The sequence below is a fragment of the Aquarana catesbeiana genome, linkage group LG01, assembly GCF_042186555.1.
Source record: "Aquarana catesbeiana isolate 2022-GZ linkage group LG01, ASM4218655v1, whole genome shotgun sequence".
In the NCBI taxonomy this organism is placed as follows: Eukaryota; Metazoa; Chordata; class Amphibia; order Anura; family Ranidae; genus Aquarana; species Aquarana catesbeiana.
Window position 1 is genome coordinate 356163742 of NC_133324.1, and position 288358 is coordinate 356452099.

At 43.8% G+C, this 288358-nt stretch overlaps 1 protein-coding gene across 6 annotated transcripts; it reads right to left on the minus strand.

Moving 5' to 3' along the window:
* Window positions 1-6535: 6535 nt before the first annotated feature.
* On the minus strand, window positions 6536-237751 carry SYK (spleen associated tyrosine kinase). 6 transcript variants are annotated; one of them, XM_073632909.1, is made up of 16 exons: window positions 237535-237751; window positions 228767-228861; window positions 221164-221231; window positions 171551-172001; window positions 147956-148116; window positions 114226-114364; window positions 113287-113365; window positions 107773-107822; window positions 104592-104660; window positions 99872-99953; window positions 87224-87407; window positions 68069-68278; window positions 67422-67611; window positions 57211-57351; window positions 10491-10603; window positions 6536-6954 (listed from the first exon to the last, which is right to left on the minus strand). In XM_073632909.1, exons 4-16 carry the CDS (start codon window positions 171950-171952, stop codon window positions 6882-6884), a joined length of 1893 nt encoding a protein of 630 aa, XP_073489010.1. In that variant the 5' UTR covers window positions 171953-172001; window positions 221164-221231; window positions 228767-228861; window positions 237535-237751; the 3' UTR covers window positions 6536-6881. The 6 variants fall into 6 exon arrangements, with proteins under 6 accessions (XP_073489010.1, XP_073489006.1, XP_073489020.1 ...); XM_073632905.1 differs by having other exon boundaries at window positions 237347-237751; XM_073632919.1 differs by lacking the exon at window positions 228767-228861.
* Window positions 237752-288358: the final 50607 nt, after the last annotated feature.

A 288358-nucleotide genomic window follows, 5' to 3' on the forward strand; every position in this document is an offset into this window, starting at 1 on the left:
ATCTCAGCATAACTGGCAGTGGCGGAAAGGCGTATGCCCGCTTGAACCTCCACTGATCCGTCAAGGCATCTGTCCCGATGGCTTGACTGCAGAGCCCCCGGGTGTAGAACTTCTTCAGCTTGCGATTGCAGGGGGAAGCAAACAGATCTACTTCGGGATCGGTCTTTAGTGACAAGATCCACCTGAACGTCTCTATGTGGAGAGACCACTCGTTGTTGTCCAACTCGGTCCGTGACAGGAAGTCTGCTTGAGTGTTTTGGACGCCTGGGACAAAGACTGCCGAGATGTTGGCAAGGTATTTCTGCGCCCACGATAGGATGGGCTCGACTTCCCGAAGGAGTGTGGGACTCCGAGTACCCCCTTGCCTCTTCACATATGATACTGCTGTGGTGTTGTCCATTCTCAACAGCACTGACTCCCCCATCAGGAGATGAGAGAAGAACTGTAGGGCACACCAGGCCGCACGAAGTTCCAAGACATTCGACCCTGGGTTGGGGAGACATGTTTCCCACTTGCCTTGGGCCAGGTTCGACCCACAAAGGGCTCCCCAACCGGTACCGCTGGCATCGGTCGTGACAGTCACCCAGGAGATGGGAGCGATGGAGTGGCAAGTCAGGAGGTTCTTGCGCTGAAGCCACCAGAAGAGGCTGTTTCTCATTGTAGATGTTATGCAGATGACCTGATTCTTGTCCCATGACTTCCATTGCCGTAGGAGGCCTGACTGGAAGGGACGCAATCTCCATAAGGCCCATTTGACCATGGGAGTCGTAGAAACCATCGTGCCAACGACTTTCAGGCACTGAGAGGCTTTCATTTGCCGTGCATGTAGAGCCCGGGAGACTCTGTCTCGAACTGTAGGAATTTTCTGTAGTGGAAGGGAGATAGTGTTTGCCACTGTATCGAACTGGGCTCCCAGATATATTAGACGCTGAGTTGGGCTCAGTTGACTCTTTTCTATGTTTAGGAGCCACCCGAAGTTGGACAGAGTGGAGATTACTTGATCCCGGTGGACCAGCAACTGCTCCCTGCTCTGGGACAGCACCAGCAGGTCGTCCAGGTAGTGGTAAAGACGTACCCCTTTGGATCTTATTAGTGCCACCGTAGCTAGGAGGACCTTTGAAAAGACCCGGGGGGACGTTGTCAGCCCGAAGGGGAGGCAAATAAATTGAAGATGATCTGACCCAATGTGAAAGCGGAAGTAATTGTGAAATTCTTTTTCCACTGGAACGTGGAAATAAGCGTCCTTCAGGTCGATTGATATCATCCAGTCGCCTGGTTGTATGGCTCTCTGAATGGTCACCAAGGTTTCCATCTTGAACCTTCCATTCTCTATGAATCCGTTGAGATATGTGAGGTCTATGACTGGGCGCCAAGAGCCCCCCTTTTTTTGAACTAGGAAGAGAGGGGAGTATATCCCCTGAAACCATTCGTCCTGTGGTACATGTACTACTGCTCCTTGAATTTTCAGGAGGTCCACATAGGACAGCAAAATTTGTTTCTGATCCTCTGCCCGAGGGAGAAGAGTGGAGACGAACCTTGGGTGCGGAGTCCTGGAAAAGGCCCATCTGTGGCCTGACGAGACCGTCCTTATGACCCAGAAGTCTGAGATTGAGGCCACCCAGACGTGCCGGAAGAGGAGCAGACGAGCCCCCACCCGGCCCGCCTGGGCGGGCGTAACCTCAAAAAGATTTAGCCTGATCACGAGCACTGGACGTTTGATTTTTAACGGGTTTGCGGAAGGATGACTGCCCTCTGCTCCAATTCTTCCTAAAGTCCCGGCCAGGCTTGTAGGAGCGTGCTTCCCTGGAGCGCTCCGGACTTCGTCTTCTGAACTGGGGCTTCTTTCGACCCAGCATGCGCCTGTCCTGGGGAAGAAAAACCCGATTTGCCACCTGTGGCTCGCGTAATGGCATCGTCAAGCTTATTGCCAAACAGTGAGGACCCCTCAAACGGGATTTTACACCACGCTTGCTTAGAACCAGGGTCCGCAAGCCAGGGACGCAACCAGAGGGCTCTCTTGGCCGTAACTGAGGACAGCATAATACGAGCCAGAAGGCGGATCAGGTCAATGGACGCCTCCCCCAGGAAGACCGCTGCAAGCTTCAGCTCTGCGGCTACTAAACTTCCAGCCAGTTCTTCTGACACACCTTTAAGGAAGGCTTCCACGTTCTCCGTCCAGGCCTCCATGGCCTTAGACATGGCCGCTAATGCCAGGGCTGGTTTACAGGCCATACCCACGAGCCCATAGATTCTTTTTAGATCTAGGTCTATCTTCCTCTCGAGCCCATCTTTAAAAGATACTGCGTCTTCTAGAGGAAGAGTCACATGTTTGGCCAGACGCATAAGAGCTGCGTCCACAAGGGGAGTATTCTCCAAATTCTTTACTTCTTCTGACTTGAAGGGGTACAATCTGGAGGTTTTATTAGACATGGAGGATTTTTTCTCTGTTTTACTCCATTCTTCCTCAATGATTTCCTTTAGCTCTGGAAGGAGCGGAAAGTTTGCGCGTTCTCTCCCCAGGTGCTTGAAGAATTTTTTCTGCTTGGCTGGGGGAGTGGAAGGGTCTTCCCACTTCAAGGCTTCCTTGATTGCTTTGATTAAAGGGGAACCCATCGCGAAGTCGAACCCTCCAATGACCTCCTCATTAATAGACTCATCCTCTGAGGAGTCAGGAGAGGTAATATAGGGCTGCGAAGTACCCGGATCATCGCGGGCCTCTTCCGCCGGCGGGCCAGACGCGGTGGTAGACTGGCTCAATGTGCGAGGTGCTTCCCTCTCCATTAGGGATTGCTGTACCACTCGTTTCACAAGAGACTCTAAACGCTGGTTTTCCGTCTCTTTTTCCCCAACCGCACGGGCAAAACAATGGTCACATAAGGACTCGCCCTCCGGAACTCGTGTCCTACATCCCCAGCAGGCTCTGTGGTCTGAGCGGCTGTCATGGCGGTGGGAGCGGTGTCTTGAGGAGGAACGAGAGCGTCTCCTCTGGTGGGATCCGGACTGTGAGTCTCGTCTGGATGAAGATGAATTGTATTGTGGCTTGGCAAGGTCATTGGCATTCTGGACCGCATTTAGCGGGTCCGACCTAGAAGGGCTGGGAAGAGAAAAAATAGGGGAAGGGGAGAGAAGAAAGGCAGAACATGGTATCAGCACGACAATAATGTGCATAAATCTCATCCCCTCCCCTCACGAGCACATACCTTGTGCGTGAGGGCTGGCCACTTAAAGGCGGTGAATTGTCCATAACCAGGGACACGAAATGTCACTTTAATAGTCTGCAGGGATAATGGTCTAAGAAAACCCAGGCATCAAATATGAAAAGGTTTTAGAGAAAAGAAAAAACTCTGCTTGCCTCTTTTTTTTTTTTTTTTTAATATGCACAAAGCATGTACCAATGTATATTCAAGGCAAAGGAAAAACAACTTCCAGCCGCATAAGTATATATATTTAGATAAACATATATAATGATAAAAGAACATTTTCCATTATTTTGCTCTTTTTTTCTTTGCAGAGGTTTCCACCACTCACCTGGAGACCAGCAGGGATCCGCTCCTCCTTTCCCTACCAAGGGAGATCCCAACTCAACAGGACAGGAGGGCGGAATTTAAATTCCCCGCCCGTGACATCATTATCCCCTACTGCGCACGCGCAAAGGGGAACCGCCGTACGGCGCCTGCGCGGACGACGAACGAGCCGCCGTACTGCGCATGCGCGAGCCAAACCTCCCTCTCAGGGTGGCTACAGCGCAGGTGCCAGCGGCGGAGACTGCCGCAACCCGGAAGTGCCGTGGCGGGCTGGAACGCACGCGAACCAGCCGCCATGAGGGGGATAGGACACACTGGACCACCAGGGAAAATACAGACAACACATAGAAATACTGCCATGGAGTATGAGAAAACAGCCACAGACCTTGCCAGCCGTTGATGAGAACTGTCCGCCGGGCATACAGAGGCGACCACCCATCCACCAAGGGGGAACATTCAAGCCTCTTTAAGCTACTCGCCCGCTCATAGCTGGGCTTTTTGAGCTGCACCGCACAGGTATGCCAATCTTGGATTCAATCAATCTTGATGCGAACAGCATGTGTAGGTCCATAGAGGAGGACAAAAAAGGAACGCAGTAGCTAGTGGTGAGCACTCATTTATGGGAATGGGGTCCTATAGCATTGGAGAGGAGGCGGGGTTAACCCACACGTAGGCTGCCATGGAGTCTGTCAGGAAAAAAATTTTTATGGCCTTTGTTGACAATGGGCTTTCAGTTTGTGACATCACTTTTACACTCTTCTGAGAACATCCAGATTGTATTGCAGGTGAATTTGACCTGCAGTTGGCCTCCTTCTGTCCGGCATTTTTTATCATTACACTCGTTTGTCTTCTTATTTGCATATGCCAAGTTTTATTTGACCTGCTTAAAGTTGCTTTGTATTCCCATAGATTTATGTGCAAAGGAGCAATTACGGGGTGAAATGCATCAAGGAGGACATTCTCTATGCTGTCTGTGGCAGAATAAAGGTGTTACAAAGAGATTATGTCATTAGAGTCTGCTTGGTATTGTATAGATTGCTAATTTGATTTCAGTTTTTTGCTTATTTTTGATAACGCAAGTCCAGTTTTAAAGTGTATGCAAGATATGCAAATATTAGATATTTGGCAGGCTTGGTGAGTAGTGGAAATTGCAAAAGACCAGATTCTGAAGCTAAGGGGTTAATTTTCAAATCTTATTCCATTAATATAGTATGAAGGAAAAGGTATTCCTTGGGATCTGTACATGTTGCTATTAAAAAGTCATTTATTACAAAATAGAGGTAGCAAGGAGAAAAGAAGACCTGGACTGTTGGCAGAAGATTGACCCCTTACTGACCCTATTTAAAAAGTTGAATCTCTTGAATAGATTATTAATGAGTTAGTTCACCTTTACAAAAAACCTGCCTATGCAGGTAAAGGGCACCTGTAGATAAAAACTAACTGTTCAGGAGTGCAGAGGCATGCACTTAGTCTTGCACCCTGTGACCCAGATTCAGCCAAAGCCCGCTGTCAGCTGATGTCACAGAGACAATCCAGGCTCTGCAGGGATCCCGATAATAATGTTGGACCACTGAGCGCACCACTGAGACCCTGAACCAGCCGCTCCTGCCCCCTCCAAGGTCCAGCGCTCCAGTGAGCGCTGGATGGGCAGAGCACACAGCGGTGACTGCCAATCAGTGCTCTGTGCTGAGAGTGGACCAGAGAACAGTGCTATCAGAGGTCTTTGAACCCTCAGTTCTCAGTGTAGAGCCAGTGGGGAACAGCTGCAGCATGGGATTGATGCTGCAGCCATCTAGGTGGGTATAAATGTTTTTGTTTTTTTTCTTGTATCTTGCACTTCTCTTTTAATTATGTGACAAAGTCGCTTTAAATAAAAATGATCAGAGTTTCAATTTCAGTTCTACAACATTTTATTACCCTTAATTGTTTCATTTAAACAATATTGACAAGGGTTAATAAACACTGTAATATGACTTTTCAGTGCAACTTTTGTATAATCAAGGCTGAACATTTTATGTATTGATAGATTACCGGTAGTCTAGAGACTCCATAAACATCGCACAATAAAAATACCTTAGGCTAAATTACACCTCCTGGTATACATTGTGGTATTGGGTGAAATATAGTAAGATATGAAGTTGCAATTGTTATTTCTTTACCTACTTTATATTTGTTATATGTTACTATTCACATAGCATAACTTAAAAAATGAATAGTTACAAATCGTTGCTTATCTTTTTACATGTTGTTTTCCATCAAAATTCCAAGATTAAAAATCCAATTTAGTTCTTCCTTTCTAAAACAAATAAAATTGACCCAAAGACCATTATAGCCTACTTTAGAGAGAGAATTGGGGAAATACAAGTCATGTCAGGATTATTTTAAATTCTTTCTATTGCAGATCTGGCGTGTATTTGCATTATTGAAAAACATCCCTATTTTGTGTTGCATCAAAAATAAAGGTTACAGTGCTTTATAAACAATAGAGTTGCCATATCATGTCTAACTCTTTGGCCTAACTTTCTCTGACAGGCCACAGGTACCCTAGCCCTACATTGGTACTGATACCTCTCCAAGACAAAAGCCCAAAAATGTTGAAGGCACTTTAGAAACAAACTATAGGCTGAGAAAACAGATGCAGGTATAGCGGTCACAGTGAGGAGTTCACTCACAAATTAAAAGAGGAGTCCAACAACAAGTACTCTAGCTCAAATGGCCCCCATCTATGATACATAATACTTAACAAGAGAAGGAGCCAGTAGCTCCAAAATCCATATCGATATCTTTATTACTACATACGAGTAAGTTAAAAAAAGCGAATGCGTTTCGACAGTATAGCCTTGATTACAGGATAATCATATGCTGTTTTCAAGGCTATAGTGCCAAAACGCATTCGTTTTTTAACTTACTCGCATGTAGCAATAAAGATTTCGATATGGATTTTGGAGTTGCCGGCTTCTTCTCTTGTTAAGCAGACTGAGAAAATGTATATGACAAGTGATTTATGTGGCAAACTTGAATAATAGGTTTAATAGACATAATTCATCGAATTTTGAGTACAAGCAAAGCACATTCAGTTTTCCAATATCTTTATTTTAAGTGACCTAATAAAAAACAAAAAGAAATCTTTACAAAATACCCTGTGTTATTTGCAAAAAGGCTTTTTAAACAAATTTCGAATAGCAAAGACGTACCAAACAGCAAGGGATATATACAACATACAGAAAATACGCATTCGGTAAATGAAATTGACATTCTAAAATAAACCAAAAAGAAATGATCTGGTGTTGAAACTGCATCTATTTACTAAAAAAAAAAAAAAAAATAAAAAAAAAAAAAACGATTTGCAGAAGACATTTACTGGGCAATATCGTAGTAATAGTTGCGGAGTTTAAGTTCAACAGTGGAAAATTTAGGGCGTTCTTCAAATCTGAAAAAAATAAATAAAACTTTGTCAAGTAAAAGTATTACAGAGAGACTAATCAATTGTAATATGATTAGTTATACATTCATTGGTAAAGTAGAACTACTGTATAGGAAAACTTTTTTTTTTCATTTTGGATAGAGTAAGGGAGGGTTATAACCCCTGTCAGATTATTTTTCACCATTTGTGTCCTATTCAAACAGGAAGTGAGAGGAAATCCCTGCAAATTACAGGAATTCCTAAGGGAACCCCCAGGTCACCAGTACTAGTGTCCCCATTGGAAGATTTCCCCTCTTACTTTTCTGGGGACGACCCACATTTTGGGATTTTCTTTTCATTTCCACTTTTAATGATAATGGTAAACAGGACGAATAGAGGGGTGAATCTCCCTAATGGGGACTCAGACAGCAGTAAAACCAGATAGGTGTTTTAATCTATCTCCACTCTTTTCAAAACTAAAAAAAAATGTATTTATACTTTAAATAAATACAAAATACCTTTATAAATGTGAAATACTGAATGAAAATAGTATTACAAATAACACACATATATAAATACCCTTCTTCCACCAATAAAAAACACAACGTTGTCTTTTTTATTGGTGAAAGAAGGATATTTATATATATGTGTGATTTTTGATAGTATTTTTATTCAATATTTGACATTTATAAAAATATTTTGTATTTACTTAATTTAACTTGTTGTTTTTGATACACCACATGTGTCCTGTGAAAGTAGCTTCCCTGTGACTGGTATTCTAGTCACCATTATGTCTTTTGTATTAATACATACTGTATGCTGCAGGTACCGCACTAATTTAGTGAGTTGGCATATTTCTACAGTTTAAACTATTTTACCTCTTTATTAGCAATAAAAACTGTCAGGGGTTCTATTTCTTCTCCATTGTATTCATCCCACTGGATATTTCAGGAGATAAAATACCGCATGGTTTTATAAAATAAATACCACATATTTTGGAAAAAATACTGTATACGGTATTTTAGAAGCGTTTTTTGAATTTAAAAAAAAAAAAAATGCTATGAGGTATTTTACCTTGTTTCTTAAAGAAGTAGATACCGCTTTGTTAATGGAGCCCATTGTCTTTTTTTTTTTTTTTAAATTTGTAATATATGTTTTAATGGGTTATTGCTGTTCAGGAGGTAGGTTTGTTGACCCCTATACATAATTGTATGCTATTCTTTGACACTATGGGTTTGATTTACTAAACACGGAGAGTGTAAAATCTGGTGCAGCTGTGCATAGTAGCCAATCAGCTTCTAACTTCAACCTGTTCAATTAAGCTTTGACAAAAAAAAGCTGGAAGCTGATTGGTTTCTATGCACAGCTGCACCAGATTGTGCACTCTCTTGCCTATATGTTACAAATATGTTGTGATTTACATTGCAGATTACTGTCCCCCAATTATTCCTGAAGAAGCAGGCGTTGACTTGAGAAACGTGTCTGGATATTTTGGATATCACAATACATAATTGAATCAAATAATGGAAAGAAGTACTGTGAACAGAGGCGGCTCTCTAATTAGGCAATGTAGGCGATTGCCTAAGGCCTCGCCCCCCCAGGGGCCTTGCCACCGCCTATTTTGCCTAAAGAACCGCCTCTGGCTATCCTCATACTACATCAGTCCCAGGTACAGTCAGCGGAGCTTCGTGCCACCTCATTCAGAGTACAGTCAGTCCGCCTCCTCTCTGCTTTGTAACACCCCGTCCCACCAGGGCACTGCCCAGTCTCCACCCCTTTCAAGAAAACTCCACTGGAACAGCAGGTGTCCTTTTCATCAGAACACCAGCAGACACACACCCAGAGACCGTCAACTGCCCCGCCCCGCCTGCCAGCAAATCCTGTCCGTCCTGCCCACCAGCAAATCCTGTCCGTCCTTTCAGCCGATATCTTGTGCAAGGGCACAGCTAGCACCTCAGCACAGGATCGCGGAGTCCACCCTCCTTCCAGGGCGGGGCTTCCGTGGTGGAAGCGGAGCCAATTCCAGTACGCTGTAGCCTGTCTGTGTGCAGCCGACTGACTAAGCTGTGAGGGGACAGAGCCTTTGCTATGTGTGAGGTACATGGGCTTGGGGGTGGGGGTGTACATGTGACGGGGGGGTGTACATGTGACTGGGGGGGTTGTACATGTGACTGGGGGGCTGTACAGGTGACTGGGGGGGTTGTACATGTGACTGGGGGGGTTGTACAGGTGACTGGGGGGGTTGTACAGGTGACTGGGGGGGTTGTACATGTGACTGGGGGGGTTGTACATGTGACTGGGGGGGTTGTACAGGTGACTGGGGGGGTTGTACATGTGACTGGGGGGTTGTACATGTGACTGGGGGGGTTGTACAGGTGACGGGGGGGTTGTACATGTGACTGGGGGGTTGTACATGTGACTCGGGGGGTTGTACATGTGACTGGGGGGTTGTACATGTGACTGGGGGGGGTTGTGCAGGTGACTGGGGGGGTTGTGCAGGTGACTGGGGGGGGAGTTGTGCAGGTGACTGGGGGGGAGTTGTGCAGGTGACTGGGGGGGGTTGTGCAGGTGACTGGGGGGGTTGTGCAGGTGACTGGGGGGTGGTTGTGCAGGTGACTGGGGGGGGATTGTGCAGGTGACTGGGGGGTGGTTGTGCAGGTGACTGGGGGGGGTTGTGCAGGTGACTGGGGGGGTGTGCAGGTGACTGGGGAGTTGAGAGCACTGACACCAGCGCACAGTACTAAGTATTAATTAAAATGAATTGCATATATTAAGAGCCCTGGTGTCAGTGTGCTCTATCTCAGCCCTGGTGTCAGTGTGCTCTATCTCAGCCCTGGTGTGATGGAGCACACTGACACCAGCGCTGAGATAGAGAGTACTGACACCAGTACTCTTAATATATGCAATTAATTTTTATTGCTTGAATTATTTTTTTTTCCAATTATAGACGTTAATGGGGCCTCAGGTCTAGGTTATGCCTAAGGCCTCACAAAGCCTAGAGCCGCCTCTGACTGTGAATTATTTAATGTAGTTAAATATGAGTACTAAGATATCTGGGGTGTATTGATATATACTAAGTTTATATATGTATGTATATATAACAAGTGTTTTATATTTATTATTTTAATGATAAATAAAACCATGTGATATTACCTAATACAGCGATGTCTTGGTACCTTTAAAGTCTTGTAATTTTTATTTGTTAGGGCTTCTTTACATACAGTATATTCAATTTAAGATACCCTTAATATTATTATTATTTATTGTCCCCCTTTTTTCTTGCTTTGGATTGCTTAATATAAGGCTTATATTTGTCATTGACAGTCAGATTTGACAGCTAGCAGTCTCGGTTCCTATCTGTCAATGCCTGAATGTAGATTACCATTCCCTCAGCACAGGACATCTTGCAGAAGAACATTAAAGATTGTGGGCAGGAAGCTTATAAAATAATTCTATACAGCACAGACCTTTGCTTGTCAACCCACCTGTCTTTGGAAATAATGTACCTGAAATTCCAGTGTCATCTTATTCTTTAGAATGCAAGATAAAAGCTCAATACTCACTTGTAAGTCCAGCATAATTTCATTATTTCATATAATTCAGGTGGACACCTGGGCGGACAATCCAAACGTTTTCCAGTTTCAATCATCTGAGTCACTTCTCCACCTTTCATTCCCTAACAAAGTATATTTTATAAGTTATACACATATTTATGACCTTTCAACTGAACCTGCATATAATGGAAATAGATACTCAGCAAACATATTCTAAAATGGCACCTAGGTCCAATTATTTTATTATTATTATACAGGATTTATATAGCGCCAATAGTTTACGTATCGCTTTACAATATAAAAGGTAGACAATACAGTTATAATACAATAAAATACAAGAGGATTAAGAGGGCCCTGCTCAGAAGAGCTTATAATCTAATAGGATGGGGCAGGTGGTACAATTGGTTGCTTTAAAAAAACATTTCCATACTGAGGGAGATTTACTAAAACTGGATCACTCAGATTCTGGTGCAGCTGTGTATGGTAGCCAATCAGCTTCTAAATTCAGCTTGTTGAATCAAACTTTGACAATTAAACCTGGAAGCTGATTAGTTTCTATGCAGAGTTGCACCAGATTTTGTACTTTCCGGTTCCCCCACTGCCCTCACCTGATGTAGGGCAGTGATCAGTCCTTTATTAAAAGTGAGTATAAGACACTCCACATAAATTTCACTGTATCCTTTCTTATTACCACTAGCTAATAACTGCACCTCCTCAGAGTATATATACTATATAGCAATGTTGGAAGACAATGTCTGCTTTTAAATAAATGATCATTTGATTAACAGTCTGTATGGCAGGGTTCACATATGTGCGAACTGTATGTAGGTTTCCCTGTATCCAATTCGCATGACATTCGAGTGTGCTCAGCTCTCAATGGAGCTGGTTCACACAGGTCCGTGGGCAGTCTCGGTTGTGGTCTGCATTCCAAATGGGTCCTGTGTGTCTTTCGGTTCAGGTACGAATTCAGGCAAAAATTCAGACCTGATTCGCACCTGAACCGGTGAACAGGGACGCACCTGACCCCATGCTGGGAACCGCGGCCGCACATATGTGAAACCGGCCTTAATGACTATTTATCCTATGTCTACAGACACCTTAAAATGTGAAACATACAGGCCAGTTATACAATGCCTTTAAAAAGTATTCATACCCCTTGAAATTGTCCACATTTTGTCACGTTACAACCAAAAACATAAATGTATTTTATTGGGATTTTATGTGACAGACCAACACAAAGTGTCACATAATTGTGAAGTGGAAGGAAATTGATAAATAGTTTTCCAAATTCTTTACAAATAAATATTTGAAAAGTGTGGCATCCATTTGTATTCAGCCCCTTTACTCTGATACCCCTAACTAAAATCTAGTGGAAACAATTGCCTTCAGAAGTCACCTAATTAGTAAATAGAGTCCACCTGTGTGTAAATTAATCTCAGTATAAATACAGCTGTTCTGTGAAATCCTCAGGGGTTTGTTAACCTGTTGCCGCCTGCCCACCGTCATATGACGGCGGAGCGGTGTGGCTCTTGTTCTGGGCCGCGGTCATATGACGACGGCTGATTCACACAGGGCATGCATGCGATCATGGGAACGCAGCCCTGCTCTGTTGGTGCCGCCGTGTCCCCGGGACACAGTGCGTCACTGACAGGGGTGAACAGCCATTAGGCATGGCTGTTCACCATGTGATCGGGCGCGATTACGTCACGGCCGATCACAAAGGGGTATTCCCCGCTTTAGACCGCGCATGTGCGCGATCGGGATCGTGCGGCGCGGTCACGTTGGTGGCGGCGTGTTCCCAGGAACACTGCTCGCCACCGAATAGGGTAAACAGCCAATGGCTGGCGGCTGTTTACCAGGTGATCAGCTGTGATCCATTCACAGCCGATCACTAAATGTAAACAAAGACCAGTTCCTAGCTGTTACCGGCTCTTCTCTCCTCAAACACCGTTACCAGTGTGAGGAGAGAAGAGCCAGGAGCAGTGAGTGACCGATCTATGTGTAGTGTACTGCACCAACACCACAAATAAAAGAGAACCTGTCACATCCCCCCCCCCCCAATTACACCTGTCACCCATCAGTGCCCACAAAGTGCACCTGTCACCCATCAGTGCCCACAAAGTGCACCTGTCACCTATCAGTGCCCACAAACTGCACCTGTCACCCACCAGTGCCCACAAAGTGCACCTGTCACCGTCAGAGACTGCCGTCAGCGGTGCACCTGTCACCCATCAGTGACCGTCATCAGTGACCGCCATCAGTGACCGTCATCAGTGACCCATCCGTGACCCTCATCTGTCACCTATCAGTCCCATAAAGTGCACCATTCACCATCAGAGACTGCCATCAGTGACTGTCACCCGTTACCTGTCACCTGTCACCCACCAGTGACCGTCGCACGTCACCTGCTACCCACCAGTGACCGTCACACGTCACCTGTCACCCATCAGTGACCATCACCTGTCACCGATCACCTGTCGCCCATCAGTGACCACCACCTGTCACCCATCACCTGTCGCCCATCAGTAACCATAATTTGTCACCTGTCGCACAGCCCATCAGAAAAAATGTCCAAAAGATTCTATACAAGTGAGGAGGCGTTTCAGATCCTCTCCATGACTTATGAGAACAGCGGGGAGTTCTCATCAGATTCAAATGCCAAATCCGATTGTGAATCAAATTTAGCATTTGAACCGATCGATAGTAGTGGATCGGCAAACGAATCAGAGGAAGAATGGATCCCCCCTAAAAGAGCACGGCGCTCTGGAAAGCAGGCAGCCACCAGCAATATACCCCAGGATCAAATTCCCAGGCCCAGTATCAGCGCTACTGCCAGCGATAGACCCCAAAACCAAAGGCCCAGTACCACAGCTGCCGCCAGCGAAAGGCCACAAGAAATGCCCAGTACCAGCACTTCTGCATCATGCCCAAATGCCAGCACAGGAACTCCAAGTACCAGCACTGGGGTGCCACATCCCCCAAGAGCCAGGGCCGCTACATATCTCCCAGAGGGTCTTGCCAATCCAACATGGCTGCCTTCTGACTCAGGATCAGCAAGAATTCCCCCTTTCACCGCACAGCCAGGTGTGCAGGCCAATACCCCAAATTTTTCTGAAATTGATTGTTTTAATTTATTTTTGTCCAACACTTTGCTGCAACTCATCGTGGACCAGACCAATTTATATGCCCAGCAGCATATTGCCAACAACCCCCAATCTTCATACGCCCGTCCATTCGAGTGGAAGGATTTGGAGGAGTTCAAAATGTTTATGGGCCTCACCATAAACATGGGGCTTACAAAAAAAATGAAGGACACGCCTATTGGTCCACCAACCCCATTCACCACATGCCCATTTATTCTTCTGTAATGTCCAGGTCCCGATACGAGATGATAATGTGCTTTCTTCATTTCAGTGACAACACCCAGTGCCCTCCCCGCAATCATCCAAATTATGATAAATTATATAAAATTCGCCCACTCATTAATTTCTTTTCCCAACGATTTGCAGAGCTCTATGTCCCCGATAAGCATATATGTGTAGATGAGTCCCTGGTACCCTTTTCAGGCTGGCTAGGAATAAAACAATACATTCCTAGCAAAAGGGCCAAATACGGAGTGAAATTTTATAAGCTTTGCGAGAGAGTCACGGGATATCTGTATGGGTTCCGCATATACGAAAGAAGAGATTTCCAGCTCCAGCCCCCTGAGTGCCCAGCCTACATAAAATTGTATGGGACCTGGCCTGCCCACTGCTGAAGAAAGGTTACCACATATACCTGGATAACTTCTATACAAGCCTGCCCCTTTTCAAACGCCTATACCTCGCACAAACCCTGGCCTGTGGAACCTCCAGAAAGAATAGGAAGGGCTTCCCACAAGCCATAGTAAATAGGGGAGAAAGAGCAACTTTGAGATGCAACGAAGTGCTGGCCTTGAGGTGGAAGGATACCAGGAATGTGTACATGATATCCACCATCCATGACGACACTACAGTTGAAGTTCAGAGAAGACGAGGTCCCATTGTAAAGCCAAAATGTGTACAAGATTACAATCTGTACATGGGGGGGTTGGATTTCAATGACCAAATGCTTCAATTTAGCAATAAGGAGGTCCCGTTTCTGGTACAAGAAAGTAGCACTCTATTTAATTCATTTGGCCATTTATAATGCCTACATAATTTACAACAAATCCACCGAAAGCCCTGCCCACTTCCTAAAATTAATTGAAGAAGATGTCACGTCCCTCATCTACCATCAAAGACCCTCCCCCCCCCCCAGAAAACCTTCGCTCTGATGCTGTTAGCCGACTTCATGAACACCACTTCCCGGACCACATTCCACCATCTGAAGCAGGCCGAAGACGCCAAAAAAGATGTCGAGTATGCAGCAGTAAAGGATTTCGAAGAGATACCAGCTACCATTGTCTCCAGTGTCCCCTTGAACCCATCTTTTGCATTGGTGAATGCTTCAGACTATATCACACATCCCTAAAATATTAGCCCATATTCTTAACCATTTCCCCATTTTCATCATCTGTGCTGACCATTTCCCATGCTTCCTCAAATAACCATGCCACTGCCTTCTACGTGGACTGACCCTGGCCTGTTTTTTGACTATGCCTCTGCCAACCGTTTGGACTGCTTACATGTGAACTGACCCAGGCCTGTTTTACCAACTACGCTTCTGCCTACTGTTTGGACTGCTTACATGTGAACTGACCATGGCCTGTTTTACCAACTATGCTTCTGCCCACCACTTGGACTGCTTGCACGTTATCTGACCCTGGCCTGTTTTATGGACTATGCTTTTGCCTACCACTTGGACTGATCTGTTGCCCTGCTACTGTAGGACACAGGGGTCTCACATGTGAGGGGCTCCAGAAATGTTTTTCCGGATGGAGAAAACAATTTTTTTTTGTTGTCTCCGGGTTTTGTAATTTCCAGATTAGGGTCTGGAGTCCGAAGGCTTCATAGAGATTTGGGTGGGTCGAAGCCTCTACCCCTGTGCCCCTGTGCACAGGTCTTACCTGATTGTGGCCCTCAGCCTGCTGCTGACTTACTGCCGCCATCCCCCTGCCTGCAGCATAAACTGACCACACCTCTGCCTGCTAAGGGCTGGAGAGCGGTACAATAATGAGTGCAGGGAGGTAACGGTGTACCAGGACCAATATTATGCCTGTGCTGGCTGTCTCTGCCTGGACAATTTCTATGGACAAATGCTTTGGCTGTGCTGACGATATCCTTCTGCTGACTATAGACAATATTCCTGCCTGCTGCCTGGATAATTACTATTGTTGCTAAGCACATCCCTACCTGCTGCCTGCTGCCTGCTGCCTGCACCAATTCTCTCCTCTGGGGACACTACTAAAACCACAGGTAATACTTTTTTTTTTACCCTTTCCTCAATAGAATTTATTTTGGAATGTAATTTTTGGTATGTAAATGCTATGTGTTAGAAATATAAGGGCCTTCAAAAAAAATAGGTTGTCAGGAAATTAGATGTGTAATTTATGCTTGTAGAACGCCTGAAGGTGCAACTTCAGTCGTGGGCCTCTGTATGTGGTCAGGCCATGTAAAAGTCTGACACATGTGGTATTGCCATACTCAGGAGGAGTAGCAGAATGTATTTTGGGTAGTCATTTTTGCTATGTACATGCTATGTGTTGAAAATATCTTAAAAATTGACAACTTTGTGAGAAAAAAATGCATTTTCTTTTTTTTCCACATTTTCCAAAAACTTCTGGAAAAAAATGAACCGTTCAAAAGACTCATTATGCCTCATAGATTATACATTTGGGTGTCTGCTTTCCAAAATGGGGTTATTTTGAGGACGTTTCCATTGTCCTGGTGCTCCAGGGCCTTCAAAATTGTAATAGGTGGTTGAGAAATGAGATGTGTAATGTATGCTTGTAGAACGTCTGAAGGTGCTACTTCACTGGTGGGCCTCTGTATGTGGTCAGGCTGTGTAAAAGTCTGACACATGTGGTATCGCCATACTCAGGAGGAGTAGCAGAATGTATTTTGGGTAGTCATTTTTGCTGAGTACATGCTATGTGTTGAAAATATCTTAAAAATTGACAACTTTGTGGAAAAAAATGCGTTTTCATTTTTTTTCCACATTTTCCAAAAACGTCTGGAAAAAAATGAACTGTTCAAAAGACTCATTATGCCTCATAGATTATACGTTGGGGTGTCTGCTTTCCAAAATGGGGTAATTTTGTGGGCGTTTCCATTGTCCTGGGGCTCCAGGGCCTTCAAAACTGTAATAGGTGGTTGAGAAATGAGATGTGTAATTTATGCTTGTAGAACGCCTGAAGGTGCTACTTCCCTGGCGGGCCTCTGTATGTGGCCAGGCTGTGTAAAAGTCTCACACATGTGGTATCATCATACTCAGGAGGAGTAGCAGAATGTATTTTGGGGTGTCATTTTTGCTATGTACATGCTATGTGTTGGAAATATCTTAAAAATGGACAACTTTGTGGGAAAAAAATGCGTTTTCATTTTTTTCCCACATTTTCCAAAAACTTCTGGAAAAAAATGAACAGTTCAAAAGACTCATTATGCCTCATAGATTATACGTTGGGGTGTCTGATTTCCAAAATGGGGTCATTTTGTGGGTATTTATACTTTCCTTGCTTGTTATTGTCTCAAGAAATGAGATTGGTCTTCAGTACATCAGGTGTGATCAGGTGTGATCATGTGTGATCAGGTGTGATCAATTTTCAATGATTTGCACCATAGCTTTTAGACTTTATAACTTTCACAAAAACCAAATAATATACAATAATTAGGGTTATTTTTACCAAAGATATGTAGTCGCATAAATTTTGGCCAAAATTTATTAAGAAATATTACTAATTTGCAAAATTTTATGACAGAAACAAAGAAAAAGGCATTTTCTCACCAAATTTTTAGTCTTTTTTATTTATAGCACAAAAAATAAAAAAACCCACTAGTGATTAAATACCACCAAAAGAAAGCTCTATTTGTGTGAAAAAAAGGACGCAAAATTCATTTGGGTACAGTGTTGCATGACTGAGTAATTGTCATTCAAATTGTGAGAGCACTGAAAGCTGAAAATTGGTCTTGGCAGGAAGGGCCAAAGAACACACGGGACAGGTCAAGGATAAAGTTGTAGAGATGTTTAAGGGTTAGGTTATAAAAAAATATCCCAAGCTTTGAACATCTCATTCTGTTCAATCCATCATCCGAAAATGGAAAGAGTATGGCACAACTGCAAACCTACCAAGACATGGCTGTCCACCTAAACTGACAGGCTGGGCAAGGAGAGCATAAATCAGAGAAGCAGCCAAGAAGCCCATAGTAACTCTGGAGGAGCTGCAGAGATCCAAACCTCAGGTGGGAGAATCTGTTCACAGGACAACTATTAGTTGTGCACGCCACAAATCTGGCCTTTAAAGAAGAGTAGGAAGAAGAAAGCCATTGTTGAAAAAAGCCAGAGGAAGTCCCGTTTGCGTTGAAGCCATGTGGGGGAGCAAACATGTGGAAGAAGGTGCTCTGGTCAGAAGAGACAAAAATTTAACTTTTTGGCCTAAAAGCAAAATGCTATGTGTGGTGTAAAACTAATACTGCACATCACCCTGAACACGTCATTCCCACCGTGGAACATGGTGGTGGTAGCATCATGTTGTGGGGATGCTATTCTTCAGGAGGGACAGGGAAGCTGGTCAGGTTTGATGGGAAGATGGATGGAGCCAAATACAGGGCAATCTTAGAAGAAAAATAGGGATGAGCCGAACACCCCCCCCCCCCCCGTTCGGTTCGCACCAGAACTTGCGAACAGGCAAAAAATTTGTGCGAACACCGTTAAAGTCTATGGGACACGAACATGAAAAATCAAAAGTGCTAATTTTTAAGGGGAACCCCGCATCAAATTTTTAAAAAAAATGACGCTGGGGTCCGCTAGGCCCCCAGGCACTATTTACTGTGAACATCAGTATATATACTATACGACCTGCCCTATATACTCTGCAGAAAAATTGGGCCTTAGGTGTTGGTGGTGCCAGAACACTGTAACCCCTCACAGTTGCTCTTGTTGGGTGCAGGAACAGGCCCTGCTGTGAAATATTATATCAAAAATTGTAATTACATGCCCCTGTTAAACAGGGGCAAAAAAATTGGGCCTTGGGTGGTGGTGCCACAACACTGCAACCCCTCACAGATACTCTTGTTGGGCACAGGAACGGGCCCTGTTTAACTATTATTTCAAAAATTTTAATTATATGCCCCTGTTAAACAGGGGCAGAAAAATTTGGCTTTCGGTGGTGGTGCCGCAACACTGTAATCCCTCGCAGATACTCTTGTTGGGCGCAGGAAAGAGCCCTGCTTATCTATTATTTCAAAAATTGTAATTACATGCCCCTGTTAAACAGGGGCTGAAAAACTGAGCCTTGGGTGGTGGTGGTGGTGGTGGTGGTGCCACAACACTGTAACCCCTCACAGTTACTCTTGTTAGGAGCGGGCCCTGCTGTGAAATATTATATCAAAAGTTGGAATTACATTAAACAGGGGCAAAAAAATTGGGCCTTGGGTTGTGGTGGTGGTGCCCTAAACCAAAAATAGTTTTAGAAGCTAGCATCATCAAGATTGAGGAGGAATAGGATAGTTAGCATAGGCAGTCTTCAAGGGATCCCAGATCCATAGCAAATTCAATCAGTTACATCAGCATCAGGTGCTTGATAGTTGCTGATCCAAGACTAATTAACTTTTATGAATGTGAGCCTATCAACGGAGTCTGTGGACAGGCGCACTCTTTGATCTGTTACAAACCCTCCAGCAGCACTGAATGTGCGTTCAGAAAGCATGCTGGATGCAGGACAGGCCAGTAGCTCGATTGCATATTGAGCAAGTTCTGGCCAGTGGTCCATCCTCAAGACCCAGTAACCCAGTGGATGCTCTGTCGGAAAGACCTCCAAGTCTACTCTTGCCCCTAGATATTCCTGCAGCATATAATGCAGATGCAGGCGATGGTTGATTGAACCGATCAGACCTTGGCGCTGAGGACTGAAAAATTGTTTAAATGTCAGTCGGCCACCTTCTCCACCGCTCTTTCTCTGACTGAACGAAGCCTTGGCAACACGTTGTCCAGCACCTGGAAATGGTAACCTCCCACGGTCTGGAAATGCGTTACACAAACCTTTCTTCAAGGACTCCTAAAGATGTTTCATCCTCTGCGAAGGCAGGATGAGTTCTGCAAATTTACCCTTGTAACTTGGATCAATAAGGGTTGCCAGCCAGTAATGATCCCTCTCCTTGATACCATGAATCCTAGGGTCCTTTCGCAGGATTTGCAGAATCAGGGAGGCCATGCAGCGTAAGTTTGCAGAGGCATTAGATTCTGAGTTCTCTGGGTCACTCAGGATCACATTATCCGTAGCTACCTCCTCCCAGCCATGTACAACTCCTTGGGTTTCTGGGGACTGAAAACCATCCCTTGAAGACTTCTGCTGAGTGTTATCCTCTACATCCATGCTGACATAATCCTCCTCCTCGTCTTCCTGTGTGTTTGGTCAGCCCGCAGGAATGCTATCTGGATAAAGGGGCCTTGAGAGGAAAGGAAGGACGCACCAACTAGAAATAAAGCGTTTCTGGATCTACTGATTACCAACAATACAGACCTGATCACGCATGTGGAAATATGGGGCAATTTAGGAAACAGCGATCACAGGTCAATTGGCTTCAGTATAAATCACACAAATAGGAAACATAAGGGGAATACAAAGACACTAAATTTCAAAAGAGCCAACTTCCCTAAACTACGAACCTTGTTAGAAGGCATGAATTGGGATAAAATCTTAGGAACAAAGAACACGGAGGAGAGATCGGTTTGCTTTAACCTCTTAAGCCCCGGATCATTTTGCTGGCCAAAGACCAGAGCACTTTTTGTGATTCGGCACTGCGTCGCTTTAACTGACAAATGCGCAGTCATGCGACGTGGCTCCCAAACAAAATTGACATCCTTTTTTTCCCACAAATAGAGCTTTCTTTTGGTGGTATTTGATTTCCCCCGCGGTTTTTATTTTTTGCGCTATAAACAAAAAAAGAGTGACAATTTTGAAAAAAAACTCTTTTTTTTTTACATTTTGCTATAATAAATATCCCCCAAAAATATATAAAAAAACATTTTTTTCCCTCAGTTTACGTATTCTTCTACATATTTTTGGTAAAAAAAAAATCGCAATAAGCGTTTATTGATTAATTTGCGCAAAAGTTATAGGGTTTACAAAATAGGGGATAGTTTTATGGAATTTTTATTAATAATTTTTTTTTACTAGTACTGGCAGTGATCAGCGATTTTTATCATGACTGTGACATTATGGCAGACACATTGGACATTTTTGATACATTTTTGGGACCATTGTCATTTATACAGCAATCAGTGCTATACAAATGCACTGATTCCTGTGTAAATGACACTGGCAGTAAAGGGGTTAACCACTAGGGGCAGCGTAAGGGTTAAGTATGTCCTGGGGAGTGATTCTAACTGGCTACGTGTGATACGTCACTGATCTCTGCTCCTGATCACAGGGAACAGAGATCAGTGACACTGTCACTAGGCAGAACGGCGAGATGCTTGTATTCCGCGGCAATCGAGTCTGCAGTACCCGCGACCGGACTCACGGAGGTCCCGGCTGGCGCGTGCGCGTGATGGCATGGTGGCAAATTTAAAGGGCATACAGGTACGCCCATTTGCCCAGCCGTGCCATTCTGCCGACGTACATCGGCGTGCGCCGGTCGGGAATCGGTTAAGAGCATATTAAGTAAGGGCATTAGCCAATGCATGCCATTGGGTAATAAATTTAAAGGAGCGAATAAAAGTTCTGGATGGCTTAACTCGAAAGTAAAAATGCATATAAAAGCAAAGGAGAAGGCCTTCAAAAAATACAAGGTTGAGGGATCATCATCAGCATTCAGACTTTATGAAGAATGCAACAAGAAATGTAAGGGTGCAATTAGGGCGGCTAAGATAGAACACGAAAAAAACATAGCAGGGGAGAGCGAAAAAAATCCCAAGAAATTCTTAAAGTATGTAAACAGTAAAAAATGGAGGACAGACCATATTGGCCCCATAAAGAATGAGGAAGGACATCTGGTTACAAAGGATGGGGAGATGGTGAAGTTATTAAATTTATTCTTCTCCTCAGTCTTCACAAGGGAATCGGGGGGCTTCAGTAACCAAAACTGCAGTGTTTATCCTTATGACACATCACAGGAAGCACCTCCATGGTTAACAGAGGACAGAATTAAAATTAGATTTGGGAAACTTAACATTAATAAATCACCGGGACCTGATGGCTTGAAATCCGAGGGTACTTAGGGAACTCAGTCAAGTAATTGCCAGACCATTGTTCCTAATTTTTACTGACAGTCTACTGACTGAAATGGTACCAGGTGAAAAGACAATGTAGCACCAATATTTAAAAAGGGCCCAAAATACATCCCTAGGAATTACAGACCAGTTAACCTAACATCAATAATATGCAAGCTCTTGGAGGGGATGATAAGGGACTATATACAAGATTTTATTAACAAGAACAGTAATCAGTAATCAGCATGGATTCATGAAGAATCATTCTTGCCAAACCAATCTATTAACCTTCTATGAGGAGGTGAGTTGCCATCTAGATAAAGGAAGGCCCGTAGACGTGGTGTATCTGGATTTTGCAAAAGCATTTGACACAGTTCCCCATAAACGTTTACTGTACAAAATAAGGTCAGTTGGCATGGACCATAGAGTGAGTACATGGATTGAAAACTGGCTATAAGGACGGGTTCAGAGGGTGGTGATAAATGGGGAGTACTCAGAATAGTCAGAGGTGGGTAGTGGAGTCCCCCAGGGTTCTGTGCTGGGACCAATCCTATTTATTTTGTTCATAAACGACCTGGAGGATGGGGTAAATAGTTCAATCTCTGTATTTGCGGACGATACTAAGCTAAGCAGGGCAATAACTTCTCCACAGGATGTGGAAACCTTACAAAAAGATCTGAACAAATTAAAGGAGTGGGCAACTACATGGCAAATGAGGTTTAATGTAGAAAAGTGTAAAATAATGCATTTGGGTGGCAAAAATATGAATGCAATCTATACACTGGGGGGAGAACCTCTAGGATGGAAAAGGACCTGGGTGTCCTAGTAGATGGTAGGCTCAGCAATGGCATGCAATGCCAAGCTGCTGCTAACAAAGCAAACAGAAATTTGGCATGCATTAAAAAGGGATCAACTCCAGAGATAAAATGATAATTCTCCCACTCTACAAGACTCTGGTCCGGCCGCAACTGGAGTATGCTGTACAGTTCTGGGCACCGGTCCTCAGGAAGGATGTATCGGAAATGGGGCAAGTACAAAGAAGGGCAATTAAGCTAATAAAGGGTCTGGAGGATATTAGTTATGATGAAAGGTTGCGAGCACTGAACTTATTCTCTCTGGAGAAGAGACGCTTGAGAGGGGATATGATTTCAATTTATAAATACTGTACTGGTGACCCCACAATAGGGATAAAACTTTTTCGTAGAAGGGAGTTTAACAAGACACGTGGCCACTCATTAAAATTAGAAGAAAAGAGGTTTAACCTTAAACTACGTAGAGGGTTCTTTACTGTAAGAGCGGCAAAGATGTGGAATTCCCTTCCACAGGCGGTGGTCTCATCAGGGAGCATCGATGGTTTAACAAAACTATTAGATAAGCACCTGAACATACAGGGATATACAATTTAATATTGACATTTAATCACACGCATAGGTTGGACTTGATGGACTTGTGTCTTTTTTCAACCTCACCTACTATGTAACTATGGAAGTCCTCCTCTTCATCCTGCTGTTCTGTCTCAAGTGCCCTGTCCGTGTTTCCACAAAGCATGTGCTCCAGCAGGAAGACTAGAGGGAGAGTGTCAGTGATGCATGCATTGTCGCTGCTCACCATCCTTGTGGCCTCCTCAAATGGTGACAGGACAGTACATGCATCCTTGATCAGTAGCCACTGGTGTGGCAAAAAGAAGCCAAGCTCCCCTGACCCTGTTCTGGTGCCATACTCACACAGGTACTCATTGATGGCCTTCTGCTGTGTGTGCAGCCGCTGCAGCATTACCAATGTTGAGTTCGACCTGGTGGACGTGTTACAAATGAGGCGGTTGGTGGGCAGGTTGCATTCCCTTTCAATGTCAGCCAGCCGAGCACTGGCATTGTATGACCGGCGGAAATGACCACAGACCTTTATGGCCTGCCTCAGGAGATCTTGTAAGCCAGGGTACCTGGTCAAGAACCGCTGCACCACCAAATTCAGGATGTGTTCCAAACATGGAACATGGGTCAAGTGTCCCTGTCGGAGGGCGGAGAGAAGGTTGGTGCCATTGTCGCCTACAACCATTCCTGGCTGAAGCTGGCATGGCGTCAACCACCCCTGAGCCTGCTCCTACAGAGCTGACAGAATCTCTGCCCCAGTGTTGCTCCTCCTGTCCCCTAGGCAGAACAACCCAAGCACTGCATGGCATCTTTTAGCCTGACTGCTTGTGTAGCCCCTTGAACGCTTGTGGAGCACTGCTGGTTCAGAGGACAAACCTGCAAAAGAGTCCATAGAGGAAGAAGAAGAGGAGGGGGTGGAGGAGAGAGCTGTGGCAGAATCACCACTAACATTTTGGAGGCGTGGTGGTGGAACAAGCTCCAACAACACTGAACCCTGTCCTGCATCCTTCCCAGCTGCCAGCAGAGTTACCCAGAGCACTGTGAAGGAAAGGTAACGTTCCTGCCCATGCCTGCTGGACCATGAGTCAGTGGTAATATGAACCTTACTGCTGACTGTCCAACAAGGCCAAAACATTACCTTCCACACAGGGCCGGATTTCCCACAAGGCCATCGAGGCCAGGCCTCGGGGCGGCAGTGGTACAGGGGCGGCGCCGCGGCCGCCCACAGACTATTTTTTTTTTTACTCGGAGGATGGGGCACGGCCGCAGCGGGGTGTGTCATCAGAAAGCCACTACACTGTGGCATTCTGGGAGCTGTAGTCCAGGCGAGCGCCCTGTGATTGGCCGAACAGGGTCATGTGCGGGCGGCCGTCATGGGCACATTTGATTGGCCCAGGGGAGCTGGTCACTGTGGAGGCGGGGCTGGTCTGTGGGTGATCGCGACCACTTGCTGCGGCAATCCCGCCTCTCTGCCTGGTGTGCTGTATGTCTTCTGAGGTCTCTATCATCTACCCCCGCACAGTCAGTGTACCCTCTCTCTATGCCCCGCCCCTCTCAGTCAGCCTGTCCCTCTCTCTATGCCCCGCCCCTCTCGGTCAGCCCGCCCCTCTCTGTCAGTGCCCTCCCCTCTGTCAACCCCCCTCTATCAGCCCACCCTTCTGTCAGCCCCTCCTCTCTGTCAGTGCCCCCCTCTCAGTGCCCTCCCCTCTCTGTCAGTGCCCCCCCTCTCTCTGTCAGTGCCCCCCTCTCAGTGCCCTCCCCTCTCTGTCAGTGCCCCCCTCTCTCTGTCAGTGCCCCCCTCTCTCTGTCAGTGCCCCCCTCTCTGTCAGTGCCCCCCTCTCTGTCAGTGCCCCCCTCTCTCTGTCAGTGCTCCCCCCTCTCTGTCAGTGCCCCCCCTCTCTCTGTCAGTGCCCTCCCCTCTCTGTCAGTGCCCTCCCCTCTGTCAGTGCCCCCTCTCTCTGTCAGTGCCCCCCTCTCTCTGTCAGTGCCCCCCCTCTCTCTGTCAGTGCCCTCCCCTCTCTGTCAGTGCCCCCCTCTCTCTGTCAGTGCCCCCCCTCTCTCTGTCAGTTCCCCCTCTCTCTCTGTCAGTGCCCTCCCCTCTCTGTCAGTGCCCCCCCTCTCTGTCAGTGCCCCCCTCTCTCTGTCAGTGCCCCCCTCTCTGTCAGTGCCCCCCCTCTCTGTCAGTGCCCCCCTCTCTCTGTCAGTGCCCCCCTCTCTCTGTCAGTGCCCCCCCTCTCTGTCAGTGCCCCCCCTCTCTGTCAGTGCCCCCCCTCTGTCAGTGCCCCCCCTCTCTGTCAGTGCCCCCCTCTCTCTGTCAGTGCCCCCCTCTCTCTGTCAGTGCCCCCCTCTCTCTGTCAGTGCCCCCTCTCTCTGTCAGTGCCCTCCCCTCTCTGTCAGTGCCCTCCCCTCTCTGTCAGTGCCCTCCCCTCTCTCTGTCAGTGCCCTCCCCTCTCTCTGTCAGAGCCCTCCCCTCTCTCTGTCAGAGCCCTCCCCTCTCTCTGTCAGTGCCCTCCCCTCTCTCTGTCAGTGCCCTCCCCTCTCTGTCAGTGCCCTCTCCTCTCCTCTCTGTCAGTGCCCTCTCCTCTCTGTCAGTGCCCACCCCCTCTCTATCAGTGCCCTCCCCTCTCTGTCAGTGCCCTCTCCTCTCTGTCAGTGCCCACCCCCTCTCTGTCAGTGCCCCCCATCTCTGTCAGTGCCCCCCCCCTCTGTCAGCCCCCCCTCTCTGTCAGCCGCAGCAGAGTGCACCATGCCAGCCAGCCACCCACTGACCTACAGCAGGGAGCCAGGCCAGCCTCCCGCAGCAGTGTGCACCGTGCCAGCCACCCACCCACCCACTGACCCACAGCAGAAAACCAGCCAGCCACAACAGGAGCCACCCACGGTGACCCACCCACACCAGGGAGCCAGAGGACAGAGGACGTGGGAGTCACTGGAACCAGCCACAGAGGACGTGGGAGTCAGCCACCAACAGGAGCCAGCCAGCCACAAACAGCAGCCAGCCATAAAGGACGCGGGAGCCAGCCAGCCACAAAGGACACAGGAGCCAGCCAGCCACAAAGGACACAGGAGCCAGCCAGCCACCAACAGGAGCCAGCCACAGAGGACGCGGGAGCCAGCCAGCCACAGAGGACGCGGGAGCCAGCCAGCCGCAGAGGACGCGGGAGCCAGCCAGCCACAGAGGACGCGGGAGCCAACCAGCCACAGAGGACGCGGGAGCCAGCCAGCCACAGAGGACGCGGGAGCCAACCAGCCACAGAGGACGCGGGAGCCAGCCAGCCACAGAGGACGCGGGAGCCAACCAGCCACAGAGGACGCGGGAGTCAGCAACATCTGCAGTACCCATAGTTAAGGTAAGAGGAGCGCTACACAGTGCCAATTTTATTTTTACTTTGTGAGAGGTTGGTGCAGGGGTGAGAGTCATGGCACAAGGAGTGTGTCCCATGAGGAGCAGAGTGAATGAAGGTGTTCACTGTACACTCTGTTAGATAGAGGCCCCCTCCAGGTCCCATTATTCTCCTTTTCAGTCTCTAATGGGACCTGGTGGGGACTCTTTCTAACAGATTCTATAATGGACACTGAATGGGCCTCTGTTAGAGAGACCCCCCTCCAGGTCCCATTAGACTCCTTTTGAAGTCTCCAATGGGTCCTGGAGGGGGTCTCTCTCTAACAGAGACTTTCTAATGGACACTGTTAGAGAGAGACCCCCCTCCAGGTCCCATTAGACTCTGTTGTAGTCTCTAATGGGGCCTGGAAGGGACACTTTCTAACAGCAGGGAGCCAGGCCAGCTACCTGCAGCAGGGTGCACTGTGCCTGCCAGCCACCCACCCACTGACCCACAGCAGGGAGCCTACTGGCCGCTAGCCATGGCATGTGTGTTCCGCTGGCCTGTGGGTCTTGCTGGCCATGGCCAGCTCCCAGCAGGATCAAGAGGCCATGACCAGCTCACAGCAGGACCCACAGTGTTGAGGGCTATTTTTAGACTACTAGGTGGGCACTGGCCTGGGGCAGGGTAAATAGGGTGTATGGGGGGGTAGATGGTATGTGGGGTTCAGCTGCGGGTGTCAGGGTCTCTCACCTCAGCGATGGCAGCTGCCTGTGCCAGCTCAGCAGGTCCCTGCGCTGATAGGCACTGGTGAGGCTGCCCCGATGGGCACTGGTGGTGAGCTGATTTGGTGGTTCAGTGGGCCACTTGACTGGACTTGCCCCCCAGGCATAAGGCTGCCAGCCCTGCCCTGTCGGCCGCCCCCCCTCCGCACTAACATAGCAGCATGGCAGGTCCATGCCTTCTCTAATATCACTGCACTGCCCCCTCCCCACACTGCCTTTCTTATTCACACAAAACATGAAGCGCGGCCGCTCTGGACAACGGGCAGGACTTTTTAAGTTAAGAAGTGGGTGATTGGTTGCTAGCCAGCAATAAATCACTCACTTTTAACGTGAAAAGTCCCGCCCGTTGTCCAGAGCGGCCAGGCTCCATGTCTTGTGTGAATAAGGTAGGGTTCTTTGGGGAGGGGGGAGTGCTGTGCTGTAAAGAAGTTTGATATTAAGGGAGGACTGTGATGGGGGTCAGTCTGTGATTTGGGGGGTCAGTCTGTGATTTGGGGGGTCAGTCTTTGATAGGGAGTCTGTGATGGGTCAGGACCAGTTTGTGATGGGGGTCAGTCTGTGATGGGGGGGCAGTCTATGATGGGGGCTCTGCTATGGGTCAGGTCAGTCTGTGATGGGGGGGTCAGTCTGTAATGAGGGGTCTGTGATTTGGGGGGTCAGTCTGTGATGGGAGAGGTCAGTCTGTGATGGGTCAGTCTGTAATGGGGGTCTGTGATGGTGGTCAGTCTGTAATGAGGGGTCTGTGATTTGGGGGGTCAGTCTGTGATGGGGGGGTCAGCCTGTGATGGGTCAGTCTGTAATGAGGGTCTGTGATGGGGGTTTGTGATGAGGCAGGGGGGATGTGACGTAAGGGGGGGGGCTAAGGACACTGATGTAAAAGGGGGTCGTGATGTAAAAGGGGGTATGTGATGTAAAGGGGGGACTGAGGACACTGATGCAAAAGGGGGTCTGTGATGTGATGTGAAGGGGGGACTGAAGACACTGATGTAAAAGGGTGTCTGTGATTTCTGCACTGGCAAAACACAGGTCTCTGCAAGGGCAATGGAAAACAATTGTTTTCTATGTGTCCTGTTCACACTGCAACAGCGCCACTGCGTGCTGAGCAGTGTGGTGCAAAATGCATACTGTTTCTATGCACTGCAACTGAGCTGTGGTGCATAAAAATGAATGAAATGTATTTGCATAAAGAACTATTTACGATCATCTTTGGGTCAAGAAAGACTGAACAGTTTAGCTTTACTTGCCATTGAGTCAGAACTTTTAAATACTTTGTCCTACGAAGATATTATCGATGAGTTTGCCAAAAGAAAAGTTAGAACTAAAAAATTGTAGGGAGTTTCTTACTGCTCTAATCTTTAAAAGGTATTTTCTGCATTACAGAGTATTTTCAGTCTGTACAATTAAAGCCAGTTATTTTCAGTGTTCTCATGTGTGGAGATATGTTTTTAATTGATCTATTGTAGCAGTCATCGATAAAGGACGAGAATGGTGGTGTGTGTGTGTGTGGGGGGGGGGGGCGGCATTGAAGGACCCGGCCTTGGGGTGGCAAAGGGAGTAAATCCGGGCCTGCTTCCACATGTCGGTAGAGAGCTGGAATAACCTTCCGTGAAAAGAAATGGAGTTTTGGAACCTGTTACTGGTTACTGTTACTGTTACTGCACATTCCACAAATTCACAAAAGGGAGCAAAGTCTACCAGCTGAAGAGGCAGCAGTTGCAGTGCTAGCAATTTGGCCAAGCTAGCATTTGGACGCTAAGCATGTGGATGACTGGGACCGAATTTCTTTTTACGGTTCAGCAACTGGGGTAGGGAAATTTGCCTGCTAAAATCAATTGGTTGTGTACTGCTAGCAGATGTGTTTGCAAGTACTTGGGATACCTATTGCTATACCTTCATTCCTCTCAGTGCAGGTATTTGAGAGGACTGGAGGTATAGTAGGGTTGGAGATCCCAGGTGAGGAGCAAGGAGAAGTCCGCCTTTTTCTATGATGTGGGTCTTTCAAGTGCTGTTGCCACTTGGACTGCATGGCAGGTTGCCATATATCTGGTCAAGCATGTGGTGCCCAAGCGGCTGCTGTTCTGGCCACTGGCTTGATCCACTTCAGATTAGGTTGCAAACAGCAATGGTGCGATCTTTTGCACACATGTCGAAAAAAGGCCCACACCAAGGAACTTTTATAAGTCAGCGGGGAGTCAGCATCGCCCTGCACCTGTGGAGCTCTGCAGTATGATGCAATAGGGTGGCTGCCCTTAAGCTGTACCCTAGATGACATCCTGCCTCGTTGGAGTTGTGCCTCCTCCTCCTCACTTTCCTCCTCTCATCTCTCAGGCACTCAAGTACAGTACTGTACCTCATCATTCCCTCCCTCCCTGTCACTGGAGCAAACTAGGCAGTATGCTGCAGCTATGGGAACATGACTGCCAGTTTCTTGTCCTTCTGTGGCATCCCCTCTCTCTAGGCTCACATTATTCCCTTCCTCAACCTGTGAACCAACATCGGAGCCTTCAAATTCCTGCGCCTCCTCCAGCAGCATATAACCGACACTGTGGTCGAATAATTCTGGGGACTCCTCCATGCATGATGGCGGGGCTACGGAAGGAGTGACTGTGGTCAAGGAGCCGCTGGAATAGGCCGCTTTGGCAGCTGTGTCGGAAGGCAAACTTCTCAGAGCCTGGGTGACAGAGGATGAGGAGGATGAGGAGGATGAGGAGGATGAGGACGGCTTTGTTATCCACTCCACCATCTCTTCTGCATGTTGTTGCTCAATAACACAGCCAGAACGGCCCCCTGCAGAGAATGCACCATGTCCACGACCACCACTGTTGACTGTAGACACAGAGGCTGCTTGCCATCCTTTAGTGGCCTTTGAGCGTCTGCTTCTCCTTGGTGGTCTTCCGGACATGATGTATTTTTTGTTTTGCAACACCACACTACACTGTATTAGATACTGTGTACACCGCCTGAAGTGTATTAGAAAGTATACACCACCAAATGCACTGTATATATAGGCTACACTGAATGCAGAGTATATATATATATATATATATATATATATATACTAGACTGTATATATATATATATATATATATATGTGTATATATATATTAATACACCACCAGAAGTGTAATAGAAACTGTACACACTGTATTAGATACTGTGTACACCGCCTGCACTGTATTAGTAACTGTACAACGACTGCACTGTATTGTATACTGTGTACACCACCAGAAGTGTATTAGAAATTGTACACACTGTATTAGATACTGTGTACACTGCCTGCACTGTATTAGAAACTGTACAATGGCTGCACTGTATTGGACACTGTGTACACTACCAGAAGTGTATTAGAAACTGTACACACTGTATTAGATACTGTGTACACCGCCTGCATTGTATTAGAAACTGTACAACGGCTGAAATTTATTGTATACTGTGTATACCACCCAGGGGTGTACCTAGAGCATCCTTGAGAAAGTCACGTGGTCAGTGACGTAACGTGTGGAAGGAGCCAGTGTACAATCACTGCTGTCTCGATAAATCAGCTTGACAGCAGCGGCTCTCTGTATGAGCCATGTTCACAGCGGCTGACTGCTAACCTATATGCCTCGGTTTATCGGATGTCTGTGAGTGTATCTCTGTCATGCTAAACTTGCTCGGTTCTTATTGCTCTAAATTCATTGCGCAATGATATCTTTTTCTGTTTCTTTGCATAAATCCATCATATGTTGAGAATACTTATTGAATCAAAGCCTAACACATCACTCTGTTTTCGTTGGAGGAAAAGAACTTATGATTTTTGCTGAAGTGAAGTTATCGACAGGAATACTAATCATTATAAGCAGTTAAACCCTTTAATCTGATAATGAATGGACTGCTGGGCTGATTATACAAATAGCCTTTTAATTAATGTTTTTCTTCAAAGTGCACTGTGTATTTGAAGTATACAGCACTATTTGCACACAGCAATATTGTTTAATATTTATATTTTTGTTATTAACACCACACAATATTGGTTCTTATTTTTGTCTAGTTCATTCATCAGCACCTTCTTAGGAAGTTTATTTGTATGCACCTTATGCACTTTAATTGACCATATTGTTTATTTGCACATATTTGCAATCTTTATAGAGAGAGTTGTACACGTATTAATTAGAGCGCATCAATAATTTATTTTTAATAACTGTATTGGATACTGTGTACACCACCAGAAGTGTATTAGAAACTTACACACTGTATTAGATACTGTATACACCGCCTGCACTGTATTAAAAACTGTACAGTGGCTGCACTTAATTGTATATTGTGAACACCACCAGAAGTGTATTAGAAATTGTACAAACTGTATTAGATACTGTGTACATCGCCTGCATTATATTAGAAACTGTACAACGGCTGCACTCTATTGTATACTGTGTATACCACCCAGGGGTGTACCTAGAGCATTTGGCACCTGGGGCGGATCCAATATCTGGCACCCCCCATGTTAAAATGTGCCCCCTGCATACCTCTGCAGAGCACCCTGCATCTCTTTACATTACTCATCACCCTGAACCTCTGGATCCCTTTACATTACACAGCCCCCAGCATCACTGGACCCCTTTACATTACACAGCACCCTGCACCTCTGGACTCCTTTACATTACACAGCCCCCTGCATCACTGGACCCCTTTACATTACACAGCACCCTGCACCTCTGGACCCCTTTACATTACACAGTCCCCTGCACCTCTGGACCCCTTTACATTACACAGCACTCTGGACCCTTTTACATTACACAGCCCCCTGCACCCCTTTACATTACACAACACTCTGGACCCCTTTATATTACACAGCCCCCTGCACCTCTAGACCCCTTTACATTACACATCCCCCTGCACCTCTGGACCCCTTTACATTACACAGCACTCTGGACCCCTTTACATTACACAGCACTCTGGACCCCTTTACATTACACAGCCCCCTGCACCCCTTTATATTACACAGCACTCTGGACCCCTTTACATTACACAGCCCTCTGGTCCCCTTTACATTACACAGCCCCCTGCACCTCTGGACCCCTTTACATTACACAGCCCCTGCACCTCTGGCCCCCCATTCAGTACCTCAGATCATCGCCGCACAGGCACAGCAGGTCCCCTCCCCCTGTGTACAAATAAACACTGGAGGGGGAGGCGGCTTCACTCTGCTCAGCTGTACCTTTGTGGCATCCAGCCCGGGACCACTCAGACAGCCTGCCGGCCACGAGAGAAGGGGATGGTTGGTCATGTGCAGTGGTGTCACCCCGTACCCCCCCTTGCAACACCACTGTCTGCAGCTCGCCTCTCTCTCCCTGCTCTAACCTGCCTTTCACCGCGGCGCTGCATAAACCCGCCCTGCGGCGCTGTCACCGCTTCAGTTGAGGACGGGGGGGCACCGGCCTGACACCCCCCCAGTGAGTGGTACCCGGGGCTGGCCCACCCCCCATCCCCCCCCTTGGTACGCCACTGATACCACCAGAAGTGTAGTAGAAACTGTACACACTATATTTGATACTGTGTACACCGCCTGCACTGTATTAGAAACTGTACAATGACTGTATATATAGGCTACACTGAATGCAGAGTATATATATATATATATATATATATATATATATATATATATATATATATATATATATATATATATATATATATATATATATATATATATATATGTTAGACTGTACATATATATTAATACACCACCTGACATGTATTAGAAACTGTACACACTGTATTAGATACTGTGTACATCGCCTGCACTGTATTAAAAACTGTACAATGGCTGCACTGTATTGTATACTGTGTACACCACCTGCACTGTATTAGAAACTGTACAGAGGCTGCACTGTACTGTATACTGTGTACACCACCAGAAGTGTATTAGAAACTGTACATACTGTATTAGATACTGTGTACACCGCCTGCATTGTATTAGAAACTGTACAAAGGCTGCACTGTATTGTATACTGTGTATACCACCAGAAGTGTAGTAGAAACTGTACACACTGTATTTGATACTGTGTACACTGCCTGAAGTGTATTAGAAACTGTACACACTGTATTAGATACTGTGTACACCGCCTGCACTGTATTAGAAAATATACAACGGCTGCACTGTATTGTATACTGTGTACACCACCAGAAGTGTAGTAGAAACTGTGCACACAGTATTAGATACTGTGTACATCGCCTGAAATGTATTAGAAACAGCACACCACCGAATGCACTGTAGATATAGGCTACACTAAATGCAGAGTGTATATATATATATATATATATATATATATATATATATATATATATATATATACTGTATATATACTAGACTGTATATATATGTTAATAAACCGCTGGAAGTGTATTATACTGTATATAAATACTAGACTGTGTATATATATATATATATATATATATATATATATATATATATTAATAGACTGCCTGCACTGACTGAATATAGAGTAAACACTGAATATATAGTCATATATATATACTAGACTGACTGTCAAGCTATCTCTCTGTCCGAGCCAACACTACACTACACATGGTCGCTTTATAAGCAGCCTTATATAGTGTGAGGCGTGGACTTAGTCCCCCTGAGCCATGATTTCCCAAAGGCACCCTGCCTTTGGCCAATTATGTCCCTCTCGGCAGAGCGTGCTGTGATTGGCCAAAGCATGCAGGTCAGGTCCATGGTTTGGCCAGTCATCATACAGCAATGCACTGCGATCTCGCAGTGCATTATGTGGTGTTCCATGGCGCTCTAATTTCCTGCGGATGCCCCATAATGTTCGTTGTTCGGCGAACGGGTGAATTTCCCATGTTCAAGTCAAACTTGTGTTCGACCCATATGTGTTAGAATAGCCCAGTAAAAGTCCAGACCTTAATCCAATTGAGGATCTGTGGCAAGACTTGAAAATTGCTTTCACAGACGCTCTCCATTCAATCTGACAGAGTTTGAGCTATTTTGCAAAGAATTGGCAAAAATGTCACTCTCTAGATGTTCAAACCTGGTAGAGACATACCCAAAAAGACTTGCAGCTGTAATAGCAGCGAAAGGTGGTTCTACAAGTATTACCATTGAGACTGTACCAGACATTGAAACTCCACCAAAATACCAGGGGAACCATGGGAACATCTCCTCCAGTAAAGATGGGGGCAAGATTACATGGAAGGATAGGCAGATACTGGTGGTAGGTGATTCAATTATTAGAGGGACAGAGAGGGCAATCTGTCACAAAGACAGTGAACTCCGAACAGTGTGTTGTTTACCGAACGCTCAGGTTTGGGACATTGCAGATCGGATGGACAGATTGTTGGGTGGGGTTGGGGAGAACCCAGCTGTCATGGTACATATTGGTACCCATGAAGAAGTTAGAGGAAGATGGAGCATCCTACAAAATGATTTCAGGAACTTAGGGGCTATGTTAAAGAAAAGGACCTCCAAGGCAGTATTTTCAAAAATACTGCCTGTACTTTGTGGCTAAGGAACTGGTTAAGGAACTGGTGCAGGGAGGAGGAGGAGTTTGGCTTTATGGAGATCTGGGTTCCACTCAGAACAGGCCTCGCAGTGGTCGACCAAAGAAGTTGAGTGCACGTGCTCAGCGTCATATCCAGAGGTTGTCTTTGGAAAATAGACATATGAATGCTGCAAGTATTGCTGCAGAGGTTGAAGGAGTGGGGGGTCAGCCTGTCAGAGCTCAGGCCATACGCCGCACACTACATCAAATTGGTCTGCAGTGCATGACTGTTGTCCCAGAAGGAAGCCTCTTCTAAAGATGATGCACAAGAAAGCCCACAGTTTGCTGAAGACAAGCGGACTAAGGACATGGATTACTGGAACCATGTCCTGTGCTTTGACGAGACCAAGATAAACTTATTTGGTTCAGATAGTGTCAAGCGTGTGTAGCCGCAACCAGGTGAGGAGTACAAAGACAAGTGTGTCTTGCCTACAGTCAAGCATGGTGGTGGAAGTTTCATGGTCTGAGGCTGCATGAGTGCTGCCAGGACTGGGGAGCTACAGTTCATTGAGGGAACCATGAATGCCAACATGTACTGTGACATACTGAAGCAGAGCATAATCCCGTCCCTTTGGAGACTGGGCCGCAGGGCAGTATTACATGATAACGACCCCAAACACACCTCCAAGGCGACCACTGCCTTGTTAAAAAGCTGAGGGTAAAGGTGATGGACTGGCCAAGCATGTCTCCAGACCTAAACCCTATTGAGCATCTGTGGGGCATCCTCAAACGGAAGGTGGAGAAGCGCAAGGTCTCTAACATCCACCATCTCCGTGATGTTGTCTAAGAGGAGTGGAAGAGGACTCTAGTGGCAACCTGTGAAGCTCTGGTGAACTCCACGCCCAGGAGGATTAAGGCAGTACTGGAAAGTAATGGTGGCCACACAAAATATTGACACTTTGGGCCCAATTTGGACATTTTCACTTAGGGGTATACTCACTTTTGTTGCCAGCTGTTTAGACATTAATGGCTGTGTGTTGAGTTATTTTGAGGGGACAACAAATTTACACTGTTATACAAGATGTACACTCACTACTTTACATTGTAGCAAAGTGTCATTTGTTCAGTGTTGTCACATAAAAAGATATAATAAAATATTTACAAAAATGTGAGGGGTGTACCCACTTTTGTGAGATACTGTGCATTGGCCCAGCTATGAGGGGAGGTTGGAGGCCAGTAGTCTATTTTGCAGGCGTACATTGTACTGACTGTGAAGGGAGGTTGGAGGCCGGTAGTCTCTTTTGCGGGCATAAGTTGGACTGGCTGTGAGGGAAGGTTGGAGACCAGTACTTTTTTTTTGACAGGCGTGTTTTGGAGCTGCTGTGAGGGGAGATTTTTCTTTTGGCAGACATGCATAGAAACGGCTGTGAGGGGAGATTATAGGCCGGTAGTTTTTTCTGCAAGTGAGTGTTGGACCGGCTGTGAGGAGAGGTTGGAGGACGGTAATATTTTTTTGCAGGTGTGCATTGGACTATCTATGAAGAGTGGTTAGAGGCCTGTAGTCTTTTCTGCAGGTGTGCTTTGGACCGTCTGTGAGTGGTGATTAGAGGCTAGTAGACTCTTTTGCAGGCGTGCATTGGACCAGATGCGAGGGAAGGTTGGAGCCAATAGTCTTTTTTGCAGGCATGCATTGGACTGGTTATGGGGGGAGGTTAGAGGTCGGTAGTCTTTTTTTGCAGGGGTGCGTTGGACCAGCTGCGAGAGGAGGTTGGAGGTTGGTAGCCTATTTTGCAGGCATGTTTTGAACCAGGTGTGAGGAGAAGTTGGAGGTCAGTAGTCTATTTTGCAGGCTTGTGTTGGACTGGCTTTGAGGAGAGGTTGGAGGCTGGTAGTCTCTTTTGCAGGTATGTGTTGGATTGGCTGTGAGGGGAGGCTGGAGGCCAAAACTTTATTTTGTCTGGCGAGTGTTGGACTGGTTGTGAGGGGAGGTTGGAGGTTGGTAGTTCATTCTGCAGGCGTGCGTTGGACCAGCTGTGAGGGGAGTTTGTAGGCCGGTAGCCTTTTCTGGAAGTTTGTGTTGGACTGGCTGTGAAGGGAGGTTAGAGGCTGTAAGCATTTGCTGCGGGTTTGCACTGAACCAGCTATGAGGGGAGGTTGAAGGATGTTAGTCTATTCTTCAGGCGTACATTAGACCAGTTATGAACGAAGGTTGAAGACCAGTAGTCTCTTTTGCAGGCGCGCATTGGACTGGCTGCCAGGGGAGGTTGGAGGCCAGTACTTTTTTTTGACAGGAGTGCCTTGAACCGGCTCTGAGGGGAGGTTGGAGGTTGGTAGTATTTATTTGCAGGTGTGCGATGGACCATCTATAAGGGGAGGTTAGAGGCCTGTAGTCTTTTCTTCAGGTGTGCCTTGGACCGGCTGGGAGGGGGGGTTAGAGGTGGGTAGACTCTTTTGTAGGCATGCATTGGAACAGCTGTGAGGGGAGGTTGGAGGCTGGTAGTCTATTTTGCAGACGTGTGATGGATGGGCAGTGAGGGACGGTTGGATGTTGGTACTTTCATTTGGCAAGTGTGCATTGGACTGGCTGTGAGGGGAGGTTGGAGGCTGGTACTTTCATTTAGCAGGTATGCATTGGATCAGCTGTGAGAGGAGGTTAGAGGCAGGTACTTTCTTTTGGCAGGTGTGCATTGAACCGGCTAAAAGGAAGGTGATTTTACATATGATTGCAAATATATAACTAAAACCTCTGTTCTTTAATGAATTTTTTAAACTAGTTGAGACTCTCAATGTATCTCTTGCCATGTATGTCACAATTTGGAAACAATGATAAAATAGAGTTAGGGACCACACTGTACAGAGGGGCCTTGACGTGGCAGTGTGGCTTCACATATATTTGCAAATGTATTCGACGTAAACCAAACGCAAGCTGTTCAAACAATTTAGGCTTTTTTCATTTTGCTGGCTAGCTGGCTAGCTGGTAAGTTAGCTGGTAAGTTTTCTGTAGCATACTGTGCAAATGTATCGCTCTATGAACTACCATGCTTAAGCAGGTCAAAGCAAATATTTGTGTGGCTTCACATATATTTGCAAATGTATTCAACGTAAACCAAACGCAAGCTGTTCAAACAATTTAGGCTTTTTTCGTTTTGCTGGCTAGCTGGTAAGTTTTCTGTAGCATACTGTGCAAATTTATCGCTCTATGAACTACCATGCTTAAGCACCGAATCACACTTTTGGGCGTTATTGCAATGTATGTTAACATGTTACATTGATTAGTGTGTTGCAGTGCCATTTATTGTCAATGGTACCCCATCACATTGACCTAACGCACTTCCAACATACACGTGTTGCAGCGCACCAAAGTGCACATTAATGAACTGCCGTGCAATTAGAAGAATTGGTACACGGCCGAGTTTCTTTTTCGCTGTTCTGAATGCAACGCAGTGAAATTGACAGCTGTAGCATCATACATTATTCTTGTCCGGATTCTGTTTAGCAATCGATCTCTACTACACAATTGATTAAGTGTGTTTGCTCCTAACAGATTTAATTGCCCTCTATAGGCACACTACAGGTTCACTTTAACCCCTCACTTTAAAACCAAACTGAACAAATCAGCTCAATACAAACCAGATGCATAAAAACAAAAGATGTGTAAAGCCAGACAGGCTGTTAGTTATAAAAATCAGTCGTAGCCTGAAAAGGATAAGCCTGTGTCCTACTAGCATGCTGCAGGAAAGGTCCATTGCTCCCTATGGAGAAGCAATAGTCTCTCTGCAGAGGTCCAACTTGCTCCCTGAATGGTCAGAGTTAAAGCTTCCCAGTCAACAGGGAGCATGAGCTTTATTGATTGCAGTGCTCTAGGTCACACTCTGCAAGGGGGCATGTCAGATATCTGCAGAGAGATCATTGCTTCTACACAGAGAGCAAGGGCAGGGCCGTCTTAATGAGAGGGCACCCCTGGGCACTGTTCAGGGGCCCCAGCTGCATGGGGGCCCCTGCAATTTACCTGTCCCCTTGTAAACATTTACTGCTCCTTCTTGCTCAGGGGGTGAAAAAATATATTTTTATGGGCCCCATCAGTTTAATAGAGGGGCACAGAAGGTGGGAGCTGAGGAACTATTTTTTCATTTTCGGGGCGGAGGTACACCATCCTGCACCCAGCCGCATGCTCTAGAGTTCCTGGCTGCAGGGCTATTGGAGCTGCAGCTCCAGGCCCCTCCCTCTGTCTCTGCCGATGCCTCCTATCACTGGATCTTTTCCACTCACACAGATCCTCAGTGTCGGAGAGCTGCAGGCAGCTGTCTGGGGGCGGGGCGCTGATGTCATCCAGGAGCCTGGGAGGAAGGACATCTCCCATGCTGTTGAGATGAGGTTAGTAATCTTTTTAGGGAGGGAGGATTGTGTAGAAACTGTCCTGGGTGTGTAATGATTGTGCTAGGGGACAGACTGCTGCTCCCCCCCCATGTAATGTGCTCTCTTGTGCCCACTATGTCATGTACTGTGCCATGAAGTGCCCACTATGTCATATGCAGTGCTCACTATGTCATGTGCAGTTCCTACCATGTAATGTGCAGTGCCCACAATGCCATGTGCATTGCCCACCATGTAATGTGCTATTTCATGCAGTGCCCACCATGTAATGTGTTGTGCCCACCATGAAATGTGCTGTGCCATGCATTTCCCGCCGTGTCATGTGCTGTGCCCACCATGTCATGCGCTGTACCATGCATGGCCCACCATGTAATGTGCTGTACCCACCATGTAATGTGCTGTGCCATGCAGTGCCCACCATGTTGTGTGGTGCCCACTATGTAAATTACTGTGCAGTGCCCACCATATTATTTGCTGTGTTGCGCCCACCATGTCATGTGCTGCGCCATGCAGTGCCTACCATGCTGTACACACCATGTCATGTGCCATGCAGTACCCACAATGGAACATTCTGTGCAGTGCCCACCATATAGTTTCCTGAGGCCACCATGTAATGTGCTGTGCTGTGTCGTGCAGTGCCCACCATGTCAAGTGCAGTGCCCACCATGTCTTGTGCTGTGCCATGCAGTGCCCACCATGTCATGTGGTGTCGTGCTGTGCCCACCATGTCATGTGCTGTGCAGTGCCCACCCACCGGGTAATGTGCTCAGCTGTGCCTGCCATCTCAAGTGATGTGCCCACCATATAAAGTGCTGTGCTCACCATGTGCATGTACTGTGTTGTGCCCACCATGTAATGTGCTGTGTTGTGCAGTACCAACCATGTCATGTGCTGTGCCCACCACATAATGTGCTGTATTGTACAATGCCAACCGTGTAATGTCCTGTGCCTACCATGTAATGTGCTGTGCCATGCTCACCATTAAATGTGCTGTGCAGTGCCCACTGTCATGTGTTGTGCCCACCATGTAATGTGCCCCCCTCCATGTAACATACTCTGCTGTACCACCCATGTAATGTACTGTGCACCCCCCCCCCCAGTAATGTACTATGCTGTGCCCCCCACAGTCTCTCTCTCTCTCTCTCCCCCCTCTCTCTTTCTCTCTCATGCCCTTCACCCCCTCTATCCTACCACCCTCTCTCTCCCCTCTCTCTCTTTTACCCTCTCTCTATTCCCCTTTTTCTCACCCCCTCTCTCTTTCGTCCCCTCTCTCTCACTCCCCCCCCTCTCCTCCCCTCTCTATCAGCCCCCCTCTTTCTCTATCACCCCTCTCTCTCTACCACCCCTGTCTCTCTTTAATTTCATTTGTTTTAACAAAAAATGTTTTGTGTTTTCATTTTATTTATTTTCATAAAAAGACCCACCAAAATCCTCAGCATCGGGCCCATAATGCTCTTACTACAGCCCTGCCCGGCTGCTATCTTTCTTCCCTGGTGTCAGTGTTTGGTGGAGTGATCTGTAAAGTGCTGCAACTGCTCTGCTCTTACAGGTGGCGGGACTGATGTGAGAGAGCTGGCAAAGAGGGAGCAGTAAAACGAATACGAGTGGAACTTTGGTGGCGGCGGCGTATGGTATCCTAAAAGAATCATCCAAAGTCCTCACAGTGCCTTTTAACATCGTATAGTTTTAGGATAATCATCCACACAGGACAGCAGGTGCTCTGTGGCTTTGTCAAAGTATGTCATATGGCTGTTGGGTGCTGACTTTGCTGTGGATGTAGTGTTGGGTGCAATCTGTAACACACAGGACAGCTATAAATGAACAAAATCAGCACACAACAGTCATGTGACACACTTTTACAAAGTCATAGAGCACTTGCTGTCCTGTGTGGATGATTATCCTAAAGCTATAAGACCGAATGCATACAAAAATGCTCCTCCTCTTGGCAGTAGCCTCATGGCAGAAAAAAAGCCTGACACTTGTAAAAGTGTCCAATGCTTTCACAGGCGTCATGCATGTGGGTGGTAATTCATTTCATTGGCCAGAATAATAATTTATTCTGGTCACTGAAATGAATTAATGCTCAAGCGCTAAACGCCTGTAAATGTGCCTAAACACTTGTAAAAGCATTAGACACATTTTTCAAGCACCACATTTACACGTGTCAAGCATTTTTCCTGCCAAAACGCTGCTGCTCCTTGATGCACTGGCCCTGGGGGGTTTTTCCTGCCTGTAAACACCCCTGCCACTAAAAGATTCTAAAAGGTAGCGGCAGTAAAAACACTCGGCTGAACTGCAGCCACTATACCACCCTATACTACTCACATCTGCCACTATACCACCCTATACTACTCACATCTGCCACTATACCACCCTATGCTACTCACATCTGCCACTATACCACCCTATGCTACTTACATCTGCCACTATACCACCCTATGCTACTCACATCTGCCACTATACCACCCTATACTACTCACATCTGACACTATACCACCCTATACTACTCACATCTGCCACTATATCACCCTATACTACTCACATCTGCCACTATACCACCATATACTACCCAAACCTGCCAATATACCACCCTATACTACCCATACCTGCTAATATATTGCCCTATACTTCCCAAACCTTTTACTATACCACCCTATACTACCCAAAGCTGCCACTATACCACCTATACTACCCAAACCTTCTACTATACCATCCTATACTACCCAAACCTCTCACTATACCACCTATACTACCCAAACCTTCCACTATACCACCCTATACTACCCAAACCTCCCACTATACCACCTATACTACCCAAAGCTTCTACTATACTACCCAAACCTGCCACTATCCCACCATATACTACCTAAACCTGCCACTATTCCACCTATACTACCCAAACTTTCCACTATACCATCTATACTACCCAAACCTGCCACTCTACCACCCTATACTACCCAAACCTGACACTATACATTACTACACCCTATACTGTACCTTCCTGACCTTCCCTTTACTGTGTCCCCCAACCCCCCTGTACTGTGCCCTCCTGCCCCCCCGTACTGTGTACAGTCACACATAAATACAGGCCGCTGATAGGCTGGGAGAGGCATTTATGAGAGAGGGGTAGTATGTACAGGGATGGGGATAGTTTCAAAAAGGAGTGGGATCAGTGTGTACAGGCAAAAAGAGTCAGTGTATACAGAGGGTCAGTGTATATGTGGTGGTGGGGGGCAGTGTGTAGAAAAGGCGGGGCAGTGTGTATAGGGGGTGAATTTAATTTGGGATAATTCCCTGGTTGTGTGTATTTTTTGTTTCTAATCAAAATTATTTAGCCACACCCTCTCCTTGCCACCACGCACATAGCGTGCCACAGGTCACCATCTCCCTGGTCGGGGCCCAAGAGCATTACTTTGCCCAGGGGCCCATGGTGTTATTAAGATGGCCCTGAGTAAGGGCCCAACTCTGCAGCTGCTGGCAAGTGGTGGCTGTTTTTCAAACTGCAGTACATTGAACATCTTTTTGCCATAATGCACCGGGAACAAACAGTATTTAACTGACGTAAATTAAAGGTTTGAAGGGCTTTAAAGGAGTGGCAGGAGAGTGAAAAGAAGGTGAGTATGTGCACCTGAAGACGACGACAGTAAAAATGTAATATATTACAGTTTACCAGTAATTAGATGGCTGCATTTTGTTTTCTTTCTTTCTTTTGATGGTTGCATTTGTTTTCTTTCTTTCCTTTGTTTTCATCTGATGACTCCACAAGTAAGATAATCCCCGTCCTAGGGTGACAAAGCTCGTTCACCATACTGTGAGGGGTTAAAGTGATAATAAAGTCTCAATTTTTTTTGGTTTAAAAATAACAAACACGTTATACTTACCTGCTCTGTGTAATAGTTTTGCACAGAGCAGCCCAGATCCTCCTCTTCTCGGGTCCCTCGCCAGGACTTCTTGCCCCTCTCTCCTGCTGAGTGCCCCCAGAGCAAACAGCTTGCTATGGGGGCACCCGAGCTGAGCTGCTGCTCTGTGTGTCCATTCAGACATAGAACTGCGGCCCGGCCCTGCCCCCTCACTATCCTCATTGGCTCACTCACTTTAATTGACAGCAGTGGAAGTCAATGGAACCCTGCTGCTGTCTCAGTCAATGAGGAGAGGGAGTCCCGGAGAGCCGAGCCTCTTGTGCAACATCGCTGGATTGAGATGGGGTTCATATAAGCATTAGGGGGCTGACGGGGGCTTCTGCACACAGAAGGTTTTATTATCCAAATGCATAGAATGCATTAATATAAAAACACCTTCTGCCTTTCCACCCCTTTAAAGCTCTATGTCTTAGCATTGTGGAGGTGACAAGTACCCTTTATGGAGACATTAGGGGTCTAATAGACCCAAATGTCTCCCCTTCCCTTCACACCATCTAACCAAGCACAGATTGGCTTGGTTAGCTGTGTCCCCTGGGTGTACTGGCCAGGAAATGGTGCATCTGAAACCTGAAGTGACATCACTTCTGGTTTAATTGTTTGCATGTTGCATGGATTTGCCTTGGTTTCACAGTGATCTCTCTCCCCTAGCAGGCGGCTGTGTTCCCAGGCAGCAGTAAGAGCAGGAGAGCCCGGGAGGAGGGAGGCCACTGGCAGGAGGGGGGAGGCACCGCTCTGCTGTCTCTGTGATCAGCTTGTGATTAAAGATTTGTAGTATGTCCAAAGAGCTGAACCGGTTAACCCGCTGATGTATTTCATACGTCGGCAGCAGTGGGGGGGGGGGTGTCCTTTGTGCCCCTGTACAGTTAAAGGGTAGGTCCACCTAAAAGTGATTTTTCAGTTATAAGTAGAGTCTGTTGGGCTTAGTCTCCTGCTGGCTTTTTATGTCTTCCGTAGTGTCATCACCTTATAATTGTTTCTTGCTCTTTTCCTGCCCACAGTGAGGTGTGCTCCCACTTCACCGTTTTTATGCACCATTCAATGAACTGAATCACACATTCAGGAGAGTCAACCTCCCTGGTAATGGCTGGAGCAAATATGAAGATCTGGGGTCTTACTTCCAGACATTTCATCACAATATACAGTATGAAGAACAGTTAGGTAGTATACCGTTCCTCCATCTTTTACTGAATGTTTTGGGTGGAGTGGCCCTCCAAAAATGACCATACATAATATCCTTCTATACCAGACATCACTAAATTGCGGATGCGATACGGATCCAGACAAAATCACTGCTCCAACCTGACTGCTCATGGTCCCGCCATTTAGGAGCCCGCTCAGCCACCCTCACTGCTGTCATCCTCAATGCCAAAATCGAAGGCAGGACAACTCCACATGGATGGCGGGAGGCACATCAGTCTAGAGCTGACATCGGAGGCAGGACAGTTCCGAATGGAGGGCGGGAGCTGCCAAGTTAACATTTCAAGCTCACTAGCAGGTGATTGGTTGCTAACTGTGAGGACAGGAACGTAGAAATGTAGGAGGAGGGGGGAGAACAGGTATGTAAAGGGAGGGGGTGGTGAGAACAGGAATGTGAAGGGGGAGGTGGGTTATTTAAAGGGGGGCTGAGGACAGGAATGTGAAGGATGAATGGGGTGACAACAGGAATTTGAAAGAGGAGGGGGGTGATATAAATAGGGCTGAGGCTTAAAAGCAGTAGTATGGCTTTGGGAGCCATCTCCATTTGGTATGCAGGGAGCCAGGCAACCTACTTTCACATCTGGTGATCCTGTCCAAGAGCCTTGCATATTAAAATAATTACAGTGACATCATCCATATGCAGAAAGAGAAGGGATAATGTAAATTAAACAGTGTGTGTTTAGTATTACTTTGATATCTGTAGTGACCAACCCCCTCAAACTAAGCGTACACAGTCTGATCTATGAAATCAAAAACAAGTCCCATTATCAACTGTGCTCATGCATATTTCACCACTTCCAGTGAATCCTATACTCTGTTCACAATTGCACACACCCTCATGCCCATCATATGCGCTCTCACCTCATTGGAAGGACCACAATGTGTTTAACCCTTTCATGACTAAGCCCATTTCTGACATTTGGTGTTTACAAGTTAAAATCCGTATTCTTTGCTAGAAAACTACTTAGAGCCCCCAAACATTATATATATATTTTTTAGCAGAGAATCTAGAGAATAAAATGGTGATTGTTGCAATATTTTATGTCACACGGTATTTGTGCAGCGGTGTTTTAAACGCAACTTTTTGGGAAAAGGGACACTTTCATGAATTTAAAAAAAACGAAACAGTAAAGTTAGCCCAATTTTTTTGTATAATGTTAAAGATGATGTTACGCCGAGTAAATAGATACCAAACATGTCACGCTTTATAATTGCAAGCACTCGTGGAATGGCGACAAACTACGGTACCTAAATCTCCATGGGCGACGCTTTAAATTTTTTTTACGGTTACCAGGTTAGAGTTACAGAGGAGGTCTAGTGCTAGAATTGTTGCTCTCGCTCTGACGATCGTGGTGATAACTCACATGTGTGATTTGAACACCGTTTACATATGCGGGCGTGACTTCCATATGCGTTTCCTTTGCTGCGCAAGCTCGCGGGGACGGGGGCGCTTTAAAAAATTTTTTTTTTCCTTATTTATTTTATTTATTTTTATATTATTAAATTGTGTTAAAAAAAAAGATCACTTTTATTGCTGTCACAAGGAATGTAAACATCCCTTGTGACAGTAATAGGTGGTAACAGGTACTCTTTATGGAGGGATCGGGGGTCTAAAACCCCCGATCCCTCCTTTGCACTTCAAAGTATTCAGATCGCCATTTTCGGCGATTCTGAATACTGTATATTTTTTTAAAACCGGTGCCATTGGCAGCCGAGTAAACAGGAAGTGACGTTGCTTCCGTGTTTACAATCAGGAGACTGGAACGAAGCCGCTTACGGCTTTGTTCAAGTCTGTGGTTAGCCGCATTTGGGGCCAAAAAGTCCTCAGATCTCATATTTGGACTTAAATGCAATAAAAGAAAAAAAAATTGTCATTTGAAAAAAATTACAACAGAAAAATGTGCCTTTAAGATGTATGGGCGGAAGTGATATTTTGACGTCGCTTCCGCCCTGCTATGGTACGGAGATGGGTGGGGGCCATCTTAGCCTCACTCGTCTTCATACCCTGCCAGGTACAGGTCCCGATCGCCTCTGCCGCTGCCGACGGCTCCACTAAGTGGCGGAGGGCGCGGGAGAGCAGCAGAGGAGGGGGGCTCCTCTCCCGCCACCGATAACAGTGATCTTGTGGCGAATCTGCTGCAGAGACCACCATTATCATTAACCGAACCGCCGCCTGAAGAGATGGATACCTCGGTTGTGGAAGCAGCTGGTGCCATTACCGAGATATCCCTCTTCAAAGTCAGGACGTATATAGTCGTGCGGCAGTCGGTAAGTGGATTTACAGAGGTCTAATATAGCTCTCTTTAAGTAGGCAGCTTCAATATAGAATTTCTTAGTCCTAGTTCTCTATTATTTCCCAGTGCATTCTGGGATACAGGAGCCTCTCCCATCTCTCTTCCAAAGCCCAACTAACACTTCATTATTGCTTCAATAATGCCGTGTTCACACAGGCAGACTTTTCGACGAATCCGTCGGACAATCCGACCGTGTGTGGGCTTCATCAGACTTCCAACAGACCTTTTTCGGTCGAAAATCAGACGGACTTTAGATTTGAAACATGTTTCAAATCTTTCCGACTGATTTGAGTCCAGTCGAAAAATCCGTTCGTCTGTATGCTAGTCTGACGGACGAAAACTGACGCTAGGGCAGCTATTGGCTACTGGCTATCAACTTCCGTATTTTAGTCCGGTCGTATGTCATCACGTACGAATCTGTCCGACTTTGGTGTGATCGTGTGTAGCCAAGTCTGTTCGTTCGAAAGTCTGTTGTAAGTCCGTCAAAAGTCTGTCGAAAGTCCGTCGGACCTTTGATATCGAAAGGTCCGCCCGTGTGTACACGGCATAACACACCATAAATGCTCTTGATGCTGTTAAGGTGCAGTTACAGAGCATTACCATTGAAATATTTGGATGCGGTTGACAAGCGTCGATGCCTCATGAAAGCATAGCTCCCAACCGTCCCTAAATTCGAAGGACTGTCCCTGATTTGGAACAATGTCCCTCTGTCCAACTTTCCTCCTCATTTGTCCCTCATTTTTGTCTGATCTCTATAGTTGTATATAAAATGCACTATTTATCATTCAAAACGTGTTTCCCAGTGCTAAACCTTTTATCCAATTTACAAATTGCTGCGTTTGTAAATTTCAAAAGCCAATATAAAAGAATAGCAGTGGTAAAAAAAAAAAAAGTTGTGGATTTAACTAATAATTCGTTTTTTGCATACTTCTCCTTTAAGGGGGCATGGCAGGGGGTGTGTTCTATGCCTACATACTTTGCTAATAGGTGTTTCTCGTTCCCATCTCAAAAAGTTGGGCGGTATGTGAAAGCAACAGGCCTATTTTACACGGGTGTCAGCACTCAGCTTGTATAAGAGCAGTGTGAACAGCAAGCTTTGGCAAGCATTTGCATAGCTTTCAGCAAATTCGTTTTTAACGCTTTTAACTGCTTGTGGACCACCCACCGTACATATACTGTGGCAGAGTGGCCCCTCTGCGCCAGATCACGTACCTAGTACGTGATCCAGCACTTCTGGGTAGGGGGAGCATGCATGCACCGCTAGCGCTGGGGCTGTGCTTCGTTTTACATATCAGCGAGTGCTGGCCAATCAATAGAATATGTAAAGAAGGCAGAGTTCTGTTCTGACAGGGGGGAAAGTGATGGATTTTGTGAAAAATCCATCACTTCCCTTAGTAAAAGCAGCACATATACAGGTAGTAAACACAAACACTGCTTAGGCACACAGTTAACCCCTTGATAGCCCAAAATGTTTAACCCCTTCTTAGCCAGTGTCATTAGTACAGTGACAGTGCTCATCTTTAGCACTGATCACTGTATTAGTGTCACTGGTTCCCATAAAGTGTCAGACTGTCAATATGACAGTCCCGCTATAAATCGCTGATCGCCGTCATGACTAGTACATAAAAAAAACATTAAAAAAATGTCAATACGCATATATTTATTGGTTTGCGCAAAAGTTATAGCGTCTACAGCCTAGGGTACATTTTCTGGAATTTACGCAACTTTTAGTTTATGACATTTCTTGAGGTGCTAAAATGGCAGGGCAGTAAAAAAAAAACCCAAATGACCTCATTTTGGAAAGTAGACACCCCAAGGAAATTGTTGAGAGGCATATTGAGCCCATTGAACATTTTATTTTTTTGTCACAAGTGATTGAAAATTGACACAAAAAATTAAAATATACACAAAGTTGTCACTAAATGATATATTGCTCACACGTGCCATGGTTATATGTGGAATTACACCCCAAAATACATTCAGCTGCTTCTCCTGAGTATGGGGATACCACATGTGTGGGACTTTTTGGGAGCCTAGCTACGTACAGGACCCTGAAAACCAAGCACCACCTTCAGGATTTCTAAGGGCGTAAATTTTTGATTTCACTCCTCACTACCGATCACAGTTTCGAAGGCCATAAAATGCCAAGATAGCACAAACCCCCCTCAAATGACCCCATTTTGGAAAGTAGACACCCCAAGCTAATTGCTGAGAGGCATGTTGAGTCCATGGAATATTTTATATTTTGCCACGAGTTGCGGGAAAATTACATTTTTTGCACAGTTGATACATTGCTCAAACATACCATGTCACAAGTGATTGAAAATTGATAAAAAAAAATACACAAAGTTGTCACTAAATGATATATTGCTCACACGTGCCATGATTATATGTGGAATTACACCCCAAAATACATTCTGCTGCTTCTCCTGAGTATAGGGATATTGTCTTGTTGTGTACCTGTGTATTGTCTTGAGTATTAGTGCCAGGAAGCTAGCTGTTAGGTAATTTGGACAGGGTAAAATCCCCAAATCCTCACTAAATTTAATAGGTATGATGCCCGGCGGGTGTGGAGAGGCGACTCTTTGTACATCTTGCCGCATGTATGTGTTCCTTGATCATCCGATTGAGGGCGAATACTGCTGTGCAAAATGTAAGCACATTGTTTCCCTGGAAGCCCAGGTTCTGAATCTGGGGAAGCAACTGTCAGCACTGAGAAGTCCCTCCATACTAAAGGTGAGCCAGGAACGTACACGGCAGGTGCCAGCAGGGGCCAGCACAGAGGCGGGTGGAGACAAAGAGGTGCAGGCACTAGCAAAGAGTAGATGGGTGACAGTCAGGAGGGGTAGAGGGGGAAGTGCCAGAGAGGCCGATCCAGGACTGGAGCATCCCAATAAGTACGCTCCATTGAGTGACATTGGTGAAACCAGTCAGGGACCAGCACTGCTGGAGATGAGGGACTCTCCTAGCTGCCAGGGGAAGAACTCCTCCAGTGAGAGTGGGGGGGCAGCAAAGGGAAAGGAAAGACAGATTCTGGTGGTAGGGGACTCAATTCTTAGAAGGACAGAGAGGGCAATCTGTAACCAAGACCTGAAGCGCCGAACAGTATGTTGTCTACCGGGCGCTCGGGTTCGGCACATCACGGATCTTGTGGAAAGATTACTGGGAGGGGCTGGGGAAGACCCGGCTGTCATGGTGCCCGTTGGCACCAATGACAAAGTCAGAGGCAGATGGAGTGTCCTAAAGAACGATTTTAGGGACTTAGGAGCTAAACTGAGGAAAAGGACCTCCAAGGTAGTGTTCTCAGGAATACTACCGGTACATCGAGCCACACCAGAAAGGCAGAGGGAGATTAGGGAAGTAAACAAGTGGCTGAAGAGCTGGTGTAGTAAGGAGGGGTTTGGGTTCCTGGAGGACTGGGTCGACTTCTCAGTCGGTAACCGGTACTATAGAAGGGACGGACTGCACCTAAATGAGGAGGGTGCAGATCTGCTGGGAATGAAGATGGCCAAAAAGTTAGAGGGGTTTTTAAACTAGGTGATGGGGGGGAGGGTCCAGAAACAGTGATAGCCAGCGCGGAAGATATTCCAGAGGGTAGTATTGGGGGCATTAGTGGTAGGTTAACCAAAGCACAAAAACACAAGGTGAGTATAGTAGCAAGTCCTAGTTGCAATCTTGAAACACCCAATACGAGGACAATATGCGACCGGTCTAAACTATGTGGCATGTTCACTAATGCCAGGAGCATGGCGGACAAGATGGGTGAACTAGAGATACTGTTGTACAAGGAGGATTTGGATTTTGTGGGAATTTCAGAGACCTGGTTCAACAGCTCTAATGATTGGCTGGCAAACATTCAAGGGTATACCCTATACCGCAAGGATAGAGAGGGTAAAAAAGGGGGAGGGGTATGCCTATATATCAAGAATAATGTACAAGTGAATGTGAGAGATGACATCACTGAGGGGGCTAGGGAGGAGGTGGAATCTTTATGGGTAGAGCTCCAAAGGGATGAAGCTAAGGGGAAAATAATACTGGGAGTATGCTATAGGCCCCCTAACCTGAGGGAGGAAGTGGAGACGGATCTCCTATCACAAATTGGATTAGCAGCAAGGATGGGAAGTGTTATCATAATGGGGGATTTTAATTATCCAGACATAGACTGGGCGGAGGGAACCGCGCATTCATTTAAGGCTCGCCAGTTCCTTAATGTCTTGCAGGACAATTTTATGGGTCAGATGGTAGACGCACCAACTAGAAATAAAACATTACTGGATCTACTGATTACCAACAATACAGACCTGATCACAGATGTGGAAATACGGGGCAATTTAGGTAACAGCGATCACAGGTCAATTAGTTTCAGTATAAATCACACAAATAGGAAACATGAAGGGAACACAAAGACACTGAATTTCAAAAGAGCCAACTTCCCTAAACTACAAACCTTGCTAAAAGGCATAAATTGGGATAAAATATTAGGAACAAAGAATACGGAGGAGAGATGGGTTTGCTTTAAGAGCATATTAAATAAGGGCATTAGCCAATGTATCCCATTGGGTAATAAATTTAAAAGAGCGAACAAACATCCTGGATGGCTTAACTCCAATGTAAAAATGCATATAAAAGCAAAGGAGAAGGCCTTCAAAAAATACAAGGTTGAGGGATCATCCTCAGCATTCAGAATTTATAAAGAATGCAATAAGAAATGTAAGGGTGCAATTAGGACGGCTAAGATAGAACATGAAAGACACATAGCGGAGGAGAGCAAAAAAAATCCCAAGAAATTCTTTAAGTATATAAACAGTAAAAAAGGGAGGACAGACCATATTGGCCCCATAAAGAATTAGGAAGGACATCTGGTTACAAAGGATGGGGAGATGGCAAAGGTATTGAATTTATTCTCCTCAGTCTTCACGAGTGAATCGGGGGGCTTCAGTAACCAAAACTGCAGTGTTTATCCTCATGACACAACACAGGAAGCACCTTCATGGTTAACAGAGGACGGAATTAAAATTAGACTTGAGAAACTTAACATTAATAAATCACCGGGACCAGATGGCTTGCATCCGAGGGTACTTAGGGAACTCAGTCAGGTGATTGCCAGACCGTTGTTCCTAATTTTTACAGACAGTCTATTGACTGGAATGGTACCAGCTGATTGGAGAAAAGCCAATGTAGCACCAATATTTAAAAAGGGCCCAAAAAACATCCCTGGGAATTACAGACCAGTTAGCCTAACATCAATAGTATGTAAACTCTTGGAGGGGATGATAAGGGACTATATACAAGATTTTAGTAATAAGAATGATATCATTAGCAGTAATCAGCATGGATTCATGAAGAATCGTTCTTGCCAAACCAATCTATTAACCTTCTATGAGGAGGTGAGTTGCCATCTAGATAAAGGAAGGCCCGTAGACGTGGTGTATCTGGATTTTGCAAAAGCATTTGACACAGTTCCCCATAAACGTTTACTGTACAAAATAAGGTGCGTTGGCATGGACCATAGGGTGAGTACATGGATTGAAAACTTGCTACAAGGGCGTGTTCAGAGGGTGGTGATAAATGGGGAGTACTCGGAATGGTCAGGGGTGGGTAGTGGGGTTCCCCAGGGTTCTGTGCTGGGACCAATCCTATTTAATTTGTTCATAAACGACCTGGAGGATGGGATAAACAGTTCAATCTCTGTATTTGCAGACGATACTAAGCTAAGCAGGGCAATAACTTCTTCGCAGGATGTGGAAATCTTGCAGAAAGACCTGAACAAATTAATGCGGTGGGCGACTACATGGCAAATGAGGTTCAATGTAGAAAAATGTAAAATAATGCATTTGGGTGGCAAAAATATGAATGCAATCTATACACTGGGGGGAGAACCTCTGGGGGAATCTAGGATGGAAAAGGACCTGGGGGTCCTAGTAGATGATAGGCTCAGCAATGGCATGCAATGCCAAGCTGCTGCTAATAAAGCAAACAGAATATTGGCCTGCATTAAAAGGGGGATCAACTCCAGAAATAAAACGATAATTCTCCCGCTCTACAAGACTCTGGTCTGGCCGCACCTGGAGTATGCTGTCCAGTTCTGGGCACCAGTCCTCAGGAGGGATGTACTGGAAATGGAGCGAGTACAAAGAAGGGCAACAAAGCTAATAAAGGGTCTGGAGGATCTTAGTTATGAGGAAAGGTTGCGAGCACTGAACTTATTCTCTCTGGAGAAGAGACGCTTGAGAGGGGATATGATTTCAATTTACAAATACTGTACTGGTGACCCCACAATAGGGATAAAACTTTTTCGCAGAAGAGAGTTTAATAAGACTCGTGGCCACTCATTACAATTAGAAGTAAAGAGGTTTAACCTTAAACTACGTAGAGGGTTCTATACTGTAAGAGCGGCAAGGATGTGGAATTCCCTTCCACAGGCGGTAGTCTCAGCGGGGAGCATTGATAGCTTCAAGAAACTATTAGATAATCACCTGAATGACCGCAACATACAGGGATATGTAATGTAATACTGACACATAATCACACACATAGGTTGGACTTGATGGACTTGTGTCTTTTTTCAACCTCACCTACTGTGTAACTATGTAACATGTGTGAGACTTTTTGTGAGCCTAGCTGTGTACAGGACCCCGAAAACCAATTGCTGCCTTCAGGCTTTCCTAGGGTGTAAAATGGTGATTTCACTTCCTCACTACCTATCACAGTTTCGGAGGCCATGAAATCTCAAGATAGCACAACCCCCTCCCCCCCCGCCCCAAATGACCCAGTTTTGCAAAGAAGACACTTCAAGCTATTTGCTGAGAGGCATGTTGAGTCCATGGAATATTTTATATTTTGCCACAAGTGTCAAGAAAATTACAATTTCTTTTTTTTACACAAAGTTGTCACTAAATTATATTTTGTTCAAACATGGCATGGTTATATGTGGAATTACACCCCAAAATACATTCTGCTGCTTCTCCTGAGTATGGGAATGCCACATGTGTGGGACTTTTTGGCAGTCTAACCGCGTACAGGACCCCGAAAACCAATCACTGCCTTCAGGCTTTCTAAAGGCGTAAAATTGTGATTTTACTCCTCACTACCTATCACAGTTACGGAGGCCCTGAAATGTCCAGATAGCACAAATCCCCCCCAAATGACCCCATTTTGGAAAGCAGACACCCCAAGGTATTTGCTAAGAGGCATGGTGAGTATTTTGCCCCAAAAAAGGGGACTTTTTTTTTGCACTTTTATATAAACTGTAAACGTTCCATATTAGGGTCTCTCAAAATGTGATGGCCATCTCATCTTTCGAGACCCTGTGTAAGTGTGCCTAGGACTGTGCAATGCTGTACCCTACGCTAATACTCCACTAGTGTGTGGTAGCGTTCGAAACAGTCACCAATGCAAAGACCAGATTGGTCAGGACAGGAGGGACAATAAAAGCGGGCGTCACGCCTATATCCACGCTTTCTACAGACATGACATCTTCTTTGGGGATTTCTTTGGGTAGGGGTGCCAGGGAGGACATGCAGAAAATGCCTGTCATGCAGCCGGCTCACTGCATTTGGATTGGGAAGTTGGGCCACAGCACCGTCTGGAAACAGAAAGGCCGTGATGATCTCTTCCTGGAATTTAAGGAAGGACCCAGTTCGTCCTGAAGCTTTGTATAGCACATATGCATTCAGCAGAGCCATTTGGAATAAGTATACAGACACTTTTTTATACCAGCGTCTGGCCTTACGGGCAATTAGGTACGGCGCCAACAACTGGTCATTGACGTCAATCCCTCCCATATTAAGGTTATATTTGTGGACACAGAGGGGTTTCTCCACAACACCAGTCACCGTAGGAATTTGGACTGTCGTGTCTGCATGAAGGGAGGACAGAATGAAAACATTCTTATTATCCCTCCACTTCACAGCGAGCAAATTATTACATCTCAAGCAGGCTCTCTCCCCCAACCTAAGATGTAAATCTACAAGCCGCTGGGGTAAGCCCCGGTGATTAGATCAAAGTGACTAAAAAGTGGCACGCTTGTGTAATAATGGTCCACATACAAGTGGTACCCCTTTCCGAATAAAGGTGACACCAAGTCCCACACAATCTTACCAGTGCTCCCTATGTAGTCTGGGCAGTTCTCCGGCTCTATGTAACTATCTCTTCCCTCATAAACCATAAAACTATATGTATAGCCTGTTGCCCTGTCACAGTGCTTATACATCTTGACGCAATATTGGGCACGCTTGCTAGGAAGATACTATTTGAATGACAAGAAAACTTAATCAGGGACTCATTAACACAGACAACTTGATCAGGAGTAAACAAGGCTGCAAACTGCTGGTTGAAGTGGTTTACGAAGGGGCCGAATTTATGTGTTTAGTGTTTTGTAAGTGACAGTGATCGATTGATACTGCACTTGGGTAGGCTGGGCTGGGCGGAGGGGCTAAACGCAGGTGCTAGCAGGTATCTGGGGCCGAATTTTGTAGAGCCGATTGTATTCAGGGTCACCCGAGGACGACAGAGTTCATTGTCATTGAAATGCATGAACCGCAAGATCTGCTCGTATTGTGTCCTGGTCATGGAGGCAGAGAACACGAATTGGGTCAGTGGACCAATATGACCGCAACTTACTTTTTTAGTTATGCCCATGAGGAGGGATAGGCCCAGGAAGTCCTTAAATTCGGAGACCGTAATAGGTTTCCAATCTCTGGCAAGGGTCAACTGGGGATTAGCGGCGATGAATTGACCAGCATACAAATTGCTTTGGTGCACAATAGATCTATAGAGATCTTCCGTGAAAAACAGCGAATAAAAATCAAGTGACGTAAAATCAACTGTTTCCACCTGAATTCCGGGTTGGCCAGTGAATGGGGGAAGTACGGGTGCTGCAGAAATGGTGGGCTCCCAATTCGGATTGGCAAATGCAGCAGGAAGGGCACTATGGGCTTGATTTTGTCTTCTTGGTGGCTGCGGGACACTAGTTGTGCTAGCCACCTCAACTGCACTTATGGGGCTCGCCACGTCACCACGTGATACTGCAGTGCTGGATGTCCGACCAGGATGTACTAGGCCGCTGGTGCTTGCCAGTTCACCAGAAGGATGAGCGGCACTAATACTGGCTCTCTGCTCCACACGAGAGCCCTGCAGTTCTTACACCTCAACAACATCAGAAGAACAGAGCCAAGTACGCCTGACTTTGGCAGAGACCACTACTCCGTCATCAGAGCTATCTGTCAGGGTGCCGCTGCTGTCTACGGGTTTGTATTCTGAGCCTGAATCTGACAGATGGGTGAGTTCCTCCTCACTCATCTGTCATGTTCAGAAATGTGTAGGCCTCTTCACTAGTGTACCTTCGATTGGACATTTTGGCCTCTAAATTTACTGGTACACTAGTGAGAATCACAGGAAAAAAGAGCACCTGACTGTCAGTGACTGCTTCCAACGCTACCAAAAAACCGTTAGCATTTGCAGGGATCAGACCTGACTCTGCGAATGCTGAAGTTATGTGTTTAGTGTTTTGTAAGTGACAGTGATCGATTGATACTGCACTTGGGTAGGCTGGGCTGGGCGGAGGGGCTAAACGCAGGTGCTAGCAGGTATCTGGGCTGATCCCGCTAACACTGCATTTTTGGCAAACCTAAACTACCGGGGACGCTAGTATAGATCTGATCAGATATTGATCCATTCAGACACTATACTACTAAGGGAGGTGTATGGTGCGTGCGTGGATATTAGTGCTACTGGCACTAATCTGATGCTGCCTGGGGCAGGCAGACTCTAAATGACGCTAAAACTGCCGGATGATCAGGGGGTTAAACCTTTTATTAGGTAATATACGGCGGGTGCCCTAACGCTATAATAAAATAACTAACTGACCAGCGTCAAGGGGTGATCAAGGGGGTTAAACGTTTATTAAGGGGGGGTTGTGGGGGTCCCTAGACCTATCTGGGGATACTACTAAGTACCCTAATGCTGATTAGTATCACAAATGACACCAGTACAGTGATCAAAGAAAAATATGAACACTGCACTGGGTGACACAGTGACAATGAGTGAAAGGGTTAACTGGGGGGGTGATTGGGGGTTGAAATATGTGCCTATGTGTACTGTACCAGTGTAGTGTTGGTGCAACTCACGTTTGGATGTCCTCTCTCCTCTCTCTGGAACGGAAAAGAGTTCCACAAGGGGAAAATCACTTCCCCGTCTGTGTTTACACTTACACAGGCAGGGGAGGGTTTCATTCGCCAGGACCGATCAGCAGGTCCAGCCCAGAAATCATTGGCCTGGGCCTGGAGACTAATCGGTTCTGAAACTAATCTGATTGTCGCGGCTGCCTAGGGGAAATCATTGGCCTGGGCCTGAAGACTGATCCCCCTCCTAGGCGGATCCCCCCCCTAGGATTTGTTTCAGAACCGATCAGTCCCCCCTAGATGGCCGCATGCCCGACGTAACATAACGTCGCTTCGCCCACCCCTGCCATTCTGCCGCAGTAAAACTGCGGCAGCGGGTCAGCAAGTGGTTAAGGAAACTATTTTGTTTTTGCTTGTTTTCAGATGGACTTGCTGTGCTGAAATGTACAGATTTATGTGATCTGGAACATGTTAACTTATATGTCAAAGTTTTTTTTATACCAAGTTACAATAAAATAACCTTTGTGACTTACTTTATATGGCTTTTGACCATAGGAATATGCCTCCCACATAAGTACTCCAAAACTCCACACATCACTTTTGCTTGAAAATTTTAGGAAGTATATACATTCTGGTGCATACCACTTGATGGGCCATTTTCCACAACTTTTTGCCTGGAAAGACAAGACAGTTGACCTTTAATATGGGTACAATGGTTAAACCAATAGGTAACACGATGGTTCGTTATTTAATCACATTATGCATTGTGAGCTCTCAAAACCAATATGTTAAGTTAGTATAGATGCAGCTATTACCTAATATTGCAGGACATGATATACTTAATTTGAGTCTCATCTAACATCTTATTAAAAAAAAAAAAAAAATGTGTATAAATTGTCAGGCGCTGAATGCACATGTACCTTTTTTGTGGCTGATTCATCAATTAAAGGCATTATAAACCTTCGTACCTGCACCTTGTATTTTTCATCTGCATAAGAAGTGCATTGATAATGTAGTTTCATGGTGCCATTTGCTCTTCTGTATGCACAGCCTACAGTATATCTTCACATTCCTGTGTCAGAAGTTTCTGTTTGTGATAAAACATGAGGCATGTGGTATGGCACTGCAGAGGTTGATAGATGGCCACTGTCTGTACTAAACTGACACTTTCTGTGAAGAAACTTCATAACCCAAAATCCCTGAGTCTTGAAGTCTATTGTTTTACAGGTGAGAACTAAACAGTATTCAGATCTGACACAGCCACAAGCGGTAATTAATTATGTTTTTTAGTTTTCTAGTGAATTCCAAATTTTTGGAAGGATTCAAATTTGGATTACTCAAAAAATGATCAATTCAAACTCTGTGTGAAGAATAGCTGGTTGTTAGGGACTGGGCCGGGAAGCTGGTCGCCGCGACTTTAACAACCGATGACTCATTAGCTATCAGCGGGCTTCCCCACTGAGAGCTTTTGTTTACAGATCTAATACAAAAGTCAGGAAAAAAGACAGCGTGGTGTTATGGAAATTTTTATTAATGTATGTTGTCAGATGTCCCCCAGCATCAGTTTTGCTGTAATACGCTCATGTGAGGGTATTCGCACATACAGACGTTGGTGGAAGACCATTGACTGCGGAAACCTTCCTGTGGACACGGCAGATCTGTTTGCTCTTTTAAAGATGTTTGTTTATGCCTCACCAAGGGACTGGCCACTCCATGGCAACGGCATCTAAATTCCTAAGTAAGCAGATCTGCGTACATGGGAACCGTAGCATAACCATACAAAATCATGGCCCAATGAGCCATGATAGATTATGGCTCGCGTCATTGATATCAGTGGGAATATGCACATGGGCGTGTTCAGAGCCATGTAAGTAATGTTCAAATTGTGAGTCCTTTGTGTGTCACAAAGGACTTGCCGCATGACCCTGAACATGAGCGTCTGCACACGTCGATACTGTATTTTTATTTGAATATATACATGTGTGTGTGATTGGTTCTTTTGAAAGAATACAAGTGTCTGATTGGCTGATTCTGAAGCCACCACCTTCCTTTGTTATTCATGTTTATAGTATAAATAAAAGGAGCTGGCTATTCTCTCGAGGATTATGCTATGCTCAAGGTGATACCAGCATCTGTCTGTGTTACTTGGAGAAATACAAAACGCGCTTTCCCGGCATTATATGAAAGAGCTGTTTTTGTGCTTTTAAGTGCAAAGAAATTATATGCTTATAGGGAAAAGCTTAAAAATTTCCTTACAGTGCCCCCCCCCAATCCATACCAGGTCCTTTGGGTTTTTTATTTTCTAATAAAGGACTTATCCCAAGCTGTCTCTTGTCTTTTTTACCATTTTAGACACTTTTTTTGTGAAATGGTAGGGGTACAGTGTACCTCATTAACAATTCACATAGGGGGGCCGGGATCTGGGGGTCCCCTTGTTAAAGGGGACTTCCAAATTCCGATAAGCTCCCCGCCCGCATACCCCCACAACCACCGAACAAGGGTTGTGGGGATGAGGCACTCGTCCCTATCAACATGGGGACAAGGTGCTATTCTTCACACAGAATTTGAATTGGTCGATCATTTTTCGACCGATCCGAATTCGAATCGTTATGAAAATTTGGAATAAGTTCGAAAATTAATAAACAAAACAATATTAAGTGAAACAAAACTAAACTAAATGAATCAATGAAACAAAATTAGTAACATAACAAATCTATCTGAAACAAAACAAACTTTTCCGTTCTGCACATATCTAGAATCGATCAGCCATGACATTACAAACTGCAGCCACAACATGTGAACCCATCATTACAAGGTAAGGCAAACAAACAGCACAAGGAATATAACTAAACTAATACCTAGGTAAAACAAAACATTTTAACTAGATATTATGTCTTTAAAGTGTACAGTTGAGACAGCTCAGTTTAATTACTTAAAGTGCTTGTAAATGATCTCCTTGTAAAACAAGTAAAACAACCCATTCAGTTTAAAATAGAAATAAAAGGCAAAACATTTGTGTAGATTAGATTTAAAAAAACATTATAAACCTTTTTTCCCCTTTTTTTTTATAAGGGATCACATTCCCTCTGTTCTCAGCTGCATAAGAGCCGGGGGGGGGGGGGGGAGCAGCAGCAGCACACTGAGCTTCCCAATGAAAGGCTGTGCAGGGAAGACGCGCCAGGACAAGTCTGATCATTGGAGGAGAGCAGGCTGAGTTCCCAGCATAGCTAGAGAACTGACTGTGGTGTGTTCTCCTGCCTAGTGTGGTCAGTTTTTAACAGAAAAGGCAGGATCATCAGGGACAGGGATTTCACGCACAGGAAGCAATACAAAGAGAGCAGGATACTTTCTCATACAAGTACATGTTACAGCAGGCACATGTCAGGAATATGAAATGTTGGGCTAACAAACACTTTAACCACTTGCCGACCGCCTAACACAGATATACTGCGGCAGAATGGCACGGGCAGGCAAAATCACGTATCTGGTACGTTATCTGCTTCCTGCGGACGGGGGCGAATCGCGATCCCCCCCCCCAGGTGCCCGAAGGGGAGCGATCCAGGTTGAGGGGGAGACCACTCATTCGTGGCCACCCCCTCGCTCCCAACGAATGAAAATCTTCCTCTGCTGCTGTAATGTAAACAGCGGCAGAGGAAGTGATGTCATCTCTCCTCGAGTCGGTATTTTCCGTTCCGGCGCCGAGGAGAGAAGACATTTGAGTAAGTGCACAACACTACACTTACAGTAAAACACACTAGGCACACATTTCACCCCCCATCACCTCCCGATCACCCCCTTGTCACAGTGACACCAATAGCAGTTTCTTTTTTTTCTGATTACTGCATTGGTGTCAGTTTGTGAGAGTTATAAGTGGTGGTAGGGCAGGTAGTGTTAGCCCCCTTTAGGTCTAGGATACCCCCCTAACCCCCCTAATAAAGTTTTAGCATCAGGGACCCCCATATACTACATAGTAAAGGTTTTAACCCCTTGATTGCCCCCTAGTTAACCCTTTCACCAGTGATCACCGTATAACTGTTACAGGTGACGCTGGTTGGTTAGTTTATTTTTTATAGTGTCAGGGCACCCGCTGTTTATTACCTAATAAAGGTTTAGCCCCCTGATCGCCCGGCGGTGATATAAGTTAGGTTTTAGGGTCAGATAGGGTCTGCGTTGCCCCAGGCAGTGTCAGGTTAGTGCCAGTAGCGTTAACACCCAGGCATGCACCATACACCTCCCTTAGTGGTATAGTATCTGAACGGATCGATATCTGATCCGATCAGATCTATACTAGCGTCCCCAGCAGTTTAGGGTTCCCAAAAACGCAGTGTTAGCGGGATCAGCCCAGATACCTGCTAGCACCTGCGTTTTGCCCCTCTGCCCAGCCCAGCCCACCCAAGTGCAGTATCGATCGATCACTGTCACTTACAAAACACTAAACACATAACTGCAGCATTCGCAGAGTCAGGCCTGATCCCTGCGATCGCTAACAGTTTTTTTGGTAGCGTTTTGGTGAACTGGCAAGCACCAGTGGCCTAGTACACCCTGGTCGTAGTCAAATCAGCATTGCAGTTACACTTGGTGATGTGGCGAGTCCCATAAGTGCAGTTCAAGCTGGTGAGGTGGCAAGCACAAGTAGTGTCCCGCTGCCACCAAGAAGAAGACAAACACAGGCCCGTCACGCCCATAATGCCCCTCCTGCTGCATTTGCCAATCCTAATTGGGAACCCACCACTTCTGCAGCACCCGTACTTCCCCCATTCACATCCCCAACCAAATGCAGTCGGCTGCATGAGAGGCATTTTCTTTATGTCCTCCCGAGTACCCCTACCCAACGAACTCCCCCAAAAAAGATGCCGTGTCTGCAGCGAGCGCGGATATAGGCGTGACACCTGCTATTGTTGTCCCTCCTGTCCTGACAATCCTGGTCTTTGCATTGGTGAATGTTTTGAACGCTACTATACACTAGTTGAGTATTAGCGTAGGGTACAGCATTGCACAGACTAGGCACACTTTCACAGGGTCTCCCAAGATACCATTGCATTTTGAGAGACCCGAACCTGGAACCGGTTACAGTTATAAAAGTTACAGTTACAAAAAAAAGTGTAAAAAAAAAAAAACACAAAAAAATATAAATATAATAAATGGTGCATGTATGCCCATCATTAGAAGTGGGTGGATGAAGGGAGGTATTCTTATGGTGGGCATACCCACCAATCAATCTCTTTTTTTCGTTCAGCCCACAGGCTGCATGAAAAAAAAAATAACAATATATGCCCAACAATATTGTCTTCAAGTGGTTAGAAGAGTGGGTGATGTGTGACATAAGCTTCTAAATGTTGTGCATAAAATGCCAGGACAGTTCAAAACCCCCCCAAATGACCCCATTTTGGAAAGTAGATACGCCAAGCTATTTGCTGAGAGGCATGTCGAGTCCACAGAATATTTTATATTGTGACACAAGTTGCAGGAAAAAGACAAAATTTTTTTTTTTTTTTTTTTGCACAAAGTTGTCACTAAATGATATATTGCTCAAACATGCCATGGGAATATGTGAATTTACACCCCAAAATACATTCTGTTTCTTCTCCTGAGTACGGGGATAACACATGTGTGAGACTTTTTGGGAGCCTAGCCGCATACGGGACCCCAAAAACCAAGCACCGCCTTCAGGGTTTCTAAGGGTGTAAATTTTTTATTTCACTCCTCACTGCCTATCACAGTTTCGGAGGTCATGGAATGCCCAGATGGCACAACCCCCCCCCAAATGACCCCATTTTGGAAAGTAGACACCCCAAGCTATTTGCTGAGAGATATGGTGAATATTTTGCAGACCTCGCTTTTTGTCACAAAGTTTTGAAAATTGAAAACTGAAAAAAAAAACATTTTTCTTTTCTTTCTTCATTTTCAAAAACAAATGAGAGCTGCAAAATACTCACCATGCCTCTCAGCAAATAGCTTGGGGTGTCTACTTTCCAAAATGGGGTCATTTGGGGGAGGTTTCGTGCCATCTTGGCATTTTACGGCCTTCGAAACTGTGATAGGTAGTGAGGAGTGAAATCAAAAATTTACGCCCTTAGAAATCCTGAAGGCGGTGATTGGTTTTCGGGGCCCCGTACACAGCTAGGCTCCCAAAAAGCCCCACACATGTGGTATCCCCATACTCAGGAGAAGCAGCAGAATGTATTTTGGGGTGTAATTCCACATATGCCCATGGCATGTTTGAGCAATATATAATTTAGTGACAACTTTGTGCAAAAAAAAGAAAAATTTCATTTTCCCGCAACTTGTGGCAAAATATAAAATATTCCATGGGCTCAACATGCCTCTCAGCAAATAGCTTGGGGTGTCTGCTTTCCAAAATGGGGTCATTTGGGGGGGGGGGAGTTGAACTGTCCTGGCATTTTATGGCCTTCAAAACTGTGATAGGCAATGAGGAGTGAAATCAAAAATTTACGCCCTTAGAAATCCTGAAGGCGGTGCTTAGTTTTCGGGGCCCCGTACGCGGCTAGGCTACCAAAAAGTCCCACACATGTGGTATCCCCATACTCAAGAGAAGCAGCTAAATATATCATTTAGTGACAACTTTTTTTAATTTTTTTGTTGTTGTCATTATTCAATCACTTGGGACAAAAAAAATAATATTCAATACTCAACATGCCTCTCAGCAATTTCCTTGGGGTGTCTACTTTCTAAAATGGGGTCATTTGGAGGGATTTTGTACTGCCCTGTCATTTTAGCACCTCAAGAAATGAGATAGGCAGTCATAAACTAAAAGCTGTGTAAATTCCAGAAAATGTACCCTAGTTTGTAGACGCTATAACTTTTTCGTAAACCAATAAATATACGATTATTGACATTTTTTTTTACCAAAGACATGTGGCTGAATACAGTTTGGACTAAATGCATGACTAAAATTGAGTTTATTGGATTTTTTTTATAACAAAAAGTAGAAAATATTGTTTTTTTTTCAAAATTTTTGGTCTTTTTCCGTTTATAGCGCAAAAAAATAAAAAGGTGATCAAATACCATCAAAAGAAAGCTCTATTTGTGGGAACAAAAGGACGCAAATTTCGCTTGGATACAGCATTGCATGACCGCGCAATTAGCAGTTAAAGCGACGCAGTGCCAAATTGTAAAAAGTGCTCTGGTCAGGAAGGGGATAGCGGATTGACGTCCGGGAAGTGGTTCTGTTATTCTGACTGGACGTCATATGACGTCCAGCAGGATAACATGCCGCAGCGCGCCCCCGGGGGCGCGCATCGCGGCGATCGGTGGAGCGGTGTGTCAGTCTGACACACCGCTACACTGATCTTGGTAAAAAGCCCCCGGCGGAGGCTCTTTACCACGTGATCAGCCGTGTCCAATCACGGCTGATCACGCTGTCAATAGGAAGAGCCGTTGATCGGCTCTTCCTCACTCGCGTCTGACAGACGCAAGTAGAGGAGAGCCGATCGGCGGCTCTCCTGGCAGGGGGGGTCTGCGCTGATTATTTATCAGCGCAGCCCCCCCTCAGATCACCCCACTGGACTACCAGGGATGCCACTAGGACCACCAGGGAAGGGGCAACGTGGATGGCCAGGTATGTACCCCATGGCCATCCACATGTGCTCAATCTGTGCCAATCAGTGCCCACAAATGGGCACTGATTGGCACTATTATGTCAATGATCTGCCCAGCAATGCCCAGATCTGCCCAGCAATGCTTTATCAGTGCCACCTGTCATTGCCCATCTGTGCCACCTGTCATTGCCCATCGGTGCCCATCTGTGCCCATCAGTGCCCACCTATCAGTGCCCATCAGTGCCACACATCAGTGCCACACATAAGTACCCATCAGTGCCACCCATATATACCAATCAATGCCACCTACGAGTGCCCATCAGTGCTGCCTATGTGTGCCCATCGGTGCCACCTATGAGTGCCCATCAGTGCCGCATACCAGTGCCACCTATCAGTGCCCATCAGTGCCACCTATCAGTGCCCATCAGTGCCGCCTATCAGTGCCCATCATCAGTGCCCGTTAGTGCCACCTCATCAGTGCCACCTCATTGGTGCCACCTCATCAGTGCCCATCAGTGCCCATCAGTGCAGCCATATCAGTGCCCATTATTGAAGGAGAAAGCGTACTTATTTACAAAAAATTTAACAGAAACAAAGAAAAACTTGTTTTTTTTCGAAATTTTCGGTCTTTTTTATTTGTTGCGCAAAAAAAATAAAAACCGCAGAGGTGATCGAATACCGCCAAAAGAAAGCTCTATTTGTGGGAACAAAATGATAAAAAATTTGTTTGGGTACAGTGTAACATGATCGCGCAATTGTCATTCAAATTGCAACAGCACTGAAAGGTGAAAATTGGGCTGGGCGGGAAGGTGTCTAAGTGCCTGGTATTGAAGTGGTTAAAGAATGTGATATTCCTGTTCTGACAAATAGTGGAAGTGTTTATGCTGGATCATTGGTAATTTTACAAGTTGTCATTAAAAACTCTCCTAAATATATGTGCAACTTAATTAAATAATATTTTGTTGTATTTGATGTATTTAAAGCTACATAAAGTGAGGTTTGCAGCATGGACATATGTCAAATGTCTGTTTGGTGATCAAAATATACTGAAACTAAAAACTTTTACCATGTTTAAAACCTCTTTAAAATGTTATGGACAATTATTGTCAGGATACCACATGCTGGTATCTTGCAGTGCTAGTAAGACCAGATATGTAAAAACCACACAGCGGAAACCAGATCAAAGCCTAAGTGAAGAAGTGTGGTTTATTATAAACATAAGAAAATACCTGACATAAAACCTAAATACAACAACCTATACACAACCCAGTGAGCATGCATGAAAAGTGAAAAACCAACTAACTACTTAACTAACTATACAAATAGAGGCAATCAGGAGAATATGGTAGAACAGGGTCTGGTAGGAATACAGGGAATAAGGCAGGTCAGGATGTCGGGCAAGAAAAAGTAGTAAGCTCAAAAAGTAACAGATCCAAAATATACAAGGACTGTGGGGTTGATTTACTATGTATACTACATTATACAGCTTGTGTGTCTGAATGAACTACAAGCCCTGACATCCTTAGAGGCTGTCGGCTTGTGGTTCTCAATTTATTATTGCATTTATTTTTTAAAAAGTGAACTTATCCTTTATGCAGCTTCCCAACATAAGCTAGCATCAAGTAGTAACTAATCACTGGGACCAGCTGGCTGCTGGGAACCACACGCTGGTGAACACTGGACGTACACTATTTAAAGAGGAACTGCAGTATGCTCACATAATTTGTAACAAAAAAAAAACCTTTGCCATTCTGAGGCTTCCCTCCAACCACTTTGCATATTATTTTATATATACTGCGATTCTGTACTTGCCAAATATGCTGCAGAAATATCCCTCCACTGAGTCTGGCTGCATCCATTTTAACTGTGGGCAGCTGAAGCTGCTGCCTGTTCACTTCCTGGATTTACACAGACATACAGAGGCACACCTCCAGCTCTGAAGCTCTCATTGGCCCTCTTATGACTCATCCCCCCTCCCTTCCTGGCAAAATCTCAGGAGAATGAGAGAGAGAAAGCTGTGCACGATATCAACCTAGGCTTTTTTCCAGACAAGAAACAGGAAGTGGGCTGTATAAGGTATTTACTGGCAGAAAAAAAAATGTTTTACTATCCAAAGTTAAAAAACAAGGGCATAAGATTTAACAGATGGAAAGATTAAAAAATGACTGAAGGTCCGCTTTAAGTCTGAGGGCTCAGTGCCACCAGCAAATATTCTGGTTACTGACATCTGTTTTCTGACTATTATTCTTTTATGCACAAACAATATCGGAAGAACAATTTGCACATTCAAATTGGATTTTGGATTTTGCAGTTCAATGAATCAGGACTATAAATGGTTTGGCTTTGCTAACAGTAGATTTGGCCCTAACATTTAATAATCCAGTTTACTCATCAAAAAAATAAACACATTAGAATGAACAGTAAAAAAATAATGTATGACCCAAAAGCCATACATACTGTCAACAGAGCAGTACAGTGTCACCATATGATTGATGTGGTGGTGATCAGGGACACTGAGTGATGACATTATGTATATAATATACAATATATATATATTTTTCTTTTTTTACACATTTCTTTTACTATTTTTTTAAATACTGTCACCAGAACAGTACCATAGTGACACCACACTACTCTTTTTACACTATGATCACTGTATAAGCACAGTATAAGCAATCATTCTTACACTGTGAAATTGTGAATAGCATCCATCCATGTGCCATTGTGCACAATTGTGATAGCTGTGACTGGTTACAGTTATCACCTGGTACAGGTCCACTGGAATTGGCCCTGTACCATGTGATTACTGTGACCAATTACAGAGATCATCACAATAGTACACAATAGCTATGAATGAAAGCCATTGTTTACAACTGACAAATGATCACTGTGTTTGGTCACAGTAATCACATGGTACCAGGGCCATGCACAGTGGCCCAGTACAGCAATCTGTGTTCTGCTGTCTCTGATGGACATAGAGTGTCACAGATTGCACCGCTGCACGGCCCTTCAAGATTCGTGAGTGGAAGGACGTCATATGATGTCCACCTGGGATAGTAATAATATAGCCGGGCGGAAGGTGGTTAACATATACTTTCCCCAAAAGAAAAATATGTAATCTAATATCAATTTGTGTTCATTTGTTAATATGGAAATGATGATGTCCAAACATGGAGAACACTTACTTTATAATAGTTTTCATCAGACTGAATTGCTTTGGAAAGCCCAAAATCACTAATTTTGGCATAATGCTGAGTCACCAAAAGCACATTTCTGGCCGCCAAATCTCTGTGGACAAAATTTTTTTCTTCCAGATACTTCATTCCCATGGAAACTTGATGAACAAGTTCTGTTACGTTCTTCTCTGAGACATCCCTGACAAATAGGATTAAAACCTCAATTATACATCAGTATATATCGGTCAGTCATGTTTTCTAGTGAAGACATTTTGTACTACATCTGGCTATCTATTTATCATCTATAAATCTTTGATCAGGGCTTTTTTGTCATAAGAATAGGAGCAGGAACTCCACCCAAGCACCCACCCACCCCCATCCCCTGTTCTTGTGTTCTTGGTTTACGATATACTTTTTTAGTACCTTATTCTAAATTGAATCAATTTTCCTACAGGCAAAGATGCTGATTGATAGCCTCCCTAGCGGTTAATTGAAATATATGATACTGACAACATACATGAATGTAAATGCCATACAGATTTTCAGATTGACAGTACAAATAATTAATTAGAAATATAAAACACATTCTTAGAAAATATATTTGTATACTATCTTTATGTTAAAAGGGTGCTATTACAGAAAAAAACCTTCAGTACCTGTTCTTAACTAGAAACTTATTTAATGGTCCTAGTTCTGCAAGTTCCATAACCAGCATCCAAGACTCCGCCTCACACACTCCGATCATTCTGACAATGTATGGGTTATCCAACTGTTGCATCACCCTTGCTTCAGTCAGCAGCTCCTCCTGGCTGGAAGGGTCGTCGTTTTCATTTTTAAGAATCTTCACAGCAACTTTCTTTTCAGATCTGTTAGAGTTAATTCAAATACTGTTAAGTTGGGATGCTAGGTTTCCACATTTATGTAGTTGTTATTCCAGCTGCTGCCCACCAAAAATTATGTTTAAACTCTTTTTATTCAATAAAAGAGGACATGACAACAAGACAATCAAAAACCCAGATAATATTTCTGAATCAACAAAAAAGAAAAAAAACAACCATAAGAAACCAGGAAGGTTTCACATGCGCCACAATATATACCGTATATATAATTGCAAACCTATAATAAATATAAAATACAAGGTGTATCTCCTTGAAACATATCCTTCCATCCATATATATCACGTTTCTTCACAAAAAAGGAGGCAAGGGACAAGCGAGAAATGGGGGAACCCTCTTCAAAGCATAGGTACCTTTTCTGATCTTTCTCCCAACTATAGTCTAGGGCAGGGGTACGCAACCTGGGGCCCTCCAGCTGTTGCAGAACTACAAGTTCCATCATGCCTCTGGGAGTAATTGTAACTGCCAGCCTTGCAATGCCTCATGGGAAATGTAGATCCACAACAGCTGGCGGGTCCCAGGTTGCCTGCAGGCAGGTGATATGGCTGCATAGAAGCCGAGCTTCTAGCGTGATCCATGCAGCATCTCTAAGCGATGGGGGGAACTGCTCTTTACCATCCCCACAGCTAGCCTGACACCTGGAGAGAGGCTGAAAGCTAAAGGTAAAGAGGAAAAACAGACATGGGCCCCGCAAACTGATCATTTTCTTTGGTCTGGTGGTGGTCCAGAGATTCCAAGATGGCACCGGCGCGACAGGCAGGGCACACAGAGGCAGAGCAGAGGCTGCTGCAGGGACATGAGTAGCACAGAGCACAGTTGCATACTCGCCTGGGGCAGAAGGAAAGCTGTGTGCATCCACCTCAAATAACCCAGTGAAACAGAAGAGAAGAACAGATGCCGGCAAGGAAAATGACAGTGCCATACAGTCTGACACAGACTCTATATCTGACCCTTCAGGCTTTGACGAACAACTTGACACATTTCTCACAGCAGGGCAACCTATTTTAGACACAATCCTCAAAGACATGCTGATCACTTTGAGGGGAGCTCTGCAACAGGATATGGCCTCATTTATGAAAGAAACCAGGGTGGAAATAAAAGCCCTGGGGGACAGGGTGGATCATATTGAAAATAGAATAGGGGACTATGTTTGGGCGCACAGTGAAGTGCTTAAAGCTCATGAAGATTCTGTGGAAGACATCAGAAATATCGAAATTAAAATGGCGGAGTTAGAAGACCGCTCCCACCGAGTCAGTCCCTGCCACAAACCTTCGCCCGTCTATACAAAAAATTATAGCTGAACTACTCCCCTCTGTCAGCCCCCAAGAACTGGTTATTGACAGAGCTCAAAGGCTCCCTAAACAGTCATTTGTACCAGAATGAGTCTCCAGGGATGTGATAGCGAGGATTCATTACTACCATGTACAAGATCATACAAAACAAAAAGCTGCGCTGCTAGTACATGAACGTGATCATAATGATTACAACCCACACTGAAAAAAACATGCAAAAAACGATCAACAAAATGAATTGGCACAAAAATAGCTGAGAAACTGGAATCTCACAAACAACAAATAAATTAGCACTCAAGAATGATTGAGAAACTGGAATCTCACAAATAAAACTGATATAATAAGAGATGATAATTAAGTATTCAATATCCAGAAAAATTATAATAAGTCCATATAATCAAAAAAAGAGAGTCCTTATGGGTATACAAATAGTGTGAGGCATGCAAAGATGGTCTCCCTAGGGAGAGTGATGTTACAGGGAGATCCTCCACCTCAGATCAATCAGCCCCTTACCGAATCTATAGATCTCCTGTCACAGAGATCATGCACGCAGGTGGCTGTATCCCCCAGCCACTGGGTCTCTGCTGGGATGTAATTCACAGGTCACCACTCCAGGGGATCAACTTAATAAGATACCGCTCCAAATCCACAGATAAACATGAAAGGAAAATACTCCATAGCGTAATACAGTTAAAATGCATTTATTAAAAAAAAATTTTAAAATTGCACTTACAATGTGTACAGAAAAAAGATCGTGATAAAATCAATATGCGCCGGCCGGCTCTCAGCTGCTACCCGTCCACTTCCAGGATAAGCGTGGTGTGGTGATGACGTCAGCACGCCGCTCCTCCCTACGCCATTTCGACAAATCTGTCGTCTTCCAGCTTTTTGTTTTGTATAGTTATTGAGGTGGGGGATGTCTCACATTTCTGGCTGCAGCAGCACTTTAGGTTTTTAGTTTTTCACTTAAAACATTCTTGGTTTTTTTTTTAAATCAAGGGATAGCGCAGTATTTTTCTTTTTGATTTTACATGTACAAGATCAACTCATGCAATTTGCCCGAAGAAAAAACTCCCTCCCTGAGCCATTTGCAGGGATCACACTGTATACCGACCTCTCTCAAGCGACAATCCAAGCTCTTAAAAATGTAATTGCTGTCACTAAAATACTCTGAAACAATATTTCATACAAATGGAACTTCCCCACCAAATTATCCATCAAAAGGAACAAGTCACACCTCGTTGCTAATCTGGATGAGGGCCTTGATCTTCTGAGGAGTTGGGACCTTCGACCGGAGGACAAGGAGGACATATGTGACAGTCCTTCCCAACAACATTTTTTTTTTTTAAAAGAATTTTTATTGCGCACACATCAGAATAAGCATACATGACAGTAGTTGGGATTACAATATCCAACAAAAAAATAGAAATTGCATATCCAGCACATTATTATCACATATATATCCATCTTTTCTACATGTATCACGTAGATTTCTATTTCCACTTTACTTTTGCAATATATATGTGCATTTTTTTTTTTTATTAAAGAAAACAAAAAAGAAACCCCCCCCCAAAAAAAAACCGAAACAGAGAAGGAAAACCTCCCATAACATTAAAACAAGACCCATTTCCCCCCTGAGATGTCCGCATTCGGTGTCCCAAGCACTAATCAAGCAAACTCCCCCTATCCTCCCTTCATTATCAAATTGAGAACAAAAGCCACAGCCCTTACTGTCCAACATTCAGTGGCTCTTCCTCGTCCAGCGTGTTTTTCAAATCCACCCATCTAAACCAAACCTTCCTAAATTTCTTGGGAGCTCCCCTAGCTTCATAGGTCATCCTGTACATCAGCACATCTGCATTAACTATTTTTATCCACATGCTTAGTGTCAACTGTTCTTCATGAATCCAGCGTCTGGTAATGAGTTTTCGCACCTCAAAGTATAGGATCCTAAGAAACAGTTTGGTACATGTATTCATCTCCTCCTGGTCAAAGACCCCTAGGAGACAGCATAAGGGTGAGCAAATGTTAGGTAAGGCGAATTTATCAGAAATAAACTCAGTTACCTGTGACCACAGTGGCCTCACCTTCTTGCACTCCCACACCATTGTGTATGAAAGTGCCATCCTCCTCCCTACATTTATGACAGAGAGTTGTTTCTTTTCTTTGCATTTTGTAAAGTCTAACAGGAGTGTAATACTGTTGATGGAGATACCTAAACTGAATCATTTTGTCCATAGATGAAATAACAGTCACCACATACGTATCCAGTACCTCCTGCCACTGCTCCTCCGACAACTCCGGGACAGCCTCTACCCACCGCTGCTTAGCTCTAGCCGTTATTATCTTTATCCCTGGTCCCACTGCCCCGTAATATCTAGAGATTCGCCTAGATGGTTCGGGATCTATCAGAGCCTTCTCCAAATCTGTATTCTGGACCAGGATTGTATCCCCTCCAAACTGCACCTGCACTGCGTGCTTCAACTGCATATACCGAAACAGCCATATCTTGGGTACGTTAAACTGAGTCCTCAATTGATCAAAGGTGGCCAGTCGATCGTTCTGACAAATCTGGTGCAGGTACTTAATACCATATTTCGCCCAGATCTTTTGCCCATCCGGCAATTTCAAAAATTCCCCCAGTGACTCATTGTACCATAGCGGACTGTTCGGGGACAGTGCCAGTGACGTATCCTTTCGCCATTGGGAGCACAGATGAAATACTTTTCCAGGAAGTGCCAGAACTGATCCCATCTTCCTCCCCAGAATCCCCTTCCTATACAGTATATTTTGGAGGGTTTCTTGAGAGGTAGCTAGTGCCGCCTCAAACAAGGTAGTGGCATTGGGTTCCTGTGGGAAAAGTTGCCAGTGCAAAAAAACTAATTGGGAAGCCATATAATACGAGCGGAGATCTGGAAGTGCCAACCCTCCCATTGTAACTGGTAGTTTCAATATCGCCAGGGACACTCTAGGAGCTTTGGCTCCCCAGAGTAACCCTACAATGACGGAATCAATGTACTTAAATATTCGCAACGGCCCAAAAACAGGGGAGTTCGAGAGAATGTAAAGAAATTTAGGGAGGAAAATCATTTTAAATAAATTTATCCTGCCCAACAAACTGAGCGGCAGGTTCCTCCACCTCTGTACCTTCTCCCGAAAATTTCCCACAATGGGCGACAGGTTGTTCTCCAGGTATTTAGAGATGGGAAGCTGAACCTCAACCCCCAAGTACCTGAAAGAGGTGGATAAGGGGATAGGACAATCTGATGGAACAACCACCTCTTTATCGATAGGGAAAAGAGAGGTTTTCTTCCAGTTTATACGGAATCCAGAGTAATCCCCGAAGTCCTGAATCAATTGAAAGGCTGTAGAGAGTGAGGGTCCCGGGTCTTGTAAGTACAACAGCATGTCATCTGCATAGAGTGACACTCTTTCCTCAAATTCCCCAATCCTCAGGCCAGTTAAAGCCGAGGTAGATCTTAATTTAACTGCTAAAGGCTCAATTGCCAGGGCAAAGAGGAGGGGCAAAAGAGGACACCCCTGCCTGGTGCCCCGGAATATTGGGAAAGGATCTGAGATAATACCATTGACCCTCAGTCTAATCAAGGGATCCGTATACAGGAGCCGTACCCATGAAATGAAAATAGGGCCAAAGCCGAATGACTCCAAGAGGTGAAACAAATAAGACCACTCCATGGAGTCAAAGGCCTTCTCAGTGTCTAAAGAAGCCACCATTCTAGTCCAAGAGTTGTCGTGAGTCACCTGGAAATTAAAAAAGATTCTTCTAATGTTCATTTGTGCACAGCGACCCTGTATGAATCCTGTTTGATCCGCATCAACCAGCTTCGAGATGACTGTTTGTAATCTACTTCCAAGTATTTTGGCCAGAATCTTTGTGTCAACATTCATCAACGAAATCGGGCGGTAGGAGTCACATTCTCGGGGGTCCTTTCCCCCTTTGGGGATCAGGACAACCAAGGCCTCCTGCATTGACGGAGGTAGCCTACCGGCCGACCTCGCCGCTTCAAACACCTTAAGTAAACGAGGGGCTAAACCATATCTGAAAGTGTAGTACCACTCCGATGGGAGACCGTCCAAACCAGGGGACTTCCTTGGCGGAAAGGAGGCAATTGCCTTTTCCACCTCTTCAACTGTAATACCAGTTTCCAATGTTTTGCTATCTTCCATTGTCAGCTTAGGGAGATCAATGTCATTTATGTAAGTCAGTAAATCCTCAGTCCCCAGAGGAGTACAAGATTTGTATAATTCAGTGTAAAATTGGACAAAGGTTTTTTAAATTGTCGGCCGAATCACATATTTCCAGCCTGCAGTTATCATAAATTGATTTAATATATACCGGCACATACTCCGGTTGCGCCAAGTATGCCAGAAGCCTGCCATTCTTGTCGCCAAATTCAAATAGACGCCTGCGTTGAGCCAGGCTAAGTTTTGTGGTACGTTCCGTAAGGAGCGTCTTATACTCCCTGGTTCTCATACGTGAAGTCAACAACCTCTCACTAGTGGGGTCTCTAATATATTCTGCCTCCGCTAAGGTCACCTCAATTTCCTTACTCTGTATTGTGGAAGCTAATTGCTTCTTAAACCTATGGACCTCCGCTATGAACACTCCCCTTAGTGTGGCTTTAAAAGCCTCCCACTGAAGAGGAGGAGTCCCAAAATTTTTCTACCCAAAACTGTTTAATGGCCTCCGTGTACTTAATTGCTATGTAATCCTCCTGAAGCCAGCTCGCCTCCATCCTCCAGAGGCGTATACCCGGTTTCGGTCCTAAGTTAAGTTCCAATAACATCGGAGAGTGGTCAGATATTGCTCTGGGTAAATAGGAAACCTTGTTCACCATACTGATTCCCTCCCCCTCCGACAGGATAGTGTCTATTCTGGAAAGAGTCTTGTGCTTTTCCGAATAACAGGAATACTCCCTCACATCAGGATAATGGAACCGCCAGACATCTCTAAGTCCATGAGTAGACATCCACCCTGCAAGGGGAGTTGGAGTGTCAGCTATGCCCCCCAACCTATCCAAAGTTGGTACAGATAGAGAATTGAAATCCCCCAAGAGAAATATTTTTCCCTCTGCCACCTCATAAGTAGCTTGTATCATGTCGTCTAAATGAACTACCAAAAAGGGAGGAGGGACATACACATTTACAATTGTTAGTAATGTATTCATCACCTTTAGCACCAGAATAACATACCTCCCCTTAATGTCAATGCATACAGCATGAATGGTTATGGGGAGAGCTTTAGTTACTAAAGTGGATACCCCCCTCGCATATGAGGAGTAACTGGCATGATAAGCTCCAGCTATGTGAGCCCTTTTAAGAGAAAGAAGTCTGGAGCCCTGAAGATGTGTTTCTTGAAACAATATTAAATGAGGTTTATACTTTTTAATATAGTCAAAAACTATCAAGCGTTTAAATTTTGCATTTAGGCCCCTGACATTCCAGGCCAAAATGTTAAGCTTTACCTCCATAGTGTAAAAAACATAAAAAGACTGGGGGTCATTCCCCTTCTGAAATATAGGTCACAGAGAAGACAGCAGGGCTCCAAACTTCCCCTCCCACAAATATAGAGCACAATATTCATGACTGAATTCACCGAATGCAGATCATCCCAGGCAGATGCAGACATCACTTCCCCAACAAACAAAGAACCTCCCCTCACCCCCCACCCCCCTCCCTGTACCCAGCCCCAACCCGCTAGGCACTTTTTTCCCATTTTTTCCCATTCCAAAATGGGCAGCAGAGATGCGACTTAAAACTGTCGCATAAACCAGTTCCTTTACCGGAGCTCTGAAAGAAAAAAACAGTTCTCCTTACAAAAAACGGAGGAAAAAAAAGAAAAAAGAAAAAACACTTTCCTGATATTCAGATAGAAAAAAAACTCTTTCTGTTTCCAATATATCTTCCCTCAGAGCTGTCCACAGACTCATTATCTAACAGAGGCACAGAGCAGCATCAAGCAATTCAACACCAAAACTTCTCCATGGCAGTATCTTCATGTCGAGGGCTGCTTGACAGGAGAACTGTAAGAATAGTTGTTCGGACAGAGTAACTTCAATCAGCCACAGGGCTCTCCCAAAAGGTTCAGTCACATCAGAGGGAAGATAAGAAAAAAAAACCCCAAAGTACAAGGATTGTTCACATCAATGGTATGGTAATCCAGAGAGGTAATCAGAAATGTCATCCCTGACGCATCTTTCCTGTCGCTTACCCCCTGTTCTCTCCGGCGGGGGGAACCCCATCATGGCGAGCGAGAAGCGGATTTACCCCTTCGACGTCCACGTGTATCTAGCCACTCCGAGACTTCAGTGGGGTTAGTAAAGAAATACGTTTTCCCATTTTCTACTATGCGCAGCTTAGCAGGATACAGCATACTGTAGATCAGGTTGAGGTCCCTCAATCTTTTCTTTACAGGCTGAAAAGAGGCCCTTTGCTTCTGAGTAACCGCAGAGAAGTCAGGATAGATCGATATTCGATAGCCATCAATCGACAGTTCAGGGCCAGTCCTGGCCGCACGCAGTATATTCTCTCGGTCTCGGAAGTGCAGTACTTTTGCTATCATGGATCTAGGAGGGGCTCCCTTCGGTGGCGCCCGGCCTGGAATACGGTGTGCCCTTTCAATGGCGAATAATTTTGTGAAAGTGCCAGGTTCCATGTGGTCAGTCAGCCAATTCTCTAGAAATTCTTCTGCTCGCCTCCCCTCCGCACCCTCAGGGAACCCCACCAACCTTATGTTGTTTCTTCTCATGCAGTCTTCCATGTCTGCCATCTTCAAAGTGTGCTCAGACAGGGTCTTTTTTGTCACCTGCGCAGCTGTATCTAAAGGCCTGACAATGTCCTCTAGAGAAGCAATGCGGCGATCTGTAACTTGTGCTTTCTCCCGCAGCTTCTGCATATCATGCTTTAGAAAGGAAAACTCCATCTTGAGCCCCTCAAAATGATCGATCAGCTTAGTTTGGCAGCCCCGTATTGCATCCATAATCTGGGTCAGGGATGGCTCATCTTCCCTCTCCACCTCCGTAGCTGGTCTGCCCCTGAGATCCTGCAGCCTGTCTAAAGATCTCCCCCTTCTCAGCGTTCCACCTCTTTGGGGTTTAGGACTCACCCTGACCGGGGGGGAAGGTGCCTGATGCGGGCTCTCCTCAGTCCTCTGTAGCGGCGGCCATTCCTCCTCCTGTGAGCCGGCGCCATTTTGGGATCCCCAGGCATAGCGCGCCAGTCTTTCTCCTGCCGTTTTGGGCCGGGGGGGCCATATTTTACCATCCCCGAAGGTTCCCGAGGGGTCCCTGCACACATCCCCAGAGAGTCTGCACAGAATTGGGGTGCCTCTGCTCCAGGATCACAACAGGATCGTAGGTCTGTGAATGGAGCTCAGAGCTTTCACTCCTCACATGCCGCGCGCTGGCTCCGCCCCCCTTCCCAACAACATTGATCTGCACCGTGGCGTACAAGTCCTAACAGATGACACCATTACTCTCTTACGAGCTGTTACCCTGAAGGCAGCCTGGCTTACTCTACTTACTCTTCTGTCTTAAATCTGCAGAATCTCCCTTAAGGCACAATGCAGCCCTCCTGGCTTCAACATAGGATCCTGTCTGTCTGGACCTATTTTTCTCCCTTATGTTGTGTACAGGACACACCTGTACCCCCGAGTTGGACTCCAACTCGCCACTTTCTTTTGTTTGGGTTTACGTTCTGTTTTATGATCTTGTTCATTCCATTACCATTCCACTATGGACTGTCCATAAGAGTTCCAAAAATCTGCTTACACTCATCCAAGCTAATGTGATTGAGGTCCTATAAGAATATCACTACACTCTTCTGTCTTATTATGGTACTTAACTTGATGTTGATAAAGGCCAAAGGGCTCAAGAGCCTTTACAAATGCAGGGCTCTCTGGAAGGAGGCACTTAACCAATACTGTGATATCTTGTGTGTGCAAGAGACACACTTTTCTGTCTTCAACCCCCCCATGTTGCACACACAAAAATTTTCCCCATGTATTCCACTCAAACCACCAGAAGAAGAAAAGTAGAGTATTGGTAGCAATCAAGGATACAGTCTCATTTAACCTACTGGACTCATTAATTAATCCTGAAGGAAGATTCATCTTGGTCGCTGAGATTAACAATACAACTTACACCCTTCTGGCTTTATATTCTCCTAATGTCCACCAGCAACGCTTGTTGAGGAAAACGCTGAGTAAAGCATGCAACATCCAAAAAGGCTATCTGTTGTGTGGGGATTTCAATGCATCTATGGATCCTGCAATGTACTTCACAGCCAAGAACAAAAGGAAGAAGACAGGCCTTAACTCTTTTTTCTTTCAGGAAGATCTATACCTGGAGATGCCTGCATACTTCAGAGCGGGTCTACTCCTTCTTCTCTAACGCACACAACACCTATTCAGGGATTTACTTTTTCCTTACAGATAAGCAGTTTTTACAAAAGGTAACCTCAACCAACATCCATCGGACCACTTGCCAATTTCGCTGGATACTGTGGATGACCGAACTGGAACCCATACATCCTTATGGAGGAACAATACGTTTATTTTGTCTAATCTTGCATACGCTAAGGACTTAAAGACACAGCTAGAGGGGTTTTTCTGTTTTAATACTAACGGCTCTAGCGGTGTCTTTAATTTATGGTGTACTCACAAAGCTTTTATAAGAGGGGTATTGATCCAACTAGCTGCCAGGGAGAAAAGGAAGAAAAACCAAAGCATATCCTCACTGCTAAAAGAAAGTGCACACTTAGAAGGTTTGCATAAACAGACCTCTCAGAATTCTACCCTATCTAAACTTAGAAGTCTCAGAGAGCTTAAATCTATTCTTATAGCTGACCAGGAGAAATGTTTTAAAAGATTACAGATAACACCTTACTCTCAGAAAAACAAAGCAGGGAAGAAACTGGCTGCACCACTTAAACAGAGACAAGCCAAAATAAGGATAGCAAAAATAACACACCATAGCACACGAAAAGTAGCTATAAACCCACACCACATAGCACAAACTTGCTGTGACTATTATGCCTCTCCCTATAATTTAAAGGATGACTCACTCCACACACTAAACCAGAAGATATTTCATCCTTCCTGAACAGCATTAACCTCCAATCAATAGACCCATCTGCTCTATCTAAGCTTAATAGACCTATTGACAAGAGGTGCTTCAGGTTATTACTGCACTCCCATCAAATAATTTGCCTGGCATAGATGGTCTTTCTTCTGAATATTATAAAACCTCCTCATCTATCTTAGGCCCACACCTTGTGAATGTTTTTAATGAAGCTGCATAGCTGGAACAATTTCCCAAAGAAATGCTTGAAGCTGCAATAATTGCCCTCCCTAAGCCGGGTAAGGAACCCCGTCAACCACAAAACTTTAGGCTGATTTCTCTATTGAACTCTGACTTAAAATATTATTCTAAAATATTGGCTAATAGACTCCTTGATGTAACGCCTGTCTCATAGGACCAGAACAAGTTGGGTTTGTTAAAGTAACACAGGCTCTAGATGGGACAAGGAGGATGATTAATCGAATCCACTATGCAGAATAAAGTAAAATGCCTTCCCTGCTCCTTGCCTAGAAGACATTTGACAGGGTACACTGGGGGTAGCTCTCCCAAGTGCTACTTAAATTTGGATTCTCTGGGTTTATCTGCTTCGCTATTATGTCCCTCTACAAAAACCCATCTGCTAAGGTATTCGTCTCAAGTACATTATCCAGGATCTTTGATTTGACCAATGGAACTAGACAGGGATGCTCCCTGTCCCCTATCATCTTTTCCCTTGCAATAGAACCCCTTGCAGAAGCTATAAGAGCCAGTCAATCAATAAAGGGCCTATGCATTGGGCAATATGAGCACAAAAAAGGGCTCTTTTGCAGATGATATTAGTTTATCTCTTTCTGCCCCCAGTCATCGCTTACCTGTGTGCAGGCCCTAATAGATCAATTCAGACACATATCATACTACAACATTAACACTAGTAAATGCCGTGTCCTCTCCATGGGAATCTCCTCTGAAACAATCCTTCACCTAAAAAGAAAATTCCACTTCAACTGGGACTCTCCCTCTATCACGTATTTGGGAATTCAACATAATTTTCCCACTAAAAAATCATATGAAGCTAACTATCCAATTCTCTTACGTAAAATAACCAAAGACCTGAACTGTATATGTAGGAATCAATTATCCTGTTTAGGAAGAGCGGTGGCTTTTAAAATGCAAGCCCTCCTAAAAATTCTGTATGTTTTTAGAACACATCCAATTTATTTTCCACCTTCCTTCTTTGCTAAATGCAACTCCATACCCCTGAATTTTCTTTGGCAAGGCCATAAGCCCAGAATAGCATAGAATAACCAAACATAGACGAGAAGGTGGAATTGGTCTCCCAGATCTGAAAGCTTACTATAGAGCCTCCCTTCTTGACCAAATGCAACATTGGGTTACAGTCTCACAGGATAAACTGTGGGTAACTATAGTGAGATCACTTCTAAAGCACCAAGATCTGATAGTGCTTATGGTAGCATCTCTTATTTAATCTACTATATGTAAATTTGCTCACCCAACTGTGGCTGCATCCTTAGAAGCCTGGCAGGAGCTTCTCTATCTACAGCACACAACTAATGACACCTGCTACATAGACATTCCCGTGAGGACATATGAATGGCTCATCCTATTCTTTTTGGCAAAAGACTGGTTAGTTAGAGGTATAATCTTCCTAGACAATATTAAAAGAAACTCATTGCCCCAAGATGTCTATAGGACTAATCAAATTAACCACTCAGTGGTTATAAAGACAAAATAGAAGTTCCTAAATCAATTTGGAATTACCTTAAAGGAAATATATCAAAAAATACATGGGGTATTTCCTTTTTCTACTCGCCGCTAACCATTAGTCCAGACAAGACTAAAGAGTAGGGATGAGCTTCGAGTTCGAGTCGAACTCATGTTCGACTCGAACATTGGCTGTTCGCAAGTTCACCGAACAGCGAACAATTTGGGGTGTTCGCGGCAAATTCGAATGCCGCGGAACACCCTTTAAAAGTCTATGGGAGAAATCAAAAGTGCTAATTTTAAAGGCTAATATGCAAGTTATTGTCATAAAAAGTGTTTGGGGACCTGGGTCCTGCCCCAGGGGACATGGATCAATGAAAAAAAAAAGTTTTAAAAACGGACGTTTTTTCAGGAGCAGTGATTTTAATAATACTTAAAGTCAATCAATAAAAGTGTAATATCCCTTTAAATTTCGTACCTGGGGGGTGTCTATAGTGTGCCTGTAAAGGGGCGCATGTTTCCTGTGTTTAGAACAGTCTGACAGCAAAATGACATTTTGAAGGAAAAAACTCATTTAAAACTACCCGCGGCTATTGCATTGCCGACAATACACATAGAAGTTCATTGATAAAAACGGCATGGGAATTCCCCAAAGGGGAACCCCGAACCAAAATTTAAAAAAAAAAATGACGTGGGGGTCCCCCTAAATTCCATACCAGGCCCTTCAGGTCTGGTATGGATATTAAGGGGAACCCCGGCCAAAATTTAAAAAAAAAAATGATGTGGGGTTCCCCCTAAATTCCATACCAGACCCTTCAGGTCTGGTATGGATTTTAAGGGGAACCCCGCGCCAAAAAAAAAAAAAAAAAACGGTGTGGGGTCCCCCCAAAAATCCATACCAGACCCTTATCCGAGCACGCAACCTGGCAGGCCGCAGGAAAAGAGGGGGGGACAAGAGTGCGGCCCCCCCTCCCTCCTGAACCGTACCAGGCCACATGCCCTCAACATTGGGAGGGTGCTTTGGGGTAGCCCCCAAAACACCTTGTCCCCATGTTGATGAGGACAAGGGCCTCATCCCCACAACCCTGGCCGGTGGTTGTGGGGGTCTGCGGGCGGGGGGCTTATCGGAATCTGGAAGCCCCCTTTAACAAGGTGACCCCCAGATCCCGGCCCCCCCCCTGTGTGAAATGGTAAGGGGGTACATAAGTACCCCTACCATTTCACGAAAAAAGTGTCAAAAATGTTAAAAATGACAAGAGACAGTTTTTGACAATTCCTTTATTTAAATGCTTCTTCTTTCTTCTATCTTCCTTCATCTTCTGGTTCTTCTGGCTCTTCTGGTTCTTCTGGTTCTTCCTCCGGCGTTCTCGTCCAGCATCTCCTCCGCGGCGTCTTCTGTCTTCTTCTCCTCGGGCCGCTCCGCACCCATGGCATGGGGGGGAGGCTCCCGCTCTTCTCTTCTTCTCTTCTTCTCTTCTTCTTTTCTTCTTTTCTTCTCTTCTTCTCTTCTTCTTCATTTTCTTCTCCGGGCCGCTCCGCAATCCATGCTGGCATGGAGGGAGGCTCCCGCTGTGTGACGGCGCTCCTCGTCTGACAGTTCTTAAATAACGGGGGGGCGGGGCCACCCGGTGACCCCGCCCCCCTCTGACGCACGGTGACTTGACGGGACTTCCCTGTGGCATTCCCCGTGACGTCACAGGGAAGTCCCGTCAAGTCACCGTGCGTCAGAGGGGGGCGGGGTCACCGGGTGGCCCCGCCCCCCCCGTTATTTAAGAACTGTCAGACGAGGAGCGCCGTCACACAGCGGGAGCCTCCCTCCATGCCAGCATGGATTGCGGAGCGGCCCGGAGAAGAAAATGAAGAAGAAGAGAAGAAGAGAAGAAAAGAAGAAAAGAAGAAAAGAAGAAGAGAAGAAGAGAAGAGCGGGAGCCTCCCCCCCATGCCATGGGTGCGGAGCGGCCCGAGGAGAAGAAGACAGAAGACGCCGCGGAGGAGATGCTGGACGAGAACGCCGGAGGAAGAACCAGAAGAACCAGAAGAGCCAGAAGAACCAGAAGATGAAGGAAGATAGAAGAAAGAAGAAGCATTTAAATAAAGGAATTGTCAAAAACTGTCTCTTGTCATTTTTAACATTTTTGACACTTTTTTCGTGAAATGGTAGGGGTACTTATGTACCCCCTTACCATTTCACACAGGGGGGGGGGCCGGGATCTGGGGGTCACCTTGTTAAAGGGGGCTTCCAGATTCCGATAAGCCCCCCGCCCGCAGACCCCCACAACCACCGGCCAGGGTTGTGGGGATGAGGCCCTTGTCCTCATCAACATGGGGACAAGGTGTTTTGGGGGGCTACCCCAAAGCACCCTCCCAATGTTGAGGGCATGTGGCCTGGTACGTTTCAGGAGGGAGGGGGGGCCGCACTCTCGTCCCCCCCTCTTTTCCTGCGGCCTGCCAGGTTGCGTGCTCGGATAAGGGTCTGGTATGGATTTTTGGGGGGACCCCACGCCGTTTTTTTTTTTTTTTTTGGCGCGGGGTTCCCCTTAAAATCCATACCAGACCTGAAGGGTCTGGTATGGAATTTAGGGGGAACCCCACGTCATTTTTTTTTTTTAATTTTGGCCGGGGTTCCCCCTAATATCCATACCAGACCTGAAGGGCCTGGTATGGAATTTAGGGGGATCCCCACGTCATTTTTTTTTTTTAATTTTGGTTCGGGGTTCCCCTTTGGGGAATTCCCATGCCGTTTTTATCAATGAACTTCTATGTGTATTGTCGGCAATGCAATAGCCGCGGGTAGTTTTAAATGAGTTTTTTCCTTCAAAATGTCATTTTGCTGTCAGACTGTTCTAAACACAGGAAACATGCGCCCCTTTACAGGCACACTATAGACACCCCCCAGGTACGAAATTTAAAGGGATATTACACTTTTATTGTTTGACTTTAAGCATTATTAAAATCACTGCTCCTGAAAAAACGGCCGTTTTTGAAACTTTTTTTTGCATTGATCCATGTCCCCTGGGGCAGGACCCAGGTCCCCAAACACTTTTTATGACAATAACTTGCATATAAGCCTTGAAAATTAGCACTTTTGATTATTCATGTTCGTGTCCCATAGACTTTAACGGTGTTCGCATGTTCGAACGAACTTTTTTCCTGTTCGCATGTTCTGGTGCGAACCGAACAGGGGGGTGTTCGGCTCATCCCTACTAAAGAGCATGGTATGCTAAGTTGGGAAAGTGAACAAGCCAAAACCTTTACTGTAGAACAATGGAGTAAGGCTATCCATATCAGTTACTGAGCCACTGCTTGCATTGACCATTGGGATGTTTTTCCAAAAATGTATCGCAAGTGGTACTTGACCCCTTATAGATTGTCAAAAAATTCTCCTGCTACCTCTAATCTAATCTATGCTGGAGGATGTGTACGCAGATAGGGAGTCTATAGCACATATTTTGGAAGTGTGTTCACATTCAACCATTCTGGAAGAAGGTAGTTGACCTAATTGGAGTGGTTACAAGGAATAATACTGCTCTCAACCCAGAACTAACACTATTAAACATAGGACCATCCTGCTCCATACAGAATCACTGCTCCATACAGCTTACATTCTGTACACAGCTATTACAAGTCATTGGAAATCCCCCTCTCCCCCCAACTTAGAAGACATAATAGAACAATTGAATGTGCAATGCCAATAGGAAAAGAGTTTAAATCCTCCTCCTTCCTAAAATTCTGGGGGCCTTGGTTGAAACACCCTAAGGCCTCTACAGGCCTTTTAATGTAATCCTGTTTATTAATACAAATGGTGCATTAATACATCCATTTATACTGTATTTTAAAGATGTCCTTCCTTGTTTTGAAGATTCATGCTTTGTTATTACTCTGGTTACTTTGCTATTAATAGCCCTTTGTTTGTTAGTATTGAAGCATTTGATTATTCACTCTTGGGGTTGTTAGTCTATACCCTGGCACAGTTTGCTCCCACTTGGGGTGCTGGGGCAGATGTGGCCATCGACTTTCACTTAATGTGTACTAATTGGAAGGGGCTTACTATGGTTAATGTTTTATTAACACTACTGTTGAATTTTTTTCCCCTTTCCCGATCCTCTTCTTGCCCTTTTTTAAAAATGTTTCCCTTTTTTATTATTGTTTGACTGGACTATTGATTACGGTATTGTGTGCTGTCAGGCACTATTATATGATGTCCATTGTTTTCCCTTTGTAATTGGAAAATGTCAATATAAATATTGTTTGTTTAAATAAAGAGAAACAAATAAATAAATAAACTCCCAAAAGCCCCTGAAAGGAGACAACAAAACCAAAGCCACACTGAAAAAATAAAAAATTACTTATACTCATTTAGAGGGTAGAACCAGGGAGAGCTACTTGTAGATATTGCCCTGTTTCTAACCTTCCCTTATCACATCGGGCTCCCTTATCCACCCCTCTACCCGCCCTACCTCCATTCTATAGCGGTGAGTATATTCATTAATCCAAATTACTGTGATGCAACAAAAGGGAAAAAAATTAGAAAGTTTTTATTTTCCCTTTTCCCTTTCCCTTCTAACTTTTCCTACTCCCCCTATCCATTTGAAAATGGTTAAATCTCCCATTAATTGACCCCACACGAAAAAAAAAAAACATCGCAAAAAACAAGAGCAAAACAAAAAACCAAAACAAAAAATGAAATGAACTATTTATAGTGATTTAGGGGGAAGAATCAGGGGGAGACACTTTTTGCTATCCCCCCAATTCCACCCATCCCATTCTGTGCTCCCATATCCATGCCCCTATTTCCTCCCTCCCACCCACACATTGGCCCATTCTATCTCGGTGTGCATATTCACTGTTCCGCATTACTGTGGGTTCAATAAAGGAAAGAAAAAAAGAAAAGGGGGAGGCGAAAATGGGGGCCAAAAATGTATGACCAGGCAGGGCTAATCCCGTCACTCATCTTATCTTTTTAACATAATATAAGGTTTCCTCCACCTCGCTATCCCTCCCCATCAAAAGAGATATACTGTATATTTATTTTCCAGTCCCCAATATTGCACTGGCTTTCCATGAATCGGTCCAATGCTAGGCTATAGCATTAAACTTTTTGAAGGGAACTTGTCAAAAGAGTTATAGTTATCTCTGTCATTGATATAGCTCCCAACTGTCTGGATCACATTCGGGTTGGATTTTGAGCACCCAGCTTCCCTGGGAGGTAGCCCAGTGAAATCACTGGTGTCAGCAGGTAAGTCAGCAGAAATCAATAACCAAAGAATTTTCAATTAGCAGCAGTGTTGTCAGCATGCTATGTGCACTCCTTCATTTGGTCGTTGCACTGCATATCAAATCTGCAGGAGCCATTTGCAGACCTGATAGGCAGCCCAACTAAGGATACACGCATAACTGGCCAACAACAATGCTGCTAACTGAAAGGCAGAAACTTAGTATTGTCAGCCTGAAACAGAAAGTGCTGCTATGTTTTCACACCACTCCTGGTTTGGCTCTGACAAACATAATTTAAAGCTGAATTTAAGTCTGCTATATATATATCTTTAATTGGCCCCCCAGGGAATTATGCCATAATGTGCTAGTATGCACAGCATATTAGCATGTTATGGCAGACTTACCTGTCAAACAAAGCGTTTCAGTGCTGCAGTGTCAGTGATTCCGCTGGTCCTGGGTGCTTCCATCTTCTCCTTCTTCTTTCCAAGTTTGCTCTGTTTAGCCGCTTGAATGGCCAGGCCACAATGATATCACTCTCGCGGATGTGAACGGGAGTTACTTCATCACGGCATAGAGCGGTGCCGTGATTGTACTCTGAGCTGCACATGCGTGGCTCAGTGTATATTACCGCGGATGGGCAGTGAGGAGCATTTGTGACAGAAGAAACCAGGGTCTCTTCTGTCAAAAAAAACCCTGTCAGCGTTTTAAAAAAATGTAAGTTTAATTCCCCTTAAATACAATACAATTATTACCCAAAAGTTTATAATGTTAAACAATGTAAAACTAGCAATAGGCATAACAAAACATTTGGAAGCATAACCATGATCTGACTGCCACACTATCGTCTTCTGCCCAGTGTTAACCACAAATAGGAATGCTTGAGTGACATGGGTGGCATCTTGTTTAAAATGATTGTAAAGCTTCTTTTTTTTTTAAATAACAAACATGTTATACTTACCTGCTTTGTGCAATGATTTTGCACAGAACAGCCCCGATCCTCCTCTTCTGGGGTCCCCCGCCAGTGCTTCTAACTCCACCCCCCACAGAGTTCCCCCATAGCAAGTGGCTTGTTATGGGCGCACTCTTGTGTGCTTGCTTCTGAGCCACACTCTGTGTGTCCATAAGAGCAAGAAAATGTCACCAGCACACCATGGATCTCCAGAATGGGTCCAAAGCTTTATTCAACTATCACATCATTACAGCAAATAGCAATATTTCGGAGCCTCGCAGGAACCCTTCATCAGGCATGTGACACAGTGCAGGGCTTGGCCCCACCCCCCATTACCTCATCACTGGCTCTGATTCACAGCAGCGGGAGACAGTAGCTCCTGCGGCTGTATCTGAGCCAATGAGAAGCGAGAGAGCTTTGGTTCTCATGCACATTGCTGGATTGAGATGGGGCTCAGATTTGTACTTGGGAGGGGGCTAAGTAGAAGTGAAGTAGAAAACCATCTGCCTTTACTACCACTTTAAGGCTATGCAAGAGAGAGAGATGCAGTGTATAAAACCTAAAGCTATGTGATTGAAAGCAGATATTTAATTGCAGGAGAAAAGTAAAAAATCCTTTCAATATAGAATGAACATCTGACATGCTCTGATGCACTTACTTTGATGTTTTAAAGATTCCTTTTTTCACAGTCCCAAAATTGCCAGAACCCAATTCAATATCAGCTAATAGGAGTTGTTCTCGCTTTATTTTAAGAGTTTGAGTTCTTAGCTCATCAGGATCTTCATATATTCCTCGATACACATCTGTGTCCATTGGCATGGAATACAGGGAACTTTCTGAAACTGACATAAAAGACAGCGCTGAAATAACTTGTTTACAATTATTTCATGGCTTTTCGTAATCATATTATTTCATATATTCTATGGGTTTCTCAGTTGCTGTTTTGAAAAATGTAAAAATTTAAATATAACAATCTTTTGTCATTTCACATTGAATTATTTTAATCATTTGCACTGAATGAAGCTGAAACACATCAACTTGAAAGGTTGGATACTATTTGGAACTACATGGCATGCTGTAATACAACAGTGCAATGGCCAACATTTAACATTAATATTTTATATAGGCAACAAACCCCAATGTGAAAATTATTTTTCAAATAGATATACATATAAATGTACTCTGAAATATAGCATGTAGAACCCATTAATTATATACACTCACTGGCCACTTTATTAGGTACACCTTGCTAGTACTGGGTTGGACCCCCTTTTGTCTTCAGAACTACCTTAATTCTTCGTGGCATAGATTCAACAAGGTGTTAGAAACATTCCTCAGAGATTTTGGTCTGTAGTGATATGATAGCATCATGCAGTTGCTGCAGATTTTTTGGCTGCACATTCATAATGCAAATAGCCCATTCCACCACATCCCAAAGGTGCTCTATTGGTTTGAGATCTGATGACTGTGGAGGCCATTGGAGTACAGAGAACTCATTGTCTTGTTCAAGAAACCAGTGGTGAGAAGATTTGAGCTTTGTGACATGGTGCATTATCCTGCTGGAAGTAGCCATCAGAAGATGAGTACACTGTAGTCATAAAGGGGATGGACATGGTCAGCAACAATACTCAGGTAGGCCGTGGCTTTTAAACGATACTCAATTGGTACTACGGGGCTCAAAGTGTGCCAAAGAAATATCCCCCACACCATTACACCACCAGCCTGAACTGTTGATACAAGGTGGGATGGATCCATGCTTTCATGTTGTTTACAGAAAATTCTGACCCTACCATCTGAATGTCACAGCTGAAATCGAGACTCATCAGACCAGACAACTTTTTTCCAATCTTCTATTGTCCAATTTTGGTGAGCCTGTGTAAATTGTAGCCCCAGTTTCCTGTTTTTAGCTGACAGGAGTGGCACCCAGTGTGGTCTTCTGCTGCTGTAGCCCATCTACTTCAAGGTTCGATGTGTTGTGCATTTAGAGATGGTATTCTGCATACCTTGGTTGTAACGAGTGGTTATTTGAGATACTGTTGCCTTTCTATCATCTCAAATCAATCTGCCTATTCTCCTCTGACCTCTGACAAGGCATTTTCGTCCACACAACTGCCGCTCACTGAATATTTTCTCTTTTTCGGACCATTCTCTGTAAACCCTAGAAATGGTTGTGTGTGAAAATCTCAGTAGATCAGCAGTTTTTTAAATACTCAGACCAGCCCATCTGTCACCAACAACCATGCCTCATTCAAAGTCACTTAAATCCCCTTTCTTTCCCATTCTGATGCTTGATTTGAACTTCAGCAAGTTGTCTTTACCATGTCCAGTTGACTAAATGCATTAAGTTGCTGCCATGTGATTGACTGATTAGTAATCTTTGTTACCAAGCAATTGAACAGGTGTACCTATTAAAGTGGCCGGTGTGTGTATATACATACAGTATATATTATATAGATTACAGTAAAATATTATGATAAGGCATTTAAGGCCCAACTCCAGGCAAAAACTTTTTTTTGTCCTTGAACAGATCAGTCAGATTTGTATTGCTGTCTGGGATCCCTATAGAAGCATTTTAATTAAAGTCTATGGAACCTAAAACACAACCTGTTGTGGGAAAAAAAGTCCCTGAAACTTTCCAAACAAAACACACTGGTGGAAAACACACAGTTGTGAAAATGACCCATAGGAAACCTTGTTAAATGGACTGTAACTAATTATAATAAAAAGAAGCTGTTCTCCTGATTCTTATTCAGTTGTATTAAGCAAACACAATTGGCTGAGCCTAATGCCCCCTACACACGGTCGGATTTTCCGATGGAAAATGTCCGATCGGAGCGTGTTGTCGGACATTCCGACCATGTGTGGGCTCCATCGGACATTTTCCATCGGATTTTCCGACACACAAAGTTTGAGAGCAGGCTATAAAATTTTCCGACAACAAAATCCGATCGCGTCAATACCGACCGTGTGTGGCCTGTTCCGACGCACAAAGTGCCACGCATGCTCAGAAGAAATTCCGAGACGGAACAGCTCGGTCTGGTAAACTTAGCGTTCGCAATGGATACAGCACTTTCATCACGCTGCAATGTTAAAAATGGTTTAATACAGCGCACTCTCTTCTTCTTTATAATGTGAGAAGAATGAAGTAGTTTTGCTGCTCATATTCACACAGACTTCTCACAAACTTATTTCTTTACTATTTATCAGGATTCCCTCAATATATTTTGATTTGTCACATCTGACAACATATTTTTGTGTTGGATTTTTTGTTTTTTGTTTTAAGGCAGATTTTTTTTTTTTTTGTTTGTCTTTTTTTCAAGGCTGATCTTCGTTTTATTGTATTTTTATTATTACTCCAGAATATTTTTGTGAGTGTTTTGTGTGTCAAGTTACCACAACACCATGGATATGTTGTTCTATTTAATCTGTAGGAGATTGTTTGGTGTTGTTGTCTCTTGTTAATTTCACATTGTACTTTCGAAATGTACCTGAATCCTCACCAACAAACTGTCCTTTTTGAATGAAAACACACATAGGAGAGTATAATTTTCCCAAAAAATTCATTTATTAAGGGCTCACAACTAAACAAAGAGGGAGGCAACGCTGGAGAAACAGCAGAAATGGGTGAAGCCTTGGACCCCCAGGGCACACATGAACTAATTTCAAGCAAAATTGGTGGCCTGAGGAGTCCTTATCTAAGGGAGTGCAGTCTGGTCCAGAAGTCCCAGAGATCCGGAAAGCAGCAGATGACATCTGTGTCCCCAGGCTGTGGTCATACAAGAGACTGCAGCTTTTGTCAGACCAGACTGAACCCAGGGCCATCACTCTCTGGTCTTACTTCCACGCTTCCTTCAACGCTGTAGCTCTGGTGGTGGAGTTGTGGCAGCAGGAGGAGGAGGATGGTCCAACTCAATCACGTCGGTCTTGGGTGTGATTTCGCCACTCACCCCCTTAGTTAGGACTTTATAAATAAGTTGCTCACACATGAGGCGTTGACCCTCCTGCATGCCCTGCAGTTTTGTGGCAGCCATGCAGGCAAAGGCCTCTATAGGAGTGGGTAAGGCTCGGAGGGATGCAGAAGCCTCCTGAATAAGCCTGAGTGCAGAATCCTGAACGTGACTCCCCTTCCTGGGTCTTTTGTATGGAAGGCGGAGGGGAGGAACCTGCGATTCGGTCAGGCTGCGACTGGTCCCAGGCTTCTCCTGGCTGCAACTTAGCCCCGCCTCCTCCTGGCTGCAACTTAGCCCCGCCTCCTCCTGGCTGCCACATTCCACAGCCTCCTCCTGGCTGAGGTCTTCCTGTGTATGAAAAAGGGATATAGTTTTAGTTTTTTAGTCATCAATCACATACAATTTTCACCTCCTGACTGTTGCAAATTGAATGTTAACAAATATAACAGACTCTCAGATCATTCTGAGCCCAGCATTTTTTATTCTTGTCCCAATTTTGGGTGCCCACTACTGTCTATTGATATGTAAAACACTTTTTTCAATCAGCAATTAGTGATCAATAATAACATCATTTCTTTATTGACAAGAAATCTGTAGAAGAATGCTATACCTGACTCCAGCTGGGCTCCTCCACTTCTTCCTGGCTGGAAGGCCCAGGTTAGACATCGGAAGCCTCAGCTGGGGTGGAAGGAAGAGTGGAAGGAAGAGTGGAGAGGGATTGCCTGACTTCAGTGTGGTCTGACAGAAATCGCAGTCTCTCATAGTACCACAGCCTGGGGACATAAACGTCATCTGCTGCAGCTCCAGGCCTCTGGGAATCCGTGACCTTCTTGCGCTCCCTAAGATAAGTGCTCCTCAGGCCACCAATTTTGTTTTTTAAATAGGGGATGGTTGCTGTGGGGACCACCCGCTTCACCAACTCCAGCAGTTTCTCCAGCGCTGCCTGTCTCTTTTGTTTATTATTATAATGGGGATGTCTCACCTGCTACAGACAGGGCAGCTCCCTGTATTTGTCTATGAACAGGGGGAGGAAGTTGTGGTCATTGAAGCAATCCATTTTCTCTGCAAGACACAACAAAGACAAACCCTAAAGTCAGGCCAAACTCTCCTAATCTTGTTACAATATAGGCTTCAAATTCGAAGCAGTATAGGCCCAAGTTTAGATCTTACCTTCGTTATCACGATCGGCGCCTCCGATGCTCCTTCCTCCGCTCACAGATCGTACGTAATACACACGCGTGTTACGCTTTATACACACTGTGCATGCGTGTAACTCCGCCCGCCCCTGACGATCTTTCTAGTCTATTCCCCGCCCTTTTTCGTTCTGCACAGTGGGGGAAGAGCACATGGCGGAGACACAGCAGGTGCGTGCTAATTACAGGAACGAGGAGGAGGAGGAGGAAAGCCCGGATCCGGAGACGTCCCGATCCAGAAGGAGATTTAAGGCCTCAAATATGTCCTTTGGGGAGATGTTGGAGATGGTCGACATCCTGAAGAAGGCCGACTATGATGGAAAGTATGGACCTTACCCCAACCCCAATTTCAGAAAGGCCAAGATCATGGCGAAAGTGGTCAGGAGTCTGCACCAGAATTTCGGGGTACGTCGATCGAAAGATCTGCTCAGGAAGCGGTGGTCGGACCTCAAATTACGAGAACACGAGCAGTACAGAAAGATCCGGAGAGTGCTGCAAAAAAGTAAGTAGTTGTGCTGTGTTCCTATTCTTTTTGTGTTTATTATGTTCGTGCTGCTCCATGTGCTTTTCTTAAAAGTGTACATTTTAAAATGGCAACTTTCATGTTCATGGGCACATTATTCGTTCATATCAAACATTTTTCTTTCGGCCTATAAAACACCATTGTTTTGGCCATATGCATTTGGCCACATTTTTTACGCCCTACTTGTATGAAACTAATTTGGTTGTGTAGATGTGTTTGTTACTAGAATGAAATGCAAACTAGATTCTGTGTAAGGAGAGGACACTGAGCAGCTGTTTTCACATCTGGACACTGGAGCACTAGTGTGGGACCCCAGAACACCATTTTTATTAGGGGGGTCACACAGGTGCTTCAGTGTATACTATAGGGGTGTCTCTATCTGTGAAGCTTGTACCAAACAGGTAAAGTATTGCAGCTTGACAAAGGACACTGAAAATGCTACATTTTAGAACTCTGCCAAAATAGACAATTGTACCCCACTTCCAAGCAATGTTTCCTATTTATAGTTCTGCCATCAAATATCTGTGTACCATTTTTGTTTTACATAGGGGAGAAAAGACTCGGAGGACACCCCTCATCCGAGGAGACCACAGACCCCCCACCTCTGGAAGAAGGGGAAATCCCCCCAACACAAGAAGAGCAGGAGGAGGAAGAAGATGTGGTGGAACTAGTCACCACAACAGGTGAGTGTCTGCGACCACAGGCTCAGGTAAGAGATGGATGCCGGCATATTTTTGATACCTGTTTTTGTTTGGTTTCTCTCTTTTTAGGTGATCGTGAAGTTGTGGATCCAGATCCTTTCACATCAGAAAGTGCACAGATCCTGATTGGGGAGATCATGGGGTGTAATTTAGCTTTGGAAAACCTCCAGAAAAACATCAATGATGTTATTCAAAAAAATAAAAACATCATTGATGTTTTGGGGCGAGTTTAAAACCCCTCCAAATCACTTTCTTCTTTTGTGTGCTACAAAGTTCAAAATGTTTTAGCGATTTTTAGAAAAGCAAAATTTGGAGGATGCACACAGTGTGCCAACATGTGCTATCTGCCATCACGGGAGATCAATGTAGGCATTTTGGGGGTGCAACCCCTTCCTCAATAATACAGTAGATGGGGGGAAGGGGTTTCTCCCCCAAAACATGTCCCTTGATCCCCCCTGGTGGCAGCTAGCACATGTTGACATTCGTAAATTGGTGTGCATCTTCCAAATTTGGCTTTTCCTGGGGTGACTTCACCCCATCTGATGCAATATCAAACACAGTTCCTAAATACTCATATCTGATATTGCCTTCAAGTTCTACCTAATGTGAACTTTGTAAGTTCAAGATTTGTGTCTTTCTTGTTGGTTTTACACATGCCTGTTTTATCTTAAATGGACATTTCTACTTTTTCTAATGTGACCCCAAAAATTGTTATACAACAGACATGTTGGTTTGTTTTAAAAACCTTTTCTAAATGCACATTTGATTGTCCAGGTATTAAAAAGATTGTTAATCAAGAATGTGTGGATTATTGTCTCAACGCTACAACACTAAGGGCAAATCCTCTTTGCACTACAAGTGCAGTTTCAGTGCAGTTTCAAGTGCACTAGTAGTGCAAAGCGTCTTTGCCTTTAGTAAATAACACCCAACAGTGCTTTGTATAAGGTTACACAATCACGCCATTTTCAGGACTCCCCACATTTCTGTCAGGGTCAGCTAAAACAAACACAAGCAGTAAATGTCACCAAAGATTTGCTTTTTTCTTTTTTATTTGATAAAGGCTTCACAAATTGTCTGGCATATTGATGGCCCCCCTACCCGCAAAGAACTCAAGGTATCTTAACCGGACATCACAGGCACTCAAGGAGGGCAAGCCAGGACGGCCACTTTCAAGCGCCGTCAGGGTTGTTTCATTTATAATTCCGGCCTCAGGCCCAACTGAGCCAGCATAGTTGGACGAATGTTGCCGTAAAAAGTTATGTAGAACACAGCACGCCAGGATTATATGATTAAGTTTATACTCCGGCACATGGATGGGTGTAAGAAATAGGCGGAACCGGCTGGCCATGATTCCAAATGTGTTCTCCACCACTCTTCTGGCTCTGGCCAGCCGGTAATTAAAAACCCTCTGTTCCGGGGTGAGGGTCCTCATCGTGAATGGCCGCATAAGATGGTCCCCCAGCGCAAATGCTTCATCCGCAACGAAGACAAATGGGAGTCCTTCCACATTCTCTTCTGGAGGTGGCAAGTCCAAGCTGCCATTCTGGAGATGCCTGTAAAACTCCGTCTGGGCGATGACTCCACCATCGCACATCCGGCCATTCTTCCCCACGTCCACATACAGGAAGTCGTAATTAGCCGACACCACCGCCAACATCACAATACTATTGAACCCCTTGTAATTATAATAGTACGACCCCGAGTTGGGTGGTGGGATGATGTGGACGTGTTTCCCATCAATTGTCCCCCTGCAGTTAGGAAAGTCCCACCGCTGGGCAAAGTGGGAGGCCACAGTCTGCCATTCCCGTGGCGTGGAAGGAAACTGTTGAGGAAAACAAAAAAAACTTAGTATTTTTGCACATAAACATGGAAAGCAGATTAGACACAAACATTCTTGGCCAACATCCAGATAACATTTATTAAGGGGAATTTTACAACACCAAAGTATAAGGTACACCTATCATATTCCCCCTCTCCCCCTCTCATGGGCCATTTCTAACATTATGGGGGGGGGGGGAATCTTGGACGTATACAGGCAGGCCCTTGCACTACATGCTTTGGGGAATTCATCCATACATCTGATCACAAAAGAGGTGGGTATAGTGTGTATGGGTTTGGCAAAGTCAGCAGATAGATAATTGAGGATAGATAGAGAATTGGGATCAGCTGACTTAGCAGTTGGGGGGAGGGTTAATAAAAATGATTTGGGGACACTACAAAAAAAGCCTCTGGCACTGTGCCTGAATTTAAAGCACAAATCAGATTTCTAAACATTTTAGGGGGTGTTTGAGGTAAAGCACTACTATGGAGCTGATAAAATACATTGTTAAGTGACTACATGAGGTGAATATAGGGCCAGGAGAGCATGCTGGGGAGGTAAGTGAAGGCAAATATGTATGAATGACTAAAAAAATAATTACATAAAAATCCAGCATGCATGAGAACAAAGGGGACATTCACAGCATATTACAATCATGGTAATTAGGGAATGAGGAAAGAAATCCAATATATTAGCAAACATTCAATACAATAAAATGTGATATTAAAGGATAAATCTTACCTTCATATACTCCTTCTGCAGGACCTGGATGATGGCAGAACAGGTCTCTGGGATAATGATCCCCAGAGCCTGGGGGGAGATGCCTGTCGAGAACTTCAAGTCCTGCAGGCTTCTCCCTGTCTTCAAGTACCGCAGGGTATCGACGAGCCTCTGCTCCGGAGTGATGGCTTGCCTCATGCAGGTATCCTGCCTGCTGATATAGGGGGTCAGCGAAGCCAACAAACGGTGAAATACGGGGTCCGTCATCCTGAGAAAGTTCCTGAAATCATCAGGATTATTCTCACGGATCTCACGGAGCAAAAGCATATGAGAGAACTGGTCACGCTGAAGCAACCAATTCTTGGTCCATGAACTCCTCCCCACCCTGTTCATGGACTGGACTTGTGTCAAGGTCAGGACCCCAACACCAAGCCCCCGCACAGCACGAACTCTACGAGGAGTACGTATACGCAACATGGCTAGAAAACGGTCGGCTGCTCAGAACAAAGTAACAGAACGCACTGAAGAACAGCAAGGCCTGTGAAGAGCGACCTGAAAAACAGCAACGAGCGGGCAAGATCGCACAGAAAACTCCAATACGAACTTACTGCACGCACTGAAGAGCAGATACAAACCCACAAGCACAAACTGAACCGCAGAAAACAATCTGAAAGCCACGAGTCTGAAAAAGCGCAAATCGTCTCTCACCAAACTTTTACTAACACGAGATTAGCAAAAGGAGCCCAAAGGGTGCCGCGCTTGGTTCTGAACTGGCCTTTTCTAGTCTCGTCCTATGTGGTTGACGTCACCGCGTTGTTGGCGATCGGAAATTCCGACAACTTTGTGCGACCGTGTGTACGCAAAACAAGTTTGAGCCAACATCCGTCGGAAATAATCCTAGGATTTTGTTGTCAGAATGTCCGATCAATGTCCGACTGTGTGTACGGGGCATAACATTTCATTTTATGATGCTGACATATGACAGAAATGCCTGATGGTGGTTAGATCATGAATGGAGGTTTATGTGCTCTTAGATGTTTATTGGATCATAAATGGATGTTTATGTGCTCTTAGATGGTTATGTTCACTTTGGACCTAAAACGAAACTTTGGAAACACTTACCAAAAGTAGCTTACTCAGTACATATCAGTGCAGCATAGATGCAATTGTCCCCATAAACTACAAGTAATCTGTAAAATTATTTTCCTAGCTTTTGAAATCACTGAAAATTAGTATCCACTTTCTTACTAGAAAGAAAACATATACAGTATCTCACAAAAGTGAGTATACCCCCACATTGCTACAATGTAAAGTAGTGAGTGTACAGCTTGTATAACAGTGTAAATTTGCTATCCCCTCAAAATAACTCAACACACAGCCAATAATGTCTAAACCGCTGGCAACAAAAGTGAGTACACCCCATGTGAAAATGTCCACATTGGGCCCAAAGAGTCAATATTTTGTGTGGCCTCTATTATTTTCCAGCACTGCCTTAACCCTCATGGGCATGGAGTTCACCAGAGCTTCACAGGTTGCCACTGGAGTCCTCTTCCACTGCTCCATGATGACATCACGGAGCTGGTGGGGACCTTGCACTTCTCCACCTTCTGTTTGAGGATGCCCCACAGATGCTCAAAAGGGTTTAGGTCTGGAGACTTGCTTGGCCAGTCCATCACCTTTACCATCAGCTCCCTTAGCAAGGCAGTTGTCATCTTGGAGGTGTGTTTGGGGTCGTTATCACGTTGGAATACCGCCCTGCGGCCCAGTCTCCGAAGGGAGGGGATCATGCTCTGCTTCAGTATGTCACATTACATGTTGGCATCACAGTTCCCTCAATGAACTGTAGCTCCCCAGTGCTGGCAGCACTCATGCAGCCCCAGACCATGGCACTCCCACCACCATGCTTGACTGTAGGCAAGACACACTTGTTATTGTACTCCTCACATGGTTGCCGCCACACACGCTTGACACCATCTGAACCAAATAAGTTTATCTTGGTCTTCTCAGACCACAGGTAATGTAGAAGAAATGAGGATAAAGGAGTGGCCGGTGATCAAAGAGGTAAATAATTTGCATTTTATTTGAAGTTTCAGCAATAAAAAGATGCCAACGCTTTTTGGGGGACTTGAGATTCCGCCTTCATTAGGGATGCTAGTAAAAATAGTTGTGGAATGATCCTCTTGGAGGGTGCCTTTGGCACATGGATCTGGACAGTTAGAAGTCCTCAGCGCTGGCTGTGTGTTCAGAGGCAGCAAATTACACATTAAATGCGGAGTCGACCGTAAGTACGCACACAGAGGTAGCAGCCCAAGCCCATAACAGGGCTCATCACCACCTTTTTCCAAACTGGGCACGGACTTTTGGAAACAAATTCTTTCCCTCTGCCCACACCCTACCAATCCACAACACTGACTGATAGAGTCAGTCCAGCGCGATCTACACCCATTCTTCTCAATCATCAGACCACAGGACATGGTTCCAGTAATCCATGTCCTTAGTCTGCTTGTCTTCAGCAAACTGTTTGCAGGCTTTCTTGTGCATCATCTTTAGAAGAGGTTTCCCTTCGGGATGACAGCCATGCAGACCAATTAGATGCAGTGTGCGGCGTATGGTCTGAGCACTGACAGGCTGACCCCCCACCCCTTCAACCTCTGCAGCAATGCTGGCAGCACTCATACGTCTATTTCCCAAAGACAACTTCTGGATATGATGCTGTGCACTCAACTTCTTTGGTCGGCCATGGCGAGGCGTGTTCTGAGTGGAACCTGTCCTGTTGAACCACTGTATAGTTTTGGCCATCGTGCTGCAGCTCAGTTTCAGGGTCTTGGCAATCTTCTTATAGCCTAGGCCATCTTTATGTAGAGCAACAATTCTTTTTTTTTACATCCTCAGAGAGTTCTTATCAGGGACCATGAATCAGACCGAGACAGAAGTATAGTTAAATCACACTTGTTTAATAATAATAATAATAAGGGAAACAGAGTAAGCGTAGTCAAAACAAACCAGAGTTCAGTAACCGGATCAGGTAGTCAGCCAAGCAAATGTCAGAGAGCCAGAGATAAATGTAGTAGTACAGCAAGCAGGATCAGGAGCCAGAAGGAACGTCAGCCAAGCAAGTCTTCAACAGGAATGCAGGAGAAAGTCTCTGTGATGTAGGCGAAGGCAGAGATCAAGTGAGCTGGATGACTTTAAGTACGCAGGACTGATAAGCAGAATCAACAACAGCTGGGTAACTGTGGAGAGAGATGGGAGCTGGCAGGTAGCCGACAGCTGAGCGGCCAGCACAGAGAAGGAAGGGCTGAGCCCAGCCCTGACAGTTCTTTGCCAAGAGGTGCCATGTTGAACTTCCAGTGACCAGTATGAGAGAGTGAGAGCGATAACACCAAATTTAACACACCTGCTCCCCATTCACACCTGAGACCTTGTAACACTAACGAGGCACATGACACCGGTGAGGGAAAATGGCTAATTGGGCATAATTTGGACATTTTCACTTAGGGGTGTACTCACTTTTGTTGCCAGCGGCTTAGACATAAATGGCTGTTTGTTGAGTTCTTTTGAGGGGACAGCAAATTTACACTGTTATACAAGCTGCACACTCACTACTTTACATTGTAGCAAAGTGTAATTTCTTCAGTGTTGTCACATGAATAGATATAATAAAAAATTTACAAAAATGTGAGGGGTGTACTCAATTTTGTGAGATATTGCATGTGTTAAGAAAACATATAATACTGATAGAATATGACTTTTGTTACAACTTTGACTTTGGCAGTACCACTAATGCCCTGTACACACGGTCGGATTTTCCGACGTAAAAAGTGCGATCGGATTGTGTTGTCGGAAATTCCGATCGTGTGTGGGCTCCATCTGACTTTTTCCGTCGGAATTTCCGACACACAAAGTTTGAGAGCAGGCTATAAAATTTTCTGACAACAAAATCCAATCGGTTAAATTCCGATCGTATGTACACAAATCCAACGCACAAAGTGCCACACATGCTCAGAGTAAATTAAGAGACGAAAGCTATTGGCTACTGCCCCGTTTATAGTCCCGACGTACGTGTTTTACGTCACCGCGTTCAGAACGATAGGATTTTCCGGCAACTTCTTGCGACCGTGTGTATGCAAGACAAGTTTGAGCCAACATCCTTCGGAAAAAATCCATGGATTTTGTTGTCTGAATGTCCGATCAATGTCTGATCGTGTGTACAGGGCATTAGAGTTATGTGAAAATCATTCAATATACACAACAGTGTAAATGCTTTCACTACTAGTTGCATAACCTTTTGTGTCTTTTTATTCATCTCTGCTTCCGACTGTTCAACTTCTATAGGCATGATTATTATTTTTTTACATGTATAGTTTTTTTTTTTTAAATAATACATTTGTCTAGCTTACCTCTTTCACCTGGTTTTGGTCTTGAAACATATGGATTTATTGAAGAAACGCTTCCATGACGACTAACTTCGGCCAAACTTTGCTGTAATGGTTACAGAAAACAGAGAATTTTACTCAGTAACGACCTAGACTTGAGAACAGTAAAAGGATAACTGCATATATATTTAGACATTTTAGGCCAGTAAGAGTTACTTTATGACTGTGATAACAGTTTAAAAGCCATTAGGTACTCACACTCATTCACTAAAGAGTGCATGAAAAAGTTATGCGAACCAATAGAATTTTAAGTATCTCAATGAGTCTTGTCAGATATAACACAGGTGCTTCCATTTGAATATTGGGTTCCCTTAAGCTGAATAACGTTCTCCTCTAGATGTACAAGCACTTTCGAGGTGTTTAGAAGTGTTTATGGTATTTTATTATGTATGATATAATGCTAGGTCAAGAAACTGTGAGAATACATACCTCTGCCCAGCAGCCCTACCCTGTTACATTGTACCCACAACTCATTCATATACAAATTCCATGACAGCTCATTCATAAACAAATCCTGAGGCAGTTCAGAACCTTCTCCCACTCCAAGGCAATTCAGCACATTGCTCAATCTGTGCATGTGTGTGGTGGGAAGCATGATAGTGCCTCGTTAAAGGGAGAAGCTGACCATGGTCTGGCACTAAAGCAGTGCTGAATAGAGGAAGCAGTGAAAGAACTGATGAGAAAGAACTCCTGCACTACACTGTATTTTATACTCCTGACTCCTACAATATATGCTGTACGTTATACCCTAACCACCAAAATGCATTCTCTATGTTGTACATTATACTGTATAGCCTTTGTTGTACATCATGGTCCTGAACCCTGTATGCTACTGTATATAGTACATTATAGTCCTGTCCTTCGCACTGTATACACCATGATGTACATTAGACATGTGCAATCCGTTTAAAAATGCATCCGCATGGGCGCCACCCCAACCCCCCCTCCAGGCAGTCACAAAAAAAAAAAATTTTTTAATACTGGCCCTTTAAAAAAAAAAAATACAAAAAGAGGTCCTTAAGTGCACTGTGTTCGGACGCCGGACACAGTGCGACACTGGACACAGTGCACTTATGGGAAGTGCCACGTCTATGCAATCACCAGATTGCAGATGCGGCGCTTCATTTGTGGGCTTTTATCCCGCCTTGCGGCACTTTCCGAAGCGCCAAGTAGCTTCTGCCCGGCGCTCATAGTATCTATTACTACGGCCGGGCAGTTTGATTGACATCTCATTTTGATGTCCCTTCTTGTTTTCTCTCTCCCATTGCACCTGGGAGAGAGGAAACAGGAAGTATGGGAGGAGCGGACTCCTCCATCGCTGATGCCAGTGCTCACACAGTAGGAGAGGACACCACACAGTAAGGTAAGTACCACTGTGCTCCCATGGAGAACGGGGAGGAGGGGGGGTCGATGTGACACAGGCAAGGCTGCATTTGGTGGACACAGGCTGCATTTGGTGGGACACAGGCTGCATTTGGTGGGACAAAGGCTGCATTTGGTGGGACACAGGCTGCATTTGGTGAGACACAGGCTGCATTTGGTGAGACACAGGCTGCATTTGGTGGCACACAGGCTGCATTTGGTGGACACAGGCTGCATGTAAGGACAGACTCCGCTGGGGACACCTGATGGCATCTGGTGGCAGGCGACGTGGCTAGTGACACGCTCAGAGCTCCCACTGATTCTGCATTATGGTGAGTTGAATGATTTCATTTTATATTACAATGTAATAATAGAAATAATGCGCTTCAATCATCCTGACACCATAACAACCATGGTGCCGGGATGATTGAAGTGCTAACACCAGGTGTTTGGAATATCTTTATCTGCTGATTGTTAAACTTTCTATTGTTGTGTAGGATCTGGGCCTGCTGTCCCTCCATCCCTCTCTCCCTCCATCCCTCATTCATCTCAGACACTAACCACACCACCTTAGAGCCATGCCGACTATTTCACTGAAACCACGCCCATTTTCACCAAGTGGGAGGGGTCAAAAAGGATGGGCTGGGTCTGGCGCCCCCCCATCCTAAAACTTCACCAGCCATCACTGATCTGGAACATTTATGTGCTTGCAGATTATTCTTTCTAAAGACAGATTGAAGGAATTTTAGACTTAAATATGTCATTACGTGAATGCTTCCAACTATGCTTTTATAGCAGTATGGCACAAATAAGTCTGGACTGGGCCACTGCCAATAAAGCTCACTGCTCTCATTTTTGTGCATGAAGGAAATGTCAATAGACATTCCATTTCTGTAGTTGGATAAGAATGCTGGAATTTTAATAGAACTACTCTTGATACTTTTCTTCATCTGGATAATATTGGAAAAATGACTAATACACTTGTCAGAAGCTTCTGTTACTTGGATAAATCATTATGCAGTCATCAATAAGAGCATTATCTCTGCATATTGTCTCCCTTTGGAGCTTAGTTGCAAAGGTTGCATTGCAATGGCTATGGTTACATTTACAGATGGGTCATTTACCTAGTACAATATTTACTACTTTTTACTTTAGCTACTAATGCTATCCAACAAATGCAGCAAAGTATTACATTGGCTGTGTATCCGAATGTCAAACTTTTTGATGGATACATATTTAGGATTCATATGATGCAAACTCAGATTACCTTTTTTAAATCAGACATTTATCAACTCAGGGAACTGTATTTCTCCTGTACATGTATGATCAATGGCAGGTTACATCTCATTAAAATATCCAATTAAACAAACATCTAAAATTGAATGCAAGAAGGTTTTTAACCAAATTCCAGTTTTCTGAATTTATGTTTTACTAAATAGTGAATATCTGAAATGTAGAATGTTTTTACATGTAAAAACTTCTGAATATTTAGTCTTAAAGTGACATTAAAGGTTCATTTTTTTAAAATAACAAACATGGCATACTTACCTGCTTTGTGCAGTGGTATTGCACAGAGCAGCCCCGATCCTCCTGTTTTCTGGTCCCCCGCTGGCACTCCTTGCTCCTCCTCTACTTCCAGTGCCCCCAATAGCAATCTGCTTGCTCTGGGGGCACTGGTGTGTGCTCGCTCCTGACCCCTTTCTCTGCGCCCATAAGACACACAGAGCCGCAGCTCACCCCCACCCCTCAGCTCTTTCCTCATTGACTCACTGACTGTGATTGACAGTAGCAAGAGCCAATGGGTCCCACTGCTGCCCCAGCAAATGAGGAGTAAAAGACCCGGGAGAAGCTCAGCTCTCATGCACATAAATGTATCGAGAGGAGGCTCAGGTGAGTATTAGGGGGGCTGGGGAGGCCTCTGCACACAAAAGGTTTTTTTACCTTCATGCATAGAATGCATGAAGGTAAAAAAACTTGAGCCCTTTAAACCACTTTGTATAAATGTATAGCTTTCTTTCACAGGGTAGGAGTGTGTTATTTTTTACTTGCATTCTCTGCCTGTCAGAATAAAAAGTGTCAGCTATATTAACAATAAGACTGCAAATGTATGTTTTACAGGACAACAAATTTAATAAATTCATCCTTGTGCCAAAAAAAAGTGTCAGCCCAGTGCTAGACTGTACGTTCTAATTGAGATTCATCTGTCTACTGCTTGAGATGAGAGCTCACATACTCTCTAGTAGGCAAGGCAAGTAAAAAACTGTCAATTAAAAAAATAAACTTAATTTTTTTTTTTTTTATATAAAATCCTGACAGCAGATTTGTTAGGCCATTTTTTGAATGTCTGTTATCAGCAGTAGTTTTAGGCAGGAGAAAGGACTGTCTTGCAGTCAGTTTATCAGACACTTCTGCCCTGATCGGCGGGAGCATACAAGTAACTTAAAAAAAAATATCAGGTAAATCCTTAGGTTTTTAAGCTGAACCCGAGGTTCTCTTTAAGTAAAGCAGTATCCTCAGATTCGACTACACTCAAATATCAAATACAAACCATGCATTTTCACATTTGCATTTAATACTTACTCTGGTCTGACTTATTCACAATTAGTCATGTCTTAGTAGAATTGCATTAATTATACTGAAAACAAAAACACACCTTTATTTTGCTGTATTTTACTTTTCTAAGCCAAATGTTAGGGAGTCACAAATGCAAAGCTGGCAGGATTTAGAAGTTCATCACAAGATTAGGACAATTAAAGCAGCATTGCTGGCCTGTGAAATAAAAGACTGAATTACATTGCGTTCAGAGGTTTTGTTCTCCATGTGCTGCTCTTAATGGAACCTTTACTTTGGCTTTCTCGTATTCTACATGGTCTATAGTTTTCAATTAGTCTTTAGTAGAACTAGCTAATTTATCATCCCCTGTTGCTATATTACTTGCAGTATTGGCAATAACCCATTCAATACTGCACAGCACAGAGAATGGTATCATGGCAGCTTGAGGTGATGACGTGGTCGTGGTCAAGGTAATGAATGTGAGGATAATGCTGGTAACTTCAGGATAGTTACAGTGAAAGCACTGCAACTTAAAAGTTACATAGAAAGCATTAACACCAGGAGATAATCAAATGCAAAGAACTTTAAAGCACTAATGTGGAGCTATTGTGCTTCTTAATACCATTTTCTAGAAATGGTCCATATTTTATATGTTAAATTAAATAGGAATGTGAAACCCGCAATGCTACTTTAATGTAAGCTGTACGCCCAAAGCAGCCAAAAGCCTGCCAATAATTAACAAAGCTTTGCAAGAGCGTGTTCTGTGCACCTTTTTGCTGCCAGCCTTGGGAAAGGAGTAGGATTTGAATCTTGCGATTATTCCACCTGCTGACCAATTCTAGAAACCACAATGTCGTTACATGTCAGTAAATGGGCTATGAGAAACAAGTTTTCACAACATGCAATGCTATCGCTATCTAAAGGTGATGTACAGACAAGAGATAAAACAATAGATTTTTTAGGGTTAACATTGTAGACAGATACGGGTGGCTTTTTTTGCTAGAAGTATCTGCTAGATGTGTGTTGCAGAATCTCCTTTTCTTTGACTGTACTATTATTTCCCTTACCTATATATATACCTATATATGGTAACTACGTGCAGTAGTGTAGTTGTGTGTATGTTTGTGAGAGGTGGGGGTGTTGTGTCGTAGCTATACTAACCATATTGCTTTTAAATTCTGTCAACTGTTGAGCTTCAGAAGCCCTCATTAGGATTGATTTACAAAAAAGAGTATAGCACTTATCTTGGTAAATATGAAAAGCTGTGTTCACTTCAAATGCCCAATCCTAAATGAAGGTCAATTAGGACAATCAAGATTTTTTCTTGCAAATGAGTAGACATTCTGTTTAAAAATGCGACACACTTTGGAACATGTGTGATCCATATCCAAAATGTGTTGAGTCAGGGAGTTGATTGTGGTTTTGTGTTACATCGTTCAAGCAAAGAAAGCCTGATCTTTTACTGCCAATGATTTTGGTGAAACAACTGATCATCTATAGCAGAGGTCTACAAACTGTGGCCCAGGGGGCTGGATGTGGCCCTTTGCTTGCTTTTATCAGACCCTTGGGGTACTATTCCATCTGTTGACAACAAGAATGGGGCATAATTCATGTCACTGACACCAATAATGGGGCATTATTCCTTCCATTGACACCAATGATGGGGCATAATTCCTTCCATTGATACCAACGATAGGTCACTTTTCCTCCCACTGACACCAACAATGGAGCACTACTCCTCCCACTGACACCAACAAAAGGGCATAATTCCTCCCACTGTCACCAAAAACGGGGAAGAATTTCTCCCACTGACACCAACGATGGGACAGAATTTCTTCCATTGACACCAACGATGGGGCACTATTCCTTCCACTGACACAAGTGATCGGGAACTAATGCTCCCACTGACACCAAAGCTAGGGCACTGTTCACTCCCACTGGACGCCAGGACATTTTCAACTCCCACTGGCACTAATCTGGCCCCTCTAAAGTCTGAAAGACAGTAAACTGGCCCTTTGTTTAGAAAGTTTAGAGACCCCGGATCTATAGACACCCTAAGTAAAGTAAACTTTTTCATGCATAATACATCACCACTCTCACAGTTATGTTCTAATGTAAAAAGGTCTATAATATAATTTAACCCCTTTAGGTACAAAGATGCTACTTCTTATCACATCTGCACATATTGATTAAAAAAAAACAGCAATAGAAAGGTCTCATTTTTGTTGCCTGCCTTATGCCCTTTTTTTGTTATTTTAGTAAACAGAAAGCAATCATTAATGCAGACCTGTAGGTAATTTTACATCATTGTTATACAGTTATAAATATTTAGAGCTTGTGTGTGCTCTGGAATATTTGGCCTCATATTAACCTTCATAGCGACCAGATGGTTTAGTGACTCAAGTCATTAAACTAACCATGGCTGACTTGCTCATCTTCAGTTTCGCACAGTATGATATTTAATCAGGTATGGAAACAATGAGCAATGGTGGCTGGTGGCAGATACATATTAAAATGCATGAAGTGGTGCATGATAAATATGTGCATTGGTGTGCCTTAACTTAAATGATCTGAATGCTCAGAAAAGAAAATTAAAGTTAATAACTGATTGGCTTCTAAAAGCATCAACATCAGCTTTCTTTTTTTAATAGATAAAGAGCTTTGTGATTTTGAACCAATAAGTGCTTAATTACACTGTTACATAATAACAAAGTTACACACATAGTATGAGCTAGTGTCTGCAACTATGCATACATTATGATACCTGGTATTTTTTTTACATTTTTCTGTTGAGGCTACTGCCCTATGGTAGTTTTCATATAGGCATATGATAAAAAAAAAATACAGTTAGTAGATTTCTAACTTGCAATTATTAGGCAATGAGGCTGAGAATCTTCACACAATAAATTGTGTGAATATTCACTTTATTATTCAATCAATCACGTAAAAAGCAAATTCCTCTTTACTTATTTCATCTGCACATTAAAATGATCAGGGATTTTCTTTTCATATGATTGGATTTATAGTATAAATAATCTTAGCTCCTTTATGAAATAAGCCCAAAAATGATAAAAATGTGTTTGAAATACTGCTCTCCAATAAATGGCCTTTGTTTTAAATACATGTCTGCTAATTTTCTGAAACTTCTGTATATATCAGTGAATAGCAGGTCGCATTTTGTTCTTAACCTGCCAAATACTTGTTGTCTGACCAACTCAATCAGTGGTAAAAGATATGTATTAGGTAGATGGTAGTTCTATACACTAGCTTTGAAATGATGTTGTTTTTTTAAAGCATGCTAACCATCATTACTGAATTTCGTATTTCTAATTTCTAAGTATCAGAATTTAATTTAATTTTTTAAACCAGTTTAAAGAGCAAAGTTTTGCAATAATCTATGACAACCAATCAGCAGTTTGGACAGAAAGCAGAAATTTGTTTGGTTGTCATAGACTGTTACACAGTGTTCTTTTCGTTATGTTATAAAATAACCTCCATATCTTGTGCTTACTTGGACTAATACACCAGTTTCCCCCAACTATTCATGCATAAGCACAGTGACGTGAACTGCCAGTTTAAGTGAAAAATCCATTTTAGCATCGGAAGAAGAGATCTTTATTTTATTTTACCTTTATAAGTTTATAATGATTCACACATTATTAATGGTGCATAATAGATTCCTTATTTAAGAAACAATAAATGTGAATTTAAATAGAATGATGTCATTTTAGTGACTGATTTCCAAGTGTGTAAAGTTGACCTACTTATTCCGATAGCTTATGGAAGACAGAAAAAAGCCTGCAATGTGACTTCTTTTATATCTTTAGACATAAACTGTCATATAGGCATTCAGAGCCAAGCACTTACAATTAATTATCTACTGGTAGTGTTTTGTTTTGTTTTTCTTGTTCTATATACATACATTTAAGAGGATTTCTAAGGCACCTTACCCCTGTAGGAAGTCTAGGAAGTCCTTGACGTTCAGGAATAGGAAACATACCTTGGATAAAATAGATGTATAAAATAATTAATCCGCCTCACTGCAAAAAAAATTAATTGTTTACAGAATTGGAGCTGCAACTCATCAATGGTTGCAAATTTACAAGGTAGTTAGAGATTTAATAAATATAGCAATATGTGGGTTGTAACTCACAGATAGCTGCTAATATAGTGCACGTTAGAGAATGGAAACAAATATTTTATGTAAAATAATTTGCTACAACTAACACATTTGTGTTCAATGTTGTTTAATGTGCTATATATGAGTATGAAACATCATTTTTCGAATGCCTCTTTTACACCCATTTTACTGAATATTTAGAATAAATGCCTTATATGTGAAGCAGTCCACAAAGCATTGCAATTATTCAGTGGCTCATTTCCTTGCTTTGGAGGACATACAGTATGTGGGCAATAAATGACATTTCTGGTCAATTACATTTCTGGTTCATAATTATAATACAAAAAAAAAGCAAAACTGTTATTCACTGGGTTGGGTGATATATAAAATTATTATTTTGTAGGCATCTTAAAAGTATTTTTTATGCATCCTTTAGATTTTATATCCTTGCTTCTGCTGTATTTTATACCAGGCTATTAAGATATCTGCTATAGAATTCACTGTTTTAAATTGGGTGCTTGTAAATATGCCAAGATAGGCAACTGTGTTAATATGTCTTGTAATCTTTCATACCGGTGCTGGAGTGCTTTTGTGATCTTTTTTAGAACTTTTAGGCATGGATTATAGGTGACAACCAGTGGGACATTATTGTCATTTACATGGACAGTTTATACTATACAGTACTTGACCATGGATGTTAACTGCTTTCTTTATCTGAGTATTACTTGTCATTGGCCTGTATTACTTTTTTTTATTATGTCTCTTCTGAGGTGTAGTGACTAATAAAGACAGATCCTTACAACATTTCAACAGAATTGGTACCAAGGGCCCAAGGGCTCAAGTTGCTCTGTGTGCATTAACCTTTATACCTAGGGGAATGGACACAAGCACTCACTGTCATGTCCCGTACACACGGTCGGACATTGATCGGACATTCCGACAACAAATTCCTCAGATTTTTTCCGACGGATGTTGGCTCAAACTTGTTTTGCGTACACATGGTCGCACAAAGTTGTCGGAATTTCCGATCGCCAACCATGCGGTCACGTACACCACGTACGACGAGACTAGAAAAGGCCAGTTCAGAACCAAGCGCGGCACCCTTTGGGCTCCTTTTGCTAATCTCGTGTTAGTAAAACTTTGGTGAGAGACGATTCGCGTTTTTTCAGACTCGTGCCTTTCAGATCGTTTTCTGCGGTTCAGTTTGTGCTTGTGGGTTTGTATCTGCTCTTCAGTGCGTGCAGTCAGTTCGTATTGGAGTCTTCTTGCGATCTTGTCCGCTCGTTGCTGTTTTTCAGGTCGCTCTTCACAGGCCTTGCTGTTCTTCAGTGCGTTCTGTTACTTCGTTCTGAGCAGCCGACCGTTTTCTAGCCATGTTGCGTATACGTACTCCTCGTAGAGTTCGTGCTGTGCGGGGGCTTGGTGTTGGGGTCCTGACCTTGACACAAGTCCAGTCCATAAACAGGGTGGGGAGGAGTTCATGGACCAAGAATTGGTTGCTTCAGCATGACCAGTTCTCTCATATGCCTTTGCTCCGTGAGATCCGTGAGAATAATCCTGATGAATTCAGGAACTTTCTCAGGATGACGGACCCCGTATTTCACTGTTTGTTGGCTTCGCTGACCCCCTATATCAGCAGGCAGGATACCTGCATGAGGCAAGTCACCACTCCGGAGCAGAGGCTCGTCGCTACCCTGCGGTACTTGGCGACAGGGAGAAGCCTGCAGGACTTGAAGTTCTCGACAGGCATCTCCCCCCAGGCTCTGGGTATCACTATCCCAGAGACCCGTTCTGCCATCATCCAGGTCCTGCAGAAGGAGTATATGAAGGTAAGATTTTTATCCTTTAATATCACATTTTATTGTATTGAATGTTTGCTAATATATTGTATTTCTTTCCTCATTCCCTAATTACCATGATTGTAATATGCTGTGAATGTCCCCTTTGTTCCCATGCATGCTGGATTTTTATGTATTTTTTTTTTTGTCCTTCATACATGTTTGCCCTCACTTACCTCCCCAGCATGCTCTCCTGGCCCTATATTCACCTCATGTAATCTAGTTTGCATTTCATTCTAGTAACAAAGCCATCTACACAACCAAATTAGTTTCATACAAGTAGGGCGTAAAAAATGTGGCCAAATGCATATGGCCAAAACAATGGTATTTTATAGGCCGAAAGAAAAATGTTTGATATGAACGAATAATGTGCCCATGAACATGAAAGTTGCCATTTTAAAATGTACACTTTTAAGAAAAGCACATGGAGCAGCACTAACGTAATAAACATAAAGAATAGGAACACAGCACAACTACTTACTTTTTTGCAGCACTATCCGGATCTTTCTGTACTGCTCATGTTCTCGTAATTTGAGGTCCGACCACCATTTCCTAAGCTGATCTTTCGATCGTCGTACCCCAAAATTCCGGTGCAGACTCCTGACCACTTTCGCCATGATCTTGGCCTTTCTGACATTGGGGTTGGGGTAAGGTCCATACTTCCCATCATAGTCGGCCTTCTTCAGGATGTCCACCATCTCCAACATCTCCCCAAAGGACATATTTGATGCCTTAAATCTCCTTCTGGATCGGGATGTGTCCGGATCCGGGCTTTCCTCCTCCTCCTCCTCGTTCCTGTAATTAGCACGCACCTGCTGTGTATCCACCATGTGCTCTTCCCCCACTGCGCAGAACGAAAAGGGGCGGGGAATAGACTAGAAAAAACGTCAGGGGCGGCGGAGTTACACGCATGCGCAGTGTGTATAAAGCGTAACACGTGTGTGTATTACGTACGTTCTGTGAGCGGAGGAAGGAGCATCGGAGGCGCCGATCGTAAGAATGAAGGTAAGAGACAAACTTGGGCCTTTACTGCTTCTAGATTGAGGCCTATATTGTAACAAGATTAGGAGAGTTTTGGCTGACATTAGGGTTTGTCTTGTGTTGTGTCTTGCAGTGAAAATGGATATCTTGAACGATACCGACTTCATGGCAATATTCATTGACATGTTCAGGGAGCTGCCTTGTCTGTGGGAGATCAACCACCCACATTATAAGAACCAAACAAAGAGGAAGGCAGCGCTGGATCAATTGTTGGAAATTGTGAAGCAGGTGATTCCCACGGCAGACATCACATATTTGAAGATCCTAATTGGTGGCCTGAGGAGCACATATGTAAGGGAGCGCAAGAAAGTCCAGGATTCGCAGAGATCCGGAGCAGCAGATGACATCTATGTCCCCAGGATGTGGTACTATGACAGGCTGCATTTTCTGGCAGGTCAGACTGAACCCAGGTCATCACTCTCCAGTCTTCCTTCCAGGCTTCCTTCCCCCCCAGCTGAGGCTTCTGAGGCCCAACCTGGGCCTTCCGGGCAGCACCATGTGGAGGAGCCCAGCTTGAGCCAGGTATAGCATTCCTCTTAATATTTCAGGTTGTCCAATCAATGATGTTAACTAGATGTTAGTTTGGAGTACTAATTTATGATTGTGATTGATGATGCAAAACATTACAACCATGTCCCTTTTTCATACACAGGGAAGTCTCAGCCAGGAGGTGGCCGGGCCGAGCAGGCTGCCTGATATGCAGGTCCCTCCCCTACACCTGCAAAGAGAAAGTGGCAGGAAGAGGAGTACCCTAGAGGAGGCTGCCAAAGGCCTCATTTGGAAGGCTACAGAGGCCCTGGGAGCACCACACACTGTGGAGGAGGACTTCGCTGCCATAATTGCCTGTAAAATGCAGCGGATGGAGGAGGGACAACAACTCCTGTGTGAGTCATTAATGTTGGAAGCTCTCAATAAGGGGTTGAGGGCCCAAATAACATCTGATACCCACATTTGTGACCTCACACATGGTCCTCCTCCTCCTCCTCCTCCAGGTCCTACTACTACTCCTCCTCCTCCTCCTCCTCCTCCTCCAGGTCCTACTAGTCCTCCTCCTCCTCCAGGTCCTACTCCTCCTCCTGCCACATCTCCAACAGCAGAGCCACAGCCGGGAAGGAAGCATGGAAGGAAGACCAGGAAGTGATGACCCTGGATCCAGTCTGGTCTGGCCAAAGATGCAGCCTCTTGTGGTACCACAGCCTGGGGACACAGATGTCATCTGCTGCTTTCCGGATCTCTGGGACTTCTGGACCAGACTGTACTCCCTTACATATGGACTCCTCAGGCCACCAATTTTGATGTTCAAGAATTGATGTCTGCCCTGGGGGTCCAAGGCTTCGCTAATTTCTGCTGTTTATCCAGCGTTGCCTCCCTCTTTGTTTGGTTCTGAGCCCTTAATAAAGGATTTTTGGTTTCAATTATACTTGCCTAAGTGTTTTTTACTTCAAAAAGGACAGTTTGTTTGTGAGGATTCAGGTACATTTCAAAAATACAATGTGAGGTTAACAAGGGACACCAACACCAAACAATCTCCTTGAGATTAAATAATACAAGATAATAATGGTGTTGTGGTAACTTGACACACAAAACACACACAAAAATATTCTGGAGTAAAACTAAAAATAAAATAAAACAAAGATCAGCCTTGGAAAAAATACAAACCTAAAAAAAAAAAAAAAATCTGCCTTTAAAAAAAAAAAAAAAAAACTAAAAATATTTTTGTCAGATGTGACAAATCAAAATATATTAAGGGAATCCCGATAAATAATAAAGAAATACGTTTGTGAGAAGTCTGTGTGAATATGAGCAGCAAAACTACTTCATTCTTCTCACATTATAAAGAAGAAGAGAGTGCGCTGTATTAAACCATTTTTAACATTGCACCGTGACAAAAGTGTTGTATCCATTGCGAACGCTAAGTTTACCAGACCAAGCTGTTCCGTCTCGGAATTTCTTCTGAGCATGCGTGGCACTTTGTGCATCGGAACAGGCCACACACGGTCGGAATTGACGCGATCGGATTTTGTTGTCGGAAAATTTTATAGCCTGCTCTCAAACTTTGTGTGTCGGAAAATCCGATGGAAAATGTCCGATGGAGCCCACACACGGTCGGAATGTCCGACAACACGCTCAGATCGGACATTTTCCATCGGAAAATCCGACCGTGTGTACGGGGCATTAGTCTTTCCCTAAGGACCAACGAAAATATTTTTTTTCAATTTTTTATGGCAATAATCCATTACCTCAATTACAAAGAGAAATACATTTCCTGTACCCGTAAGATGGACACCAAATATATTTTGTTATCTACAGCCACGCTTTTGGATATAACTATATCTGTTCTGACATTAGGAATGGTACAGAACACAGACTGAATAATTGTGTTTCACTGGCTGTTGTCTATAACCTACACTTAGAAGTTCTATAAAAAAAAAAAATCATAAATAGTCAAACTTGCTTTTACTTACCTGTACCACCAACACGTGGGCATGGGTTTGTTAGTGCTCTGATAAGTCCATCGGGTTTGTAGGAATAATGCTCGACCAACTGGGGAAAAGAAAAATTGTTCTATGAAAAGTGTAGTAAATGTTTTTTTTTTTTGTTTTTTTTTCCTTGCACCTGATTGGGTATTCTTCTTAAAGTGAAGCTCTTTACCACATTACTTTACTAAGGAAAACAGTGCAACTGCACTTGCAAAGTGGACAGTCTATTGGCCTATAGTAAATCATCCCCACAGACTGAGAAATTGTAGTGTCCTCTTAAACCATTGGCCTGTGGAGAAGTGCCCTCTTACGTTGTGGTCTATTGAAAAGTGACCCCCAACATTGCTGGTCAGTGTAAAACTGACATCTTAGACTGAGAGTCAGTGTAAAATTGCCCTCTTACATTGAGGTTCAGTGTAGGTGTGAGTTCAATATTCACCATAGTTCATAGCTCATGCAACCTCTATCAACTTTTGGAGGGATCCTAGTGTTCCACAGAAATCTGGTTGAGAAAGGCTGTTTTAAATCCACCAATGTATTCCTCTCTCCCCTTATGACTAGCTACAGAATGTAATCATCCTCACTGTTTTATTTTATATTTTGGAGCAATCTTTTCCACTCTTACATATTTAACTCTACCACTAATAATTGTTTTAAGTAAACTACTTGAAAGTTGCAAGTTCATCTTCCTCCCTTTCTTCATAATTTACCTTACACCCTGACTCTTCACAATCAGCCATACAAATTCAGGATCCAAGTTCCCCCCAAACCTCTTGGTGTTTCTTCTCTGTAAGTGATTTGATTACAACTTTCATATTCACTTTAGAGCTCAATAATTTCTTGATATCTGTATTGCCCAATATATTTTCCCATTTTTAAGGATAATAAAAAATGAAAGCCTGTACTATAAGTAAAGAGATTTACCTGCCATAAAGTATCAAATTTCTTTCCTTCTGGTATCGACAATTTTCCAGTCTTGTCCCGGTCAATGCGATAATGTGAAATCTTTCTATCATTCAGCAAACACAGAGCATACGATCCATTATTGTCTCGTTCTCGTATTCTAAAATAGTAAAAACAAAATTAATGCTTAGTGGACTAAATGTTCCATACAGTTACACAACTTAGTAATGTACGCTTCAGTAATGGTTGCAGAAACACAGTATCTAATGTCCCTTTTCTTATCTCCCTTTGTATTTTATGTGATGAGACCTGTGTAGGTAAATCTAGAATTTCAGTTTGTCCTTTAGGATATATAATGGCACTTGCAGAGTGCTAATAGACCTGAAAGGATAGGCATTATTCTCCTCGACAATTCAACAGCTTCAGGAAGGTACAATTCCACATCACAGGGCAGATTCAAATGGAATAGGAAAAATGAGAACAGAGTTATATCAACAAATCAACGTCCACTTGTCATGTGATGGAAATATAAAAGTAGAATTCTAAAATAAGCTAACTAATCTTAAAACTGCCCTCTCCTCACACCTATTCTGACCAACCTGTGTAAGAAAGATCTTTATACTTACCTATTTTCAGGCCACTCCAGTCTGGTCACATGATCTTCCCTGTGTCATCCAGTGCTGGCTGCAAGGGAGAGGAGAGAGTGCTCGACACGAGTTCAACTTGAACATTCGCTGTTTGGCCGTTCGCCGAACAGCGAACAATTTGGGGTGTTCGCGGCAAATTCAAACGTCGCGGAACACACTTTAACCACTTCAGCCCTGGAAGGATTTACCCCCTTCCTGACCAGAGCACTTTTTACAATTTGGCACTGGGTCGCTTTAACTGCTAATTGCGCGGTCATGCAATGCTGTACCCAAACAAAATTTGCGTCCTTTTCTTCCCACAAATAGAGCTTTCTTTTGATGGTATTTGATCACCTCTGCGGTTTTTATTTTTTGCGCTATAAACGGAAAAAGACTGAAATTTTTTAAAAAAAATGATATTTTCTACTTTTTGTTATAAAAAAAATCCAATAAACTCGATTTTAGTCATACATTTAGGCCAAAATGTATTCGGCCACATGTCTTTGGTAAAAAAAATGTCAATAAGCGTATATTTATTGGTTTGCGCAAAAGTTATAGCGTCTACAAACTAGGGTACATTTTCTGGAATTTACACAGCTTTTAGTTTATGACTGCCTATGTCATTTCTTGAGGTGCTAAAATGGCAGGGCGGTACAAACCCCCCCAAATGACCCCATTTTGGAAAGTAGACACCCCAAGGAAATTGCTGAGAGGCATGTTGAGCCCATTGAATATTATTTTTTTCTGTCCCAAGTGATTGAATAATGACAAAAAAAAAAAGAATTACAAAAAGTTGTCACTAAATGATATATTGCTCACACAGGCCATGGGCATATACGGAATTGCACCCCAAAATATATTCAGCTGCTTCTCCTGAGTACGGGGATACCACATGTGTGGGACTTTTTGGGAGCCTAGCTGCGTACGGGGCCCCGAAAACCAATCACCGCCTTCAGGATTTCTAAGGGCGTACATTTTTGATTTTACTCCTCACTACCTATCACAGTTTTGAAGGCCATAAAATACCCAGATGGCACAAACACCCCAAATGACCCCTCCTGAGCCACTCTGGTCTCTGATCAGCTCTATGGTCAGCTGGCTGAATCACCGGCTGCATTCTCAGGTTCCCTGTTGAGACAGGAGAGCCAGAGAAAAACATGGAAGACGGTGGGGGGGGGGGCATTCCCTCCCACTGCTTGTAAAAGCAGTCTAGAGGCTAATTAGCCGCTAGGATTGCTTTTACATGAAAGCCGACCGCGGTTGGCTGAAAAGAATGATACCAAGATGATACCTAAGCCTGCAGGCATCATTCTGGTATAACCACTCAAAGTCGTGAATGGCGTACCTGAAGACAAAAAAATGGTTAACAATAAAACACAGTAAACGGTAAAGTATAAAAAATTGCATACCTGAAAAGCAAACATGATAAAACATAATAACAATAAAACATTGCAGAATAGAATACAGTAAAAAAGAGCAGAACAATAGAGAGAGAATAGAGAGAGAGAGAACAATAAAACGACAACTATTTTTTTTTATTTTATTTTTTTTTTTTGTGTTTTTTTTTTTTTTTTACACTTTTTTTTGTAACTGTAACTTTTATAACTGTAACCGGTTCCAAGTTCGGGTCTCTCAAAATGCAATGGCATCTTGGGAGACCCTGTGAAAGTGTGCCTAGTCTGTGCAGTGCTGTACCCTACGCTAATACTCAACTAGTGAATGGTAGCGTTCAAAACATTCACCAATGCAAAGACCAGGATTGTCAGGACAGGAGGGACAATAATAGCGGGTGTCACGTCTATATCCGCGCTTGCTGCAGACACGACATCTTTTTTGGGGGGGGTTCGTTGGGTAGGGGTACTCGGGAGGACATAAAGAAAGAAAGAAAATGCCTCTCATGCAGCCGACTGCATTTGGTTGGGGATGTGAATGGGGGAAGTACGGGTGCTGCAGAAGTGGTGGGTTCCCAATCAGGATTGGCAAATGCAGCAGGAAGGGCATTATGGAAACGACGGGCCTGTGTTTGTCTTCTTCTTGGTGGCAGCGGGACACTACTTGTGCTTGCCACCTCACCAGCTTGAACTGCACTTATGGGACTCGCCACGTCACCAAGTGTTACTGCAGTGCTGGTTTGACTAAGACCGGGGTGTACTAGGCCGCTGGCGCTTGCCAGTTCACCAAAACGCTACCAAAAAAACTGTTAGCGATCGCAGGGATCAGGCCTGACTCTGCGAACGCTGCAGTTATGCGTTTAGTGTTTTGTAAGTGTCAGTGATCGATCGATACTGCACTTGGGTGGGCTGGGCTGGGCCGGGAGGAGGGGCAAAACACAGGTGCTAGCAGGTATCTGGGCTGATCCCGCTAACACTGCGTTTTTGGGAACCCTAAACTGCTGGGGACGCTAGTATAGATCTGATCAGATCAGATATTGATCCGTTCAGATACTATACCACTAAGGGAGGTGTACGGTGCGTGCGTGGGTGTTAGCGCTACTGGCGCTAACCTGACGCTGCCTGGGGCTGGTGCTTGCCAGTTCACCAAAATGCTACCAAAAAAACTGTTAGCGATCGCAGGGATCAGGCCTGACTCTGCGAACGCTGCAGTTATGCGTTTAGTGTTTTGTAAGTGACAGTGATCGATCGATACTGCACTTGGGTGGGCTGGGCTGGGCCGGGCGGAGGAGCAAAACGCAGGTGCTAGCAGGTATTTGGGCTGATTCCGTTAACACTGCGTTTTTGGGAACCCTAAACTGCTGGAGACGCTAGTACAGATCTGATCGGATCAGATATTGATCCGTTCAGATACTATACCACTAAGGGAGGTGTACGGTGCGTGCGTGGGTGTTAGCAGTACTGGCGCTAACCTGACGCTGCTTGGGGCTGGTGCTTGCCAGTTCACCAAAACGCTACCAAGAAAACTGTTAGCGATCGTAGGGATCAGGCCTGACTCTGCGAACGCTGCAGTTATGCGTTTTGTAAGTGACAGTGATCGATCGATACTGCACTTGGGTGGGCTGGGCTGGGCCGGGCGGAGGGGCAAAACGCAGGTGCTAGCAGGTATCTGGGCTAATCCCGCTAACACTGCATTTTTGGGAACCCTAAACTGCTGGGGACGCTAGTATAGATCTGATCGGATCAGATATTGATCCGTTCAGATACTATACCACTAAGGGAGGCATATGCTGCGTGCGTGGGTGTACTGTACGCTGCCTGGGGCGACGCATATCACCGCCGGGCAATCAGGGGGCTAATCCTTTATTAGGTAATAAACGGCGGGTGCCCTGACACTATAAAAAATAAATGAACTAACCAGCGTCACCTGTAACTGTTATACGGTGATCAGTGGTGAAAGGGTTAACTAGGGGGCAATCAATGGGGTTAAAACATTTATTAGGTAGTATATGGGGGTCCCTGACGCTATAAAACGCTGACGGCGAACCTAAATATTTACCTCCCTAACTAGCGTCACCAGTGACACTAACACAGCGATCAGAAAAATGATTGCTTAGCGACACTGGCAACGGTGGGTGATCAAGGGGTTAAAACTTTATTAGGGGGGTTAGGGGGGTACCCTAGACCTAAAGGGGGCTAACACTAACTGCCCTACCACACTAACTGTCACAAACTGACACCATGCAGTAATCAGAAAAAAAACTGCTTGGTGTCAGTGTGACGGGGGGGGGGTGATTGGGGGGGGTGATCAGGGGGGGATCGGGGGGGTAAAGGGGGGTGTTATGGGTGCCTGGCATGTTCTGCTGTGTGTGTGTTGTGTTTTACACTCACATTGCAGTCTTCTCTCCTCGGCGCCGAAACGGAAAATGCCGAGCCGAGGAGAGATGACATCATTTCCTCTGCCTCTGTGTACTACACAGAGGCAGGGGAATGATCTCATTGGCTGGGAGCGATCGTGAGGGGTGGGCCACGAATGGATGGCCTCTCCCTCATCTCTGAACGCTCCCAGACCAAAGCCGACCGCCTCTGGCACCGGGGGGGGGGGGGGTCCGTGATTTTGCCTGCCTGTGCCATTCTGCCGCAGTATATCTGCGTGAGGCGGTCGGCAAGTGGTTAAAAGTCTATGGGAGAAATTTTTTTTACATTTTGGTTCGGGGTTCCCCTGTGGGGAAATTTCATGCCGTTTTTATCAATGAACTTTTATGTGTATTGCCCGACCGACAATTCATTATAGCCGGCGCTAGCGATTGTAGTTTTACATGACTTTTTTTCCTTTAGAAATGTCATTTTGCTGTCAGACTGTTTTAAACACGGGAAACATGCGCCCCTTTACAGGCATACTATAGACACCCCCCAGGTACGAAATTTAAAGGAATATTACACTTTTATGCCCCGTACACACGGTCGGACTTTGTTCAGACATTCCGACAACAAAATCCTAGGATTTCTTCCGACGGATGTTGGCTCAAACTTGTCTTGCATACATACGGTCACACAAAATTGTCGGAAAATCCGATCGTTCTGAACGCGGTGACGTAAAACACGTACGTCGGGATTATAAACGGGGCAGTAGCCAATAGCTTTCATCTCTTTATTTATTCTGAGCATGCGTGGCACTTTGTGCGTCGGATTTGTGTACACACGATTGGAATTTCCGACAATGGATTTTGTTGTCGGAAAATTTTATATCCTGCTCTCAAACTTTGTGTGTCGGAAAATCCGATGGAAAATGTGTGATGGAGCCTACACACGGTCGGAATTTCCGACAACAAGGTCCTATCACACATTTTCCGTCGGAAAATCTGATCGTGTGTACGGGGCATTATTGTTTCACTTTAAGCATTATTAAAATCACTGCTCCCGAAAAAACGGCCATTTTTAAAACTTTTTTTGCATTAATACCCAGGTCCCCAAACACTTTTTATGACAATACCGTGCATATAAGCATTTAAAATGAGCACTTTTGATTATTCATGTTCGTGTCCTATAGACTTTAATGGTGTTCGCGTGTTCGAACAAATGTTTTGCCTGTTCGTATGTTCTGGATGCGAACCGAGGGTGTTCGGCACATCCCTATTAGGGATAAGGGGTTATTTATACCAGCAAGCATACTGAGAAAACAAATATATTTCTTCAGCTTGTATATCTTAGGGCAAAAGAACCAAATATGTACATGGAATCCAAGAAATCCAAACAACCACATCTTTCATTAGGCTGCTTTCACACTGGGGCGTTGACGCCGTTGGCGGTAAAGCACTGCTATTTTTAGCGGCGCTTTACCGTAGTTTTTGTGGAGGTTTTCAGCTGCTAGTGGGGAGCTTTTAACCCCCGCTAGTGGCCGAAAAAGGGTTGAAACAACCCCAAAGCGCCGCTACAGTGTTACTTTGCCGGCGGTTTGGAGCTGCTGCCCATTCATTTCAATGGGCAGGGGCTGTTTAGGAGCGGTGTACACACCGCTCCAAAGATGCTGCTTGCAGGAGTTTTTTTAACGTCCTGCCAGCGCACTGCTCCAGTGTGAAAGCACTCGGGCTTTCACACTGAGACTGCAGGGGAACCATTTTTCATGCCCTTTTTCAGGCACTATTTTTAGCCCAAAAGCACCTGAAAAATGCCCCAGTGTGAAAGGGGTCCTAAAATCAGAGATAAATGATCAGTATGTATCCCTGTAGATGATTTTGTTTACAGCTGAGTTTTTGGATCTTATAGTCTCTAAGCTAATTAAAAAGAACTGTGAAGTTTTTGATGATGCCAGAATGTAAAGTTCACATTCGTTTCCATCTCTTTATAAGATACAACTAAAATTGATTATAATAAAACTTTGTGCTTTTATAGCATGAATTTTTGATTTTTGAATTTTAGATTTCTTTCAAACTGGCAAAGTACAACTGAATGAATCCATTCATAGATATCAACATGACAACATTTCTTTTTTTAAATTAGACAACTTGCTACTATGGAGAGCAGCCAATTGGATAGGTTAGAAATACTAACCTGATTTCTACTGTTGTCCTGTCATACGCCAGTAGCAACCTCTTGATACCCACACTACTCCTCTTTCCTCTCAATTGAAATGCTTGGTAATTCAGATTTCTTGCAGAGATAAATTCAGACCTGACAAGATCCTAGGCAGGGCAACAGTTTTGGACCATTCTATACTTCTCATTCGATCCTATTTACTGCAGCAGGTAGAGACAACACTCTGTATGTTCAGAGATAGTATAGGACATACCTGCTGCAGTGATAAAAACTTGGACCTTGCTTAGACTATAAGGAATTTTTGATTTCTTGGGGCAAAATCACAAATTCAGAAGTTGGGTTGTTTAACATCCTTTTAGATGCCATTATAGTAAACTGTGTGGGGAACAGATTAAGCTGACTATAACATTCTTATTCTCTGAGAACTGTGCCTGTTATATCTGTGGGACCTTGTATTGGCTGCTTAAGGGTTAAGAGTTTGCTCCACACTTAGTTACACACTTGGCATAATGCATGCTTGTTAAATCTAGGTCAAATTATATGAAAAATGGCTTGTGTATTGCCAGACTAAGAATGGAGAAATGAACTACTATACAGTATATTAAAGCATATATCAGCAGTGGAGCCCAAACATTCCCCACTAGGCTAATATGTTGTAAGGTGACCAGCAGAGGAGGATGGTCATACTAGAAATTGAAAAATATGTACAAAATTAAATAACATATTTCAATAGAATATATCAGCGTAATGTCTTATTGCAAAGATAACTTTTTGTCAGTTAAGCATTGATCACAAAATAGAATATATAATTACACAACATATAAACACAACACAGAGTGCTTTTTTATCTGTTATAATGTGATTCATTTTAAAAAAAAGTAAATAATTCAAAGCATTAGTTTAATTCCGGTATCCACCTCCACTCATTTTTTTGGGAGAAAACAGCAATATATACTAAATTCTGCAACAGTAGTATATTACAAACTCTGGTGAAAGGAGAATGGGAAAGATGTATAAGGTGTCCATAAACCTCAGATGACAGTTGAATGTGTAGGCAGGATTCAAATAACCTCGAACACCGCGGACAACAGGTGCAACTAATTTTGCAGTTGGCTAAGAAATATAGAGTGAGAAATATGATTGAAGCTTGGTTAGGAAGTTTATTTTCACCTGACCTCCTTCGCAGTAAAGATAAGTTTAAGTGCAGCTGAAGTTTCTCGAGTAAAAGAACAATTGCAATCCGTGATCAATGACCAAATCCTAACCCACAACAGGATGGTCCTATGGAATATAATATACACCAATCTACCAAATGCCTTATGGCAGATAAAAACATATATTATTCATTTCATATAAAAATACTGTATGTAAACCATGATCAATCACAAGGAATCACGGGAACACGTTTTGGAGAATGGAGCTTCCCCTTCATCAGCCTATCTGAGAGCTGCCCCTCTACGAATGTATAAGGAGCCTAAACAATTAATTGCTTAGGCTCTTTAAAGTGGTAGTAAAGTCGCTATGTTTATTTTTTACCTAAAGGTAAACCTATAATACGGCTTACCTATAGGTACAGTAAAGATCTCCTAAACATGCACCACTTAGGAGATACTTACTTTAGCAGCAGCTGCTGCCATCACCAGCGCATGCACTCTGAAGGAACGGCAAACGCCTGCCGTTCCTTCAGAGCTCTGTGCCACAGCTGTGACTCCCGCATGCATGCACGGGAATGACGTCATCGTGACACAGCCATTCATATGACCAAAGCCCACGAACCTGGAAAGAAGACAGAGAGAAAATGGAAGGGCCGTGACCCGTGACAGTGCGCCACTGGTGGGCTTTGTTTTCAGGTAAGTCTGTCATGAGGTGCTAGTATGCGGTGCATACTAGCAGATTATGACTAAAATCACCTGGAGGCCCATTGTATTTATTTTTTGTTGCGGTTTACATCCACTTTAACTCTGGGATGTTTAAAATCCTATACACATGGGCCGAATACTGGCCAAAATCAGCCGTAACAGTAGAAACCGGCTGACTTGAAGTCTGTGTGAACAGGTGCTTGTTTGACAGAAGCCAATCCCATGATAGGCTTCTGTCGAGCAAGCATGCTGGAAAACCAGCAGCCGATCGGTATCCAATCAGCACTCACAGCCAATGGCTGCAAGTGCTGACTGGCATGTTCTGGTGGGGGGGGAGGTCCCCCTGTCAGAATGCAATAGTACAGCAGGGAGATCGCTGTACTACATCACATCGTTAGTACAGAGACCTTGTTTTTTTTTTTTCGTTCAGCCTGCTGGGTTGAACAAAAAAACCTTGTGTGTACCAGGCATTAGGAGCCTAAACAATTAATTGTGACTTCAAGGAGGAAAATGACTTGCTTTGGAGATGCCTTTAAGTTACAAATGGTGTTACGGAACCGTATGATTTTCCCTGGAACATCATTAGTAATGCAGTATTTTGGCATTACATACTGTATTTTGAACATATAATTGATTTTTTACATTTAACTTAGCATAAATTCTGCAATCTGCATTTAAATCCAAATTCATTGCCCTTTTGTACCACCTGCCCCACCCTATTAAATTGTAAGCTCTTCTGAGCAGGGCCCTCTTAATCCTCTTGTATTTTATTGTATTATAACTGTATTGTCTCCCTTTTATATTGTAAAGCGCTGCGTAAACTGTTGGCGCTATATAAATCCTGAATAATAATAATGATAATAATAATAATTTCAAACTTGAAAAAAAGGTAGTACTGGCTGACACCTGAGAACCTTGCAAAAAGATCTGAACAAATGAATGGGGTGGGCAACTACATGGCAAATGAGGTTTAATGTAGAAAAATTGTAAAATAATGCATTTGGGTGGCAAAAATATGAATGCAATCTATACACTGGGGGAGAACCTCTGGGGGAATCTAGGATGGAAAAGGACCTAGCGGTCCCAGTAGATGATAGGCTCAGCAATGGCATGCAATGCCAAGCTGCTGCTAACAAAGCAAACAGAATATTAGCATGCATTAAAAAGGGAATCAACTCAAGAGATAAAACAATAATTCTCCCACTCTGCAAGACTCTGGTCCTGCCGCACCTAGAGTATGCTGTCCAGTTCTGGGCACCAGTCCTCAGGAAGGATGTACTGGAAATTAGACATGTGCAAATAGTTTCATAACAAATCGAATTTCGGCCGAATTTTGCACCTTTCGGACATTCCGATGCATCCAAATGTCCAAATAAAAAAAATAACGAATTTCAACTAATGCGAAAGAAATTATAGCAAATATAATGAATGAATTTGACATGATTCGGTAATTCGTTAAAGATCTAATGAAACAAGAGGTCAACTCAAAGTAAATCTTACAGTCCAATCAGCTGATTAATTTTGTGCTGGAGGTTGGATTACTGGCAAAGTGCATTCCTGAGAACTGAGTGAGAAGGGTGTTGTATTGTATTTGAGCAGAGGAGAAGAGATATTGTCATTGTGTGTGTTAATAGATTCAATAAACAAACGACTTTCCAAACAATGAATCATTATCACGAATATATATACATAAATATCGAATTTTGAACTAATACGAAAGAAATGATAGCGGATATAACGAATTAATTCAACATGATTCGAGATTCGGTATAATGAATATCAACACTCTACAGAAATAATAAATTATCCGAAAACGAATTAAAGTAACAAATTTTCAGTTGTGCGTCGTCGTTCAAGTCCACTGGAAATGGAGCGAGTACAAAGAAGGCAACTAAGCTAATAAAGGGTCTGGAGGATATTAGTTATGAGGAAAAGGTTGCGAGCACTGAACTTATTCTCTCTGGAGAAGAGACGCTTGAGAGGGGATATGATTTCAACTTGTAAATACCATACTGGTGACCCCACAATAGGGATAAAACTTTTTTGCGGAAGGGAGTTTAACAAGACACGTGGCCACTCATTAAAATTAGAAGAAAGAGGAGGGTTCTTTACTGTAAGAGCAGCAAGGATGTGGAATTCCCTTCCACAGGCGGTGGTCTCAGCGGGGAGCATTGATAGTTTAAAAAAACTATTAGATAAGCACCTGAACGACCGCAACATACACACACATAGGTTGGACTTGATGGACTTGTGTCTTTTTTCAACCTCACCTACTATGTAACTATGTAACAAATGTAAAAGCTATAGGAAAGTTTACTCAAAAAAAGCAATAAAGCTAAAGCCCTCAACTTTGTACAAATTAGCCTGTGACAAAAGTTTAATTTTGCTAGAACCTTTTTTTGGGCTCTGCAGTATACACTCTCAGTGGACACAGACAAAGCTGCCCATCACTGGATTTTGATGCCATACAGTAGTGTGCACTAAGTCGCCACATATTTATCACTCTTTTGTCAAAGCTGCAATTAAATTTAGACAATCAGGAGCAGGGCAACAGTATGGTTATCTTTGATGTCCTCTCCGATGGCATGAAGCTGCTCTATGATCTCAAGCATAGATTTCACATGGTCACACATTTGCTGGCCTTCTTCTAGTCTCATCTTATATAACTTTCTTAGCAGAAATAACTTGTTGTTTAGACTTGAATGCTAGTGCAGTTTTTGTAATGAAGTCCACGTACCTTTGGCCGTTTTCTCTGTTCTTATGTGGATAAGCTGGTCACCTTTCACTAGTAAGCTTATAGTCACTTTTGCCTGTCTATCCTTCCTGTCCCAGTGCTCCGTCTCTCGATTTGTGGGTCTGTCTCTATTCAGCACTTGCCAAAATTCGTCCTAACTTAATAATTTCTAGTTTAGAGTTTCACAGCTGGTAATTGGCATTGTTCAGCTTTGCTATTGCAAACTTCACATCTGAACCACTTGCCATCTTTCAATAGCTTGTATACAGTACTCACTGACTCACTGTGGAATTATTTTCAGAGCCTGGATGCCTGCTGGATACGCTAGGCACATAACCTATTGTGCAGAGTATTGAAATCATGCACTACAAGCTTGTTGCATACGGCAATATGTTTTGCTTTTATGGAGGAATATCAGAACATGTCTTTTCATCATAGAACAGGAAGAGAACAACAAACGCGCACAGACAGGAAAACAAACACTTCCACTTATTACATTACCATAGAATACACATTACAAAACTGCAGTGCCACCTACTGGTATAGATAGATATAATGCATAAAGAACATATAGTTCACAATATAGAAAGCTACTTGCTGTTGCTTCTTTTAACAATCATATAAAGGGCTGCATATATTATCGCCTGCTGGTCATTTCATTATAAGAGCTACCCGTCCTCATGCCCCTTACGAGCACTTATTTGAGGTATGTCACCCTCTGATCGGGGGGGGGGGCTTGTTTCTGTTAAAATGTGTTTTTTGCTTATGTTATTAGAACTAAGCAATGAGATATTGTTACCGTTCATTATGGATTGAATTTAAAGTATTGTTGTTATTCTGTTTAAAATCCAAAATAAAGTGCCGCGCCCTTGTTTTGCCACAAAGTTTTGGTGTGCATTTATCTATTAGGTTGTTTTTGGGGAATAAGTTGGGTAAGGGAGGGGGAAAATGTACGGCCTGCATTCCCATGACAAAAAAAGAATTTTGTAAAAATGGTCCTGCACGCACACACAGACATTTACCAGCTGCAGTTTCTAGCAGGCCAACATGGCAGCTCAGGGCTCATGTACATGAAGCTAGTAGAATTCTGTGAAGCATTCCTGTGCAGGCACAGTACTGCATTCTTCTGTTGAGTAGCATAAGTGGGAAGGAAATTTACATCATTATTTTTTTTTTTATGCTCAGTTCCACTTTAGGTCTATGAACCTATTCACACTCTTTCTCATAGATAAACAGTGTCTTAATAAACACTGGTCAGTACAGGAAGTGACATGCAAATATCCTTCATGCTTAAAAACCACAGACTGTTCAGAGAACAAACATATCGTTGTATTGTATAGTCTGTTATAAACAGATATAGCATCATGAAAAAGAGGTGATATGCATTTATTTGTTTCACTTAACCACTTCACCTCTGGAATGTTTAACCCCCCCCCCACCCCCACCCCCCCATGACCAGGCCATTTTTTGCCATACGGCACTGCGTTATTTTAACTGACAATTGCGTGGTTGTGCGACAAAATAAACCCAAATAAAATTGATGTGCTTTTTTTTCCTCACAAGTAAAGCTTTCTTTTGGTGGTATTTAATCACCTCTGCTGTCTTTATATTTTGCGCTAAAAACATAGAAACGACCGACAATTTTGAAAACAAAAACAACATTTTTTACTTTCTGCTCTAAAACATATCCAATAAAAAAAAATTTTAAAAAGATTTTTTTTCATCAGTTTAGGACAATATGTATTCTGCTACATGTTTTCTGTAAAAAAAATCCCAATAAGCGTATGTTGATTGGTTTGCGCAAAAGTTATTGTGTCTACAAACTATGGGATATATTTATGTAATTTTATTTATTTATTTAGTTATCTTTTACAAGTAATGGCGGCGATCAGCGATGTATAGCGGGACTGTGATATTGCAGGGGACAACTTGGACACCTTAAAGACACTTTTTACTCTTTTTTGGGGACCTGTGACACTAATACAGTGATCAGTGCTACAAATGTGCACTGTCACTGTACTAATGACACTGGCTGGGAAGGGGTTAACATCAGGGGCAATCAAAGGGTTAAATGTGTGCCTAGATGGTGATTCAGTGTAGTGGGGGAGGTGCTTTTACTACTGCAAGGCATGGATCAGTGTTTCTGCTTTACAGGAACACAGAATCTATGCCTTCTGTACTGCCGTTCTGCCTGTGTAGTGAACAATCAGCGGGTGTTGGCAGACATCAGGTCAGTGGGACCCGCTGATCAGCTCCCAATGTGTAAAATCACAGTGGGAACGAGCCGTCGGTGGAGCGCACTCGTGCCTGATACTCGGAAATGCAGGATCACGTGCAGGATCATATACGTGATCCTGCGCAGCATGGCCACCCTGTAGCAGTAAATGTGCTTTAGGGCTGTCTACAAGTGGTTAAGGGCAACCCCACTTTTGTGGGAAAAAAAGAATAGTAAATAAAAAAATAATATAGCATATATAATTGCTACACAAGTCATATTGTAATTAAACATTTCCTTTCCCTTTGAATCTACAGCACTGTAAATGTTCCTTAAAATTCAATGCAATATGGCAACCTGGAGGTGTTCTGGTGTATGGAACGACCCCAAAAAATGTAATTACCTGCTTGTGGGATTGGCTTACTGATTTTTCCAGAAGTCTGCACTAAGGTACAAGTCAGAATTAGGACATCCTCTGCAACAAAAATTTCATTTTTGGTAAGATACTCCCAAAGGGAGTATACGCTAAAGGGATGCAGACCCTGCAACGTTCCTAATTAGAACCCTGAAAGTGCAGCAGCTGAGTGATAATTATACAAACACTTCCATTCAGATTCACTTTGCACATGGACACAAGCGGCTATTTCTTCAGAATAACAAAAGGTGGGAATCTGCAACAAGGTTTGTTAAGTTCGAAATGTACACAGAGGAGAATTTTTTTAACAAAAATGGAATTAATCTTTAAACACTCTTAATTTAACCACTTGCCCTCCAGAAGGTTTACCCCCCCTTCACAACCAGGCCATTTTTTGCAATATGGCACTGTGTTATTTTAACTGACTATTGCGCTGTCATGCCATGCTGTACCCAAATAAAATTGATGTCCTTTTTTTTCCCCACAAATAGAGATTTCTTTTGGTGGTATTTGATCACCTCTGCAGTTTTTATTTTTTGCGCTATAAACAAAAAAAAGACCAATTTTGAATTTTTTGCTCTTTCTGCTATAAAACATCCAATAAAAAAATAAAAATAAAAATCCAATTTCTTCATCAATTTAGGCCAATATGTATTCTGCTACATGTTTTTGGTAAAAAAAATCCCAATAAGAGTAATATTGATTTGTTTGCGCAAAAGTTATAGGGGGTTATTTACGAAAGGCAAATCCACTTTGCACTACAAGTGCACTTGAAATTGCACTGAAAGTGCACTTGGAGGTGCAGTCGCTGTAAATCTGAGGGGTAAATCTGAAATGAGGAGAAGCTCTGATGATTTTATCATCCAATCATGTGCAAGCTAAAATGCTGTTTTTTATTCTCCTTGTATGTCCCCCTCGGATCTACAGTGACTGCACTTCCAAGTGCACTTTCAGTGCAAAGTGGATTTGCCTTTCGTAAATAACCCCCATAGTGTCTTCAAACTATATTGGGATATTTTAATGGAATTTTTATTTATTTATTTTTTTACTAGTAATGGCAGCGATCAGCAACTTATAGCGGGACTGGGACATTGCAGCAGACAAATTAGACACTAAGTGAAACTTTTGGGGACCAGTGACACCGATACAGTGATCAGTCCAAAAAGATATGCACTATCACTGTACTAATGACACTGGCAGGGAAGGGGTTAACATCAGGGGCGATCAAAGAGTTAAATGTGATCCTAGGGAATGTTTTCTAACTATGTGGAGGGTGCTTTAACTGCTGGAAGACAGAGATCCGCGTTCTTCCTGCTTAGCAGAAAGACAGAAACACAGGTTCTCTGTCTTCCCTTCTAACAGAACGGCCTTGTTTACCACCGTTCTTCCTCTGTCGGGAACAATCAGCGGGTCCCGGCAGACAGCGGGTCATCCCGACAAACCCAGACATGCAAAATCACGTACCTGTACGTGGTTTTGCGCAGCGGAGCCGCCCCCACGCAGTAAATGTATGGTATGCGGTCGGCAAGAGGTTAAAGCACTCAGACTGCATATACTGTAATAAATATGCATCTTTTTTTATTTAATTTTTTTTTATTATTAGCTAAGGGCTGCAAGCCCATAGCAGAGTCGGACTACAACACTTACACACACAGGATCTTCTGTGGTTTGACATATCCCACTGAACAATGCACTAATCGATATTGCTCTCAATCCCTGAGCAGAGCTCTTGAGTAGAGCAGTGTTGAGGGGTGCTAAGAGCAGAGTTTTTGACCCTTGCTACAGTGCATAGCAGATAAAAATTAAAAAGAGGCCTATTCATTACTGTATATGCAGCCTGACTGCATTACAGTAATACATTTAGAGAATATAATTAGGCTTTAATATTAAAGATGAATAAATTAATTTGCCTGGTTTGAGATTTATTAACACAGATTAGGCTGATTCGCTTTAGGCAGAAATTTGTAAGGTCTTGGCACCTCATTATAAACACTGTGATAATGTAAAGAAGGATCACTATATTGGTCTGCACACCTACCTACATCATCTGCTGCTAAAGTCAATGCCATAGCAATGAAGCAAGGTTGAATTACTGGGAAAAAACATCTTTTTCAGATCACTAGAGGAGCATGTTTGAGGTTTTCTAGGTGTAAATAGAGCTAAGCTCAGTGCTGCAGCACTACTCAGAGCCTTCACTTCTATTCATGTTGCTTGTCCTCAATTCACCAGTAGCATATTGTACTGTTTCCCAGCAGTATCTGTCACTTTTTGTGACACTTTATTTTACCACAACCGCTAACAGGCATTTTCAATCTCATAGCGGCTCAGAGAGATGGCAAGGCCTTTCCCACATGCAGCAAGATGGTTATATAGAATATATTTTGGGGTTAGGTCAGAAAAGGGGATGAACCTACAAGAATTTAAACTTAGTCCCATCTAAATTTTATTTTTATTGTTTTTAGTTGCTTTTAAAGCGGAACTTCAGTCACTTTTTCAACTTTCCATCTATTAAATCTTCTGCCCTTGTTGTTTTAACTTTGGATAGTAAAACATTTTTTTTCTGCCTATAAATACCTTATACAGCCCACTTCCTGTTTCTTGTCTGGTAAAAAGCCTAGGCATATGACATCATGCCCTCTTCAGCTGCCCACAGTTAAAATGGCTGCAGCCAGACTCAGTGGAGGGAGATTTCTGCAAAATATCTGGCAAGTACAGAATCACAGTATATATAAAATAATATGCAAAGTGGTTGGAGGGAAGGTTCAGAATGGCAAAGATGTTTTTATTATAAAGTATGTGAGCAGACTGCAGTTCCTCTTTAACTTATATGGCTAGGAAAAGAAAAACAAAACTTGCATAAATGTGTAAAAGTATTTAGGGCTAGTATATAAAACGGAAAATTGTATACTCACCTTTCCGTAATTTTCCTTTCCTGTCGTATCTTCATGGCAGCATACACTTTGGGTTGTGACTCCGCCCCTCACAACCTGATAGGACCACATAGCTATAAGTTGTAAAGATGGCCCCTGCCCCAGTATTCTCCGTATATATCACCTCAGACGGGTGGGAGATTGTATGCTGCCATGAAGATACGACAGGAAAGGAAAATTACGGAAAGGTGAGTATACAATTTTCCGTTTTCCTGTCGCATCATGGCAGCATACACTTTGGGGAGTAACTCGCAAAGACTGGGTGGGAATTCAAACTAAGTTTATTAACAAAGAACAGAAGAATTGGCCTGGATAACGGATCTTCCGAAATCCACCGTGGATAAGCAGGCGGAATCCACCTTGTAATGGGACATAAAGGTGCTCTGGAAGACCAGGTGGCCGCTCTGCAAATTGTCTCCGCCGAGACTCGACAATATGCTGCCCAGGAGATTGCCACTGCCCTAGTGGAGTGTGCCCTTAAGCCCTCAGGTACTTGATGATTGCTTAGTGAGTAGGCCTTTTTGATGATCTTCACCAGCCATGACGCAATTGTGCGTGAGGATGCCGCTTGACCTCTCTTGAATCCATGTGGAATGATTAAGAGACTTTCGGTCTTCCTGATGGATCTGGTAGCTGAAAGATACTGCAGGACATTACCCTTGACGTCCAGAGGGTGAGGGTCGCCTTGTTCCGTACTGAGGGCCGGAAGGTTAATCTCCTGGTTGAAGTGAAAGGACGAGGATACCTTGGGGATGAACAGGTCCGAAGGTTTCAAGACTAACCTGTCTGGCAATACAATCAGATATGGATCACTGGCCATTAAGGCTTGCATCTCTGACACCCTCTTAGCCGATGTTATGGCTATCAGGAATGAGACTTTCAGCGTCAGATCCCATAAGGATATGTTCTCATTAGGAAAAAACAGCTCCTTAGATAAAGCTTCCAGTACAACTGAGAGGTCCCAGACTGGGAAGGAAGGTTTCCTAGGCGGCCTCAGCTTTAGACAGGCCCTTTGGAACTGAACCACAAGGGGATCTTGTGCCCATCTGACTCCTGTCAAGGCGGACAGGGCCGAGACTTGGACCTTTAAGGTACTTGACCTAAGGCCCTTCTGTAGGCCTAACTGAAGAAACTCGAGGACCTGTGACACCGATGGTGAGGATGGGTTCCAACCTTGCTGTTGAGCGAAGGCGGTAAACTTCTCCCAGACTCGCCTGTAAGTATTATTCGTGGTAGGCCTCCTGGCCTGGAGAAGGGTATCCGATACCCTCTGGGAACAGCCCTGCTCTAGGTACCTAGCCCTTTCAGTCTCCAAGCCATCAAATGTAGCTTCTCCAGGTTCGTGTGAAGAAGATGACCTTGGGAGAGTAGGTCTGACGACAACGGAAGGGGCAGGGGATCTGCCGTATTCAGCTGCATCAGAGTGGTAAACTATGGCCTCCTCGGCCAGAAGGGAATCACTGCCACCACCAGTGCCGATGACTCCTTGAGTCTCAGGAGAAACCTCGCTATGAGAGGAGTTGGAGGGAAGATGTATCCCAGCTGGAAGTTCCAGGGGTGCAGGAGACAATCCATCCCCTCCGCCGAAGGGAATGGTATTCTTGATAGGAATCTCCGGCATTTCGCATTCTCTGGGGTTGCCACCAGGATTATCTCTGGTAAACCCCAAGCCTGGGATATGAGGGCGTAGGCCTGTGGGTTCAGATCCCACTCGTGGTTGGAGGTGAAATTCCTACTCAGCGAGTCGGCCAGCACATTCTGGACTCCCGGAACATAGATTGACCTTAGGCTTAACAGGTTCACTTGTGCCCACTCTAGGACAGGACGGACCTCCTGCATCATGGACCTGCTTCTGGTGCCCCCCTGCCTGTTGACATAGGTAACCGCAACCTTGTTGTCCATTCTCAGAAGAACATGTCCTCCTCTCAAGAGGGAGCTGAAGGACAGGAGCGCCTGGAGTGCTGCTCTCATTTCTAACACATTTGACACTGTGTCCTGTGCCCTGAATGGCCAGCGGCCTTGAGCTGCAAAGTGCTGATGGTGAGCTCCCCACCCCTGCAGACTGGCATCTGAGGACACCGTCTCCTGGTGAGGGGTGATAATGTTCTTGCACCTTCTTAAGTTGCGAGGCCGAGTCCACCACAGCAATGATTGCTTCACCTCCTGAGGGATGTGAATCGACCGGGACATTGAAATCCCGTTCCACTGGCGCAGGAAGGAAATCTGGAAAGGCCTCGAGTTCCACTGCGCCCACTGAACCATCTGAATGGTGGATGCCAAAGAGCCCAGGATACTAAGGCATGTTCTGGCTGGTAGCCTCTTGGCCGAGATAGCCTTCTTCACCTTCTGAATCAGGGGAGAAATCTTCTCCTCTGGAAGCTCCACCATGTTCTCTCTCGTGTCCAGCTCGGCCCCTAAAAAGACCATTCTCTGAGTGGGATGGATACTGCTTTTCTCCCAGTTTATAAGCCACCCTAGAGACTGTAAGGTGGAGACCAGGATTCCCCAATGCTGGATGAGAGATTCCTTGTTGTCCGAGAGAAGCAGGATGTCGTCCAGGTAATGGTGGACTCTTAATCCCCTCTCTCTCAAGTGGGCTATCACGAGCAATAGGACTTTCGTGAACGTCCTGGGTGCGGTGGAAATTCCAAACGGAAGACTTCGGAATTGGAAGTGTCAGCTGTTTATCGTAAATCGGAGGAATCTCTGGAACTCTGCGTGAATCGAGATATGCAAGTATGCGTCTCGAAGATCGATTGAGAGCATCCAGTCTCCCCGATTTATCGCCTGGAGAATTGATTGAAGGCTCTCCATCCTGAATGTTTCTACCCGAATTGAGTTTCTTTAGGTCCAGGACGGGACGAAAGTCCCCTGACTTTTTCCTTACCAGGAAGAGTGGGGAATAGAAACCTTGACCTCTTTGAGATGGTGCGACCTCCACTATTGCTTGTTTCCTTAACAGGTCCTGAATATACTGGACCAAGGACAGCCTTTTCTCTCTGGAAGGAGGAAGTTTGGTTGCGCAGAAGTGACCCCTTGGAGGGCGGTTCTTGAAAGACCACCTGTGCCCGACCCGGATGGTGGATACTGTCCATGGATCTTTTATCAATTCCGCCCAAACCAACTTGAAACTTGTGAGCCTGGCACCCACTACCGCTGGTTGGGCGGGCGTACCTTCAAAACGGTTACTGTTCATTGGAGGCCGGGGTCTTAGTTTTTTGGAACTTGAGGAAGGATGTCTGAGGGTTCTTCCAAGTTCTCCTGTACTCCTTCCCAGGTCTATAGGATTTTGCATCCCTGTATCTTTCCGGGAGATTGCGCTTGAAGGGAGGCGCTCTTTGCTGTTTTGGTCTTCTGTGTGAAGGGATAAGACCAGACTTCCCACCTGTCACTTTGGATATTGCTGTATCCAGCTTTGCGCCAAAGAGGTTAATTCCATCATATGGAATCCTGCACCAGTTGGACTTTGAGGCCGGGTCGGCTGACCAGGGTTTAAGCCACAACGCCCTCCTGGCCATTACCGTGGCTAACACAGATCTTGAAGCGGACCTAATGGTATCCACCGAGGCTTCCGCCACAAAGTCTCCTGCGAGACTGAGATCCTGTAGGGCTTTAACGATCTGGTCTTGATCTGCACCTTCAGCCACGAGTTTCGCGGTGTTTGCAGACCACCCAGAAATAGCTTTCCCGACGGCGGCCAGTGCCACTGCTGGTCTGCAGGCACCCCTTGCGAAAACGTAAGCCCTTTTAAGGTCCGTATCCACCTTTCTGTCCAGGACATCCCTGAACGTCACTGCGTCCTCAATGGGAAGCGTCAGATGCTTGGCTAGGCGCATCAAAGAGGCATCCACCACTGGAGGGGAAACCAGGGGAGATACCCTGGGTTCTTTTAGAGGATACAACTTGGTAAGCCTGTTAGAGAGACTAACTTTCTTCTCTGGATTCTGCCATTCATCTTTAATAAGCTCATCCAGTTCCTCTATGAATGGAAAGGCTTCAGGTACTTTCTTGAGATTTGGAAAATACTTCCTTTGTTTCTGTTGTACCTCTTCAGGTTCTTCCCAGTTAATCGCTTCCTTGACCGATTTCACAAAGGGGCCTATGAGCGAAAAATCAAAGCCTGCTGCCGCCTCCAGTTCTTCCTCATCTGACGGGAATTCTTGTTCCCTAGATGTACTGGAATGGGATGGGGAGGTGCTTAGGGCTGTAACCTCCACGTCTGGAGTTGAGATATGCGTAGCAGGGACTCCGGTAGGCTCTACAGTGACCAGTTCTTTCTCCCTGGTGGCTTCGTCCATGCATTTGCGGCAGGCTAATCTGTCTGGTAGGGCTGTGGCCCCGCATACCCAGCAAGCATTCCCTGCCGGCCTGGAGGGACGTGCAGGAGACTGACGTCTACGTGCAGGGGATCTCCTGTGATAGGAACGCCTATGCCTGGAGTAGGAACGACTCCTCCTACGGCTTCCTCTGTGGGCTGAGTGACTTCTGCCGCGTGAGCGGCTTCGCCTATGGCTGGAGCGGCTTCTCCTGCGAGAGGTCTCTCTTCGTCTTGATTTTGATGACCTTGATGACCTGGTAGGGTTGACCAATTAGGCAGCATTAGTACGATCCTGCTCTCTTTTTCAATCTTCACTACTTACCATGGAAATCCCCCCCCTTACCTATTGGGCTGATGGTGATCTGCTGGGGCAGCGGTCTCCATGGAAAGGAAACTGTGATAGACCTGGCAGAGATATAGGCAGGTATAAACATGCAGTCAGCCAAACACAGGTACCAGATAGACCTGGCAGAGATATAGGCAGGTATAAACATGCAGTCAGCCAAACACAGGTACCAGAAGAAAGGAGAAACCACTTACCCCAAGGGGGAACGCCAGAAGGAAAAACAGAGCTGATAAAGCAGTCAGGGTGTCTTCAGGAACCAGAGGCATCATATAATGACAGATTGAGGCTTTTAAAAGAACCACCATGGCCGCCGAGGTCACGACCCACCCGCACATGCTCAGTAGCGGTGCGCCCCGCTCGGCGCCATCTTGGAACCTGGCGAACCGACCAGGCCGCCCTGAGAGTGTGCACCGCACACACAGAAGGAATGAAAAGTGTAATGGAGACCGCTGCACACAACTAAGCCTATTTAAGGCTTATACTGGAGCCGCAACATACCCCTGAGATCACCAGAGTGGGGTTCCTTCCATCTAGCTCATTTAGAGGCTGTACAGGTAAGGACTTCCACCCAGGAGAGGCTAGAACCTGGCTGGGGCGAATTCGGTAAGGGGGTGCTTCTGACATCTTCAGTCCTTCAGGTGAGGAAAAATAAGAGAATACTGGGGCGGGGGCCATCTTTACAACTTATAGCTATGTGGTCCTATCAGGTTGTGAGGGGCGGAGTCACAACCCAAAGTGTATGCTGCCATGATGCGACAGGAAAGGTGTTTGCCATACATTTGCCATTGTTTAGTATGTTATCCATACATTTATGTTATTTTACATAGTGGAACTGCAAACTGATCTCATACTGATCTTAAAGCAGTATTAAACCTAAAACCAAAAATGTAATACGGCACAGATTACCATTTATTAGATCTGGTGGCTGCATCTTGCTGTTTTCACCTGGTGATCTGGACAGTAACATCCTTACTGTTTTAGAGTGCTTACACTCTAAATGGAGGAGCAACAGAAACATCTTTGGACAGCAGCATTGTTAATCTGGGGGCAGGGTGTTGTTAGATGCGCTAGCAGATTTAGGTACACTAACAAATTGAAGTCAAGCTCCATCTAACACCTTTTACATTTACTGCGGACTGGCATGCAGCAAAGGCATGCTGGATCACGTACATGTACCTCATCCAGCCTGTTCTGGGTTAGGGGCGCGCATCATACCGCTCCCATGACTCATGGGACCTGGACATTTTGATCACAATGTCAATAAAACTGTGATGAATGCATTTCATTCATAACAGCTGTGATTCCTATAGTGATGCTGTAATTGGCCCACAGCTATCACATGGTACCTGGGCCAATCACAGCCCCTTGTACCATGTGATGGCTGTGGGCCAATCATAGCACACAATAGTAAATCACAGCTGCTATAACTGTAATCCATTTATGACAGTTCAAAACATTACTGTTACAGTGCTCTTCACTATAACAGCAATCAAAGTGTAAAAATTAGAAAAAAAAATATCCCTGATCACCCCCCCAGAGTAGTACAGTATCACTATGGTGACACTAAACTACTCTCATGAAAGTATGTTAAAAAACAATTGTAAAAGAATTTTAAAAAGTTAAAAAAAAGAAAAACATGTTTTAGATATTGAATACATTTTTTATAACATACTGTCACCAGTCAGTATCCCTGATCACTGCCTCACCAGACATACGATGATGCTGTACTGCGCTGGTGACAGTATGTAAAAAATATTCCAAAAATGGGTCATTTGGGAGGTATTTGTACTGTCCTGGTATTTTATGGGCCTCAAGAATTGAGATCAGTCAGTACAACAGGATTGATTCATTTTAAAGTATATATACAATAGTTTGTAGACACTACTTTAACACAAATCAATTAATATACACTTATTGTGATTTTTTTTTTGTTTATAAACTTTTTATTAGGTACAAAATAGTGGTACAAAACCACTTATTGGGATTTTTTTACCAAAGACATGTAGCAGAATACATTTTGGCCTAAATTCATGAAGACATTTCATTTTATTGGATATGTTTTATAATGGAAAGTTAAAATGATAAAATTAAAATGATCTTTTAATTTTCAGTCTTTTTTCCTTTATATAGCAAAAAATAAAAACCCAGTGGTGATCAAATACCACCAAAAGAATGCTCTATTTGTGTGAAAAATGATATACATTTTATTTGTGTACAGTGTTGCATGACCACAAAATTGCCAGTCAAACTAGCACAGTGCTGAATAGCAAAAAAAAGCCCTGTCATGACGGGGGTAAAAACCTTCTGGAGGTCAAGTGGTTAAGCAGTTTTTTGTTTTTTTTCTTTTGAGATAAAAGTTTCACATAAATAAAAAGAGCTGATCAGTGTAAGCACATTTGTCAATGCTGGCTGGATCCCCAGGTGAAAATAAAAGAAAGAAAGCCTAAAAAGTAAACAAATGCAGCCATTATATCCAAGAATTGCTAAGCTGCAAAATAATAAATGTTTGCTTTTGGGTTTAATACCATTTTAATTATTCTCAGCCATACACCTGTGTACACTGGGAAAAGAGCTAGGAGCTAGTTTCTTGTTTGTCCTGTATCTGCTTTACCAAGACCAGCCACCGCAGTTGTACTGGGGCAGGTTGGCTCCCCTTCACAAACCGCCCTCATTGAACGTCGGGCGCTTTTAGAGGAATAGGGGCGTGCGCGCACCCGTGGCATGACGCCAGAGCCGAAGCAAGTGGCCGGTGGCTGCAATGTTCACCACCCACCTGCGATCGTTCTACAGAGAAGCAGAACGGGGATCTGTCAATGTAAACAGACAGATCTCCGTTCTTTCAGGGGAGTAGAGAGAGATCTGCTGTTCCTAGTGATCAGGAACAGCAGATCACTCCCCTCACAGTTAGAAACACCTCCCTAGAGAACATTTAACCCCTTGATTGCCTTCTAGTGTTAACCCCTTCCCTGCCAGTGACATTTATACAGTAATCAGTGGCTATTTTTAGCACTGATCACTGTATAAATGTCAGTGGCCCCAAAAAAGTGTCAAAAGTGTCCGATCTGTCCTCCGCAATGTCGCAGTCCTGCTAAAAATCGCTGATCACCGCTATTACTAGTAAAAAAAAAAATGCCATAAATATATCCCCTATATTGTAGACGCTATAACTTTTGCACAAACCAATCAATATACGCTTATAGCATTTTTTTTTTACCAAAAATATGTAGAAGAATACATATTGGGCTATACTGATGTGTTTTTTTTTCAAAAAAAAATTTGGGATAATTATTATAGCAAAAAGTAAAAAATATTGTTTTTTTTTCAAAATTGTGAAATGCCACCAAAAGAAAGCTATATATGTGGGAAAAAAAAGGAAATACATTTTGTTTGGGTACAGCGTCGCATGACCACGCAATTGTCAGTTAAAGCGATGCAGTGCAGTAACACAAAAAATGGCCTGGTCAGGAAGGGGGCAAATCCTTCCGGTCCTTAAGTAGTTAACAACCTTGAACACATTTTTTCACTTTAAAGTCAGCCTTAATGCACATCATGCATTTTATTTATTTATTTATTGTTGAATGACCAATACTGACTAATTTTCATCTTAAAAATAGTAAAATGGTCTATGCCACTAATATTTACCTATAGTAACTATGGCAACTCTCATTCTGATATGAAATTAACACATATTTGTCTGCTGAAAGTTCTTCTAAAAAATGTAAAAAGTCCACAAAGACTAAGATATTACCCTGCAGTGTCTTTCTAAGTAATTACTAATGCATATTTGACTGCTAGTAAAAAAATAATAATTATAATATTTTTTTTTTTGTGTAGCTACTGGGCAAGAAATACTTTTTTACTTTTCATTGTTTTTAATAATACAAGTTCTTCTAAAGAACAATTGTTTTCAGATGTATTAGACAGCGTAACAAAATATATTATTGTTTTATATGTTCTCAATTAGAAGGAAATCTCCAACTAACAAAAATTATTGTAAATCAGACAAAATATAAAAAATTAATATCTAACTGCTTTGTCGCTGAAAGAGAAGACAACACACTAATTCCTTCCATAAAAAATTATTTAGTGTTGTTGTCAAATACAGTTCAATTTAGGTTGGTGTGTACCTATATTTCTAAAACATACTTTTACAGAAATGAATGCATATTGTCACTGAGGAAATTCCTTTACAGCCACAATAATGAAAAACACAATTTTAAAGATGCCAACATCTCCATGAAGGTATCATATCCAATGATCCTATTTCAGATCTTTTTGAGTGGCAAACCAGAACTGTTTCAACAATTGTGGACTCCAACCAGTGACTATCTCAGTGACACATTTTGGGGTTCATTTACTAAAACTAGAGAGTGAAAAATCTGGTGCAGCTGTGCATGGTAGCCAATCAGCTTCTAACTTCAGCTTGTTAATTTAAGCTTTTATGAAAAAAACCTGGAAGCTGATGGGTTTCTGTGCACAGCTGCACAAGATTGTGCACTCTCCAGTTTTAGTAAATCAACCCCAGCACCATTATCAAAGCGAGCTGAAATTCCTGCCTGCCACATGTGTGTGTGCGATGTAAACAAAACTTGCAGATCATGACCCACGCCCAGTTAGATGAATAAAAGAGAAAAAAAAGGGCGTTAAAAATAGCAAGTTGCAAAACAAAGGTTAAAAAAGAGATACAGAAGGATTTAGGTAGTTTCAAATAATTACATATTTCCTTCTTTTGTGGGCCCTAATATAATTTTGGCACAATGATTATGTGTATTTCATGGTAACGACCTTTTGGCTCAACAGTAATGACTAAGTTGTATGGCAAGAAAGGATGGAGCTAGAATTAATTTATTTACCCCAAAAATGGCCAGGTTAAGTTTTGTTTTGGGCCTTGTTCTTCATTTACACACCTTCCAAGCACCCCCCAAGCAGGAATATTGATGGTTCTCCCTCTCCCTAAAACACCTATAAGCTGAAACATTGCTATAGAGCAGCCTTTTTCAACCAGGGTGCCCATACACCCTGGGGCGCCTTAAGGTATCTTCAGGGGTGCCTCTGCGAAATCCCTAGAAATTGACCAAAAATTGTATAAAGACAGTGAGTGGAACAAGCCTGCCTTTTAGTTACACAAAGCCATATATTTTTACTGTTCACCATAACAGCCTTCTAGCTGCTGGCGTCCTAACAACCAATGACATTATCAGTTAATAAGGAGGATGACAGTTGCCTGCACAGCATCCATGTTTGACCCTCCCCTGTCCCTCTCCATCAGCGCTGGGGTCACATTGGCTGAGATGGAGAAAGACTGAGGGAGAAGAGAAACATTGGAAAACTATGTGTGTGTGTGGATGTTGCTGCATTATGTAACACTATTAGAATAGTTTTTTTACATTTTAGAATGGGGTGGCTCGAGACTCTCCATAATTTTAAATGGTGCCTTAAGACTGTCCATAATTTTAGAGGATGCCTTGAGATTGGCCATAATTTCAGAGGGTGCCTTGACTGAAAAAAGGTTGAGAAACACTGCTACTGTATAGAGAAGTGTTTTTCAACTTTTTTCAGTCAAGGAACCCTTTAAAAGTATGCGCAATCTCAAGGCACCCCAGGCTGAAATGAAAAAAAAAAAAATGCAGCAACTTCAACACACAAAGGCCACCCAGCATTAGAGAGGATTTACTCTTCCAAATCAAACTAGTACTGACTAGTATTTCAGTGTTTCTCTTCTCTCTTCGTTTCTCTTCCTCACCCAGCTAATGTGACCCCAGTGCTGATGAATGAGGGGGACAAGGATGCTGTGCAAGAACCCGGTGTCCTCCCTATCAACCAATGACATCATTAAATGTTAGGATGCTGGTGGTTGAAAGGTTTTAATGGTACACAACAAAAACCTGTGGCCTAAAAAGCAGGCTTTATCCACCACTGGGCAATTGCCAAGACACCCCTGAATAAACTTGAAGGCACCCCAGGGTACCTGGGGACCCGGGTTGAAAAAGGTTGCTATAGAGTATAGTAATCCTTATAATTGACTTGAAGAATATCTAGTTGGTAAAGATCATGAGCTTAGCCAGAGAGCAAAATGGCTATCCATTTTAGGCTTGTAAAAACAAAATGCTTTCCCCTTTAGTTTTATTTGCAGTGTCTGCCATCTGGATGCTGCCTTGTCTCTTATCCAAATGTACTTCCAATGCAGCAAATTACATTATCAACCCAAATATAACAAATTATTGACCATCAAGTGTGCAAAGATTACCTTTGGTCATTTGCTATACAGTCATTTATCAATGATACAGATTACTGAATCCAGCAGTTACTAAGGCTAGGTCTCCACTGCTATGTCTCCCTCCCTGTTAAAGACACGGTCACAAAACAATGTAAGAATATTCAAAGTGCACTTTATCCTGGGTACACGCCTCAGACGGATGCGGCTGACAGCAGACCTCCGGTACACCCTGTTCTCCGTTTCAGGGACGAATCAGGCCTGAATTTTTGCCTGAGTCTGGATCTGAAATGGAGCCAAAGATGCACAGGACCTCTGTGCAATTCGCTCCGCAGCCGCTCCGGAGATGTGTAAACCAGCTCCATTGAGAGCTTCACAATCTCCTGTAATGCAAATTGGATGTTGGAAAACCCACATCCAATTTGCACTCGTGTGAACCCACCCTCACAGAAGTTTAGATCAATGTAGAATGAACATTATTTCTCTCAATTCTATCAAAGGCAGTAGAGATACAACAATACGAACAATAAACTCCAGCAGATCTAATTTGTATGGAGGGTCGATAAAGCTAGACTGTAGCATTCTGGTGTAAAACGGTATCTTTAAAGGCCCGTACACACGATCAGAAAATCGTATAAAAAATACTGCTTTTAAAGCGATCGTACGATAATCTGATCGTTACTATACAGCTTTCGTCCAAAACTATCCGAAGGGACAAATACGAACATTTTTCTTGTACAATACCAGATTGTACAATTTTCATTTACTCAGTACAGTTTTCATCCGAAAACACAATACAAATACAATACAATACATTACATCACTTCCAAATTTTTATTTTTTCATACAAGAATTTTCGTACTTTAGTAACCTCCATTTTTCGATATGGAGTCTAGCATGCAAAAAGAGCAGATGATCATTTGTCCGATAATCTCATTGTGTGTTCTAAACTTTAGGCTGGATTTAGAATTGTGCAGTTGGTTGCGGTATGTTACTGGACCTTACTGCAATGCATAGTTCTGCATGGGGTCTTAATGCTGTACTTGATTAAAGTAAAGCACAGTCAGCCATTCATCTTAACATTATGAACAAGAGAAGTACACAGATGAATTATGGGTTACAACATATTAAAAAAAATCAGCACAGCTATTTTAGGCTTAATTATAGGTGTATAATTTGTATTGGCTTTGGTACAGCTCTCTATTCTCTGTTCTACTATTTCTCAAAATGATCCTATTTAGAAAAGAGAAGTTACACTTGTAGCGCTGACAGGTTTTCGATCAGGTGCTTATTTGTAAATTTAGTGGGTTGTCTGTTCTGTACATACCCTGTTTCCCCCGAAAATAAGACCTAGCGTGATTGTCGGTGATGGCTGCAATATAAGCCCTACCCCCCAAATAAGCCCTAGTTAAAGTCCTTGTAGGTCTTATTTTCAGGGTAGGGCTTATTTTCGGGGTAACGGGGTAGGGCTTATTTGGGGGGTAGGGCTTATATTGCAGCCATCACTGACAATCACGCTAGGTCTTATTTTTGGGGAAACAGGGTAGTTCAGAGTTAATCTATGGCTAACTTAGCCTCTGTTCCAGCATTGGCTGTGTTGCGTGCAGTTCCACACTGTTGCCTGTAGGTGTCGTTGTCACCATAAGTCGGTGTTGAAAAGCAACAAGCTGAAGTGTATTGAGTGCTCTTCTTGCCCAGAGGTAACTCAGCAGAGGTGGTCCACTGCTATGAATTCTGGGAGAGAGTACTTAAGGGGCAGACGCCATTTTTCTTTCATTCACCTGCTGGCCCTCCTGGCCTAAAGGTATGTGACGGGGAGTTCTATCTCGTGGCCCTCCAGGCCGGAGGGCTGCGATGCTGCAGCCGTGCAAGTAGGCCCAGAAGCTTGTCTGGGGCCTACTGCTGCGGGAATTGAGAAGACCCAGGGGAGGACCCGTCTTTGGAGAGGGCCGTGCGGAATGCTGGTGTCTCAAGAGGGGCCTGGTGACTCAATTGGAGGATGCATCTTAACCTAATCTATCGCACAAGTACTGCCGGGTTCGCTTAAAGGTTCTGGTACTGTGTTGCAGTTCATCTAAAAACTACTACTACATCTTGTGGCAGAGGATTGTACAGTAAAATTGTTCTTTTCAAGTCTGTGCCAGAAACTTTTTGTTCGTGCTACGCTTCGGCTGCTAGGTCAGTGAGAGAGACCTATCCGGGTGGGCAAAGATTTAATCCTGGACTGAAGGTATATTCATCCCCAAGATTTCAAATTCCTCAGTGTCCTAAAGAAAAGGTATTTGAACTTCCCTGCAACTCTTCTTCTACCTCTTTCCTGCTACTTCTTCAAGTTACTTCCTATTAAAGCATTGAAAAAGTACTAAAGTGACTGGTGCCTACATTGTCAGATACAAAGCTCAACATGGACTCTAAGTTCTGGTATTGGTGAAACTACAGGTAAAGAGGTGACGGTAACAGCCCGATATAAATCAGCAGCTCCTTCGGGGGTTAGTGCTACATACTATTTAGAATTAGGATGGGTGAAGCATTGCTAGTGCCATGAGGACTGTGTTTCCATGTTCTAAGGTCCTAGCAGATACATCTTTGCTTCTATTCTTCTTGTGGTTTCTATTATTTATAGTCAATTATGAGCCTATAGACATTTACAGGAAATCTTTCACAGCCAGGGAAATATAACTGCATTGCAGAAAAACCAACATTACATGGCAGAGGAATTTATAACAGTAGATTGGCAGAACAGGGAAGCAAGAATGACAGAACAGGAAGCCACTATAACACCCAAAACAAGGTTGTCTTTTCACAAACTTTATTTGTAAAAAGTATTTATTCTTCTACAATCCAGTGTTACTGTCAGTATTGATTTTTCAGCTAAGACCTAAGTAGTAATAATTTCTTTCTTGAAGCCATAAACATTTTCTTAGGTTAAAATAACAAATCATTCTATGCTGGCAAAACGCTGAACAGTAAATAGGCAAAGATCAAATTAATGTTTCATAGACTTTGAAATGTACTCTAGCAGTGTAGCTAAAGAATATGCAATGCATTATTCAGCATCTGCCTAACGCAGCATTTTTATAAATAAACTGACTGCTGAGCAATGTGTATTCTTAACTACTTGTCAAGGAAAAATAACATTCCCCAAAATTACATAATGCTGGATTAGGCATTATCAAGAATATATTTGTATATATTTTAATTATTTTATATATATTTGTAAATAAGTTTTGCTTGTTAATTACCACAGTTAGTTGGTCATAAACAAGTACTTCCTGTCCCTACTAGCTGGGCAGAAACCCCGACTGAAGGACTGTGATATTTATAAAGGGGAGTTTTCACACATTTCCTTTTACACACAGGGGCTGCTGCTGCCGCTGTATTTCACCCAGATCATAAGTATAGACTATTGGGCAAGTATTCTTGTGTTCTAATAGTTTAACTTCAGCTGCCCATAGTTTCTTGAGTGTGTATCTGAATCCTTGTGACAGACATATTTTTGTCCTATTGTTACTATCTCACATGCACTCTACACCAAATAACTAAATCTGTGATACAGTGTGTGTGTGTAGTGGTCATCTTGCTATATGTTAGAAGGTGAACCTGTTTATTGCAATAGAGTATTTTTGCAGGTCCTGTTATTTTAGTTAACCATGTCCCTTCTGGTCTGGGATTTTATAGCTAGTTTTAGCTCAGGGCTCAATAACCATCATAGGCTATAACCATCATAGGATCCAGGTCGGTTGGAAAACAGTTGGAAGATCTCCCCATCGTTGCTTAATTGTCTTCAGGTCTCCAACACAAGGACGGATGCCACTTTGTGATCATCCTCAGGATCCCCTGCATGTGGACTTTGCTGCAACATTCATCTGGAAGTATCTTTATTAATACCTATATACAGTGGGGGCGGAAAGTATTCAGACCCCCTTCAATTTTTCACACTTTGTTATATTGCAGCCATTTGCTAAAATCATTTAAGTTAATTTTTTTTCCTCATTAATGTTCACACAGCACCCCATATTGACAGAAAAAGTCAGAATTGTTGACATTTTTGCAGATTTATTAAAACATAAAAACTGAAATATCACATGGTCCTAAGTATTCAGACCCTTTGCTCAGTATTTAGTAGAAGCCCCCTTTTGATCTAATACAGCCATGAGTCTTTTTGGGAAAAATGTAACAAGTTTTTCACACCTGGATTTGGGGATCCTCTGCCATTCCTCCTTGCAGATCCTCTCCAGTTCTGTCAGGTTGGATGGTAAACGTTGGTGGACAGCCATTTTTAGGTCTCTCCAGAGATGCTCAATTGGGTTTAAGTCAGGGCTCTGGCTGGGCCATTCAAGAACAGTCATGGAGTTGTTGTGAAGCCACTCCTTCGTTATTTTAACTGTGTGCTTAGGGTCAGTGTCTTGTTGGAAGGTAAAGCTTCGGCCCAGTCTGAGGTCCTGAGCACTCTGGAGAAGGTTTTCGTCAAGGATATCCCTGTACTTGGCCGCATTCATCTTTCCCTCGATTGCAACCAGTCGTCCTGCCCCTGCAGCTGAAAAACACCCCCACAGCATGATGCTGCCACCACCATGCTTCACTGTTGGGACTGTATTGGACAGGTGATGAGCAGTGCCTGGTTTTCTCCACACACGCCGCTTAGAATTAAGGCCAAAAAGTTCAATCTTGGTCTCATCAGACCAGAGAATCTTATTTCTCACCGTTTTGGAGTCCTTCAGGTGTTTTTTAGCAAACTCTATGCAGGCTTTCATGTGTCTTGCACTGAGGAGAGGCTTCCGTAGGGCCACTCTGCCATAAAGCCCCGACTGGTGGAGGGCTGCTGTGATGGTTCACTTTCTACAACTTTCTCCCATCTCCCGACTGCATCTCTGGAGCTCAGCCACAGTGATCTTTGGTTTCTTCTTTACCTCTCTCACCAAGGCTCTTCTCCCCCGATAGCTCAGTTTGACCAGCTCTAGGAAGGGTTCTGGTCATCCCAAACGTCTTCCATTTAAGGATTATGGAGGCCACTGTGCTCTTAGGAACCTTAAGTGCAGCAGAAATATTTTTGTAACCTTGGCCAGATATGTGCTTTGCCACAATTCTGTCTCTGAGCTCTTCAGGCAGTTCCTTTGACCTCATGATTCTCATTTGCTCTGATATGCACTGTGAGCTGTAAGGTCTTATATAGACAGGTGTGTGGCTTTCCTAATCAAGTCCATTTACTATAATCAAACACAGCTGGACTCAAATGAAGGTGTAGAACCATCTCAAGAATGATCAGAAGAAATGGACAGCACCTGAGTTAAATATATGAGTGTCACAGCAAAGGGTCTGAATACTTAGGACCATGTGATATTTCAGTTTTTCTTTTTTAATAAATCTGCAAAAATGTCAACAATTCTGTGTTTTTCTGTCAATATGGGGTGCTGTGTGTACATTAATGAGGAAAAAAATGAACTTAAATGATTTTAGCAAATGGCTGCAATATAACAAAGAGTGAAAAATTTAAGGGGGTCTGAATACTTTCCGTCACCACTGTACACTATACCCGGGGATATGTGCACAATTCTACCAGGACTTCTGTTCGGCCCTTTGCTGATATTACCTGTTTGTACATTGGATGAATGTACAATTATTATTCTTTTATTATATAAAAGTTATTCCCATACTAGTGTGTATCTATACACTTAAGGTTAATTTTACATGCTGGCTGCAGCAGTTGTTCTCTGACCAATTACTTAGATTAGATTACTGAGTAATGTCCCAGGAAAAGAATCTACTCTGTTCACAGAGGCCCTGTTCTGGGTGGACTAACTTTATTACCAATCCCAGGAAAAAGAAAACGTCTGCAAATGCTACCAATTGTGTGACAAGTTAAAGTCTTCTCTATGATGAACAAAGCTGTAATTCTTACAATATTAATAAACACACTAGTAGATAACATCTCCATTTGTTCTTGAGATGGACATGGAAACAGGTATACAAAGTCTGGTTAAAGAGATGCTCACTGAACATATGGCTTACAGCCCCTCAACACATACAATGGGTATTGTGTCTTCATCTCATGACCTATGCATTTTATATCAACCATGGGTGTTAAAGAAAGATGAGAAGTCCTTCCTACAATTGTTATCATTTATTAAAACTTTTCAATATGAATGTAGAGCAGATCATTTACTTACAAAAAGGATCCACTTGTCTTTATTCCATTTAGCAGTAGCTGTTCAGATTCCTCACGTGAGATAGCTCCATGGAACCAAGGCATTCGTTCATGAGCAGTTGTGGCAATTAGCTTTTCTAGCTGAGGTTTTTGGCTAATAATGGCTAGTTCAAGTGCTTCACCCTATAAGTAAATACAAAGAAACAATAAAAGGTGTTCCTTTCACATACATATTTTTTCAAAACGTATTGCTCTTATATATTGTATACACAGGGCTTTTTTTCAGCAGGAATGCAGGGGAACGCAGTTCCGGCACCTTCAGCACTGATTGTATGTAATGGCAAGGGGTGCTGGATTGTGTTACAGTGTCTACTGATGCTGGCTGCTGGGGGATCTCTTACTGGAGGTGCTATTTTTTTACAGGGGTTTATTGTTGCTGGGGAGGTCTATTGTTGCTGCTGGGGGACCTATTGTCTCTGGAAGCAATCTATTTTTGCAGGGGGAGATCTGTTGTTGCTGGCGGGTGATCTATTGTTGCTGGGGGGGGTCAGTTGTTGTTGGGCGGGATTTACTGTTGAGGGAGCAGTCTATTGTAGCTGGCTGCTGGAGGGTCTATTGATGCTGTCTGTGGGGGGATCTGTTGATGCTGCTGTGGGTCTATTGTTGCTGGAGGGGGGTATTTTTTGCAGGTGGTCCATTGTTTCTGGGAGGGGGGGGGTCTATTGGTGGCTGCAGGGGATCTTTTTTACAGCTTTTCTTGTTATTAACAAATTCCATTCAAATTACTTAGTACCACAAATGTTACTTGGTTCTGTATTTTCTAAAATTGGCAGTATTGGGAAGTGGGTAGAGGGTAGAACCAAGTAACAGTGCTCGGAGGTGGGTAGGAGCAGAGACAAGGGCTAGCTCCGAAAGGCGGAGTTCCTGCACCTATTCTCTGAGAAAAAAAGTCCTGTGTATACAATTATACAAACATAACATAACTTTCTGATATGAAGAGGTAACATTCTCATGCACAAAAAAAACAACAAAAGAGCAACAATTTATGTTTTATTTAATAATGTTATATTGTATTTTTTGCTTAAAATGTAACTAAAGGCAAAACTTTTTTTTTGTTCTGGATAGGGTGGAGATGGAGTAGAATCCCTACCAGTTTTTATTGCTGTCTTTTCTCCCATTAGGGAGATTCACCCTCTCTGTTTGTTCTGTTTACCATTATCATCGAAAGTGAAAGTAAAAAAAAAATTCAAAATTTTGGCTTGGCACCAGAACAGTCATAAAGGGAAAATCTTCAAATGGGAACACCATTTTTGGTGACCCTGATGATTCTCTCAATTTGGAGCCATTTCCTCTCAATTTCTGTTTTATTTTGGGACAGAAAGTGAGGGGAGATCTCCCCAATAGGACACAGATAGCAAAAAAAACAAAAAACGACAGGGGTTATAAACCTCCCTTGCTCTATCCACCTGTCAATGATTTCTCCCTTTCTTCCTGTGGGACGGCACCCGGCTCTTTTCTCCAACCTCCTCTACCTGCAGGATATAGTTGTGGCTGGTTCGACTGTGGGTAACGCTCCCTCTGCTGTATTGTTTATTCACTATTCAGCTGGGAGGACATCTCCAAAGTTTTCTTATTCAGAGGATTTTGAAGGAAAAGGGTTAGAAGCATCTGACTTGCATCCCTGATTCTCGGCACCTGTTTTCTGTGCACAACTTAACCAACATCTCCATTTTGCCCTCTGTCTCTGTTTTTGCATTTAGGGCTCTCTTGTTTCGAGTTGCCTTTTCTTGGGCATTCTTTGGCACCTTTAGGGTTAGTGAACTTGCTGCCGAGGACAAACTCAGATGTGCTGATCACAGAATCCTTTGGTTGTTTTTATCTCTCGCTTATTCTTCCAACGTCAACAAATTAGAATTTTTTTGGGTCTTGCGCCTTTTCCTTTCCCAGCTGGTCCTAATGACTTTTGCCATGTACTCTTTTCCCATTGGTTAAGCCATTGCTGCCCATGGGATGGGTTTTTTCGGATGACAGAGATGGCTTTTAGGTAGATGGGAATCGTTTGAATTTTTGCTATATTTCCGTCCTCACATTTTGTTCTGATTTCATGTCTCTCCCCAGAATTACTTTGGATCATCGTTGACTCCTTTGTTTATTGGGCCTCCTGCCATGCCAAATTTTGTCACTGTGGGGAGAGTTTTTCATTTGCAGTTGGCAGAATTTGTTGTCGCAGTTTTCATGGCCTACAACGGCTGCTGGTATTACCTGAGACAATTTGTTTTAGGCCCCTTCATTGTTATCATTCATGTATGGGGTAACAATGTAGAGCATTACCGGCCGGTAGATTTAATCTCCTCTATTAAGCATGGTATTGCTCTGTGTTGTGCCAGTTTTACCAATCTATTGTTTGGTCCAACATTGTTCCCCTTTTCTGGTTTTGGCCCGTCACTTACTTTGTTCTTGTTTCTAGTTCTTGTTTGGAGCTGTTTCGCTGCAAGGTGAACAACAAATTTGTCCACAGGATTGGTGGCATTGTTGTCTGCCACTGGGGTCTTGAGGGAGATAACAGTATTTATTAAGATCTGATGGGGTTCGTTTAAATGATTGGCCTAAATACAGTGCCTTGCAAAGGTATCCACCCCCTTGGCTTTTTACCTATTTTATTACATTACAGCCTTTAGTTCAATGTTTTTTTAATCTGAATTATATGTGATGGATCAGAACACAATAGTCTAAGTTGGTGAAATAAAATTAGAAAAATATATACATAAAACTATTTTTCAGAAATAAAAAACTGATAATTGGCATGTGCGTATGTATTCACCCCTTTGTTATGAAGCCCATAAAAAGCTCTGGTGCAACCAATTACATTCAGAAGTCACATAATAATATTAATAATATAATGATGTCCACCTGTGTGCAATCTAAGTGTCACATGATCTGTCATTACATATATACACCATTTTGAAAGGCCCCAGAGACTGCAACACCTAAGCAAGAGGCAGCACTAACCAAACACTGCCATGAAGACCAAGGAACTCTCCAAACAAGTAAGTGAAAATGTTGTTGAGAAGTACAAGTCAGGGTTAGGTTATAAAAAAATATCCAAATCTTTGATGATCCCTAAGAGCACCATCAAATCTATCATAACCAAATGGAAAGAACATGGCACAACAGCAAACCTGCCAAGAGACGTCCTCACACCAAAACTCACAGCCCGGGCAAGGAGGGCATTAATCAGAGAGGCAGCACAGAGACCTAAGGTAACCCTGGAGGAGCTGCAGTCTTCCACAGCAGAGACTGGAGTATCTGTACATAGGACGACAATAAGCTGTATGCTCCATAGAGTTGGGCTTTATGGCAGAGTGGCCAGAAGAAAGCCATTACTTTCAGCAAAAACAAAATGGCACATTTTGAGTTTGCGAAAAGGTATGTGGGAGACTCCCAAAATATATGGAGGAAGGTGCTCTGGTCTGAGACTAAAATTGACCTTTTTGGCCATCAAAGAAAACGCTATGTCTGTCGCAAACCCAACACATCACCCAAAGAACACCATCCCCACAGTGAAACATGGTGGTGGCAGCATCATGCTGTGGGAATGTTTTTCAGCAGTCGGGACTGGGTAACTGGTCAGAGTTGAGGGAAAGATGGATGGTGCTAAATACAGGGATATGCAGGGCAATGACCCCAAACACACTGCTAAAGCAACACTTGAATGGTTTAAGGGGACATATGTAAATGTGTTGGAATGGCCTAGTCAAAGCCCAGACCTCAATCCAATAGAAAATCTGTGCTCAGACTTAAAGATTGCTGTTCACAAGCACAAACCATCCAACTTGAAGGAGCTGGAGCAGTTTTTCAAGGAGGAATGGGCAAAAATCCCAGTGGTAAGATGTGGCAAGCTCATAAAGACTTATCCAAAGCGACTTGGAGCTGTGATAGCTGCAAAAGGTGGCTCTACAAAGTATTGACTTTAGGGGGGTGAATAGTTATGCACATTGACTTTTCTGTTATTTTGTTCTATTTGTTGTTTGCTTCACAATAATAAAAAAAAAAAAACATCTTCAACGTTGGGGGCATGTTCTGTAAATTAAATGATACAAATCCTCAAACAATCCATGTTAATTCCAGGTTGTGAAGCAACAAAACACAAAAAATGCCAAGGGGGTGGATACATTTGCAAGGCACTGTATGTTAATCTAGGCCTACAATCTGGTGTCGAGCGGGTGCTGGCTGCAGTGGGGCGCTCGTCAGTGTACCACTGACTTGCGTGTGGCGATTTTGACCTTGCCAGTAATTGATGTTGCTTTATGGGCTATGCCCTCAAGTTAAATTCTGGGGTCAGTCTAATGCCTGTCTGGCACTAATGGTAAGGACAGGCCTCTTAGACTACATGAGTTTATGTTTATGTCTGCCCACGGTATACTATGACTGGCATGTTGTTTGGTAAATTCTGGGGTCAATCTAATGCCTGTCTGGCACTGATGGTAAGGACAGGCCTCTTAGACTATGTGAGTTTATGTTTTATGGGTGCTCATGGTATACTGTGACTGGCATAGTTTGGTACATTTGGAAAGTTGTACTTTTGAAAAATTCAATAAAGCTGTGGCCTTGCCCTATTTCCACCTTAATGAGCTTCTGTGTCTTTTTTGGGGGGGCAAGGTATTGGTTAATTAGTTGGTCATAAATGAGCCTATGCTTCTCAGCAGTCATGAAGGCCCCTTGAACCACCTTTAGGGAAAGGGAGCCTTGATTGTTGGAAGCATGGCATCACTGTGGGTGTGAACCTAAAAGGGAAGTTAAATATTTTCCTTAGGATTGGCTACAAAAACCTGAGGTGACTGGGTGGAGCCAGAACATAAATGAGCCTATGCTTCTCAGCAGTAATGTGTACTGCAATAAAGAACAATCTTGGACAATACAGAAAAGGTGGGTTTGAAGTGAAATTGACTCCATTGTGTGTGCACCTTAATCCTTCCTGCAATTGGTTGGTAATATTCCATAGTTTTAGGATCTGGATCTGATTACTGCCCTGCTGAACTATCATAACCTTTATAAGCATTTGTGTCAAATAGATTATTGGAGGAGATTTGCTAAAACTGGAGAGTTCAAAATCTGGTGCAGTTTTGCCTTGAAACGCATCAGCTTCCAGGTTTTATTGTCAAAGCTTAATTGAACAAGCTGAAGTTAGGCCTCATGTACACTGCTGCTGCTAAACGGACGTTAAGGAGCAGATGGGCATTTTTTTCAACTGCTCCTGAACTCTCCTCTATGTTATCTTATCAGTACATGTACACAGGGTCGTTTAAAGTAGTTTCTAGGCAGCTGGGTTTAGAGGCTTTTTTTGGAACGCAAAAACATGGATTTAGAAGCTGAGTTTAGAGGCATTTCAAGCGCTAAACGCAGCTAAATGCGGTAACTCGCGTTTAGCCATGTTTCGTTTACAGGCGTTTTTCATTTTTGGCTATTTTGAAAAAACGCTTCTAAAAGCGGCAAAATGCTGCTAAACGCAGCTAAATGCAGCATGTAAACGCGGCAAAACGGACTTTTAAAACGTGGGTTACTATCTGTCAAGTTAAATCGTTCAGGAGAGGTTATAAAAACGTCCCGTGTACATGAAGCCTAAAGCCCCATACACACGATAGGACTTTGTACAAACTTTCCCTTGGATTTTTGTACAAAGGGCGTTGGCCAGAAGTTTGTCTTGCATACAGACGACAGGACTTTTCCAGCCAACTTTCACCAAATCACGTGGTTTTTCAGCTCTTTACCACCACCCTTTGGTCAACTTCTGTATTGTTGTCTGATATTGTGTCGATCTCGACACTTTTTTTTTTTGATTTAAGGTTTTTATTGTATTTCAAGAAGGAAAAAGGGTACAGAACATCGCCAATTGGGCATACCCTGGTGTTATTATGCACATATAAACAGCAAAACTGATAAGAGATTACTTATGTGTAGCCGCTATCAAGGTAGATCAAGAATAAAGGTTTAGCCTTAGATTTAGCCTTAGATAAACATGTGTATAACAAAAACAGAGACAAGCTTATCTTAACATTGTATCAGTCTGTTAGCCTAGTAAGGAGGGGAACTCCTAAGGGCAATAATGGTATTGGGATAAACACAAGGGAACTGCATTGATTATCGTAACGAGGTTTTGTAGGGTTGCGTGATGGGAAAGGTGCCAGATGCGGGAACCACTTGAGGAAAAGTTAATAATTGCTAGCACAATGGTGAACTTCTTGGGTCAGAGATCCAGGGTTTCCAGGTATTATTAAATCTATTAACGCACAAGTTGGCCTTGGCAAAGGAAAACTCCATCTGAAAGTGCAGGTTGAGTAATCGAATGGTATCTTTTAGTAAGGGAGGATCTGTTGCTTTCCATTTCTTCGCAATCGTTAGTCTTGCTGCTATTAGGATGTGTGTGACCAGCGTTTGCAAATGTTTCGGCCACGTGGGGATTGAGAGTCCCAGGAGCAAGTCCAGTGGAGTCATAGATGGGGATGAGCCACACAGAGATCCAATCAGTTTCTGTACCTTCCCCCAGAAATTTTTGATGAGGTGACACTACCACCATATGTGTGTAAGAGATCCGGTTTTATCACAGCCTCCAGCATTTGGGCGAGGTATTCGGGTATATCCTCGCTAGCCTTTCTGGGGTAAAGTACCATTTATGAAAAAGCTTCTGTAATGATTCCCAGTGATTAATACAGTGAGATAGGTGTAGAGGCAGTGTGAGGGCTTTTTGCCATTGTAGAACTGGAGGTGGGTGATCCGACAAAGATGACCAATACTGTATGGAGGAAGATAGTAGGTCGGTAGCTGGCTTGGTGAGAAGTTTATATATTAGAGAGATTCCTTTGGTCTTGGATGTATCCAGATTGTAGAACTTGACCAGGGGGAGCAAGACACAGTCCGAGGGTGACCAGCACAGCCTTGACAGGCTGGATCTAATCCTCAAGTAGAGAAAGAACGTGTGCTTGGATAATCCAAACTGCTGTGATAGATGTTCAAAGGTATGTAAACCTGAAGGCGAGAAAAGCATATCAAAGCTGGTGATTCCGGTTTTTGTCCACTCCGAAAGGGGTAAGTCTGGGGAGATAAGATGTAGTGCCTCAATGGGTAGTGTTGATAGGGTGTCTACTGAGATCCCTCTATTGAATTGTAGTAGTGCGGACCAGACACTTATAGAGGACGTGATGGTATCTAGAGGGTATCGCTTGGGATGAAGGTTAAGCCATAATGCGGCAAGGAAGAGTTTAGTGTCCATAAGCAGTATGGTGGCTTCAATTTGTTTCCAGCTTGTGTGGTAGTTATCTGACCACCAAGATTTTAGTTGTTCTAAAATAGTTGCTCGGTGATATGCTTGGATGTCTGGTGCACCCAATCCTCCCTGTTGGACTGGGGTTACAAGTATAGCTTTTTTCACTCTGGGGCGCTTTCGTTGCCAAATGAAGCTATTAATGATCCCTTGGAGTTTCTTGATCTGGTTTTGTGCTACAGGTAGGGGTATTGTACGAAAAAAATATAAAACATGGGGAAGTTTGCCTGAGCTACCCTACCAGCCCAGGAGGCTGGAACCTTACTCAGTTCATTTACTAGCCATGTAAGCTTGCCCACTAGGTCTTTTAGGTTGGTTCTCAATAATAATCGGCTGGGGAATGTTAGATGGATTCCCAAATATGGGAGAAAGGAGTTGGGGGCCCAAGCAAATGGTGAGGTAGAGTTAATGGATTTTACAGTCTGAGGATCCAGGCCAAGGTTAAGCATTAGGGATTTACTGTGATTCAGCTTATACATAGATACGGCACTGAAAAGTTCAAGGGCTCTTTGGACTGCAGGGAGGGACACCAGAGGATTGGTTAGGGCTATAATCACGTCATCTGCATATAGGCCAATTTTGTGATCAACTTTTCCAATTTTTATCCCTAAGATCGATGGTTCAGCTCTAATGAGTTGTGCTAGGGGTTCCATTATCATGGCAAATATTAGAGGGGACAACGGGCACCCCTGTCTAGTGCCATTTGTGATGTGGAAGTGGTTGGAAATGACACCCGAAGTCCAAATGCGTGCAGATGGGTGGGTGTATAAACCTAATATGGCAGTAAGAAAGGTGCCTGACAGTCCAAATTTATGGAGCACTGCCTCCATGTATGGCCAATAAACCCTATCGAACGCCTTCTCTGCATCCAAAGATAGGAAGAGAGAAGGCGTTCGGGTATGCTCCGTCCATTGGATAAGGTCAATAAAACGTCTGGTTCCATCTGAGGCCTGTCTGCCGGGCACAAATCCCACTTGGTCAGGGTAAATAATCTGGGGGATGATGGTGGAGAGGCGTTGTGCAAGGAGTTTGGTATAAAGCTTAGTATCTGTGTTGAGGAGTGATATCAGACGGTAGTTGGCAGGGTTGTCTGGAGTCTTTCCCGGTTTGGGAATGGTAACCACTAAGGCATCAAGGGGTTCCCTAGGGATTGAGCCTGTGGTAGCAAATTGGTTGTACATGTCACATAAATGGGGGACTAAGAGTTGGGTAAAGCGTTTATAGTACTCATTTGGTAGTCCATCAGGTCCTGGTGCTTTATGTAGTGGTAAGTTTTTTTATTAATTTTTGTATTTCGTTCTGTGTAAAGGGAGCTGCTAAAAGGTCAAGTTGTTCTGAAGAAATAGAGGGGAGGGAAATAGAGGATAGAAATTTTGTTATGTCATTTTGGGAGGGAGCAGATTGGGGGTCTGCTTCGTGAGATTGTAAAGTTTTGTGTAGAAATTGCCAAATTCATTGGCAATATCTAGCGGATTATTCAGACGCTGTCCTTGAGAGCCAGTGAGAAAGGCTATTCTCTTTTTAGAGATTTGTTTTTTAAATTGCTTGGCCATAAATTTCCCCGGTTTGTTGGCTGATGAGTAGGCATATAATCGTGGTCTTTTTATGTAATAGTCAAAATTTTTGTGAAGGTGGTCGCTGAGCTGGAATCTGATATTTTTAAGTTCTATGGAGATATTACTAGAGGGGGATCTCTTGTTCGTGAGTTCAAGGGATCGGATATGTTTTAGGAGGGACTCAGTAGTATGGGAATGTTGCTTTTTCGCTTGGGCCCCGAGTTTTATGAAAAGACCTCTTAGGCAAGCCTTGTGAGCATTCCAAAGAATAGCGTGATCTGTTACCGAGTTTACATTTTGCTGGAAGTAATTGTCTATCTCGGACTGCACCTGAGACTCAAAAGTGGGGTTGTTATGGAGGGAGGTATTTTTTTTTTTTTTGAGTACTTTTTTTATTCTTTTCATAGCAGTACAAGTTATACATTTCTCCATACATTTTATTCCAGATACATAATCTTGCTTCTAACATTCACCCGCCCCAAAAAAAAAAAAAAAAAAAAAAAAAAAAAAAAGAAGGGGGCAAAACCCAACGACAACAAAAATAGATTTCCTCCCCCTGCTGTATCTCTCCCCCCCCTCGACCCAAAAGCCCCCCCCCCCATCCTCCCATCCTCTACCCAAACCCAACATTGTCCCTCTCCCATATTGATTCATCTTTTATTTTCATTGTCCCAGGCCTCTACCCAGCTTTTCCAGATAGCGTCAAATTTATCTTGGCTCCCTCTATGTGTATAAATAAATTCCTCCTTTATTATGGTTTCTTTTATTTGTGTTCTCCATTCTTCGACCGTTGGGGGGTATATAGATATCCACTTCTGAGCGATTAGCTTTCGTGCCTGAAACAAGCCTCTCGTCATTGCGGTATGGGTATGTTTTGAAATATTTGGTTCCTCCACTATATTTAATAAACATAAATTTGGGTCTAGTGAAATTTCTATACCTAATGCGCTATTTATGTTTTTAATTATATCCTGCCAGTAACGAAGGAGTTTGGGGCATTTCCACAACATGTGTATTAGGTTAGCCAGTGCACCACTGCATCGGGGGCATAAGGGGGATTCCCTGCGTTTCCATTTAAATAGTTTTTCGGGGGTATAGTATGATCTATGTGTAATAAAAAGTTGTGTTAATTTTTGAGTAGCTGACAGAGATACCTTTGGGATCACAGACAAGACCTCCGACCACTGAGCATCAGTCAGTGCTCCCAGGTCTCGTTCCCACTGCAACCTAGCCGGCACCACTACCGTTTCCTTAAATTTACACTGCAATATCTCATATATTTTAGAGATAAGTCCCTTCTTTTGATCACTTTTCTTCAAAAATATTGTTATTTTAGAAACATTAAGCTTAAATACAGATGTACGGGCCTGGACATGAAAAGCATGTCTAAGCTGGAGATACTGAAAGAACCTCTGTCTTGGAATCCCGAATTCCTCAGATATTTGCGCAAATGATTTTATCTTATCGTTCCAAAACAGTTGTTCCACATATCTCAGCCCCTGAGTTTGCCAAAGCCCAAATCCCTCCAATCTCTGCACTTCCTCATAGTTTGCGTTATTCCATATTGGTGTATAGGAAGTATAACCTGTAATGCTAGTAATCTTTTTTATTGCTAGCCATACCTTACTGAATAGCTCACCTGTCATGAATTTCTTATCTTTTTGAAAGGTTTTTGTCTCTAGTAGGGACATCATTGAATGGAGGGAGGTATTTAGTCTCCAAACCGTATGTCTGGTGATTTGTGAAGGGGATGCTAGCTTTATTGTGATTGGTGCGTGGTCAGACCACGATATGGTTCCTATGTGGGAAGCGGTGATAGACTGTAGTAGATGCTTATCCGTCATAAACATGTCAATTCGAGAATAAGATTGATGTTATGGGGAGAAGTAGGTGTAGTCTCTCTCCATATCGTGCATGCACCTTCAGGAGTCGTATAAGTCCTCTCGTTTAAGAATAGTAGATATCGCTGAGGGCCTAGAACGTGAAGGATTGGAAGTGTCTAGTGAAGGGTCAAGTACTTCATTAAAATATCCACAAATAATTAAGGGTGAAGATCTAAACAGAGTCAGTTTGGCAAAGAGGTTGGCATAGAATTTTTTTTGGCCTGTGCTGGGGGTATAAATGTTGACTAAAGTGAGAGGGCGATTGTCAAATGAGGCTGATAGGATTAAAAATCTGCCGTCTTCATCACTTTCACAATGGTGTAATTTGAAATCTATTGCCGCGTTGATGGCAATCATCACTCCTCTCTTTTTTTTTGAAGCATTCGCAAAGAAGCAGTGTGGATATTTTTTGTGACTGCATTGGGGTTGTTTAGGTTTGGAAAAATGTGTCTCTTGAACACAGATTACATCTGCATGCTGTTGTAATGCTTCTTTCCATAGAAGGTTGCGTTTAAATGGCGAATTTAGGCCTTTCACATTAAGGGAGGTGATTGAGAGTGACATGGTTGCAGAGCAGTTATGAGGGCCTGGGCAGAGGGAGAGAGACTTCACCTACCGCTAATAGTTGTGAATTACACAAAGAAACAAATCAATGCTGTATGTGCTATAGGTAAATGAACAAAGGATTAATCAGCTACTAAAATACAAATACAAGCAGTTTATAATCCTGAAAAAGAAATAAACAGTTGTTGAATAATCTGTAATGAGATCAAACGTCAAATAACCGTGTGCTTAGCACAACTTTAAACCTGAGGGGTGGTGAGAAAAAAAAAAGGGTGTTTCGCCCAGGCTGGAGATAAAGAAAGGCTGGGGACCAGGGCATAACCTTAGGTCATATTTTGTTGGGTGCTTTGGCTGCGGCGCTCTTAGAATCCGGTGGCTTGTATGTAGGGGTAGCTTGTTCCCTGTCTCTGGGAGCAATGGGGAGGAAACCCCAGTTGGTAAGTTTCTTGTAGCCATCTTTTAGAGTGAGAATAGGGACGGTCTTTTTTTGGTGAGTAACCAGGAGTTTCGTTGGAAAGCCCCATCTATACATTATTTATTTTTGCTGAAGAATAGATGTAACAGGGGCAAAAGCTTTGCGCATTTCCATAGTGGCAGGAGACAGATCAGTGAATAGCTTGACGTTAGTGTAGGGGGCCGGTAGGGGTTTCAAGGATCTGGCAGCGGAGAGGATTTGTTCCTTAACATGGAAGAAATGTATACGCGCCAAGACATCCCTAGGGATGTCATCTGAGAGGTGCGGCGGTTTAGCTATTCTGTGGGCCCGGTCAATTAAAGTGTCGCGGGCGTTGAGATTTGGGAGTAAGGCAGAGATGAGTTGCTGCAAGTATGGTGTTATTTCGTTTGGTTTGACCGACTCTGGGATGCCTCTGAATTTGATATTATTTCGTCTAGAGCGGTCCTCTAAATCCGCTAATTTCAATTTAATGTGGTGGATTTCTTCCGTGTGGTGCTCATGTGCATCTAGTAATTCGTTGTGCGCTTTAGAGTAATCCTGCAAATTTTCTTCCAGAGCATCTGTACGCTCTTCTATGCAGTCTATCCTGTCATGCATCTGGGATATTGATAATTGGAGCTCCCTGTGCAAATCTTGCTGCAGTGTAAGAAGCATAGATTTCAATGTTGCTTCAGAAACCGTGTTATCTGTGGCAGGGATAGCAGCCAGGGAGGGAGCATTTTGTGATCCCTGTGGCCCTGCAACAATCTGGGACCATAGTTGCTTTTTAGCATGTGGCTCCTTGTTTGGGGAGTGTGCAGGGGAGGTAGCCAGCCTCTTACCTCTATCCTGGTGCAGTCCTCCCAGGGGCTCCTCTGGAGGAGGGTGGGTGTCCATACTCTCTTTTGTGGACGCTGTGGCTGGGTCTCCTTGGCGAGGCAGCACTGTAGATGTAGCAGGCAGGCGAGCAGGGCCGTTATAGGAGCTGTTGTTAGTGCTGGCGTCAGCGCCATCTTGGTTTCCGTGCATGGCGGCGGCCGCCGGATAGTAATCGGTCAGGCGGCGGGGATTTGGCGGCTTGTAACGCTGCAGCGACATGCCCTGAAGTGTCTCCGGTCCTCTTACGCTCCGATGGAGTGAGCTGTGAAGAGGAAAGTAGCTGCGGGTTGCCGTTCTCCAGGCCGTGGAGCAGAGCTCGGAACTCAGGCAGCCATCCTGGTCCGCAGCAGGCCACGCCCCCCAATCTCGCTACTTTTATTGGCGAGATTGACACCTTGTGAGCCGTGTTCACACTGGTGCAGGGATCCGACTTGGATCTCTGCCAATGCCAGGCACTGTGTTTGGTATGAATCTTGAGGGGGAACTCCACGCCAAATTTTAAATAAACAGCCGGCATGGGTTCCATCCAGGGGCATACCAGGCCCTTAGGTCTGGTATGGATTTTAAGGGGAACCCCTACGCCGCAAAAAACGGCCTGGGGGTCCTCCCCAAATCCATATCAGACCCCTATCCGAGCACGCAGCCGGCCGGTCAGGAAAGGGAGTGGAGACAAGCCAGCACCCCCCCTCCTGAGCCGTACCAGGCCGCATGCCCTCAACATGGGGGGTGGGTGCTTTGGGGGAGGGGGCTCCCTGCGGCCCCCCTCACCCCAAATCACCTTGTCCCCATGTTGATGAGGACAAGGGACTCTTCCCGACAACTCTGGCCGTTGGTTGTCGGGGTCTGCGGGCAGGGGGCTTATCGGAATCCGGGAGCCCCCTTTAATAAGGGGGCCCCCAGATCCCGGCCCCCCACCCTATGTGAATGAGTATGGGGTACAGCGTACCCCTACCCATTCACCTAGGGAAAAAAGTGTCAATAAATAAAACACACTACACAGGTTTTAAAATTAATTTATTAGGCAGCTCCGGGGTCTTCTTCCGTCCCATGCCCCGGGACTGTGATGTCATAGGGGGCGGGGTCATCATAGCAGAGCGCACAGACAGCATTACAGCCGGAAAGTGCGTTGTGTCAACATCTCTGGAAGAGAAGAGTGAAGAAGACTATCCAGATGTCCGGGCTCCTCTGCTAGCAAAAGAGCGTCAAAAGAGCAGAAAATAGCGGAGAACCCGGCAGAAGGAAGAAGGCACCGGAGAAGAACCAGAGAGCGTGGAGACGACACCAGAGAGAGGGAGAAGACGACGGAGAGACCCCCAAAGTTGGAAGAAGACCCCCGAAGTCAGAAGAAGACCCCCAAAGTCGGAAGAAGACCCCGGAGCTGCCTAATAAATTAATTTTAAAACCTGTGTAGTGTGTTTTATTTATAGACAGGGGTTTGGTCGGCTAATTATCTGCAGATTGTGCCACATCCTAAATTTAAGAATTTGAACAGAGATAATTCCCCTAGTGGACTTTAAAGGCACATATAAAAGGATATGTAGGAGAGTATATTTAAGTAAACAACAATTTATTAATTACAAAGAATTCTCATAAAGACATCAAACAAATAACATAGATAAAAAAGGAATGCAGTTCCACATATTTTTTATAGCTATTGATACCAATACGCTTGCATGGGTGCAAGCGTATTGGTATCAATAGCTATAAAAAATATGTGGAACTGCATTCCTTTTTTATCTATGTTATTTGTTTGATGTCTTTATGAGAATTCTTTGTAATTAATAAATTGTTGTTTACTTAAATATACTCTCCTACATATCCTTTTATATGTGCCTTTAAAGTCCACTAGGGGAATTATCTCTGTTCAAATTCTGTGTTTTATTTATTGACACTTTTTTCCCTAGGTGAATGGGTAGGGGTACGCTGTACCCCATACTCATTCACATAGGGTGGGGGGGCGTGATCTGGGGGCCCCCTTATTAAGGGGGGCTCCTGGATTCCGATAAGCCCCCCGCCCGCAGACCCCGACAACCAACGGCCAGGGTTGTCGGGAAGAGGCCCTTGTCCTCATCAACATGGGGACAAGGTGCTTTGGGGTGGGGGGCCCGCAGGGCGCCCCCTCCCCTAAAGCACCCACCCCCCATGTTGAGGGCATGCGGCCTGGTACGGCTTAGGAGGGGGGGGCGCTCGCTCGTCCCCACCCCCTTTCCTGACCGGCCGGGCTGCATGTTCGGATAAGGGTCTGGTATGGATTTTGGGGGGGACCCCCACGCCGCTTTTTCAGCATAGGGGGTTCCCCTTAAAATCCATACCAGACCTAAGGGCCTGGTATGCCCCCAGAGGGGAATTCCCTCTCGTGCTCACCGCAGTAGGAAAATGTGTTTTTCCCATTGCAGCCAGTGCGAGATGTACAGTACCTTGTCGCCGAGAACCAGCGCGATGGGTTCGCGCTGGAAATATTCTCGCGGCCGCGTACTGTAGTTTGTACAAAAGTCCGATGCTTTTGTGTACACACGATCGGACTTTGCTCCATCGGACTTTTGTTGCCGGAAAGTTTGTCTGTTCGCACAGCCAACAAAAGTCTGATGGAAACAGAAAAAGTTTGTCCGATGGAGCGTACACACGGTTGGATGTTGCTCCAAAACAGCTCATTTGCATGTTTATTGTCAAAAAGTCCGATCGTGTATACGGGCCTTTAGAGGCTGATTGGTTACTATCCACACAGCGGCACCAATTTCTGAGTGCTCAAATTTTAGTAAATCTCCCCCATTGTGTTAAAGTTTAATCATTTACAGATTGTTGACACTATAACTTCTGGTTCCAATCAGTGGCGGCTGGTGAAGTTTTAGGATGGGGGGCGCCAGACCCCGCCCTTCCTTTTTGACCCCTCCCACTTGGTGAAAATGGGCGTGGTTTCAGCAAAATAGTGGGCGTGGCTCTAAGGTGGTGTGGTTAGCGTCTGAGATGAACGAGGGATAGAGGGAGAGAGGGACAGCAGGCCCAGATCCTACACAACAATAGAAATATGTGTATTCTAGAAAGTTTAACAATCAGCAGATAAAGATACTCCAAACACCTGGTGTTAGCACTTCAATCATCCCGGCACCATGGTTGTTATGGTGTCAGGATGATTGAAGCGCATTATTTCTATTATTACATTGTAATATAAAATTAAATCATTCAACTCACCATAATGCAGAATCAGTGGGAGCCCCGAGTGTGTCACTAGCCAGGTCGCCTACAACCAGATACCATCAGGCATCCCCAGCAGTCTGTCCTTACATCAGGTGCCCCCAGCGGAGTTCCTCCTTACATGCAGCCTGTGTCACATCAAATGCAGCCTTTGTCACATAAAATGCAGCCTCTGTCTCCCCAAATGCAGCCTCTGTCCCCCCCCAAATGCAGCCTCTGTCCCCCCCAAAAAATGCAGCCTCTGTCCCCCCCAAATGCAGCCTCTGTCCCCCCCAAATGCAGCCTCTGCCCCCCCCCCCCAAATGCAGCATGCCTGTGTCCCATTACATGCAGCATGCCTGTGTCCCATTACATGCAGCATGCCTGTGTCCCATTAAATGCAGCCTCTGTTCCCATTAAATGCAGCATGCCTGTGTCCCATTAAATGCAGCCTCTGTCCCCCCCAAATGCAGCCTCTGTCCCCCCCCCAAATGCAGCCTCTGCCCCCCCCCCAATGCAGCATGCCTGTGTCCCATTAAATGCAGCCTCTGTTCCCCCAAATGCAGCCTCTGTCCCCCCCAAATGCCGCCTCTGTCCCCCCCAAATGCAGCCTCTGCCCCCCCCCAATGCAGCATACCTGTGTCCCATTAAATGCAGCCTCTGTTCCCCCAAATGCAGCCTCTGTCCCCCCAATGCAGCCTCTGCCCCTCCCCAAATGCAGCCTCTGCCCCCCCCAATGCAGCCTCTGTCCCCCCCAAATGCAGCCTCTGCCCCCCCAAATGCAGCATGCCTGTGTCCCATTAAATGCAGCATGCCTGTGTCCCATTAAATGCAGCAGCCTGTGCCCCCCCCAAATGAAGCTTCTGCCCCCCAAATGCAGCCTCTGCCCCCCCAATACAGCCTCTGCCCCCCCAAATGCAGCCTCTGCCCCCCCCAAATACAGCCTCTATCCCCCCAAAATGCAGCCTCTGCCCCCCCCAAATGCAGCCTCTGTCCCCCCCAAATACAGCCACTGTCCCCCCCCAAAGTGCAGCCTCTGCCCCCCCCAAAATGCAGCCTCTGTCTCCCCCAAATGCAGCCTCTACCCCCCCCCAAAATGCAGCCTCTGTCCCCCCCAAATGCAGCCTCTGTCCCCCCCAAAATGCAGTCTGTGTCCCCCCCAAAATGCAGCCTCTGCCCCCCCAAATACAGCCTCTGTCCCCCCCCCAAATGCAGCCTCTGTCACCCCCCAAAATGCAGCCTCTGTCCCCCCCAAATGCAGCCTCTATGCACCCCCCAAAATGCTGCCTGCCCCCCCAATACAGCCTCTGTCCCCCCCAAATGTAGCCTCTGTCACTTCAAACCACCCCCATTCTCCACACAGCGGTACTTACCTTGGGTCTCCTGCGGTTTCTCCTTCACACTGGCAGCAGCATTCTTCCTGTTTCCTCTCTCGGGCGCAATGAGAGAGCGAAGCAGGAAGTGACATCTAACTCAGGGCAGATGTCAATCAAATCTGAAGCACCGAGTAGCTTCCGCCCGGTGCCTGTAGTATCTATTACTATGGCCGGGCGGAAGCTACTCGGCACTTCAGAAAACGCCACAAGGCGGGCTAAACGCCCGCAAATGCAGCGCCACGTCTGCAATCTCGTGATTGCATAGACGTGGCACTTCCCATAAGTGCACTGTGTCCGGCGCACAGTGCACTTAAGGACCTTTTTTTTCTTAAAGGGCCAGTAATAAAAAAAATGTATTTTTTTTTTTACTTTTTTTTTTTTTTTGCTGCCTGGAGGGGGGCGCCCCCTATGGACGGGCCGCCACTGGTTCCAATCATTTTTGTCTGCTCTTATGCCCTTGCACCAAAATAAACCATTTTTTTTCTTTTTTCTTTATTTAAATTATTTTATTGAAGTTTTGAACATACAAAGTAAGAGTATAAAGAAAAACATAATCTGCAATATTTCCTGTCATACAGTCATACCCGGATATTATGACGGTAGGCATGTGTGTCAAACATTGGTTTGGGCCTGATGCCCGCACATGCAGCAAGGATATTGCTTCCCTCCCATACACCCCAACTGGGAGCATACTGTGTATTGGGGTAGGAAGCAATAGCACTCGCCTTAGTCGGAACGCAGGCTGCATTATTTATCACAGTCTAGAATTTGCTGGAGTTTATCTGATACAGAAATATGATGGTTACCAACATTCACAGGAATGAGTATAAATAGCCTCTAGAAGATGGACTCCTAATGGGGTTATGTGATATTGATCAAACCAAGTGTTACTCTATAATAAGGTTGTACAGCTTGAAGAATCCTTGCTCAATAACATCAAGGGAAACTATAACAAAACTAGATATAAGCCGACTAGGGCTCTAGGATAATCAGTAAACTATAATAACATAACACTGATAACGTAAGCTTCTGAACAGAAAACAGCAGAAACAAAGAGTCGCCCCTGGATGGTCCTTTCACTCGCCCACTGGTGTAGCAGAGGTAAAAGCTGAGCTCAAAATATCTCAGTAGGCGATGTGGAGGGCCCCCTCCAGTGGGAAGTAAGGTTGCTCAGACGTCACCTACATTAAGTGCCTGCAGGGTTCATTCCTGGAGGTCTGTAGGGTTGGGTAGGGTTTCTCCAACAGGTCATGTTGTCGGTAGTCGGTTTTGTTGACCTAGTCCAGAGGGTCCAAACCGCTGATCCCTGAGGACGGAGCCCACAAGCCCCAAGGATCATGATCCATGACCAGGAGCCAAAAGCTGTAGCTATGAAGTCGGATCCTTAACCTATAAAAGCTATTTGGTTTGGCTAGTACAAGAAGAGAAGTGAGCTTAGGTGGAAAAAAGGAAAGAGATTCAGAAAGGTAAAGAACAGTAAAAGGGGTAGAGGGGTAGATAAGAACCCACACGGAGAGCTAATGGTGCAGGTGCCTAGGGGATAGAGGCCCCAAGTTTAGGCTACTCCCTGCTAGGGTTATAAAGTTATTCCGACATATCGGGCCCAGGGTTCCCAGATCCATTCAAATTTCTCCAAAATGTCAAGAATGATACTGGTGATCTTTTCCTGGGACATGATCCAGGATATTTTTTGTTTGGCCAAATGGAAAGAAACCGAGGGAGATTTCCAGGCGCGTGTGACTGTTAGTTTGGCCCCCAAGAGTATATAGAAGATTAGGGCTTGGGAATATTTGTAGATTCTGGGAATGCATTTATTAAGAAGAGCAATAGAGGGATCTTGGTTCATGGCCACCCCAGTGGTTTTGCGGATTCGATTAAAGATTTTGTTCTAGTAACCCCTTATTCTAGGGCACTGCCAAAGGGTATGAAATAGAGTGCCCAGGTGTGAAAAAAAACCTCTAAAGCAGAGGGGGAAAGACTGCGGGTAAAATTTGTCGAGGCAGGTAGAAACAAGGTACCAGCGAGACATGACTTTAATATTTACTTTCAAGCCAGGTAGATATTATGAATTCCCTTAAACGATCTAGTGAAGCAGGAGTGCCATGTGTTCAAGTCCCATTCAATCTCAAGATCCCGTTCCCAGCTTAGCATGTAGGATGCTTTCTCTATCGGTTCAGCCAGGGCTGAGTATATCAGCGAGGTTCCCCCCCTCATATCCATGACTTTTGAGCACCAGAGCTCATATAGGGTGACAGTTAGAGGCTTTGGTTTATTAATCCAGATTGAGTTTAAGAAATGGGAGATTTGGGAAAAGCAGAATTTTTACGGAAATTGTGACGTCTGCTCCTATTTTCGAAATCATGGATTTTGATAAGAGCGGTCAAGTTGGTCTTGAAGCGTTTATATACAGGCCGTATTCTGGTTAGCTTGTGCAGTAGTGTGGTCTACGGCTGATTCTATCAGAACGCCCAGGCTGTGCAGGTCTGCTTTAATTGAGGAGGTGATTAGCGTAGCATTATGTGCCAGTCCTGCAACTAGCATTTTAGAGAATCTGTTAAGTAACTGGGCCATGTCAGTGAGGTGGCCTTGAAGCATATTGTGAGCCTGTCTGGCCGAGGGGTGTGTTAATCATGGGAGTGTATAGAAGTTCCTCCATCGTTCTGCCCAGGAGTGATTCAGTGGAGGCTGGAGATACAGCATGGTTGTACTGAGTACTGACAGGTGTTGCCAGAAGGTTGCTTGTTGCCTGATGTTGGAGGCAGGTGCTCAAAGGTGTTCGATGACCGGGCAGGACAGTCACCAAGGTCCCGCTTTCATTTGCTGGTGTGGGGGCTTCTGTAAGGCCGGAGCAGGTCGGAGGTCCCGTCACAGAGTCTTCTCGGAAGTACCGCGCATGCGCACTTTCCAATAAACCAATTTTCAGAAAACAATCAGTGAAAGATGCTTTTGGAGAAAAGCAGAAAAATTTGATATCTGACCAATGGGTGAAGGGAATGAAGCAAATGGGTTCCGAGTAAGCTTGCTTTCGTAATCCTGGGAAGACTCTTATCTTCTTTAGACCATTTAACATTCTTTTGGCTTCAGCAAAATGGCAGGGTGTGGCTGATAAATCATGACATTGGTTTTACAACATGGCATTGTTCAGCTTAACCTCCCTGGCGATATTCCCGAGTGTGGCTCGGGGTGAATTTTCAGTACCAAAAGCGGTAACCCCGAGCCACACTCGGGATTGCATCACAGGATCCAGGCCAAGTTAGTTACCTTGTCCCCAGGATCCTGCGATGTCTCCCAGCTGTGTGTGCGAGCTGTGTCCTCCGCTCGATCTATCACAGTGCCGGGCTTCGTTCCCTGCGAGCATCGTGATGCACGGGGACAAAGCACGGCGCCAAATTCAAAAAGTGAAAAACACACAATACATACAGTGCACTGTAATCTTACAGATTACATTACTGTATCAAATTATTTCACATCTCTTTTGTTCCTAATGCTTTGTCCAATGCCCTGCATGCAGTTTTATATTATATATACTGTTCTTTCTGCCTGGAAACTTGAGATTGTCCATAGCAACCAAAAAGTGTCCCTTTACGTCAAAAGCAGTTTTAGACCAGCCACAAAACAGCGATAAAAAATTAGAATCACTTACAGAATTGAGCGATAGTGATTTGTGGGGAAATTCGTCATCAAACACTGAAAGTAACGACAGCGACAATTCTGCAACTGAGCAAATTTCAGTGTTTTTTATTTGATTACATTATTGAATACATTTTATTATTATATTATTATTTGTTATAATTATTTATAGCTACTTATTATATTATAATTTATGATTTTGTGTTTCAAACTTTATCATACCCGGGATGTCTACTAGACTCTTGTTTGGACAGATTTAAGTGTGTTATTCCTAAGAATTACAGGCCTACGATATAAAATGCCAAATTTCCATGCAAACAATGTACTGCTTTGAGCATCAAAAATCTGACATAATCATACCGCCAGGGAGGTTAAAAGAGAAGAATGGGTCTCTGTTTTTTTTAAACCACTTGCCAACCAGCCGCTGCAGTTGTACTGCGGCAGAATGGCACCGCCGGGCTCCTGCGATTGCTCATGACACACCAAGAACCGGGATCTGTGTGTGTAAACACACAGTTTCTGGTTCTCTGAGGGGAGAAGAGACAGATCGTCTGTTCATACAGAGTATGAACAGAGATCTGTCATCTCCACTAAACAGTCCCCTCCCCCTTCAATTAGAACACATACTAGGGAACACAATTAACCCCTTGATCGCCCCCTAGTGTTAACCCCTTCCCTGCCAGTGACATTTTTTCAGTAATCAATGCATTTTAATAGCACTGATCACTGTATAAATGCCAATGGTCCAAAAAATGTGTCAAAATTGTCCGACGTGTACGCCATAGTGTCGCAGTCCCGATAAAAATCACAGATTGCTGCCATTACTAGTAAAAAAAAAAAATTAATAATAAAAATGCCATAAAACTATCCCCTATTTTGTAGACGCTATAACTTTTGCGCAAACCAATCAATATACGCTTATTGCGATTTTTTTTTTACCAAAAATATGTAGAAGAATACATATCGGCCTAAACTGAGGAAAAATATATTTTTTATGTATTTTTGGGGGGATATTTATTATAGCAAAAAGTAAAAAATATTGCGTTTTTTTCAAAATTGTCGCTCTTTTTTGTTTATAGCGAAAAAAAATAAAAACTGCAGAGGTGATCAAATACCACCAAAAGAAAGCTCTATTTGTGGGAAAAAAAGGACGTCAATTTTGTTTGGGTGCAACGTCGCACAAACGCGCAATTGTCAGTTAAAGCAGCGCAGTGCCCAATCGCAAAAAATGCTCTGGTCAGGAAGGAGGTAAAATCTTTCAGGGCTGAAGCGGTTAAGATTCATACTTACCTAGGTGGATGCAGCATTGATCCGATGCTGCATCTGTCCCCCGGCGCCTCTACACTAAAAACCGAGCGATCGAACAGTGCAGATTGCTCGGTTCTCAGGGCTCCATGAGCAGAGAGCTGTAGACTGTCGGTACAGCTCTCTGCTCTGCCCCCTCCTCGCTCATGAAAGCGAGGAGGGGGCAGAGCAGGGGGCAAGAGCGGCCAGCTCAGGCTCTTAGCGGCTTGCTGAGAGGCTGAGCCTGGTGTCGGTCCAGGGATCTGGCAGATCCAGACTCCGTGGTCATGACGCGGAACCTGGACCTACTTCTGTGACGTCAGCAGAGAGCAGACTTCAGCCCGCTCTCTGCTGAAAATGGGTCACAGGAGTGCAAAACAAACTGCACTTCTGTGATCCATAGGAGAAGCACATCCAAATGAGCTTTAGCTGTACTTCTCCTTTAAAGTGTTACTAAACCCAGGACCCTGGATGCACTATATATCGTCTCCCACAGTACACAGAACATGGAAATTCAGTTATTTTAATAAATATAAACTGCTAAATACCTTTTCTCATCAGCAGTATATAGCAGTCTTGTGGCTTGTAGGAGGTATTTTAATTCTATTCTTACTGTCCTATGAGGCTGCATGGCCCATGACCCTCTGTCTGGACAGTGCTGATTGGCCTTGTGCTGATCATATGAACCCTCCCAAGATAAAAAAACTCTCTAGCAATACAAACCAAACTGAGCATGTGCAGAGTGCCCCCAAGGCTCTGTCTTATCAGGAGATGGATTGGGGATAGTGGAAGAAGGGGAGGATCAGAAAAGACAGGATCAACCAGCCTTTTTAACACAATGCACAGGATTAACTTCTTAGGTTTCACAGTGAGTATAACGAGCATGCTTTACTGCATAATACAGTCTGAGTTTATTGCTGTGGGTTTAGTAACACTTTAAGTGATACTGCATATCTGGCTTAGCTAATATAGCACATTTCAGGTATCATGGCCATGGTGGTTCAGATTACTTGGAACCATGTAGCTTGTGTTATATGGAAGTATATAGGAGTGTGTGGCTTACACAGCTTGGTACTAAAGGCTGAGAGAAAATCAGGACTTTTTATTCCATTGTGAGTTTTCTCATGTCTTCCTGTCTCACTGATCCCCTGTCACCAGGACAGGAAGTGGATTAAAATTTTCCCAATGGAGCAACATAGAGCAATCATAAATTGGTTGGGGTTCTAGCCCTCTCCACTCTATAGGAAAAAAAGAACACAAATAGATGAAAAAAAGAACACAAATAGATGACAAAAGTTGCTATTTGAAATAGGCGCAGATGATGTTAGAATTAAAATGTTCAGATATCTTTAAGGCAACTAATAATACCAAAAGGAAAATATAAACAACCATATTTCCTTGTTCTGATTGGTTAAAGCTATGACAGAAGATAAAATGTATTTGATTGCTGTTTATTGCTTCTTCATATTACATAATCCTCATACTGCATAATAAATGAAAGAGTATAAATATATCTTTACCTGTAAATTCCATGTTTGTCGCACATAGTCTCTGATGAGACTCTCTTTGAGGTCTTCAAAGGGTCCTATTTTGGGCTGAACACCAGGGGGGCGACTGCAAGGTTTCTTCAACAAGCAGACAAGTCCACTATTTTCATGAACATGATAGTTGATAAGCTCAACAGGAGAGTTATGAGAAATGCCACCAGAGATTGCATATGTTCCACTTAATTCTCTTTCAATTGTATAGTGGTAATACCTTCGTCCATGGGCCACCGAAAGAGCATAGCCTCCAAGATAGCTTCGGCTTTGACGCAATAAATATAAGCCATCACTCAGTCCACTTTTCTTTAGGTAATCTTCAGCTTCTTCACGTGTTATGTTCCCAAAGAAGTAGGGTAAATGATTTGTACCGTCAGCCATAGTACCGAGCAATATTCACGACCTGATAGCAACAAATCTGTCCAGCAACCTGTACAAGCAAAGAAGAACAAATTTAAAACCACTTTAGGGTGGAATATTACATTATATTTTATTTATTTATTTATTTAATTTCAGGTACTTATATAGCGCTGTCAATTTACGCAGTGCTTTACATATACATTGTGCATTCACATCAGTCCCTACCCTCAAGGAGCTTACAATCTAAGATTAAAGCCTTCATTTTATTATATTATGGACTAAAATAAAAGTAAAAAAACAATACTGTTTTGATGATTACTATTTGTTTTCTGATTCTTAAACTTCTATGATGTTTAAAATACTGATACTGTATATTGTTTTAAAGTTAGTGATTTTTTTCTTTCTGAAGCACCAGGCAGTGCAGTGCAGCAGCTATTGTCAATTAACACTTGTGTGCTTTTTGACACCACTGACAGGAAGAACTGTGTTTCATGCTGAACAGCAAGACAGTAGGTGATTGAAAGATATAGAAGAACGAAGCGAACCAAGTGAAATGTAGTAAAAAAATTAGAAACTCTACGCTCATGTGAATAAAAATGCACTTCATCAGCTGGCAGGAAGAACCTGAAGAACCAGGCAGAGCTGGTAATGATCAGTGCTCCTCTGCTCATCTCAGAGCCACTGGTGGTGCTGAGAAGTTTTCAACAAGCTGTGGAGGAGTATTTTGCTTGATTATTATGATATCTTTGGGCATTATGAAGTAACAGATTATGTAAGAAGATTGTCCTTTCTCCCAGTGGAAGATCTGTTTTATAAAAAGTGCTTGGTGAGGGTCACATGAAATCTGGTAAGCCTTGCATGAAAGTGAGAGGCGTCACCTTGGCTATCCACGAAGTAGTGTTTCATCACGGCATGTGGGAATTTTTTCCCCCTATGGCTTTCTAAATACCAACTGATGGACACTTTTATGGACTTTCATCGTTCGGTTCTCACTAAAACCCAATGTACTTATAAGTTTTGATTTACAGTATATCATTGCTATTTGCACTTTGATGCCACTTTATTTGTTACTTTCGAATTTATGATTAATTATGATATGATTATGAATATATTTATCGTTAGTTATTATGAGACTCGTATATTATTGAGTTTCAGCATTTCTATGTTATTTATGATTTTTTTTATCCCCTCATAGGGACATATTTTTATTTTATTTTTACATATTTTTCCTTGAGCTCTACTGGTTGCATATACAACTGAAATGTAGTGCCTCACTCTAAGAAGATGGAGGCAAACATGCTCACTACTTGACTGGAAATTTCATGCTAAAAAACATGTGATCTGCAGCAGTGTCATGATGATCCATAGAAACCTATTATGATCACAGATGATAAATGTGCAGTCTCCATCACTGATGCCTGCTACAGTATCAAATGATTAGTTATGCTATATGTGTTAATTAGTGATGCAGGTGGCTTCTTATCTGCCACAGCCAGTGGTGTATTTTAGTTTTTTGCTGCCCTAGCAAGACTAAAATCGGGTGTCCCCCCCATCTAATTTAGTCCCACCCCTTCCTGTTTAAGATTCACCCCTTCATCTGTAAACTCCACCCCTTCTTATTTAGGCTCCACCTTTTCCTATTAGAGCTCCACCTAAGGAGTTGCTCAGAGACTGTGGACATGATACAAGAGATGGTCAGAGACTGCGGACAGGATACAAGACATGGTAAGAGACTGCGGACAGGATACAAGAGATAGTCAGACTGCAGACAGGATACAGGAGATGGTCACAGACTGTGGACAGGATACAGGAGATGGTCACAGACTGTGGACAGGATACAGGAGATGGTCACAGACTGTGGACAGGATACAGGAGATGGTCACAGACTGCGGACAGAATACAGGAGATGGTCACAGACTGCGGACAGTATACAGGAGTTGGTCAGAGACTGCTGACAGGTACAGGAGATGGTCAGAGACTGCGGACAGGATACAAGAGATGGTCGCAGACTGCGGACAGGATACAGGAGATGGTCACAGACTGTGGACAGGATACAGGAGATGGTTAGAGACTGCTGACAGGATACAGGAGATGGTCAGAGACTGCAGACATGATACAGGAGATGGTCAGAGACTGCGGACATGATACAGGAGATGGTCAGAGACTGCAGACATGATGCAGGAGATGGTCAGAGACTGTGGACATGCCTAGGACAGCCATGCTCCACCATGGGGTTCCTTGAGTAATTAACAAGTTACCAGTGATCACCAATGTAAGCAGCATTCTTCTCACTGACACCCAATGTATTTTTATATTTATTATTATATTTAGTGCTGTGGAAATTATTAATGACAGGTATGAATGTTTATGACTCTGCCCCGTGGCCATCAGCCAATAAGAGGTTAGCCACTTTCTGTGTATCTGGAAAGCGGTGAAGGGTTAATACTGGTTGGTGATGTAGTGGGGAGACACGCAAGGCCTTGCCTGTCACACAGAGGAAGAGAGAAGATAGCCAGATAACCAGGAGGAGGTCCCAGCCCGGTAGGGTCCCATTGGGGGAGATGATCCTTCCCCTGGAAGAGGTGATGGCAGATCAGAGATCGCTACTTTCCCAGTTTGCTCCATATAATCATTTTCTATAGGGGTCCATTACATCACTGCAGACTGCCCCCCTGCCTGAGCCCAGCCGAGACTGCCCCACACCGCTCAAGCCTAACCAAGCCTGCCGGAACCCAGCCGAGACCACTCCATACAGTCCGCCCCTGGCGAGGGGGCACACGGGCAGGCAATTGCCCCACCCTGCACCCCCTGTATTGATGCCACTTGTCCCTTCTGCCTGGGGTGGTGCCACCCCCCCTGAAAAATGCCACCCAAGGCAAACGCCTTGTTTGTAAATACGTCCCTGGACTTGGCAGGTGGCCGATGATGTGCCACACATGATTCCATGGATGATTATCCATGGAAACATACCATGCTCTCAGATTCTGAAGTTCAGTCTCCATTACTGATGCCCGGGATATCTGAAAAAAGCTAAATCAATAGCTATGCTGTATAATATTACTGAATTCTAAAATGTTTGCCCAATAAAGGCAGGCAGAGGACTGGTCACCAGTATTGCCTGTGATCTGTCTGCAGCTGTTTTTTCCCCATTACTTCACCATATCTAACTCCAAGTTGCTTGAGGCAAGCAGTTAGAGGCAGTAGTGCTGTAATTAGCACACTGCAGATATACATACATAAAGCTGTGGGTACAGGAGTGCCTAGGCACATTCACATACCAGGAAGTGCACTTACATTTTTTGAGTAATTTCAAACAAAAGGTAGAATGTTTTAGGGTAATGTTCATACTATTGAGTCCCGAAAATGCTCACACTATCATTTCAGTGGGTTGCCCTATCTGAATAAACACAGAGAAAGAAGCCCGGGGCCCTTTTTGAAAATTGCAACGCATGGAATCACACGGTGCTGTGGCACCATGCAGTTCCACGCATGCAAAAACATGCCACCCCCAAAAGTCTGCTACACAGCAGAGCATTTCTCTTGCGTTTAGGGAGTGCACTTTAGCCCGCTGTTGGCTAAAGTGCACAGGAGTGGTCACAGGAGTGCAGTTCGTTCTGCACTCCTATGATACATAGGAGAAGTATAGCCAAAAGAGCTTTGGCTATACTTCTCCTTTAAAACCTTTCCAAACTATAAAAAAATTACTTTGGGTAGACTTTAAATATTTTCTTTTACAGGCACGTAATGCAACTTTATATTTTAGTGTACAGTATACATGCTCATGATGAGAAGCGTATTGGAAAATCTTCATCTTTATGTCTAGGTCTACAGGTTACCAAACCACAAGAAGCAATTCTGTTATAAGTCCATTTCCTGTGGCCATGGTTTCTTGTACAACACTGCTGCAAGGTATGTAGACCAGCACTCTACTGTTGTGTGGGCTGCTAAAAAGGACATTGGCAGCTACTTCCTGTCTACTGCATGTTAATGTTTAAACATTGCTTCTGGGAAGATACTGCTCTTATAATTTTTTTTTTTTTTTTTGGGTGTCTATAATTTGTTTGTTAAAGAACAGTTTAGGGGAATTTCCAGTGTAAAAAAAAAAATCTCATTTGATTCTGTTGTCTTATTTTTTGAAATAGCACTAAATTGATAATACTGCTCGCAGATAAAATATGTCATGTCTCAAAAACAAAACAAATGTGCTGTCCCCGTAAATAATGTGAACAAATATATACAGAATCATAAGTGTAAAAATAAGCAGTGTGCAAAATTCAAAATGTGCAAATAAATGCAAAAGTGTAAAAAAAAAAACAGTAAATAAAGTCAAGAATATGCACATAAATGTGATGCAATAACTCTAGATAATAAAAAGATCTCCACAAATAGTTTCTTGTTATAATCCCTGTGCGGTTGATGATGATTAAAGTGCTCGGTGCTGGAAAAATTGCTTTAAAAAGTGCTCAGGTGCTCAACAGTGCTCCTTCAAAGAAAAAGATACCATACAGTATTGATCCCGATTACAGAGATCAAAATTGCATTAACTCCATCTCCAGGCAAGAAGCTTTTGCTTATTTTGCACACTGTTTGCTTATTTTTGCACTGAATTTATTATTCCATTTATTGCATATATTTGTTTACATTATTTAAAGGGACAGCATACTTGTTTTGTCTTTGAGATTTGGTACTGGCCAAGTGTGGGTTGCATGAGTTGTAGCAGTCCATCATATATACACTATATTACCAAAAGTATTGGGACGCTTGCCTTTAAACACACATTAACTTTACTGACATCCCAGTCTTAGTCTGTAGGGTTCAATATTAAGTTGGCCCGCCCTTTGCAGCTATAACAGCTTCAACTCTTCTGGGAAGACTGTCCACAGGGTTTAAGAGTTTGTTTATGGGAATGTTTGACCATTCTTCCAGAAGCTCATTTGTGAGATCAGGCACTGATGTTGGACGAGAAGGCCTGGCTCTCAGTCTCTGCTCTAATTCATCCCAAAGATGTTTTATCAGGTTGAGGTGAAGGCCAGTCAAGTTCCTCCATCCCAAACTCGCTTATCCATATCTTGCAATGGTCCAAGTCATTTGGTTAAGGGGAGGGTTATGGTATGGGATTGTTTTTCAGGGGTTGGGCTTGGCCCTTATTTCCAGTGAGGGGAACTCTTAAGGCGTCAGCATACCAAGACATTTTGGACAATTTCATGCTCCTAAATTTGTGGGAACAGTTTGGGGATGGTCCCTTCCTGTCCCAACATGACTGCACACCAGTGCACAAAGCAAAGTCCATAAGAGACATGGATGAGCGAGTTTGGAGTGGAGGAACTTGACTGGCCTGAGTCCTGACCTCAACACCTTTGGGATGAATTAGAGTGGAGACTGCGAGCCGGGCCTTCTTGTTCACATCAGTGCCTGACCTCACAAATGCACTTCTGGAAGAATGGTCAAACATTCCCATTTACACCCTCCTGAACCTTGTGGACAGCCTTCCCAGAAGAGTTGAAGCTGTTATAGTAGATGCAAAGGGTGGGCTAACTCAATAATGAACCCTGTGGCCTATATATAGATACATCTATCTATCTATCTATCTATCTATCTATCTATCTATCTATCTATCTATCTATCTATCTATCTATCTATCTATCTATCTATCTATCTATCTATCTATCTATCTATATATAGTATAATATATATATATATATATATATATATATATATATATATATATATATATATATATATATATTACTATACTGTACTATACTATACTATACTATATTACCAAAAGTAAGTGCAATAACTACCTTTTCTTGTATAACAAAAATCTGTTGTGTGCCTAATTTAGTAAACCATATCTGTGGACACTATTGTGTCTGTGTAGCAGTCCGAACAATCAATGTATTTTCATAGTATTTTTTACTATGCACGCACAATGCATGTAGACACAGTATAGTAGTACATGTGAACTATTTTCTAAAAAGTGCTAAAAAAAATCTGGAATTCTCACTGTTTCTCTGATTATATTACATGTGCTCAAATGCAGGAACAGGGTCACGTGAATAAAACTACTTCAGGATAGCAAAAAATCATGCATACACTGCAGAATAATGAAAGCTTCACAAACATAGACTCTTCACAGCATAGTCTCCTTTACTCATTCAGGGTAACAAGTGGCTGCATTGCATAGACTATATAAGATTATAATAACAGAGTCAAGCTGAGAATCACTAATTCAGTAAAAAAAAAAAAAAAAAAAAAAAACAACAACTTGTGATTATCCTCACAAACAGTGTTCCTCACAGTAAAGTCCTGGACAACTCTGATAACACAGGCAAAGAGCTGGCGAAAACCAAGGACAAAGATCCACCCCTGTGGAACTGCAATACTCTGATAGCAATCAGAGAGGTGCTCCCCACAGTAGTTTGGTCCTTTGGAGATGCTACATCCTATTAGGCTCTGGCCTAGCTGGCGGCATGCTGGTTATGACAGTAAAGAACCCTCTCACCTGCCTGCAGATCACTTGCCCCGCCACCTCTGCATCATTACGTGTGGCCTTTCTGATCCACTAAGAGAGGGAAGTAGAGAAACTTCCCTCGGCATGATTAGGAATCCAGGAAGTTGTGGGGAGAAGAGTTAAAGGGCACATTTGTATGGGTACAGCAGCTCATTCATTTAAATGTGCCGCTGTGCCTGCGGGCAACTCGGTGAAAAAGCCCCGGACTCTATTTTACAAACGTAGCCACACAGAACCGCTGTGGCACCATGCAGTTTCACACACCTTAAAACGTGAATTAATGTCACCCAGGTGTGTGTGCTTAAGAGGAACATATTTTACCTGCGAGTTGGGGACATGAGTGAATATGCACAGGTTCCCGACCCGCACAGATGTGAACCTAGTCTTATACAAACCCAGACCCCTATATACAAGGCCTTAACATTTGGACATGGAAGACTTAGGTTTGTGAAAAAGATGTTGCAGTACTTTGCAATACAATTTTACAATATTTCAACAAAGAGCAGTAGCAGATCTGCAAGGAATAAGCTGAATTGATTGCCAAACACTAACAGTATTTCTTAGGGCCTGTGTCATTGAGCTTTGGGCTTGTGTTTATGCCATCAGTTTGACAAAAATTTGTAATGGATTCATTGAAAAATGCATTTGACCTGTAGCTGAATTTGACTAAAATTGCATGGCAATGCCAATACTCGTTTAAAGCGAACAAAAAACATCTACACAGCCTGGCCCTGAGACAATAACATTCATAAGGGCACATGTAAACCCTAAATGAATTACATTTAGATTGATAAAGTGCTGTGCTGTGTATCATAAACAATTGGCCTTTTTTCATTGGAAAAGTGTGTAGCACAGTGACAGTGCTGGAGAACAAACTTTTTTTTGTAGAAAATTATTGTTGTCAGAGAGAAAAATGAGGATGTTCTCACTGAAACTCTCAGCTTGTGACCTGAACACATGGTCAGCTTTTGTTCATGGTTAAAATATGTGTGTGAACTAAACAGGGGATGCATTAAGCCATAACTGCTGGTCACCTGATATGGACAGCTGCACATAAATAATTTAACTAAAATTATAAACGTTATACTTACTTGCTCTGTGGAAGGGTATTGCAGAGTGGCCCCAAACCTCCACTGGGTTCCTCTTCTTATGGTGGCACACATAAAGGCTTTCTCCTGAGCCGAGCTGTCTGGGTCTATAGGCATACACAGCACTGCTCAGCCCCGCCTCCTGCTCCCTCCTCACTGGATCTGACTCACAGAAACAGACTCCCATTGCTATCAATCTGCCCTATGAGACCAGGGAGAAAGAGCAATGCTGTTGCAGACAGGCACATCGCTGGATCGAATTTAGGGAGAAGGGGAGAGGAACAGCTACTGAAAGTTATTTTACCTTAATGCATAGAATGCAATAAGACTGAATAGTGTCCATGCTGAAGGGAAGGATCAGAGGCCCAACTAGCTGATCATCCTCTTCAGCTGAACTAATATATAGACAAGCCTTTCTCAACCTCTTAAACATGGAGGAACCCCTGAAATAATAAGCTTTAGGAAACTCTAACAAACAAACAAATGGAGAGTCGGCCACTCTGCAATAACTTCAGAAGGTATTCCAGAGTGGTCGGCTCTCCATTTGTTTTTTTGAGCTATGTTATATGGATGTACAGGAGGACATCTCAGCCTGAGCACCTGGGAAAGAACAGCCAGCCTTTACTGAAGAGCAACTTTGCCTCATTGATTAGAACGGTGCCTTTTTATGTTGTGTCTTTAGGAAACTCTGATCGTAATTACTATGGGTACATTAGCAGGGTGGTCAGTGGGAAGAATGTCCCCTTACAGATAGCTAAAATGATAATTGGTACGGGGGGGGGGGGGGGGGCGAGAGGGGCGGCTGCCCTGGGCGGAGTGTGGGAAGGGGCGTTAGGTTGGGACCATGGAGAAGAATCTATCCGCCACTGTGCTCCAAGCCGAGGATGCCTTCACCTATTGACAGCCCCTTTCTACGGCAGTATCCTGTGTTGGTTTCCTGTTAGTCTGTCCGGTCAACGGCTGCATCTAAGCTGTTATAGTAAGAGTGGCAGCTTGGGTGGGTGGAGCATTCAAGGCAACACAGTGCAGCCCTGGGAACTTCTTCCTGCTCAGCAGACACGGAGCTCTCCCCAGGGCAGACTGAACATGTCCGAGGAAGCATGTCAGGCTGTGTGTTCTTCTACTGTAAGTCCTGGCTGCTCTACCTACCTTCCACACTGTATCTTCCTTCTCAACCTGACTGCTGTGCCTTCCTCACTGTGCAGTGCTGTGCTGTAAACCTGCTCTGCACTTTTACTAAAAGTGAAATTCTTGAATAGGTTTGCATTATACTGGGACTTTTCAATCATATCCATAGATTATTATTTATATTATACACGATTTATATGCCACCAACAGTTTACGCAGCGCTTTACATTGTAGAGGGGGGTCAGCACAATTACAGTACAGTTCAATACAGAACAGTGTTGCCAACCGCCTGTTAATTTATGGGCAGCCTGTGAATTTTAGCCCATTTTCGGGCTGCCCGTAAATGCCCGTTACGGGCAGCGCTGCCAGTCAAAATGATGGCTGTGGGCTGTCCATTATACTGCGCATGCGTCATTGTCAAGCCCACCATGCTCATACACACTCTGCATTTTCCGGCTGGGCGGGCGCATGCGCAGTGAGTAAGTGACGTAATGCCACCAGGCGTCATTTCTGAATGGACGGCGTGCGCGTCTCGGCACTGCAACAGTCGAGGGGGCAGGAGACTGAACTCCAGCCTGACAATGCGCTGCACTATGGCTGGATTCAGGACAGGAACTCAGGATTACCACCATAGCACTGTTCCCCTGCCTGCACCATCCATCCTGGACTCTGGAGACTCCCACCACCGGACCCCTGTCCCTGGCCTGGCTGCATCCGTCAATCAATTGCTTGGCTGGCTGGGGGCTGCTATCTATTGTGATGCCCACACAGGCAGCATTTATCAGGCAAGATTCAGAATGGTAGTGGTTAGTTGTTCACATCTCTGTCTTCCTATCTCCTATAGCATGTCTGCATTTACTGACCACCTCTGTACCATGTCCGCATTTACTGACCACCTCTATACCATGTCCGCATTTACTGACCACCTCTGTATCATGTCCGCATGCTCTGACCACCTCCGTACCATGTCCACATGCTCTGACCACCTCTGTACCATGTCTGCATGCTCTGACCACCTCTGTGTACCATGTCCCTATGCTCTGACCACCTCTGTACCATGTCCGCATGCTCTGACCACCTCTGTACCATGTCCGCATGCTCTGACCACCTCTGTACCATGTCCATATGCTGATGCTCTGACCATCTCTTGTATTATGTCTGCGGTCTCTGAGGGAGTCTGGAGAGGCATCAAAAGTGAGAGCACCATGGGATGGGGGTCACGAGAGAAGTCAGACATGTGTGGACTGTGGAGAGGAGATTATACGATAAAACCAGAGCCACCAACCTTGAGCTGTCTGACTGAGCCCTGCATGGTGCACCTGAGAGGAGGTCAGTGACAGCGCCGCCAGGCCAGTCCAAGGGGGGTCACTGATGTAATGTGGGAGTGAATACAAGAATGTAAGGGGCCCTGATGTAAAGGTTCCCCCTTATATCAGTAACCCCCCCCCCCCTTTACGTTAGTGTATTCACTCTGCAGAAGGTGAACTCCGGTCACTCGAGCCCCCCCCACATCAGAGCTCAATTTGTTCCCCTTTACATCACAGTCTTCAGGATTCCCCCTTTCAGTGCAAGGGGGGATTCTGCAGACCCTGATGTAAAGGGAAACTCTGATGTAAAGGGGAATGCAGTTGGACTCTGATAAAAGGTGGTCTCTGGTATCTTACATCAGAGTTCTCCCTTAGACCATGATCTGCAGAATTCCCCTTTACATCAGCGTTCCCTTGCACTGTAAGGGGGGATCCTGCACACTGATGTATGGAGGAACACTGTGCTGGCTGGGTTATAGTAATCTGACCGTCATGTAAATGGAGAAATATGGTTTTTGACTTTTGTTAACTTAAACACATTGCTGATAACACTAGCTACAGGTTTATAGTTTAAATATTGATGTTTGCACTGTATAGCACTGGAAATGATAATTTTAGGTACTTTTGGAGTGGCAGTAAAAAATTTGGCTTGATCAGTAAATGTAAGGAATTTTGCCAGTCAAAAAAAATAATTGGTGCTGTTTGTAAGTTTTGGCACCCTGCCAGTAAATTTCACTGGGGGGGGGGTTGGCAACACTGATACAGAAGGGACAGCAGGGCACTGCTCCACATACACACTATACCCAGGGGCGGACTGACCATTCGGGCACTCGGGCATTGCCCGAGGGCCCCATGCCACTAAGGGGCCCCATCAGGGTTGCCAGCCTCAATAAAACCAGGTACAGTATGTAAAAATGTGTGTGTATGTGTATTCAGTGTGTGTATACTGTGTGTGTATATTGTGTGTCTGTGTGTGTATACTGTATGTGTGTGTATACTGTGTGGCCCTATAATCTATTGCCTGGGGGCCCCATAATCTTCTATTGCCCGGGGGCCCCATAATCTTCCCCTATTGCCCGGGGGCCCTATAATCTCCTATTGCCTGGGGGCCCCATGAGTTGTCAGTCCGCCCCTGACTATACCTGATTAGAAAGCATTCTTTTAATAAGTAATAATGTGGAATACATCCATGTAGCTGATTGAATAGTCCCAGTATAGTGCAAACCTATTCAAGAATGTGCGCAGAAAAAAACAAAGGATCTGGTGCCATATAACATCCCAACTCCAGAAAAGTAAAAAGATCTTCCCTTGCAATGCTGGGGAGAACAACTTGTTTCACATGCCTGTTTCTTTGCTCCAGACAGCTGCAGTGCTGTCCTCCTCCCTCCAAATCCTCAGCATCATTGCATACCATAGAGGGACCTTAACCCTGTTTAGTTCAAGTGTGATCACTTGAGTGTGATCACAGCCACTTACACCTTACATAGCAGCTATTATATTGCAGCTCACCAATTCTTAGCAATTCTGATGGCTGCCTTTTTTTTTTTGTAGGCTTTCTTTCTTCTGTTTTCATCAGGTGATCTGGCCAGTAAGTCTGTTGTTTTTCAGATGTATCAGTTTACAGGGTTGAAACGCACCATTTAGCACTGACAGGAGTGCTTACAATGATCAGCTTTAATTTATTCATGCAAAAACTTTATCCCAAAAGGAACAAAACTGTTTGCTGTAACTGATTAAAAAGTGTGAGCTGGAGTCTTCAAGTTGTTAGTGTATCTAAATCTGCTAGTACTAACACTCCCCTCCCCCTAGACTGACAATACTGCTGATCAAAGGTGCCCCCCTGTGCTCCTTCATTCAGAGTGGGGGCGCTTGAATACAGGAGGTATGTAACTGCCCAGATCACCAGGTAAAAACAGAGGGGAAAAGCCTAAGAAAAGAAAACGAGTGAAGCCACCACATTTAACGACTGATAAACTGCAATGTATTACAATTTTGGTGTGGGGTTTAATACCACTTGTATTATCTGCCCCTAGGTTATTTATTTCCTATTTATTTTCTTGGAGTTGGGATTTAAACTTTTATGATGAAAGAGAAAATCAGAGAAGACACCTGGGTCAGGCGGGTACATGTATACAAAGTATGTCTGGCTGTGCAGTAGGGTGTATATACTCCTTGGTCTCTGCACTGTGTAGTTTACCCACTCTTGACTCCTGTACATTATTTTTGCTCCCAATCTAACCAGTCCTGACCTCTGCACTCTATACATAGGCATAATGGGGAAATAAAAGGGAGGCCATATTTGGCCGTCCTTTCCTCATGGGATTGTGGCATCGGCATTTAGGAATTAATTAAAAGGTCCCTCAGGTAATTTAAAATTTGATAGGTTGTTTTAGGGTCAGGTGATTTAAAAGGTTATAGAAGTTTAATAGACTATTAGGGATTGGTCAGTTAAGGTCAGGTGTCATAGAAGACTCTAGAAGGTTAGCTAGTGAAACAATGATTGGGCAATTTAAGTCAGGTGTTTTAGAAGGTTCTGGAAGGTCAAGGTCAGTTAGGATTGGTCAGTAAAGGTCATATGACCTTTAGAATATTCTAGAAGGTATCTTATGGCATATTTAAGGGAGACTTCCAGTCAGGAGTTTGCCAGATGCCAGAGAGATTACAGCGCAAAGAGCTCAGGCAAAAGTAGCTATAATACTGGATCCTGTGTTTCTCTGGTGGGATGAAGACCCTAATTCGTCAGCTATTAGAAAGAGCAGAGGCGGTTGGAGGAGAAGAATGGATCCGGAATTGCCTTGCCTTACCTGCGGGTCAAGACTCCGGGGAAGCTGAAGGAAGATTGGAAGAAGTACAGAGAAGAAGCGGTGGAGCTGGTTATCGTCAGCGTCCATGTCGGGTCACTGTACAAGAAGTGTTTCCGGCGCCTGCAGTTCCGGAGGTCGAGAGGCAGGAAGACGTCACACAAGCTGAAGAAGAAGGGCGTAGAGCGAACAAGAGGAAGCGGCTTCCGAGGAGGAGCTTCAGTCCGGCTCCGCCCGTACAAATTGACGAAAGGAGAGAGAGGCCTGTTCCGTCATCGGGTAGTCGGCGCGCATGCGCGACTACCGCTAAGGATAGCGGAGAAGGGAGAGCAAGTCAGGTAACGTCTGCGGCCATAGTACAGTCGCCTGAACAGCGGTATCAAGCGGAACAGCAGCAGTGGATCATCAGCCAAAGTGGGGAAGCAATAGGGGAACCTAGTTTGGTTCCTCCTACTATTACAGCAGCCGGCATTCCTATCACTGTGCGGTGTGCTTCGCCAATGGCTTCTAATGGAGTCATTAAGGTTATTAATAATGATGGTGAGTTTACAGCTGTCTCCCAACTTTCTGAACTGTCTTCTTCTTTGCAGCAGCTTATTGCAGTTATGCGTGCTCAAACAGTCTCTCAGGCAGGGATGTCTGGGAGCATGGATGATAGTACAGCAGGGGTTTGGTCGGCTGTTTTAAATGAACCAAGCCCTATACCTCAGAAGTCTATTGTATCACAAGAGGCTGTCAGCCCAGTGGGCTCTGGGCCTGAAAAAGGGTTCAGAGAGTGCATGCCTTGTTTTATTTCTCCTCTGGGTTTTCATCTGTCTTCCTCTTTGCGGGAGAAAATCTGGAGAGAGGAATTTATTGATCTAAATTTGATTCTTCCACTTTCTAGAGAATTTCCGAAATATGAGAGGGGGATGAGAAGCCAGGGGAGGATCGGCGGAATCCGTTAATTAAATCGTTTTACAGTTGGCTACAAGCCTTTTGTATGTATGCAAGTGTTTTATGTGAAAAATGCCCATCAAAAAGCTCTTTATTATTTCAACATATTGACATTATTTTAGAAGCTTACAAAAATTTTAGTGGGTTTTCATGGCTGGCTTATGATGAGGCTTTCAGACAGAAATTGTCAGTCCAACCCTCTTTACAATGGGGGTCTAAGGACGTCGGTCTCTGGTTGAATTTGTTTTTACCTCAAAAACAGCCTTTTTTGCGTACAAACAATACTGTTTCTAATTCTGCTACAGGTACTAACTATAAGAAAGGTTTGTGTTTTGCATACAATGATAGCCATTGTAAATGGTTATCTGCATGCAAATATAAGCATGAATGTGCTTTTTGCTCAGGCAATCACCCAATATCTAAGTGTTTTCGGAAGCTTCAGGCAAGTCAAAAAGAAGGTTTTTCCAAAAGCAGTCACGCCAGTGAGGTTTCAAAGAATTCTTCCTTGGTTACAAATTTATCCAAACCTTCCGATGGCATCTCTGCTAATTGAAGGTTTCTCTACAGGTTTTTCCTTACCCAAATATCAAGGTACTGGTTGTACACTGGTAAATAATTTAAAATCGGTAGACGATTACCCTCATCTAGTGCGTAAAAAATTATTAAAAGAAGTGGAAGCAGGTAGGATGGAGGGACCTTTCAATAGCCCCCCTTTTGACAATTTTCGGATTTCACCATTGGGTTTGATTCCTAAAAAAGAACCGAATGAATTTCGTCTCATCCATCACTTGTCATTCCCTTTTGGTAGCTCATTAAATGATCAAATTGATAATGATTCAGTGGCAGTTTCTTATACATCTTTTGACACGGCAGTACCTAAGCTGCGTTCATTAGGGGCTAATGCACTAATGGCGAAGGCTGATATAAAATCTGCTTTTCGGCTTCTTCCTTTAAATCCTGATTGCTTTAACTCATTGGGTATTAATTTCGAGGATACATTTTATTTCGACAAGGCCCTGCCTCTGATTGCTTTATCCACTATCTGGATAATTTTTTATTCATGGGTGCGGGTGGTTCAAACGATTGTTTGCATTTATTAAAATCTTTTCAAGTAATATGCAATGATTTTGTGATTCCCTTGGCGGAAGAAAAAACTATTTTCCCAACTTGTTGTATTGAATTTTTGGGGATAACTTTAGACACTATAGACATGGAATTTAGGTTGCCCAATGAAAAAATGTATAAACTTAATCAGCTTTTGAGGTTATTCATTAGGAGACATAAAGTAACTTTAAAGGAGATGCAATCGTTGTTAGGTCAATTAGCATTCGCAACAAGAATTTTACCTATGGGAAGGGTTTTTTCCAGAAGATTATACACGTCTATTTCAGGATTAAAAAATCCGTCATCACATATTAGAATTACTATGGATATAAAGCAAGATTTGATGGTTTGGTTACAATTTTTGGAAAATTTTAACGGTAGAGCTCTGTGGCAACAGGACTTTATTATTGATAGTGACTTTAAACTTTCAACTGATGCGGCTGGATCGGTTGGTTTTGGAACAATTTGGGGAAATCATTGGTGTTCCTCTACTTGGCCTCACAGGTGGATCACGAATGGTTTTTGCAAAAACTTTGTTCTTCTAGAGCTATTTCCTATTATAGTATCTTTAGAAATCTGGGGTTCTTTCTTTAGGAATAAGAGGTTGTTATTTAGCACTGACAGTAAAGGTGTTGCTTTTGCGGTTAACAGCCTTTCATCCAAATTGCCTCCAGTGGTTGCCGATTTGCATCATTTAGTTTTTCTATGCCTACAATGGAACATTTGGATAAAGGCTAAGTATATTCCAGGTAAGACTAACATAATTGCTGATGCTCTATCTCGCCTACAGATGGATCGGTTTTTCGAATTAATGCCAGAGGCGGATGTGGTGGGGTCACCTTGCCCGTCGCATCTGTGGGATCTGATTTGATATTTCAGCATATTAAGAATTCTGTAGCCCCTTCTACTTGGTAGAATTATACTTCTTCATGGCTGTTATGGTCTAATTTCTTATTAGCTTTGAATGTTACTGTTTCTGCCTATTCGGAAAGTATTGTGTTGTTATTTCTTCAATCGTTAATTCAGAAGAAATATTCCTGGTCTCATATTAGTAAAACTTTATCAGGGATTTCCTTCTTTCTTCACCTTTACAGCCTGCCTCCATGTCATAGTTTTTTCTCGGTGAGACAGGTTTTAAAGGGATATAAGAGGATCAATTTTAGGAAAGATGTTAGATCTCCGATAACACCTGATATTTTGTCAAGACTTTGTACGGCAATGGGTCATGTGTGCTCGTCAAATTATGAATCCGCTCTTTTTTCTTCGGTTTTTACAATAACGTTTTTTGCTGCGTTTCGGATTTCCGAAGTTTTACCTTGTTCTAAGGCAAGTACATTAGGAATATTATCATCAAATGTTCAGTTTCTATCGGATGGTCTACGTATTTTCCTGCGTTTTAGTAAAACAGACCCTCTAGGTTTAGGGGCCTGGATAAATTTGAAAGAATGTACAGATGCTACTATTTGCCCAGTTAAAGCTTTACGTTTTTATTTTGAATTGCGACCCATGATTTCAACTTTTTTATTTATTCACAAGGATGGTTCTCCTCTAACTATTTATCAATTTTCGGCAGTCTTGAAAAGATGTTTGGTGTATCTACAATTGAGTCATTTAAAGATCACATGTCATTCCTTTCGAATCGGAGCGGCTACTGAGGCCGCTCGGATTGGATTGCAAGACAATATCATCAAGAAAATAGGGAGATGGAATTCTAATTCCTTTCAATTATACATTCCTCCTTATTAAATTGTTATTCTGTTTCAGGTTCTCACCGCACAGTTTGGATTGTGGGTCATTCTTTTATTTTTTGGGCACAACAGAGAGCAGCTCATAGAATATATTCTGAAAATTTGGGACTGGATCCTTCATCTTTTCGCATTCATTGGTATGGACGGAGGGGTATGTTGTGGGAAGATTTGGTTTTCGAGTTAGGTAGATTATATGCTTTATATGCTTCACCGGATATAATTGTAATTCATCTTGGTGGTAATGATATTGGGAAAGTGAAAACTTTAGACTTGATTTCTTCTATGCAAGACACCTTTAGATTTTTGCGGATCACTTCGCCAAACACGGTTTTGGTTTTTTCAGAAATTATACCACGTTTATGTTGGTCTAACTCTTTAGTTTTCAAATCTCTGAACAAAGTTCGAAAAAGGATAAATAGGGCTATGGAAAAATTTTTAGTCCCTAATTTAGGTTTGTCGTTTTGTCATATGGAACTGGAAGGTAATTTGCCAGGTTTGTATAGATTTGACGGCATACATTTATCTGATGTAGGTTTAGATATTTTTAATTCTGATTTGCAAACATGCATAGAGTTGGCCGCAGTCTGGGGTTGTGTTGACAGGAGAGTTGATGTTGTCAACTCTCCTGTCGATTGGGAGATTTAAGAAAAAGATTTTATGATAAATGCTGAGTCAGCTCGAGTCTCAGTGGCTGGGTTGAGTATGGTTTATTGTTAAATAAAGTTTGGTTGAGAATATGCTTTATGAGAATGGATTTGATGTTATAAATAAAAATTTGGTTTGGTATTAAAGAAGAAAATAAAACCAATAAATTAGTCCGTGGCCAATTGTATCCAATAATAATAGAATAAAAGAAGTATTATTATAATGAGATGTGTGTGTTGTCTATTTATTTATTTTGCTATGCATGTTTGTGAATTTGCATGATGCCTACTATCCCATGATCAAGTGTAGTTATCAGGTGTGGGTAAGATGATAGGTCATCAACTGGGGAAAGGGGGGGGCGCAGTCCGGTATGTTCACCCTGGGCGCTAGATGACCTTGTCCAACCACTGGGTGTCGGTGGTTACTTATCTAGGAACCATAAATTATTCACTGCTCAAGCAACCTCTGGAGGAACCCTAGGATTGCATGGAACCCTTGTTAAGAAAGATTGATCTAAATCAGATATATGGCCAATATTAAGCGAGGTTGGAATAACTTCCTAAGAAAGCATTAAAAGGGAACTCAAAGCATGAACAAATGTACCCTCTAACCAGTGTTAATTTTGGCAGCAAATTTCGATTTAGTTTTAGTCTTAGTCTTAGAACTAAAATGGCATTTTAGTTTTAGTCCCATTTTAGTCTTCTGCAATTGTTTTGGTTTTAGTCGTATTTAGTCGACTAAATCTCCAGTACATTTTAGTTGTTTAAAATCTAACTGGTGTAATTAAATTGTAATGCATTAGTTAACATTTCTCTACATTTTCCAAACTCATTATATAGTGCTGGAGTGAAAAATCCCATATGTTATTATTTAAGGTATTGAGGTATGAACATGCACTACAGACCAGTGTTAATTTTGAAGTCAAATTTCAATTTAGTTTTAGTCTTAGTCTTTTGACTAAAATGCCACTTTTGTTTTAGTCTCATTTTAGTCTTTTGACTAAAATGCCATTTTAGTTTTAGTCGTAATTTAGTCATCTCAATTGTTTTAGTCGTATTTTAGTCGACTAAAATAGTAATTATTTAGTGGACTAAAATGTTTTAGTCATTTTAGTCGATAAAACTAACACTGCCTCTAACCTCCCTCTTCCCTCTAGAGCGCTGCATTCGTTTTCTCTTTTACCTGGTTTCTGTAAAGAGAAGCAGCTTTTATTTACTCCCTGTGATGTCATCATCAGGCTTTTAAAATTCTTGCAGGGGCAGCTGCTGAGATAAGGGATCAGTAGGGTACCCTAGGTCAGTTCCCAATTATGTGGACTCATCTCTAGAACTATATCTCCCAAGCAGGAGCAGCGCCAGGAGGGGTTCTTGGGTATGCTTATCCACCCCAAAAAAAAATTTCAGGCACCCTCTTAGCACCATCAATTCACAATCCATTTTAAATTTAAATTTTATTTGTTTATTGCTGCTTACCCCAAATGCGCTGATAATATATTTCCATCTGCTGCACAGGGGACTTTTATTGCTCTGCGTAGGGATTCAGCAGCTCACAGCTATGACACTCGATACTATGTGTATATTTTCCATGTGCACTGTACAAGAATGAGCGGTATGTAGTTGCATTTGGGGGCAAATAGGACCCACTGTGCATGGAGCCTTACAGTCTAAAGCAGTCATTGCTGGTTTGGGCACAGAGACCCCAAATATGTATCTGGGTACTCCAGTTCCTAGAGTCTGTGTGTTTTAGGGAGACATGGACTTGAATCCAAAGTAAAATTACTTCAAAGATCCCCCAGGCACACACCTCACAAAGAATAGAGCCCCCAAAATGCCAGGGCCTATAGTCAGCAGACAAGAGGCTAGCCTGCAGTCCCCTCCAAAAGTCCCTATCCTGGTTAGGTCTGTCACATGCACTAAACTTTAAAGCACAACATTTTTTATTTTTTTGTAAAAATGATCTGTGCATAATCTCAAAGATTCAAAATATAATGCTGGCTATAGACGGTTCCAATCTTGGCTGGTTTAGCTTTGTGTGTGGGCAGGGTGAATGTTCCAACTTGATCGATCGATCAACTTGGGTACGACCAGCCTGCCGGATTTACTTGCGATTATCGCTAGCGGCTGCTATAGCAATAATTACTGTCTTCTCCCAGCGGGGACAGCTCCCAAGTGGGGGCTGAGCTGGAAGGCAATTTTACTCTGGGCCCCTACCAACCACACTGTATTGGGCTGGCATTTCCCTCTTTGAATTTAATGTGACACTAAACTTTGGTTTAAAAAAAAACAAGTATTCTATGCAAGCATATCTTCTTAACTCAAAAAAAGTCCCCTTTAATGCTCTCAGCCTCCTTACAGATCTCCAAATTCATATTTTTTTTTGCTGCTGTAATCTGACTTCATGGTAGAGGGTGGCCTTGTTCATTCTCCATGGTCCTAGTGTATGTAGGATTGTCGCCACCCTTTCTTGCTTGCTTTCTGAGATGGACTAAAGAATATGGACTATGGGATTTGCAATGTGCATAGAGCGGTGCTCATGACTGCAACTAATCTGCACTGCTCATTCCAAACAAAAAAAGTGAACAGGAAAAGGAAAGGTTTGGGAGCTCAAGATGAACGTTACAAGGAGGCAGAAAAAGACAGTAAGAAAATGTTTTATGAAAAATACAACAGGGCCATTAAGTAGTGGATGTGTATGGTTTCTTTTTGGAGAATAAGTATATCGTTTAGGCCTCATGCACATGGGGTTTAAAAATGCCAGCCCTGCTGCCAGGAAAAAGTAGCGTTAAAAACGCGCTGTTAGCTGCATTTTTGAATAGCATTTATGGGCGTTTTCCCACATTTTTTGGTGTTAGGGTTTTTTGGCATTTGTTCAGTAAAAACATTTCCTATAATGTAGAAACGTCTAAAAATGCCAAACTCGGCTAAACGCTTGTTACAGTTTTTTGGCATTTTACATTTTTACAGCTCAACAGCCTCTGCTCCTGGATGCACAGTCTGTCGTTTTTTTCTACTTCCCTTAAACGCTTATGCCTCCAAACGCTTCTGAAACTTTATGTGTGCATGGACACATAGGCTAACATGGAGGGGCGTTCAGAGGCAGTTAATACAAAACCCTAACAGCAGCTGTAAAAATGTCCTGTGTGCATGAGCCTTTAGTGTAGTTTTAATTCGTTAGTCAAGTAAATCTAAATCTGCTAGTGCAGAGTGGGTAAAACTACCTTCTTCCCAGGCTGACAATGCTGCTGTCCAAAGGTGTCTTCATTGCTCCTCTATTAAGAGTGGAGACACCCTAACACAGAAGTTATTACTGGCCAGATCACCAAGTCAAAAAAAGCTCTCTAGCAAAACACACCAAACTGAGCATGTGCAGCCTGACTCCAAAGGCTCTGTCTTATCCGGACTTGTCCAAGGAGACAGTGCAGGGAGGGGAGGATCTGTGCATACAAGATCAAGCAGCCTTTTTACACAATGCAGAGGATAAACCCCTTCGGTTCCACAGTGAGTATAACAAGCATGCTTTACTGCATATATAGACTGATTTTACTGTTGTGGGTTTAACACTTTAACTTCCTAAGAAGTTAAGGATATTGTTATATTGTTATTCTGTTATACTTGGGACATATACAAACTGTACAAGCTGATCTATTCAATATTCTTTTATTTCCTTACACAAGAGTGTCCAATGCAAGAGAATATAATGGAGACTGAGAGTGATTACCAATGCTCACCAATCAATGTACTAACTAGACTAACACACGAAGAGGTACAGCTAGGCCTCAACAATATTAAGATAAAGTTCCTTGCCTAGATGGCTTTATTTCAATGCTGAAAGAACTTTCAAGTGGGGCCTGGATTAGTTACCTTTTATTGGGAGGAAATACTTGCACACAGTATGTAGGTTACTGGTGCCTTTTATATAAACTGAGCACAGTTTGTTGGCACTTGGCAGCAACAAATAAACTGATCTTCAGCACTGATATACAGTAAGCAATCCAGAGAATATATAGTCTCAATACTAACAGAATATTTTACTAGAGGATGGCTTCCGTTTCCAGGAGTAAATTGTGTATGATGCAAGTGCACAAAGAGATAACGCTTGCAATGTCAATAAAAAGGCAGTCCAATAGTCTATAGAAAGTGTAAAGGAGCTTTGACCTTGATGGTATGGCCAGTGTGCCGAAAGGTGGACCGGGAGAACAGTCTAAAACACTGTGGTACTTAGGGCAAGGCTCTTCTCAAGAGTGGAGTCAACTCTATATGGCTGCAGTATAAGAAAAAAAGGAAAAGCGCCTCTAAGTGCAGTATTTAATGAGTTAAGGAAGTGGTAGAAACGACAATGGGACACTCACATGTGAAACATGATAAAAGCTCATCTGTGAAATAAATGTACCCGGTAGAGATGGAAAGTAACACGTCCGTCCAACTCAGCAGGAACCGCGGTATGACATGGAGAGTGGCTGGCTGACTCTGTATCATTCTGGGTATGCCACATGAAAGGCAGCATGAAGCGCAGTGCTGTGGATGGCATTTGACGTCACCGGGAAGCAGGGAACACGTGTTAAATACTGCACTTAGAGGCACTTTTCTGTTTGTTCTTATACTTCCATTTTCCAGGAGTAGTCTCCCTTCTTGTCAAAGGCTGAGGTTGTTTCTGCAGTCTGTATTGGCTACACACCTCCACACCTCTTACAGAGTAAGGAGCCTTCCCTGAGCTATCCCTCCTTGTCTGGAACCTGACCCTGTGCTAATCACTGCCCCTCACAAGCGGGTTCCTCTCCCTACAACACACTCGCCAGAAGCATGTCAATATGATGTGGGGTCCCTTATTTAAAAGGTTCCCTCACCCAAGATGGCTGCCAAATTCTCTTAAGAGTTCAGAGTCCAGTCAGGCTACTTTCCTCTCTTAAGGTACTCTATGGAATCACTAAGAGATCAATTCCTATTCGAAACTCCCATTCCCTTGCAATAATATTGTGAACTATAGAAGTCAAATATAGATAGGAAGGCTAACTGCACCTGCCTACAAACTGAGCCTGGTAACTGATGTTTTATTTTTTTCAGACTCCCATTTTGGACAGTTGCACCAGAATGACATACTTAAAATGTTTCATTATGATATATTAAGTGACCCTTTGCCCATGCAGGGCAAAATAAAAGGGTCACTTAGCTCCGACCTTATCCCCCAAAATGAAATACTAATATTTCCTTACTTGTGACGCTTCAGAGAAAGAAAACCCTATGTAAACTCTAAATCAACTTTTTCAAAACTCACATGCTCACCCATACCTGAAAGTATTGGGTGTTTTTTGTCACTCCCAATGACTGAATAGAGTGGCATAGGAAAAAGGAAAGGTAAGTGTATGCTGCTGGGGAAGGGGGGTGTCTTAGTGAACCTTGTGATCAGTCCTTCTGTGTTAAAGGAAGAGTCACTTTATGAGGGGGTAAAAATCTAGGTCCAGGTATCTATTTACCGATTGTGTGAGTATTACTTTACGTATTATGACCAAAGGCACAAGAACATATAGTAGACAAAAATCTAATGAAAACAACAGTAAATTAACATACATTTATAAGAGATGGGTCTAAGAATATCTAACTTTATCAGCTCTTTTGAAAACATACATTTAAACTCTGGATGGTAAAAATGCATTGGCAGCTGCAAAAGTAAACATAATGTTGGTTATATATGAAAAGGAGATTAACCACTTGTCCCCTGCTCATAGTAGTTGTATTGTGAGTATGCAGCAGCTCCAGGCTGGACGACATAATGTTATGCCATGGCCTCTCTTCTGATTTATCACATCATGAGTTTGGCAGCTGATTTCAGCCAATGACTTAGACTGAAATTAGCTGATCGGCTGTGGCCAATCACACACAGAGTTCTGTGTTTACAAAAACATAAACAAACAATTATATGGCTGTTTCTTCTCCCTGCACAGCAGGTAGAGAAAACAGGCAGATAATAAAGAAAAAAATAAGGAGCACATATTACATAATGCATGGTAATTACCTGTTGGAATGTATGTGGGGTTGCAGTATGTAGGCAGAACCACCCGTGAATTAAGAATAAGACAGAGAGAACACATTAATGACATCAGAAAGGGCTTTAAACATCATAGCTTTTCAGACCACTTCAGAAAGCACCATAATAGGAATCCAACTCATTTGAATGTTTGTGCAATAGATAAAGCAGAGAACCATTGACAGGGTACAAAGAACAAACAGGCGGTCTCACAGAATGAAACTTTTTTTTTTCATAGTTATTGTACTATGCTGCCCGCAGGACTAAATGTTGAAATAGACATGAATTGTTTTATCCAAAACTTTTAATTACACCCTATAGGGCTGAGGACATGAACATGCTTTAAAAACAGAAATCACACATGCACATGAACACAGTACAAATAGAGATAATAAGAATTGATAGGGGTACAAATGACTCGTATAGATCATAAGATCAACAACTAATATTTTCATACACAACACACATTTCATGCATATAGGGGTTTCAAAAATATGGGAGATATAGGTTAATGTATATAACATGAATTTATTGGGGGTTGGCAATATGCACATGTTAAGAGGTATAAAAAAAAAAATCACAAATGCAAACATAAAAGCTCAAAAAAGCTTTTAGGCTCCATGCTCATGAGCGTTTATGAGCATTTTTAGCGTTAGCGTTTATGGGCGTTTTTAATAAAAATACACAGAGGACACTCCAAAAGTCCCACAATTAGGGATGAGCCGAACACCCCCCTGTTCGGTTCGCACCAGAACATGCGAACAGGAAAAAAGTTTGTTCGAACACGCGAACACCGTTAAAGTCTATGGGACACGAACATGAATAATCAAAAGTGCTAATTTTAAAGGCTAATATGCAAGTTATTGTCATAAAAAGTGTTTGGGGACCCGGGTCCTGCCCCAGGGGACATGGATCAATGCAAAAAAAAGTTTTAAAAACGGCCGTTTTTTCAGGAGCAGTGATTTTAATAATGCTTAAAGTCAAACAATAAAAGTGTAATATCCCTTTAAATTTCGTAGCTGGGGGGTGTCTATAGTATGCCTGTAAAGGGGCGCATGTTTCCTGTGTTTAGAACAGTCTGACAGCAAAATGACATTTTGAAGGAAAAAACTCATTTAAAACTACCCGCGGCTATTGCATTGCCGACAATACACATAGAAGTTCATTGATAAAAACGGCATGGGAATTCCCCAAAGGGGAACCCCGAACCAAAATTTAAAAAAAAAAAATGACGTGGGAGTCCCCCTAAATTCCATACCAGGCCCGTCAGGTCTGATATGGATATTAAGGGGAACCCCGGCCAAAATTAAAAAAAAAAAATGACGTGGGGTTCCCCCTAAATTCCATACCAGACCCTTCAGGTCTGGTATGGATTTTAAGGGGAACCCTGCGCCAAAAAAAACAAAAAAAAAACGGCGTGGGGTCCCCCCAAAAATCCATACCAGACCCTTATCCGAGCACGCAACCTGGCAGGCCGCAGAAAAAGAGGGGGGACGAGAGTGCGGGCCCCCCCCCTCCTGAACCGTACCAGGCCACATGCCCTCAACATTGGGAGGGTGCTTTGGGGTAGCCCCCCAAAACACCTTGTCCCCATGTTGATGAGGACAAGGGCCTCATCCCCACAACCCTGGCCGGTGGTTGTGGGGATCTGCGGGCGGGGGGCTTATCGGAATCTGGAAGCCCCCTTTAACAAGGGGACCCCCAAATCCCGGCCCCCCCCCTGTGTGAAATGGTAAGGGGGTACTTACCCCTACCATTTCACTAAAAAACTGTCAAAAATGTTAAAAATGACAAGAGACAGTTTTTGACAATTCCTTTATTTAAATACTTCTTCTTTCTTCTATCTTCCTTCATCTTCTGGTTCTTCTGGTTCTTCTGGCTCTTCTGGTTCTTCCTCCGGCGTTCTCGTCCAGCATCTCCTCCGCGGCGTCTTCTATCTTCTTCTCCTCGGGCCGCTCCGCACCCATGGCATGGGGGGGAGGCTCCCGCTCTTCTCTTCTTCTTTTCTTCTCTTCTTCTCTTCTTCTCTTCTTCATTTTCTTCTCCGGGCCGCTCCGCATCCATGCTGGCATGGAGGGAGGCTCCCGCCGTGTGACGGCGCTCCTCGTCTGACAGTTCTTAAATAACGGGGGGGCGGGGCCACCCGGTGACCCCGCCCCCCTCTGATGCACGGGACACGACGGGACTTCCCTGTGGCATTCCCCGTGACGTCACAGGGAAGTCCCGTCAAGTCACCGTGCGTCAGAGGGGGGCGGGGTCACCGGGTGGCCCCGCCCCCCGTTATTTAAGAACTGTCAGACGAGGAGCGCCGTCACACAGCGGGAGCCTCCCTCCATGCCAGCATGGATGCGGAGCGACCCGGAGAAGAAAATGAAGAAGAGAAGAAGAGAAGAAAAGAAGAAGAGAAGAGCGGGAGCCTCCCCCCCATGCCATGGGTGCGGAGCGGCCCGAGGAGAAGAACATAGAAGACGCCGCGGAGGAGATGCTGGACGAGAACGCCGGAGGAAGAACCAGAAGAGCCAGAAGAGCCAGAAGAACCAGAAGAAGAAGAAGATGAAGAAAGATAGAAGAAAGAAGAAAGAAGAAGTATTTAAATAAAGGAATTGTCAAAAACTGTCTCTTGTCATTTTTAACATTTTTGACAGTTTTTTAGTGAAATGATAGGGGTAAGTACCCCCTTACCATTTCACACAGGGGGGGGGCCGGGATCTGGGGGTCCCCTTGTTAAAGGGGGCTTCCAGATTCCGATAAGCCCCCCGCCCGCAGACCCCCACAACCACCGGCCAGGGTTGTGGGGATGAGGCCCTTGTCCTCATCAACATGGGGACAAGGTGTTTTTGGGGGCTACCCCAAAGCACCCTCCCAATGTTGAGGGCATGTGGCCTGGTACGGTTCAGGAGGGGGGGCCGCACTCTCGTCCCCCCCTCTTTTCCTGCGGCCTGCCAGGTTGCGTGCTCGGATAAGGGTCTGGTATGGATTTTTGGGGGGACCCCACGCCGTTTTTTTTTTTTTTGGCGCGGGGTTCCCCTTAAAATCCATACCAGACCTGAAGGGTCTGGTATGGAATTTAGGGGGAACCCCACGTCATTTTTTTTTTAAACTTTGGCCGGGGTTCCCCTTAATATCCATATCAGACCTAAAGGGCCTGGTATGGAATTTAGGGGGACTCCCACGTCATTTTTTTTTTTAAATTTTGGTTCGGGGTTCCCCTTTGGGGAATTCCCATGCCGTTTTTATCAATGAACTTCTATGTGTATTGTCGGCAATGCAATAGCCGCGGGTAGTTTTAAATGAGTTTTTTCCTTCAAAATGTAATTTTGCTGTCAGACTGTTCTAAACACAGGAAACATGCGCCCCTTTACAGGCATACTATAGACACCCCCCAGGTACGAAATTTAAAGGGATATTACACTTTTATTGTTTGACTTTAAGTATTATTAAAATCACTGCTCCTGAAAAAACGGCCGTTTTTAAAACTTTTTTTTGCATTGATCCATGTCCCCTGGGGCAGGACCCAGGTCCCCAAACACTTTTTATGACAATAACGTGCATATTAGCCTTTAAAATTAGCACTTTTGATTTCTCCCATAGACTTTTAAAGGGTGTTCCGCGGCATTCGAATTTGCCGCGAACACCCCAAATTGTTCGCTGTTCGGCGAACTTGCGAACAGCCAATATTCGAGTCGAACATGAGTTCGACTCGAACTCGAAGCTCATCCCTACCCACAATGTATTCCAAACTCCCACAATGCATTCAAAAAATAGAATGCCGAACACTAATTAACGTGCGTTTGTGAGCGTTTATGATCGTTTATGAGCGTTTATCGGCGTTTGGCGTTTTTTGGCGTTTTTTTGGCGGTGAAAAACAGCACTTTGAACGCGAATTTCTGGCATTCAGAAAAAAGCCCATAAACTCCACTGCCCATTAAAGTTAAAAAACGTCCATGTGTGCATTGACACATAGGATAACATAGAGTGGAGTTTATGGGCTTTTAACCACTTCAGCCCCGGAAGGATTTACCCCCTTCCTGACCAGAGCACTTTTTACAATTTGGCACTGCGTCGCTTTAACTGCTAATTGCGTGGCCATGCAATGCAGTACCCAAATGAAATTTGCGTCCTTTTCTTCCCACAAATAGAGCTTTCTTTTGATGGTATTTGATCACCTCTGCCGGTTTTATTTTTTGCGCTATACACGCAAAAAGACCGAAAATTTTGAAAAAAAATGATATTTTCTACTTTTTGTTCTAAAAAAAATCCAATAAACTCAATTTTAGTCATACATTTAGGCCAAAATGTATTCGGCCACATGTCTTTGGTAAAAAAAATGTCAATAAGTGTATATTTATTGGTTTGCGCAAAAGTTATAGCGCCTACAAACTAGGGTACATTTTCTGGAATTTACACAGCCTTTAATTTATGACTGCCTATGTCGTTTCTTGAGGTGCTAAAATGGCAGGGCAGTACAAAACCCCCACAAGTGACCCCATTTTGGAAAGTAGACACCCCAAGGAAATTGCTGAGAGGCATGTTGAGCCCATTGAATATTAATTTTTTTTGTCCCAAGTGATTGAATAATGACAAAAAAAAAAAAAAAATTACAAGAAGTTGTCACTAAATGATATATTGTTCACACAGGCCATGGGCCTATGTGGAATTGCACCCCAAAATACATTTAGCTGCTTCTCCTGAGTATGGGGATACCACATATGTGGGACTTTTTGGGAGCCTAGCCGCGTACGGGGCCCCGAAAACCAATCACTGCCTTCAGGATTTCTAAGGGCGTAAATTTTTGATTTCACTCCTCACTACCTATCACAGTTTTGAAGGCCATAAAATGCCCAGATGGCAAAACCCCCCCCAAATGACCCCATTTTGGAAAGTACACACCCCAAGCTATTTGCTTTGAGGCATGTTGAGTCCATGGAATATTTTATATTTTGACACAAGTTGCGGGAAAGTGACAATTTTTTTTTTTTTTTTGCACAAAGTTGTCACTAAATGATATATTGCTCACACAGGCCATGGGCATATGTGGAATTGCACCCCAAAATACATTTAGCTGCTTCTCCTGAGTATGGGGATACCACATGTGTGGGACTTTTTAGGAGCCTAGCCGCGTACAGGGCCCCGAAAACCAATCACCGCCTTCAGGATTTCTAAGGGTGTAAATTTTTGATTTCACTCTTCACTGCCTATCACAGTTTCGGAGGCCATGGAATGCCCAGGTGGCACAACCCCCCCCCCCCCCAAATGACCCCATTTTGGAAAGTAGACACCCCAAGCTATTTGCTGAGAGGCATGGTGAGTATTTTGCAGCTCTCATTTGTTTTTGAAAATGAAGAAAGACAAGAAAAAAATTTTTTTTTTCTTTTTTCAATTTTCAAAACTTTGTGACAAAAAGTGAGGTCTGCAAAATACTCACTATACCTCTCAGCAAATAGCTTGGGGTGTCTACTTTCCTAAATGGGGTCATTTGGGGTTTTTTTTTGCCACCTGGGCATTCCATGACCTCCGAAACTGTGATAGGCAGTGAAGAGTGAAATCAAAAATTTACCCCCTTAGAAAGCCTGAAGGCGGTGCTTGGTTTTCGGGGTCCCGTGTGCGGCTAGGCTCCCAAAATGTCTCACACATGTGGTATCCCCGTACTCAGGAGAAGCAACAGAATGTATTTTGGGGTGTAATTTCACATATTCCCATGGCATGTTTGAGCAATATATCATTTAGTGACAACTTTGTGCAAAAAAAAATAAAAAAATAAAAAAATAAATTGTCTCTTTCCCGCAACTTGTGTCACAATATAAAATATTCCATGGACTCGACATGCCTCTCAGCAAATAGCTTGGGGTGTCTACTTTCCAAAATGGGGTCATTTGGGGGGGGTTTTGAACTGTCCTGGCATTTTATGCACAACATTTAGAAGCTTATGTCACACATCACCCACTCTTCTAACCACTTGAAGACAAAGCCCTTTCTGACACTTTTTGATTACATGAAAAAATTATTTTTTTTTGCAAGAAAATTACTTTGAACCCCCAAACATTATATATTTTTTTAAAGCAAATGCCCTACAGATTTAAATGGTGGGTGTTTCATTTTTTTTTTTCAAACAGTATTTGCGCAGCGATTTTTCAAACGCATTTTTTGGGGAAAAAACACACTTTTTTTAAATTTTAATGCACTAAAACACACTATATTGCCCAAATGTTTGATGAAATAAAAAAGATGATCTTAGGCTGAGTACATGGATACCAAACATGACATGCTTTAAAATTGCGCACAAACGTGCAGTAGCGACAATCTAAATACATGTTTAAAAGCCTTTAAAAGCCTTTACAGGTTACCACTTTGGATTTACAGAGGAGGTCTACTGCTAAAATTACTGCCCTCGATCTGACCTTCGCGGTGATACCTCACATGCATGGTGCAATTGCTGTTTACATTTGACGCCAGACCGACGCTTGCGTTCGCCTTAGCGCGAGAGCAGGGGGGACAGGGGTCTCTGATCAGCTCTATGGTCAGCTGGCTGAATCACCGGCTGCATTCTCAGGTTCCCTGTTGAGACAGGAGAGCCAGAGAAAAACACGGAAGACGGTGGGGGGGGAGGGATTCCCTCCCACTGCTTGTAAAAGCAGTCTAGAGGCTAATTAGCCGCTAGGATTGCTTTTACATGAAAGCCGACCGCTGGCTGAAAAGAATGATACCAAGATGATACCTAAACCTGCAGGCATCATTCTGGTATAACCACTCAAAGTCGTGAATGGTGTACCTGAAGACCAAAAAATGGTTAACAATAAAGCACAGTAAACGGTAAAGTATAAAAAATTGCATACCTGAAAAGCAAACATGATAAAACATAATAACAATAAAACATTGCAGAATAGAATACAGTAAAAAAGAGCAGAACAATAGAGAGAATAGAGAGAGAGAGAACAATAAAACGACAACTATTTTTTTTTATTTTATATTTTTGTTTGTGTTTTTTTTTTTTTTTTTTACACTTTTTTTTGTAACTAACTTTTATAACTGTAACCGGTTCCAGGTTCAGGTCTCTCAAAATGCGATGGCATCTTGGGAGACCCTGTGAAAGTGTGTCCTAGTCTGTGCAGTGCTGTACCCTACGCTAATACTCAACTAGTGTATGGTAGCGTTGAAAACATTCACCAATGCAAAGACCAGGATTGGCAGGACAGGAGGGACAATAATAGCGGGTGTCACGCCTATATCCACGCTTGCTGCAGACACAACATCTTTTTTGGGGGGGTTCATTGGGTAGGGGTACTCGGGAGGACATAAAGAAAATGCCTCTCATGCAGCTGACTGCATTTGGTTGGGGATGTGAATGGGGGAAGTACGGGCGCTGCAGAAGTGGTGGGTTCCCAATTATTAGGATTGGCGAATGCAGCAGGAAGGGCACTATGGGCACGACGGGCCTGTGTTTGTCTTCTTGGTGGCAGCGGGACACTACTTGTGCTTGCCACCTCACCAACTTGAACTGCACTTATGGGACTCGCCACGTCACCAAGTGTTACTGCAGTGCTGGTTTGACCACGACCGGGGTGTACTAGGCCGCTGGTGCTTGCCAGTTCACCAAAACGCTACCAAAAAATCTGTTAGCGATCACAGGGATCAGGCCTGACTCTGCGAACGCTGCAGTTATGCGTTTAGTGTTTTGTAAGTGACAGTGATCGATTGATACTGCACTTGGGTGGGCTGGGCCGGGCCAGGCGGAGGGGCAAAACGCAGGTGCTAGCAGGTATCTGGGCTGATCCCGCTAACACTGCGTTTTTGGGAACCCTAAACTGCTGGGGACGCCAGTATAGATCTGATCGGATCAGATATTGATCCGTTCAGATACTATACCACTAAGGGAGGCGTATGCTGCGTGCGTGGGTGTTAGCGGTACTGGCGCTAACCTGACGCTGCCTGGGGCTGGTGCTTGCCAGTTCACCAAAACGCTACCAAAAAATCTGTTAGCGATCGCAGGGATCAGGCCTGACTCTGCGAACGCTGCAGTTATGCGTTTAGTGTTTTGTAAGTGACAGTGATCGATCGATACTGCACTTGGGTGGGCTAGGCCGGGCCAGGCGGAGGGGCAAAACGCAGGTGCTAGCAGGTATCTGGGCTGATCCCGCTAACACTGCGTTTTTGGGAACCCTAAACTGCTGGGGACGCCAGTATAGATCTGATCTGATCAGATATTGATCCGTTCAGATACTATACCACTAAGGGAGGCGTATGCTGCGTGCGTGGGTGTTAGCGGTACTGGCGCTAACCTGACGCTGCCTGGGGCTGGTGCTTGCCAGTTCAGCAAAACGTTACCAAAAAAACTGTTAGCGATCGCAGGGATCAGGCCTGACTCTGCGAACGCTGCAGTTATGCGTTTAGTGTTTTGTAAGTGACAGTGATCGATCGATACTGCCCTTGGGTGGGCTGGGCTGGGCCGGGCGGAGGGGCAAAACGCAGGTGCTAGCAGGTATCTGGGCTGATCCCGCTAACACTGCGTTTTTGGGAACCCTAAACTGCTGGGGACACTAGTATAGATCTGATCGGATCAGATATTGATCCGTACAGATACTATACCACTAAGGGAGGCGTATGCTGCGTGCGTGGGTGTTAGCAGTACTGGCGCTAATCTGACGCTGCCTGGGGCGACGCATATCACCGCCGGGCGATCAGTGGGCTAAACCTTTATTCGATAATAAACGGCGGGTGCCCTGACACTATAAAAAATAAACGAACTAACCAGCGTCAACCATAACAGTTATACGGTGATTAGTGGTGAAAGGGTTAACTAGGGGGCAATCAAGGGGTTAAAACCTTTATTAGGTAGTATATAGGGGTCCCTGTCGCTATAAAACGCTGACGGCGAACCTAAATATTTACGTTCCTAACTAGCGTCACCAGCGACACTAATACAGCGATCAGAAAAATGATTGCTTAGTGACACTGGTGATGGGGGGTGATCAAGGGGTTAAAACTTTATTAGGGGGGGTTAGGGGGGTATCCTAGACCTTCAGGGGGCTAACACTCACTGACCTAACACTTCTAACAGTCACAAACTGACACCATGCAGTAATCAGAAAAAAAAAAAACAAAAAAAAAACAACACTGCTTGGTGTCAGTTTGACAGGGGGGAGGGGTGCTTGGGGGGGATCGGGGGGGGGGGCGATCGGGGGGGGTTCGGGGGTGTAAAGTATGCCTGGCATGTTCTACTGTGTGTGTGTGTATGTTTTGTGCACTCACATGTCTTCTCTCCTCGGCGCTGGAACGGAAACTGCCAAGCCGAGGAGAGATGACATCACATCCTCTGCCTGTGTGTACTATACAGAGGCAGAGGATGTTTCTCATTGGCTGGGAGCGATCGCGAGGGGGGGCCACGATCGGATGGCCTCCCCCTCATCACGGAACGCTCCCAGACAAAAGCCGACCGCCGCTGGCACCGGGGGGGTCCGATCACGTACCAGGTACGTGATTTTGCCTGCCCGTGCCGCTCTGTTCACGTATATATGCGTGAGGCGGTCGGCAAGTGGTTAAAAAAAACGTCCAAACTCCAATAAACTGCAGTTTATCAGCTCCAGTGTGCATGGAGCCTAATTATATATACATGCCATTAGGATCATTCAACATAATTCCACAGGTTTTTATTATGTTTCATTGTAAAAGTGGAAATTAATGTAAAACGTTAGAGTGATTATTTTAAATAGGGAGGTGGTATGGGTTAAATCATTTGTTGGATCATGACATTTTTTATGGAAAAATTATTGTTAATGAGTAGTTGGGTGGGTAGGGTTGAAGTTACATAGTATGATTTAGTATGATTATGTATGAATATAAGCAGAACCTCTGCTTTATTAAGGCGGAAATAAGTAAATATGCCCAAATTACAGTTAATTCCTGATTGTTAACGAGTAGTGAGGTTGACGAGGTTAAATAACATGATCACAAGCAGAATTTTTCGCTGGACTATAACAAGGGATAAGTAAAAACAACAAAGATGCCCTAATTACTGCAATGTAGTCATGTACTGCATGAAGTAGCAACAGGGTGTACTGGGAGGGAATATGGGAGTAGTAGGAGGAGCCACTTTGGTAAAAGATCCACGCATCACCGATGTTCCCAACCTCAGGGGGGAGGAGCGAAGTGCATAAGGTGGGAACTTCTGGTGACATGTTTAGAGCGCACGCTGCAAAGTTGTGTTCCAAGCCAGTGTTACATGCTATTTTACAAGAAAAGTTTGTGTGAGTGTCACATTTGTTTTAATAATTGCACTTAGAAGCTGACATGAACATGTTGTTTATATTATTTCTATATGAACTTTATGCATGAAATGTGATGCATTTTTTTACGAATTGATATATTATCACATTATTATGTTTGCAGTCCAGCATAATTTGCACAAAGCGTTATTGTTTTTTTTTTTATATATTTTGCTGTTAGACAGCAGTAAGCTTGACACACCACGCATATTATATATTGTTAGACACACAGGTTAACCCTCTAAATGCCCCTAGATGTTAACTTCTTCCCAGCCAGTGTCATTAGTACAGTGACAGTGTACATTAATAGCCCTGACCACTGTATTAGTGTCACTACTTTTGTCAGTGTCAGTTAGTTAGTAAGCGTACCTCCCAGCCAGCATCAGCTAGCGCCAGATTGCCCTTCATCCTATTACAGTCCCACTATAAATTGCTGATCACAGCTATTAATGGTATAGCATTAAAGCTGCTTAAATTCCAGTATATATACCATAGTTTTTGGATGTTATAACTTTCGCACAAACCAACATATAAACACTTATTGGAATTTTTTTTTTACCAAAGACATGCAACAGTATGAATTTATGAAGAATTTTTTTTTTTTTTTATTAGAGGTGTTTTATAACAGAACTTAGAAATGATCAGGTTTTTTCATTTATATTGCAAAAAAAAACAAAAAAAAAAAAACAGTGGTGATCAAATACTATCAAAAGAAAGCCCTATGTTGCAAGATCAAGCAGTAGAGCAGTGCTGAATAGCAAAAAATGCTCTGGTCATGAAGGAGGTAAAACTTTCTGGAGCTCAAGCGGTTAAAGCATGTAATACTAGTTTCGTATTGTCTCTGTATGAATAATTGATAAGGCCATGTTTAAAATATTGGGACACCAAAGAACAATGGTGTTTTGGACATGGGTTTAAAGCTAGCTAAATTAATAAAAAGGGTAGAAGATCTTACAATGAAAGTTAGGAAAAATAATCCAATTTAGGAAGTGGTTTGTTACAGTAAAAAAGGTTAAGATGTACAATCCTTTACCATGTGAGGTAGTAATGGCAAAACGTTATGGAATTTGAAGCAGGGATGGATGGTTTTCATGCATGTATAAAATATGCACAAGTAAAATTCTAAGGACTAGTATAGCAATATTTTGAAAGACTGTACCTCATCCCAGTACTGTTGTGAACTGCAAGGGCTGCTATGAGTATACTGTATGTGAGTAAGTGTATGTCCTATTTGATGTTTTGAAGGTACTTCCTTTTGTTTGTCATAGTGGTCACATGATCGGAAGCCAGTGGCTACCGATCTTTAGCTTGGACTAAGAGCTGTTTCCAAAAGCTCAATCTTTTTTGTTGGGAGTGTGCAGTGAGTGCTCTCTCACTTATAAACATCAGCCAACCAGCAATGCATATGGGCAGAATGTAAGCTTTAAAGCCCCCCCCCCTTTGCTGCCTTACATATATGTTGGGCAGTCGTAAAGGGGTTAAATACTCTCTCCCCAATAATGGTATTTTTTTTTTTATGGCATTGGTAAATGTCTCATGTTGCAATGCCCGGCTAACAAAAGCTTGCAAATTGGCCTTGGAAAAGGCAAGAAAAAAAAATAACATTCAGCTCATATAGTCATTAATGGTGTTCATCGCTATGTTAGGGTTTAGTAGACTTTGCCAGGTTTGTTCATCCCTAATTCTGGGCATGGAAGTAGTTAAAAAACACTAAAACTCACTTGTAATTTACCTTGCTATATATGTGGAATCCTGATATGGTTTTCTTACTTGGGGATCACCCTTACAGCCCCTCTTTCTAATGATAAAACCCTCAAATTAATCTTAAAAGGCTCTGAACATTTTACATCTCTTGGTCAGGCAATTTGGCATCCATTAAAATTTTATTTTGCCAAATATCCTACATTATTTCAGGGCCTTACTCATACCTCACCTTTTTTTACATCGCTCAACCACATGCTCAGATCATTTGTATGGCAAGGTACTGTAGATACGGCAGATGCTCACACAAAATTATTTTCAAACATAAGCAAACAGGTGGTATGGGATTTCCTGATATGAAAGATAACTACTACAGTGCTAGATTAAATAGCAAACACCGATGATTAATAGAGCAAAATAAGATACCAAGATACCACTTACTTCTCTTTTCCTATATAAATAACAAATATATACAAATTTCTGCTCTGCTACTATACAAACCAAGCCACACTAAAGGCACAGGAAACACTTTTACAAAGTGTGAATAAAATCTCATCACCTATAGCTAGACGTTTACAGCAATGTATACAAATTCTGACCAAGAGAAATTACCATTATTCTGTTGTTTTTTTCAAAAAAAAAAATTCAAAAGTTTTGTTTACCTAAACAGGAATTTTTTTTTTTCTTAAATTCTTTATTTTAAGTTTTTACAAATGCAAAGGAAAGAGAGAGAAACAATTGCAGCATATACAAAAATATACCTTGTATAACGGTAAAGTAACCAAGAATAATTTGTAGGATTAAATACAAAACAGACTACAAAAGGATTCAAAAAGCGATGACAATGTAACCTATATGACAACAATCAAAAACCAACTATCTTGATTCCAAAAAGTCAGTAGGGGCTTGTCATGAAAGTAAAGGATATGTCTGTCACATTCCATGTATCTGCAATAATAGGAGAGAGTAGGAGACAGTCTAAGTAACTGTGCCTCTTACCATTGGAAGACTATTTCTTCAGTCAGAGGTTTCAGAAATGTTGCGTAATTACACATGCACAGGAGGTTGGCTTGTCTGCTGTCAGTACAGAGGAATGCATGCCTTTGCTGCACTAAATAAGTGCTTTATCAGAGATCACTTGTACCGCTAGGATGACAAGGGAGCCAGATGGAGCAGGTAGGCCATTCACCTTGGCCCTGGAAGGCCACAGACCTGAGCAGCATCAAAATATGTGAAGGTATGTGCCTTCCTGAGAGCGACACTGCCAGCACAGGGGAGATATTTGAGGGAAACTTTTATGAAGGGACAATGAAAGCTGTTTGTAATATGTTGATAAACCACGTCTAATCAGAGTCCTAGAGGTACAGAGCTTCTCATAAACAGTTAAGGGAGAGATTGGATAGGAAAGCTTCCCCATACTAAATAGGAAATACCTTAGCTGTAGGGCTTTCCAGAAGGTTAAAGAATGGTCAACCATACCCTGAAGGTCCACTAAGGACTTGAATCCAGAAAGAGATAAGAAGGAGTGGCCATTTCATACAAAAGTCTGAGAAGAGTCATGAGTGACTGTACATTAGCTGAGAGAATAACTTCAGTTAGTAGGAGCTGGGACTTGATAGTTGACAGGAGAGCTTCTCTAAGCCAGGGGATTCCACATTATGGGACGGGTAGAGATGCTTCCTCTAATTACACCCAACGTTTACTCTCGTCATGAGTGCACCAGTCTAAAACCCATGTTAGGCAGAATGCTCTGTGATATTTCAGGGAGTCAAGAAATCCTAGGCCACCACGTACCTTGAGGAGTGACAATAGTGTGTGTGAAAGTCTGTGGGATTTCTGGACCCAATAATTTTCATATTCAAGATTAGTCTACTTTGTACAGCAATGGGACACCCACAATTTTCTGTACCATTCTTAGACTGGCACTTTCCTACTTATATTAACCCTAATGCCTCGTACACACGATCGGCTTTTCCGCCAACAAAACCGTGGAATTTTGTCCGAAGGGTGTTGGCTCAAACTTGTCTTGCATACATATGGTCACACAAATGTTGGCCAACAATTATGAATGCAGTAACTACTAGACGTACTACGTGGTTTTTCAGCTCTTTAGCGCCACCCTTTGGGCTCCTTCTGCTAATTTCGTGTTAGTAGAAGTTTGGTGAGTGTTGCTTCGCGCTTTTATTTTCGCGTTTTTCATTTAGCGCTTTTCAGTTTCCGCTTTTCATTTCGTGCTTTTTAGTTCGTTTCTGAATGGCCGTTCGTCAACCAGACATGCGGAATCAGAGGAGATAACGTGTTATTTATTATTGGCCTTGGAGTTATTGCTTTGACATTATTTTTTGGTTGAATAATGATTTGATTTGGTATATTTTCTATATTTTTGGATGCATAGAATGCACTTTTTGGTTAAGTTCTATTGGCAAATAGCATGTCTATTTTTTTTTAATGCACAATAAAAAAATTGTGGAGAATAATACTTGGCTATGTGTTTTACTTCAAATGACAATTTGGGAATAGGCAGTTACATTTTAAAAAATACAATGTTTATTGGTAAGGGACACCAATATAGTTGTATCCTTGATCTTATAAACTAGGGGATAATGGTGTTGTGGTAACTTGCACAAATAGTTAAAAAAAACAAAAACATAATAATATTATTCTTGATATCACTAGAAAAAAAAAGCCTTTGAAAATTTGTTTGCAATAACTCCATCAGTATCACCAGCAAAGCAGCTTCATTATTATCCCATTAAAGAAGAAGAGAATTGTGCGCTGCATTTGGAGATTTCATAATTTGCAACGTCACAAATGTTAATTCTCCATTACAAACGCTAGTTTACAAGACCGAGCATGCGTGTTTGTACTTTGGACTTTTGTCCGACATATTTGTGTACACACAATCGGAAAATCCGACAACACACATTTGTTGGCGGAAAATTTGAAGACATGCTAGCCAACATTTGTTGACGGAAAGTCCGACAACAATTGTCCGATGGAGCATACACATGGTCGGATTTTCTGCCAACAGCCTGACAGCCAACATTTCCCATCTGAAAGTCCGATTGTGTGTATGGTCCTTAAGACTAAAGGCATTAGTTGTTTTTTGTTAACACACTACAATCTAAAAAGACCTTTCTTAAATGGTGGCCTCTATTACGATGGGAAGATGACTAACAGAAAACCTTTCCTCCATCACAATGGATCCATGCAATAAAATGCAACCTCAAAACCTCCTGATTCAATAATCACTGGGAGTTATGACAAAAAAAAATGATTTGTACTGACTCCATGGAAATTAGCAAAATTCTCAGGTTCCGATTTTAACCAGTGCTGGAGAGGTTGTGGCCTGGTGGGCAACCTCCTGCACACTTTCTGGACATGCAAGGATCTGAGAAGTTGCTAGAACTTGGTATTTAACTTTATATAGGACACTACTTTTTTTCTGATTCGCCATCACCAGCCCTTTGTAGTAGAAGGCTTAAACACATCTCCCACTCTCAGAAGCTTGCCAAGCATGTTTTTTTTCCTGCTAGACTACACAAAAAATGGAAAGATAATGTAGCTCCCTGTGTCCTGGAAGTAATAAGGAATGGTAATACACAATGGGGGTTATTTACGAAAGGCAAATCCACTTTGCACTACAAGTGCAAACTACAAGTGCAAAGTGCACTTGAAATTACACTGAAAATGCACTTAGAAGTGCAGTCGCTGTAAATCTGAGGGGAAGCTCTGCTGATTTTATTATCCACTCATGCGCAAGCTAAAATGCTGTTTTTGATTTTTCTTGCATGTCCCCCTTGGATCTACAGCGACTGCACTTCCAAGTGCACTTGCAGTGCACTTGTAGTGCAAAGTGGATTTGCCTTTAGTAAATAACCCCCAATGTTTATATGGGAGAACGACTGCACACTCTATGAGCCTTTTTGATGTAGGCTATAGTGTACAAAAGACCACATTAAATAGTATTTGTTTTTCTGTTATTTTCCACTATAAATGTTCCATTGATCTAAACATATTTTTGAAGGTGATGTATTCTCTTTACTTCTTTACTTATATACCTATTACATGTAACAATGACTTGTTGGTCAATTTCTATGGTGGTACTAAACTTTTATTGCTTGTTTTATTGTTACATGGTTTCTAATAGATCTTACTGTGCTGTGTAAATTAAGCTCTACTCTTCAGAATCATTGTACCTGTACAACTCTGAAACAACTCTGAAAATACAATAAAAGTGTAAAAAGTGTAAAATATATTTAATGTTAAAAATATGCAACAAATCTCTGCAAATCATGAATGTTTCCCAAGTTTTCTAAAGACCCTGCAACTATGGAAAAATACCTGTTGATCCTGGTGGAGATGCATTTAGGTCCTAATTTCCTGTTGTAGGCTGACAATACAGTGCAAATGGTGAAATGGTGTCAGCTCTGTTCCCAGTTGACTTTTGAAAAACTATTGAATCCCCTTACCCCCTCCTCATTTCCACAACATAGGGATGAAATGTTTTCGAACTGGGAAAACATAAGAACCGGGAAGGCTGATTAGACTGCTTGAAATACCAAAGGTAAAATGAAAAGGGCAGTTCTGAATTTTTTAACAGTTTTATAGCCAGTCATAGAAGTGTATGGCTGTATGAGCTTGTGCTCATGTAAGATGCTATTTTGCATAGGCGTCTACCCGCACATGCGAGTATGACATATTTTCCTGAATGCAAAACTTCCAAGTTTAGGAAATACACTATACACTAGGCATTCCTAAATGACAGCCCACGGGCTGGACCTGGACACTGTCCCATCCGGCCCGCAGTGGTTATGAGCCATTTTTTTGCCTCAGCCGCCATCACTAATGTGAGAATCACAGTAGAGCGAAGAGGCAGGCTAGATCACCAGGAGGCACAGCTGCTTAGGATGGAGGGCGGGTGCAGGAGGCTGCCAGAGTTAACTTTTGAAGTTAACCAGCCGGTGATTGGTTGCTAGAATGCAGGGTGGTCCTTGAAATGTTAACTCCAGCAGCTGCTGCCCTCCATCCAGAGCTGTAATGTGAATGGGGGGGGACAGAGCTGCAGGGGCTGTAGTGTAAATAGGGGGGGTGGCAGAGCTGCAGGGGCTGTAATGCGAATGGGGGGGCAGAGTTGCAGGGGCTGTATTGTGAATGGGGGGGCAGAGCTGCAGGGGCTGTAGTGTAAATGGGGGGGTGGCAGAGCTGCAGGGGCTGTAATGCGAATGGGGGGGCAGAGTTGCAGGGGCTGTATTGTGAATGGGGGGGCAGAGCTGCAGGGGCTGTAGTGTAAATGGGGGGGTGGCAGAGCTGCATGGGCTGTAATGCGAAAGGGGGGAAGAACTGCAGGGGCTGTAATGTGAATGGGGGGGGCAGAGCTGCAGGGGCTGTAGTGTAAATGGGGGGGGTGGCAGAGCTGCAGGGGCTGTAATGCGAATGGGGGGGCAGAACTGCAGGGGCTGTAATGTGAATGTGGGGGCAGAGCTGCAGGGGCTGTAATGTGAATGTGGGGGGGGCAGAGCTGCAACGGCTATAATGTGAAGACAAGGGTACATGGCTATCTGAGAAGTACTTACATTGCTATTGCTATGTATTTATCATACATTTGCCATGTTTTTACCATGCATTTACACTGGCCTGCACAGAGGAGGAGTAAATACGAAGCACAAACTAAAAAAGCCTAAAAAAAGAAAACAAATGCAGCCATCATATCTAAGGATTGGTAATCTGCAATATATCACATTTTTGCGTCAGGTGTCAGGTGTATGATTACCCAATTATACCAAGCAGAGGCTAATGAATATCAATTTCCTATGTAGGTTGAAACACAGTCATTAACTGGAACAGAAGCAGCTTTATATGAGGCTTAAAACTAGGTGAAGAACAGCCAAACTCTGCTACTAAGACAGGTCATGGCACAGATCATACACTATGGCAGGACTGAGCACAGCAAGACATAAGGTAACTATACCCAGGGCTGGGACAAGGGATGGGCAGGAGGGCTTGCTGCCCTGGGCACTGTGGTAGCATGTGAGGTGAGGAAGTAGGGGGGGGTGATTTGTGTTGGAAGGGTGAAATTGGGGGGCGACGGGGGTAAGTATTGTTCTAGGAGAGGGAATCTGGGGTAAGTTTGCTAAGAGTGGTGATTTAGGGGGATTTTTGTTGGGAGGAGGGATGTGGGAAGAAGATTTGTGTTAGGAGAGGGGATTGGGGGGGGGTTGTGCTGGAAGGGGGGATTTATGCTAATAGGTATGATTGGGTGGAATTTGTGCTAGGAAGGGAATTTTCTTTTTTTTTGGGGGGGGGGGTGCTAGGAGGGGGGTTTGGGGGGAATTTTGTGCTGGGAGTGGGGATTTGGAGTGGGGAGGAGCAGCTTTTTTCTTTTTTTGGGGGGGGATCTCTGCTGACATATAAAACTCATATATCTTGGGGGGTGCAGTTGGGCATGTTCGCCCTGGGCTCTAGATGTCCTTTTCCTGGCAATGACTATACTGCATTAGCAAGGTCTCTCCCAGGCGAAGATTTCAAAGCAGAATGGGATTTCAAGATGTGCTGTTCAAGCTCTTTCGAAGAAGTCCAAATAAATAAGCAATGATGAGGACCGTAGATGGAGTGGTTGGCCCAGGAAACTTAATGCAGCAGATGAAAGACACATCATGGTTACCTCCCTTCAACATTGGAAGATGTCCAGCAGTGCCATCCAGTAGTGGGACAAGGTTATCCAGCGCTCAGGGCGAACATGCCTAATTGTGCCCCCTCCACACTATGTTGAGCCCTGATAACTACACCTGATCATTATATCAACATATAGAGTGCAGAGGTCAAGAATGGGTAAATTACAAAGTGCAATTGTCAGGAGGGTTGCAAAATAATGTACAGAGTACAGAAGTCAGGAGCAGATAAATTACAGAGAGCAGGAGTAAGCTGCATGTAATCTACAATATGCATGAGTCAAGAGTGGGTAAACTGCAGAGTGCAGAGTTGAGGAACATATACAGCCTAGTGCACAGCAGTACCGCTATGAGGCATTTCACATCAAACACTCACATACATATATAAAACCACCCATTTCTCTACCTGTCTAACCCAAATGTCTTCTCTGACTTTCTTTTTAATTATAAAGGTTTAAATCTCAACTCCAGGAAAATTAAAAAAAGACCACCCTTGCAGTTGCCCCCTATACTGCATGGATTAGCTGCTCATTTAGTCTAGGTGCAAAGGATACAAGTGGTAATAAATTCCCCAAGAAACTAATATATTACAGCTTACTATTCATTCGATGTGGTGGCTGCATTAATTTTTTTTGTTTAGGCTTTTTCCCTCTGTTTTCACCTGGTGATCCAGCCAGTAACGCATCTCCTGTATTAGAGTGCCTCCACCCTGGATGAAGGAGCACACGGGGCACCTTTGGACAGTAGCATTGTCAGTCTGGGGGGAGTGTTAGATGTACTAGCAGATTTAGATACACTAACAAATTGAAGCCAAACGTCAGCTAATACTTTATAACCAGTTACAGTAAACAGTTCTTTTTTTCCTTTTGGGATAAAAGTTTTACATAAATATATAAAATCTGATTATTGTAAGCACCCCTGTTAGTGGTAAATGGTGTGTCTCATCCCACCAACTGATACATATGCAGGACAGCTTGATCTTTTGAAAAACAGACTTTTTGGCCAGATCACCAGGTGAAAATAAGGGAAAGAAAGCCCAAACAAGAAAATTAATGCAGCCATCACATCTAAGAATTTGTAAACTGCATGATAATAATTGTTTGCTTTTTGGTTTAAAGTGTTACTAAATCCACAACAGTATATGCAGTAAAGCATGCTTGTTATACTCACTGTGGAACTTAAGGGGTTAATCCTCTGATTTGTGTGTTTTATCTTGTATGCATAGATCCTCCCCCTCCTGCACTGTGTATCTGGGGAAAGCCAGCTAACACAGGCAGAGTAGCCAACCTGCACATGCTCAGTTGTGTGATTTATGCTGGAGAGAACATTTACTTGTTCTCAGAGGTGAGGTAGCCAGGTCACATGATATTGACATCACGCATGTGGGCGTGTATACAGGCTGTAGTGAAAATCTCCTCCTACCTGAACTCTCAGCACTGGATAAACTGTGCAGTTTATAATGTAACCATGGTATACAGATCCTCCAAAAAGGTACATAGTTGCAGTATTTTAAAGTGGAGGGCCACCCTAAAATAAAAAATAGCATGAAAAATTAAAAAAAAAAACATTTGAAAAAAAAAAAAAATTAAACTTACCTGAACCTTTGTTGCTAGGCAGTCTTCCTAATCTGCCTCTTCCTATTCCGCGGCGTGTCCTGGTCCTCGGTGAGCGGCCCCATTGCCTTCTGGGAAGTGTGTGTGTTCCCAGAAAACCACGGGGCCATTCACAGAGTGCCGCGCCGCTCGCGCGTGCGCAGTAGGAAACTGGCAGTGAAGCCACAAGGCTCCACTGCCTGTTTCCCTTAGTTAGGATGGCGGTGCCGGGACCCGAGAGCCGAGGGACGGGTCGGCCTCGGGCGGCTGACATCACAGGCACCCAGGACAGGTAAGTGTACTTATTTAAAGTCAGCAGCTACAGTGTTTGTAGCTGCTGACTTTAAAAAAAAAAATTTCCTGGCCGGAATCCCGCTTTAATGTAAAAAGAAGATTTATAAGCTGTGGGCACAGTGGGGGGGGGGGGGGGGGTTGGATGAACTATTTTTCATATTACTGGGTTTAGTAACACTTTAATACCACTTTAAGGGATGCGTAAGTTGGCACACATGCATAGTTTTTTTTTCTTTCATTCAGCCACTGGGCTGACAGATCCCTGCATCCACACAAGTGAGGTGGATGCAGAAATCCCCCCTGCAAGACATTGTATTCTGACAGTGGGGACGTGACTGGTTCCCCACAGCTTCTGTGTAAGTTTTACCGGCTACAGTCACACTCCAGCCACCTCATCGTACCATACAGGGTTAATGTTCCTATATGATATGTACTGATGATTTTGGGTGGAGGAATAGAGCACTGCATGTGGCTGAAGAAAAGAAACATGTAAGTCAAAGATGCTATTCTTCCCCCAGCACTGCAAGGGTGGACTTTTTTTTTATTGAAGTTGGGCTGTGTTATGGCACCACATCCTTTGTGGTTAACGTTCAAATTCTTGAATAGGAATTACTGGGACTTTTCAGGTTCTACATAGATGATTTCCCTGCACACATTATATCTTACTAAAAAGAGAATGATGTTGTGGAATACATGAATGTAGTGCCTGAAAAGTCCTAATAATTCTTAATATATTCAAGAATTTTACTTTCACTCTCACTGCCGAAGTGCAGGGCAGTTTTACGGCACAGCGTGAAAGACGGGACCCACAGGTGAAGAATACACACTGCCATTCATCCTCTGACTTCTTCTTTCTGTCACAGGGAGAACTCTGGTGACTGCTGAATGGGAAACAGAGATCTGGGCCACAGTCTGATATTGTCTTGCTTGCTCCGCCCCCTCATACTGCCACTCTTACTATGACAACACAGATCGGGGGGGGGGGCTGACTGGACCCAAGCAAGGTCGAGAGTGGGTTTCTCTTTTCCTGGAGGCAGGCAATGGATGCAGCTTCAGCTCCATTTATGGGAGGCTTTAGTGACAACAGAAGTCAGGCATGAGAGGGTGGATAGATTAATAGATTATTCTGCATGCTCACCTCACTCTTCTGCTTTCCCACACTGCGCCAGGTGCAGCTGCCTCCTTAAAGGCACAGGAGGGCACTGGACACCCAGCATATAACACAATGACAGCAAAGGTGTCCAGTGCTCCCCCTCATCAGTATTCTAACAGTACAAATGGCCGCTGCTCCCACCCATAACTGGCCTTTGCAGCAACCTTTGCTTTGCTATATGCTGGGTGTCCGGAGTGCCCCTGTGCCTTTAAGGAGGGGTGGGCTCCCTCCAGGATCACCTGCCTTCTACCTATCCATTATAATGCATGTGCTTCTACTATGGAGGCTCTAAAAATTTAGAGTTAGGACTGCAGATAATACTGGGGTCGGTGCTGTGAAGTGGGTCTGCAGCTTACGCATGTATTTGCAAATGTGTGCAAACTAAAATCCTGTTTTTAATGCATACTGTTAGACAGGATAATTCGGTTGGTTGTAGGCTGGTCGGTAAGTTGAGCTGGGAATTTTCTTTGGTTTTGTTTGACATGGATTCCAGAAGGTTCCCTAACATTTTCATGTTCTTGCACTCAAATTTCGTTTTCTCATAAATATCTAAAATATTATGTTCATTTTATTTTTTTTTCCTTAAGGCCCCTTTCACACTGGGGCGGGAGGTGCATCAGCAGTAATGCACCGCTATTATTAGCGCCGGTATTCGGCCGCTAGTGGGGTGGTTTTACCCCCCACTAGGGGCCAAGAAAGGGTTAAAAACCACCACAAAGCGCCTCTGCAGAGGCGCTTTGCCGGCGGTATAGCCACGCTGCCCCATTGATTGATTGTGTATACACCGCTCCTTCACCGCTCCGAAGATGCTGCTAGCAAGACTATTTTCCCTGTCCTGCTAGCGCACCGCTTCAGTATGAAAGCCCTCGGGGTTTTCACACTGGAGACACAGCAGCAGCTGTTTCGGGTTGGTTTGCAGGCACTATTTTTAGCGCAATAGCGCCTGCAAACCGCCCCAGTGTGAAAGGGGTGTTAAATGAGGCAAAAAAACAAAATATACACTGGTAAGTATTTTTTTTTTTACCATATACAGTATACCATTAACTGTGTGTAATTCTTCTAGCTTTCCTTTAAGACTATTGCCTGTGTGAGCACTAAAAGGCCAGACTAAAAGTGATACAGAAAACAGTGGTCAGGATTTTTGCTGGGGCAATGCATATAATTTGGTAAGGAAGCAGAACTGATTGGACAAAGAAGGCAGCGCATATTCTCCATCATTTTTTTATGTGTAGTTGCAGTGATGGTAGGAGGTACACATCCAATGAAATGTACCTGATACAAAGAGCACCAAATACACAATACACTAAGCCTGCATTACAGCTGCACCATGTGACCAGGGCTTTTTTTCAGCAGGACCGCGGGGGAACGCAGTTCCGGCACCTCCAGCACTGAATGTATGTAATAGCATGGGGTGTGGGTTGTGTTTTAGGGTCTATTGATGTTGGCTGCTGGGGGATCTGATTTTGTGTGAGGGTCTATTGTTGCTGATGGGGAATCTATTATTGCAGGGGGGGTCTTATGTTGCTGGAAGGGATCTACTGTTGAGGGAGAGGTCTATTTTTACTGGCTGCTGGAGGATCTATTGATACTGGCTGCTGGGAGATCTGTTGTTGCTGCTGGGGGGTCTAATGTTGCTTGGGTGGATATTTTGTTACTGGGTGTGATATTTTGTTGTGGGTGGTTCACTGTTGCTGCAGGGAATCTATTGTTGTTGGGGTAGAGTCCATTGTTGCTGGGGGAGTCTATTGTTGTGTGGGGGTGTCTATTGTTGTGTGGGGATCTATTGCTGGGATTCTATTGTTCCTGGCTGCAGGGGATCTATTTTACTGTTTTTCTTTTTATCATTAACATGTTCCATACAAATGATTTAACACCACAAAACGATACTTTGGTTCTGTATTCTCTAAACGGGGCAGTACTGGTAGGTGGGTAGGGGGTGGAATCAAGGGACGGTGGTCAGAGGTGGGTAGGGGCAGAGGCAAGGGGTGACTCAGACAGGGGAAGTTCCTGCACCCATTCTCCGAGAAAAAAAGCCCTGCTCGGAACACAAATGTAGTTAGAATCTTATAACCATTGGGTCAAACTTCCAAACCACTACATGTTCCTGCAGCACAGATGCATACAAATAAAAAATAAATTAAAAATCAAAATAAATAATATCAGCTAGTATAAAAACAAGAGAATCTACTCAAAAATGATAATTGTGGGGTTTGGGCATCAGTAGGTTGAACCCAATCTTTATGCCTTATATCTTTTAAAGTCTCCAGTGGTGAGATTTTTCATAATGGAAAAGGCCATAATGAAGGTATCTCCCCATTGGTTTTACATTACAAAGAAAACAAGTCGGACACTGTTGTTTGGCTTTGTGGTGGCCCTGTAGGTAGCCAGTATGTGATTAAGCTTTAGGGACCAAGCATAGCAGAAATATCAATTTTGGTTGGAGCTAGTTTTTAGAAAGGACACGCTTATCATATATTTGAAAGGTAATATGCACAGCTGAAAAAGTGAATGCTGTACAACTAACTATTCAGTGGATCGTGAAGCTGAAGGGAGCCCAGACTACAATTTTATCTAAATTAATGTTAGAACATTAAAATCTCTCTGGACTACATACTACTACTGTATAAAAGAACAGTGAGTACAGAACATAGTTACAGCATAATGATATATTAGTGCCAAACCCTTATGATGTCACCAGCTTCAGGGCCTAAAGGATAGATAGTATTATATCAAATAAATAATACACCCATTGTCATGACTCACCTTTTAAGCAAATTTTATTCTGAACAGTTGTTGGGAATAGCAAAAGAATATTCTATTCATTGGTGAGCATTACCCATGAGGCATTGCAAGGCTGACAGTTACAAGCATGGCTCCCTCAGGCAGAGGAAAGATGGGACTTGTAGTTCTGCAGCTGCAGGGCCACCAGTTTGAGATCCATAGGTGTGCGCAGCCTATTGCATTAGGGTGTGCACCCCAAAGCTTAAACACATATGCGTACATGTGCATGTGTATACATACTGACGGTGTCAGTGGAGCAATAGATGGTGTCAGTAAGGCAGAGTTTGGTGTCAGTAGTTTTTATGATTAAAAAAAAAAATTTTTACAATTTTTTAGGAACCCCAATAGGAGGCTTTAGTGAAATATCAGGGGTCCAAACAGGGGGAATCTGCTCCACATGAGGTGATTAGGGTGTGCCCAGGCACACCTGGCACACCCTGTGCGCACGCCTATGTTGAGACCCCTGCTCTACACTGTATCAGCAGCACAATAATGGAAGTGCTTTATACATTACGTTTAAGAATAAAGGCAAAATGATTTTCAAATGTTCTCTCTCTTCACTCAAAGTTAGCCACCCAACACTTTCTTTTGAGGTAACATCAGAAAAAAGTATCACTTAAAGTAGTGATTTTTTACAATTGTGAAAAACTTTTATGAAAACTATTGCTACCAATATTTGGTTAGACATGTCCTCATTTCTGCTTACATATAATTAACAATTCTAATTGCATAACAATAGAGAAGTGTGACACAGAAGGAAGGGTGGTATTGAAAACCGAGTTCAGTTATTTAAGTGGAACATTCAGTGGATGAAATTTGCCAGATAAATGAAATCTAAAATTACTTTATATTATACATTTATCAAAAGTAGAATTTTATAGCAATACCATAATAAAGGCCTTGGTAGGTGTTTTTTTTTTTTTAAATAAAGCTTGTGAAAAACGTGTAGTGCACTTTGTATATGTCTGAGAGATTTTTAAAAAGGTGAGAGGTGTTCATTTTTGTAAGTGCAATGAGGACAAATCCTCTGAAAGGTTAAATAGTAGCCTGCAGACAATAAAAATGGCCACAGTGAACAGAAAAGTGTTCAAAAGGACCCATCACACCTCTTTTTTTCATAATGAACCCTCATTAAGTCATCTCAGCTTGTCTTGCAACCTAAAATAATGTTGCCACATTTGATTACCCTTGGTTGACACAACACTATATAACTGTTTTCAAATACATAGCTGTCTACATACCAAATCCATTAGATTGGTTTAATTATATAAATACATTAGGTAAATAGCAAATTCACAAATCCATTATCACAGTGTACTATTCCAAAAACACAAATATAAAAAAAAAAAAAATACATGTATGTGCATCACAAAATAGAAAAGCTTTTGGATGTTTTAAATTTGTGATACAATGTTCTGAATTGCCACACGACGTCCTTTGGCCTAATATGCACACAAATACACACACACATAACAACAAATGTCCTTACTTAGTGGTTACAGCTCACTGTTGGTTGGATCCTTATTCAGTCTTGAGGGTTGTGTTTTCTTCAGAAATCTAGGACAAGTTTAGAAACATTGTTTTATATAAATCCATGTCTAGAGGCTCTCAAAAAAAAAAAAAACAGCGGCTTTTTAGCATTCATAAAAAAAGAAATATTATAAGCGACCATATAACAGGCGCAGCAGTGCACAGTAGAAACCTTTCGACTGGAACTGACTGGCTGCTTCCTCATTTTCTCATCTCACATGCAGAGACTTCCTTAACGTCTCTTTGCCACATTACTTCCTTTTACATTCTCCGTGTACTTTGCTATCATATAAGGATTGCATTGCAGAGTAAGCATGTTACATGTATCACTGACATAGTGAAGCAATATATACTCTGTTAGCATCTTTTGTTTTAGGAGCCATACTGACACAAACATAATGTAAACATGAACTTAAAGTGGAACTTTCGTCAGAAAATGAAGTCCTGTTAGATCGCTTCAGGTGGGCCCCTTTTGCAGGTATAGCTATGTAAAACATTAAAAATAAGTGTCTATACCATTTAACCACTTAAAGAACGGGCCTATTTTTCAGACTCTGTGTTTACAAGTTAAAATCAGGTTTTTTTTTTGCTAGAAAATTACTTAGAACTCCCAAATATTATATATTTTTTTCAGACACCCTAGAAAATAAAATGGTGGTCATAGCAATACTTTCTGTCATACCATATTTGCGCAGCTGTCTTACTTTTTTTGGAAAAAATACACTTTTTTGAATTAAAAAATAAGACAACAGTAAAGTTATCCCCCGAGAAAATTGATACCCAAAATGTCACGCTTCAAAATTGCGCCCGCTCGTGGAATGGCGACAACGTTTTACCCTTAAAAATCTCCATAGGCGACGTTTAAAAAATTCTACAGGTTACCAGTTTTAAGTTACAGAGGAGGGCTAGAAATATTGCTGTCGTTCTACCGCTCGTGGTGATACCTCACATGTGTGGTTTGAACACCGTTTTCATATGCAGGCGCAACTTACATATGCGTTCGCTTCTGAGTGCGAACTCGATGGGACGGGGTGCTTTAATTTTTTCTTATTTATTTTACTTTTTATTTTTTATTTTGACACTGTCCTTTAAAAAAAAAAAAATGGGTCACTTTTATTCCTATTACAAGGAGTGTAAACATCCTTTGTAATAGAAAAAAAGCATGACAGGACCTTTTAAATATGAGATCTGGGTTCAAAAAGACATCAGATCTCATATTTACACTAAAATGCAATAAAAAAATAAAAAATAAAAATGTCATTTGAAAATAAAAAAAAAATTCCCCTTTAAGAGCATTGGGCGGAAGTGACGTTTGATGTCGCTTCCGCCCTCCAATGCTATGGAGTCGAGTGGAGGCCATCTTCCCCTCACTCGGCATCCAGGCTCTGAGGAGAGCGGACACGATCGTCTCTGCGGCTACCGACGGCACAGGTAAGTGGCTAGGATGACCGGAGCATGGCGGGAGGGGGGCCCTCTCCCGCCCCTGATAAAAGTGGAGAATCCGCCGCAGAGACCACTTTTATCTGAAAGCAGACCGCCCGCTGAAGAAGAGGATACCGGGGTTATGGCAGCTAGCTGCTGCCATAAAAAGGTATTCCTCTTGAAACTGCCAGCATATAACTACGGCGGGCAGTCCGTAAGTGGTTAAAATCCAGTGATACAATGTCTCACCCTGCCCTGCACATGCTCAGTTGCTTTCCAGTTGCTTTCCATTTTTAGGCACTTTTAGGCACTTAAAGTGGAATTAAACCCTTCTATCCTTTACAGACAAGGAAGCTGCTTCTGTTTGATCTGCAGCTGCCATGGTGCTGCACATGTGATCAGTTACAGTATGACTCAGTCTCCAGCCATTTGATGGTTTGACAGTTTGGTTGAGAACACAAGCAAATGTGACAGTTAGCAATCCCAGCATTCCAGAAATTAAACTGTTTTTTGAAACCATTATGGGTTAAGTTCTGCTTTATGATTTACTGCTGTTCAGGGGCTCTGGGCTTAAGCAAAATTGCAGCCTCCAGCAAGAAGAAACAAGAGAAATGCTGGAGGCAATTTACAGCACACACTTATTTTGGTAGCATAATTATTAATGTGGAATGTATGTTCCTTGCTAAAGAAAAAAGCTAATCACAGACATGCCTCAAAACTATTTTGATTTAACACTCCAACCTTCTGGCTTTAAACACTTCAGCCCCGGACCATTTGGCTGGCAAAGACCAGAGCACTTTTTGCAATACGGCACTGCGTCGCTTTAACTGACAACTGCGCGGTCGTGTGACGTGGCTCCCAAACAAAATTGACGTCCTTTTTTTCCCCACAATTAGAGCTTTCTTTTGGTGGTATATGATCATCTCTGCATTTTTTATTTTTTGTGCTATAAACAAAAAAGAGTGATAATTTAAAAAAAAAAAAAACACGTTATTTTTTTACTTTTTCCTATAATAAATATCCCCAAAAAATATATAAAAATACTTTTTTTTTTCCTCAGTTTAGGCCGATAGGTATTCTTCTACATATTTTTGGTAAAAAAATCGCAATAAGCATTTATTGATTGGTTTGCGCAAAAGTTATAGCGTCTACAAAATTGGGGATAGTTTTATGGCATTTTGATTGATATTTTTTTTTTTTACTAGTAATGGAGGCGATCAGCAATTTTTATCATGACTGCGACATTATGGCGGACAGATCAGACACTTTTGGCGCGATTTTGGGGCCATTCACATTTATACAGCAATCAGTGCGATTAAAAATGCATTGATTACTGTGTAAATATGACTGGCAGTGAAGAGGTTAACCAGGAGGGGGCTCTGTAGGGATGTGTTCTAACTGTGGGTGGGGATGGGCTATGTGTGACATGACACTGATCACCGCTTACCGATTACAGGGAGCGGTGATCAGTGTCAGTAGATAGAATTGGGAAATGCTTGTTTACATCAGAATTTCCCCATTCTTCCTCTCCGTGAGACGATCGCGGGTATCGCGATCACACTCACGGAGCTTGTGTCGGGCGCGCGCGTCGCTGGCGGGCGCGCACGCGCCCACAAGCCGCATCCTAAAGGGCAACGTACAGGTACGTTAATATGTCTGTACGTGCCCCTCTGCTGACGTATATTGGCGTGAGCTGGTCGGCAAGTGGTTAAGAAACACTTAAAAATATTTTAAAAATTAGAGAAAACTGTAGTCAATTGCAATTGTTTTTGCAGATCAAGCAGAGAAAAAAAAATATGGAATCACTCAATTCTGATGAAAATATTATGGAATCACTATGTATTTTGCAGTTCTAAAACAATAATCTGCATGAGATCACATCTGCTAATTAGTTTGCAGTAAAAAAAAAAGAGTGCTTGCACACCTTGGTGAGCTGTTGCACCAACCTAAATGACTCATGGCTCCAACACAAGAGATGACAGTTGAAAGAAAGGAGAGGATTATAAAAGGTAAATCATGTTGAAAACGATGTTGGTTGTTTCCAGTCAGCTGTGTCTAAAATCTGGACCAAGTACAAATCAAATGGGAAGGTTGTTAAAGGGAAGCGTACTGGTAGACCAAGAAAGAAGTCAAAAGGGGTTATTTACGAAAAGGCAAATACACTTTGCACTGCAAGTGCAGTTGAAAGTGCACTGAAAGTGCGCTCGGAAGTGCAGTCACTCTGAATCTAAGGGGTAGATAGGAAATGAGTGCAAGCTCTGCTGATTTTATCATCCAATCATGTGCAAGCTAAAATGCTGTTTTTTATTTTCCTTGCATGTCCCCCCTGGATCTACAGCGACTTTACTTCCAAATGCACTTGTAGTGCAAAGTGGATTTTCCTTTAGTAAATAAGCCCCAAAGTGCCAAGATAGAAAACTAAGAGCCCATTCACACAGGGGCAACACGACTTCCAGCACAACTTTGGGAGGCAACTTGGACACGACTTGAGTATGAATCACAGCACGACTTGGGGCAACTTACAACACAACTTGAAGTCGCCTCCAGGACAGGGAACTTTACAAGTGGCCAATCAGAGCTTATCAGCTGTGTGTGAGAAGGAGGGGGCTGGCTGTTTAGTGGAGGAAATTACTTTCTGTTTCTTTTCTGCTTCCTGTAAAGTTGCCTCAGTATGAACAGTGATCAGACTTGGAGGCAACTTCCATTGAAATCAATGGGTACAAGTTGCCTTCAAGTCGGATTGAAGTAGTACAGGAACCTTTTCTGAAGTCGGAGCGACTGCAGTAGTGTGCATTAAGACAGATCCATTCACTTACATTGATTTTTTCGTGTAGCGCGACTTGAGGCGACTAGGGGCGACTTGGGGCGACTTGAAGTCGGATCCAAAGTTGCCCCTGTGTGAATGGGCTCTTAAAACAATATGCTTTGAAAACAGAAAAACAAATGGAACAAATGGTCAGAAACTGGAGTCAATGTGAACTGTAAGACATAGCCTTAAGGAAATGGGATTTACATACAGAAAAGCCAAACGAAAATCATCATTAACACCTAAACAGAAAAAAAACAAGGTTACGGTGAGCTAAAGAAAAGCAGTCATGGACTGTGGATGACTAGATGAAAGTGATATTCAGTAATGAATCACGAATCTGCATTGGGAAGGGTGATGATGTTGGAACTTTTGTTTGGTGCCGTTCCAATGAAATGTATGAAGAAGATTGCCTGAAGAAAACATGCAAATTTCAACAATCATTGAAGATATGCAGTTGCACGCTACGTAAACTGTTGACGCTATATAAATCCTATATAATAATAAGTTGCATGTCAGGTAAAGGTACGGGGGAGATGACAGTCATTAAATTTTCAAAAAAGGCACAAGTTTATATTGAGATTTTGGACACTTTTCTTATTCCATCAATCGAAAGGATGTTTGGTGATGATGACATCATTTTCCAGGATGATAATGCATCGGGCAAAAGCTGTGAAAACTTTCCTTCAAGAAAGACATATAATGTCAATGGCATGGCCTGCAAATAGTCCAGACCTCAATCCATTTGAAAATCTATGGTGGAAATTAAAGAAAATTACAAGGCTCCAACCTGCAAAGCTGATCTGGCAACTGCAAGAATACTGTTTGTCGATAGTTAAATCTATGCCTCAGAGAATTCAAGCTGTTATAAAAGCCAGAGGCGGTGCAACAAAGTGCTAGTGGTGTACTGTAGTGTTTTTTTTCCCATAACATTTTCCTCTGAATTGAGTGATTCCATATTTTTTTCCTCTGCTTAATCTGCAAAAACAGTTGCAATTGACTAGAATTTTCTTTTTTTTTTTTTTTCAAGTGTTTCTTAAAGCCAGAAGGTTGGAATGTTAAATGAAAATAGTTTTGAGGCATGTCTGTGAGTAGTTTCTACAGAATTAAACAACTGAATGAACATTTTCCAAGAGTGGTATTTCCATACTTTTTGCCAGGGGTTGCAATGCGCAACAAACCTTGATCATGTTCCTAAAATATCTGGAACTGAGCTGTGGAAAAAAAAAATTACACCTTGACCATGGTAGTATGCAAGGCCTCTGCTGCTAAAGTGTGCAGTACTCCTCTTCAGGCCTAGGCCAAACTGTCAAGAGACTGTTTTGGAAACCATTTGGGCAAGGTGGTGCTTTGGCCCCCCATCTCTGCAAATCTGTTAAGCAAGAGGACCCATGTAGATCTGGAAACTGGCGGAACAACCAGGATGCTAGTGCCCTCCGATACACATATACAGTCATTGTGGTGGGCACCAAAGCACAACAATTAAGTTAGGTTGGATGGGTCCCTAACAAACCAGCTCATAGAAAATTCTCGAGCCAATAAACACTGTGTCTGTCCAAGGAAGGCCAGACAGTAGTTTTTGTGCAGTAAAGGAAAGCCATTTTATTTACGAAATTGTTGCCTGGCAAAAATATATTATGCCCTGTACACACGATCGGATATTGATCGGTCATTTCGACAACAAAATCCATCGGATATTTTCCCATGGATTTTGGGCCAAACTTGTCTTGCATACACACGGTCGCACAAAGTTGTCGGAAAATCCGATCGTTCTGAACTTGGTGTCGTAAAACACGTACGTCGGGACTATAAACGGGGCAGTAGCCAATAGCTTTCGTCTCTTAATTTATTCATGCGTGGCACTTTGTGCGTCAGATTTGTGCACATACGATCGGAATTTAAACGATCGGATTTTGTTGTCGGAAAATTTTATATCCTGCTCTCAAACTTTGTGTGTCGGAAATTCTGACGGAAAAAGTCCGATGGAGCCAACACACGATTGGAATTTCCGACAACACAATCCGATCGTACTTTTTCCATCGCAAAATCCGACCGTGTGTACAGGACATTAGTGTTTTTTAAGAAGTATGGTTGTTCTTTGAATTACAGAGGACTTGGGGAACAATCCAATTTGTGATATTTGCATTGACATGCATTCTCAAATCATGTTTAATGCAATAATGAAGAGTGACCCCTGATGCTAGCTATATCTCAGGGGAGAGGTGAAAATACAGCTAATCATCTATGAATTTCAGAATGAAACATACTAAGGACCATATGTGCTAACCATTGATATGCATGATTTCAGTTAACTTACACTCTCTAAATAAGCATATTCTTTATTTTGCTAGAAGCAATGTTCAGCTGATGATACAGATATATGCTATATCACTTTATTAACAGTAATTTGTCACTTTTTCAGAAATACTAACTTGGAATGGCATTTCTAAAGGCTGTTTGAATGCACTTTGGCCTTACTTTGAAGAGAAGGACAATGAACGAAGAGGTACCATCTGGTAAGATTTGCTTTAACAGTTATGATATTCAAGGGATCTCATTCCAATGAGTAACTAGCCACTTTGAAATGTAAACCCAGGGTGATAAACTATGTGTACAAAATTATCCCTTGTTACTAGTTTGAATGAAATCATAGTTATTTATTAAACACTTACCAGTGGCTCTTGGCAGTTTCATTTGCAGATTTATATGTTGGTATCTATTTAATAAATTACATTGAACTCTCAGAAGGATTGAACATAAAAAGCAATAATTAGAGTTTAATTAAAGGATTACTTTTTCGTGTCTATGTTGCATAACTTGTTTTTCTGCTTCTGCAGCTTATATGGGGAAACAGGTATGAGGCTTATGCAAATGATTATACTTACAGTATGTCATTTGCTCGCTAGCCCATTTAAACAGCATTTCTGCATCTTCAGTAGAATAAAATGCTACTTCAATTTGTGGTTAATGGCTATCATGTGACCATTACGCCACTATGCAGGACAACCATAATATATATTTTTAGAGATTCTTGACTCAGGGTAGTTTCCTGTTAGTCCACTACAATATGACAGCTGTCACAGTTAATGTACCCATGTAGTTGTTTTTTTTTCCTTTTAAACTAATTATAAAATGATCAAACACGAGCTGTAAAGAAATGTGGTTAACAGTCATCTTATCAGTGCAACTCCCATGTAGCCCCATTTACTGTAAATGGGTCACTGTCTACTTGCTGGCTTGCAGGCCAGCCTAGTTGGGGAAAAGTATAGTCTTTGACTGTGGCCTTGGTAATACCAGCATTACAGAAACCTTTTTTAAAAGTACTGTAGCTTACCATTGTTGATGCAGCATCATAGATGTATTATTTAATCCAATCAGTAGGTAGCTTTCCTTTTTTGTGTGTTTTCTAATTTCTCTTTATTTCCAGCTCTAAAAAACATGTAAAGAGAGCTCAACATTGTAAGCCTAAATTTGCATACATTATTTATATAAGTCAGAACAGTGACTCTTCTCCGCATGTCTCTCCATCGCCATCGATATAGCTAAATTTAATGGGGGTTAATTTACTTCCCTTGCAAAGTGAATAGTCTATGTGTCTTTAGTAAATCAGCCCCAAAGGGTATGAAAGAAAACAAGTGCTCTGGGAATCCTTTGTCATGTAATAAATGTTTTTTCTTGTCAAAACAAAAATTGCATACATATAAAAGCAAGAAAGGTAAAAAAAATAAAAAATAAACATCCATTTAAAAAGTTATAAATTGCCAACTTTAAAAATGTAAATTTAAAATGACCATAAAGCAAATTTTTGAGATAAAAGAGTTAGCAAGGATTTAGTGACTTTACCTGTCATTTTTAAACCAAAATGGTCCAGGATAAATTGTGATCAGAATTTACTTTTAAATTTTGCCCAGTGTTTCTAGTTAAAATAAATCATACAGAGACAGAGTTGCTTAAAAAGAAGATAATAGTTTGCATCAACTTTATTAACATTTTTTTAAATATTGGGTTTTTCCTTGTTTTACAAATACACATTTCTAAAAAGTACACCCATGACACGTGGCTCACCAAACTTTATCAACTTTCTAAAGGGAGGGGCGCAGCAGTACCTTTTACTGCGTGGTGAGTCTTACTGCGTGGTCAGTCTTTTGTAATCCTAAATTTCAACCTAAGCTACTGACCTCTGTGAACAGAAGGCTTTTTACAACACCAAAGTTAAAAATAGAAAGGTAAACACTTGAAAAGGAGCCAGGACATTCACATGCTAACTGGAAAAAAGTAAAAAACATGCATTTGTAGTATTTCATATTTAACAGAATAAAAAGGCACATTGGGTGAGATTTGCTAAAACTGGTGCCCGCATACTGGTGCAGCTGTGCATAGTAACCAATCAGTTTCCAGGTTTTATTGTCAAAGCTTAATTGAGCAAGCTGACGTTAGAAGCTGATTGGTTGCTATGCACAGCTGCACCAGTTTCTGGGTGCACCAGTTTTAGTAAATCTCCCCCCATTCATTTTTTTTATTTTAGCCCTGGATTTAATAAATAAATAAAAAAGTATAGAAATTCACTGTAATTTCCCTTTAACAGATTGTGTCACGTCTCTAAAAAAAATCCTACTAACTTCCTTCTGCAATAGTAGAAGCTAAGTTCCCTGGTGGCAGAGAATAAAATCTTCTCTGTCTTTATGGACTCCACATACTGCTGCTATCCAACATTTCTGGGTGTGACAGACAGAATACTGTGGCTAGCTGGGGGAACCAGGGTGCCCAGTGGGCAACATGATAACAGATACAATCAGAAGCATCGAATAGCAGCAGCACCCAGAGACAGCAGAGGACAGTAAAGATTTTACTTGCTGCCTGTCAGGGAGGTAAATATTTGGCTTATTCTTTTGCAGGTGCAGCTGGCTGTATTTTTTTGTGATATGACAGGGTCTCCTTGAAGTTGGAAATACATAGAGAGGCCAAGATAGACAAGCATTGAGGAATATGCCAACTTTTGTTGAGATTGTGTGTCTCCAACTTTTCTTTCTGATTCAATAGATGTTTGGATGTTACACACACTCGGTGAAGAGCTTTCCAGGCTTGCTATGAAGGGGAGGAAATGATTGCTGGGTCATTCTTCAATATAGTAGAAAAAAATAAAACATTTAAAAAATAACCCAATACATATTGTTGAATATGAGAAATTGCCATTGCTCACATGTTCCATCCCTAAAATAGCTAGTTATGGAACAATGTGCATTTACTGTAGCACCTAGGGAGCAGAGTTTTAGTTTTTCTTGTGAAATAAAAGCACCAGACAAAAGCAAACATCTTCATTTTATGAACATAGATATTAGATGGAAAGGTGCTAGTTCAATGTAGGCGTATACACAGCTGCTAGCAATGCTTTTTATTTGATGAGTTACCATGTCTTGTGCATCATCCGAAATTTCAAAACAAAGGGAGTGCCAGTAATGTCTTTCGTAATAAGAAAAAAAGGTAGAGAGCAAGGCTGAAGAACACAAAATTATGTTTTCAAGTCTTCCAAATTGCAGCTATACCAATGTTTTGGTATGTGTATTGGGGAAGTATTGAAGGGGTGATTATGTAGCTTTAGACATAAATAATGCATTAATAATAATTAATAATAAAAAGAATCTTAAGCTTACCATACATTTTAAAATCTGACTGTGAACTTTGCGTACAATCTCTTTTAGATTTAAAATGAGTGCCGATCAGCTCTCCCTGTCAGCGCGAACCGAGGAATGCCGTTTACCGCCACTTCATGGTTCATGCGATGATCAGCTGTGATCGGTCACAGCTGATCACGTGGTTAAGAAGGCTCTGTCAGAGGCTTCTTATCACGGTCGGAGATGCAGAGTGTCAGACTGACACGCGGCACTCGCGATCGCCGCGCTGCGTGCCCCCACGGGCACGCGCCGACATGTTATCCTGCTGGACGTCATATGACACCCAGTCTGGATAACAGAACTTCTTCCCAGCCATCATTCTGTTGTAGGCTTGGCGGGAAGTGGTTAAATCTGTATCTAAATATGTAGGCATTTACTGTATTCTACATATGTTATAGTTGCTGGTAGAGCTAAAAGAGGTTAAACATTCAGATTGTAATGTGTGTGCCAAGCTTTAGGCTGGATATATGGATATGTTTTTTTTCTTTAAAGGATAAGTTCACCTTTTGGAACATGTTACATGTTCCACCTGTATTTAGGGTGGAACATGTAACATGTTTCAGCAGCTGCAGCCTCTCCCCCTCTGCCCCATTCCCAGTGACAGCGAGCGGGTATCTTCCCTGAGTGCCCGCTGTCACTGTTTGAATATAATGTGGCCGTGCGGGATTTCCGCTTGCCTGGCCGTGTCATTCATCAACAGAGTTCTGTAAATGGGAAACTACAAGTACTGATAGCCTTTGCAGCTGTCAACTTGTAGTTCTCAATGAACTAACATGGCACTGTTGAGAACTGTGGTAATTCAATGTCTCCTCCTGTCAGTCTGTATCTGTCTGCCCGTACAAGGTACGAGCAGACAGATACACTGACAAGTCTGCAGGAGTCCTGCATGGCACCAGGGATCTGGTGCTTTCCAGGATCGGAGTAAAAAAATAACAGATGCACATTTATTTTATCTGCAAAAAGGTGTGCATTTATTTATTTTATTTAACTTAAAAAAAAATTTCAATCAAAAGAAGTTTTATTGTGCCAATTGTAATACATTACAGGTTACATTAAAAAAAATATATATATGTATATATATTTATATCAGTATATTTATATCAGTAGGTATGCAAACTACAAATAAAGGGAATAAAACCACATTGATGTCATAGTGCTATATACCCATAATCTAAACCTTAGGTGTTTTTTGTAGGATTATACTTTCACAAAAGGCATTGGATGGTAAGTTAGTACCAGATAACACATAGAAAACAATAAAAACAATAGCAACCATCCATGTCGAGTAGGCAGGGTCTAACCTGCCAACCCAATACAGAAGAACAGAAGGCCAACAGGTCAAAGAATGATCGTGGTTGCCCTTACCTACCCTCTTTTAAAGAAACTTCCCCTCTATGGTCAGAGGGTGCATATAGTTGTACTTACGTAATTAAATATTAACAACAGTAAAAATTGTCTTGCCTCCCACCCTAGAGGTCAATGTTATCCTTTTCCACAGACATTCATGCCTTTTATGCTTGTAGCAACCAATGCAAGTCCAGCTGCGGGGGTGCCAACCCTGGAGTTTTGAACCAGGTTTGCCATATGGAATAAAATTTACGATTCGCATTTCTATGCTGATATGTCAAATGCTCCCTGACCAGGATGTAATTGACTTGTTCTACCCATTGTTTCTTAGTGGGAACACGTGGAGAAAGCCAGAACCTGGCCACTAGCTTTCGAGCTTTATATAGTAGTTTAAGCACTGCTATATTGATGAGGGGGGGTATATATTTCTTCATCAACAGCTCCTAAGACACAGATTAAAGGATCCAATGGGACCCCAACCTGGTAAACTGTAGATTGCTGGATAACTAGATTGCATGCACATCTCCCAAATTTCATTATTTATCTCCCCCTAAGTCCTGTGTCCATCCCCTCCTAAACGGTAAAGTTGCTGGGTCTTGTATGGATGATTGTAGGCTTGAATAGATATGAGATATCAGGCCCTTTTTCTCTTGTCCGTAAAAGATGTCCCTTAGCAAGGGATGAATCGAAAGTGAAAGTGTGGATATACGACCCTGGGCCTGGAAAGCATGTCTCAATTGGAGGTAGTTATAAAATTGTTGTCTAGGTAGGTTAAATTCTGCCTGCAGGTCCATAAAGGATTTTAGTATATTTTGGGTATATAATTGAGAAATATTACAGATGCCAGCCAGTTTCCATGCCTGGAAAATTTCCAGTTTATATACTTCTGCCACATTAGGATCGAACCATAATGGAGTATCTTCAAGAAATCCTGAGATCCCCAAACAGTAGCCCAGAGTTGTTTTAAGAGAATTATAGTGGGTGCTGATTGTGGCAGATTGGGTAACCCAAAGCTACTCAGTGTTGTAGTTGAGAGGCATAAAAATAAAGCTTAGGATTAGGTCTGCTGCCCCTCCCCGATCTTTGCTATACTGCAGTGTGGAAAGACGCATCCTAGCTACTTGTTTTTTCCATATTAAAGATCTGAATAAGGTGTCAATGCAAGTGAACCATCTGCGAGGTATTCACCGAGGAGAATTGTGCAGAATGTACAACAATTGGGGGCACCAAACCATTTTAATTAGGTTTATCCTACCAATTACTATTAGTGGTAATTTACACCAAGTATTACAGGTCAATTGGAGTCATTTGAAAAGGGGGAGTAAATTCTCTTCTAAGTAATTCAACGGGTTGGCAGACACCTGAACTCCCAGATATTTGAATGAGGAGACTACCTTAAGGGATTCTGCAACAACCGGCAACTAAACCATTGGATCATCTAAAGGCAAAAGAACTGTTTTGTTCCAGTTGATGGAGAATCCCGAAAAAAGAGCCAAAGTACTGAATCACTGACATTGCGTTGGTGAGGGATGCGTCCGAGTCCCCCAGATAAAGAAGAGTTTCTTCAGCGTATATGGGAGATTATTTCCACACCCGATTCCCTGTTAAAGCCTGCAATAGATGGGGATGACCATTTGGTAGCCACCAGTGGTTCCAGGGCTAATGCAAGTCACAGGGGTGACAATGGACACCCCTGCCTCATACCCCAGAATAGGGGAAAGGGGTCTGTTAGATCTCCGTTTATGCGTAGCCTAGCTGTAGGGGCCACATACAACAATTTCACCCAGTTAATAAATTTATCCCCCAGTCCAAAGCAACTCAGCACCTCCCATAGGTAAGGCTATTCGACACTGTTGAAAGGGGAGTCGTGCAGAATGTTTAGCCACCAGCAACTGCTGAGCCCCTCTGCATGGGGGCCCAGTCATCCTCCAATGTACTGACGCGCCCTTCAATGCCTGAGGTTCAGTCTCTGAATTTTTGCATGTCTTGGCGGAGGAATGACATTTCAGCTTTCACCCCCTTAACCTCAGATGCCAGGGCTGTGATAGAGAAGTTGCATGACGTGACTGCAGAGAAAATTGCTTGCAGAGTAGGTTCTGGCCCGGCCGGGTCTGAGATCATGGCCATATGCGGGGCTTGAACAACAGGGGTTGTACTCACAGTGTCCCATGGAAGCAATGGCGCCATTGTATCCTCAAGTGGCACTGTGTCGTCGGCGTCAGACTGAGAGCCGCTGTGATCTTCTAGCATGTCTCCAGACAGCTCAGAGGAGTCTCATGTACCAGGCATGGAGAACAGCTTTTGAGCTGCCTCCATGTACTTCTTCTTGGCAGATTTCTATGCCGAGCATCCATCTTGGCCAGTATGGTCCAGAGCAAGGCGAGTAGCAGAGCCACGTCTAGACATCTCGTCGGTGAGCAGGAAACACAGCACCCGGTAGATTATAGGTGTAGCAATCACCTCAGGGCTAAATATCTCAGAAATCGGGTGATGTTAGGCAGTAAGCAGGATAAAAGAGCGGAGATTCGTCGGAGCTCACAAGTCGTGCGTCTGACTACATGCACTGCCAAGCCACTCCCCCATTATTTTATTTTTTTGAAAAAGTGAACTTGTCCGTTCACACCACATGCAGTCCAGTGCATTTATTTTTACTGCATCAAAAACGCATGTAAAGTAGGTTATATGGTTCCAACAGCATATTTCATACCAGTGCGGTCAGTTTCAAGGTTCCAGAAAAAAAAAAGTTCCAGTTCCAGAAAAAATAGTAGAACATGCTGCATTATTCCTGCACTGAACTGTACTGGAATGTGGCAAAACTATTTAAAAAGGCACCAGAACGCATAAAAACGCACCACATTGCACCAGACCCCAGTACAGTAAAAAAAAAAAAAAACACCACTGGAAAAAAGAAAAAAAAGCATCTGGAATGCTTCCGGAAACACATGAAAATCACAACAAAAACGCACTTGAATGCATAAAAAATGCATTAAAAACACGCATGCAGAAACATATCCGGAAAGGATCTGGAGGATGTTTTTGTGGTATGAACCAGCCCTTAAAGCCAGCATGCTGATTAAAAAAAATGACATATTTCTCTGCACATTCAGTCAGGAAAATGTCAAGGTATACCATTTACACTGTGGGGTTGATTTACTAAAACCGGAGAGTGCAAAATTTGGTGCAGTTCTGCATAGAAACCAATCAGCTTCCAGGCTTTTTTGTCAAAGCCTAATTGAAAAAGGAGAAGTTGGAAGCTGATTGGCTGCCACGCACAGCTGTACCAGATTTTGCACTCTCCAGTTTTAGTAAATCAACCCTTGTGAGTCAACATATTTTGTGATCTATTCATTTCTATGTTCATTTAGAAAAAGACATTAGACTAAAAAACAAGTGAAGCAAATTATCTAAAAACAGTGTCATAAACATAAATACCATTATTTAGGAAAATAATTACTCCAAGTCACTATAATTATTACATCCTACATTATTAACAATGTATTAATGAATAAGGAGCTCCATTCATTTATTTTATTACATTTACCTAAATTTTAGCTTTTCATTTCAGGAAATTAGTTGCAAATAGCCAATTTTCAATTTATAGTGATCATACATGCAGTGCCTGATAAAAGTTCTCCTGAGGAAGCCATCGTTTGGCGAAACATGTAGAGATTATAATCGGTTGCATCTGTTCCATGTATTGTTTTGATATTTTTGACAACAATATGTTGATTTTTAGATGTTTCTAAATAAAAATTTGATATATATGTTTTGTCGTGTTTTGTCACTTGAAAAATTCCATATTTTGGTTCTTTGTTATATAGTTGCAAATAGTGTTTCATTCCATTTAGCAATCTTTTTGGGAGCATTATAAAACACCTTTTCTTTTGTATATTATATATATTTCTATATAACTTGCACTTGAAACTTGAAAAAAAAAAAAAAACAACCTGTTTAGTGAAAATGAATGCCAACATGTAATAAACAACACTGTCATGTGTACAGTCTTGAGGAAAGAAAGACATTAAGGTTGTGAATAAAGAGCAAGAGGGCAGTATTTTCAATATAAAGCTAAGATCAAGAACACTGGGGCATTACCTCAGAGGAAAGTTCATAACTAACTCGAAAAGTATTATTTTTACCCAAATAGTAGTTGATGCTTGGAACAGACTTTCAGCAGAGGTAGCGAGTCAGTCAATAGTAAGTTGATTTAAATTGATGCTTGGGAAAAATATACATAGATATGCAAACAAAAAAAAGTAAAAAAAAATAAAAAGGATCAAACTCATTGACCCCCCCCTTTTTTTTTCTGCAATCGCTGTTTTATGTTTCTATGCAACATTAAAAATTATTGGGGGTTCTTGTATTTTCTGCTTCAGCTGTTATTTTTCCAGTTCTAGTTAAGAACAAAAAAAAAAAAAATAAAAAACATTCTGACATATTTGTTTCCTAGTTATCTTTTTTTTATAGCTTAGTCTAATTTGTATATTGTATTGTTTATGACACACTTTGTAAAAGGAAATTTCATCTTTGTTTCAGTTTGGATTTTTATATATAGTTTCAGGTTGCAAAATCATAAAGCAAGCAACAAAATAATATTAGGGAAAGTCAATAACACAACTCGAAATGGGCTTGTTCAAAAATATAGGATAGAGTCAAATTTGCAGTGCTATTAAGCATCTTTCTTTTTTTGGTCTGGCTTTAGTGCAATGAATTCTTATAGGTTGGTTTAGGATACTGTACTTTTACAGGTGACGCTCTGCTTCTTGCATTGCATATGGCACAAGGCTGTGTTTTCAAGATGTCTGTATAGTAGATTAGAGAGAATAGAAGGGAAGCGATAGTAAGGAAAGGAAACAAGGTGTCATACTGTTTTACGCTGTGGTTCACATGCATACCTAAACAGCAGATGTGCTCCCAGAGAGAGAATTCAGGGCATGGTTGACTGGCACAATGCTGGTAAACAGAGGAAATAAGTTGCTTCATGTTGAAACCAGAAACTTCAGGCACATCCTATTGCTTTGCTCGGAATGTTGTTGCTGCCTATAGTGACTTTACTGTATTTTCTGTTGTGCTGGTACAGTACCTTTCTTCTTTTAGTTCACAAGCAATGCTTTTCTGTCTCCCCATAACAGATATGCTCCTCTTCCCATCTGCAGTTTGCTTTCCTGACAAATTTCACGTCTCTATATTACACCGAATGTTCATTCAGCATAGAAGCCAGAGTATAGTTCTAGACACTCCCACATTTTTGTTTTATGAGTATGGAACTAATAAATGGTAACCAGATAATGGCACGATTCCAGGAAAGGCATCAGTATAGTTTAATGTCACCCTGACAAAGGAAAGTTAAAGTTTCGCCCTGAACATATTAACATCTTAAAGTGGCAATCCATCTAAAAGTGATTCTTTAATTATAGGCTGAGCCTACTTGGAAGAGTCAGCCACTCACTGTTTATATGTCTGTGAAACTCTAACAGCAGGATTTCCCTGTCATAATTCCTGATCATGTTCCTGTCCATTTTTGAGTTTTCTGTGTTCCCACTCTCTTTATAGTGTAATTAACCTTTAAGGTTTAAATGGCAGTTGGTAGCAGTGGCGGCCCATTCATAAGGAGCGCAGGGGCCACCCCCAGAATCCATGCGCCCGGCCCCTAATCTACATGCAGGCCGCCGGATGCATGGATTTCAATGTGTTTTTTTTTCTTTTGAAGCACATGATTAGAACCTGAGGCTCTTATTGGCTTTAAAAAAAGGATGGGCTTGGGGCGCAGAGCACTGCGCCCACGCCCACCCAGTTGTGTGATAATAGCAAATTATTATTTGCTATTGTCTTCCTAATTCTCCTCCCAGCCTATCAGGAAGCAGGTCCTGAGACCCGACTGGCCAATCGGTCAGGTTCCTGTTCGGCCAGGAGGAGAAGCAACGGCCCCGGAGTGAGGAGCAGCTCGAGCGAGGAACAGCAGCCCTACCCTAGATCCTTGTCATCTGCCTCCTAAGGTAAGGTGGACTCTGATCACCACCTTCCCTTCCGTCTCGCACGGGGGAGATGGATGATCGGCGCCTTCCCGGCTGTCTCCCGCGAGTGGGGGGGGTGGCGTTGGTTTGCCGCCCCCCACAATATGGCCACCGGTTGCTAGATTCAAGGAATTTAACCACCTCAATTCCAGACACTTTCATCCCCTTCCAGTCCAGACCAACTTTAAAGAGGATGTTGCACAGAAATGCGATGCAATGACATGATGTGCTAGTATGCATCACATCACAATACATTACAAAATACTCACCTTGGAACAAAGCTCTCCAGTGCTGTAATGTCACCGCTGAGAGGGCTGACATGTTTCCCCTGTCTTTCTTCCGGGTTCGCGAAATTCGAGCAAGTGTTTGACTGGAGCCACAATGACGTCACTCCCACACATGCGCGCGGGAGCCTTCGGTTCCGGGAAGAAGCTTTGAAGTTCTGGCAAGGTATGCCGGACCTTCAGAGCAAATGCGCCACAGCTCTCACTGGCTGCATGCAGGGTGAATATCCCCTAAACGGTGCACGTTTAGGAGATATTCATTTTACCTACAGGTAAGCCTTAATATAGCCCTTCCTGTAGGTAATAATGACCAAGCGGGGTTTACTACTGCAGTTATCTTTCAGCATTGTCACATTTTGAATGACAATCATACAAAATCAATCATTTGATTTGCAGTCATACAACACTGTACCCAAATTAATTTTTTTATCATTATTTTCATACAGATAAAGCTTTCTTTTGATGATATTTAATCACCACTGGGTTTTTTATTTTTTACTATATAAATGAAAAAAGACTGGAAATTAAAAAAAAAACGTTTTTTTTTTTTTTTGTTGTTTCTGTCATAAAATTTTGCAAAAAAAATATTATCTTTTTTTCATAAGGTTAGGCAAAATGATGTCTGCATTTCTTCCTGAAAAGAAATGCATTTCTTTCGGAAAATAACCCAAATCAGTGTATATTATTTAGTCTGTAGGAAAGTCCACAAACTATGGGATTAATCTAAAAATTGATCAATCCTGATGTACTGACAGCCTAATTTCTAATTTCTTGAGGCCCAAATATATCAGGACAGTACAGATATCCCCCAAATGACACCATTTTGGAACATAGACAGTCCAACGTATTTAGTAAGAGGCATGGCGAGTTTTTTGAAGTTGTAATTGTTTGTCATAATTTTTTGGAAAATGGAGAAATTATTATTTTTTTTTTTTTTTACATACTGTCACCAGAGAAGTGCAGCATCATCATATAACTAGTGTGGCGGAGATCAGGGACACTGACTGGTATGACAAAAAAATTAATACAATTTTTTTCAATTTTTTTCTTTTTTCTTTTTTTACAATTTTTTTTAACACACTTTGGCCAGAGCAATATAATGTTACCACAGTAACATTGAACTACTCTGGGGAAGTGATCAGAATTGTTTTTTGTTTTTTTATAGACATTATGCTTGCTTATAGCAATTAATTTCTTTGCTTTAACCACTTAAGCCCCGGACCATTTGGCTAGCCAAAGACCAGAGCACTTTTTGCGATTCGGCACTGCGTTGCTTTAACTGACAATTGCGCGGTCGTGCGACGTGGCTCCCAAACAAAATTGACATCCTTTTTCCCACAACTAGAGCTTTCCTTTGGTAGTATTTGATCACCTCTGCGGTTCTTATTTTTTGCGCTATAAACAAAAAAATAGCGACAATTTTGAAAAAACGCATTATTTCTTACTTTTTGCTATAATAAATATCCCCAAAAAATATATATAAAAAATTTTTTTCCTCAGTTTAGGCCGATACGTATTCTTCGACATATTTTTGGTAAAAAAAATCGCAATAAGCGTTTATTGATTGGTTTGCGCAAAAGTTATAGCGTCTACAAAATAGGGGATAGTTTTATGGCATTTTTAATAATAATTTTTTTTTTACTTTTGGCGCGATTTTGGGACCATTCACAATTATACAGCGATCAGAGAGATTAAAAATTCATTGATTACTGTGTAAATGTGACTGCAGTGAAGGGGTTAGCACTAGGTGGTGCTGTAGGGGTTAAATGTGTTCTAGGGAGTGATTCTAACTGTGCGGGGGAGGGGCTATATGTGACACGACACTGATCACCGCTCCCGATTACAGGGAGCGGTGATCAGTGTCCTGTCACTAGGCAGAACGGGGAAATGCTTGTTTACATCAGCATTTCCCTGTTCTTCCTCTCCGTGAGATGATCGCGGGTATCCCTGCGGACATCGAGTCTGCGGGACCCGAGCTCACACTCACGTAGCTCTCTGCGGCATGCACGTGATGGCACGGCGGCAAATTTAAAGGGACGTACCTGTACATCCATTTGCCTGTCCATGCCATTGTGTCGACTAGGGATGAGCCGAACACCCCCCGGTTCGGTTCGCACCAGAACCCGCGAACGGACCGAAAGTTCGCACGAACGTTAGAACCCCATTGACGTCTATGGGACTCGAACGTTCGAAATCAAAAGTGCTCATTTTAAAGGCTAATTTGCATGGTATTGTCCTAAAAAGGGTTTGGGGACCCGGGTCCTACCCCAGGGGACATGTATCAATGCAAAAAAAACTTTTAAAAACGGCCGTTTTTTCGGGAGCAGTGATTTTAATGATGCTTAAAGTAAAAAAAAAAAGTGAAATATTCCTTTAAATATCGTACCTGGGGGGTGTCTATAGTATGCCTGTAAAGTGACGCGTGTTTCCCATGTTTAGAACAGTCCCTGCACCAAATGTCATTTTTAAAGGAAAAAATCTCATTTAAAACTGCTTGCGGGTTTAATGTCATGTCGGGTCATGGCAATATGGATGAAAATCAGTGAGACAAACGGCATGGGTACCCCCCAGTCCATTACCAGGCCCTTTGGGTCTTGTATGGATATTAAGGGGAACCCCGTACCCAAATTAAAATAAGGAAAGGTGTGGGGCCACCAGGCCCTATATACTCTGAACAGCAGTGCAAACAAGACAGGGACTGTAGGTTTGTTGTTAAGTAGAATCTGTTTGTAATTTTGAACATTTTTAACGTGTTTAGCTCCAGCCAAAAAATCTTTTCTAAGCTTTTTGGAAAACATAGGGAAGGGTTATCACCCCTGTGACATTTGTTTTGCTGTCTTTCCTCCTCTTCAGAAGATTTCACCTCACTTTTTTGTCCCAATGAAAAATGTTTTTTGAAAATTTGGGTTTTTTTGTGGAACAAGGATTGGAAAGCATCAGTGGAAAGGAGAAATTGTTTTCCCATATTAACTCTTACAGGAGAGAATTTCCCTTCCTAGGGGTAGATTTCATCTCACTTCCTGTTGTCTCCTTCCGTTTGCAAGTAGGAGTCATTTGTAAGTTAGATGTTTGAAAGTAGGGTCCTGCCCTATATACTCAGCAGAAATTTGGGCCTTAGGTATTGCTGTGGCCACAACACTGTAAGCCCTCACAGGGCCCTGCTGTGAAATATTAGATCAAGAATTGTAATTACATGCCCCTGTTGAACAGGAGCTGAAAAATTAGGCCTTAGGCACTGGTGCTGGTGCCACAACACTGCAACCCCTCACAGACACTCTAGTTGGAACGCAGGAATGAGCCCTGCTGCAAAGTATTGCTTCAAAAATTGTAATTACACGCCCCTGTTAGACAGGGGCAGAAAAATTGGGCCTTAGGCACTGGTGCTGGTGCCACAACACTGCAACCCCTCACAGACACTCTAGTTGGAACGCAGGAACGAGCCCTGCTGCAAAGTATTGCTTCAAAAATTGTAATTACACGCCCCTGTTAGACAGGGGCAGAAAAATTGGGCCTTAGGCACTGGTGCTGGTGCCACAACACTGCAACCCCTCACAGACACTCTAGTTGGAACGCAGGAACGAGCCCTGCTGCAAAGTATTGCATCAAAAATTGTAATTACACGCCCCTGTTAGACAGGGGCAGAAAAATTGGGCCTTAGGCACTGGTGCTGGTGCCACAACACTGCAACCCCTCACAGACACTCTAGTTGGAATGCAGGAACGAGCCCTGCTGCAAAGTATTACATCAAAAATTGTAATTACACGCCCCTGTTAAACAGGGGCTGAAAAATTGTGCCTTAGGCACTGGTGGTGGCGCCCAGAACCAAAAATGTTCTTACAAGCTATCAGCGTGATGATTGAGGAGGAAGAGGATAATTACTCAGGGATAGTCACTCAGCATCAGCATAGGCAGTCTTTGAAGGGATCTGAGATTTCAAAAAAAATTATTCGGTTACATCAGCATCAGGTGCTTGGTAGCTGGTGGTGATCCAAGACTCATTCATTTTTATGAAGGTCAGCCGATCGACCGAGTCGGTGGACAGACGCACCCTGTGATCGGTTACCACGCCTCCAGCAGCACTGAATGTGCGTTCCGAAAGAACGCTGGATGCAGGACAGGCCAGTAGCTCAATTGCATACTGTGCAAGCTCTGGCCAGTGATCCATCCTCAAGACCCAGTAACCCAGAGGATTTTCGGTGGGAAAGGTGTCCAAGTCTGATCTTGCCCCTAGGTATTCCTGCACCATATAAAACAGACGCTGGCGATGGTTGCTGGAACCGATCATACCTTGGGGCTGCGGACCAAAAAATTGTCTGAACGCATCGGTCAGACGGCCACCTTCTCCACCGCTCCTTCTTTGACTGACCGAAGCCTCAGCAACACGTTGTCCAGAAACAGGAGTTTGTAACCTCCCAGTCTCTGGGAACGCGTTGCACAGACCTTTCTGCAAGGCCTCCCGAAGATGTTTCATCCTCTGCTCCCTCTGCGATGGCAAGATAAGGTCCGCAACCTTACCCTTGTAACGTGGATCAAGGAGGGTTGCCAGCCAGTATTGGTCCTTCTCCTTGATACCACGAATACGAGGATCCTTACGCAGGCTTTGCAGGATCAGGGAGGCCATGCAGCGTAGGTTTGCTGAGGCATTCGGTCCGGAGTCCTCTGGGTCACTAAGAACGACATGGTCCGCAGCCACCTCCTCCCAGCCACGTACAAGTCCATGTGTTTCTTGGGACTGATCCCTTAAAGACTGCTGCTGATGCTGAGTGCCAGGCTCCACCTCCATACTGACACAATCTTCCTCCTCCTCCTCTTCCTCCTCGTCCTCTTCCTGTGTGATCGGCGGGCACGCAGGAACACTGTCTGGATAAAGGGGGCCTTGAGAGCTAAGGAAGTCCTCCTCTTCCTGCCTCTGTTCTGCCTCAAGTGCCCTGTCCATTATTCCACGCAGCGTGTGCTCCAACAGGTGGACAAGGGGGACAGTGTCACTGATGCATGCACTGTCACTGCTCACCATCCTCGTGGCCTCCTCGAATGGTGACAGGACAGTGCATGCATCCCTGATCATGGCCCACTGGCGTGGGGAAAAAAAACCAAGCTCCCCTGACCCTGTCCTGGTGCCATAGTCGCACAGGTACTCATTGATGGCCCTCTGCTGCGTGTGCAGCCGCTGCAGCATGGCCAACGTTGAGTTCCACCTGGTGGGCATGTCACAGATTAGGCGGTTCTTGGGCAGGTTAAACTCCTTTTGGAGGTCCGTCAGCCGAGCACTGGCATTATATGACCGGCGGAAATGCACACAGACTTTCCTGGCCTGCCTCAGGACATCCTGTAAGCCCGGGTACCTGCCCAAGAACCGCTGCACCACCAAGTTAAGGACGTGAGCCAAACAGGGCACATGGGTCATTTGTCCCTGTCGGAGGGCAGAGAGGAGGTTGGTGCCATTGTCGCAAACCACCATTCCTGCCTTAAGTTGGCGTGGCGTCAACCACCTCTGAACCTGCCCCTGCAGAGCTGACAAAACCTCTGCCCCAGTGTGGCTCCTGTCCCCCAAGCACACCAGCTCAAGCACCGCATGGCATCTTTTGGCCTGCGTACTTGCGTAGCCCCTTGAACGCCTACGGAGCACCGCTGGTTCCGAGGAAGAGGCCATAGAGGAAGAAGAAGAGGAGGGGGTGGAGGAGAGAGGTGTGTCACAATCAGCATTTTGGAGGCGTGGTGGCGGAACAACCTCCAACACTACTGCACCTTGTCCTGCATCCTTCCCAGCTGCCAGCAGAGTCACCCAATGCGCCGTGAAACTTAGGTAACGTCCCTGTCCATGCCTGCTGGACCATGAGTCAGCGGTAATATGCACCTTACCGCTGACCGCCCTGTCCAGCGAGGCATGGACATTGCCTTCCACATGCCGGTAGAGAGCCGGAATCGCCTTCCGTGAGAAAAAGTGGCGTTTGGGTACCTGCCACTGAGGAACCGCACATTCCACAAACTCATGGAAGGGGGCAGAGTCTACCAACTGAAAAGGCAGCAGTTGAAGTGCTAGCAATTTTGCCAAGCTAGCATTCAACCGCTGGGCATGTGGATGGCTGGGAGCAAACTTCTTTCGGCGGTGCAGCAGCTGGGGCAGGGAAATTTGCCTGGTACAATCTGACGTCGGTGTACCAAAAGCAGATTGCCCACAAGTACTTGGCTGTGACACACCTAATTCTACACCTTCATTCCTCTCACTGCAGGTCTCAGAGAGGACTGAAGGTCTAGTGGGGTTGGAAATCTCAGCTGATGAGGAGCAAGGAGAGATCCTCTTTGTTCTTTGGTGTGGGTCTTTTAGATACGCTTGCCAACGAACTGCATGGCAGGTCAACATATGTCTGGTCAAGCATGTGGTACCCAAGCGGGAGATGTTTTGGCCACGCGAGATACGCTTGAGACATATGTTGCAAATAGCAGCGGTGCGATCTGATGCACTCGTCTCAAAAAAGGCCCACACCAAAGAACTTTTTGAATAACGCGCAGAGACTGCAGCGCCCTGCACATGTGGAGCTTTGGGGTGTGATGCAGTCAATGTGCTGCCCTTAGGCTGGCCCCTGGAGGGCATCCTGCCTCGTTGGTGATGTGCCGCCGCCTCCTCCTCCTCCTCCTCCTCTCTCCTATCAGGCACCCACGTTGAGTCAGTGACCTCATCATCCCCTCCCTCCTCATCACTGGAGCAAACCTGGCAGTATGCTGCAGCAGGGGGAGCATGACTGCCAGATTGCTGTCCTTCTTGGGCACCCCCTCTGTCCGTGCTCATGTTACTGCCTTCATCGAGCTCAGTATCGTCATCAGAGCCTTCCAAACGCTGGGCATCCTCCTGGAGCATGTACCCAACACTGTGGTCAAACAGTTCGAGGGAATCCTCATGAGGACATGGTGGAGCTAGGGAAGGAGTCACTGATGACATTGAGCTGAGGGAAGAGGCCGCTGCTTTGCCAGACAAAGCACCCTGGGCATGGGTGAGAGAGGATGAGGAGGATGAGGACGGCTTGGTCATCCACTCGACCAAGTCTTCCGCATGTTGCGGCTCAACACGGCCAGCTGCCGAAAAAAAGGCCAAGCGTGTCCCATGGCCACGTGCTGATGAGGATGCACCGTCTCCACGACCAGCACTAGACACAGAGCCTGCTTGCCCTCTCTTATTGGCTTGTGACTGTCTGCCTCTCCTTCTTGGCCTTCCAGACATACTAATGGCCTGTAGCTGCACTAAGCTGGGATAGAACACCTGTAATTTTCTTCAAGTAGCTTTATATACTGTAACCAGACAAGCCTGCCTGTCAGTAGGAAGATAACAGGAACGGATCTAGCTGAACACTGTGAGCAGGACGCACTGTACTAAATGTAAATAGTCTAGCTGCCTGACCGTGGTACTAATAGGATCAAATAGAACACCTGTAATTTTCTTCAGGTAGCTTTATATACTGTAACCAGACAAGCCTGCCTGTCAGTAGGAAGATAACAGGAACGGATCTAGCTGTACACTGTGAGCAGGACGCACTGTACTAAATGTAAATAGTCTAGCTGCCTGACCGTGGTACTAATAGGATCAAATAGAACACCTGTAATTTTCTTCAGGTAGCTTTATATACTGTAACCAGACAAGCCTGCCTGTCAGTAGGAAGATAACAGGAACGGATCTAGCTGAACACTGTGAGCAGGACGCACTGTACTAAATGTAAATAGTCTAGCTGCCTGACCGTGGTACTAATAGGATCAAATAGAACACCTGTAATTTTCTTCAGGTAGCTTTATATACTGTAACCAGACAAGCCTGCCTGTCAGTAGGAAGATAACAGGAACGGATCTAGCTGAACACTGTGAGCAGGACGCACTGCACTAAATGTAAATAGCAGGAACGGATCTAGCTGAACACTGTGAGCAGGACGCACTGCACTAAATGTAAATAGCAGGAACGGATCTAGCTGAACACTGTGAGCAGGACGCACTGCACTAAATGTAAATAGCAGGAACGGATCTAGCTGAACACTGTGAGCAGGACGCACTGCACTAAATGTAAATAACAGGAACGGATCTAGCTGAACACTGTGAGCAGGACGCACTGCACTAAATGTAAATAGCAGGAACGGATCTAGCTGAACACTGTGAGCAGGACGCACTGCACTAAATGTAAATAGCAGGAACGGATCTAGCTGAACACTGTGAGCAGGACGCACTGCACTAAATGTAAATTGCAGGAACGGATCTAGCTGAACACTGTGAGCAGGACGCACTGCACTAAATGTAAATAGTCTAGAAGATAACAGGAACGGATCTAGCTGAACACTGTGAGCAGGACGCACTGCACTAAATGTAAATAGCAGGAACGGATCTATCTGAACACTGTGAGCAGGACGCACTGCACTAAATGTAAATAGCAGGAACGGATCTAGCTGAACACTGTGAGCAGGACGCACTGCACTAAATGTAAATAGCAGGAACGGATCTAGCTGAACACTGTGAGCAGGACGCACTGCACTAAATGTAAATAACAGGAACGGATCTAGCTGAACACTGTGAGCAGGACGCACTGCACTAAATGTAAATAGCAGGAATGGATCTAGCTGAACACTGTGAGCAGGACGCACTGCACTAAATGTAAATAGCAGGAACGGATCTAGCTGAACACTGTGAGCAGGACGCACTGCACTAAATGTAAATTGCAGGAACGGATCTAGCTGAACACTGTGAGCAGGACGCACTGCACTAAATGTAAATAGTCTAGAAGATAACAGGAACGGATCTAGCTGAACACTGTGAGCAGGACGCACTGCACTAAATGTAAATAGCAGGAACGGATCTAGCTGAACACTGTGAGCAGGACGCACTGCATTAAATGTAAATAGTCTAGATAGAAGATAACAGGAACGGATCTAGCTAAACTGAATACAGTGTATATATATATATGCAACACCTGGGATGCATATATATACACACAATACACTGTAAGTGCAGCTAACTGACTGACTGTTCTGCCTAATCTATCTAACTCAAATCAAATGACACTGTCTCTCTCTCTCTCTATCTCTCAGCACACCGGAACACACACTACACAGGGCCGCCGTGCAGGCGGCCTTATATAGTGTGGGGTGTGTACTAAATCCCCTGAGCCATAATTGGCCAAAGCCACCCTGGCTTTGGCCAATTACAGCTCTCTCTACTGACGGCGCTGTGATTGGCCAAGCATGCGGGTCATAGTGCATGCTTGGCCAATCATCAGCCAGCAATGCACTGCGATGCCGCAGTGAATTATGGGCCGTGACGCGCCACACGAATTTAGCGCGAACGGCCCATAACGTTCGCAATTCGGCGAACGATCGAACAGCCGATGTTCGAGTCGAACATGGGTTCGACTCGAACACGAAGCTCATCCCTAGTGTCGACGTATATCGACATGCAGCACTCAGCAAGCGGATTAGCTGTGATTGGCCACAGCTGGTCACATGGTACAGACGGGCTGTAATTGGCCCAGTCTGTACAAATTGATCTCTGTGACCAATCACATCTAGCAACACAATTGTACACAATGGATTGCTTGAAAGAAGCTATTCATTGTTTACAACTGTCATGTGACCTGCTGTGATTGGTTACATTGATTAGTCATCATCAGCTGTGTCTGGTAGACACAGCCAGTGGCAGATCGCGCCACAATGTGGCCCCGCGCGAGGCGTGATCCAGGAGGACTTCATATAACGTCCACCCCGATCGATGAGAGGCCCGCCCTGCCATCACCTTGCTATAGGCTGGGCGGGAAGGGCTTAAAAAAAGGCATAGTGAGTTTTTTGAAGTTGCCATTTTTTTGTCACAATTTTTGGGAAAATTAATACTTTAAATAAAATTTGTTTTATTATTGTTTCTCACGCACCACATGAGCATACCTACAATTACACCCCAAAACCCATTCTATTACACCTCTGGAGTATGGGGATACCACATATGTGAGACTTTTTCACCGCCTAGATGCATAGAGTGGTCCAAAATCCAAGGAGCACCTTCAGACATTCCAGTGGCATAAATTATGTATCCTATTTTCTGACTACCTATCACATTTTTGGAGGCCCTGGATCACTGTGGAAACACCTAAAAAGATTTCTTTTTGAAAGGTAAACACTCCAAAATAATTATCACATAACTTACAGCGGAGCCCGAGATGATGAGGGTGGCCTCTTGCATGGTTCCTGTCCGAGCACCCCTGGTGGTGGAGACAGGAACTGCTGGGGCAATGGAAAGCTGCAGGTGCCTGCCGGCAGTAGGCTGGAGGTTGGAGACACAGGAACTCCTGTCGGGAAGACGTGGAAGTCGGTCACCAGACTCGTTCAGCGGGAGCTAGGTAGGTAAGTACAGATTCAGGAACAACTGCAGAGTCAGGACACGGGCAGAGGTCGGCAACCTGCTGGCAGCGGGGTACACAATCAGAAGGCAGAGCCGTAGTCATGAGTCCAAGCCGAGGTCAGTATTAAGTATATAATATATCAGTATATAAGCAGAGGCAGATAAACAGGCAGGGAAGATCCAAGAGAGTAGTCAGAGGAAGCTGGGTTTTCAGGAACAAGGTCAGCAGGTTGTCAGGAACACAGGAACAAGCTGAAGACAATCCAGCACTGACATTAGGTAGACTCTGTTTAAGTAGGGCGCCGTGCGCCAGGATTCGTGGATGCGTGTGTCTGTGCGTGTGTGTGCGCTAACGCGCACTCGCTCGTAAGGATGTGCCATTGCGCATGCCTGCTCTTACTCGCCTCTGTCTATGGCTCCGCACAAGTGCATTGGCATTAGAAGAACGGGAATTGGCAGCTGCTGCATGGAAACGAGCACTTGCTGTGTGAGTTCTCTGACATTGCCCCCTCCTTAGGGGCAGCCTCTGGAAGCCCATTTGAGCCATCTTTTCTGGGTGGGAACGATGAAAGGCCTGTATAAGTCTTTGGGCATGGAGATTTGCCTCAGGCTCCCTGGAATTCTCCTCAGGGCCATACCTTTCCACTTGATCAGGTATTGGTTCCGCCCCTGTCGTTTCGTGCAATCCAGAATAGCTTCAATTTGAAACTCTTCCTCTCCATCCACCATTATAGCTTCTGGGGGTCCCACTTCACGATCCGAGAAGGGATTCACCACATCAGGCTTTAATAGAGAGGCATGAAGCACAGGGTCAATTTTAAATGAGTCAGGAAGTTCAAGTTCATAGGCTACTGGATTAATCTTTCTCTTGACCGGGAAGGGCCCCAAATATCTAGGTCCCAGTTTCTTGGAGGGGCATGCCAATTTCAGGTTTACTGTTCTTATTTGCACTAACATACATTTTTTCAGGACATGCTATTGGGGTATGTTCCCTTCTTCAAGGTCCAAGCAGTACTGATTTACAAATTTTTAAGCAGAATGTTAAAGAAAAAAAAAAAAAAAAACACATCTCTGAGGGAAAGGAGAGAGAAGAAAAAAAAAAGAGAAAAACAAACACATACAAATCAATGGTAATAAAGATAGCAGCAGAGTTAGTGAGATAAGACAGAGGGAGAGCTATAGAATGGAGGGGGGGGGATACTAGTCACAGAGGGGGTCGTAAAACTTAAGTATAATGGGTAAGAAACCAATATCTAAATTCAGGCCATTATTTTTCGTGTCAAAAAGAAGTATCATTCTTAGTTCAAACGTTTTCCTTTCCTGGATAGTTCTGAAATTCCCTTTAAGAACTAAAACATTGAGGTCTTCTATTGTGTGGTCCGGTTGTGAGAAGTGATGTCCCACAGGTGTGCATAAACTGTCTTCTTTATGTTCTTTGATGGTATGTCTGTGCAAATTCATCCTCACTTGCAACTTCTGTCCTGTTTCTCCAACATAAGATCCTTTGCTGCACCTTTTGCATTGGATGAGGTACACAACATTACTGGAGGTACAGTTGTAAGATCCCATGATATTGAAGGTCCCATTTGTGTGTGTGACACTTTTGAATAGATTGATCTGGTTGCATAGTTTGCAGCGTTTTTTATTGCAGGGTTTGCTTCCATTATTTGTGACTTCATAATCAGAGTGAAGTTTCCTGCTGATTAGTTTGTGTTAGTTTTAGTTTTACGGCTACAATTAAATCAGGTTTACTGTTGAAAGCCACCCACGGTCACCAGTCTTTAAGTCCAGTTCCCCCCTCCTTCTCTTATCAAATAATTTTTTATTATCCTGTAAAGCATGTCTGGAAGGCCACCAAGGAAAGGCAGATGCTCACAGGCCACTAAAAGAGGGCAAGCAGGCTCTGTGTCTACAGCCAACAGTGCTGGTGGTGGACACGGTGCATCCTCAGCACGTGGCTGTGGGGCAAGCTTGTCCTTTTTTTCGACAGCTGGTCGTGTTGAGCCACAACATGCAGAAGAGTTGGTAGTGTGGATCACAAAGCTGTCCTCATCTCCTCATCATCTAGGCTCTGTGTCTACAGCCAACAGTGCTGGTCGTGGACATGGTGCATCTTCAGCACGTGGCCGTGGGGCACGCTTATCCTTTTTTTCGACAGCTGGCCGTGTTGAGCCACAACATGCAGAAGAGTTGGTAGAGTGGATCACAAAGCCGTCCTCATCCTCCTCATCATCTGTCACCCAGGCTCAGAGAAGTTTGACTGCCAATGCATCTGCCAAAACGACCTATTCCATCGGCTCAATGGTATCAGTCACTCCTTCCCTAGCCCCACCATCATGTCCTGAGAAGTCCCCCGAACTGTTCGACCACAGTGTCGGGCACATGCTGCAGGAGGATGCGCAGCGTTTTGAAGTTCCGATGATGGTACCCAGGTTGAGAATGAAGGCAGTAACGTGAGCCCAGAGAGAGGGGTTGCCCAAGAAGGACAAGAAACTGGTAGTCATGTTCCCCCAGCTGCAGCATACAGCCAGGTTTGCTCCAGTGGCGAGGAGGGAGGGGATGATGAGGTCACTGACTCTACGTGGGTGTCTGATAGAAGAGGGGAGGAGGCACATCTCCAACGAGGCAGGATGCCCTCCAGGGGACAGCTTAAGGACAGCCAACCGACTGCATCACACCGCAGAGCTCCGCATGTGCAGGGCGCTGCTGACTGGCACGCGTTTTTTCAAAAGTTCTTTGGTGTGGGCCTTTTTTGAGACGTGTGCAGCAGATCGCACTGTTGCTGTTTGCAACATATGTCTGAAGCGTATCAAGCATGGTCAAAACAGCAGCCGCTTGGGCACCACATACTTGACCAGACATATGTCGAGCTCCCATGCAGTCCTTTGGCAACAGTACTTAAAAGACCCACCCCAAAGAACAAGGCAGTCCTCTCCTTGCTCCTCATCAGCTGGGATCTCCAACCCCACTATACCTTCAGTCCTCTCAGAGATCTGCACTGAGAGGAATGAAGGTGTAGAATTAGGTGTCCCAAGCACTTGCAGGCAATTTGCTAGCTGTACACCTAAATCCGATTGTAGCAGGCAAATTTCCCTACCCCAGATGCTAAACCGTCGAAAGAAATTCAGTCCCAGCCATCCAAATGCTCAGCAGCTGAATGCTAGTTTGGCTAAATTGCTAGCACTCCAACTGCTGCCTTTTTAGCTGGTAGACTCTGTCCCCTTTTGAGAATTTGTGGAATGTGCGGTACCTAAGCTAGGCCACTCCAGGACCTTGAAATCATTCTTACGAAGCCACTCCTTCATTGCCTGGGTGGTGTGTTTGGGATCATTGTCATGCTGAAAGACCCAGCCACGTTTCATCTTCAATGCCCTTGCTGATGGGAGGAGGTTTGCACTCAAAATCTCACGATACATGGCCCCATTCATACTTTCATGTACACGGATCAGTCGTCCTGTTCCCTTTGCAGAGAAACAGCCCCAAAGCAAGATGTTGCCACCCCCATCCTTCACAGTAGGTATGGTGTTCTTTGGTTGCAACTCAGCATTCTCTCTCCTCCAAACACGATAAGTTGTGTTTCTACCAAACAGTTCTACTTTAGTTTCATCTGACCATATGACATTCTCCCAATCCTCTACTGGATCATCCAAATGCTCTCTAGCAAACCTCAGACATGTACTGGCTTAAGCAGGGGGACACGTCTGGCACTGCAGGATCTGAGTCCCTGGCGGTGTAGTGTGTTACTGATGGTAGCCTTTGTTAAGTTGGTCCCAGCTCTCTGCAAGTCATTCACTAGGTCCCCTGTGTGGTTCTGGGATTTTTGCTCACAATTCTTGTGATCATTTTGACCCCACGGGGTGAGATCTTGCGTGGAGCCCCAGATCGAGGGAGATTATCAGTGGTCTTGTATGTCTTCCATTTTCTAATTATTGCTCCCACAGTTGATTTCTTCACACCAAGCTGCTTGCCTATTGCAGATTCAGTCTTCCCAGCCTAGTGCAGGTCTACAATTTTGTTTCTGGTGTCCTTCGACAGCTCTTTGGTCTTCACCATAGTGGAGTTTGAAGTGTGACTGTTTGAGGTTGTGGACAGGTGTCTTTTATACTGATAACAAGTTCAAACAGGTGCCATTAATACAGGTAATGAGTGGAGGACAGAGGAGCCTCTTAAAGAAGAAGATACAGGTCTGTGAGAGCCAGAAATCTTGCTTGTTTGTAGGTGACCAAATACTTATTTTCCACCATAATTTGCAAATAAATTCTTTCAAAAATCAGACAATGTGATTGTCTGGATTTGTTTCCACATTTTGTCTCTCATAGTTGAGGTATACCTATGATGACAATTACAGGCTTCTCTCATCTTTTTAAGTGGGAGAACTTGCACAATTGGTGGCTGACTAAATACTTTTTTGACCCACTGACTCATGGTCCAGCAGGCATGGACAGGGACGTTACCTTTCTTTCACGCCGCGCTGGGTAACCCTGCTGGCAGCTAACACAGTAGTGTTGGAGCTTGTTCCGCCACCACGCCTCCAAAATGCTGGTAGTGGTAATTCTGCCACCCCCTCCTCTTCTTCTTCCTCTATGGCCTCTTCCTGTGCAGATTTGTCCTCGGAACCAGCGGTGCTCCATAGGCGTTCTAGGGGCTATGCAAGCACTCAGGCAAAAAGATGCCATGCGGTGCTTGAGTTGGTCTGCTTATGGGACAGGAGCCACACTGGAGCAGAGATTCTGGCAGCTCTGCAGGGGCAGGTTCAGAGCTGGTTGACGCCATGCCAGCTTCAGCCAGGAATGGTTGTGTGCGACAATGGCACCAACCTCCTCTCCGCCCCCCGACAGGGACACCTGACCCATGTTCCCTGTTTAGCTCACATCCTTAGTTTGGTGGTGCTGCAGTTCTTGTGCAGGTACCCAGGCTTACAGGATCTCCTGAGGCAGGCCAGGAAAGTCTGTGGGCATTTCCGCCGGCTGGCTAACCTTCAAAAGGAATGCAACCTGCCAAAGAACCGCCTCATCTGTGACATGTCCACCAGGTGGAACTCAATGTTGTCAATGCTGCAGCGGCTGCACACTTAGCAGAGGGCCATCAATGAGTACCTGTGCGAGTATGGCACCAGAACAGGGTCAGGGGAGATTGGCTTTTTTTCGCCACGCCAGTGGCTAATGATCAAGGATGCATGCACTGTCCTGTCACCATTTGAGGAGGCCATGAGGATGGTGAGCAGTGACAGTGCATGCATCAGTGATACTGTCCCTCTTGTCTTCCTGTTGGAGAACACGCTGCATGGAATAATGCACAGGGCACTTGAGGCAGAACAGAGGGAGGAAGAGGAGGACTTCCTTACTTCTCAAGGCCCCCTTTATCCACACAGTATTCCTGCAGGCCCGCTTATCACACAGGAAGAGGAGGAGGAGGATTGTGTCAGCATGGAGGTAGAGCCTGGCACTCAGCATCAGCAGCAGTCTTCAAGGGATCATTTTCAGTCCCAAGAAACCCATGGACTTGTATGTGGCTGGGAGGAGGTGGCTGCGGATCATGTCGTCCTTAGTGACCCAGAGGACTCCGGACCGAATGCCTCAGCAAACCTACACTGCATGGCCTCCCTGATCCTGCAAAGCCTGCAAAAGAACCCTCGGATTTGTGGTATCAAGAAGAGGGATCAGTACTGGCTGGCAACCCTTCTTGATCCACGTTACAAGGGTAGAGTTGCGGAACTTATCCAGCCTTCGCAGAGGGAGCAGAGGATGAAACATCTTCGGGCGGCCTAGCAGAAAAGTTTGTGCAATGCGTTTCCAGAGCCTGGTAGGTTACAATTTCCTGGTCCTCCTGGACAACGTGTTGCTGAGGCTTCGGTCAGTCACAGAAGGAGCGGTGGAGAGGGTGGTCGACTGACCGATGCGTTCAGACAATTTTTTAGTCCTCAGCCCCAAAGTCTAATCGGTTCCAGCAACCATCGCCAGCGTCTGATTTACATGGTGCAGGAATACCTTGGGGGAAGATCAGACTTGGAGACCTTTCCAACCGAAAATCCACTGGGTTACTGGGTCTTGAGGATGGATCACTGGACAGAGCTTGCAAACAGTATGCAATTGAGTTACTGGCCTGTCCTGCATCCAGCATTCTATTCAGTTTCATTCAGTGCTGCTGGAGGATTTGTAACCGATCACAGAGTGCGCCTGTCTACAGACTCGGTTGATCGGCTCACCTTCATAAAAATGAATCAGTCTTGGATCACCAGCTACCAAGCACCTAATGCTGATGTAACCTATTAATTTTTTATGAGAGATCCCTTGAAGACTGCCTATGCTGATGCTGAGTGACTATCCTGTTATGCTGAATGACTATCCTATTCCTCCTCAATGTTCATGTTGATAGCTTCTAAGAACATTTTTGGTTCTGGGCACCAGCACCAGTGCCTAAAGCCCAAATTTTCTGCCCCTGTTAAACAGGGGAGTGTCATTACAATTTTTGCTGTAATATTTTGCAGCAGGGCTCGTTCCTGCGCTCAACTAGAGTGTCTGTGAGGGCTTGTAGTGTTGTGGCACCAGCACCAGTAGCTAAGGCCCAATTTTTCTGCCCCTGTTTAACAGGGGCGTGTAATTACAATTTTTGCTGTAATATTTCGCAGCAGGGCCCATTCCTGCACTCAACAAGAGTATCTGTGAGGCTTTACAGTGTTGTGTCACCACCACCACCACCATCGCCGCCTAAAGCCCAATTTTTCTGCCCCTGTTTAACAGGGGCGCGCAATTACAATTTTTGATCTAATATTTCACAGCACGGCTCGTTCCTGCGCTCAACAACAGAATCTGTGAGGGGTTACAGTGTTGTGGCACCACCACCACTGCCTAACACCCAATTTTTCTGCCCCTGTTTAACAGGGGCGTGTAATTACAATTTTTGATCTAATATTTCACAGCAGGGCCCGTTCCAGCGCCCACCAAGAGTAACTGTGAGGGCTTACAGTGTTGTGGCACTACCACCAACACCTAAGGCCCAAATTTCTGCAGAGTATATAGGGCAGGCCGTATAGTATATACAGGCGGTCCCCTACTTTCAAACATCCCATTTACAAAGGACTCCTACTTACAAACGGAGGGAGACAACAGGAAGTGAGAGGAAATCTAACCCTAGGAGGGGAAATTCTCTCCTGTAAGAGTTAATATGGGAAAAAGGTGTCTCCACTGATGCTTTATCACCAATCCTTGTTTCCCTAAAAACCCCAAATTTTCAAAATCCAATTTTCATTGGGACAGAAAGTGAGGTGAAATCTTCTGAACAGGGGCACAGACAGCAAAACAAATGTTACAGGGGTGATGATAACCCTTCCCTATGTTATCCAAAAAGCTTAAAAATAGATTTTTTGGCTGGAGCTACAAAATTTACCTGTTCCAAATTACAAACAGATTCAACTTAAGAACAAACCTACAGTCCCTGTCTTGTTTGGACCGCCTGTATACTGCTGTTCAGAGTATATAGGGCCTGGGGGCCCCACGCCTTTTCTTTTTTTAATTTGGTGCGGGGTTCCCCTTAATATCTATACAAGACCCAAAGGGCCTGGTAATGAGCTGGGGGGTTACCCATGCTGTTTTTCCCAAAAATTTTCATCCATATTGCCGGGACCCGACATTACATTACAGCCGCAAGCGGTTTTAAATGACTTTTATTCCTTTAGAAATGTCATTTTGTGCAGGGACTGTTGTAAACACGGTAAACACGTGCCACTTTACAGGCATACTATAGACACCCCCCACGTACGATATTTAAAGGAATATTTCACTTTTATTTTTTCACTTTAAGCATCATTAAAATCACTGCTCCCAAAAAAATGTCAGTTTTTAAAACTTTCTTTTGCATTGATACATGTCCCCTGGGGCAGGACTCGGGTCCCCAAACCCTTTTTAGGATAATAACTTGCATATTAGCCTTTACAATTCGCACATTTGATTTCTCACGTTCGAGTCCTATAGACTTTAACAGTGTTCGAATGTTCGCACAAACTTTCGGTCCGTTTGCATGTTCTGGATGCGAACCGAACTGGGGGGGTGTTCGGCTCATCCCTACTGTCCGAGCACCCCTGGTGGTGGAGACAGGGACTGCTGGGGCAACAGAAGGGTGCAGGTGCCTGCTGGCAGTAGGCTGGAGCTTGGAGACACAGGAACTCCTGTCTGGAAGATGTGGAAGCCGGTCACCAGACTTGTTCAGCGGGAGCCAGGTAGGTAAGTACAGATTCAGGAACAACTGCAGAGTCAGGAACAGGTAGAGGTTGGCAACGGGTTGGCAGCGGGGTACACAATCAGAAGGCAGAGCTGTAGTCATAAGTCCAAGCCGAGGTCAATATTATATGCAGAGGCAGATAAACAGGCAGGGAAGATCCAAGTAGTTAGAGCAAGCCGGGTTTTCAGGAACAAGGTCAGCAGGTAGAAGCAGTAGTCAGGAACACAGTAACAAGCTGAAGACAATCCAGCACTGACACTAGGCAGACTCTCTGTTTAAACAGGGCGCCATGCGCAAGGACTCGTGGATGCGTGTGTGTGTGCGCGCTAACGCACACTCACTCGTAAGGATGTGCCATTACACATGCCTGCTCCTAATCTTACTTGTCTCTGTCTATGGCTCAGCGCATGCGCATTTGCTTTAGAGAAACAGTATTTGGCAGCTGCTGCATGGAAACGAGCACTTTCTGTGTGAGTTCTCTGACAGTAATTTTTTTGTAAATGTAAATTTTTGCCACAAATTTGGAAAATGTAGGAATGAAAATAAAAATGTTTTTTTTTGCACAAAGTTATCAATTAATAAGATATTTCTAACAAACAGCATATATATACTTAGAAATACACTCCAAAATACATTCTGCTACTCCTCCTGAGTATTGCGATACCACATGCTGTAGCAGGGGGACCTTGTGCTACTCGGAAGGATGGTGGTTTTTAGATTCTGAGAAAAGCGAGCACATTTCAGGTTTGTGCTGGCTTCATAATAGAGCCAGAGTTAGAGCTCAGTGCCCCACCCTCCTGAGGGAGGTCAGTGTGTCTGAGGGGAGCCGTGTGAGATGCTGCTGTGCATCAAGGTCAGGTTGGGACAGAGGAAGGCTCAAGCTTGAGAGGAAGTTCATGTGGGATGGGAGCATCCAGGAGGCTGTTTAGAGAGTTCAGGAGGGACAAATGCAGCTAGGGAGCTCCAAGAAAAGACACAAAGCTAAATTTCAGGGTCTGCGTATGCCACTGGGATGTTTGATGGTCAGAAAGACCAAAAGGTGTTTGATGGTCAGGAAGACCCTGCAAAGGTACTAAGAGCAGTAAGCAAGAGGCTGAATGTTTTGTCTTTTCAGTGATGGTGAGAACCCCCTGCATGGGAAGAGCTATCTGTATGAACTTCGACTTGCTTTTAAATAAAAGTGGGTTTCCATGCCCTTAAAATACAGTTAGGGAATGGCGCAACCCATTGTAAACGCACCTACCACTTGAGTTTAATGACCCCGATCTTACAATGCGTGAGACTTTCACAGCCTAGGCATACAGAGTTGCCCAAAATTCAAGGAGCATCTTTAGGCTTTCAAGGGGCATAAATTACACGTCTAATTTCCTTACAACCTATCACATTTTGGAGGCCCTGGAGCACCAGGACAGTAGAAACACGCACAAATTGACCACATTTGGAGAGTAAACATCCTAAGGTAATTTTTAAGAGGCATGGTGAGTGTTTGATGTGGGAAGGTGTACAGGTATGTCCTCCTGCATGCTTCACCTGACCGTTTATCTACTATGCTGGACTGGAAGCAGGTAAAAGCTATAGTTAAAGCGGGGGTCCACCTATCTATCGTTTTTTTTTTTTGGAGTTCATTCACAAACTTTTCTTTTCATGATTATCTACTCACATGTTCTGTGTAATAAGTCCGCCTGTGTCCGATTTCGTTGTAAAGAATAACTTATAAAATTCACTGAAGGCGGTTTCCATCTTCATTGTGGGCATTTGAAGCCCACAAGCATGTATTTCCTGGATGCGGTGAATGCTGTGCTCCCAGCATTCACCAAGATGTTGTGATGACGCTGTTGCACAATGCATGCTGGGAAGCCTGAGACTAGCTCCCAGGGGACTGTGGGAGGTCTGGGAGAGGCTAGAAACACGCCTACTCCCATGGGAGGAAAACCAGGAAGTGCTAAGAAGATTAGAAAAAAAAAGGTAATTACGGCGATTTAAATTTTTTTACACAGCGTGTCAGCATCTAGGCAAGGAAGAGGATGCATAGAGATAATGTTCAAAATTTGGGTGGAACCCCGCTTTAAAGTTTATGTGTACTAAAAATTTTTTTTGTGTAAAATAGAGTAGAGCAGAATTTTTCAACTGGGGTACCAAGAAAAGCTGGGGTGCCACAAATAGTCCCCAGGGGTGCTGCAGCAAAATGACATAAAGCCATGTATAGTCCCATAATAAAAGGGTTCCTCTGTTAACTTCTGAGTACAGAGAGGAGGGAGAAAGCATGTCCTGTACCTCCTCCCAGTTCTCTCCTCCTCTATGATGCTACCTGTATTCTTGTCTGCAAAACTAAAAGCTCTGGAAGCCATTAGCCTGTGTTCTTCCAACCGATGACGTCATAGATTGCTATGTATGCATCGGGCACCACGCACAGCTTTCAGTTTTTCCGGCAAGAGTATGGATAACAGCATACAGGAGGAGAGAGCCGGGAGGTGGTGCAGGATGTGCTCTCTTCCTCTTCTCTGTACACAGAAGTTAACAGAGGAGCCCTTTCATGATCGGACTGTACAGGGCTTGATTACCTCCACCCAATCTCCTCTCCAGGCTGCTCATGTCTCGATAGCACAGATTGTGGGTGGGGCAGTAATCAAACCCTGCACAGTCTTATCTGAGAGTCCTGTGGTATCTGCTGCATACAAACAAGAGAAAAAGGAGCTGAGGGGTGGGGGAGAGCACAACTCGCACCTCTTTCAGGCTCATTCCTCCTCTCTGCTACTGTCGCTTTCACTTTTGTGCTAGGATGGGGGACTTAAGAGGGTAGGTTTTTGCTAGGAGGGGGGATGTATGCTAGGAAGGGGATGTCGGAAGGGGAGGGGGGGGGGATTTACAATTTACAGACCACATAACACTGCTTGACAAACTACAGTTTAGGGTTTCACCGGGTACAGTATGGCAACACATGTGAAATCGTGTGTTTTCCTGCACTGCACAAAAATGCACTGCCTTTTGCAGATGCAGGCATCCACCAATTGCATGTACGTTTGCACCCACTAAAACGCATAGTACTATGTATTTTGGTGGAAAGCAATTTAAAAATCATGCCAGCACGTTTTTTTCACAAACATACAGCAGTCTATTAAAAAACACAAAACCCGGGAAAGCGTAAAAGAGTGCTTGCGCTCGGATGTACCTCCTTGTATGAATGAGCCCACAGACATGTGCTCGAGGATTGTGTCCATATCTAATAGGTGCCTTGAATGAAAATAGGTTGACAAATACTGGAGTAGAGGGTTTGAAACCCCTGACAGGTTATTTATTGTTGTCTGTGTACAAATGGGGAGATTTCACTTCCTGTTCCAGAGATACAACAGTTAGGGAAGATTTACCTTCTCTTTCTGGGGACAACTCTAAAATTTAGATTTTCCCCTTCACTTTGTTATTTGATGACAATGGGTACACGTGCAAAAAAATTAATTAATCTATGCAACAGGACCACAAATAGAAATAAAAATTAGACAGGTATCACTATCTAACCCAAACTAAAAAGAGAAAAAAAAAACTAAATGTTGTCTAGAGATAAACTAAAACAAAAAACAAAATGTTGTCTAGAGATATAATGCATCTGTGTGTGAGTAGGTGTAGCATGGTGCAACAGCAGAATACACACAAAGTCCAGACGCAGGGAAACAATATTACAGTGCCTTGCAAAAGTATTCACCCACCTTGGCTTTTTACCTATTTTGTTACATTACAGCCTTTAGTTCAATGTTTTTTTAAGCTGAATTATATGTGATGGATCAGAACACAATAGTCTAAGTTGGTGAAGTAAAATTAGAAATATATACATAAAACAATTTTTCATAAATAAAAACTGATAATTGGCATGTGCGCATGTATTCACCTCCTTTGTTATGAAGCCCATAAAAAGCTCTGGTGCAATCAATTACCTTCAGAAGTCACATAATTAATGAAATGATGTCCACCTGTGTGCAATCTTAGTGTCACATGATCTGTCATTACATATACACACCTTTTTGAAAGGAAGAGGCACCACTAACCAAACACTGCCATGAAGACCAAGGAACTCTCCAAACAAGTAAGGGTAAGTTGTTGAGAAGTACAAGTTAGGGTTAGGTTATAAAAAAATTTCCAAATCTTTGATGATCCCTAAGAGCACCATCAAATCTATCATAACCAAATGGAAAGAACATGGCACAACAGCAAACCTGTCAAGAGAGGGCCGCACACCAAAACTCACGGCCCGGGCAAGGAGGGCATTAATCAGAGAGGCAACCCTGGAGGAGCTGCAGAGTTCCACAACAGAGACTGGAGTATCTGTACATAGGACGACAATAAGCCGTACGCTCCATAGAGTTGTGCTTTATGGCAGAGTAGCCAGAAGAAAGCCATTATTTTCAGCAAAAAACAAAATGGCACGTTATGAGTTTGCGAAAAGGCATGTGGGAGACTCCCAAAATGTATGGAGGAAGGTGCTCTGGTCTAATGAGTCTAAAATTTAACTTTTTGGCCATCAAAGAAAACGCTATGGCTATCGCAAACCCAACACATCACATCACCCAAAGAACACCATCCCCACAGTGAAACATGGTGGTGGCAGCATCATGCTGTGGGGAGGTTTTTCAGCAGTCGGGACTGGGAAACTGGTCGGAGTTGAGGGAAAGATGGATTATGCTAAATACAGGGATATTCTTGAGCAAAACCTGTACCACTCTGTGTGTTATTTGAGGCTAGGACGGAGGTTCAATTTCCAGCAGGACAAGACCCCAAGCACACTGCTAAAGCAACATTGGAGTGGTTTAAGGGGAAACATGTAAATGTGTTGGAATGGCCTAGTCAAAGCCCAGACCTCAATCCAATAGAAAATCTGTGATCATACTTAAAGATTGCTGTTCACAAGCGCAAACCATCCAACTTGAAGAAGCTGGAGCAGTTTTGCAAGGAGGAATGGGCAAAAATCCCAGTGGTAAGATGTGGCAAGCTCATAGAGACTTATCAAAAGCGAGCTGTGATAGGTGGCTCTACAAAGCATTGACTTTAGAGGGGTGAATAGTTATGCACATTGACTTTTTTTGTTATTTTGTTCTATTTGTTGTTTGCTTCACAATTAAAAAAAAAAAAAAGTCTTTAAAGTTGTGGGTATGTTCTCTAAATTAATCCATGTTAATTCCAGGTTGTGAGGCAATAAAACAAGAAAAATGGCAAGGGGGTGAATACTTTCGCAAGGCACTGTATATTGTAATTCACGTACGGCAATGCACAACAAGCCCAACAGGAAGGCAACCCGACCAGGAGCATTCACAGATGTAACAGTAAGGAGTAAGTAGCAGAAGGTCACGGGTGACGACAGCGTCTGCCTTGAGGAGGGGAATGGCCAGTCCGTATCCAAGTGGGGAGACTTTCAGGTAGGATGGAGCATTACTGGCACTCTCCCTACTCCTCAGGAACGGGTGACCTGTCCCTAATCTAGCCACAGGCGAAATGCGTGCCAAGCCCAGGAGCCAGGGTCTTAAATAGACTCTGTCTGACCCAAGATGACCATCAGAGTAACACAGCACACCAGCATCAAATTGGAGAGCTGCCCCTGTGACCCAGGAAACCATAGAGGAACTAGATTCCTCTTGATGTCCTCTCCCATTGCAATGCCACTGCAGTTGAGTGCCACCTGCAGTGGAGAAAATAGATTGCACCTGCCAACATGTGTGCTTATGTTGCACAATAAATGGTAAGCATGGCCTACAAACATCATTTGAAAAATTAAGCAAACTAAATTTGGATGGTGATGCTCTTTTGTTTTTTTTTGGTAACCTATGCACAGCATGCTCTGATTGGATGAGACAAAAGCGTGAATTCACTGCCTGCCTCATCGCCTCATCCAATCAGAGAATGCTTTACATTCATTCAGAAGATGTTAACCATTCTCTGAATATTGCCCTTGCTGGGCGGTTGACCTCCTGTATTCACAAGGCATCAGGCCTTGTGAATAATATAATATTTAATAAAGTAACAACTTCATTGTGATCTTTTTTGATTGTGTACAACTGATCATGATTCATACATAGTAAAAGGGGGGAACTGCACATTTGCCCCATGTATTGTGGTTCATCATTTTACACTGTGGCCTGGCCCTGGAGGGAATCAAAGTGTAGTCCCTCATCTGAGAAGAAAATCTTTTTGATAGACCTCTAAATCTGACAGGTCTGTTTCAGAGGCTCAGCTTCTAATCCAGCTGGTCTCTGTCTCTGCAGGTTGATATTCTCCAGACGCACATTAGTGTTATATTTAGGCTGAAGTATGGTATTTCTTTAGAGGGTTCCTCCTTATTATGAGAGGTATCTGGGACATTTTTGTCCATGTAAGTCCCAGAATATCAGACAGTCTTATCCCAACAACAGGTCATTTTGCAACCCTGTCACTATCCTAACCTTTAGGGAGGTTGTTCCCACTGGGTTGGACAGAGCCACGAGTCAGTCGTTCACACTGATGTGTACACAGATGACACTCATTTTACAGGTATCAGTTTTCCCCACACCTTGTCTTCTCAAAAAGATTGACTCCCAGAGTGAATGTGTGCAACAACCTTCTGTCCATTAACCTGCAGCACACACTCGTGTGGATTTACAATTTTACCAGTAGATGCCACATAGGCATACATGGACTGTTGTCCTCCCAAGTCATAATCTATTGGGTTGTCCTACTTTGGACACTTGTGTTGGTGACAGGTCCAGCAAAGAAGCTTGCGTTGTTCTATATCATCCTGCCAGTTCTCGGGTGGTTTAGGTGTTCAGGAGCTTTTGATAGGAGTATTACATCTCTGAGTGGACATACCATCATCATCCACTGACACCTTCGTGCTGGGATGCACCTAATGATGGGCCCTCTAAGAAGCCCTCTGTACAGTTGTATCATTCCACTGCAGCTACGATCTCATCCAGGGACTGAAGTTCAACCTCAGATGCCCAGCGGTACAGTTCCTCAGGGAGAACACACACAAATACTGTAGGTCCAGCACATCTGCCCAATCAGCTCTAGGTAACCAATCTCTAGAGACAATCTGCTTCAACAGCATTGTATAGACACCAACACTGACCACCATGGTCATTTTTTGTAGGGAGCATGGCTTTCCATTGGTCAGTTGGTGTACGGAAACCATCTTGGTGCCCTGTAGCTTGCTTTCTTTAGCAAATATGTAAAGAAAACAGGCTTGACATGTTGGATATCTATTTACTCAATGCAACCTTATCTTTTAAAATGTAGCAAAAAATGGGTAATATGTTGCATTCTTGTGCCTCAAAACTTACTTTAAGTGTATTGTATTGAAAATATGCCCTTGATAAACCATTGCACACTGGAACTACCACTATTTCATTTTCATAATTAAGTATACTGTTGCATTCCTAAACAATCCTCTTGCCCCATATTTAGATGGGTCCCTTTTTGGCATCTATCTGTACACTCATCCAAGAAGTACTCAGACAAAGGTAACAAATAAGTCACTGCTTCAAGCAGGCCTTTCGCATACATGCCATATAAATGAGGAGTTGCACACCTTAACAACAGATAGACTTCACATTGCTGGAAACCTACAACATGCAAGTTGGTTACTGGAGGTACCCCTTGTACTATTGAGACCACAGTGCATATGGCCATATTCTTGCCTTGAACATTGTTTTTGCTATGCATGAAAATTCTGCTTTGCGAATGAGAAGAATGTTTTATTATGAACATCCTGAAATGTTTGTCTATTTTTATACAGCATTTGACAGCAGCAGTCTAGTTCAGTAAGTGACAGTTTGGAGGCAGAATGGTTCATCTCCTGTAATGCTTCAAGAATTTCCATGTGTGGTTAAATTGTTTGCCTGTGCCTATTAAAACTTGAGATTTTCTTTCATTCAGATCCATTCTGTGTAAGAGCCCAATCTGCTGAAGAACATCCATCTGTTCAGACCATAATTTTCAAATGTGAATTCTAAATTTAAACATTGAGAAGAGATACAGGACCAGATACATATTGCCAGTTGATTTCCTGCCTTGTTTTTCCTTTTTCTTTTCTTTGCTTTTTACTTTTCATTAAAATTAGATATTTCTTTCTAAGTTATCTTCTTTTTTTAAATGCATACATGGAGGGAACATTAAAGGCAGATATATGTATGTCATAATGCATATAATAACAAAATGATCAGGTATATATCAATTCATACAATGTACAATGTAAGGGTTTCCTTAAAATTTAGGGCCAATTCTAAAACAAATATATATACGTGTTAAAATGATTGAAGTATGAATACCTTGTTTTGGTTGCTACATGTGTATTATTGACAACTATAATACAATAATAAAAAAATGTATTGCTGTGTTATTGAACAACTACAGTATATGGTAATATTGTCAATCCAGTTAGCACCTCTTTTCTTTAGGACTTATGAACTTTAGGACTTTATCAATTTTGATAAAGTGCAATTATCCCCATTGATCTTTCATTGTGTGTTTGGTCAATCCTCAGGATGGCTGGAAAATGTAGGAGAACCCATTATTTGCCAGCAGCTCCTCAGGGGCGAATGCTACAGGTATGGATGGGCCAGTAGAACACATGAGCAAAGGCAGCTTGTTCCTGTATAGGTATTGTGCCACTAATATTTCCCTATCTTTAGTAAAAATACAAGCCATATAAGCTTATTTACACATTGTTCAAAATGTTCTAAGACGGGTTAGGATCAATAAAACAGGAATATGATTTGTAAAACAGCACCTATCCCAAAAGAAAAGTGATGGAAATATATTCCGTCCATCCTTTTGTGCCATAGCCTTTCGTCTCCTGAAGGAAGTTTTGTAGGCATTCTTGCGTAGAGCCTTTTTCTCATCCCATTTGGGAAATTGAAGATTGTATACATAATGTGCCTAAGGCTGAGTGACTTCTGAGGCACTGCAGGCATTAGAGATGAGCCAAACACCCCCCTGTTCGGTTCGCACCAGAACATGTGAACAGGAAAAAAGTTTGTTCGAACACGCGAACACCGTTAAAGTCTATGGGACACGAACATGAATAATCAAAAGTGCTAATTTTAAAGGCTTATATGCAAGTTATTGTCATAAAACGTGTTTGGGGACCTGGGTCCTGCCCCAGGGGACATGGATCAATGCAAAAAAAAGTTTTAAAAACGGCCGTTTTTTCAGGAGCAGTGATTTTAATAATGCTTAAAATCAAACAATAAAAGTGTAATATCCCTTTAAATTTCGTAGCTGGGGGGTGTCTATAGTATGCCTGTAAAGGGGCGCATGTTTCCCATGTTTAGAACAGTCTGACAGCAAAATGACATTTCAAAGGAAAAAAGCCATTTAAAACTACTAGCGGCTATTGCATTGCCGGTCCGACAATACACATAGAAGTTCATTGATAAAAACGGCATGGGAATTCCCCACAGGGGAACCCCGAACCAAAATAAAAAAAAAATGACGTGGGGGTCCCCCTAAATTCCATACCAGGCCCTTCAGGTCTGGTATGGATATTAAAGGGAACCCTGGTCAAAATTAAAAAAAAAAATGATGTGGGGGTCCCCCTAATTTCCATACCAGACCCTTCAGGTCTGGTATGGATTTTAAGGGGAACCCCACGCCAAAAAAAAAAAAAAAAACGGTGTGGGGTCCCCCCAAAAATCCATACCAGACCCTTATCCGAGCACGCAGGCCGCAGGAAAAGAGGGGGGGACGAGAGAGCGGCCCCCCTCCTGAAATGTACCAGGCCACATGCCCTCAACATTGGGAGGGTGCTTTGGGGTAGCCCCCCAAAACACCTTGTCCCCATGTTGATGAGGACAAGGGCCTCATCCCCACAACCCTGGCCGGTGGTTGTGGGGGTCTGCCGGCGGGGGGCTTATCGGAGTCTGGACCCCCAGATCCCGCCCCCCCTGTGTGAAATGGTAAGGGGGTACAAAAGTATCCCTACCATTTCACTAAAAAACTGTCAAAAATGTTAAAAATGACAAGAGACAGTTTTTGACAATTCCTTTATTTAAATGCTTCTTCTTTCTTCTATCTTTCTTCATCTTCTTCTTCTGGTTCTTCTGGCTCTTCTGGTTCTTCCTCTGGCATTCTAGTCCAGCATCTCCTCCGTGGCGTCTTCTATCTTCTTCTCCTCGGGCCGCTCCGCACCCATGGCATAGGGGGAGGCTCCCGCTCTTCTCTTCATCTTCTTCATCTTCTTCTTCATCTTCTTCTCTGCTTCATCTTCTTCTCTTCTTCTCTTCTTCATTTTCTTCTCCGGGCCGCTCCGCATCCATGCTGGCATGGAGGGAGGCTCCCGCTGTGTGACGGCGTCTCCTCGTCTGACGGTTCTTAAATAACGGGGGGCAGGGCCACCCGGTGACCCCGCCCCCCTCTGACGCACGGTGACTTGACGGGACTTCCCTGTGACGTCACAGGGAATGCCACAGGGAAGTCCCGTCATGTCCCGTGCGTCAGAGGGGGGCCCCGCCCCCCGTTATTTAAGAACCGTCAGAAGAGGAGATGCCGTCACACAGCGGGAGCCTCCCTCCATGCCAGCATGGATGCGGAGCGGCCCGGAGAAGAAGATGAAGAAGAGAAGAAGAGAAGAAAAGAAGAAGATGAAGAAGAAGATGAAGAAGAGAAGAAGATGAAGAGAAGAGCGGGAGCCTCCCCCCATGCCATGGGTGCGGAGCGGCCCGAGGAGAAGAAGATAGAAGACGCCGCGGAGGAGATGCTGGATGAGAAAGCCGGGGGCAGAACCAGAAGAACCAGAAGAAGAATAAGAAGATGAAGGAAGATAGAAGAAAGAAGAAAGAAGAAGCATTTAAATAAAGGAATTGTCAAAAACTGTCTCTTGTCATTTTTAACATTTTTGACAGTTTTTTGTGAAATGGTAGGGGTACTACCCCATTACCATTTCACACGGGGGGGCCGGGATCTGGGGGTCCCCTTGTTAAAGGGGGCTTCCAGATTCCGATAAGCCCCCCGCCCGCAGACCCCCACAACCACCGGCCAGGGTTGTGGGGATGAGGCCCTTGTCCTCATCAACATGGGGACAAGGTGTTTTGGAGGGCTACCCCAAAGCACCCTCCCAATGTTGAGGGCATGTGGCCTGGTACGGTTCAGGAGGGGGGGCGCTCCCGTCCCCCCCTCTTTTCCTGCGGCCTGCCAGGTTGCGTGCTCGGATAAGGGTCTAGTATGGAATTTAGGGGGACCCCCGCGTCATTTTTTTTTTTTATTTTGGCCGGGGTTCCCCTTAATATCCATACCAGACCTGAATGGCCTGGTATGGAATTTAGGGGGACCCCCACGTCATTTTTTTTTTAAATTTTGGTTCGGGGTTGGAATTCCCATACCGTTTTTATCAATGAACTTCTATGTGTATTGTCGGACCGGCAATGCAATAGCCGCGAGTAGTTTTAAATGGCTTTTTTCCTTTGAAATGTCATTTTGCTGTCAGACTGTTCTAAACACGGGAAACATGCGCCCCTTTACAGGCATACTATAGACACCCCCCAGCTACGAAATTTAAAGGGATATTACACTTTTATTGTTTGACTTTAAGCATTATTAAAATCACTGCTCCTGAAAAAACGGCCGTTTTTAAACCTTTTTTTTGCATTGATCCATGTCCCCTGGGACAGGACCCAGGTTCCCAAACACTTTTTATGACAATAACTTGCATATAAGCCTTTAAAATTAGCACTTTTGATTTCTCCCATAGACTTTTAAAGGGTGTTCCGCGGCATTCGAATTTGCCGCGAACACCCCAAATTGTTCGCTGTTCAGCGAACTTGCGAACAGCCAATGTTTGAGTCGAACATGAGTTCGACTCGAACTCGAAGCTCATCCCTAGCAGGCATAACAAATATTTTCTGAAATCTGAATGTTAGATAGATAGATAGATAGATTTAGATTTATATTTTTTTCATTCATCTCATTTCAGTTTTAGCCAGCCCAGGTTAATTCTTCTGCAGCTCCTGACAACCTTCCAGCAACAGAACACAATAGCTGAGCAGGAGGATTTCCCCATGTACATGGTATATGTGAATGGGAGAATCAGGTCATTATATTTACTTAAAAAAATCCTTGAATCCGCTGGTTGAATGAAAAAAGAATGACTAATGTATGGCCGCCTGCCTTACACGCCATACAGTCAAATCACTAAGCTGAGTTAGTTGGATTAGTTCTTTTATATCTCACCATCCTTTTTTCACCATAACATTCCATTTAGGTAGGTGTGAAATTATTAGAAAATATAGGTATTTACCTATGAAACTATTTAACTATTTCTTGTAAATAGGAATTTTAAATCATAAATAATATATCATATGTAGCGCCCACCAATTTAGGTGTGTGCTAATCATTTAATTAGGATTAGTGTCAGGTAAAGTTGCCAGTGTTTTACCCTGTTGGTGTAAGCTGGTTGGTTAATTTGGTTGGGAGATTTGATAGAATAGAGGAGGGTGTGGCCACCTACACTCTGCCCTGCAAGATTTCCATTACTTTCCCTGAAATGTTCTGGATAGTGTGTGGACTGAAGGAGCAGAGTGGCAGGTAGTTTTGGAGACCGATCTGAGCCAATCATTGTTCTGTTTGGGCAGAGGCGGGACTGTTATAAAAACCAAGGTCACGTGTTTCCTGGGGTTGTTTTTGGTTGGAGATGGGAATTTAATCCAGAAAGGCTGCAAAGATGTGATCAGCCAGGAGCAGGCTTGAAGGCCTGAGGGTGTAATGCTCTCAGTGCTGGATAGCAGAACTTGAACCTGAAGGCCCGAGGGTTCAGAGACCTCAGTGCTGGATGGTTCATCACCTTAAGTCACTGAAATAAACTCTGGGAGCAATGGGCCAGACATTACCGGCTGGGATGGTTCTAGACATGCGGAGCAGGAAGCAGTTGCAAAAAGGATGAAGTAGATCGGGGTGCGCCCGGACTTTTCCTGAACTGACCTGGGAGGATTGCAGGAGTCGAGAGGTGAGGCCTGGTACTTCTAACATCCACATACCAAGGTGTTTTTCAGAGAGGCACTGGTCAATTCATTAAGGGAAGAGGATATAACTACTGGTAAAGGAACCAAAAAAAGATTAGGAGGCAACTTATACTTCCTGGAGTCATAGATTGTAAATATTGCAAGTTCTTTTCTAACATGCTGCAAGAAAAAGAATAAAGTTTGTGTTCAAATGTTACTGGACTGTCTGCTGATGTGATTTTTGTGCAGGGGAGGAAAACGGAGAGCCACTGACAGAAACGTATGAACTAACAGCAGCTCCCAAGGGAGTAGTGCGCTACACATATATTTTTTACCATTAGTTAGCGTTGCTTTTTTTCTCTGCTCTTCTTAATAGACGGTCCAATGAACCTCACATTTATAACTTGCCAGCATTAAGCACTAGCCTTAGAAGTTATATCCCATACAAGAACCTTTGTGAACTGACTTACATGCACAATACTAAACAAAACTGTTAATTTATTGTGCATGTGACAAAATGTTCGGTGGACTAAAAATAAGATTTTTGATAGAAATTAAAATTCAACTCATGCTTAGAAAAATGCTCAGTGTGTTATGGTTATAATACATGTGTTCACATTTCACAAGCACCAAAGGTGAGGTTGCTCTAGCGTGCATAAGTGCTAGGTAAAAAGAATATACTCGCCTTGCTCTGATAGCAGTGGTAGGATTTACAGCTCAGTGAAGCAAATGTCCTACGACATACCACATTTTATACACTAGATGGCATAAACGAGCAAAAAGAAGTCTGTTGTATGTAGCTGCAGAGGCTAGTAGGTTATACTGTATGCTTTACAGTGGACAACTATGTTTTTTTGGAGATGTACTGGGGCTGATTAACTAATATATGCACTTATCCTGTTGCTTTAAAGTGAACCAACTTGTATTCTAACAGTATTTACTGTGCCACACAAAGACTCGTACATCACTACTGTTTTTCATGGAGAAAATTCACGAACAAATATATTGTTTTATAAGTGCATGCTCCAGCAGCACAGCATTTTTTTTTTTTTAGTTTTTTACTTACTTTTAATGGTTTATACATCAATATATTACCTTTATGCAAGCTCCCATTTCTTTATGTTTTTTTTTTTAAATTTACTTTTAAGTGGCACAGCCTTTTTAGATTTTCATTGTGCAGAAAAACAAAGACTACAATATATGCATTGTATATACAGTAAGTGTGTAAGTGCAGATCGCAAACGTTGGAAGAACTTGTGTCTTTTCTTTCAATAAATGTATGTCCAATGCATGGATTTGTGAGATACGTATGTTTTTCATAATGGGGTTAATTTACTAATAGTAAAGCCCGTTCAGTTAACAAGGTGAATGTTCACTTTACAAAGTGCATGTGCACATAGTTTACTAAATAAGGTACGGTTTACCAACTATATGCAAGGTAAAGTAAAAAGACAGGATTTTTGTATATGATTGGATGCTTGAGATGACCACATGTTCACCTTATTCACTAAGCTAAATGAGCATTAACTTTGCAAAGTGAAGAGTCTTTATGTATAAAGTAAATCAACCATTACTTAAAGCATTAATAAAACCCAAATACAAGTAATGTAATATATTACAGCTTACAATTATAGGATGTGGTGGCAGCATTTGTTTTATTTTTATTTTTTTAGGTTTTTTCCCTCTGACTTCATCTGGTGATCTAGCTAGTAACACATCTCCTGTATTAGAGTGTCTCCACTCTAGATGAAGGAGCACAGGGGTAACTTGGACAGCAGCATTGTTAATATGGGGAGAGGGTATTGGTAGATGGACTAGGAACCAAGTGAAACCAAATCCCAGCTAATACTGCAATTACACAAGCAGTTTTCTTCTTTTGGGATAAAGGTTTTATGCAAATAAATACAAGCTGATCATTTTAAGCACCCCTGTCAGTGGTAAATGGTTTGTCTCAACACTCTTAAGGTGGTTCTAAACGCTGAAGGACTTTTACTTTTATGCATTCAATGCATGAAGGTAAAAAAACGTTCTGTGTGCAGCTCTGCCCCAGCCCCTCCTTATACTTACCTGAGCCCCATCTCCATCCAGCAATGTGCATAAGAACAACTGCTCTCCCAGCTCGTTCCCTCCTCATTGAACAGAGAGGCAATCACAGCCAGTGAGGAGGGAGTGAGGGTGAGTCGCGCTCTGTGTATCAATGGACACAAAGCGAGGCTTAGGAACAAGCACACACAAGCAGCTCCATAGCAAGTGGCTTGCTATGGGGGCACTTGGCAGGGGGGAGGAGGAGCCAGGAGTGCCAGTTGGGCACCCAAAAAGAGGAGGATTGGGGCTGCTCTGTGCAAAACCATTGCACAGAGTAGGTAAGTATAACATGTTTGTTATTTCAAAAATATATATCCTTAAGTACATTTGCAGGGCAGCTTGTTCTTTTGAAAAACAGCAGACTTATTGGCCAAATCACCATGTAAAAATAAAAGAAAGAAAGCCATAAAAAGAAAACGAATGCAAAAATCACATCTAAGAATTTACAAGATAATAAACGATTGCGTTTAAAGGAGAAGTACAGCCAAAGTTACTTTGGCTATACTTCTCCAGGGGATCACAGGAGTGCAGTTCGTTCTGCACTCCTGTGACCCATTTTCAGCTGATAGCAGGCTAAAGCCCGCTGTTGGCTGATGTCACAGAGCCAGTCCAGGCTTTGAAAAGATCCTGACCATATGGTCAGTATCCTCCCAGATGCCTGGACCAGTAGTTGTCCCAGCCTCTCAGCTAGCCACTGAGAGCCTGAGCCAGCCATTGAGAGCCTGAGCCAGCCGCTCCACAGCCCAGCGCTCCAGTGAGCACTCAAGCACAGAGCAAAGAGCCAGTGACTGGCAATCACAGGCTCACTGCTCAAGGCAGGCTGAGAACCAAGTGTTCAGCGGTGTTTAACCACTTAAGGGCCGGAAGGATTTGCCCCCTTAATGACCAGGCCATTTTTTGTGATACAGCACTGCGTCGCTTTAACTGACAATTGTGCGGTCGTGCGACATTGTACCCAGACAAAATTGATGTCCTTTTTTTCTCCCACAAATAGAGCTTTCTTTTAGTAGTATTTGGTCACCTCTGCAGTTTTTATTTTTTGCGCTATAAACAAAAAAAGAGCGACAATTTTGAAAAAAAAAAAATATATATATATTTTACTTTGTGCTATAATAAATATCCCCCCAAAAAATGTCTTCATCAGTTCAGACCAATATGTATTCTTCTACATTATTTTTGGTAAAAAAATCACAATAAGCGTATATTGATTGGTTTGCGCAAAGGTTATAGCGTCTACAAAATAGGGGATAGATTTATGGAAATTTTGTTTTCATTTTTTTATTTTTTACTAGTAATGGCGGCAATATGCCATTTTTAGCGGGACTGCGACATTGCGGCAGACAGATCGGACACTTTTGACACATTTTTGGCACCATTGACATTTATACAGTGATCAGTGCTATAAAAATGCACTTATTACTGTGTAAATGTCACTAGCAGGGAAGGGGTTAACACTAGGGGGCGATCAAGGGGTTAAATGTGTTCCCTGGAAGGTGTTTCTAAATGTGGGGGGGTGGGACCGACAGGGGAGGAGAGAGATTGCTGTTCCTAATCACTAGAAACAGACGATCTGTCTCTCCTCCCCTGTCAGACTGGGGATATTATTATTATTATTATTTTAATACAGGATTTATATAGCGCCGACAGTTTACTCAGATATGTCTGTTTATATTGACAGATACCCGTTCTGGCTCCCTGTGGAGCAATCACGGGTGGCCGGCGGACATGCATTGGCTCCAGCGTTGCGCCCCCTATCGCTCTTAAAGCGGCCGATGGACACCTACGGCGATTCTCCCAGGAGAGCCAACCTGCCGCAGTATAATGAAGGCGGCTGGTCCTTAAGCGGTTAATTGCTCGGTTCTCAGTCTTACAGCCAGCAGGGGACAGGTGCAGTATCAGACCGATGCTGCATCCATCTAGGTGAGTATAAATGTTTTTTTTAGGAGCCCAAACTTTTAATACCACTCTATTGTGTAACCTAGAAATCATATGAATGCAAATAAAAGAATAAAGACCCTTACACACAGGCAATTGATTTACTCTGTCAGATACATCACTGAATGTAATTGGGTGTCAACACCAGTTAACATGATACAATAGGCATTTTACAAAGCAAAGTCAGATAACAAGCCAGATGTTGTATTAAGTTTGGACAATAAAGTCTGCATTCACTATATAGCTTAATGCAGGTTGTTATCATAACTGATATCTATGTACCATGTGTCATTGGGTGTTAATGTTTGTACTAATGCATTAATGGGCAAACACCAAAAGGAATTCTTTTTTCTGCTCATATTATAGATATGTTTTGGTGACTGCGCTTCCCTTCGATGTGCATTACTTCCATCATTTGGGTCTAGTTACATAGTTACATACAGTAGGTGAGGTTGAAAAAAGACACAAGTCCATCAAGTCCAACCCATAAGTGTGATTATATGTGAGTATTACATTATATATCCCTGTATGTTGCGGTCGTTCAGGTGCTTATCTAATAGTTTTTTGAAACGATCGATGCTCCCCGCTGAGACCACCGCCTGTGGAAGGGAATTCCACATCCTTGCCGCTCTTATGCCCCGTACACACGGTCGGATTTTCCGACGGAAAATGTGTGATAGGACCTTGTTGTCGGAAATTCCGACCGTGTGTAGGCTCCATCACACATTTTCCATCGGATTTTCCGACACACAAAGTTTGAGAGCAGGATATAAAATTTTCCGTTGTCGGAAATTCCGATCGTGTGTACACAAATCCGACGGACAAAGTGCCACGCATGCTCAGAATAAATAAAGAGATGAAAGCTATTGGCCACTGCCCCGTTTATAGTCCCGACGTACGTGTTTTATGTCACTGCGTTCAGAATGATTGTATTTTCCGACAACTTTGTGTGACCATGTGTATGCAAGACAAGTTTGAACCAACATCCGTCTGAAAAAATCCTAGGATTTTGTTGTCGGAATGTCCGAACAAAGTCCGACCGTGTGTACGGGGCATAACAGTAAAGAACCCTCTGCTTAGTTTAAGGTTAAACCTCTTCTCTTCTAATTTTAATGAGTGGCCACGAGTCTTATTAAACTCCCTTCCGCGAAAAAGTTTTATCCCTATTGTGGGGTCACCAGTATGGTATTTATAAATTGAAATCATATCCCCTCTCAAGCGTCTCTTCTCCAGAGAGAATAAGTTCAGTGCTCGCAAACTTTCCTCATAACTAAGATCCTCCAGACCCTTTATTAGCTTAGTTGCCCTTCTTTGTACTAGCTCCATTTCCAGTACATCCTTCCTAAGGACTGGTGCCCAGAACTGGACAGCATACTCTAGGTGTGGCCGGACAGAGTCTTGTAGAGTGGAAGAGTAGTATTTCATTATCTTTTCTACAATTCCCAGTCCTTATCAATAGGATATACAAGTATAATGATATTTGTCATACGAACCATGTCTAATGCCCCACACATACGATCAGAAATTCCGTCAGAAAAAACTTGGATGGTTTTTCCGATGGAATTCCACTCAAGCTTGACTTGCATACACACGGTCACACAAAAGTTCTCTGAATTTCGACCGCCAAGAATGCGGTGACGTACAACACTACGACGAGCCAAGAAAATAAAGTTCAATGCTTCCGAGCATGCGTTGAATTGTTTCCGAGCATGCGTGATTTTTTGCGCGTCCGAATTGCAGACAGACGATCACATTTTCAGATAGGAACTTTTTCCAACCAAAAAATAGAGAACCTGCTCTCAATCTTTTGCTGGCTGGAATTCTGCCAGCAAAAGTCCGATAGAGCATACACACGGTCGGAATTTCTGACCAAAAGCTCACATCCGACTTTTGCTGGCAGAATTTCTGATCGTGTGTACAGGACATAAGCTATAGTAATGTAAAAATGAAGTTGGTGGCCATAAAGTCTGTTTTTTTAATCTAATTTACCAGTTTTCATCTTCAGTTCCCAATTTTGATATTTTCAGGGTCCATTTACATGATTTGCTACCCAACACAAAGGCAAGGTAGTTTGCTCCAGTGGTGTCAGTTCACACCCCTGTGTTGTGATGGGGTGTGCTGAAAAAGTACCGAATGCAAAACTTTTAATTTCATTTGGAAAAGAGAGGGGGAGAGTTACAACCCTTTCTAGGTTTTACTGCGATCTGGCCTCCTTATCTTTTTTTTTTTCAAGGACAGCATGTAACAGGCACAAGGAAACAGACAAAAACACATTTTAAAAGGATGGGTAAGGGTAGAACTTATGAAAATAGTTTTATTGCTGTCTGTAGCTTTTTGTCCCTTTTCAACCACTCACTCTTTTTCTAGTACGGGTGTCACAGGGTCAGAAGGCAAATGAAAATCTTCCTAGTGTAATTAGAGACAGAAATTGGACAGAAATTTTAAATTTCATTACTCTATCCAAAGAAAAAACATTTGTGTATTGCAGTTCCTTTTTTTGAATGGTACCCAAATGCACATCACTGCACGTCCCTTTAAACAGACCACAAAGCACAAATGTGATAACACAATGCATAGCCTGAATCGGCACTTCGATTTTCAGTTTGTTTTGCGTATTTATCATTGTTTGGCAAACACACACAAAACTGTTATGTTAGAGTCCATCAGTTTACATTGCATATTTCTCTATGCATTTATGCTGCTGTGGACAGTTCCCAAACTTGAAATTATGGAACAGTAGTTTAACCAAAAGACCGCAAATTAACCACTTGCGGACCGCCCACTGTAGATATAGTACCTAGTACGTGATCTGACACTTCCGGGTCTGGGCCGCATGCGCTGCCGACGGAATGCTCCCTCTGTGATCACACAAAGAAAAAAGAAGGGGATTTGGGACTTTAAATGAGGCCCACGGACATCAGGAGGTGAATTGAAATTGTTGTTTATTGATCATGAAACCTGTATCAAACCATATCACAAATATAGACCGCATGTAAAAGAAGAACATTGTAATAAATGTCATTCAATATACCTACGCACATATGTATAAGCGCATGCAATAAGCATCAAGAGTACATCAATATGTCAAACTAGAGGCCACATGATAGTCACAAGTGATCAATGGATACATACAATGATAAATAGATATATATATACACAATAAAAGCAGCATAGGACAAAAAATCGTAAAAATGTGTAAAACCATAATTGATTGAAGAAAGATGTTCTGAGTTGATAGTGAGATGTGAGCATCTGTCTGCGTAACAAAATGCCCGACGTGTTTCGTGTAAACCACTCATCAGGGGCACAGTGCTCAAACATATCTATGGAATGTAGTAAAGTAAGCAATTAATATATATGCAACCGATAGTAGCTGGGGGAGGCAAATTGCGACCCCTGAGTACTTACATAAAATCATTTCAGAGGAGGTGTAGTGATGATAGAGCCAAGGCCATATTGATAGTCCGTACCGGGAGCTGAGGTGACCGAAACATGCACTGGCGGGGCGTATGCACAAAACCCCCCCACATGCACAGGGCCCGGAGCACTAGATCTTGGGATGAGACAGTAATCTGCTAGTAATGACTACCAAGCGGGGTCTAAGAAAAAGGAAGATGCATAATCAGTATACCATATTGTACTGATAGGGTAATTAAGAAATATATATATATAAGCATCAAATGCGTAGAAACTGAAATTGGAGAGGTCAAAGCAACAAAAAGGAAAACCCAGCTGGGGATGAAAGAAAAAGGGAAAATAAAAAAATAAATAAATAAATAAATAAATAAAAAATAAAATAATATAAATAATAAAAATATTGAAAGGATAAAAATAGACAAAGTAAAAAAATGAAAAATAAGTAAATAAATGTGATCACACAGCTGGAGCCCAGCGGTGGGTAACGCGGACTCGATGTCCGCCGGCACCCACTGATTACACAGGACACAGGCAGAAAGACAAACTGCCTATGTAAACAAGGCAAATTGTCGTTCTGTCAGAAGGGAAGGCATCTTGTGTTTCTACTAAGCAGGGACACGGATCTTTGCCTTCCCCTAGTCAAAGCACCTCCTCCACAGTGAGTAAGCCCAACTTAGGCACACAGTTGACCCTTTGATCGCCCCTGATGTTAACCCCTTCCCAGCCAGTGGCATTTGTACAGTGTTACCTGTTATTTGTACAGTGATAGTGCATATTTTTTTAGCACTGATCATTGTATTAGTGTCCTGGTCCTCAAAAAGTGTCAAAAGTGTCAGTCAGATGTCCGATTTGTCCGTCCCAATATCGCAGTCCTGCTATAAGTCACTGTTTGCCACCATTACTAGTAAAATAAATAAAATACAAAAAAAAATATCTCATAGTTTGTAGACACTATAACTTTTTTGCAAACCAATCAATATATGCTTATTGGGTTTATTTTTACCAAAAAATATGTAGCAGAATACATATTAATGAAGAAATTAGATTTTTTTACATTTTTTCATTGGATATGTTTTATAGCAGAAAGTAAAAAAATATATATATATTTTTTTTCAAAATTGTCGGCATTTTTTTGTTTGTAGCACAAAAAATAAAAACCACAGAGGGGATTAAATACCACCAAAAGAAAGCTCTATTTGTCTATTTGTGGGAAAGAAAGGACAAACGTTTTATTTGGGTACAGTGTCGCATGACCGCACAATTGTCAGTTAAAGTAAAGCAGTGCTGTATCGCAAAAAATGGCCTGGTCAGGAAGGGGGGTAAAACCTTCAGGAGTTCAAGTAGTTAATAAAATGAATGTCTACAGTATATGTTTAATGCCTTTATAATAATGGGGCATTGAATCACTTAGAACAAGTTTCTGCAACAAGCAAGTAAAATTACTAAAACATCATTTACAATAATTTGTATCAAATCAGTATTAATCTGCATTAGGCCTCGTTAACACTGGTACGAAATACGCTCTGACTTTGGGAGCACATGTCGCATGATGTGTATAAATCAATGGCTCCCTATGAGAACCGTCTTAAAGAGGAACTGCAGTCTGCTCACATAATTTGTAGTAAAAACATCTTTGCCATTCTGAAGCTTTCCTCCAATCACTTTGAATATTATTTTATATATAATGTGATTCTGTACTTGCCAAATATGCTGCAGAAATCTCCCTCTAATAAGTCTGGCCTAAAATGCAACCACTTTAACTGTGGGCAGCTGAAGCTGCTGCCTGTTCACTTCCTGGATTTACACAGCTCCAGCTCTGCAGCCCTGCAGCTCTCATTGGCCCTCTTATGACTCATCCACCCTCCCTTCCTGGCAAACTCTCACGAGAGTGAGAGAGAGAGCTATGCATGATGTCATAAGCCTAGGCTAATGATCAGTCAAGAAAGAGGAAGTGGGCTGTATATTTACTGGCAGAAAAAAATGTTTTACTATCCAAAGTTAAAACAACAAGGGCAGAAGGTTTAATAGATGGAAAGTTGAAAAAATGACTGAAGATTTGCTTTAACTGGTCCGACACAATTCAGTCCTACTTTGAAAAGGGTTACTGCACTACTTTGGTCCTACTTCAGCCCATTGAGTATCATTGAAGTCGGATCAAAGTCAGATCACCATCTTAACTGATCCGACTTTGGCATGCGACTTGTGCTGTGAGGATCTTAAAGAGGAACCCCACGCCAAAATGTGAAAAAAACGGGGTAGGGTTCCCTCCCAATTCCATACCAGGCCCTTTGGGTCTGGTATGGATCTTAAGAGGAAACCCCACTCCAAAATAAAAAAAAACTGCGTGGGGCTCCCCTCCAAGACCATACCAAAGGGTCTGGTATGGATTTTAAGTGGAACACCCACGCCAAAATTAAAAAAAAAAAAAAAAAAAACGGCGTGGGGTACTCCTCAAAATCCATACCGGACCCATACCAGGCCACATGCCCTCAACATGGGGGGGTGGGTGCTTTGGGGCGGGGGGGTTCTGTCCCCCCACCCCAAAGCACCTTGTCCCCATGTTGATGGGGACAAGGGCCTCTTCCCGAAAACCCTGGAATGTGGTTATCCGGGTCTGCGGCGGGGCCTTATCAAAATCTAGAAAAGACCCCTTTAACAAGGGGCCCCCAGATCCTGGCCCCCCAGATCTATGTGAATGAGTTTGGGGTATATTGTACCCCTACCCATTCACCCCAAAAAGTGTAAAAAAAAAAAAAAGCACACAGGTTTTTGACAAAGTCCTTTATTAAAACAGCTCCAGCGTCTCTTCTCCCTATGATTTCTTCTCCCTCCAGTGATGTCTTCATCCTCCGGTTCTTCTCGCTGCGCTGACGTCTTCTTCCTATTGCTCTTCCTCCGGTTCTTCTCGCTGCGCTGATATCTTCTTCCTCTGCCGGTTCTACCTCCGTTCCTCTGGTTCGTCTTTTCTCTGCTGTCTTCTTCCTCTGATGGTTCTTCCTCACTTATATAGCCATGGGCGGTGACATCACAAGGGGGCAGGGTCTCCGGATGACATCACCGAATGGCCATGCCCCATGGCTATATAAGTGAAGGCACATGCCAGAGCTAATATTTACAGCGGGATCTAGTGGAGAAGGACCGGAGAGGAAGAAGACAGCTGAGAGAAGAAGGACCAGAGGAATGGAGGAAGAACCAGCAGAGCAAGAAGACATCAGCGCAGAGAGAAGAACCAGAGGAAGAACCAGAGGAAGAAGACATCAACGCAGTGAGAAGAACCAGAGGACGAAGACATCTCCGGAGGGAGAAGAAATCTGCTTTAATAAAGGACTTTGTCAAAAACTGTGTGCTGGTTTTATTTCTTTTTTTACGCTTTTTTGGGGTGAATGGGTAGGGGTACAATGTACCTTATACTCATTCACATAGGATGTGGGAGGGCCGGGATCTGGGGGCACCCTTGCTTCCGGGAAGAACCCCTTGTCCCCATCAACATGGGGACAAGGTGCTTTGGAGCAGGGGGGCCCCCTGCCCCAAAGCACCCACCCCCCCATGTTGAGGGCATGTGGCCTAGTATGGTCCAGGAGGGGGGGTTCGCTCACTCGCCCCCCCTTTATTTGACCTGCAGGTCTGCATGCTCAGATAAGGGTCTGGTATGGATTTTGAGGGGGACCTCACGTCGTTTTTTATTTTGGCATGGGGGTTCCACTTAAAATCTATACCAGACCGAAGGATCTGGTATGGGCTTGGGGGGAACCCCACGCAGTTTTTTTTTTTTTAATTTTGGCATGAGGTTTCCTCTCAAGATTCATACCAGACTCAAAGGGCCTGGTATTGTCAGGATCAAAGTCGGATCCCACTCAGTCGGACATGAAGTCGTAGGGCAAAATCGGATCAACAGTCGTACGATTGTCGTATGTGAACCCAGCCTTATTGTTTAAGGTCAGCCAGGGATGGACTGGCCATCGGGACTTCCGGGAGTTTCCCGGTGGGCCGAATGGCTCAGTCGGCCGGTTTCAGAGGCTGCCTATTGTGTCTACGATTTACCCATCAATCGCCGACAGCTGGCGTCTGATGGGTAGATCGAGATGGATGCAGAGTAGCGCAGGCAGCCTCTGTAGTAAGTTCTCTCTCATGTCACGCCGCTGCTGCTCCCCCCGGTGGCCCCTCCTCCTCCTCTCTTCTCGTCTATCTCCAGTTGCTTGTGACATCATCTGGGATGGAGGAGAAGAGAGGAGGAGGAGGAGGGACGCCAGGGGGAGCAGCAGCAGCGTGACATGAGAGTGAACTTACTACAGAGGCTGCCTGCGCTACTCTGCATATGAAGAAAACAAGTAAACGCTGTGTCCGGATTGTACCCTATGAGCCCTGAATGTGCCCTGAATGTACCCCATGTGCCCTGATTGTACCCTATGAGCCCTGAATGTGCCCTGATTGTACCGCATGTGCCCTGATGTGCCCTGAATGTACCCCATGTGCCCTGAATGTGCACTGATGTACCACATGTTGCCTGAATGTGCCCTGATGTACCCCATGTGCCTGATGTGCCCTGATGTATCCCATGTTCCCTGAATGTGCCCTGATGTACCCCATGTGCCTGATGTGCCCTGATGTACCCTATGTGCCTGATGTGCCCTAAATGTGCCCTGATGTACCCCATGTGCCTGATGTGCCTGATGGGCCCTGATGTACCCCATGTGCCTGATGTGCCCTGATGTACCCCATGTGCCTGATGTGCCCTGATGTACCCCATGTGCCCTGATGTACCCCATGTGCCTGATGTGCCCTGATGTACCCCATGTGCCTGATGTGCCCTGAATGTGCCCCATGTGTCCTGATGTTCCTTGAATGTGCCTGATGTGCCCCATGTGCCAGATGTGCCCTGAATGTACCCTGATGTACCCCATGTGCCTGATGTGCCTGATGTGCCCTGATGTGCCCTGAATGTGCCCTGATATACCCTATTTGCCCGATGTGCCTGATGTGCCCTGATGTGCCCTAAATGTGCCTGATGTTCCCTGATGTACCCTATGTGCCTGATGTGCCCTGATGTACCCCATGTGCCTGGTGTGCCCTGATGTACCCAATGTGGCTGATGTGCCCTGGTGTACCCCATGTGCATGATGTGCCCTGATGTACCCCATGTGCCTGATGTGCCCTGATGTACCCCATGTGTCCTGATGTACCCCATGTGCCTGATGTGCCCTGATGTACCCCATGTGCCTGATGTGCCCTGAATGTACCCCATGTGCCAGATGTGCCCTGAATGTACCCTGATGTACCCCATGTGCCTGTTGTGCCCTGATGTGCCCTGATGTACCCCATGTGCCTGATGTGCCCTGATGTACCCCATGTGCCTGATGTGCCCTGATGTACTCCATGTGCCTGATGTGCCCTGATGTACCCCATGTGCCTGATGTGCCCTGATGTACCCCATGTGCCTGATATGCCCTGATGTACCCCATGTGCCCTGATGTACCCCATGTGCCTGATTTGCCCTGATGTACCCCATGTGCCCGATGTGCCCTGATGTACCCCATGTGCCTGATGTGCCCTGATGTACCCCATGTGCCTTATGTACCCCATGTGCCATATGTGCCCTGAATGTACCCTGATGTACCCCATGTGCCTGATGTGCCCTGATGTGCCCTAAATGTGCCTGATGTTCCCTGATGTACCCTATGTGCCTGATGTGCCCTGATGTACCCCATGTGCCTGGTGTGCCCTGATGTACCCAATGTGGCTGATGTGCCCTGGTGTACCCCATGTGCATGATGTGCCCTGATGTACCCCATGTGCCTGATGTGCCCTGATGTACCCCATGTGTCCTGATGTACCCCATGTGCCTGATGTGCCCTGATGTACCCCATGTGCCTGATGTGCCCTGAATGTACCCCATGTGCCAGATGTGCCCTGAATGTACCCTGATGTACCCCATGTGCCTGTTGTGCCCTGATGTGCCCTGATGTACCCCATGTGCCTGATGTGCCCTGATGTACCCCATGTGCCTGATGTGCCCTGATGTACTCCATGTGCCGGTTTTGTCCTGATGTACCCCATGTGCCTGATGTGCCCTGATGTACCCCATGTGCCTGATATGCCCTGATGTACCCCATGTGCCCTGATGTACCCCATGTGCCTGATTTGCCCTGATGTACCCCATGTGCCCGATGTGCCCTGATGTACCCCATGTGCCTGATGTGCCCTGATGTACCCCATGTGCCTTATGTGCCCTGATGTACCCATGTGCTGATGTGCCCTGAATGTGCCCCATGTGCCCTGATGTTCCCTGAATGTGCATGATGTGCCCTGATGTACCCCATGTGCCATATGTGCCCTGAATGTACCCTGATGTACCCCATGTGCCTGATGTGCCCTGATGTGCCTGATGTGCCTTGATGTGCCCTGGATGTGCCCTGATGTACCCTATGTGCCTGATGTGTCCTGAATGTGCCCAGATGTACCCCATGTGCCTGATGTGCCCTGAATGTGCCCTGATGTACCCCATGTGCCTGATGTGCCCTGATGTACCCCATGTGCCCTGATGTACCCCATGTGCCTGATGTGCCCTGAATGTGCCCCATGTGCCCTGATGTTCCCTGAATGTGCCTGATGTGCCCTGATGTACCCCATGTGCCAGATGTGCCCTGAATGTACCCCATGTGCCTGATGTGCCCTGATGTACCCCATGTGCCTGATGTGCCCTGATGTACCCCATGTGCCCTGAATATGCCCTGATGTACCCCATGTGCCCTGATGTACCCTGATGTACTCCATGTGCCTGATGTGCCCTGATGTACCCCATGTGCCTGATGTGCCCTGATGTACCCCATGTGCCTGATGTGCCCTGATGTACCCCATGTGCCTGATGTGCCCTGAATGTGCCCCATGTGCCCTGATGTACCCTGATGTACTCCATGTGCCTGATGTGCCCTGATGTACCCCATGTGCCTGATGTGCCCTGATGTACCCCATGTGCCTGATGTGCCCTGATGTACCCCATGTGCCTGATGTGCCCTGAATGTGCCCCATGTGCCCTGATGTTCCCTGAATGTGCCTGATGTGCCCTATGTGCCTGATGTGCCCTGATGTACCCCATGTGCCTGGTGTGCCCTGATGTACCCCATGTGCCTGATGTGCCCTGGTGTACCCCATGTGCCTGATGTGCCCTGATGTACCCCATGTGCCTGATGTGCCCTGATGTGCCCTGAATGTGCCCTGATGTACCCTATGTGCCTGATGTGCCCTGAATGTGCCCTGATGTACCCCATGTGCCCAGATGTACCCCATGTGCCTGTTGTGCCCTGATGTGCCCTGAATGTGCCCTGATGTCCCCTGATGTACCCCATGTGCCTGATGTGCCCTGATGTACCCCATGTGCCTGATGTGCCCTGATGTACTCCATGTGCCTGATGTGCCCAGATGTACCCCATGTGCCTGATGTGCCCTGATGTACCCCATGTGCCTGATATGCCCTGATGTACCCCATGTGCCCTGAATGTGCCCTGATGTACCCCATGTGCCTGATGTGCCCTGATGTACCCCATGTGCCTGATGTGCCCTGATGTACCCCATGTGCCTTATGTGCCCTGATGTACCCCATGTGCCTGATGTGCCCTGAATCTGCACCATGTGCCCTGATGTTCCCTGAATGTGCATGATGTGCCCTGATGTACCCCATGTGCCATATGTGCCCTGAATGTACCCTGATGTACCCCATGTGCCTGATGTGCCCTGAATGTACCCTGATGTACCCCATGTGCCATATGTGCCCTGAATGTACCCTGATGTACCCCATGTGCCTGATGTGCCCTGATGTGCCTGATGTGCCTTGATGTGCCCTGAATGTGCCCTGATGTACCCTATGTGCCTGATGTGCCCTGAATGTGCCCTGATGTACCCCATGTGCCTGATGTGCCCTGAATGTGCCCTGATGTACCCCATGTGCCTGATGTGCCCTGATGTACCCCATGTGCCCTGATGTACCCCATGTGCCTGATGTGCCCTGAATGTGCCCCATGTGCCCTGATGTTCCCTGAATGTGCCTGATGTGCCCTGATGTACCCCATGTGCCTGATGTGCCCTGATGTACCCCATGTGCCCTGAATATGCCCTGATGTACCCCATGTGCCTGATGTGCCCTGATGTACTCCATGTGCCTGATGTGCCCTTATGTACCCCATGTGCCTGATGTGCCCTGATGTACCCCATGTGCCTGAATGTGCCCCATGTGCCCTGATGTTCCCTGAATGTGCCTGATGTGCCCTGATGTACCCTATGTGCCTGATGTGCCCTGATGTACCCCATGTGCCTGGTGTGCCCTGATGTACCCCATGTGCCTGATGTGCCCTGGTGTACCCCATGTGCCTGATGTGCCCTGATGTACCCCATGTGCCTGATGTGCCCTGATGTGCCCTGAATGTGCCCTGATGTACCCTATGTGCCTGATGTGCCCTGAATGTGCCCTGATGTACCCCATGTGCCTGATGTGCCCTAAATGTACCCTGATGTACCCATGTGCCTGATGTGCCCTGATGTGCCTGATGTGCCCTGATGTACCCTATGTGCCTGATGTGCCCTGAATGTGCCCTGATGTGCCCTGATGTACCCATGTGCCTGATGTGCCCTGATGTACCCCATGTGCCTGATGTGCCCTGATGTACCCCATGTGCCTGATGTGCCCTGATGTACCTGATGTGCCCTCATGTACCCCATGTGCCTGATGTGCCCTGAATGTACCCCATGTGCCAGATGTGCCCTGGATGTACCCTGATGTACCCCATGTGCTTGATGTGCCCTGATGTGCCCTGAATGTACCCTGAATGTGCCCTGATGTGCCCTGAATGTGCCCTGAATGTGCCCTGATGTACCCCATGTGCCTGATGTGCCCTGATGTACCCCATGTGCCCTGAATGTGCCCTGATGTACCCCATGTGCCTGATGTGCCCCGATGTACCCCATGTGCCTGATGTGCCCTGATGTACCCCATGTGCCTGATGTGCCCTGATGTACCCCATGTGCCTGATGTGCCCTGAATGTGCCCCATGTGCCCTTATGTTCCCAGAATGTGCCTGATGTGCCCTGATGTACCCCATGTGCCCTGAATGTACCCTGATGTACCCCATGTGCCCTGATGTGCCTGATGTGCCCTCAATGTGCCCTAATGTACCCTATGTGCCTGATGTGCCCTAAATGTGCCCTGATGTACCCCATGTGCCTGATGTGCCCTGAATGTGCCCCATGTGCCCTGATGTTCCCTAAATGTGCCTGATGTACCCCATGTGCCAGATGTGCCCTGAATGTACCCTGATGTACCCCATGTGCCTGATGTGCCCTGATGTGCATGATGTGCCCTGATGTGCCCTGAATGTGCCCTGATGTACCCTAGGTGCCTGATGTGCCCTGAATGTGCCCTGATGTGCCCTGAATGTGCCCTGATGTACCGCATGTGCCTGATGTGCCCTCATGTACTCCATGTGCCCTGAATGTGCCCTGATGTACCCCATGTGCCTGATGTGCCCTGATGTACTCCATGTGCCTGATGTGCCCTGATGTGCCCTGATGTACCCCATGTGCCTGATGTGCCCTGATGTACCCCATGTGCCTGATGTGCCCTGATGTACCCCATGTGCCTGATGTGCCCTGAATGTGCCCCATGTGCCCTTATGTTCCCTGAATGTGCCTGATGTGCCCTGATGTACCCCATGTGCCAGATGTGCCCTGAATGTACCCTGATGTACCCCATGTGCCCTGATGTGCCTGATGTGCCCTCAATGTGCCCTAATGTACCCTATGTGCCTGATGTGCCCTGAATGTGCCCTGATGTACCCCATGTGCCTGATGTGCCCTGAATGTGCCCCATGTGCCCTGATGTTCCCTGAATGTGCCTGATGTGTCCTGATGTACCCCATGTGCCAGATGTGCCCTGAATGTACCCTGATGTACCCCATGTGCCTGATGTGCCCTGATGTGCCTGATGTGCCCTGAATGTGCCCTGATGTACCCTAGGTGCCTGATGTGCCCTGAATGTGCCCTGATGTGCCCTGAATGTGCCCTGATGTACCCCATGTGCCTGATGTGCCCTCATGTACCCCATGTGCCCTGAATGTGCCCTGATGTACTCCATGTGCCTGATGTGCCCTGATGTACCCCATGTGCCTGATGTGCCCTGATGTACCCCATGTGCCTGATGTGCCCTGATGTACCCCATGTGCCTGATGTGCCCTGATGTACCCCATGTGCCTGATGTGCCCTGAATGTGCCCCATGTGCCCTTATGTTCCCTGAATGTGCCTGATGTGCCCTGATGTACCCCATGTGCCCTGAATGTACCCTGATGTACCCCATGTGCCCTGATGTGCCTGATGTGCCCTCAATGTGCCCTAATGTACCCTATGTGCCTGATGTGCCCTGAATGTGCCCTGATGTACCCCATGTGCCTGATGTGCCCTGAATGTGCCCCATGTGCCCTGATGTTCCCTGAATGTGCCTGATGTGTCCTGATGTACCCCATGTGCCAGATGTGCCCTGAATGTACCCTGATGTACCCCATGTGCCTGATGTGCCCTGATGTGCCCTGGTGTGCCCTGAATGTGCCCTGATGTACCCTAGGTGCCTGATGTGCCCTGAATGTGCCCTGAATGTGCCCTGATG

Bases quoted from the DNA above. Each gene is read 5' to 3' on its own strand.
- SYK (XM_073632919.1), bottom strand. From the start codon at position 171,952: ATGGCTGACGGTACAAATCATTTACCCTACTTCTTTGGGAACATAACA. The intron at 148,117-171,550 runs GTAAAGATATAT...ATTTACTTATAG, and splicing joins GACAAACATGGAATTTACAG to GGTGAAGCACTTGAACTAGC. The intron at 67,612-68,068 runs GTACTGAAGGTT...CCTATTTGTCAG, and splicing joins AAGTTTCTAGTTAAGAACAG to GGATGTCTCAGAGAAGAACG.